The sequence below is a fragment of the Cydia amplana genome, chromosome Z (assembly GCF_948474715.1).
Source record: "Cydia amplana chromosome Z, ilCydAmpl1.1, whole genome shotgun sequence".
Taxonomy (NCBI): Eukaryota; Metazoa; Arthropoda; class Insecta; order Lepidoptera; family Tortricidae; genus Cydia; species Cydia amplana.
In genome coordinates, this window is record NC_086096.1 from 15,728,723 (window position 1) to 15,971,165 (window position 242,443).

Sequence of the window (242,443 nt, forward strand, 5' to 3'; positions counted from 1 at the left end):
AAAAACTTCTTCCAGCCTTCCAGTGAGGCATATGGTTTTTCCGTTATTTGCATGCTTGTATAATTTATTCGGCCTTACAGCCTAGTCCTCTTGTAAGAATAGTAAATAAAGCAATAAGTCTACAGAACTTTGTAAAAACCTAATGAATGTTAATTGTTTCGATTATTATTATATCAATATGTTTTAAAAACTTGTAAATATTATTATAGAGTTAAATAAAACAAATGATAATTTTACTGGCGGTTTTATTGATACCTACATAGATGACTATCGTTTAGCTGAGGCGGTTGGTAAGTTAAGTTAGCTATTATGCAGGTCAGGTACGGACCGACCGAAGACTTGGCTGCTTGTTGTTTAATTAAAAAAATGTAATATTATATAAACTAGTTTTAGTTCCAAAACCTATTAGAAAATATCTATACATACCTATACCGTGCAACTTGTTTACCCACCTGACATTAGTGGTAGTCCTTTAGTGTAGTGTCGCACAGACATCAAACTAACAATTACCTACTAAAGAGTCTGTGCAGAAAGAGAAGAGTCGTAGAATGTATTGGGATTTGGATCCCATACATTTCACGATTCTTCTCTTTCCGCACAGACTGTACCATTGACAGCCACCTTCACCGAGTTATTTTATCTCAATCAGGCGTGGCTCGCTCCGCGATTTCGTCGCGTCGCTACAAGTACCTACAAATACATGCGGCGGCTCACACCAATTTTGGTGTCTAGCCATATTAGTTGCCGCACACCGCTACGGAACGGACGCCTGCTCGCGCTTGCTCCACCTAGCGGTCATATCTGTCGTAATAGACGCGTTTTGTTAGAGAGTGAATCTTCTGTACCTAGTACTATTATTTATTCTGTGGCTCAATTTATTTGTTACTTTGTGTCCGCTTTGTTTTTCTATTATAGTATATAGCATGTTCCATTTCAAAGATACTTGTCATGTTTTCAGAAAAATGCAGTCGTGTAGAAAAGTAACAAAACCGTATGGGTACAAAAGTAACATTTACAGCCCTTACAATCGCATATGGTGTCATATGCTTAATGCGTCAATGATGCTTTAAATGATGTATGCCATATTTTTAAGTGAAAAGAAGTCTGACCCAGAATTATGATTTGAAAACCTGATTATAACACAATAATTGATCACTTGAAAAACGAGTAAAAATAATTTCTAATGAGAAATTAATACTGTTTTTTTTTCTATAATGCTAATGTTTAATGGCGTTATACACAAACGACTGCTAACTTAATCAGTTGTTTGTCCCTATCTGTCCTTATGCCATGGAGAAAACGATGATCACTAGCTGATTAACTTAGCAGACGTTTATGAATAACGCCCTTGTAGTCAAAATGCAAATATGAACGTGTTAATAACACAATAATTTACATATTTTTTTTTTTTTAAATTTCATATGTCATATTATATTCATTACAAACCTCTGGATGTGTCTTGTTACTTTTGACCCACAACGTGTTACTACCACCAACGGGGTCATAAGTAACAAAAGACGATTTTTTTTAAATCACTATACATACAAAATACACAATTAATTAGGTTAATCAAGATGTGTATATTAAAAAAAAATATCAAGATGTTAATGTACAGAACATGAGGTGAAGTTATATAAGTAATATGACTACATTAATTTCATCAAAATAATAACGGTTAACCAGGAACGAAGGTCAAAGTACAAAGTTTTGCGTTTGTCCCCGCTCTCCCCTTTATAAAGGTCACTTTTCAATATGCACAGTCAAGGTATAACCAATCGACACGCACAAAGTGCCAAAAATACGAGTATGTAGGTGTACACGTACACGAAGGAACCCATACATTAAGGTAGTGTTGTGGTAGTGTGTACCTACCAAAGTACCTACATAATTTTGGCACATTGTCCATGTCGATATTTAATACCTTGACGGAGTGTTTCTGGTGGAAATAAAACAACGATTAGGTATAAGTAGTAATTCATACATCTAATTAAAATTTACATACATTAGGGTGACTGCTATAGTTATTGGCCACTACACACTAATTGGTCTTTCCTAACAAATTAGAAAGAAACAAGCCAAAATAAGTCTTATTGTTAATTGTTAAGAGTGGCCAATTACTATGTAGTGGCCATTGACTACGCAGTCACCCTACTTTAATTTAGGTATTATTATTGTTTATATTATAACTATTATAAGTATATACTCGTAGATATGTGAAATGTAATAACGATAATAATTACAAGACGAAAAATTACGGTACACTTATCTTTACTAATTATTAGGTCCCTATCCCTACATCTCGGAGAGCTTTCCAGCTTTTCCAACTTGTTGAGTTTTGCATACCTAAGTAATCAAGTTTGTTATTTACTTATTTATACATAGTGTATTCTGTATTACAAAAGAGTGGCTAGGCACCTAGTAATTTCTTGACTGAATAGCCTGGTACTGCGTAGATTAAGAGTAGGAACATCATGGCCACCAGGAGTATCACGGTCGCTTTCAAAATGGTCCATTTGTAGTTGTGCCATACGATGTATCTGATCGATTTCAGTGGATTTAAAAACCACATGAAAGAAGCGTCGGGTCGGCTAAAAACATGATATTATATAAATCAAAATAGTATATTGTTAACCAAGGGGTGAAAGGCACTCATTTCTGCCGAGGTAGTTTGGTGCTCGAGCGCAGTGAGAGCGCCAATAGTCCGAGGCTGAAATGATGCCTTTCACCCGAGTTAAACACTCTATTTTTCATTTCGAATACGAGTAGAAGTAAAATGCATGTGATTTTAAAAAACATGACAGAGTATAAATTTTTATACTGTTTCTCGAGGGTACTTTCAATTAACAATTTAGGTAAAATTATTGTTATTTATGGAATGGGGATAGATAAAAATCAGAATGGAAATTGTATAACAAATCCATTTAAAACCAAATTTCAATTGTTTATCTTAAAAAAAATCGTACTTGGAGAGTTAAATGCTCTAGTGCAGAAACGTATCATTTTCTGCACACCTTTGAGAACAACAATGACCCGCTTTCAGAGCATGAGAAATGAAAAACAACTTAAATGACGCACTCAATGTGGCTTTTAAACTTGGATAACTTGTTTCCTATATAAATCGTGTACTTAGGTAGGTACCTATTATTCTTGTGATTAGTGATATAGTACTCACTTTGGCTTGTCCAAAGGGTCAGGCTCATTGCGCCCGACGCCAGCTGGAACTTTGTCGGCTTCTTCACGAGTAAGGAGATGTATTTCAGCCTCTACTTTTCCGGTAAGTTCCATTTCTTCTGTGTCACGTTTGATATAGAAGGGCCACCAGCCCTTCACTCGTTTTTGTTTGAATATATTGACCATTGGTACCGTGCCATCGTTACTAAGCATGCCAAGTGTGCATAACTTCGATGACTTGGCTCCACGTGGAAATCTGTTCAAGTCCAACGTTATTGCTCCTGCGAATAAAACTTACGTTAGGTACCATTTTTATTACACTTTTTATTTTTTATTTAATGTATTTATTACATAATACACAGAGACAGATACCTGCATAACTCTCGTTACATTTTGCCTACAAAATTTATTATACTAAATTTCAATAATTTGAAGATCATAATATTTCTGTAAGTGCTCGAAAGTACTCATACTGTGGATTTGAAGGAGGGGGAAGTTAATTCAACATGAACTCAACATAATTTAGAAGACTGATCATTATTCAATTAGGGACCTACCCAAGAAATCGTCAGCTGAAAAATGGTCAGCGTCCCAAACTTGTAATTCTAGTCTCGCTGGAATCTTGCATTCTGTTTCATCCCAAGAGAAGACTGACTCTTTCCGTGATATAACGATACGCTCTTCGGCCTCCAAGTAGTCGAATGGATATATGAAACGCCAATTGAAATTTCCTTCGCCAGTAAGAGATCGGTAGTGGATATCTGTGGCTTGACAGTCGTCGGGGCCTTTCACCCACCTGGTAGCATAACAGAACAATTTTGTTAGATCGTTATCGATTTTTAAAGAGCTTCTTCGTAACATGAACTGTGTAACGTTGGTTGGTGTTGTCTTACTCTTACTTAGCTATCGGAAACAGGAATGTGCCTATCTACCTACAACACTTTAGGTCTCTATCTCTTTATGAACTGCATAGGAATACCAAGAGCTACATGTTAATATAGTTCTTACCCTTTGACATAAATATCAGACATTTTTTCCCCGGTAAAGAAAGCGTCGTCTTCCAGCACCACGTCATCCGTGTTCCATATGATGACGCGCATCTCGTAAGACTTCGGTTTTCGGGCGGAGATGTCCATCGGCGGCCCCGGGAGTGGCATGTCCATGGGAAACATATCCACCCACATTTCTAGCCGGCCTTGCTCTATGCCTGCAAATATTACAGAACGGATTCATGGACTTTGTATTTTTTGACATACATTCGTCACACAGCAGTGTTGTTGAGATGGATTAAGCAGTTAAAACAAATAGCTGAATACTTTGCAGCCTTAGGTAAGTAAACAATGTATCGTGGTTACAGGTACCAGGTTTGTTTGGATTGTAGAGTGGCCTTGTCTCGACGTGCTCGAGCACGAGGCGCGCGCCGATGCGCGGCACCTCGTGCCAGCGGCGCAGCACCAGCAGCGCCATCTGCTCCTCCGCGGTGTCGGGGTTGGAGAACAGCTCGACGTCGTGCACGGGCATGTTGAACACCGTGCGCCCGACCTTCACCCGCCCGTACTCGTACACAGGCGGCTCAAGCTTTCCATCCTTGCAAAGCTTTGCTAATATCTGAGAAGGTTTCATTGCGTCGCGCCAGCGGTTGTAACCTTGCCTGATAATGTTAGTTTTGAGGATTAATTATAGGTAGGGGTAAGAAAAAAAACCGAAGTTCCGGCCATTAGTACTTACTCTTCATATTTCATTGGTAATCCACAAGTAGCTCGGTGACGACTATAAAATCGATTTTCAAGATCAATCTTCGTCTCTCCTATTAAGTCGTCAGATCCAAGTAGATCCCAGTCTAGCACCTGAATGGTTAGCATAGAGTCCTGAGGAAAGGTTGCTTCGATCTCGAAACATTTGCCAAAAACGGGGTTTAACTGCTTTGACACATAGTTTTCTTTGTCACTTATTCTTTTTGATCCTAGATGTAGAACTATGTATGGATCGGCTTTCCCATTTAAATCCATCGGATGAAGATCTGTAGCCTTTACAATGTAAACTCTTACTAGAACATGTATAGGGTCATTGCTGGGCACGCCTTGGAAGAATCCGTAGTTTGGATCGAACCCCATTACGGTGTGATCATCTATTCCTTTTGGCAGTGGCCATTTGTATACCTTGATAGCACCCTGAGAAGTTTGAAGAAACAAGATATTGTAAAGAGAGAGACCGAGAGAGAGAGATGACAATAATTATGGTAGTAAAATTAAATGTAATAAAGTAGATACTTACCTATATAAATTAAAATACCTTTTAAACGAATATTTAATATTAATTATAATTTGATTACCTTAAAGACACCCACTACTCTGTTTTCGTCTTCTGTATCGTCACCCGTCTTTTTTCCTCTATATAACTCAAACGAATGAAGCCATTCCTTAAATTCATCGAATTCGGGGACTGCTTCAAGTTCATGCGGATATATCTAGAAATCAATATGAAACATCTATGTTAATAGCCGATACATTATTTACCATAATAATTTCAAGTTATACACGGTGTTTTTATTGTATTCCGTTAACTTCGGCGGCGTGGTAAGTAGTATAGAGTAAAACCAAAGAAAGTCTGCAGCGCAATAATTTGACAGCGAATTAAAAATCTATATATGGCAATGTTTTTTAGCAGTCAGTAAACGTCATTCTCTATGGTATGTGTTTGTCAAAATCGTTTAAATATTCGTTGTGTTTTGTGATGAACGGAAAAAACATGTTGAAACCTTACAAAACCGGCATGCGGGAGTTACTTTTCCGCATGACGAATAATGTTACACTAGTAAAAAATCAGCACGAGGCGATTCAAGCTCAAAAACGACAATGTTTACAAAATTTGGAGTTGATGACGGGTAAATGGAAGGAAACATCTTAATACTTGCACAATATTATGTAGATAATATAATATTGATTTAGATTAAGGTTTCACTGCAAATTGAACACACCTAATAGGTATAGGCATCTTACCTTATGAACTTCCTCTAACATTTTGAGAAACTCATTGGTACTAACCGGGTTTCGAGCTCGAACCCACAGCCTCCATACTTATGCTTACGGCATGGGTACCTACTAGTTAAAGCTTAAATTTATTCTTAATATATGTTTATTGTTTTAATGGTTTATTTAGGTTTTCCGAAAACCGAAGTTCGCAAATTGCGGGCAATTTCTCTGTCTGCAATTTGCGAACCTTGGTGTTCGCGGTAGACCCTCTGTACTTACCTGTATACCACTAGGCCGTCGCGGAAATTACAAAAGCTCAATAATTTTGATGATGCCAAATGTCACATTCTCCCAATGTTATTTATCAATATTAGTTTATGTATACATATTAATAGTGACATCTATTGTTGGAATTAAATTTATTTAACCATAATGCACAGCTCAATTTTTTCATAGACGGTAAATATGGTAGAAATTTCAGTAGTATCAAGACTATTTAATCCATTTTCTGTGGTGTTGTCACATACTGATTTTTAAAAACTACTTTTAATTTAGCGCTGCAGACTTTCTTTGGTCTTACTCTATTTAAGGAAACTAAATGGCATAGTTTATTTTCGTAAATAAGGATTTTTCAGTGGATTTTTTTACTCAATCAAACAATCGAAAACTATGACATATGAATATCATTGACATTTCAAACGTCGATAGTCCGAGATAGTAGGTACTTGCATTTAGCAGCAAATGTATGAACTCGTACTAAACCCTAATCATTAATCAATATGTAAACAGGCCCTAAGGCAAGTGTACACGCTCGTAAGGGCATTCTCACATACTTACTCGTAAAATAATTGATTAGAAATGGAGTTAATTAGAATACCGGTGTCTTCGAGAAACTAATTTAAGCCCAGGAATTAATTTAATGGAGTAAAAAACATGGTGTCCTGATTCGTGAATTACCTTTGACAATGCAGAATTTGGTATTTCATTTTTCTTTAGGATTGTAGGACTGAGCTTAGGACGTGGTGAGACCGGCCGAAGGCGCTTGTTACGCTCTCGCTCCGAGCGCGGCGAGGGCACCTCTTCCCGGGGCGACCGAGTCTCGTCCACGAACATTACTTGTGGGGTTTGCAAATAGCCTAGTCTTTCCTTCTTAGCTTCTTTCTCTTCTTCAATCATGGATTCCACAGATGCGAAATATTTTGTCCACCAATCTTTGCTACCTTCGTCATCATCTAATACTGAATCGGTACTTGCTTTTCGTTTTTTCATAGTCTCGCGCTTAGTATCTCTCTTTCGTGTAGATTGCCTCACCCCTGAACCATAGGACACCGTGGACCTGCCTTCACGAGTGAGCAGAGGACAATTTTCTTTTTCATTTTCTACAGAGAACATATCATCTTGAACAATACAATTTGCCCTCAAATCTACATTTTGTAATTGTATTAGAGATTTTTTTCTTTCTTCAATTTCTCTTTCCCTTTTACTCATCGGGGTGTAAATATATTTGTGTATTGAATTAATTGTATGTGTACCAACGAGAGTTATTCTGCCAAAACTTCGGCAGTCGACGACACGAATAGTTAAAGGTGGTCTATACAGATCTTGGTCGGGAAGTTCTACGTCAACAAACTTGACCGGGTTGGTAAAGTTAGGATTTCGTTTTGCGTTTTGTATCACAGATGAGTACAAAATATTTCCAGCGCATTCAATATCTACTCGTGGTTTGTCTACTGCCAGTAAATGAACTCTCTTCAAGTCGCGCAGACCCCAAAATAGTACTTCAATACGATACTTAGAAAGAGTGGGTCGAATGCCTCTTGGTACTGGGAGAATAGGGCCCTTATTGGCATCAAGGGGCGCTTTTCCGTTGGCTTCCCTAGGTGTCGGCAGCTCAGGCAGCACGGAGGAATCTAACTTAGCCGGAACCTCTAAAAGTTCAAAGGTAGCCAATAGTTCCCCTGCCCTATCGTCCCCGCGACTAATTTCATGCCATTCTAAAGAGGGTGGAAACTGTGGTCTCTCATATGGATCTTCAAACGCCTTCACATGGGGTTTGGCAAGAGTTCGACCGATGAATTCAGATTTCCCTACTTTGTCTTGATCAAATATTTCAATTACAATAGTCGGCGGGTCAGCTTTTATTTGTTCTAAAGTGCTATAAAGAAGAATATCTTCAAAAAGTAATAACTCGTCCCATGTTGGGCTCAACGTCTCGTCGATCACCTGGGTCGTCGCAGTGCTTTCACCTATTATTACCTTTGCAAAAGGGTCCGACAATCCGGAAGAGTCGGAACCAATAAGAGATCTTGCTTGATAAACATATGCTCGCATCTGGAAAGTCTAAAATATAGGTACAATATTTATTAATGTTTTTATTTAATTTATAAAAAATATATGTAGGTAGGAAGAACACAATTAATAAATGTAAAGTCCCCAATTCACTCTGGGTCAGCGTGGGGACTATAAGCCTCAATCCCTGTGGGTTATTCCCACTAGTTACCACCAAGTTCTTACCAGTGGTAACTACTGGGAATTTTTTTCCCACCTTTTACCACTGGTAACTGGTAACTGGGAAAAATTATTCCCAGTAGTTACCACCAACTCGGTTTAGTGGTAACTACTGGGAATTTTTATTCCCAGTAGTTACCACCAAAATTTTGTTAAGAGTTAAATACTAATAAAACAGTATAAATAGTATAGTATAAATATAGAGTGATTTAATAAATATAAGTGTTTTAGTAAACTGTCTTAAAAGTGACCAAAAATATTGAAACAGTTTAACCAGTACTAGTACAAAAACTATAATATATAGTCCGTCAACCAAATCTTGTCAGTAGCAATGTAAAGCAAACTAAAGTAGGGCAACACTCAAAGAGCAGTATTGCGTTAAGAAAAGCAGCAATGTACATCGAACAACAGATTTTTTTTTCCGCTGAGCGCGCCCTGCGTACGTCAATTCAAATTGTCACTCGCGGTTTATTGAAAAAAATTGAAACATGAACGGGCAATTTAAAAGCGATGTTAAAACAATGTTAATTAAAATGATGAACAAATTTGAAGATATCAAAAACAACTGCTTATATTCTCTTTGTTCCCTATCTATGTCTTCTAAGTTTACTAAAATAAAATCATATCAAAATGCAGATAATTAGATAGTGCATATATTTGTTATTTACAATATAATATGCCACTTGTTAATGTAAATTAGTGTACTGTTCTGGATGAATATGACATACCTGTGTAATTTTTTTGATTGGTATATATTGTACAATATACATATTAAAAATAAAACAACTGATATTTAGGTGTTTATTTAATTTAAAGGTAAATAAGATAAGGGTCACTTTTCGACTTGGTTGCGTTGTACACGTACATAAACCGCCATAGGTAAGTATTGTCTGAAAAGATACTACCTACTACGAACGCCTTATATTGGGCAAGATTTAATCCTGCAACAAACATGTATAGATTAGGTAGATATTGCGAAAGAACGGCGATATAATAATGGCTCTTAATAATGTTTAAAAGGTTTACCTTTGTAAATAGTCAACTGATTGCTGAAAATATTTGACATGTGGGCCTATGGACGGTTTCCAGGACACAATTTATGGTCTTGTTGGATAGATTTAGGCATACGTTTTAATTTTATTTATGCCTTTTAACCCTAAAACAAAAAAACTGAACATAATCTTAAAAGTTCGAAAGAGTTCTTCCAATACATGTCATAACCTCAATTTTTAGTAATGTTTACCATCAACGAGCATGATTGTACATTGTAGGCCCCTTAGCTTTGCTTAATCTTATTTAATGTATTGGTATTTAATGGTGACAGCAGAAATATCTCTTGAAACAGAAACGATTCAGAATGAAAACCAAATGAAAACAAATAAGGTGACGGCTGTCATTCACGATCCACATTCCACAGATAAAACACAGATGACACGCGTTTTGGAATTATTTGAACACAGTGTTGCTAACCCGCGATTTTTCAAATTTGCCGCCTTTTACTACTGACAAGATTTGGTTGACGGACTTTATGTAAGGATAAATTGAATAATCCATTTAAATTATTTTTTCAAGTAATCTTATTAGGTAATTCAAAATCACTCTACATTTTATACTATACTATTTATACTGTTTTTATTAGTATTTAACTCTAACAAAATTTTGGTGGTAACTACTGGGAATAAAAATTCCCAGTAGTTACCACTAAACCGAGTTGGTGGTAACTACTGGGAATATTTTTTCCCAGTAGTTACCAGTGGTAAAAGGTGGGAAAAAAATTCCCAGTAGTTACCACTGGTAACAACTTGGTGGTAACTAGTGGGAATAACCCATCCCTGTCGTGCATGAAAGGAAGCCGCAGTGTGCAGAGTGCCTATCAGTGGGGCAAGTTATTAATTTATGTTTAAGGACATCTTACGTGTTTTTCAGCGTAGAATATTGCTGATGGAGCATTTGATCGCAGTTTATCTGCGTTTCTTATTTCCGAACTGAGTTCATAGCCTTGCGGAAGGCCATCTATGTAATGTTTCTTATCATGAAGAATACCGAGCCAAAGATATATACTGATCTTTGCTGGTATGGTCCAACCGCTTGGAGACGATGCTTTTTTGCCGGGCCACTGTAATAATTAATAAAATGTACATAGGTAATTATAAATTTGTTTTCATTCGTTTATAATACAGTTTACTAGATATGACTACTTGAAACCACTAACCTTCAAGAATAAAGTCTGTTTTTTTCCACAGTGCTTACCACACTCGTTCTCATAATAGGAGTAGATTATGTCTCGTGCTGGGATTCGTTGATACGCTAGGCGCTTCCCATTACTGATCATCCAGATAAATATGTCAGGCATCGCTTGTTGAGGCTGTTATAATAAAATATATATTTCAAAAACTACCCAAAAGGCGCGCACAGAAGGTAACTTGTGTCGCATAACTTCAAACTCGGGTAATTCCATTCGACCCTCTCAGCAAATCTAAGAGCTCCCTATTTACCTTCTCTTAATACTAAAATCGCATAATCTGAAAGATGGATTTACCCGAGTTTGATGTTAGGCGACTCACTTTCAAATTGATTTTGATTGAATCAACTTTCAAAAACACATGTGCTGATGATGTGCAAGTTGCGTAAAGTTTCCAAAAACTTGGAAAAGTTCTCGGATATTTTAAAAACTTCCTTTATAGCTTGAGAACTTTTCCAATAAGTCCGAGAACTTTTCCAAGTTTTTAGAAATTTTCTGCAACTTGCACATTTGTACTTTCAAATACATAATACTTTATCTTTATCTAAAAAACCTATAACTGTAACTTTGTATACTTGTATACTGCAGCTAAAAATCCACTATTCATATTCGTATTTGTATTCGTGAAACTCCGAAAAGTAGGTACTATTCGCTGCGTACCTATTGACAACAGAACACTAAAAGGGAAAATCTGGGACTTACGTCTTCGCATAAGCGTTTTATCTTATTCAGATAAGTGTGTGCAGTGCGTAAGCGGTCTTTGATTGAATGTTTGGTTATCAAAGCTCTCAAACTTCTCGTCGTGGTACTCATTTGCTCCTAAAATTTTAAATCAAACGAGAAATACAATATTACAGACAAAATAAAATACTAAACTTATTCAAACTTTAAATATAGTCTAATACTTATAGTTTCTTCTTATTCAAAAGCAAACGCCGAAGAGCAGTACCTAGGTAATTTAGTAGATACAGCTACTAAACATGGATGAACGGTTGGCACGTAGGTAGCAAGCAACAGGACGTAAAATGCAAAAAATTTTAACCACCAACCAAACCAGATTAATATAGGTAATATTTAAAACTTTCGCGTTTTGAACACATACTATCTCACATTTATAGACGAAAATCCCCAGGAATTTTAATAGGGAGGATGGATTCAACTTATCGCCAACTTGGGAACCATTGATACAGAAGTTAAAGTCAAGGGATCTATCTTCGGACGTGTGCGTGGATATTGTGAGTGTAGCGTGTCGGACTATTGACAATAATCTTATATATTTGTACCTTTAAACGAGCAATTCTTGTTTATTTATTTATTTATATATACCTATATTTCGGCGATCTCGGAAATGGCTCTAACGATTTCGATGAACACTGATTTAAACTTTCACGATTTTTACACATTATTAAATTATACAACGGGACTTAATCGCGTATCTAAGTTTTAAGATTTACCTCCGACGTTTCGAGGACGGCGTTGTCCCCGTGGTCTCGGAGAAGTCTTCGATGATTTCGATGAAATTTGGTATATGGGGGTTTTCGGGGGCAATAAATCGATCTAGCTAGGTCTTATCTCTGGGAAAACGCTAATTTTTGAGTTTTTATATGTTTACCGAGCAAAGCTCGGTCTCCCAGATATTTAACATTATGTGGTTTGAAAATGTGATGTCTACCTCAAACTTTTTCATACACTCTTCGTCAGGTTGCACAAATCTCTGTTTTGACATTTTGCTGGGACATCAGTTAGCCGCGACTACGACCAGTGGAAACTGTGTCGAAACGTCGGTAAATAAAGGTAATTAAATAAATTTCGCGATAGACCCGTCTATAAATGTGAGTTAATATGTGTTCAAAATAAATTAAGCTTACAATTTCAAAAATACACATTTTTTGTCTCTCGCGGTCCAGTTTGGTGTTACCGATTGGCGGGCCGTTGGCCATGTGGCGCGCGTACTGCGCGCACGCCGCGCTCACCGCCTCCAACACCGCTTTCAGCGCCGTCACGCCTTTGTTCTCAGCGCCGGCGTCGTTCTCGATAGCGGTCTGGGCGTCTAGTAGCCCTTCTTCCTGCAACAACAACTCGCTGATCCATCATTCGGTATAATACAGCAAATATTTGGCCGGGTCGTGAAACAGACTGGTATACTTAATTATTATAACATATACACACCTAGGTTTTGAAATTGTAACACAAAGTATTACTTACAAACTTTTCAACAATATTACATATCATGTTGGAATTATACATGCGTCGGCGATGATCAGGCCATATGCTGCGTACATGCATGCACTGTTTGTGGTCCCAATACGGGAGGTAGTAGTAATTCTTATCGTTCGACGCTGAGGCCTTGGTCGGTGGTGTTGTGCTTTGCCAGTAGCCTGTGTCAGCACTCATTTCATCTAGAAAATGAATACGAAGTTAAGTATGTCAAATCATGTGAGATCTTCATTAGGGTCTCTTTCATAAAGTTACAAGGTATACAATGAAATGTGCAAAAGCTTGTAACTTGTAATACAAGCGGATGTCACTTTTTGACAGCTTTTGTTAGAAAGGGACTTCCACTTGTATTACATGTTACAAGCTTTTGAGAAACGGGCCCCAGAATACCTATATAGAATGTGCATGCAACTACGAAATAACCCTGATCAAGACGGGTGTCCCTTACAAAAACAAAAACAGGTACCAAACTAAATTAACTCTATTAAATATAAATATTTGTCGTTCAAAATAAGTTAAGTTCTACCAGCCAACATGCATGACTGACTTTGACACTCTTGTGAATAAGGAGATTAAAGAGAGCCCTAATGAGAATGAGTTGGTGTGGGTAAAATTTTATTTCGTCAGCTTGTGTAAGAAAATTGAGGTTTTGACAGAAAGTTTTTAATACAAATGAACTTACCTAGTTCATCGGATTCTAAATCTTGAGGACGTCTGACTGATTCACTGTGGCCATCCAGGGAATTGCCAGAATTGCCTATACTTAATTCAAACTGGATAGGTTTGTCAGTTAGTCGCTTGTCGATCATGTTTGCGTCGTAAACACTGGCGAACAGAAAGAATTCTTCGTTCTTGCCAAACGTGCCATCGCTGATCGGCGGCATGATCTCTACCTCCACGTCGGAGGCCGGCGGACATTCGACACTGTCTGTTATTTCAGTTCGAATCGATACAAGAATTCTGAAAGATATTTACAATACTTTAGGGGAAGTAAATTTGTCACGACTATTACCTATTAAGCTGTACGATTATGGATTTTATAAATTGATATGTGGTGGTTTGTTAATGACTGGGCGTTATTCATAATGATAGTAAGTGTTAAATCCTTACCTGGCTCTGTAGGACACCCCTTCTCCCATACCCATGTTGAGGCTGGCGTGCTGGTCGAGCAGGCTGTAGTCGCGCGTTGAGCCGTACAGGTGGATGTATGCGGGCCCAAAAGTTGGTAAGAATCCTAGTAATTAATTACAGTAACGTACAATATTGTCTTGCATATAAGTTACATATGTAAGTTGGGACCCAGATATTTATAGTAATGAGATAATTTAAATCTGTCCAATTTAAACAATTGGGTGTGGCTCGATTTTTTCAATGGTACAAAGTTATTAGCTGAATACAAATATATATATACATGTCTGACCTAACAATTCCTTGTTTAATTAATTGTTCGTAATTAATAGACCAAATTTCAAAATATGGAAAGGCCACTGACCTTTCTCTCCGTCGTTAGATATCGACTTGAGGTCAATAAAGTGGGTGCCAATAATGTTAGGATGCACCGGGTCGTTGTCTCGCAGCTGGATCTTAATGCGCTGGCACAGCGGCGGGAACATCTCTGTGAAAACGATCTGCTCGTTCCACACGGGAGTGTAACAGTTTTTTTTCACCGAGGTGCAACCCTATATTAAGAAAACATACGATTAATCATAAGCACCGCCCTCCTTGTTTGTAACTTATAATTAGGTCAAACCGCCGTTTCTAATCCTACTTTTTGTCATTTTAAATAGGTACCTCACGTAAATGTCTAATTTCAAATCCAAACAAACTAGGGATTGCAATCCGGTCTGTTTTGAATCCGGCCGGATCCGGCCGGATTTTGGGCTCAATCCGGGTATCCGGCCGGATCCGGCCGGATTGGTATTGCGGATGAAAAGTTCGTCCAGTCACGAATTCTATTATGTTTTTTAGCGTTATATGCGCAGTTAAGGATATTTTTCTAATGGGTTAATAAAACGACAGTTTGAGGTTTCAAAAATCAATGTTTTTATTACGTAACCACTAAGTCTTATTTATTACAATAATCAGTCTCACAAATTAAAATCTTCTTTTTCTCTTAAAATATCTATAGCCCCACAACTCCCACAAAAAGGTGCTTTCAATTCTTCGCTTTATTTAGTAGCATAATAATAACAAAATAACATATTCTATTTACTTTATATTCGACAAAACATTTAACTTGACTGCTGAATGAAGTCTTATAAATATTTCTTCATTCTATTTTAAATACAGTTAACACTTATTATGGTTTGTACTAAATTAAACGAAACAACATGTATGTTATATTAAATATATTATTATCATGTAACAACACAATTAATTAAATATAAAACAATTCAGTACTTACTTACGGTGCACGGGAATCTCAACCAACACTACCACCACGACGACACTTTCGTCGGTAGAAGACTGGCGTCAACTAACAAACAAGTTGTTGTGTTGCTGTTTGCGAGCGGGGACGCGGGGAAGGGAGCATCAAAGTAGAATTACGTTCGAATATTGGCGAGAACTTTAAAATTTTAGCAGTGTTTTAAGCTGTTATTTTATAATTCAGCCCTTTTATTCCTTTTACCGGATCCGAGACCGGATCCGGTGAAATTTGCCGGATCCGGTAGCTTGAAAAAGGTACCGGATCCGGCCGGATTACCGGATCCGCCGGACCGGATTGCAATCCCTAAAACAAACATAACTGATACTAATATAAAATAATACTCGACAACTCTACATAATATTATATATGTTACTAGCTACACGAACTAATCAGGGTTCCGTACAAAGCACAAAGCGATAAAAATTCTCATGACAGAATATATATATACATATACATACCTACATTGACAGGGCAAGGCATTAATGGGTAGGTATTTGTATGTACTCACCGTCATTCCCGCAAAACACACTTGCACGTAGGGATCGACCAGATCCTGCGTCTCGCCGGTGAAGGCTCGCTTCACGTTGGCGAGGATTGAGTAGTTCATCTTAGGCAGCCCATCCGCCTTGTATATCTTCACGATGAACTTTGCTCTTTGGCGCTCTATGGGGACTCCGTCGGGTAGGAGTAAGTTCCTATAATACGTAAATGGAGTGTTTTCTAATAATCATAATGAGAGATTTAAAAAATAACATTGTAATATTAATCTAACATGGAGTCAGCAGTAAGAGCGTGCGACTATCAATCCGGAGGTCGCAGGTTCAAACCCCGGCTCGTACCAATGAGTTTTTCGGGACTTACCTATGTATGAAATATCATTTGATATTAACAAGTTGCTTTTCGGTGAAGGAAAACATCGTGAGGAAACCGGACTAATCCCAATAAGGCCATGTTTCCCCTCTCGGTTGGAAAGTCAGATGGCAGTCGCTTTCGTAAAAACTAGAGCTTACGTCAATTCTTGGGATTAGTTGTCAAGCGGACCCAAGGCTCCCATGAGCTGTGGCAAAATGCCGGGATAACGCCAGGAAGAAGAAGGAGTCTAACTAAACGACTTGGCTTAAGCCATCGTATGCCAGAGCGCGGATCCGCGTACGAGGAAAATATTAGAAAAAAATAATCACGGCAACGGCAACGAGAGGTTAAAGTAAGAGTTGGCTACCATAAGATAAATCCACTTTCATTGTAAAAGTTCAGTAATAATATAATATATAATATTTTGGCTATTTTACTTTAAAGAATTTTGTTGACACTATTATCAAATAAAAATGATTCTAGTCATATATAACTAAAATCATATATAACTTGCCCTAGTTGCTAAGAGCAGGAAGAAATATAGCTTAGATTGGACCTGCGGGCTCAGCACGGTTCCATTTTTATCGACTATCACTATGCCCGTCACTTTCGCACTTACATACTTGTTAGAACGTGACAGGCATGGTGATAAACGATAAAAATGCTACCGTGCTACTAGGGCTGGGGATCCGACCCTTTCCCCTCCGTTTTTGGGGGGTAGGCACGGTACGATCTCGTAGCTACTGGGCCAAATCAGCTTTGTTTGACCTTAGGAACAATTATGCCAAGCGGCATCGCATGAGTTAAAAGTGCATACTCACTGCACTCACTTAGCATACGAACTCAATTTCAAAAAAATCAAAATTTTGAAAGCCTTTATCTCGAAAACTATTCAACCTACAGAGACAATTCTAATCTCATATTGTAACAAATCTAGTCTTCTTTAAAAACGTCTAAGGTAGGTACTATCAAAAACTAGACCTTTAGGGTTAGAATCGCCCAAAACTAAAAAAACCCGAAATTTTCACGGTTTTTTTGATTTTTGACAAAGTTGCGTTCGGCGCTCGAAGTCACAAACTTGGATTATTCATTGAGCCAACATCATAAATAAGTCTGCAAAAAATCAGAACTAACGGATTTGACGCAAAAGAGCCCCGTTACAAAATTCGAAAATTTTACTGGATTACTTGGCCCCTGGCCCCTGGGGAGACTCTTGTTTTATGCGCAGCACTCAGCTATGGTTGCAGTAAAAAAAAAACTACTTATTTTAGTTAGGATGGTGCATTTTGTTCTCAATGTCGAACTGTTCATGGTTGAATAACATTATATTGATACTCGAAGTATAACTTGACCATTATCAATTAATTACCTAATTTAAAAAATAAAAATATTGGATTAAATTGTTGTAGGACATGTAGGTTAGGTACGCAACAATTTGCTTACAATGATTGCAGAATATAATAGCATTTTGTAATCTCAGAAAGTATTTAAATGAACTTACGCTTCTATATCATCTTCATCCTTTTCACTTTTCGGTGGTATTTTAATCGTATCTCCTTTGCCGATGACGCTGATGTCACACTTTAGATAGCCCTTGGCGCCCGCGGCGATGTCATCCGGGTCGGTGAGCAGAGCCCATTTGTGGTAAAATTGCCGATCTGCGAATAACGAAATTACCCAACTTCTTGATTTTTCAATTAAATCTTAAAAAAAAGAAATGTAACTATGGTCATAACAAATAAAACGTGTTTCGGATTCGTATGAAATTATTTGATTACTGTTTAGGAATACATACTTCTTCATCTTCGACGATCAGGAACAGATGTGAGTTACCACATAGGTACTAATTTAAATTCGAATAGGTAGGTACTATTGAGATATGCTTATTGCAGGATTTAGCACTAAACTTCCATTTTATTTAATGAAATTAAAAGGACCATTCGATATTTTTATATGTAATAAATAAAACCAAACATATCACACCATCAATGTGTGGGTATAAACAATGAGTAGGTATGACGCGTTTCGCATGCCCTGAGGCAGGCATTGTCCGACTTTCATTCTCATTTGTTTTAGTGTGTGTAGCGTTTTATTTTGGTTAGTATGTACATGTATAGTTAGAATTACCTATTTAAGATGTCAGGAATTCTGAGTCTTCGGCATCCGAATGTTATGAACGATAATTAAGTTTCGTTATAATAATATTAATAAAGTGCGAAACTATTAAATCAAATAAAATTAAATTATATGAAGTTATAATGCAAATGTATGTTTAATAATACATAGTATGTTTGATATACGTCATATTAAGAGTGATTTGCTCCTAATCGTGAAGCACCTAATGTGCTTAATTTCAGAATGTTTAATGTCATCCACCTATGATTAACGACTTTATGTCAGGCACGCTGTGTAGCTGTAGGTACAATGTACATCTCGCCATTTATTTTCGAGTTTTCGGCTCATTGACATTCGCTGAATACCGTACACCACTGCGTACACCTGTATACAGAGGGTATATTCCTACCTGTAAGCGTAGGAATAATTAGGAACTATTATTTTATTCATTTGGGTCATGGAAAGGTTTTTGTGATGACTAATTCGTTTTAAATTAAGTCGTATGCACGGCTCAAACTACATACCTACTATGAACAAGCATGAGACAAAACATTAATACCTACTTAATTATGTTGACAAGCGCTATAATAGTAGTTTACCTATGGGACTGCTACATAAAGAAAAGAATTCAAATATGAGGGTGGGTTTAAGAAACGAACGAAGTGAGTTTCAAAAAAGGATGACACGAGTGTTTTAATGGCTAATTATGTATTAAATACATACACTATTTTATCTACGCTTTTCTGCTTAATTAATACTGTGTTTACGATGTTACAAATCTCTTACATAAATAGTTTTCATTACAAACTTTCAACCCTCTTTTCTTCACTGCAGGAGATTAATTAACGAAAACGCTGAAATTACTTTTTCACCTCAGCAGCTCGAACAAGGGTACTTTGCTACTTAAAAACAGTGAGCAAAATCGCAGTTTGCTCACTGAGTGAGACAAAATGAGCAAATTTCGATTTTGCTCACTGTTTTTAAGTAACAAAGTACCCTTGTTCGAGCTGCTGAGGTGAAAACTTAATTGTTGGTATATCTTAAGAAAACATGAGTGAATAGGTAAGTGATGAAGAAGGAATACTAATAATTTTTCGGGTTCTCTAATATGTTCTCACTGCTGAGGTGAAAAGTTTTGTGAACTACACGAGATCAAAGTTATTTACATCTCGTGCGCTTTTGAGTCCCTTACTACGCTCAAGATTCTAAATTACATTCACTCGCTACGCTCGTGAATCTAGTATAGAATCTTTCGCTTGCACGGGACTCAAAATAAGCACTCGAAGAAATATCAAACTTTGATTTGATCTCTTGTTGTACAAATAACTATTCTTTTTAGGTAGTACTAGATCTAAGATCCCGTTTTCTAAGGGGACCTTGCATTTTGGAGACAAAGCAAACCGCTTGGAACAGGTGTTCCTGGGGGTGATCTGAGCTAATTTCGCCCGGTTGCCGAGAGGTCCCCCCCAGCAGGTGGGCAGGGGAGGGGGGGGGAAAAGTGCCTCCGGCGCGCCTCACTCAAAATTTTATATCTGCATACATCTAGCAACTATATCAAGTTTGGTGTCTTTTTCGTATAATTTGAGGATGGAGAATTCATTTCTGTGACTAAACTTTCACTCACCCATACAAAAAAATCGAGAAATTCAAAATTAAAAAAAAATCTTTACACTTTTTTTTTTGAAAATACTCTACATAATTAAAACTATGAGGATCTGCTCTAAAAAAAAAATACATGTGAATAGCCCAGTTATTCTACTATATAGAATAATAAACTTATCAACCATTTTTAACTAATAATTGTATTTAAAAAAATGTTTTGTGTCACACGGCGGACCATGCTGAAGTAGGTATACCTACACGCATTTAGTTTAGACACGCATTTACTTCAAAACATTATTCAGCATAACGCAAGTAGGTACAGAAAGTAAATATTAAAAACAATAAAGGAATTTACAATAAGTACGATATAACTGAATATTGGATTATCCTATGCAGAATGAGTTGTCTACCTACTGGATAGTTTCACGACAGATCAATTTTTTATTTAGTTATTGTGACCTTTTATCTTCTACGTCTTTTGAGATACTTATCTATGTATACATAAAAATTATACTAAATTTGCGTGTAGTGTAGGTATCTAAACGGAGGTGAATGCGGTGCAGTGCAGCGGCGCTCGCGCTCAGGGACCGTTGGTATTAGTTCCCAACATCTTTATTTAACTTCCGTTAACTTGAATCTTTTCCGCCGTCTCACTATCTGAAGGTTGTCTGGAAGAGATCGCTATTTAGCGATAAGTCCGCCTGTTGTTACCTACATTTTTGTACCTGTTCATACTTTTGTAACATTTCTTTTGTAGTGTGCAATAAAGCATTTTATTATTATTCACTTTATTTATCTTTCATCTTAAGTTAGGTTTTTTATAATATGAATATAAAAGTAAAATATAAAAACACTTACAAAACAATAAAAAATACATATAAACACATTATAAAAAACCTAACCTAGGGTGCCGCCAGCAGCGGGGCAAGGCCCAAGCTGCCGGTGGTCAGGGCCGCAGAGAGAGGAACTGGCGGACTATCCGCGCCGTTTCCAAGATCACCGCCTTCTGCATCTGGCGCCTTCTGGCCCTTGATCCAACCACCTAGCGAGTGTCTCTCAAGATGTTGGTCGAGACTCTTCGCTATTAGACCGTTCACTGAAATGACTATCGGGACAATGATCGTCGAATCAACATCCCACATGGCGGTTATCTCGTGAGCCAAGTACTTACTGGACTTGTCCTTCTCGGCCTTCACGAGATTCTCATCATGGGGGATGGTGATGTCAACGAGCACGGTCCGACATTGCGATCGATCTATTATCACAATGTCAGGCTTATTGGCTACAATAGTCCTGTCAGTGATGATAGATCGATCCCAATAGAGCGTGGCACGACCATTCTCGACAACAGGCGCAGGTAAATACTTGTAGTACGGTACTTCGCGGTCCACAAGACCATATAGAAAAGCAAGTTGCTGGTGAATAATCCTGGCTACGAGCTTGCACAGATTATGTCTGTGCAAGTACTCGCCGTTAGCAAGATGAGAACAACCGGAAATGATATGCCTGAGTGACTCTCCGGGACGGCGGCATGCCCCAGAAATGTCGACCGTACCGTCCTTCAGGATATATTTCCGATAGTTGTTCGTCATCATTACTTCGTCCGCAATTGCACAGGCAAAACCCTCGGTTTCTCCGAAGAGGTCCCCGAATCGTAACCAGTTCACCGACCCGAGCAGGTCCACATCGGGTCCCGTGAGGGCCTTGTAGAACCGCCCGTGTAGCACCTTACTCTCCCATGCCGCCTTGCGATCCGCAGTACTTAGTACCACAGGTTTGCGCCAGTTCTCGTTTGCCAAGGAGAGCGGGGTGAGGTTCCTGTCTACTGCCACCACAACACGATGCATCCCACACTCGTTGTTAAGGAAATAATTCCTGAGATTGTACACCTGGCGGTTGTGGAGATCCTTGGCGTTTAGGAAGCCTCGGCCTCCACACTTCTGTGGGATGTACAATCTCATAACTGACGAGCGTGGGTGTAGCATGCGATGCATGGTGAGCAGTGATCGGACCCTCCGATCTAGGGCGTCCAGTTCGGTCTGAGTCCACCTTAGTATGCCAAAGGAGTATGTGAGTAGGGGCATTACCCAGGCGTTGAAGGCGCGCACTTTGTTGCCTCCTGACAAAAAACTGTTAAGGACTTTTGTGAGCCGACTGAAAAAGCGCTCCTTCACCGACCGTCTAATACCCTCGTCCTCAATACCCAACGACTGTGACATACCAAGGTATTTATAGGTTTCTGATTCAGAGATAGATCTGAAAGCCATTGTCTCAGAGAGTTGTAAATTTGTTGAATTTACAACCCTCCCCCGCTCTACATGTATTACATGTAGAGCGGGGGAGGGTTGCTGGTTGCACATTTATCGACACCAAACTCCATGTTGATGGCACTACTGAAGACTTCGGTAGTTTTCAGTAGGTTCAACAAGTCTTGGCTATTTTGTGCAAATAATTTGAGGTCATCCATGTACAAAAGGTGAGAAATGACTTCACCCTCTCTCCGAAGCCGGCAACCTAGTCCCAAATCTTTCAGCAGGGTGAGGTTCATGAGGAGATTCAGAGCTAGGCAGAACCACAGGGGACTCAGACTATCACCCTGAAAGATTCATCGCTCAATCCTTATAAAATCCTGCGGGCCAGAGCGGTCATCCCCGCCTCCTGGTTGACGAAGGACTGTGGTCCACTGCCTCATACACGCGCTTAGGAAGGCTCTCAAAGCTGCATCAACTTTATACAGCTCTAAGTCCCTCCCCAGCCATGAATGAGGCACCGAATCATAGGCCTTCTTATAGTCAATCCAAGCGGCTGAGAGGGCCCCCTTGTTCCGCCGGATTTGTTGGCATATGGTCATGTCTATGAGGAGGAGCTCTTTAGTACCACGGGACCCAACCCTACATCCATTTTGAGCGGAAGCCAAAATATTGTTTGCGACAATGTGCGCATTGATTTTTGCTCTCAAAATGGATGTAACGAGCTTGTAGAGTGTAGGCAAGCATGTGATGGGTCTGTAGTTTTTTGCTTCCGTGGTACTACCGGACTTGAAGAGCAGGAAGGTGACACCAGTTGTTAAGGAAGGTGGGAGAGAACCAAGCTCGAGGGCTTGTTGGAATTGTGCTGCCACTTATTATTATTATTTATATATTTCATTTATATTTGCATATATATCACGTCCAGAAGTAATATATTAATGTAATCTACAAAAAGAAGCATAATAACTTATAAGAAACCATCAAAACATACTTAAAAATCCTAAAAGCTGCATACTGCTCTTACAATGCAGGTACGCCGCGCGACATAAATATTTTTTTTTACAGAGTTATAAAAGAAAAATTGTTGAGAAGTTTACTATTCTATATATAAGGATAACTAGGCTATTGACAGGTATTTTTTTTGTAGAGCAAATCCTCGTAGTTTTTTTTTTGTAGAGGATTTAAAAAAAAAAAGTGTAAAGATTTTTTTTTTAATTTTGAATTTCTCGATTTTTTTGTATGGGTGAGTGAAAGTTTAGTCACAGAAATGAATTCTCCATCCTCGAATTATACGAAAAAGACACCAAACTTGATATAGTTGCTAGATGTATGCAGATATAAAATTTAGAGTGATGCGCGCCGGAGGCACTTTTGCCCCCCCCTCCCCTGCCCACCTGCTGGGGGGGACCTCTCGGCAACCGGGGTAAATCAGCTCAGATCACCCCCAGGAACACCTGTTCCAAGCGGTTTGCTTTGTCTCCAAAATGCAAGGTGGTGGTCCTTAGATCTCTTGCTAAGGAGGGAATAGGTACATTTGTGGCGTGTAGTCCATTATGAATGACTTGTTATACCTACGAATTGGAACTCTACAGATATGATAGTAAGTAAAATTGCCTTTTAAACGGGCTTGCCTCCTTTCACTCAAATGGAAGCCGTTCTTTCGGTAGCCAACCACACTAAATAAAAGATACCTCCGTGTTTGTTTAACAGATGAAGGCTCAAGCCCGAAAGCCTGAGTTTAGCTAAATAGCTACACAATGAATTGCTGTTTGAGATAGTTTTAACATTATAGCATTTTAATTAAAAAAAAATGTTTTTTAAAATATGTCTCAAGTTGGCCATATTGGCCATATATCATACATTGCACAATGTGCTAGGTATTCATCCTAAAGTCATTTGATGATTTGTGCTGCAGTGCAGGACTTAGTACATAGGTTCTTCCCTACGTAAATAAATTAAAATATTATTACCTATTCACGCAAAGCTACTCACATTGACAGAACACAGAACATTACATTTACATATAATAGCTTAAAAATATGTGAATAGGATAATCAGAACAAGTTTACTAAGTCATGTACAGAATAGGTATACACTATAAAGAAAATATAACCTTAACAACATATTACGGCTATTTTTAACTCCTATTAGCAGGGCCGGATTAAGCATGTCGGGGCCCCTAGGCAGTGCAATGCTCGGGGCCCCCGTACAGTTAATTATGCATACACAAGTTCAGTTGTTCAGTACAGGCAAGTAAGTTTGCGGTTTTAATTTCAACCTTCAGGTGTCGGTTGAGCCGATCCGAACATGCCGAATGTTAGTTTCGCTCTTGCGTGGACATAAAGGTTTTTTATATTAGTTTTTGCCGATTCCTCCTTGCGTCCAGTGTGGGGAGAGCTCTTTTTTCTCAATAAGTAGTTAAATATTTTGCGAGGCTGAACAGCGATTGTCCGACCATACGAGCCACATGATTAAAATTAACCTAATAATAAAGATTTTACATGTGTTTAATGATTATTCATTAACCAGTCAAACTAGCATGTAAGTACAGGGTAAATGGGAAAAGCAATAAAAATCGCGAGCGCAGCGAGCGCGAAATTTTTTGTGAAAAATTTGTGAAAGCGTGTTAAAAAGACCTAAAAATCCGAAGTTACCCAGTGAGGTGAGCTTTCATGCGAGGTCAAAGCCGTGCTTCAGGATAAGCTCAGCTAGATCACAGACGCCAAGTAATGTCCATTGTATAAAAGCGAGACCGCAAGCCGAGCTTGGCGCAGCGAGGCCAAAGGCTAAGCTGAAGAAGAGATTTGGTAGGCGAACCAAAAATTGAGGTAAAAAGTGAGGCTGAAGGTCGAGCTCAGCAATCTCCACATACTTAACAAGCCCGAAGCGTACTTATTATAACCAGCGAGGTGAGCTTTCATGCGAGGTAAAAGGCTAAGCTTCTGAAATCAATGAATCAAAGCAGCGCTCTGATACGAACCAATCGTCAAATGTTACTCAACAATAATATATGTGTCATACAAGAGTTACTCGGAGGGCCGAAGTTTCATTAATGAGGTTTTAGGCCCTCGGGAGCCTGAAATTCGAGCTCGATTTACAGAATTTAAAAGCTATAAAATAACATAATTTACATAATCATTTGATGATTGTGTGCCTGAGAAACTGATATTGGACATTAGGTATAAGTAGGTAACATAATAAAATATTGATGAATTTTGGCCATATGCCAAACTTGGCAAACACATTTTTTTTTTGGCGCGCGCGGGGCCGCCGGGGCCCCCTAGCCGAGGCGGGGCCCATAGGCAGTTGCCTACTCTGCCTTAGGGTTAATCCGGCTCTGCCTATTAGCCAGAGCGAGGACGTTCTGAAGCAATCGTGGAATGACATCATTTAATTTATTGCTTAACAGGTTTATGTAGGAGTAGGAATGAGCGTAAACCATAATACCACGCATGATTAAAAATGAGAGCATTATAAGATCATAACCAAATTAAATAATAATAAGTTTTAGTCAAAAAGCGCTGATTCAAGTTACAAGCAGATCTACCTAAAATAGGTTATGTACCTCATCACCTAAAAAACAAACGACCGTAGAAAGGCGCGACACTCATTCCGCTGCCAGGACATTCTGAAAAAGCGTGAAGAAATTCAAAGTAGGTGCGTCAAAATAAGTAGCCGAAGAAAAAAACATGCACAATGAGTCAATGACATTTAACAAAGATGGATGTACTTAGTTATACCTCATGTACATTACATAAATGAATAAGAAAAAACCGGCCAAGTGCGAGTCGGACTCGCGCACGGAGGGTTCCGCACCATCAACAAAAATAGCAAAAGCAAAAAAACGGTCACCCATCCAAATACTGACCCCGCCCGACGTTGCTTAACTTCGGTCAAAAATCACGTTTGTTGTATGGGAGCCCCACTTAAATCTTTATTTTATTCTGTTTTTAGTATTTGTTGTTATAGCGGCAACAGAAATACATCATCTGTGGAAATTTCAACTGTCTAGCTATCACGGTTCGTGAGATACAGCCTGGTGACAGACGGACGGACGGACGGACGGACAGCGGAGTCTTAGTAATAGGGTCCCGTTTTTACCCTTTGGGTACGGAACCCTAATTAAAAAGTATTACAACATTTCTAGTAATTGAATAGGTACTTAGTTCAACATTTATTTATGCTATATAGGTACTACATATTATAGTGGGAATTGTCTTAGGATCTACCACTTTGTAATTTTCCCTGTAAATATTATTGGCCTGTATCTGTTTTTTTCCCCAATAAAGAAAATAAAATAAAAATAAAACAATAGTTGTCGTTATATTATATTAGTTTATTTTTCACCACGCGCTTTTGAGTGAGTAGGGTGATTATTTATTTAAACTAGAATTCAAAGCACAGGTAGGTGAGGTAGGTAAGAAGACGGCGTGTCCACTTGCTAGATAAGTAGGTAGGATACACACTTAAATCTAAAATCAAATAATAAAATGTATAATTGATGAAAAGGCGGTGGCATAACAAAATTTCTCTTGATACAATTTATATTTAAAATGTATTTTAAGTAGGTGTACGTAATTGTGTAATAAAAATTTACTGGTGGATACATGGCGACTTTTTGACTTGAACACCCTGAAACCTTCGATTATATCGCTACAAAAAGTCGTCATGTAGAACCGGCTTAAGTGGCAAGTTAGAAGATGTGTGTGTGTGTGTGGGTGAGTACGTACCAGGCTGGCTCCAGATGGTCGCCACGTCCAGCTTGAAGCTACCCAGCAGCTTGTTGGCGCGCAAGATGTTGCGCGACTGCAGTACCTGCCACATCCAACAAACTCAACATAAGTAAACATTAAACACCTAACTCACAAATGTCTTTAATTGTCTCATCCAGATGCACTAAACGTTTGGTAAATAAGTACATTTTATTTAGTAAAGTATGTATGGTGATGTTGTCCTGACTGATTTCGATCGTAGCACAGCGGTTGTACCTATTCAATAAGCTTGACTTCAAAGATTATAAATACTAGCTAACAAATTTCGGAGCTCCTAGTAAAGTATACAGCTACGTAAATTAAACTCGTGTACCTACTAGCAATGAATAAGTACCTACCTTGTAGATTTCCATTTATATTATTTTAAAATAGACACCTAAGTACTTATCCCAAAACTTGGTTAAGGTGGTTCGACTAGGTTACTCAAAGCTTAACCCTCGCTAGATGGCGCCACTTTCGCAAAATTTCATGTTTTATTTTTTTGTGGAATGGTCTTGGTATTTGTATACTTAAAAGTATGTTTAGCGAACTCTTTAAGTAAATATTGAACTATTAAAAGAGACATTGAATACTTAATTGTGCAGAAACTACCCTTTAAAGTCGACGGAGTGTTGCTGTCATGCTTTTTCCTACTATAACTCACACATGCAAACAGTGTTTCAGTGATGCTTGTAGTAGACAATTTCACACAACGTAAGTATGCTGCAATAGCGTTACGGTATGTTCGTGGAAACACGTGCAAGAGGATTGGGGTTCAAGACTGGTGCGAGTAGATAATTTCATTTTGTTTTATTTTTGTCCTTTTTGTGTTATCTTAACGAGAAATTATTATATATGTCGCAGTCAAAAGTGTGAACTGGTCAAAAGAACTTTTAACCGACAAAAACAGGCAAAACTGCTTTTGACTGAGCATGTTGGTCAAAAGTAGTTTTACCTGAAAATCATTGGTTAATAGTAATTGTGACTGTTACTATCAGTCAAAAGTACTCGCACTTGACAATTTTTACATAGAAATTTGTTTTTATGTAATTTTGGGCTAGTTTTTAGGATTTGTATGGTAATATATTATTTGGTACATTGGGGTAAAATTCTCTGCTCCCAGAAATAGGTAGGTTAGGGTTATTTTTTTTATGCTACGCCCTAAAAACGAAACTGCTGCCAGAAATAGGTATGATTTTCAGGTAAAACTACTTTTGACCAACATGCTCAGTCAAAAGCAGTTTTGCCTGTTTTTGTCGGTTAAAAGTTCTTTTGACCAGTTCACATTTTTATATATATATATATATATATATATATTTATATATTTGGATGATATCAGAAACGGCTCTAACGATTTCGATGAAATTTGCTATAAGGGGTTTGATCTCTTAGCTAGGTCTGATCTGTGAGAAAACTCGCATTTTTTTATATGTTTTCTGAGCTTTGGTCGGTCTCCCAGTTATTCAATCTCTTCTTCCTCGCGTGGGGTCCGCTTGGCAACTAATCCCAGAATTGGCATGGGCACTAGTTTTTACGAAAGCGACTGCCCTGACCTTCCAACCCAGAGAGTAAACTTATTGGGATTAGTCCGGTTTCCTCACATTGGTTTCTTTCACCGAAAAATAGGTATCGGTATATAAATAGGTTCCGGTAAATAGGTATCAAATGATATTTCGTACAAAAGTTCCGAAAAATCAATGGTACGACGGTACGAGCCGGGATTAGAACCCGCGACCTCTGGATTGCAAGTCGCACGCTCTTTCCGCTAGGCCACCAGCGCTTCCCCCAGATATTCAGTATCATCATCATCACTATCACATAGTATAAAACAAAGTCGCTTTCCTGTCTGTCTGTCTGTCTGTATGCTTAGATCTTTAAAAGTACGCAACGGATTTTGATGCGGTTTTTTTTAATGGATAGAGTGATTCAAGAGGAAGGTTTATGTATAATTTATTAACCCGTGCGAAGCCGGGGCGGGTCGCTATTATCAATAAATTACTTTATCAACGTTTTAAAAAAAAAATACAATACCTGATTTTCACAGATTATGATCTTTTTGGGTTCTTCCAACTCAGAATCACTAGCATATTCTTGTTGAATCCTGCTAGTAGCTAATATAAAAACTATGTCCAAAATATTTGTAGGTATAGAAGTTTTAGTTTTCGCTACGTCACGCAGGCTGGGAAACATTTTTGATACTAAAATCTGACGTAATGACCAAATCTCCGACCGAAATCTCTAATGTAATAGGAAGAAAGATGATGCAACAATATGGATTCTGATAAAGTTATAATCAAGTTATAATTTACTTACCTGGTATATAGTAACTAGTAATAATTGTGTTTTTCATTCATAGATAAAATTCCATTATTTTCAACCACAGGAAATTTTATACATTTCTTTTTTATTGCTGTGAGGATGTCCTGATTGTAAAAATCAAAGAGATTAGGTAGAGTATAATTTCTAATTATCTTTGTAAAAAATAAACGAATACGCTTAGCCCATACATTTTTGATAATAAGAAAAATTAAATAAAAATAAAAAAAAACAATACGAAATTTAGATGTAAAAAAAATACAAAAAGTTATGTCCCAGTATACAATGACTGGGGATTGAACCGGGAACCTTTCGTTTGTAAGCAAAAAAGCAACTGTTTACAAAACGCACCATGATAGTTCTTAGCTAAGCTGGCGAAATTCGGGTACTCATTCAACAAAATCGGGTAGGTCAACAAAATTGCACTAAACATGACGGCACTTCAAATTCACGCCGTGGTCAGCCTGGCAACGTCGGAAATGGTATGGCAACGTCGCAAATGTATCCGTACACGACATTTGTGACGCACACATACGTAAAATTGGTGAAAAGTTAACTATGATTTTTGCATGATTTCTGTATGAAACATTGTTTTCCTATTCATTTAGCGAAAATGAATATTCAAAAGAAGATAAATGCGGAAATATTTATGTAGTATTAGTGTGTAGTTACTTAATGAAAGTCGATTGAATTTTGTATGAAAATCGAACCACCTTAAATTTTCTTACTAGATAATCTAGAGATCTGCTGGGGTAATTAACAGCACTTTAGTTAACTCCTTGTTTTAAAGTGTTTTAATAAAAATGCATATTAATTACATGGGTGTTATGTTCAAAATGTGAACCATTGGCTCATACAACGATCATGTAACTAAATATTGGTTGAAGGTACCTATATAACAAGATTAGTTGATAGGAAAAACCTTTACATTTATGTCCTCAAAACACTGCTAATATCATTATTCTCTCTTTTTGCTTTGCCGAAGACCAGTAAAAAATAGGTTAGGTACGTGTCACGTAAATGTACCTATAGTTAAAACAAAGCAGCGGTGAATGTGTCGTGATTACATGAAGTGTGAACGCGCGTGTGTATTCAGTAGGTACACAATACACAGTACACCGGCCACTCGCGCCTGATGCCTGGCAGCTCGCATGTGAGCTGACACGCCAACATGCCACTTCAGTTTGTGTTGCCTTATAGTTTCCCATCCGCATACAAGAATCCATTTACGTTATCGGGCATCCAATGCCTACTTGTGTTACTTGTTTTTTAGGTACCTAGTGAATGCAACATTAGTGTACCTGTATTAAGAAACTTTAGATTTAGTTCGTATTGAAACGAGTAAAGGTGAGACAGGTTTTCCTTAGCAACTACGAAGAACAAATAGTAAAATGAACTAACAGAATTTCGTATCTTGAAGCACACAGTTGGAAGAGAGCTTGACAATATCTGCACTTGACGGCTTCTTATTGCGGGTTGTGCTTGAGTAGGTAGTTAATCATAATGTACCTGAACGCTAACAATAATGTACCTACGCTACCGGGTTGGTTCATTGTAATAATATTTCTTATTTAATTTAAACCATAATTATACCTACATATGTACTTATAAACGGCCGTTTATGCTGCAGAAATATTCGACACTCTCAACCTGCTCTCAACGGAATCAAAATTTAAAGGGTACTTTCTCTTGACCTAGAACTATGAAATTTGGCAAGTACTCGTAATATCATCTTATAGCTACAAGTACAGGCGACTCACTTAATTTTTTTTGGAATTTCATAGTTAGAGTCTGTTCGGAAAGAGAAAAGACGTGAAATGTATTGGGCCCCATACATTCCAAAACTCTTCTCTTTCCGCACAGACTCTAGCTATTTAATTTTATTCTATTTTCGAATTATCTTACTTATCGCTATTACCACATAAAATGTCATTCAATAGAACTTGCTAACTATGTAAACAAACCGCCATACTAAAATTGACACTGAATGACAATTTACTAGTAACTTTTGTTTACATAGTTAGCAAGTTCTATTGAATGACACTTTATATAGAGTCTGTGCGGAAAGAGAAGAGTCGTGGAATTTATTGGGCCCCGTACATTCCACGACTCTTCTCTTTCCGCACAGACTCTACCAATGCATCTAAAATTGCCTAAAAACATCCGATATAAAAAAACGTCACTTTTGACACTGACAGTTCAGTATCATATGGAAACAGATCGAATAACTAAAACTCGAATTGGCCAGAATGACGTGTAAGCAATGTTCCGTTCGCCGGCCAGCGCAGCGCCGCGCCGCGCCCTACTCCGCTCATCGCGGGGTGCGGTGCGCGTAGGGAGCCGAAACAAACTTAGAAATTCGTGCCAATTACAATCACATTTTGACATCACTTGCCCGAGAATCTCGTTGCGAGCAATTACGTTTTTTTTTTCATTATGAAGGTAAGCGATTTTGCCGTGCCTTTTTATTAAAAAACACTTTTGAAAAATAAGTCACGGCAAATAAGTATGTAACAATAATAAATGAATCCTACAAATACTTTTCCTTAATCAAAACACGATACCGAATATCGTCAGGTGACAAGCAAAAGTCACTAAGTACCACCACAAGTTCATAGCCATAGTGAACTATATTAGTAGGTACGAAAAGAAGGTTGAGTTTTGTTTAAATATTTTATAGTAATTAGTGACTTTTGCTTGTCACCTGACGATATATATTCCCTAATATGTATATTGTAATAAATTGTAAATTAAATTCAATAAAACTTACCGACAGAGTAATGATCTTGTCGAACAGCATTATTGGGGGCATGTGGAAATCAAACACGAAATACTGAAATAAAAGTAAAAGGTTAGTGTTGGATAAATTAAACCTAGATATGACTCGGTAGTCTCGGTACAATAGGTATTCGTTGTCTGTTTCAGTTACAATTGTTATTGTTTTGAGAACTGAAATCATACGTTTTAACTAGAAGAAACAATTAAAATAAGCATGCAAACGAACGAACTTGCCGGGAGTTAACTATGTACACGCTAAGTAAGTAACTAAGTTTATCCCGTTCTGATAGATCAGGTCTTACAGCATATACATACAATATTTCGCAGCATATACTTAAAACAAAGAAACACCTTACAGTTTTAAATATAGACATATATACGTCTAAATGAGTAGGTACATGAGGTATTCGTGGCGGCAGGCATAAATAAATTCACCTGGGCAAATATTTACTTAGGATTAAGCATTATGTCAGAGCGAGTATCATAAATTACGCGAAGTTGAGAGTGAATTTAAAACGAGCGTCGGGTTGTTACTGCGTGCGAGCCGTTTTCACACAAGGTAACTAAATGGGCTTCACAAAAAGGCTTTTCACAAAGAGTGCGCAATTCCGTTTCCGCAATGCTGAAATAGGTTTGGTTGTTTGACATTATCGATGCCAATCTATTTTTAGTAACGTGGAAATTGGAGCCAGAACGTAGGCATGAACAACACTGACTGTGGGTTCGTATCCGAACGACGTCATTATGTAAGCCCCAAGTTCGGACATGTAAGATTTATGAGTCTCTTCTCTTATTTTTAAATTAGGTAGATGCTACAGAATTATGACGAATAGCTGAAAAAATTATGAGTTAGAGGTACATTTATTTTATAAAGGAAATGCATAATAAACTTTCATCACACAGAAATAAGTAAGCTTAATGAGTGCTCACTCTATGCATTATCACATCATTATCTTTACTTATTAATATTAAGTTGTATGGGAGGTACCTATGGTAGAACTTACTATTAATAACTTGCTTAAAACTTAATACTTATTAAGCTTAAATCTTACTTATAATAAGTTTTTGCAAAGCTCGCTATACCTTGTAATAAATGGGTTTTTATCAATATATGGAGTGAACATGCTAAGCTTACTAATGTCTTTATGCTCATCGTTAACGCATTCTGAATTGCAAAATAATACATAAGACAAACAGGCATAGGTACCTTCCCTGCGCCTAGAACATATAGATGTTTTTGAAACCCCCTTTCCTCTCGGGACCCTTATGTTATGAAGGCAATAAAGCAGGTAATATAACTGCGGTAGCTTCGCGGTGCTAATGTACTACGCAGATCCTGAATTTCAGGCAACCCACCTCGTTGTAATAAGGGCAGTTGGTGCTCTCCTTGACGCTGGTGTACTTGCGGCTGTCGCCGACCTGCACGCACACGACCGGGTCCATGTTGAGGCCGGCCAGCTGCCGCGCCTCGATCACCGTCACGCACACCTGGAAGTCGGCCGCCTTCAGCGCCGAGGCTCCCGCCGTGTCCAGCGCGCTGCGACTACATTCAAAACAAACGAACTTACAAGTTGATGACAATTTCATCTCATTTCAACCACATCCGCCCGTACATTTTGCTAGTACCGTAAAATGGGGTGAGTAGGTTTCGCGGTGAGAGTTGGGTTATGAATGGGGAGAGAAGGGATGAAAGGGGGGTGAGATGGGAATTTAAGGCTACTGCTACAAAAATAATGTATTCGAATTTAAAATGGAGCTATAGTAGCTCATAATAAAAAAAAATCGATGCAACAATCTTCCAAATTCACCTTTGTATGCAATTCCATCTCACCCCAATTACGAGGGACTACGGGGTGAGGTGGGATTTCCTGTTTATCGTCAAAGTTATGAAATGGAACTACCCAAAATAAAATAAAAACTAAAATACAAACGCCCGGAACACTTATTATATACACCATTCAGTTTGCATATGTAAAAATAAAATGTTATCGAGGTTTGAATGTCAGTTTTGACCCTACTCACCCCATTTTACGGTACCTAGTTTTGTATTCTGAAGCAGGGAAATACGCTATAATATCAAATAAATATGTAACAGGTTTTAAAGCTTCGAGTGCCGCTATAGTAGGTAAGCACGCATGTTTCGTGCGCGCGTATGTATTAATGTGCGACGACAAGAAGGCGTAGTAATGCGTAACAAAACTCCTCATTAATGGTAATAATACTAACCACCCAACACGGAACATAAAGGTAGATACTTCAATAATAATATTATTGGTGGTATTAAATGGTATTATTCTAACTATAAAACCCCCGTGAGTAAAGTCAGTATAAAATACAAGCAAAACTCTTAACCGTCTTAACTCGTGCTTACTACCTATTTAGTAAATAACTAATAACTACCTAGAAACGGTACGGTATAAAATCGTTTAACACGTAGTGATTTAATTCTCTTTGCGTTTAACCCTCGTGCTCTGTACGGTAGTAAAATAGTACTACCGTACAGAATTAAATAATAACGTATTCTCATATTCTGTGCTTGAATGCTTGCAATGTGATACAATTTCTATAAAACAAAAAAAATACTATCCAGTTACATATCTTCTTTCATGGTGAGGTAGATTACTTTCCAGCCACCCCTCGTAGCTTATTGAAAAATAGTGCAGTTATAGGTAGGTCCTCAAGCATGAATAATGAGTACATACATTTTATTGAGCTTCGGGGTGTCTGCGGGCGAGCGCGTGTCGGCGAGGAGCTCGTCGGAGGACACGGAGGTCTGGCTGGGCGGGCGCTCCGGCTCGGGCGCGGGCTCGAGCAGGCCGCGCTCCTCGTCGGCGCAGGCGCCGGCGCCGCGCGCCCGGCCGCGAGCGCCCAGCCGCATCAGGCTGCGCACGCTCTTGAACGTCGACGGCCTTTTACGATCGCAATCCGCTATAGTCACTACCTTCTCTGTACCCATGGAGAACCCCCGCCTGTAAAAGCCCTAGATATAAGTGCGTACAGAATACAATGTAATTGTTAAACCGAAATAGGTACTACTTAGATAGTTGGTAGGTATTAGAAAAGTAGTGTTGGACATGGACTTGGAAAAATAATAAAAATATGGTTTTTCGGAAGACAACCTATATCACGTTTTAGTTTTTCATGGACGGCCAATTAGACTCTTTAAGTAAACAATACGAGTATATATGGTTACGATATTAGGTATGTATATTATGTTATATTTGGATGGACTCACCTGAGTATACGTTTGCCAACAGTCTTCAACTTACGGGCTCGTGACTCGTCGCCCGAGTCTATATCGAGAATGGTTTCCTTCTTTTGTAAAGAGCGTTCCAACATGTCTATGTGACGCTGGATATCTCCCAAGGCGTTTTCCTCGTCTATGTCGGAATTGGCAGAGCTGTGCGCGGAGCCGGCTAGCGAGTCGTGCGCGGAGCCTTGCGCGGAGCTGTGCGCGGACGCGCGCACGGAGCCGGCGTCGCTGGTGCGGCTGACGGCGTCATCACAGAGCCCCGCCATCGGCTCCAAAGGCGCCGAATAGAATACGTCCATATCCACGAACACCTATTCATAAATATGCAATTGTTGTTGTTTGCAAAAACATGTAGGTATGATTATCAATTTATGATTCTTTTTATTCTTGTAGGTACTTAAATAAAATCTTTTTTATTTGTTTGTATATATAACATTTTAAGAAAATCGGTTGATGTTCATAGTTATTCGTCATCTAACGCAAACAGAAATGGAAGAGGAGATAGGTACAGTCATCTGCAATAATATGTTACTCTTACTCTTCGAAGGTCGCAAAAATATGTGACGCTCTTATGGCTCTACAAATAAGATCGTGTCAGATATTTTGCCTTCACTTGTGTAACATATTAATGCAGGTGACTGTACCAAGTAATAAAACCTAAATTAGTCTAAAACAACAGAAAATATTGAAGAGATAGACAAATACCTAACCTAACCTTGTGCCTACCCAAATCATTGTCGCTACTTCAGGTGAAATACGACTCTGAATTAACGATTTATTTATTTTTGGATAAAGGCGAGTATCATCTTGCCTCCAATTTACCCGTCATCTTATTTAATCCTCAGCCAGACAAATAAAAGTAAATTAGACGAAATATTATTTGAACCGATACTCCGGAAACAAAGTATTTGAGATATCTATCGGTTTAAGTTACCTATTTAGAGTGGCTTGGCAGTCATTTTGTTAGCACAACTGTGCAAGTGTTATTATAAACGTCATAATTTCATAGATGTTTGGACTTTGGACTCTAGTCAGTTGACTAGGTATAACTTTATAAACGATAATTAAGAACCATTTCAATGTACCTATTCGTACCTATGTATACGACAATAAAATTTAAGTCGTTGCGTTTTTGAACTTCATGTAATAGGTAAGTATTTCAATTATTTTTAAATAATTTATTTTAAATCTATGCAAAAATTTTTACTCCAGGTATATTCTCATTTAATTAAACAGGAAGCCGTTATTTGTTATAAATATAAAATGTTGATAGCTCCGGGTGAAACTGGGCGGTGTAACAAGTGGGTCAGCGGGCCCCAGGCGCCAGGCGCCACGCCAGAACACTGGGGGTTATCATCATTAAAATTCAGAGCAACTCGAGCGGCCGAACGCGCCGCCTGTATCTCGGGTAATGTTCGGAGATAACAATCACTGCTCTCATTACAAGGATAACTAACTCTGTCTCTCTACCGCTTGTAGAGTCTGTGCGGAAAGGGTCGAAAAGTCGTGAAATGTATGGGACCCAAAACATTCTACGACTCTTCTCTTTCCGCGCACACTCTACCAGCACATAGGTATAATATATAATCAAATATACTTTTGGAAATGTCAAGTTTAACTTACCTATTGTGGGTTCGTTAGTAACATTATAAATATTTCTTACGTCCTAACATAATCTCGACAGTCTCTACCAAATAGTGATCCCAAGAAAACAAAAATAATGACCAAAAGCAGTCATGTTTCCCATTGTGCCGCTTCTCGCGTTAAAATTGTCTAAGTGTAAATATCTACCCACAGTCCGCAGCGGAAGCACGTTCCACGAAAGCCGCCCTTCTTCGATTTGGCAGCTGCCGGTTTACTCGACATCTTTCATTTTGACCGGGGGCCGATTTTTGAAATTCGACCGCTCGATTTCGTGTATTTCGTTCAGTAATAACTCCACTACTAGGCATGTAAATTCTACTAATAGAATTGAAAACGAGTGGTCAATACCACTAGATTTCCAGTTTATATCGCTCGTATTTCAAAAATCTGCATTGCAACAGACTTCAACCTGCGTAACTAATATTGCCGGGTATTGATTGAATAAAATATGGAACAATTGTTATTTTACACTCTGCCTTAAAGTATGTGAAGAAGGAACGCGCGTTAAAGGCATTTTACCCAAAGATTCATAGAATACCAGATTACTCGTATATTGCCGATATGTTCCCGGTAAAGCGTATGGGGAGCAGTCATTGTTTTTAATCGGTACCTTATGTGCTTATAACCAAGAAATCTCGCACGTAATGTTTGTAAATATGGTACAGAGGATTTCCAATTTTGTAAAAGGAATTTATCGTGCATGTGATTCGCGTTGAGGTAATATATTCCATGTGTGCGCATAATCCGCTCCGCTGCGAGCTAAGATAAATATCACAGGCACGCAGTTAGGGTTTGCGGACTATCCTATTGTTAGGGCAAAATAAATACATAATACCTACAATCTATACTTGTACCACGACGTAACGTACCTAAACGACTACAAAACTTAAAACAAGTTCAATGAAAAAAAATATTTTTGTTAAATAGGTACCTACACCCACTGAACCTTACAGATAGTAATTTTCAATATTGTTACAATTTTCATCATTGTAAGATATGATATGATATGGATATGTGATATATAGGTATATGATTCTGTGTTTCACTCGGTACCCTCGTGCCTTGAAACCCTCGCAACGCTCAAGATTCCACTTTACGAACAAGAAGAATTGAATCGTCACCCTACGATAAGTGACATAACGGAATGATGTACACGTATCAATTTTATTTTATTTAAAATTGATACGTGCACGTCAGTACCTGTTGGGTACTCATAAGTATATCTTAGAACTCAGAAATAAATAAGAATGAAAGTGATTGTCCCACTCCGTGAAAACAGATGTATAATGGTTACAGAATCCCCACGCCTGTGTAACCTGCCGCACTCAAAAGTGCTCGTAAGCAAACCGCTCCGAGCGACGCCTTTAAGTTAAGTATTAGTGGACTTTATCTACCTTTACGCAGAAACACGCACGCACGAGCCAAAGCATAAGTATTTTAATGACGCAGAATATTTTAAGATTTTGATTAACGGTCAAGTAAATTTGTTTATTTAGAGATTCAAAATAAGTACATATAACAAAATGTAGCTATGTAGATCAAGCGGTCTAGCATGAATTGCGTTCTCGCGCGCGACTCCATACATTTGGCGCGACTTCAAGTATGGACTCGCGCGCGAGAACGCAAGTTGTGCTATCAGACCGCCAAGTCATATTACGAATACTGCACAGTTTGTGGAGGTTTCCAGGCTGTAGCTTAGTAATGTAATGTAGCCAATGTAGGTAATATTATATCAATTCCTTGCTTACTTAAAAAAAAAAACAAATGTCATGTTACTCATGTTCTATTTTGTAGTGCTCTGTATTTTTATACGTCATAATATCGGCTACCTTTTCTTCAACAAACTCGTCTCTAGCAGCCTTAACACATTTTTTTTCAAGCTTTTACTTGGTGTTGCTCCTAATTTTTTGAATAAATACCTATCTAGGTACTGTAAATATGGATAATTTCCTTAACATAGTAAGGATTATCTAACTGGTCGAAAAATTGTTTACCAGTCTGACTATTCAGACAGACCGGGCCGGAGTTCTATGAGCGCTCCGTCACTGATACCTACCTAGCTCTACTTCAGACTGAACGTGGCATTAAAAACTCCTTGACAAAAAGACGTAACCACACAGTGGTTTTTGGCTAATTACCACATTTTGGCTAACTAAAAATAGGATAGTGGACGATCACTTCTCTATAGATACCTACAAACGTAGTCCCTGTTTCATTATCTGGATATTGATATTATGGAAAAATTACAAATTGATGAATATACGTATTAGGTAGGTACTATAACTATTATGTTTGAAGACTTACGTTTTTTTTTATTATCAGAGCTGAGATCGAAAAACAAATTCTATTCTACTTATAATTATAGTACTTAAATAAATCGAAAACGTTTTTATACAGTCGTTCTGCGTTCACTTTCTACTTAAGTTACCTATCAAAATTGTTAAAGTTGAATTGATATACGAGAAAAGAACAAAACGTACCTACAGTTTTAGATAAATAAGTTATAATTATGACTAATCATCTCTTCTGTGCCTGAGGTACAAATATGTATAATAAGTTGACTTTCAGCCTTCTAGAATGAAAATAAGTATTTTATAATCTAGGCACCTAAGTACCTACCTACGCCTACACGTAACCACAATTATCTTACTTGATAGAAAGCACAGTTATTTAGTACAATATTGTTTGTTATAGGTAAGAACCTTACCTCATGTCTACAAGCAAAAATAAAGCTTAGCTAGAAACCTCATATTCGTTTGAAGTCGAGTAATGAAATGGAAGAGCAGAAAGTCGGAGACAAACTATGGAGCGCTACGTGAATTATGCATCAATATATCTCAGGTTTTTATTACCTACCTAACGCGTTTTGCTTATATTGTATTGTACCTGAAGCAAATTGATTTAGAAGCTGTAAAAGTATACACAAAGGGCTAGACGGTCTCTGTTTCCGGCAACGGGACGGATCTCAGTAGAATTATATAAGTACATCATTATTCTGAAAAGTATAATAAAAAAGCCAGAAAGCTAATGATTCTGTGCCGTCAAGTAAGATTTTTGATATCAACATCAGAGGCTTGCTCAATCGCTCGTTATTATTACCTGTGAGCGCGCGATACACTAAGGCCCACTTGCACCATCCCACTAACCCGGGGTTAAGCGGGTAAACCGTTAACCCCTAACCGTTAATACAATAATATGGTACTGTCGAACTGATCTGATGATGGAGACAGGAGGTGGCCATAGGAACTCTGTGATGAAACAACGGAACCTAATTGTGTTAGGGGTTTTTAGAATTGTTTCGATGAGTATTAGTTGTCTGTCGTAAGAAAAGTACAGTCAGCGATAAAAGCTTGTACCAAAAATTATTTTTTTGCCAAAAACTTATTTATGAGTTTTACCAATTGTACCTACACCTTGTTATTTATAATTCTAGTTTTTTTAGTCTACGATAGCGTGAATGATGTTAAAGGTAACCAAGACTATATAAGTAGGTACTTAAGTACTTTTTTAACAAATCTGTGTAGCAGAAAATAAGTAGGTATAGCAAGCGCGGAAAGTGGTATTGTACGAGTAATCTAATTCCCCGTTAATTACCGCGCAGCACGCTCGGACAGCTTTCACGCAAATCGACACTCAAGGTTAAAGTATTTAAATTCTTTAAAAATTGTGCACAACTTACTCCCATTAGGTGAGCTGTAACTTATTTATATACGAGCATGATTCGCCTCGCAATCGTTAAAGTGGATGCATGGATATGTATAATAGTCAAATTGTCTTACATAGTAAAATTAGAAAAAAAATATGTTGTTTATAAATAGATTAAATTATTCCAAATAGGTATACATAAAACGTAGGTAGTGGTTATACTTAATATTTATTATCTTTGCCAATAACGAAGTGGAATCACGTCACATGTTTGGCTTCTCCCCTAAATAACTTTTCTAATTTTCATGCAATCTTGAAAACAAAAAGCGGCCAAGTGCGAGTCGGACTCGCCCGTGAAGGGTTCCGTATTTAGGCGATTTATGACCTATAAAAAAAACTACTTACTAGATCTCGTTCAAACCAATTTTCGGTGGAAGTTTACATGGTAATGTACATCATACATTTTTTTTAGTTTTATCATTCTCTTATTTTAGAAGTTACAGGGGGGGGGGGGACACACATTTTACCACTTTGGAAGTGTCTCTCGCGCAAACTATTCAGTTTAGAAAAAAATGATATTAGAAACCTCAATATCATTTTTGAAGACCTATCCATAGATACCCCACACGTATGGGTTTGATGAAAAAAAAATTTTTGAGTTTCAGTTCGAAGTATGGGGAACCCCAAAAAATTATTGTTTTTTTTCTATTTTTGTGTGAAAATCTTAATGCGGTTCACAGAATACATCTACTTACCAAGTTTCAACAGTATAGTTCTTATAGTTTCGGAGAAAAGTGGCTGTGACATACGGACGGACAGACAGACGGACAGACGGACAGACAGACAGACATGACGAATCTATAAGGGTTCCGTTTTTTGCCATTTGGCTACGGAACCCTAAAAAACCAGCCTAATCTACTGAAAATCACAAAATTTGTATAAGTTTCCGGTGCCAAATTGACAAAATTTATGTTTTTTTAAGATTAGACAAAAACGGTTGGAAAAATTACCTACTTAATTTTTATTTTTAAAAATAACACAATTGAATAGAGATCTCCATCCATCGATGGCTCCCACCAGGCACAATAAGGACCTCATTCGCGCCGTACACGTACCACAGAATTATTTTAGGAAACTAATAAAATCTATGAAATATTAATAAGTTTAAAATACCAGTAGGGGGGGGGGGGGGTAGTACAACTACTGATTTTCCAAAACTAATTTATTTTTGTCAAAGATTAGGTATCAAATGTAATTTTCCAAAGCGTTTTTCGTTTATTCTGAAGACAGGTGATACTGATTGATTGTCACAGGGGAGGATAAGCGGTGACGGTAGAGTGTGGGGCGAGGATAGTTACCGGCACGGGCTTGTTGCGCTCGTCGACCAGCGTGTCGGTGATGGAGAGTTGTCCGTCGGCGACGAGGATCTGCAGCCCCAGCCGGTACACGCCGAGCAGGCGCGGCGCGCCCCACCGCGCGCGCGCCAGGAGCTGCAGCGTCAGCACCTCGCCCGCGCCCACGGCGCCACTCACGCTCCACTCGAACCGCTGCACATTGATGCAAAACTTTATTTTAAGAAAAAGTAATCTTTATGTACTTACGCTAAAATGTGCCTACTTTTCTCGCCACCGGGTAATTGTGTTCCGTTCCAGCAGTTGTTATTTATAAAATACAACCTCATTAACGTGTTACAACATGATATTAGTGACAGCCTACTTTAAATCGGCATATATATCAACATATACCTTATTACAATATAAGAATTGAAAGTTTTAAATTAAATTACGTATTTTGAGCAAATTTTGCAGTAATGTTAGGCACATTATACGGTAGTCTGTTTAGGTTGAGCAAAGTTAGTTTGTGATAGTTCTTTCTATGTTGCCATTTTTTGTGTGACCTTATTCCATATGTCAATAGTTAATTTAGTAAGTGAAACCAAAGATTTAGTATGTTGAATAATTTTATTTATTTTGCCATTTGTAATTTCTAACGTAAGCACAGAAAACAAATCTGTATAGATATTATGACACTACAAGATTGTGCACCCGTGAGTTTATAATTTAACTATCGAGACTAGTTAATGTGTTGTTTATTACCTATTTATTAAGTATATAAAATGTATGGTTAACTAATTTCACATAAACAGTTTTTGATTATTAGGCTGAATGGGATTATAATTACCCCGTTGGATGAAGTAAAACGAAATAATTGGCCAAGAGGATTTCGGGCCATGCTCAGTGTAGGGTTCCGTAGTTTTTACCCTTTCTTTATAATAGGCTGCCTTGAACGCGGGTTATTAGGAGTGATCATAACAATGGTTTAATTTCATGGCAGCGTTGTTGAGTTAAAGGAATTTGTGTAAGTAAAATTCAGCTGAAATAATTAATTAAGGTTAATAACCTTCATATGGACCTTAATTAACTGTCTCCTTCAAAATTGTTACTTTCCTTTACTTTAACTCGACCACGCTGCCATGAAATTAAACCATTGTTACTGATCACTAGTTATATCACTTAAGTAATATCTGGGGGATCGAGCTTTGCTCGGAAAACATAAAAACACAAACATGCGCGTTTTCCCAGAGATACGAGTATAACCTAGCTAGATCGATTTTTCGCCCCCGACAACCCCCATATAGCAAATTTCATCGTAATCCCCGAAATATAAAAATATAAGAATTGCTCGTTTAAAGGTATAAGATATTTTAAGATGAGTACATAACGCGCAACAGACAAAAGGGAAGACACTCAAAAACGGTTTAACGTTACGATTTTTTTCATATTTTTTGGACCCTTGATTCAAAAGTTAATAGAGGGCGGGGGGAGAGGGAGACGAAAGTTTAAATACATAGTGTAAACAAGAAACCTAGTAAAAGATTAATAAATGTTCCCTGTTCGCTGCGTCATGTCATTCACTACCAGCGCGACGTTGTAGGTGCTGAAACGAGATTTGTGATGAGGGGACTAACGTAACATGTTTGTGATCAAAACCTTAAAGACCATTATTTACACCGCCGTAAAGCCATCCAAGCCAGGTGGATAGACATACACGTGTACTGTGTATATCTATCCACCTATAAGCTATGTTACATATATATATATATGCCAAGCGCGAGCTAATGAATTAAAGTGGGCTGTCACTGCTTTTCCCCTAGACACTTCAAAAGTTTCTGTTACCTTCTGGCATATGTCTACCATATTTCAGTGTGTACCTACGTTGTTGTGAAAATAACATTGTCACGCCCTCAGGTTTAGGTAAGCTATCCATAAAACAGTGCAATCCGACAACTCGTAAATAGGTACTCGTACTCTGTGTTTTCATACTTGCACAAATCCTATTTGTTAGTGTTCAGTACGGCTACCACCAGTTTGACACTAACATATTCGCAAGCGTGTGCGTAACGTATTTTTTGTACATCTTGCTCGCACTAATTATGCGAGTACGAGCGAGATGCATAGAAAGTAAGTTACGCACACGCTAGCGAATATGTTCGTTTGACACTGCTAAGGCAGTCGTGGTAAGGCTACAGGTGAAGCAAATTTAGAATCGAAAAAGAAAATAATAACAAAATATAATCAATGTTTTCAGAATATTTCACTGCGACCTTTTCAGGGTTCCGTACCTCAAAAGGAAAAAACGGAACGGAAACTAAAAAATAAAAATATTTTAAGTTAAATTTGTACGGAACTTACGGTGCGCGCGTCCGACTCGCACTTGTCCGGTTTATTAGCTTAGCTTAGCCGACTGTTGGAACCAATTAGGCAATTAGCAGTTCGATTACTTACAACGCCACGACGTCTGCGTTGAGGTTCGGTAAATCAGATTTGTACATTTTTAGACGGTAAACATTTATTTAAATCTTGTTTTAGAAAAAAAACAGGACACAATATAAATATATAATATTATAAATATTAATAAAATAACTCCATTGGGAGTAAAATAAACAATATATTTATGTTCCCCGCAGACGGAACACTTTTTATGAGCAAATGTTATAAAAAATAAACTGATTAAAAATTCATTATACTGTATTTTACAACAAAATTAATTTGGTAGACGATGCGTTGGGTTGAAATCTCGATAATTAGGATAATTTTCATCAAAAGTTGTAGAATTACTTTTATTAAGTTTGTTAATGGGAAAATAACTCATTTATTGCATAATAAGTGTTATAAAATGAATATAAAACTAAAATTAAGTACAACTAATACTAAAGCTAAAAAATTAAAAATACCTATCAAAGTTTTGGGCCTTTGGTAAGGTGCCCATCACGCAGGCAGCGTTCCCGCAGTTTGTTAATTATAAATATTATAATAAAATCAAACATATGTGTTAGTGTTCATTGTCTCATCCCGGCAGCTTGATGAAATAGAGGAGCTGAATTCCAAAAACCACAGAATTTCCATCATGGATTCCGTCAATGGCAACGAGATATGTACAACGTAACGTAATTACATACTAAATATTTCAGGTAGCGTGAATATTCGTATGTCGCCTGTCGACCGTCAAGCTCGGATCCGCACTGAGTTACAGGGTAAACACGCATCGCTTACAATGTGTATGTAAACTAGTACATATTTATTGTACATAAGACAGGGTAAAAATAAGGATTATGCGATCGATAACACAAACGCAGTTCTTCCTATACGTGATGATTTCCATACAATATGGATTCCACACAACTGCAGTTTACTACATTCGTGATTCCACACAATTGTTCTTTTTACGCAATCGAGATTCTTCCTATTCGTGATTCTACACAATATCTTTTAGACGCAACCGCAGTTTACTACATTCGTAATTGCACTCAGTTTTCATCTTAATCACATCTTAATCAATAAATTCATATTTTTAACTATTTTAGCCGCTATTTTAACGCAATCGGTATTCTTCCTATTCGTGAGTCTACACAATATTTTTTCGACGCAACCGCAGTTTTCTACAAAAATAACAACTAAGTGCAATTACGAATGTAGTACGCAGTTTACTACATTGCGTCGAAAAAATATTGTGTAGAAACGAATAGGAAGAATCCCGATTGCGTTAAAATAACGGCTGTATGGAATCACGAATGTAGTAAACTGCGGTTGCGTCGAAAAGATATTGTGTAGGTAGAATCACGAATAGGAAGAATCTCGATTACGTAAAAAAAAAACAATTGTGTGGAATCAAGAATGTAGTAAACTGCTGTTGTGTGGAATCCATATTGTATGGGAATCACGAATAGGAAGACTTGCGTTTATGTTATCGATCGCATACTTAATCCAAAAAATAGGAAACATATTCCTTATAGGGGATCTGATGTGGATCTGATGCACACAAAACACGACTTATTATAGTAAGGCTTGTTAGTAGCTAGATAAGGTAAAATAGACTAGTTAACGCTGTAAGAAACATGGGAGTTATAAACAACCTTGACCTCCGCTTAGGGTTGCCAGATCGAAAGGCGCTATTATCGGGAAAAAAAAAATCGGGATTTTGAGACTTAAGTCGGGAAAAAACAACAAGCAAATTAAAGTAATTGTAAGGTACCTCCGCCAAAGATGGCCCAGTTCCTAAGATGGCCCGCTTTCATAATTTTATACTTACAACCGTTCGAATGATTTTAAATTTCGCGCCCATGTTCGGTTAGTGCCATAGACATAACTGCAAGTTCACGTTAAATGGTAGATGCCGCCATCTTTGTAGTGGTTGACACTTTGTCAGTCACGTCGCAAATGGCTTGCTGTTTAATAACCTCACACTCACATACTTTAGTGTTTCTTTAAAAAAAAAACGAACAGTTTTAGTATTCCTTTTTGATACAAAGTTGCTAAGATTCAAGGACATTCCTATGAAGGTAAGCGTTGTTTATATTTTATGTTTATTTTCATTTTATAGAAATATTTCTAGCTGCCGAGAGAAGTGCCTATAAAGGCCCACCACACGGGCTCCCAAGATAGCCCGACGGCCCGATAACTAAGAACGATGCAGAAGATTTCTTATGTCCAGAATGCAGCTAAAAGGGCCTACAAGAAATTTGATTTTTGTTAGTTACGTGTAATTACGTAGATATAAATACCTAAGTTAGTTATTTTTGTTCCTATTTCACTGATTTTTTTTCTATACTTACTCCTAATAAGGCCCACTAAAATTGTTAAAAAAAAAGTTTGAAATTTGTAAGATTATTCGTTGTTTAAATTTAAACAAATGTTAGAATAAGCAGAGGAAAAATTTTGTTTTAATGTTTTATAAAGTTTTTATTTGTTTTTGATAGATTAAGTTTTGCTAAGCCCAAGATGGCCCACCGTCCAATAATGACCAAAAAGTATATTATAAGAGACTGATTACCTAAGAAACGCATTTAATACATTAATTATAATGCATAAAGATAATTTTTGTTTTGATAGCGTTTAGAAATTACTTGCTTAAAATTGGGCTATAATAAGTGCCTATGTTCCTAAAAAGGCCCACATTCGAGGTTTATAAAAATGATTATTTTCTTTAAGAAATTTAATGTTATATGTTAACTTTTATGTTGAGTGTATTCGCAAATAAATAAGGAATATTTCAATAAAGTTTGATTTCAGAAATATTTGTTTATTTTTTAGTTATTTAAGTAATGCAAAAAATGGGCCTTACAAGGCGCAGGTACCTTATATTAAAAACAACGATATTTTACATTATTGACACTACGTCAGCTGCTCTGCCCATAGACGTTTTTATAACGCTGACGCGCTCGATACGGGTCGCTCGCTCGCTCGACGACAGTTCGGAACTTGAAATTATTGTATTATAACGTGCAGCTGTTTTTCGGGACAGTTTTCACTTTGTCGGGAATCGGGAACACATGCTAAAAATCGGGAGAATCCCGCCAAATCCCGACCATCTGGCAACCCTACCTCCGCTAGAAGAAGTAGGCCGCGGGCACCGCTGTCGCGTCCCTCGGGACTCCGGCGAGCTAATCACACGGCATTACCTTACCAGTAGCAGCCTAGCAGCACCCTCCCCTCCAACAAATATAAATACGCAGCATCCCGGACTTAAACTTAGGATGAGAAAGCAACTCTGCCTTACCTCATTTACAAAGATGATTTCCTCGTTGTCCACCAGCACCGAGGAGTGTTTGGTGGAGCCTGGAACAATATTTTTTTGTTATTTAGATTATGACAATATACCTACCTCGTATCCTAAAAAAGGTACCTTTACTTACCATGGGTCATCATTATCAAAAGTAGCAGATCATACTACGCGCCAAAAGTATCTACAATTCTCCAACAGCTTAACAAAAAGTTAGGGACATATGTAGAACAATTAAACAGTAGAAAATACTTTTGCACGCGAACTATAGGTACCTATATTTTACCTCGATTTGGAAAATGGTTTAAGGGTGGCAGATACATTTAGCGCGTTGTTTCATCCAATTCTGATGCTGACTGTACTAATCTAACTTATTCTAGTCCTATCCATGTCCTACCAGCGTTTAGATTCAAAACTATAGATACCTATATTAAGTGCGTTTTCACATTTTTCATTGTTGTTTAAAAGAAAGGACGCAATGCAAAAATAAAAGAATTAATGCCGTAAGGCACACTCTACCAGCTGTATTTCATCATTTCATCAAGGTTTCGGACAATGTAAGAGTTCTAAAGTAGGTAGTGTTAGTCATACCTACAAAAGTTTAAAGCGGGATAGGTAGGTACTATTTAACTGAACCCGACAAACTCGTTCTTATTGCGAGTAAACTCACGCACTAGCGTCTTTAATTTATAGAACTTTCATAACTGGCAGCTTTTACTTTTTTCTCTATTTCTAAAACATTTATCATTTGTTAGCTAAAATTATGCTAATGGCAATTCTCCGAGACGAGTTATTTAGCGTGACTTCGGTGTCCAATTATTTTTTTACTTCTTTGATATCCCTAAAATCTAGCCTTATTTTTTAAAATATAGGTACTGGAGGCCTGCATTAGAACCTTACAAAGGTACCTATTTGAGTTGTTAAAAGAAATGTACAGTCAGCGATGAAACCTTGTACTCATAAAAATGAAATTAGAACAAATAATGTAAACAAATATGACAAATTTTGTTGACATTTGATATACCTAAAATGACATTTCATTGTATGAACATAAAATGTCATTTCATACTATGAAATGTCATTTTAGTCTACCGAATATAAAAATAGACTTTATAACCTAACATTTTACTAAGGCTATTTTCACATAAATATGATCATAAATACATTTAAACTAGGAATTGATATAAATATAAGCTGTTATAAACTGTGTATAAACTGTTGATAGGATCATGATTTTGTTTAAAGGTAGATTACGAAGTAATGAAGGTAAATTGCATTGTTGATGAAATTAGTTGTAGATTAAAAATTTATGTCGAAGGGTCCTAAAGGCTCTTTTAATAAAAATCTCAAGTTAAAATTATAAAGAGCTCCCACCGTCTTCAATTTATTTTTCTTTTTGTTCTGAACATGTTGAAATCTGAGAATCAAAAGCAAATCACAAGATTAGCTTTTTCAATTGCACGTTTAATTTGGTGAATCGCGAGTCTAAAGATTGGGGCGGACTAAATACTTAATATCTGGGTGACCGAGCTTCGCTCGGAAAACATGAAAAATCTCGAAAATACGCGTTTTCCCAGAGATAAGACCTAGCTAGATCGATTTTTCGCCCCCAAAAACCCCCATATAGCAAATTTCATCGAAATCGTTAGAGCCGTTTCCGAGATCCCCGAAAAAAAAAATATATATATATATATATATATATGTATATATATATATAAATAAATAAATAAACAAGAATTGCTCGTTTAAAGGTATTAGATTAAGTAGTAACTACATATTAGATAACCTAGGTTATGTATTTTGCTAAAAATAAGTCTATTTATTCATATATATGGTACAAAAACCTAGGTTATTATTGACTAACGCCGTGAAATGTTCACACAATCAGCATAAACCATATATGCATGCATGCACAGCATGAACAGTTTTGGTATTCGAGCCGACGGTTGGGAGAAACGCGCCGAGATGAGACCCGAATGGCGTCACGACATTAAAGTCGGAACTTCAAAACATGACGACGACTGGCGTGAAAGCCTGAAGCGGAAAAGTCTTCGTCGTGCTCTACCACCTCCAGCGGACTCGCGTTTTGTGTGTGATCGATGTGGCAAGAAATGCCGCGCGGCTATAGGACTCTATAGCCATCGACGGCGTTGCGTAACCCCGTAAACCCACAAGCGCCGCAACAAACATCTACAACAGATGCTGTGGCCAATGATGATGATGAGGTACTTATATACCTACTCTACTGCGGAGAAGGTAAGCGGGCATGGCCGCGGCGACGCGACTATTAACCACGACTGATACGGTTACAGCGTCACTTTATTAAGTCTTTATTCTATGGGTTTAATTTACCTACCTATTTATAAGCGGTAACTTATACAGTTTAACTTTGCGAAAACTACTAAGTGGTTTTTTGGGAAGAATGATTATATTTCGCGCATGGCACGATGATGATTGTTTGATTCAGCAATTAAATAAGTACAATCCAAGACAATCACAAACATTCACATACATGTTTGTTACAATAGGCAGCGAGACGTCGATTGAATTTGGGCACCGCGAATTATCTCTACCGAAATATCAATTGCCTGATTGGTACCTACGCTTGTATTACGCTCGACTGGTTATATCAAACGCAGTTAGCTGATTGATTCCTTATTTTTTACAGGCCGTGCAGTGTGTCAACTGTGAAAAGAATGCATTTATAAATGAAAATACTTATGTAAAAACTTGTAAAAATATACCTACCTAGACCTACTATCATATTAAATTAAATTTAATTAGGTATGCGTGTTGAGAACAGTAATTATACAATGTACTAAAATGTTACGCGTGTCGACACAAAGGTAGACTGTTACGAATTGTTCTTTTAATTGGCTGTTTTAGAAATTTGGTACTGCGTATTGCGACTTGGTTATGTCGCGCGGCTCGTTTATATTTGAATAGGACTTCTTTCTTTAAAACTTTTCTCGGTACTCCAAACACTAACAATGAATTACGTAAAATGAAATTGAAAAAGCTTTTATAAATTAACAATGAATTATACGAATATAAAGAATACGAAACCTGAACCGGCTATAGAGCTGATACCTATACGGCTTTAATACATAAACCCGCCGTCAGGCATTAGGTTTGATTACGGTCATACAGAATACAGAAATTAGGATGATCCATTTAGGTAGACCATTATTTTCATAGATTATTGTACAATGCATACTACGCTAAGTAACTGTATTGCATTAAATATAAACAATGTCACGTTGGTAATTTGCATATGTCGGTACCATTAATCAACCACACTAAACAATAGGTACTATATTATTATTTAGGGACCTACTTACGTTCAAATTGCTTCATGCCGTTCATGGGCTATTTCCCCTAATAGGTATGTAGTCGAGAGTGGAGGCCCTAAACGACGGCGTTGCATGAACAAAAGAGTTCCTTTGGCAGGAGTGGTCCTTAGGACCCAAGGATGGATTTAAGAAGTGGAACCACCGAGATTTTTGATGTAAAATTTTAGGGGGAGGGGGGGGGGGGGCTCTCAACTTTATCATAGAGAAATATAATAAGACAAGAGTGCTCACTCCATACATCAGTTAGACTATTAATTTCTATGTACTAGGGCTGGGGAAGAACATAGGATAGTATTTATTCCCAAAAAAAATCCCTTAAAAATGAAAGGTAAGGTGTAGGGTTTTGTACGGGGAATCAATAAACGCTGAACCGATTTGGATGAAATCTATGTCTACATCTTTGATTTAGTTGAAAATGATACTAAACTTGACTTAGAACTTAAACTTAACCTGCTTCAAAAATCTGGGAGTCTCCACTTCTTAAATCCATCCTTGGGTCCTAAGGATCAATCCTGCCAAAGGAAATCTCTTGTTCATGCAACGCCGTGGTTGACCTTTTTATGCTCTGAGCACACTCAACTAATGATATGTTTACTAACAATGATTAAGTATTTATATATAATTTATAAATTAAAATAAAAAGACTTTAAACGGTCGTGATTTTTTATGTGATTTAGGTACGAGTAGGTATCAATTATCATCGATAAACCGAATATAAGTACTTATTCAAATTAGATGACGGACGTGTATGATTTAATAAGGGGTATTTATTTCTTATTATTTATCACAAGTACTTAAATAACTACGCACATATATTTACATACACTCAGTGTGTCCGCCTCGGTTTTTGAAACAGGTTAATAAAACGAGTCCCTACTCTGGCTACTCTACAGTGGCTAGGTTGTACAGTGTAGCCGGCTCTATGTTATATGTAGGTACGTTATGTAGTTCATCCGACTTTGGTATTTTTCAGGTAGGTACACGAAAAACGCATTTAGTTCACTTTGCGATACCGTGCGAGTTGGCGATAGCTAATAGGTATTAAAGCAAGCTCAAACCCTACCTATTACTTAGGGTTCTGTAGCCTAAGCCACAGAATCCGCAATCTTTATCTATCTATCTATCTATCTATCTATCTAATACCTTTAAACGAGCAATTCTTGTATTAGGTATTTATTTATATGTATATATATTTCGGGGATCTCGGGAACGGCTCTAACGATTTCGATGAAGCTATATGCGGGTTTTCGGGGGCGAAAAAACGATCTAGTTAGGTTTTATCTCTCGGAAAACGCGCATTTTTGAGTTTTTATGTGTTTTCCGAGCAAAGCTCGGTCTCCCAGATATTAAATTACTTAGTTTCGTTAGTAAACATACCTAAGCTTGTAGTCACTATATTTGATAGTAGGTAGTTGAGTAGCATTTTGGGTAAATTTGTGAATTTCATTCTTGATTCAGTGGCTTATTTAAGTACCGTATTTCATATAAGATAAAATGAAAGATGAACTTTTCTAAAATTTGTTTATTTCTGCCATTGCCGATTTGTATTTGATATATATGTGATTAACTTTTATTTTTGTCTAATTCTACCATAGTTCTTATTTTTACTTTTCAATTATAATTTCATTGACATTGTTTTATTATTACATATTGTTTAATTGAGGATTGTATTGTATTGTATTGTATTATATTTTATTGTTATGATTGCATGTTAATAATTAGTAAATAGTACCTTAATGTAAATATTTTGCAAATATTTTGCAATATTCAGTCGACACAATGTTGTGTCGACTGAATATTACTGTGTCCAATTAACTATTATACATGGTCTAATAAAACATGGTCTTCTCTTCCCAGAGTGACACAAGCCTACGTCACAATAACATTACCACTTTATATAGCGCTATCGCATATTATCATATAGCGCTGTCGCATGATGACGTAGGCTTGTGTCAGTCACGTGGTCAAGGTCAAGTCGGAAGAGAGTACCAGGTGTAGTATATTATTATACCACTATTATATTATTATAAGATCTGACTATTAAGTATTCAAGCAAATAAATAGTTTCTAATGTTTATATTCTATAAAAAAAGCGGCCAAGTGTGAGCCGGACTCGCCCATGAAGGGTTCCGTATTTAGGGGATTTATGACGTATTAAAAAAAAACTACTTGCTAGATCTCGTTCAAACCAATTTTCGGTGGAAGTTTGCATGGTACATCATATATTTTTTTAGTTTTATCATTCTCTTATTTTAGAAGTTACAGGGGGGGGGGGGGACACATTTTACCACTTTGGAAGAGTCTCTCGCGCAAACTATTCAGGTTGGAAAAAAATAATATTAGAAACCTTAATATCATTTTTGAAGACCTATTCATAGATACCCCACACGTATGGGTATGATGAAAAAAATTTTTTTGAGTTTCAGTTCTAAGTATGGGGAACCCCCTAAATTTATTGTTTTTTTTTCTATTTTTGTGTGAAAATCTTAATGCGGTTCACAGAATACATCTACTTACTAAGTTTCAACAGGATAGTTCTTATAGTTTCGGAAAAAACTGGCTGTGACATACGGACGGACAGACAGACAGACAGACAGACAGAAATGACGAATCCATAAGAGTTCCGTTTTTTAGGGTTCCGTAGCCAAATGGCAAAAAACGGAACCCTTATAGATTCGTCATGTCTGTCTGTCTGTCTGTCTGTCCGTCTGTCCGTCTGTCTGTCCGTCCGTATGTCACAGTCACTTTTCTCCGAAACTATAAGAACTATACTGTTGAAACTTGGTAAGTAGATGTATTCTGTGAACCGCATTAAGATTTTCACACAAAAATAAAAAAAAAACAATAAATTTTTGGGGTTCCCCATACTTCGAACTGAAACTCAAAAATTTTTTTTCAACAAACCCATACGTGTGGGGTATCTATGGATAGGTCTTCAAAAATGATATTGAGGTTTCTAATATCATTTTTTTCTAAACTGAATAGTTTGCGCGAGAGACACTTCCAAAGTGGTAAAATGTGTGTCCCCCCCCCTGTAACTTCTAAAATAAGAGAATGATAAAACTAAAAAAATATATGAAGTACATTACCATGTAAACTTCCACCGAAAATTGGTTTGAACGAGATGTAGTAAGTAGTTTTTTTTTATACGTCATAAATCGCCTAAATACGGAACCCTTCATGGGCGAGTCCGACTCGCACTTGGCCGCTTTTTTGCCATTTGGCTACGGAACCCTAAAAACGCCGCATTAGTCGGGGCGGCAGAAACAATTGCTCTCTTTTCCAGCTGTTCTATAAGGTATTTAAAATAAGTTTTGAAATATTTCCCAGGTGAAGAACAATAACGTAATATGTACCTAGTTATTACAAGCTTTTACTAACTTGCACTGTATGTACCTATGTATGTAACTATGTATGTTTGCTCGGGTCAAAATTGCAAGTTAAATGTGGCCCACTTCCCGGATTCCGATGAAGCTGAAAATTTGCATACGTATGTAAGTCGGATGACAGTGCAATATTATGGTACCATCCAGCTAATCTGATGACGGAGACAGGAGGTGTCCATTGGAACTCTGTGATAAAACAATGCAACCTAATTGTCTTTGGGGTTTTCAGAATGGTCTCGATGAATATTAGTCTGTGGAAAGAAAAGTACATTCAGCGCTAGAAGCTTGTACCAAAAATGTATTTTTTGCCAAAAACTTATTATCATAAACACATTGAAAGGGAAATTAACCACTGTGTATCTAATTCTAGGAATGCCTCACTTGTTGTGAGGGGTATAGAAATGCAAACTTGTATTGTTTTTATTTTAACTGTAAATCTAATTTTGTCATGAAACTCAAAAATAACGTAACTAAAATCTTTGTCCAGTTGGCGTGATATTTAAATATTTACACTATTTACTGGAAAGAAGTAGGTATATTTTGGAGGTAGTACGCGGGTTGGGTATAGGTACTTAATAAAAGGTAGGTACTTGAACAACAAAGAGCCGCGCCGCGGCAATGGCATTGACGTCACGCCGCAACAAGTAGGTATAAGTACTCCGCCGACCGCCACGAGCCACTGTCGACCACCGCGGCCCTCTACTTACTTGTTGCTACACGACAATGGACAACACGCCACCTCACCCCATCACCCATACTTTAAATGCTTGTATCATTATTTCAAGTAAAATTGAGCGGTAAAATCGCAATAAATCCCACATCCATATTGACTCTCGGCGTGGCAATAAAGAGACAGTTGCTAAAGTATGGAATTCGCTCCCATCATCTGTATTCTTAGTTCTGTATTCTTTAACAAATACCTACCATCTAGGCCCTGCTTAAAGTAAGGGTAAAGAGGCTATTACTGAGCCTTTATTTAAGCTCTTTTGTCAGTGTCACTTTTTCCATAAGGTACTTTAATATAGGGTTACTAAAATTATCAGCACTTATCAGTTCGGTAATCATAACTACATCTTTGTTTCTCATTCTCATCAAATTGAAAACGTAGATAAATTGCTTAGAGAAATACATATGGAATAAAATGTAGTACTTACGTACCTACTATTTATTTCTGTATAAAAGCCGTTAAGAAACCTTTCAGAAAATTACAAAAAGTCACACAACTATACCTTTGTGATACTTACTTAAAACATTATATATAAACAACATTCGCGCACATACTTAATTGTGTTTAATTTCTAAAACATTCTCCTTCTGAAATAACATTCGCAAAGTTTGCTGTAAACAGGTTCATAATTTTATATGTGGGAAGGCAGGTACTTAAACTAGAGTTTAAAGAAATACAGCCTTTCAGTTGACGCGAAACATGTTTCCTTTGAAAACTTTAATCAAAATTACATGAATATTTAACAGAGCAAAATGAAGTACTAAAGCTTACGCTGCATTTATTTACACTTACTTACCTATAAAATACCACATAATTGTTACTTATATTGAAATTAATTTTGATTATTTGATTTTGATTCACAACATAAATAATAATTTGATATTTGTACGAAAACTTACCTCTGAACTGCAACCTCGCATATTTCTCAGATTTGCATTTCAGAACCTTGAAACGGTTTAGTTTTACAACGAGCGACATTTTTGTTAGTAGTGTTAATATTAATTATTATTAAAAGGTCAACCGTTCAGAGTTGCACTAGTCATGTATAACGAGCGACTGAGAATCATTATTCGTTCCTGACTACTTTTGTCTTATGTCACCAAAAAAAGAATTGCGGTTTTGTTTTCTTCATTTTTGTAGTTAAGAAGTTTTTCGCTCGAGCCCAACGGGTAGGGCTGGCGACGGAGGGCGAGCGAGCGTCGAACCACGCGCGCGGGCTCGGCGGAGTGAGGGCGGGCGGCCCCGGCCCGGACGCGGCAGGCAGGGCGGGCGCCGCCCGCGCCCGCGCCCTCCGCGCGCCTCCTGCATCCACCCCGGCGGGCGCCCGCAGCATCCCCAGTTCCTGCTCAGTTCCACATTAAAGATTCCACAGGCCGCGACCAGCGACCGGCCTTTACACATTTACAGATAACACAGTACAATTTGGCAAAACTCATTAATCTTGCGGCCACAAGACAAGACAAAGAGGCTCACGCGTAAACAAATAGGTATATTCGGGTTATTCAAATGGGAATTTCAGCGATGCTTCTTTAATATTTAATAGGGTTGTGCCTGTCAATGACAACCACTAAATTATTCATCGACAATACGATCAATGTTTTATTTTTTCGTTTGCCGTGGAAATGATTTGGGTTAGAGTCTGTGCGGAAAGAGAAGAGTCGTAGAATGTATTGGATCCCATACATTTCACGACTCTTCTCTTTCCGCACAGACTCTAGTGTCTGCTAATTTGACACAATCTGTTGCCTTGACAGTTATGGTTGTTCAACATAAGAAAATAAAACATTTGGTCAATTTGTCAGTAAATAGGGAAAAAAAAACTATACTCATCCTTTTCTCGGGATTTACTTTACAGCCCTCAATTTTTGATGTCCCTTAAAAGCGTTCAATGTTGTCTAACTAGGTAATAACATGAAGAAATAAGAAAGGTTACAGTGCTCACTCCATACATCAGTTTCCTTATTTATAGATATAGGTAAACCAGAACTTTGGGCGTATTGTCAAGAGGGCGCTCGTTTTGAATTTTATATAGCAACAATTTGTATAGTGGGGACAATGGAAATTGGCAGATGATTTTGTTTTATTCCGACAACTTTAATAAGTGCGAAGTTTGATGTTTGGATATTTCTTCGGTTTTTACGCTTAAATGGCTGACTCGATTTAGATAAAATGAATAGCGTAAAGTCAATTTTCTTTTTTTGTTTTCTTTTTTTTTAGGTTTGGTCGTTTAATTCCGCCCTTACGCCCTTCGCTAGCAATCCGTGATACCGATGCATGCGATACACCTAATACACAAATCAAATGATTACAAGACATCAACCAAATCGTGACGACCTGACTATAGTGACATTTGTCCATAAGTTTGAAACTTACCCGTCAATTCAGATGCTAATTTCGTTATGTTTTCTAATGGAAGAAATTCCTCTCCCGCACGTTTTTTTCCAATAAATAACTATATACACTATTTACAACTTTTTTCCCTGTAAAATCTAAAACTTTCGGCATGATTATTGCAGTCTAATAATAATTCACACGAAACTAGACAAAGCAATGTTTACATTGTCAATATTGACAACTATCATAGAGGGTAGATGTTGTCTATTATTAAAATTGTTGCCATTGCTAGAAATTAGTACCAACAAATTTCCGTAACTTGGCGCACCCTCAATAGATCCTGGTTCACCTAAATGAGAGGTATAATAGAGACAAACCAAAGAAAGTCTGCAGCGCAATAATTTGACATCGAATTAAAAAACTACATATGGCAATGTTTTTTAAGCAGTCAGTAAACGTCATGCACTATGGTATGTTTGTCAAAATCGTTTAAATATTCATTGTGTTTTGTGATGAACGGAATAAACATGGTGAAACCTTACAAAACCGGCGTGCGGGAGTTACTTTTCCGCGTGACGAATAATTTTACACTTGTAAAAAGTCAGCACGAGGCGATTCAAGCTGAAAAACGACAATGTTTACAAAATTTGGAGTTGATGACGGGTAAATGGAATGAAACATCTTAATACTTCACCATATGTACCTACTTAGATAATATAATATTGGTTTAGACTAAGGTTTCACAGCAAATTGAACACACCTAATAGGTATAGGCATACTTATGAACTTCCTCTAACATTTCGAGAAACTCATTGGTACTAGCCGGGTTTTGAGCTCGAACCCACAACCTCCATGCTTATACTCACGGCATGGGTACCTACTAGTTAAAGCTAAAATTAATTTTTAATATACAGGGTGTCCCAAGAAGTAGTGATATACTGAAGCTGGGAGGTAGAGGACCTAGAGGGCTATCTGAATCACCCCCATGTATGTTCCGCGATTTTTCGTATTTTCGGAGTTATGATTTTTTTTTAATTTTTCACCTATCGCCGAGTACGATGAGATTTTTATTTATGGTGACGTGAATTATTGCGGTAGATGCTTGATTTTTTTGTGTGCTAAGCTGATAGATAGGCCAATTCAGTATGGTAACATTTACTATCGTTAGATCTTTGAATGGAATTAAAAAAAAATTAATGCCAAGAAAGATAAAATTACCCAGTATGTTCACAACTTCAAGGGCGCTTAGAAAAATAAAACATTCAGTATATCACTACTTCTTGGGACACCTTGTATGTTTATTGTTTTAATGGTTTATTTCGTTTTTCCGAAAACTTTAGTTCGCAAATTGCGGGCAATTTCTCTGTCAATCTAATTACGCCTTAATGGGAGTAAAAGAGAAAGATGCTCGCATATTGAGAACTTCGGTGTTCGCGGTAGGCCCTCTGTACCTATTTACCGCCGTCGCGGATATTACAAAAGCTTATTAATTTTGATGAAGCCAAATGTCACATTCTCCCAATATTATTTATCAATATTAGTATATGTCTACATATTAATAGTGACATCTATTGTTGGAATGAAATTTATTTTACCATAAAAATTAAGCTGTGCATACAGCTAAATTTTTTCATAGACTGTAAATATGGTAGAAATTTCACAAGTATCAAGACTATTTAATCCATTTTCTGTGGTGTTGTCGCATACTGATTTTTAAAAACTACTTTTAATCTAGCGCTGCAGACTTTCTTTGGTTTGTCTCTAAAACGTACCTACTTTTAACTAGTGGCTCCTCTGTGAGCTGTAGTAGACCTCGCATGCATTAACTTAAAAGTGAATAAATGTATGGCTCCATCATTTAAAAAAAAAATCAAAAACTGAATCTACGACAAAAAAAAGCGGCCAAGTGCGAGTCGGACTCGCCCATGAAGGGTTCCGTATTTAGGCGATTTATGACGTATAAAAAAAAAACTACTTACTAGATCTCGTTCAAACCAATTTTCGGTGGAAGTTTACATGGTAATGTACATCATATATTTTTTTTAGTTTTATCATTCTCTTATTTTAGAAGTTACAGGGGGGGGGGGGACACATTTTACCACTTTGGAAGTGTCTCTCGCGCAAACTATTCAGTTTAGAAAAAAATGACATTAGAAACCTCAATATCATTTTTGAAGACCTATCCATAGATACCCCACACGTATGGGTTTGATGAAAAAAAAATTTTTGTGTTTCAGTTCGAAGTATGGGGAACCCCAAAAATTTATTGTTTTTTTTTCTATTTTTGTGTGAAAATCTTAATGCGGTTCACAGAATACATCTACTTACCAAGTTTCAACAGTATAGTTCTTATAGTTTCGGAGAAAAGTGGCTGTGACATACGGACGGACAGACAGACGGACAGACGGACAGACGGACAGACAGACAGACAGACAGACATGACGAATCTATAAGGGTTCCGTTTTTTGCCATTTGGCTACGGAACCCTAAAAAACCATCGAACCTGCTCACGAGAATCGGTTGAGGATTGCGACCAGGGGGCCGATTTTTGAATTTCGACCGCTCGATTTCGCGTATTTCGTTCAGTAATATCTCCACTAGAATCTAATGAGATTGACCACTCGTTTTAAATGTTATTAGTAGAATTTAAATGCCTAGTAGTGGAGATATTACTGAACGAAATACACGAAATCGAGCGCTGAAACGGAGACCTTTCCTAACGCTCGGTCTCTGTAGCCTAGTCGGTGTAGTGATCCTGCCAAAGCTGGAGATCCCGGGTTCGAATCCCGGTAAGGGCATCTAGTTGCATGTTTATCACAAATATTTGTTCTTGAGTTACTTATGGATGTTTCCTATATCGTATTGTCGTCTAGTACCAACAACACAAGCCTTATTGAGCTTAATGTGGGACTAGGTCGATTTGTGTAAGATTGGCTAAATATTTTTATTTAATTTTTGTATCTCTATAACGGTTAATCATGCAAACCTTAAATTTGATGTGATGATAAGGAAAATTAGGAAAATTATTATTAATTATTAGGGATGCAAGTCCGACTCACTCTTGGCCAATTTTCTTTGGATAGAATGCATAATATTCTAGAAATTATAAAAAAAATAAACACCGTTAATTACCACGAAGAAATAAATTCAATTACATTATTACCAAATATTTACCTAAGAAACAATAGTAGGTACCTAGTAGATATAACGCATAAAGTAGGTACTTACTTTAATTGAGAGTGCACTATTCGCCAACAAAAACTGTCTACAATTTATGATGATTATTATGATACCTATCCTATATCATAATTATATATTCGCATTAGGCCCCCTGTATACACATTGACTAGTGTTTAGAACAACTACTTAGGTACATCAAAAACAAGTGGACACATATTATGTAAACAACGCGCTGAAACGCCTATTATTAAATGAAGGCAATAGTCGTATTTAATGTATAAAAATTAAATACCTAAATTGCTATTTTGTTTCGTGAAATATTGTGTTGCAGTAAGAATAATTTCGTATATTTTTTGTTGAAATAATACTTATGTACATTGTGATAAACATATACATAGATAATATTGTATCTAAACTTTTAGAAATTGTCTCATCTCATCTGAACATTTCGATTCGTAATTTGTCCAAAAACGATTCACCAAATAACTATGAAAACTTTTGAAAAATCGTCACGTAGTATTTACGTGTTCCCTTAACTGTGTGCTATGTGCAACTTTTTATATAGAGGAAGTTTCTAATAGATGTACAAAATGAGCTTTGTCATGTAAAACTGAAGAATTAAACTAGACATTATCGTATAAGTATAGAAAGTTTTTAATGCTGCACGTATCCTATTACCAGAAGCAGCTTTTATCCTTGTATAAAGTTTTAGCTTTTAGTTAAAATAAATTACATTTTTATGGGTACAAGGTACAAATAAACGATTGTAACTACATAATAATATTTAAATGAAAAACATATTTTTAAAAAGATGAGTGGTGTGCAGATGGCGCAGCAAATCCCCCGCCCGCGGTGCGTCACCCGCAGCCGCGGCGCGGCGCGGGCGCACGCCTCTCCATCATCGCCCAACATTTCAAATCGTCCTGCCTTACATCACTCGCTCAAAACATGACACATGCATGTTTCAAGAAGCTACAAGTCAATGTAGATGATTTTCCCGCTGATCGCGCCGCTATCGAACGGAGAAACGGGCTTCGGTGTCAAGCCCCATTCCAACAGAAACAACTCATTTCGAGCCAGTTGTGGGTTGTTTGTTAACACGGCGAGTCGTCGAAATTATAGTTCATTATTGTTAGTGCATGCAACGGCACCATGCACGATACTATATTAAATCAGGTACGAACTAGTTTAAGAAGCGAAAACAATATGCGAATGTGATTAGTGATTACCTTACTTTCAATAAATATATCGTGGTTATATACATAAACACATATACCTAAGTACAATAAACGTAATAAGTACATAAATAATTGAAGATACGTGTGTTTATTTTTATGTAGGTACAGTGATATTATATACCTATTCACATTGTTATAATCATGGTTAATTTATAAAATACTACCTATTGAAATTTTTACCACACAAATAAACATTACGTGCGCCTCAGTATTCAAAGTTATAAATGTTGGATACGACACTCGTGACCTTTTCCTTCAGTATTAATTAATTATAAGGACATACACCAATCGTTACCATCAACCATCATACATTACTACCTGTCAGTGAAGAGTAAACGCTTAATAAGGCAAAGCCGACTGCAAGGTTTTTAAATAAATAGTTAAAATTCATACTCATACTCACCCAGCCGCGAAAAGTGGCCATGCACTTTATGATTAATTTATTCATAATGTGCCCATGCAATTTTGCAGCTCGCTGTACAGTTAACATTAAATAGATAGTGACGGCCATAGTGGCCAATATATCGGAACACATTCTTGTTTCTATGGTAGGTAACAAAAGTGTGTTAGAATTATTGGTGATACTTACTTTACTCTTTGGTGTGAGTGCTGATTGTGAGTCACACAAGTCAAACTGAAGGGTAAATATGAGAGCGGAATTGTTCTACTAGTGCTCCACATTTTGACCTTTATTGCGAGAAAATAAATTAGAATCATAAAACAATGAAAGAGACTGACTCAGTAACCGATGAGGATGACTAACATTCAATCCAAGTTATCCAAGTAGATATTCGTGACAAGTGACGTGAGACAAAGTGAGATATGTATTGTGTATGGGCCCACTGATTAACAGTCCGCCGGACGGTATCGGCCTGTCAGTTGTTCGGAAGTTTCGGAACTGTCAAAATGTTGTTCTAAATGACAGGCCGATTCCGTCCGGCGGACTGTTAATCAGTGGGCCCCTTAGCATTATTCAGCTGCAAACATTAGGTACTAAAGCAAATATAAATTTGATTGTCGTACTTTAACTATATGTATATTAATGTCGTTATTCATAAACGGCTGCTAACTTAATCAGTTGATGATTGTCGTTTGTCCCTATCTGTCCTTATGCCATAGAGAGGGACAAACGATGATCATCAGCTGATTAACATAGCAAACGTTTATGAATAACGCCATATAAAGACATGTAATGTACCTACGATTTCAATTCACTAACCTGTTGCTATTAACCTGTTGCTGTTGATTTTTATTTTATTTTATTTTTTATTTAATTAAGGCCCGTCCTGACCCGGGCACAAAATAATTTATATTTTTAGGTTTTTTAATTGATATATGAAAGCAAAGTGGAGGAGGCTATTGATTTCACTGTATATTTAGTACCTTTATTACTTTCACCATTACTCCGCTTCGCCTACTACATATAATAAGAGTAAGTACCTACTGTAACGGTTGACAGACGAAAAAAAACCTAACAAGTAACAATTTAGTAAGCAATAAAAAAGAAGAAAACCTAACAAGTGACAATGGCACACACGTTGGAAAATGACTTGCTGAGGAAATTTACTGCAAATAGTGCAAATTTACCATAAACCCAAGACCTTTTTAGGGTTCCGTAGCCAAACGTTGTAAATACTGTAAGTTATGTATTTATAAGTTGTCTTATAAGTGAAATTTCTGTAATTTCTTAGACAATAAAAATTCTTTAAACCTAAATGGCAAAAAATGGAACCCTTATGGATTCGTCATGTACGTCTGTCTGTCTGTCTGTCTGTCTGTCCGTCCGTATGTCACAGCCACTTTTTTCCGAAACTATACAGTGATACAGTGATACAGTAATTTATTGGTAAAAGAAACATATACATTTACACGTCATTTCGTTACTTAATTACTATTTACAATTTACTTATTATAGGTATGTGTATACAATTTATAATATAACATAATATTAGGTACAGCACTGGGTCAATGATCTTATTTTATACTAGTAAATTCATCGATGCTGTAATAAGCTTTATCTAAAAGTAACATCTTAAGTTTCTTTTTAAATATCGAATCTGTTTTTGAGTCTTGTATCTCATTGGGTACTGCATTATATATGTTTGGCCCCATGATACTGAGTGACCGTCGTGATTTGGCGAGTCGGCGTCTAGGAGCAAGTAACCTGGGTCGCCTGCGCATTTGAGACCCACGGGCATGACTGTTAGATTTATACATATCTATGTTCGATCTTACATGCATGCATGCCGTGAGTATATATATGGACGGTAAGGTAAGTATTTTATGTTTTTTAAACAAACTCTGTGCTGGGTAGTCTACAGGTTTTCCATCGATTATACGCAGGGCGCGTTTTTGCATCCTGAATACTCTGTTACGCTCAGCAGCCGTGCCCCAAAGATCCACACCCTGCAATAAAATCGAGTGGAAATACCCGTAGTATGCCGTTTTTAGGTTTTCAGCAGACAGACTGGGTGCTATTCTGGACAATGCGTAACACGCAGAGGCTAATTTGTCACATGTTGTCTGTATATGTGGGGCCCAAGTCAGTCCGGAGTCAATTTGGAATCCTAGGTACTTCGCAGAATCAACTTGCGGAATTTCGGTGTTATTTAGCACAATATTGAGATTTGGTTTGTTGGATTTTTTTAATTGGAAATGTACTATACTAGTTTTCTCTAAATTTAATAGCATGCCATTGGCGGAAAACCATCTTACCATTTGATTTATGACATTGCAAAGTTTAGATTTTAAGCTATAAGAACTATACTGTTGAAACTTGGTAAGTAGATGTATTCTGTGAACCACATTAAGATTTTCACACGAAAATAGAAAAAAAAAACAATACATTGTGGGGGTTCCCCATACTTAGAACTGAAACTCAAAAAAAATTTATTTCATCAAACCCATACGTGTGGGATATTAGGGATAGGTCTTCAAAAATGATATTGAGGTTTCTAATATATTTTTTTTCTAAACTGAATAATTTGCGCGAGAGACACTTCCAAAGTGGTAAAATGTGTGCCCCCCCCCCCCCCTGTAACTTCTAAAATAAGAGAATGATAAAACTAAAAAAATATATGCTGTACATTACCATGCAAACTTCCACCGAAAATTAGTTTGAACGAGATCTAGTAAGTAGTTTTTTTTAATACGTCATAAATCCCCTAAATACGGAACCCTTCATGGGCGAGTCCGACTCGCACTTGGCCGCTTTTTTTTTAGTTTAGTAAGCCCAAGAATATATTCTTCAGTTCCTATAACGTTTTATTTTATTGTTTGAGCTGTAATTGCTATAATATACCTAAGCGATCAAAGTAAAATTGTTACAATCTACCCATCCTCCCCTAAATATCACTTAACATGCACTTAACGCAAGACGGAGAAAGCCGCGATAAGTCCGACGTCTCCCACAGAAACTTCATCCACGGTATCGATGTTAGATACTATTAAATAACTACTGATCGTTTGTTTCAAACTTTAAACAGCTATTCATTATCATTATGTTTGCGTAGCCCCATTTTCTGAACTCTAGGAAGTATAGTTACGATTATAAATATACCTAATTAGTTAAATTTAATATACCAGTCTTTAACAAGTTTAACAAGATTTACCGAGAAATTGCTGTACAAATAATATTTTTTAAGGAATATCCATGCTTGTGCCATATGAACTAATAACTAAATACCTACTCAATCTAGTTAGTTCTTAACAGTAACAGAGACATGCTCATTGCAAAATCCGGTATCCCGTATCAAACGTTTGACAAATAACAACTACCTATATTGTTTGATTATATTGGCCGCTTGAATTGTCCAAAAATTAGTATGTAAAGCCTTTAATACAATAAGTTTTTCTTAGTAAAATTATTTTAGTATATAAAAGTAGAACTTTTATTTTGGTTTATAAAGGCAATACGTATGTTAGTTTTTCGGTGATGTTATTTTCTAAAAAATATTTATTATTATTATATAAATATTAACTGCCTTAACTGCTGTATTTTGTTGCTTCTTTGAAATATAAAAATCTGGTTGTTATTTTACTCTGAAATATTGTCAGGATAAATCAGCATTTTACGTTAAACCAGCATTTTTTACGCATCGCCTATACGAGTATGTTGCGAGTTGTTTTAAAATTGGCTGCGACATATTTTTCTACTCTAAATGACACAACGTGTGACGCCGACGCCAAACGTGTTAATTATTACCTATATTTAAACGTCGACATATTTATATTTTTTTGTCTTAGAATCCAGATTAATTTCGCTTTTGAAATTCCAGCAGTGATAAGATTCCTCAACCTCCAGAGGCATCATCGTCTAGAACGAGGGAAGATGCCTACCTACCTACTTAGTAAAGCATTTCCGTGTCATATATGCGGGGCTTCTTATTTAAATCTACATATATATTGGCTAACGCAAAGTTATGGTAATTCTGTAATTTGCGCGCAACCCTCCGTCGGTAGACCAAATGCCTTGTCATGGGAAAAATATATTATATGTATAACATTATACGTTCTAGGAACTAGAACTATGCTAGTACACAAAGAAAATATGATTATTTTTGGTTATCAAATAGGTACATAGTACAATAAAATTGACGTATCGTGTTGTGTACGTTCTGGTGGCGTACATATGGTGCTAATTTACCGCCCTAGTGCGGTGCGGTAACTGGCACAATACGTTCATATATTGAATACTTATATTAGGCACTAGTGAGAATACATTTATAATATCAGTATCCAATGAATTCGCCCCTCATTGGCCACATAATCTCACAAAGTCAATTAAAATAATTGTTTGTCTGTTTCGAAATCATACATACCGAACTGTGTTAGGGTCAAACTCCCCAGTACCACGCTTGAGCAATTTACTCAATAGATATAGTAACAGGTTTGATGTTCACTTTGACTCTCTGACAAAAATTAGAAATTTATTCATTAGTAGTTAGTATATTTAGTTTTAATTCCATATTTAGTTATATACCTACTTAACCAGTCTACATCGTGGTTGCGCTTTGCTCCTTATTCTATAGTAATAAGGTGTTCAAATGTGGCTTTGTTGTTGAATTTGCTTTTTTAATTTTTGCATGTGGTGTTTACCAGTAATTAGTTATACATTCAGCATGTTATTTAAGTTTGTATTGATGTACTTAAGCCTCAATGTAATAACTGTTGGTGAACCTTAAAAAAAAATAAAAAAAAAAAAAAAAAAAAAATATCAGTATCCAATGAATTCGCCCCTCATTGGCCACATAATCTCACAAAGTCAATTAAAATAATTGTTTGTCTGTTTCGAAATCATACATACCTACGGCGTTATTGGTTCTAAAGGCGCGCGCCACTGATGATATCTGCGATATCCAATAAGCAATAAAGTACTGCACTTTAATAGAAATAGGTTAACAGGTATTGCCTTTGGCGCAGATTGTCGCTTGATTTCTTTTCTATATTATTTGTAACACAAAAATGTACAAATTTATTATACATGTAACCTCTATAACCCATCATTAATTCATTTATTATTAGGTTCCCTTTGTTATTTCATGTTGACCAAATTTATAGTAACTAATAACTCTGTATCGTTAAATATACCTACTTAAAACACAAATAAAAGCAAACGGGTTCAGTATAACTCAAGCCTTGACTATTTAAATTAAAATAGGTAACTATAGAACATAAAAAGAAAATATTTCAGGCGCACATAAATAACTGACAAACTCTTATTTGTAGAGCCATAACGTACACGTACGTAACGTACCTACTCCTATTTGCGCACGTTTTTTTGCGAGACATATTTTGGCAGGTGACTGTACTTAGGTAAGCCAAACATTTTCATTCATTTTTTTATTATCATACGGACACTTACTTAACCTACCTACTTCCATGTGTCGGTCCCTAGGATATTTTTTATTAAATAAGCAATGATAATGCTTCTTAATTAGGTACTTAAATTAGTAGGTACCTAGGTATAAATATCTCGATTTCGAAAAAACAATAAAATTCTGCGTATTTGGCTTCCATGTTTGTATTTATATTGTAGGTATTCCTTGGTAGATGTAATACATATACATATATATATATATCTACTTAAAGTTTACAAAATAAGACTTTCCGAAGAGTTCAGAATTGGTACCGACGTGATGTGACTGTTCTAGATTTGCTCGTGACGCACAAACTTGACTCACAGCTACAGTCATAGGTGTTATATTCGCTGCACATCAACCACCACGTATATTTTAAATTTAGCGTTATCCATTTTCAAAATACTGCTAATATTATTAATTTGAAATAACTGTTCAAAATAAAATATGTATTTGGATCTACAATTTTATATCTTAACTATCGGTGACAAATTGTCACTGACAATATATACGAGTATGTATACTTATACACGATTTTATTGCCCATAAGTGTATAGGTACATATTTTTGGGACGATTGTACCAAAAACATTTACCGCAATTTTTTGTCTTACAACAGAAAGCACAGTAGTTTTCTCCAAGGAAAAATGGGCGCAAAACAGGTTACGCAATCATATTTTACAATAGAAAAGTTGTTAATCTTATATTTCATATTGTTTTGCGGGAGTTGAGACGATTCCCATTCAAAATATAAATTAAATAGGTAGGTAGGTACATAGATCGAATCATCGACGCGTGCATTTTATTATTTCATCAGTGCTATATTAAACCTGCACTGCGATTGACGGCCTTTTGGTTTGTTACTAATAAGTAGGTATGTCATGTCGAGCGTTTTTCTGACCGTCACAATCTCTAAATATCTCAAGAACTATTTAGGCTATCGATTTCAAATTAGTTCGCCGAATTGACGATAGATGGCGCTGTACAAAGTTCAAATCTTTACCTACTTATATTCCTCTATGGTTCAAATCAAGCATTTGGATAAGCTTGTCCAAAATCGCTTTTTAATCTCATCGACACATTCTAATAAAATATTTCAGCTAAATAGTGTGGAATGTCGACAATCGATAATAACCAACATGTTAATCTATAGGTACCTACGGCCTGCTGAGGCACCTCGTAGGTATAAGTTCGTCTGTCCTTGGTATAAGGCCCCTCGCCCACGGCGACTTTTTGTAGCGATGCTGTCGCATCATCGCTATTACTAACGCGCGTTTGCAACGCGCTACAGAAGCGCTGCTAACGCGGTACAGCATCGCTACTAACGCGCTACAGCATCGCTACTAACGCGCGTTAGTAGCATTTGCAACGCGCTACAGCATCGTGCCGTTTGGCCGCTCGCCCACGGCGACTTTTTGTACGCATGTTAGTCGCATTTGCAACGCGCTGTAGTAGCGATGCCAACGCGCTACAGCATCGCTACTAACGCGCTACAGCATCGCGACTGTATCGAAGCAAACGTGCGACCGTGTCGGATGACATCGGGGATGGAACGGAGGGAGGGTGGCGCGGCAGTGGAGAACAGTGTGGCCAACTTGGCATAAACTCGTTTTGGCACCAAAATTTTCCATTCTGGCATCTGGCATATTTTTTAGTAGAGGTGCACCGGATATTCGGTTACTATCCGGTGTCCAGCCTAACAACTATCCGTTGCATCACTATTACGTAAAAGCAGCACCATAGACAACGTGACTAATGTTGCCTCAACGGAGTCCATCTTGCAACTGTAGCGATCGCAGGCATTTGTGCCGTTACTGAATCGCGTTTGCATCGCGACAGAAGCGCGACGGTATCGCGTTTGCATCGCGACTGAATCGTGTTATGTGGGCGAGGGCACTTAATGAATCGCGTTTGCATCGCGACAGAAGTGCGACCGTATCGCGTTTGTATCGCGACAGAAGCGCGACGGTATCGCGTTTGCATCGCAACTGAATCGTATTATGTGGGCGAGGGTACACAGCTAGCGACCGCATCGCGTTTGCAACGCGCTACAGAAGCGCTGCTAACGCGCTACAGCATCGCTACTAACGCGCTACAGCATCGCTACTAACGCGCTACAGCATCGCTACTAACGCGCGTTAGTAGCATTTGCAACGCGCTATAGAAGCGATGCCAACGCGCTACAGCAACGCTACTAACGCGCGACAGCACTGCTACTGCATCGCTACAAAAAGTCGCCATGGGCGAGGGGCCTAATGGTTTTCACTGGATATGGCGATGGCGCTACAGTGAGAGGCTGCCTCGTAACTTTAAGTACACGGTAAACCTAAATATTGGTCTACTTAGGTACTTAGCTACATATTTAAAATAGGTACTAGATAGCTAGTAATTAATACAATATACTAAGGGTCGCTTGCACCAAACTGTTTGTCATCGTTAAAGAGTTCGCTAAATTTTATTGTATAAGATTTCATAGTAAACCGCCGCGGCGCGTCGGGTGACTTTGATGAGTCTGTCAAGTGCGTATGGTGGAACTGGCACTAAGTAATTAAATATACTTATCGATCAAAGATACATGAAACCATGATTCATCGAATATTTAGGAGTAATAGATAGGAGTTGATTTTGACGGACTATCAGCTCCTATAAATGTATAATCCGGTCACAGGCACCCGATACAATAGCCGCCTACCTATTAGATTTAAAGAATATTAATTAGGGTGAGTGCATTTACGCAATAAAATCCAATGAGAAATTTTATTACTGTATCAACGTGCAACCACACATTTGTAAATTCAGCTCTGCGAATTTAGCTATAAACATATTTTATGTTAAAGGTCAGACGTTTATCTTTTTTACGTAATAATGTTTATATCCCCTTTACCTAAAATTAATAGTATCTCTACATATATATCATACAGAATATTTAAATAAGAATCAATGCGATCAAAAATGTATTGAGATAAAGTTGGTACCATATTGTGAATGTAATAGTGTAGGCACCCTAAAACGATAGTTTAATTGTTTAAATGAAATGCTGGCACTGAATTGTTTAGGCGGAAACTTCATTGGCCACAGGCGACGTTAAGGCTCCGTTAACGATTTTAGAGCCAAAATGTAAAATTGATAGATTTAGTCGTTGAAATTGTACTCCTTTTGTTACGTAATATCTAAATAACAAGTATTGGTTTCTATTAACACGTCTTCTCATCTTGCCTTTTAATAATAAGGTCCCGAGCGTACGTCACCGGCAATATATGACGAGAAGGGGCAGTTTTTAAAAATTCATCAAAAACTTATAGTTATAAATTATAAAAAATGATGTATAAGAACAGTTTCAAGAAATGTTGTAGATTGTTTAAGTATCAAAATTACGTTGAAATTAAGTCGATTTTCACGAAAAATATTCACTTGTTTTGAAGTAATTTCTGGTGAAAATTGATTTCGTCTAACTTTCATTTACTCTTGTTCAATATCATATAACAAAAATGTAGTCTATGCAAGTTGGAGTACAGTATATGTGTAATACAAAATTACCATTTTTAGCAATCCAAACTTTACGAAATTTACAAATAAGATCGACTAAATCAGTGCTTTACGCGCGTTTACCTAAACGTCCATCAGAAAAAAAATCATTACTAATTTAGTGAGCCAGTTTTCAAAAAAATGATCTGTACAAATGCAAGATAAGAAGACGTGCTAATAGATACCAGGACTTGTTATTTCTATTACGTAACAAAAGGTGGACAATTTCATCGACTAAATCTATCAATTTTACATTTTTGCGACTAAAATCGATACCGGCCTCTTAAAATGAACTTAATAACCAGATTTGGAAATATGCTGACTGTGCGTAAAGCCCTCCGCATCGCGTAACATTGAAATAAGCTCCAGAAATAGCTAACGAATGCCAAAATAGTCTCGCCACGTGGGGGCGGGAGAGAAGCCGAGAGGCGCGCTCGCGCACCCGCCGCGCCGGCGGCGGCGCGCTGTTTACACATCATGTCTATGCAATGGAGCTTTTATATTCAATAATAGATAAAATAAGCATGCCACGCTTCTAATCTTTTCCAAGTAGTCCAACCGACGTGTGTCGTGCCTTGGATGGTCCTTTATATTAAATGACTTGAAATTTATTGTTCATAGAGGTAGAGTCAATAATCCGTTGGACCTTCTAGATAGTTTTAACAACTTTTTACTACCGTGTGGCGGTCAACGTAACAATTGCTTTGTTTTCTAGTACCCTGTGAAGTCGATCGGACCAAACTAAAAACGCAATACTATAACTTGATAATCTTCTAGCGCTTATAATAATTTACTTACGTAAAAATATATTTTGCCCCAAATCAAAAATCTTAATGAAGCCCAAATAACTTAAGTATAGTGAATGACAATGAATTGGAATCATAATAAATATAATATGCTTAATGTTTATTAATAACTCTGCGCCCATGCTTTCATATTTAAAATACTTGCAGCGCAGCCGGTGGTTGCCACACATGCCTGAGTTAAAATTCTATAGCGAAAATGTGTCGCACATCGCTTACGCTTTGTGCTGGAATTTCTCGCAACACAAACAAGAGATAAAAATACATGTAAACATTATAACCCCACATAGGTACAGAGATATTTGCTTCTGTGTCAAAGGGTACAACAATTCGTTAGGATTACGATACACGTTATCGCCTTATATTTACCTACTTAGCGAACAATAACTAGAATAGAACTAGAAAATAAAAGACTAGTACGAGTATGGAGTCTAGTAAAATGTTTGGAATTTGGCCTTTTTGGCTACGACTCAATTTTGGGTTTAAATTATCGAGATTTATTAAATGTAGTTAAAAATCCCGATAACGTTTACTTTGCAATTGGCATTTGTCGATTCACGATTACGGCCCCACGTGTCGGTTTCGGCAGTTGAGCCGTAGCTGTTTGAAACAGCTTTGGTTCAAAGTGACCCACCGTAAGTATGTTTGCAGCTGGAGCGCGACGGGTTCGCGGTGGTGGAGGGGTTCCTGCGGGACGCCGAGTGCGAGGAGCTGGCCGCCGCCGGCCTGGAGCTCACGCGCCACCTGCCCGATGCGCCGCCCACCGTCTTCTCCACCACTGAACCCGAACAACAGGTATTCAACCAACTAAACTTTAATAAATGTAAAAAAATGAGTCAAACACAAGGAGAAAAATACTTAAATTATTACCCTTAAGTATGTATTAAGGTTCTTTCAGAAAATGCGAATTAAATCTTAACTCTATCTAATGCATATATATTATAAACCTAAGCCAAAAAATTACTAAATACTACCCCCTTATCATTAAGTTAAGTTTTAAATAGATCTGGAAGGCTGGTAGGTATCTAATTCTTCCTCAGGCACACTTTCTAAATAACGCAATGCCGTTAGATAGTGACCCTGATGTGTTTATTTATGTTTACAGCAATTAAAGGACAAGTACTTTATGGAAAGCAACGATAAAATCAGCTATTTCTACGAGAAAGATGCGCTCGACGCCGACGGAAAGCTTCAAGTTGACCCAAGCATTTCATTAAATAAGGTAGGGGAAGATGTTCAGTAACATGGAGAGCATCTATCTCAGTGGTTCCTAACCTGGCGGTAATTACCCCCGTGGGGGTAAAACTGGTATTTTACGGGGGTAATAAGCTAACCTAATATAACAATACAACAAACGTACACGTTTTACTTTGTTATTACCATTGGGAGGAGGGGTTAAATTAGGTTCCCTAGTTAGTCATAGGGGTAACCGGACTGAAAAGGTTAGGAACCACTGATCTATCTCTACTATGTAAATACGAAGTATGTAACTCTGTGTGTCTGGCTTCACGCTTAAACCACCAAACCGATTTAGGTACAGGATATAAAATAGTTTAAGGCGCGGGGATTTACATTAGGATAGTTAAATTGTTATTGATCATTATCATTCCACGCACATGAAATCGCAGCTGTTTATTAATGGTCTGAACAGTGATGAATTAGCTGTAAAAAAATACAATTTTGAATAGGAGCAACACATCGGTAATTATACCTAAATATCCTTGTAAGTACTTGGAGCTATTAGCCTAAGCCCCGCATCTAGGGCAACACAGAATCACTTGTTTCTGTGGAATCTAGTAGTCGTATTGCTTTACCTAATTTGGTGACATGGCTTGTTGCAGGTTGGGCACGCTCTGCACGCGCTGCACCCCATCTTCCGCTGCTACACGTACAGCGAGCGCGTGAAGGCGCTGTGCCGCGCGCTGCGGCTGGCCGAGCCGGCCGTCGTGCAAAGCATGTACATCTACAAGAACCCGGGGCTCGGAGGCGAGGGTAGCGTGTTTATTTTACTTTTTTTATACCACGTTAGCGGCAAACAATCATCATAACATGATCTAACCACCTAGTCCTAGATCAGATAGTAAGCGGTTAGCGTTTATGGTGGATTTTTATAGCTAAAAATTGACATAGTTTTCATACTGAGGTGTGTCCATGCCCACTTAAGGTGACAGTCCATTTCCAACCGCAGCTGCACTACTGTCAATTTTACTATGGAAATTGACAGTAACAGCGACGCGTTCAGTACCAGTAGTGCAGCTGCGGTCAGAAATGGAATGTTACCCTTACGTGCCCAAGTATTTTTTCATTATTGAATTTTTAAGTAGTGACAGAACTAGGCAACGGTTCTTCAACGGTTAGACGTTTGTCATTCAAGTTGTCTCAAACGAAAATTTACTCTCCCCTTAAAGAAACTACTTAGGATAATATATTATTACAATACAGTTATTAGTAGGTACAATACAGGTATAGGTACGCCTATTTAGGTATATGTAATACAGTTACATATTACATATACCTAAATAGGCGTATATCTACATAATTTATCTAAAAACCGGCCAAGTGCGAGTCGGACTCGCGCACGGAGGGTTCCGCACCATCAACAAAAAATAAAGCAAAACAAGCAAAAAAACGGTCACCCATCCAAGTACTGACCCCGCCCGACGTTGCTTAACTTCGGTCAAAAATCACGTTTGTTGTATGGGAGCCCCACTTAAATCTTTATTTTATTCTGTTTTTAGTATTTGTTGTTATAGCGGCAACAGAAATACATCATCTGTGAAAATTTCAACTGTCTAGCTATCACGGTTCGTGAGATACAGCCTGGTGACAGACGGAAGGACGGACGGACGGACGGACAGACGGACGGACGGACGGACAGCGGAGTCTTAGTAATAGGGTCCCGTTTTTAACCTTTGGGTACGGAACCCTAAAAAATGAATATAATACTGAGTAAACAAACTGATAACAATTTATCTATACATTGTTGATGACAGTTTGTCACTAACTGTTGTACGAACCCAACCAAATGTGCTAACATAATTTCAATTAGGTAAACAAAATATCTCCTGCCAACAAAACACTACGTGTAAATACGGTACCGAAGCTACCGATATCCTCTAGTCTGGTTCACGTATCTAACGTTCAATGGTCTCAATATCTATAGACGAACCTAAATAATTCAAATTAATTACCAATAAAAAAATCCTTACTTATCAACATTTATGGTCATCCTTCAGTCACGGGACTTAATTACAAATTGCAATGTAAACTACAGAATGTCACAGAATAAATAATAGTATAAGTACTACCGTACAGAAATTACACTTCCTACTAAACCGAAGTTTGAACGAGATTAAGGGACGAATTTTGTTGTCCCTTTCTAATGTATGGCACTATCCCTTTCGGCTATTAAGGGTTGTCAAGTTTGCGCGCTGCCAACGTCAAGAACGCCACAGTCAAGAACGCCACAGTCTATATAACAAGACCAAAATAACGCAAAGGAACGTCTAGTTTTGCCAACCCTAATAATTGCACGTTACAACGCTTACAGCGAATATGTCCTACAAGGGAGTTGAATTTAATAAGTAATTTGATTAATATGCTGTGAGTCCGTGACAGTTCTACAATATTCTGTAACCATAGACTCACTAAATGTTAATGTCACTAATTAAAACAAGCAACAACGGTTGCACTCCGGGAGTGCCGATAGAAGTGAAAACTCACCTCACTATGTTACCGACGCCCGGTAACACGATACATACGTTTAGCGGAAGTATTCTATTTATTTATTATATATTATTATCATTCTCAAATAAGATCACACTTTTTCATTGACATGTTTATTTACATACTGCCATGACAACGTCAAATTATTTGAACATAGGTAAAGAGTCTTGAAAAGGAGTCCGCAACATAAATGTCAAATGACATTGAGTTTTTCTTTATTGATTTAAATGCAGTTTAAATGTCATCTAAATTATGAGTGGCCATCTAAACCTTACGCCCCTTACGGTCACGTGATCGCCTTACGCCCCTTTCGGTCACGTGATCGCCTTACGCTGTCTCGAGTTTATCATTTTTTCCCCACCTCAACAAGTGCCCAGCGCCGCTAAAGAAGTTTTCACTTCAAAAATAATTAATTATAACAAAATACGTTAACAGATTTTTTAATATTCTTACGTACAAGTGTTTATTGTAAACGTACAGAGTAAGACAAAAGTAACATATTTCTGATCAAGATTTATGAATCACCCTGTATATCTACAAGCAGGTATCTCTTATTTAATTCGCGGGTCGCGCCGTACAAAAATGCTATAGGTGAACCAGGATCTATTGAGGGTGCGCCATGTTGCGGAATTTCACTGGAACTAATTTTTTCATACTACACTGAATTGTCACCCTATACATGAGAATAACAGCGCCCTCTTGACAATTATCATATATTACTGGTCAGGCTATACTTAATTTTACTTTAGTATAAAGTAAAATTAAGTAGCATTTTTGTACGGCACTCCTTAATCGATCAATATCTACTGAAATAAAATTGACAATAATTTTTTTATTTTATTTCAATGCTGAATGTTCAACATTTTTATATACTCGTATAATATATGTATGCACTTTTTCTGAATTTCAGTGGTTCCGCATCAAGATATATCGTATTTACATACAGAGCCAATTCCACCAATAGGGTTTTGGATAGCTCTAGAAGACGCAACGATACAAAACGGTTGCCTTTGGATGGCTCGAGGGTCCCACAAGTCGGGTGTCCACAGACGGATGCTCCGCAGCCCTGAAGATAGAAATAAATGTGTCTACGACAAGCCCGCGCCCGTGTACCCGGAGTCGAGCTTTACCCCCGTCCCAGTCACTAAAGGTAAATCAAACGGGGTCCCGTTGTTTCCCATAAAGTTTTAAGTCATAATGTATTGTTTGTCATATCATCATTAGTCATAAAACTGAAACCGTTAACATTTAAGGATTTTCGTTAGGTTATCCTATAAATAGGTTAGGTTAGGTTTGTTTTATGGCAATCCTGAAAAGTGACGCGTTTCTGAACCAAATCAATTATGACTAACGAAAATGCGGGCAAACAATACATTATGGGTTAAAACTACCTATTTGGGAAACAATATCTACATGCATTATAATAAGCTCTTTCGTATGTGTTCAGAACCCGCATGTTACGACCGGTATTATGGCACCGATATTCTGTCGTGGATATCAGGCAGCCTCTTGGAAGTATCACTCGCTTATAAACTGATGGATCGAGCGATAATTGATCGCTTATTTTACACGCAAGTCGTGCGACAATTAGTTTCAAATCAACAAAACTATTTTTTGCGGAAAGTAGGTACCTTAGTTTTTTAAATACTTTCTCAAACTAGAATCGGCCCTGGACTTGAATGTTCTAACAAAGCAGTTTATCTTTATGCTGGCCGTAAATTGAGGTTTCTAAAAATAAATAATAAAATAATACTTATATGTAATATTAAATTACCTAGGTACTCATTGATTACCACGTGGATAGAATTATATTATGCGATGTTACGTAAGCTTTCCACGTCGTGATTGAGGTCGAAATAGTATAATATCCAATTATGACGTTACACAATGTCACTCGGGCGTGTGAGAACGTACGATTTTCATACTATTCGCGGCTCTGAAAAGTAAAGCAGATTCAGATCAAATGTGCAATATGTAGGTAGTAATAAGTACCTATTAAGTAATGCCCGTGTTTTCGGACAAACGATGATTCGAAAGTGTGATGCTAATGATGATAATCATTAGTATTACCTACTTTAAATTGGATATAAATTGACAGGGACGTGCATATTAATCCATGGGAACGTGGTACACCGCAGCGCGCCGAACCGCAGCACGGCGGGCCGCCCCGCCTACACCTTCCACGTGGTCGAGAGGAAGGACAACAACTACTCCAAGGACAATTGGCTACAAGAAGGAGAGAATGCCCCCTTTTTGAATATTTACACGACATCTCAGATGTTATAACTGTTTTAGGTAGCTATGATCGCTAAGACGAAAGGGAATGACGTCACGTGATAGCTTTTCCATACCAACTTAGTCCCCAGTTTCCACTCTGAACATTCACATAGGTATAGAAAATATTTTTAAAAACTTACGAATTATAATCGTTTGAATTTTTTTTTTTTTTTTATTTATTGCTATGGTTAATATACGATAAATTGCTAAGAATATTTTCCATAATGCCAATATCCGAGGAGCCAAATGAGGACTACGTTTGTACGGAGAAGCGATGGTCCACTCTACCCTTAAAGACACAATACTTACTTATTTGGGTGAATCAACATTTGTCACTCGTTCCTAAGGGTACCTACGTTCACCGGGGCCACTCTTTAAAATCCTGAATTTTTTGTTATAAAAAATACCAACTGTGCATTTTGGTGGTCATTAGCAGTGATCGGGGATTTCTATGCCACTTGGGGTGAATGACCTCAATCATTATGCTAGTATGGATATGCCGCGGGATTCCGGGATTCGTGTGCGATATAGGAGAGTGTTTTGGTATGTTACTGTTAATCAATTAATCATGCATTGCATATATTATTAATATTAATAATTGAAAAATTGAAAACTTAATAATTTTTTGAATAAAATTGTTTCTTTAAATCATAACCAACACTGTTTTTTTACAGTCCTTTATTTTATAAACGAATTACAACACCGAAATAGCGTTTACTTTTCGAACAGTTTTGTTCCTATCGCGGGCCAAGTGGCGTATCCATATTACCATTTCGACTTGATATCCCGCGGTGTGGCATAGAAATCCCCGATCACTGGTCATTAGGTATAAGCCATCTCAATACAAACAACATAAGATAAACCGGTGCCACTATTGTCCCCTGGAAAACGGGACAGAAAATAAAAAAGAAATAGTTGATCCACCCATTTAAGGAAATCGATTACATATTAAGATTAAGTGAAGTTCAGGATATTCTCAGACCGATTTCCCATAAAACTAAATACGAGTTTGTACTGTGGATATAAATATATACCTATATTATTCCTTTAATCTTACTCTAGATTAGGTCTGTGAATTCATTAATTAAATAGCATATCTACATATGTACCGTTACTATCCTATTTAAGTACCTAAGTGATTCTGATGTTTCATACCTGCTTTAATTGAAACAAAATTAAAACTGAACCAAACCATATGCCATATAGAGACTGAGCGTGTTGGAGGGTCTGCCATCTCGTAACCTAAATCGAAACTATCGAAAGCTAAAACAATTCACGCTTCTAAGAAGGTGCTGCCCCCTACACTTCACGCTTGCTCTATTTCGCATGGTAGGGTCTACCATCTAGTGGCTTAAATCTAAAAATGGAAACTTGACATAATGCTTCGCACCAATGAATAGGCTTCTGTGCTGCCGTGTACAGGTCATGCACGCTCCCTATAAGATATCGATAGTCCTAATTCGTGCTGAAATAAGTAGTATACGAATAGAAAATACGTGGGGCTGACTGGATGTCACTAGCGAATGCATGCTTGCATTGGTTTTTTGTCCTGAGGATATGTCTGATTTCATTAAACACCAAAATTATCAATGGTGCAAAATTTTATGTTTTTTTAAATTTAACTTTATCAATGATACGTATATTACTTTACACTAACTATTGATTCGTTACATGGCGAATGTACCAAATCTTTATAATTATTACGTCGAGTAATACATGGTGATTTCATTGTGATAATATCGATAATAAACATCTAATAACAAAACTCTGTTTGTAATTACATATCCTTTTACGAACGAGATACGAACTGGCAGAACAGTTCTAAGTGTAGGCAGATAATGTAGAAAGTGTTGAAACAGTATATTTTGCTGCATAATGTTCTATGCCCATGTAAAATATTACCAACATACAAGTCCACGCGTACGACGTCGCGGCCGATAGCTAGTATTTATATATATATATAACTGTAAGAATGTCTCGTTTGGTTATAACAGCTGACACTGAGTCTGAACTGGCAACCAATACATTTGGAAAATTTGAATCTGAAGTTGTTATTAGATCTCATTGAAAGTAATAAAACTTTTAAATTAATTATGATAATGAAAGGGCTTTAATTACTTTAATTAGCCGCCTCTAGGGCTAACAACCAGCGGTGAACCGAGAGCAACCGCGAGTGCCAGCGGATTCACAAAATAACTTTAATTTAACTTTTACTTACCAACTTCGCAACATCAATTTGGAATATAAATTTGTAGGGTGGGTCTTTGTTTCACTTCCATTTATATACCTAATACATACCTAAATTATATAGGTACTTAATCCTCGATGACAATGGCGATGTTATCGCAAATCTGCACCCTTTCTTTACGTACCTCAAACTATATAACATATTACACTATTTACATATATATATTACGTATATTTATGTAGATACTTAGTAATAAAAAAATGGTGGAACAACGATAAGGCGTTCGTCTTTCATACCAAAGGTCTCGGGTTCGAACCCCAACTAATACCAATTTTCTTGGGTTACTTAGGTGGTAAAACAACACATCATGTTTGGGTTTGTTAGAATCGTCTCGATGAGTTAGTGCTGTTAGTACCTAATCTTTTGTTGAATTGAGAGTACAGTAGACGTTAAAAATCTTTTATAAAAACTAGTAATACTTAAGTAATAACTATCAATTATTGATGATAAAATTAATCTCGAAAGTAGGTAGTTAGTTAAGTCTGTCTTCCTGTTTGTCTGCCTGTTATCTATTCATATTTAAACCGCTAAACCGATGAGGTATGGAGATAGTTTGAAGCCCGTGGAAGGACATAGGATTGTTTTTATTATCATCATATGATCATCATGCCACGCAGACAAGTCGCGGGCAGAAGCTATTTAGGTTTGAGTTATGGATACTTAAAAATAATCAGTCGAATAGTGGAATCGTCAGGTGGAAATCAATTTTGATATGTTTTATCTTGGTACATAAGACAATCTAATATTAGATATCACATTTTACTGTCACTGTGGTACTTAATACATAATATATTAGGCCTCTTACTGGTGCATAATTTCCAATAGCTCACATGATCAACACCGCAACCATTCGTTAATTTGAACAACATATAAACAAAATAAAGATTGGATAAATGGAATAAAGAGGTCGTAGTTTACGCGGGCCCCTAGATATGCTGATAGGGGGCCGTTCACATTGGGGAGGAAGTTGCGTATCGCCGCGCCGCCGGCGGCAGTCGCGGCCCGTATACTCCAGCGAACATGCGCCTGACCATCACTGCCCTTTTCGGGGTCCTCCTGGCCTGCTTTTGCCGTAAGTACCTAGTAGAAGTAGATGTACTTACTGAATAACACTGGCCACGCTAACTTATTCTTAAGAATATACACAACAAAACTGGTAAATTTAATTCGTCTTTAAAATAAAATTATCCAAAATTTGTAAACAGATATATTTTACAGTTTTCTTCCGTAAGCATAAGTAACGTAAAAGTAATATTTAATTTTCGTTCCTGTTTTTGTGTGTCTTTATATTGATGGATCATAAACATAGTAAGGTTCTTATTCCTATTTCCTATTCATCGATGAATGGTTGTAGTTGGGTAGATCTATAATAATACTACTATAAGTAGCTAGGTACCGATTAACTTATACCAGCCGAGCGTCCCAACGCTCTATTAATGCGAATTTAGGTACCTATGCAACGCGATTTTACTAAAGGCTATATGAAAAATATTCTTATCTGGGTTCATTCTCCGAAAAGTTTGACACATTAAGTTTATCTGTTAACAGACAGACAGACAGAGCTACTTTGGGGTAACTACGAAAGCGGGATAATTTTGAAAATCTCTAATATCTACAAAACTAGAAGCATGTTCTACTGTAGGAACAGTAAGCAAGATGTGTTAGTAAGCGTTGCAGTAGCGTAAGTGTAAACTAATGTATAAAGTGCCTCTAGTTTGGTCAATATTAGCGACTTTCAAGATTATCTCGTTGTTGAAATTACCCCAATGTACCTTACAGTTTTTCACATAATAAAAACTAGCAATAACTATTAGTTGAATTTCAAAATGTGGTTGGATTTTAAGTTAACCTATTTACATAACATACCTACACATTCTTAAGAAACCAAATACCATATCATATACCTAATTAAGGATACGAAGATCGAAGTGAATGATATTATCTTGACCTAGCCAGATTTGATCTGATTGCCTCTCCCGGGCGAGATTGCTTTTTTAATTAATAATCTTTTCATCCAATTACGCTAAGTACCTATAGATAGGTTCATCCTTTGATTTTAGTTGAAAACAGAACACACATGTACTGTTTAAGATAGAAATTATTAAATATAGACTGTCCACCCCAGATTTTGCAATCGCTCGGAAGCCATTTTATCAATGTAGGTCCTTATGGTAATATGTACTAGGTAACTCTTGACTATAACCTTGTGTGATTATAACAAGGTTTACGATTTTTCAGTTAACAGTGAGGACGATTGTATTAATATAACATTATATTATCGAGGCCTTAATAAAATAACAGATGAGGATTCCTTATAACGGATCGCAGACCACGGGTCATTGTTTCTAACCTCTCTTCACAAACAAGGTGATCTTGTTCACTCTGATCCCGACGATATCACCTACTCCGATAAGGAAAGATACTGTTTATTAAGAAGGATTATAATATGTACCTAGTTCTATCAGTTACTTTATAATATGTACAGTCAGTGTTGACCGAACGTTAATTGCAATTGACCATTAACCAGTACAAATTGAACCGTAAACCGTAACGGACGGAGTTTACGGTTCAATTTATAAATAATGGTTAATGGTCAATGGCATTAATTTTTCGGCCAACACTGTGTACAGTCGCCATCAGATGTATTATATCGGAGCGGCAAAGGTGCTCACAAATATCTGAACACGCCACTACCTACTTATTCTATTGCCAATCTAACGGATAAGAGGACATTTGCGCATAGGTAGGTATCTACGAGTACGAGTAGATGTTGACTAACTTAAGAATTACAACTCTAGCTATTATGATTAAACTTATATCGACATTCAACGAATCGATAGTCCGGGTAGAGTTCATTTACCTACGACAGAAAAAACACTGGCCATTTGATTTCTTTGTAAGTTCTTATCATCATCCGCCCTTGGCATTTCAGATGATATTACGTCCCATTTTTATTCTAATGTAAATGAACTCCAACTACGAGTAGCTTCCAATGTAAACTGCAGCGTTGGGTAGCTTAAAGTACCTACTCGTCACCGCTGTCTGTGTGCTAATACTTTATGTTTGAGTATGTACAGTCGCCATCAGAAATATGAGCGGCTAAGGCGCGCACAAATATCTGAACACGCCTCTATTGTCAGAGCGTTGGAGTGCGCGTTCAGATATTGTGAACACCTTGGCCGCTCCGATATATCTGAGGGCGACTGTACTTATATATTATGTTAATATCAATCACCCCTTCTTACCTAGTAGGTACCTATATTGTACCTACGATATTGCGTCGAATTTGCTTTTTTGTTTTAAAATTACCTAATAATAATAATTTAATAAATTTTTCACCTCAGCAGCTCGAACAAGGGTACTTTGCTACTTAAAAACAGTGAGCAAAATGCGAATTTGCTCACTGATTTTAAGTAGCAAAGTACCCTTGTTCGAGCTGCTGAGGTGAAAACTTAATTGTTGGTATATCTTAAGAAAACATGAGTGAATAGGCAAGTGATGAAGAAGGAATACATTTTTCGGGTTCTCTAATATGTTCTCACTGCTGAGGTGAAAAGTTTTGTGAACAACACGAGATCAAAGTTATTTACATCTCGTGCGCTTTTGAGTCCCTTACTACGCTCAAGATTCTAAATTAGATTCACTCGCTACGCTCGTGAATCTAGTATAGATTCTTTCGCTTGCACGGGACTCAAAATAAGCACTCGAAGAAATATCAAACTTTGATCTCTTGTTGTACAAATAACTATTGTTTTAACAGTACAATCATTATTATTTGACTAGTTTCAGCGTACGCAATGACATGTGACCCGAGTCAGAGAAAGTATGGATGCACGATCAGCGTGGAGAACAAGTGCCGGTGCTACTACGGCTGCAAGAGGGAGCTCCCGTACGACTCACTGACCGATTGTAATAAAGACCTCACTGGTAAGAAGCCGCTGCAAAATGTTAATCTAATTCCAGAGTAGCAGATCCGTTCGACAGATAGTAGCCAAAAGTGTGAGCCAAGACGGATAGTTTCCAATGTCGACCTACCATACATTATCAATATGAATATACCTACGAGTAATAAGATCGCAGAAAATTCTTGCAAATTCCTATTATGGAGAATAGGATTACTTAAGATTAATTAAGATTACTCTGAAATTACGACTTTTTGGAAACTTTGTTGAATAGGTACCTATAGTACCTACTGTTAGTCCATAGACTTGCCATGCCCATCCCATCTGTCTCTGTCCAAGGCATATTTATTTTGGCATTAATAAAATCAGGTAGGTACCACTACATTCATTGAGCATAACTCTAGAGAGCTTACATCAGATCACCGTTCGACGAATCAATCTCCTCTCCCTGCCCACTAAATATGGTGTTTGTGTAAACAGAGCAGGGGTCGAACGCGTGCAACCGCCGGCCGTGCCGCCGCGGCATCTGCGCGCAGACCGCGCTGGCGCCGGGCTTCGCCTGCAAGTGCGAGGGCACCGGCTTCTACGGAAACTACTGCGAAAAACGTATGTTCACTTCGTACCTATGCATTAGGTACCTACTGAAAATGTCCAACAGCTACTTCACCATCGTCTTAGTTTATCACTGCTTTACTCGCGGCAGGAGTTCCAGCGTTCCAGAGTTCACTTCACTTCACTCTTTTGTCTATGGCTACCGCGCAGTTAAGCACAATTCTGCCAAAATCGAGTAACGAGCTTCGCACGGCTGACAAGAGGGTAGGTTACAAGAGTACCGAAAGACAACATGAAAGTGGGTAATACCTGGAACAAAATACGACATACACAATTTAACATTTACCACCACCAAATTAGAACCAATTTGTCGGAACGTTGAAATAAATGTATAAGTTTCATATGTACATATATATCTCTAACTTGGACATTTATAGATTTATGTTGTTTTTAGCCATGAATTTGCTTACGACGCACATAAGTTTTTTATTATTAGTTAGATATAGAAGGGAAGCCATGTTAGTAGGCAACGGCACATTAAGTTTCGGTAGATTAGAATATAGATCGGGGGGTTTGTTGTTAAGCGGACAATTAAAGAAAATATGGTCGATATTACCAACCTCGTTACCACAATCGCACATGGGAGAATCTTTCTTTTTAAATTCATATAACTGCTCGGACGAACAGACGCGACCTAACCTGAGTCTAATGATAATACTAGTGTGTCTTTTGGAAAGAGATCTATTTTTGAAGAACCATGGACGGGATGGGATAGATGGTTGAATTTCTGAAAAGAAGCATTTCTTAGCCCGGGACCAGCGGAGGGACCACTTTTTCCTCGTGTAGTTAAAAGGGATACTCAGAACATCCGGTGGGTATATTTTGAAGAAGGAGTCATCGCCATCAAGGACAGCCTCTTTGGCTGCTTTGTCCGCCCTCTCATTACCTACTATTCCCGAGTGGCTAGGGATCCAAACAAAAACTACTTCCAATCCCGCTGAATGGCATTTATACGTAAAATTTTTTAGTTGACAAATAAGGTAGTTGCATGCAAATTTTTTAAAAGGGCGAAGCGAAATGGATTGGAGCGCACTGAGGCAGTCTGAGAAAATAGCAGATTTGGGAAGCTTATGTGTAAGGATGTATTCTAGGGCTTTTAAGAGGGCCAAGCATTCACCGGAAAATACAGATGCTTCGGGAGGAAGTTTAAATTTTGCCATGATGTGAGAATTTGCAAGGAGGAAGGCCGCTCCCACGCAGCCCTGGTCCGTTAATTTAGAAGCATCAGTGAAGAAGAGCCGGTAAGCTGGGAAGCGAGTGTGAACAAATTTAGAAAAAATTGAATTAGCCGATGTAGATCCTTTCTCGATGCCAATATTGGTTATCACTGTGGGAGAATGAGTGAGAGCTTCGAAAGGAACGGTGTACATAGGGAGAGAAGAAGATTTCATAATGGGAGGTCTGAGGGCAGTTAGTCTCTCCAGGCTGCGAACTAAGTTAGGCTTTTCTTTATTGTGCCAGTATGCTTTACTAGTACAGTATAATTGAAGAAGACGCAGTTTTGGGAGGAGAGGGTGGGAGGAAAGGGCAGAAATTCCAAATAAAAAGCGGTCTGCGAGGAGTTGTCGTCTTAGATCTAACGGGGGATCCACACATTCAACTTGAACGCCTCTGTTTGGGGATGGTCTCATGGCGCCTGTAACAATTCTAAGAGCCCTCATTTGGATGCGTTCCAATGCGGTAAGCGCTGCCTTATTACACGGTTCGAAAATGAAAGTGCCAAAGTCTAATAGACTGCGGATAAAAGCGTTGTATAAGAGTTTTTGTGAGTATGGGTGGGCTCCCCACCAAGCACCCGAGAGAGCCTTTAGAATATTCAAATTTCTTTCGCACTTTTTAGCGATGTATAAGAGATGAGAAGACCCCACAAATCGGCGATCAAAAAATACCCCAAGAAATTTCACAGAGTCTACTATGGGAATGGGTTCTTCGTTAAAGACTATGCGGCATGGTGGGGTGGTCAGACTTCTGGAGAATACAATGGCCGAGCTTTTAGCAGAGGAAAGGGAGAGACCATGTAGGTTCAACCAAGACCCTAATGATGTTAACGCTCCGTTAACCATATCCGCAGCCCGAAATGGGCTTTTGTCCGTGCAGTAGATTGCCACATCATCCGCATATTGTAGTGCTCTGCAGGCCCAGTTTACGGACTTGTGCAAGTCAAAAGAGTAAATATTGAAAAGGATCGGACTCAAGACTGAACCCTGGGGGAGACCCCTCCAGGTGTGGCGGATGGCCCGTACTTCACCCTGCCATCTCACGCGAATGGTTCTGAACATCAGCAAATTGCAGACGAAGCTAACTGCCTTAGACGAGATACTCAGCTGGGACATTTTGTCTCTGAGCACTGAAAGGAGAACGTTATCGTACGCGGCCGAAATGTCCAGAAAAACTGCAGCCACTGACTCACCCCTAGAGAATGCCAGGCGAATATCGGTAGAAAGGATGCTATGACTATCAGTGACACTTTTCCCCTTCCTAAAGCCAAACTGGAAACGCGGAAGGATACCTCGACTTTCCAAAAACCAATCGAGACGATTTTTCAAGAGGTGCTCCATAACTTTGCAAAGAGTGGACGAGAGGGCTATAGGACGGTACGATGCTCCAAGGTTAGAGTCCTTGCCCGGTTTGGGAATCGGGATAACGAATTGTTCTTTCCAAGAGTCTGGGACCAGTCCAGAGATAAAGAAGGTGTTGATCAGATTCAAGTAGTAAGAGATAGCCGCGGAACTGGATCTGGTTAAAAAGGAGTAGGAGACACCGTCGGGGCCAGGAGAAGAGTCGGAAAGAGAATCCATGACAAGGCGCAGTTCGGAGAGATGGAAAGGAGAAGAAAGGAAGTCGTTATTATCAGGGTGATCAGTATAGTTGGACGGAAGTTCGGACCGATTAGGCACATACGGAGGTGCCAATCTGTCCGAAAATTCGTCCAACCAAGAAGGTGAATTGGAAAAAGATGAGGGCGGAGTAGAAGAAGAACAAGCATTTCGGAAAGTTTTGATATTTCGCCATACGACGGAAGGATGAGTTGTAGGGGAAATAGATTCGCAGAACTTCGTCCAACCATCCCTTTTTTTGGAAAGTAGTATTTTTTTAGTTTTGGCTTGCACCTTTTTTAAATTTAAATAGTTCTGCATGGTCGTTTCAGCCGAAAACGCCCTTTCGGCAGCTTTCCTGTCCTTAACAAGGGAGGTACACTCAGAATCCCACCAGGGTAGAGAGAGACGACGGTTAGCAGAATTTTTTTTAAGAGGGATGGCAACTTCTGCTGATTCCAATAGGGCCTGGCAAAATAGAGTATAACATTGAAGACAGTTGGATTGTGAGACAGGGGGCAAGGAATTAATTTTATTTTCTGTAGTAACAGAGAAAAGCGGCCAATCTGCCTTATTTATCTTAAACTTTTGTAGAGGAGCGGGAGCCGAGCGAGCTTTAAAGCCAGAAGAGTAAGAAATAATGATAGGCAAGTGATCACTGCCAAAACTGTGGGGCAGGACATCCCAGGAAAAAAGAGAAGCCAGAGAAGGAGAGCAAATGGAGATATCAACTGCTGAGGGGTTCTGTGATGGAGCAGAGCGTCGGGTGGGACGGCCATCGTTCAACAAGCACAGATTGAGAGAATCCATTATCTCGAGCATTTTTCGACCTGGAGCACTGCTTTGGTGAGAACCCCATAGAGTGTGATGACAGTTGAAATCACCTAGAATTAGATAAGGGCCGGGGATATTTTCCAAAAAAGACCAAAAGTCTTCGACAATTCTGGTAGAGGGGTGAGGTATATATGCAGATACAACTGTACATTTTAAAATTTGACAAGCAACAATATAAAACGAAGGGTGAGATGAGGTGCTTAAAATGGAATATTCAATATCTTTTCTGATCAAAAGGGCACAGCCATCGTAACCTTTTGGATTGTCTTGTCTCAGACAGATATAATTAGGACAATTGAAATGGGAATCGGGTTTTAGCCAGGATTCTGAAATAGCTATACAGATAGGGTTGTGTTTTTGAATGACATACAGGAGATCAGCCTTATTGCGGCTGATGCTCCTGATGTTCCATTGAATAAACTTGAGAGCCATATTCATAAGGCCCAAAAATAGGGCCACCAGAAAGGAAGGGGGATAAGTTCATTAGAATATTGGCAACGTTGGGCGGTAGAGTGACAGCATTTTGCTGGAGAGTTGACACTAGAGACGAGATGAGCGAATTAATCATAGGCAAGAGCTGGAGTAAAGACATCATTTGAGTCTGCGCTGGTGCAACCGGAGAAGAACTAGAGCTGGTTGCAGGATTTCTGAACATTACGCCATTGGCGGGTTGGGGGGCATTATAATCTGCAATTAGCGCTCTGTGGGCTTGCTGGTCATAGCCATGAGGGTTTGATGGGGCAGGGACTTTTTTTTTAGTGTAAACAGTTTTTTTATACGAGGTTGTCGAGGTTGTCTGTGCAGCTTCGTTATAGGGCTTGCGGGCTTTAGGAACCTTTTTCTCTGCCTCTTGGTATGAGATGCTTTCATCGCCCATAATCCTCTTAATTTGCTGTTGCCTAGTGTATTCCGTGCAAACTTTCTCTGTGGCCTTATGATCTCCAGAACAGTTAAGACAAGTAGGAGGATCAATCGAACATTCGTTTCCTTCGTGTGGTTGAGCGCATTTAAAACAGCGAGGGCGGGAGCGGCATTGAGCTCGTACATGGCCGAATCGACAACATTTATAGCACTGTACAGTCGGATAATAATATGGAACCACCTCTAACGCACAATTGAAAAGGAAGACCTTGTCAGGGAGAATTTGACCATCGAATGTCAACACCACCGTCTCTGACGGGGCCCATTGGGTAGTGTTGTCCGCTTGATTTCTTTTTTTGAAGTTTAACCGTCTCGCCTTAACAACCTTGCCGCAGCCATAAGGAGTCCTGATTAAATTTGGAATGTCATCGTTTGAAAAATCTGTGGGGATATTTCTGGCGATTCCAGTCTTCGATATGTGGTAGGAGGGAATAAACTTTTTGCAATTATTGGAGGCCAAAGAGCTGGACAAAAACTGATTAGCACCGGCAGCAGATACAAATTCGATGCTAAGCCTGTTCCGACCTATCTTTTTTATACCGCCGTCCTTCATATTAGTCACGCCATTTGTAAAAAGAAACTGACCAAATTTAACCGGGTGCAAGTAGGCTCCGGAGTCGGCCTCCAAAGCCTCGCGGGCCACGTGTACGATAAAAGGGCCTTTATCTGAGTTTAGGTACTCATTTCGTGTTTGGAACTGGGAGGGGGGGGTCAGAGTGATATTCTGAGAATTTGATTGGGAAGACTGAGATTCATTATTCACCAAACCTGTGTTCGGGGTTCCTTGTGATAGGGGAGGAGATTGACTATCAGGTGGGGCTACACTAAGCGACTGGGAGGGAGCGGTATTCAAAGGTGGGGTGGGTGTCTTAGAAAAAGACGGTAAATGTTGCTCTGTACGGGGGATCTTAGATGTTTCGTCCTGTTTGTCCGAGCCAGAGCCATTAGCAATAATTTCAGCAATTTCTCTTTTTTTGGAGCTTTTGTTGGATTTGGGGTCTTTGGACGGGGTATTTAAAACAACGTCAGATTTAGTAGGGGTAGTTAGAGAGAAAATTTGACCAAGGGAAACCGCAGCCGGTGAATCCTCAACTTCCATGTGGTAAGCGGGTGATGGTGGGTGTTCAATAAATTCAGGGATCCCTGGATCAAATTGGTCGGACTCCATTTTGCGGAGCCAAGGAGAAGGGGGCACCTGGCTCACATGCGAGTAAATGCCGCCTTCTCCCTTAAACGTAAATACTTACAATACGATCACGAAAACAGTCACTAAACGGCACAAAAGGACAAAAACACACACAAATACAGGTATTACGCTCAAAAAAACGACTTTTGAGTCGAAAAACAACGAAAACAATTCCGCGCACGTGCACCACTCGAACGCCCGAAGCAGAATCCGTTCCAGAGTTTATTAACATAATTAGAAAAAGACGGGTAGTTTATACTTTATCTCGCCGCGAGATACTGTCGCGCCAATCATGCGATTATCACACTGCTGCGTAACCACATCCAATTTGAAGACCGCCTTACCCGTTACGTACATATGATATGTACTCCATTCACGGTAACCGCGAAAACCGAAACTCGCAAATTGCGGGGATCTTTCTCTTTTACTCAAATGAAGGCGTAATTAGAGTGAAAGAGAAAAATGCCCGTAATTTGCGAACTTCCATTTTCGCGGCTACCCTGAATAGATATCGTGCACTAATTATACTTGGTCAAACAACAGATCTTGTCAGTAGAAAAAGGCGGCAAATTTGAAAAATGTAGGCGCGAAGGGATATCGTCCCACAGAAAATTTGAATTTCGCGCCTTTTTTACTGACAAGATTTGCTTGACCAAGTATAGGTACCTAATCTAATTGCGTTTTGTTTCAGCATGCCCCACTGCGCGTTTGCATTACGGACAAATCTTCCCCCACGAGTGTGTCGTCATATAAAACAAGCTCACACATTAAATTCTTTATATTTATAGTGTAGTACTTAAAATAAATAAAAGTTTTGTAATTGTACTAATACCGTCTTTTTATTATTATGCACATAAAGCCCCCTCCAGACTATGTGCGTGAATCGCGTGCGAAGCCGCGAACGCGGGTGTGGAGTCAATTTCGCTATCTGTAAAAATCGACTCCACACTCGCGTTCGCGGCTTCGCGCCGCGATTCGCACATGAGTGTGGAGAGGGCTTTACAAATATTACAGTGACCATATCTCAATTATGGATGTCGAAATACCTATGGATCATTTTTAAGGGCTCCATAACCAAAATGGCAAAAAAGGGACTAAACTTCGTCATATCCGTCCGTCTGTCTGTCCCTATGTCACCGCCATTTATAGTTTGTTAAAGGACTGTCTCATTTCAAACATAGACAGAGAGAATAATACTATAGACAGTCAACCAAATCTTGTCAGTAAAAAAAGGCGCGAAATTCAAATTTTCTATAGGACGATATCCCTTCGCGCCTACATTTTTCAAATTTGCCGCCTTTTTCTACTGACAAGATCTGGTTGACCAAGTATACGTTGTTTCCCCGTGGCTCTCTCTCAGCCATAGACTAGGTATCCTCTAGACGGCGTTTAGAGCAAATATTTCATGAATCCGATGCTACCAAAAATACTGGGGTGCGGGGGACGAGGTGAGCGAGTACCGTGCCGTGATTGGTCCGTACAAAGACACGGACGTCACACAAAGACACTTTGACTCGAAAATGAAGTAAAACTACCGTATATTTGTGGCAGAGGGGGTAGCGCTACTATGCTCAGTCTAGAGGATGTCTTGTCTGTGCTCACAGCATATTTTCCTCCTTCCGTGTCGCTATACCAAGCGAAATAATGCTTTATTTTCATCATAATAGAGTGTATTTTATTTATTGACACTTTTGACAGTACTTCTTCCGTAATCTCCTACCGGTCATGACATCTGTCACTGTCAATTTCGTCAACGTCATTTTGCCTTGCATTTGACTTTTGACTATTTTTATGTCGCAAAGAACGGTGCGAGTACTGCGAGTCTGCGTCTCGCGAGTTAACCTTATCGTGTATGAAAACGTTTCCTTTGTATAGAAATGCTGAGTAAAGTTATCTAATTTTGTTAGTGTTTGTACGGTTATCTACAGCTCAGAGTGTTTATTAAGTTAAAAGTAAGTATATTGTTCGTTCAAATATTGTCTATAATAAAAACAAACGTACCTAATTAACCTAATACGATATTCTGCAATGTAGCCACAAACAAAACAGAAGTTAATTTAGTCTCATTCCTTTGTTTTATTTTAACCAATTGATACTTAGTTTGTCTTACTGGATATAATTATTTTATTAACGGAAGGCTTATTATATTTATTTATGAATTTGTGATTGTGACTAAGTATGATATAATAAAGACTATCTGTGTTATTTGTACCTATGGATGCGTTGTCTGAATAAATGCTTTTTATTTTATTCAGTTTTATTAGTGGACAGGGGCCTTGAATAATATATATTGAATAAAACATTAGACTGTCAGGGTATACATGCACATAATGTAACATTTGGTTTACAGCATGGCCTGGACAGGATACCAGAAGTTCCTTGCCCTGATGATGGTAGTCACGGGGTCCATCAACACTTTGAGCACTAAGTGGGCTGACAAAGTTCAATCAAAGGGATCAGATGGTGTAGTTAGAGTTTTCGAGCACCCTTTCTTACAGGTAAGAAATTAATTGTTTAATAAAAAAAAGCATATTTTTTATAATATTTAACAATGACTTTTGTTAAATATTTTTTCTATGATAATGAATCATAAAAAAGTAACTGTTTTGTGTTTTCAGGCAGCAGCTATGTTTCTCGGTGAAATGCTGTGCTTACTTGTATTCAAACTGATATATTTTAAGACCCGGAATACAGGAGGTCACCAACTGACACAGGGCAACCAAAGTTTTAATCCCTTCATCTTGATGCCAGCTGCAATGTTTGATTTAGTGAGTTATTTTTATTAATTTTATTTATGTAATTTTATTATTGAGTGGCTTTCTACATATGTTAATATATGTAGTGCTCTAAGACTGCATTTATGCATACTTAATTGCACAAACGGGTCTACCGCAATATAGTTTCATTGAATAATTTTAAGGTTTAATGTTAGTATGACTCACAACAGTTTAAATTCGATATCGTTTCATTGTTTTTACCCGTTTGTGTAATTAAATATGTGTACAAAACACAAGAGTTTAAAGTGTTATATTGCATTTATGAATGTTTCCAGTTTTATCAATACTTTTTTTAGGTAGTATGTTTGTATTAAGTCTTAAATAGTGGATAAATATGTTTTACTGTTTAACAACTTTTTGAATGTGGGGTGAATTAACTGTGTCATGTTGTCAGTGTCATGGTTACCATTGTCCAAGAGAAAAACAACTTTATAATATAGATAAAGACTACAACTATTTTATACTTCTGTGGTTATGTATTTATGCTTCATGCCCGGTCGTTCAAGAATACAAACAAGAGATCAGTTATGAAGCACTGATATTCTGTAATTTGAATTGGAATTGATTAATATAGAAACTTATCAGCTACAATGTACTAATAATGTAGCTGCTACATTCACACAGTGTGTAATTTTGGCTTGGTTGCGGTCATGTGTGGTTTATGTATTTAATTGATAGCTGTTACTATTTTAGAGGTTTGACAAAGACACCGAAGTTTTTTTTATAATTATTTTCGGAGTTATTTTGATTTGCGAGAAAACCCCATAGAAACCATAAAAATGCATTTTATATTATATGCAAATAAATAAAATATGTTCTCATAAAACAAGTTTGTAGCCATAACTCTGCAAAAAAACTGCATAAAAAACACGGTATATTAAGACACAATTAAAGTTTTTACCAAATACGAAAAATATTTTTTTGTGGGACAGTGCCCTAATAGTCGCATTTTATTTTTTAATGGATTGAATGTACACATAATAACATAGTTGTATATTAAATGCCAGCTCATAAAAATGAAGGGGTGATGAGATATGAATTTTTAAAATTTTGGTTTAGGGTTGTTACTAACTTTTCTATGGAAATTTAATTATCATGTTCAGTCATATTCATTGATTCTGCTCATAAATAACATCGTTAATTTTGGTTTATTATATTACTTTTATCATTAAATCACTCATAACTTTTATTTTTCAAGCTTTAATGCACGGGCTTAGCCCATTGCACGCCTGGATAAGAATATTCGAATTTTTATTACATTTAGGCTATAAAAATCACCCTGCTGTTCAAAAGTGGAGACTAGCTAAAAAATCGCCACAAGCTCGTTTTGTGGAAGAAAGAAAAAAACAAATCCAACATGATATCAGACAGAAAATGGGTTTGTTGATTGACGTAGTTCGGCCCAACTCAGGAACAACTAATGATGGTAATACTGCCCGTACTGCTTTATCAGAATCAAATCGAAAGACCTTTGCCAATATTTTAGGACTCGAAGAATGGCTTCTTGACGACCTACATACTATTCTAGTGGCATTGTCATGTGGTTTGGAAATAGATTCTATGAAATTTCAGGTATTTTGTAACAATTTGGCTAGCAAATACGTCAATAAATATGGCTGGTACAATATGATCGTCACGGTTCATAAAATACTAATACATGGTGCGAAAATCATAGAATCTATTTCCATACCAATTGGAATGCTCTCAGAACAAGCCGGTGAATCAAGGAACAAATTTTGGCGTTATGATCGAGAGCACCATACACGCAAATTAGACCGCAAAACCACTGTCCTTGACTTGTTTCACCGAGCTTTAGAGTCATCTGACCCTCTTTTGTCGACTATGTCTGTTGGCGATAGACAAAGAAAACGAAAACATTCTGCCATTCCAGAAAAAGTTCTGTAACTTTTAAGACCCACCATGGATAACGTACGTATCCATGACGACTCGTCACCGCAAATTGAGGATACTTGTAGTGAATTTGAACGGGACACTGACGATAACGAAGATAACAATATCGTATTATCATCTGAAGAGTTGTATTGTGATGATTAATGATGATTGGTCATTAAGCTAAATTTCATCTAAATCAGTTCAGCCGTTCTTGTGTGATCGAGCAACAAACATCAAAACATACAAGCTTTCACATTTATAATCTTAATAGGATTTATTTTCGTACTTAGTTTTGGACAACCCTATTTCCATAGAAATTTCTAAAATACTTAGAAACGCTATATCTCTCTACCCCTTCCATTGTCGTGTGTAATTTTTTAGGACATAATAAACAACAATATTGTTCATATTTATAATGAAGAATAAAATGCGACCAACACAAGGTTAAATTAAAAATCAATAAAAAGTGAAAATAAGAAAATCTTAAATAATTCTCATAATACTACAGTTACATTTCCTATTTTTTTTATACGAATAGATAATGCATTGTTACGTTACATAAGGTACTAACAATAATGGAAACAATTATATTTTAGGAGAAAAAAAACTTATTATTTTACCTTAAGGTCGTTGACCTTTCACAAAAAAAAATATTACTACAAAAGTATACAGAAATTTACTGTCGGATTTTTTATCAGTTGTTGGCCATATCAAGCTCTTTCGAATAAACACATAAACTCCACTTGGCCGCAGCCGGGCCAAAATTACACACTGTGATTCATTACAAAATAACCTCTACAGTAAAGTTAATTTTTATTAAAGGTCATTTGTTGTGATTGAAAGTATTGAAGCATTTTGTAATAAAATAAATAATGCAATATAACATCAACATTTGCATCTAAGTAATTACAGGTAAAAAAATGAAAAAAGCTTTGAGAGTAACTGTAAAAGAACCTAGTAAATATGACAAAAAAAATTCAATGTCTTATTCACAATTACCATAATAACATATTGTTTTTAAAACTGAAAACCTTTAAATGTTCCAGGTGGGGACCTCGATCATGTATGTGGGCTTGACACTTACATACGCCAGCAGTTTTCAAATGTTTCGAGGGTCAGTCATTATATTTGTGGCAGCATTCTCCACTATCTTCCTCGACAAACAAATCATCAAGAGAGAGTGGGCCGGGATAGGTATGTTTCTAGATGTAAACTGCCAACCTACAACTAAAAGACTGCTTAGTCTTTTTGACTTTAAAACTAGTTTTTATTTTATTTTGACGAGTATACTATAAATATTATGTTACCTATTCAGGTACTAAGTGTGCTAAAAGTACTGACAGCATTTAGGTTTGTTTTACTGAAATCGGATTGATCTGTCTATCAGTATTTAATTTAATTACTTAGTTGATTTAGAATCATAATTGAAAGCTCTGGTACGTAAAGAAATCAAATTTAGGCATAGGGTATAAAATGTTAGCTATGTTTTAACTATTTTATACTTGGTTTAATTACAAAATGTGTAGTAACTTCATTTCATGGTGTCTAGAGTGGAACACGAAACACTTGCAAGAAACATAATTTGATGTTTTAATCTTAAAGCTTTTGCGAAAAAGTATTTACAGTTTACAGTGTGTTCATTTAATACGGGCCAATATTTAAACGGTGGTTAGCATAGGACATAGGAGAAGTATATTGAGATAAATTTTGCTTAGAAATACAATAAAAATATTAACCATACAAAATAATTCGGCCCGCAATGTACATGTACAACAACATACAAGTTACGAGATACGAGCTTTAAAAATATCATGTCATGTTATGTCTCGTAATGTTTGCAGTACATTGCTGTTCGATACATTTTCAAAAATGAGTTGCTCATAAAAAGTGTAGGTAACTTAAAAAACTTCTTAGTTAATGGTTTCATTTATTAGTCGTATTGCATTAACACACTGTATACGATAGGTTCCGCCTGTGCTTAACAGTCTCTTGGATGGGGCCGCGGGGACGGAGGCCCGCGGTTAACTCGTATTACCAGTATTTCACAGAAAGTATTTCTTTTCTATGTCCGTCCTTTTAAATTTAAAATAAAAAGCCTATGTATCAGACATAACTACACATCTGTGCAAAGTTATTAATACTTCTTATTATAGGTACTCAGTGTAACTACATACAATAAGTATTATCAATTTTTCTATGTTTTAATTGTAGTTACATGAATCATTTCTAGAAACCCGAGTTGCTTTTGTAACAGTAATCATAAAGGCATACTGATATTACAGATGGCGATGTTTCTCTCAGAGTAGTCACACATGGCACAGATAATATACCTACTTACGTAATGTAGTGATTAATATATTTGTATAGTAATATTATTATAATTCTGTCAGGGTGTGTGATATCATAATGTCCGCCCTTAATGTCTATGACCTAATTCATAATAATGAAAAATCATTCCAGTTTAGCCTAAGATCCAGATAAAGTATTTCTACCGTACGTCTTTAAAATCATAATATCTGTGTGACCGAGCTTCGCTCGGAAAACATATAAAAACTCGAAAATGCGCGTTTTCCCAGAGATAAGACCTAGCTAGATCGATTTTTCGCCCCCGAAAACCCCCATATAGCAAATTTCATCGAAATCGTTAGAGCCGTTTCCGAGATCCCCGAAATATATATATAAATAAATATATAAATGAACAAGAATTGCTCGTTTAAAGGTATTAGATAGATAGATAGATGTAACAGACATGTCACTATAGAGGTCCAGTTAAAATATAAATAACAAAAAACAAACTATTTCTTTTTTCTACTCCAGCACTTAAATGTGTCAATTAAATGACTGACAGTGATATCTAAAGCAATGTCATTTGAATGCTTTGTCTATAGGCTCATAAGATGACTGCTAGCAGTCATCTTATGAGTATAATACAACTGCTTTATTTTTTTTAAAGATACAAGTTCCGATCATCTTGATTGAAAGAGGTATGTTTTCATTTACAATAATAACTCTTTTTTTTTTTAAATAATAACTTAATTTTTTTTAAATAATAACTCTTTTTTTTTTAATTATAACTCTTTTTTTTTAATAATATTTTTTTTTTTTTTTTTTTTTTTTTTTTTTGCTGCAGCTGTCATAGAAAAAGTAATGTATGCAACAGCTCATAATTGGTTCTTAAAATTCTCGGGTCTTTTTTTACAAAACTCGACTACGTCTCGTTTTGTAACTTCGACCCTTGAATTTTAAGAACCCTTATTATATCACTGTTGCATAAACTACTATTAAATGAGACTAAATTTAATGCAGTATTGTATGATGCCAGTAGTCAGTCATTGTATGCATAGCCTGCGTTTGTTTATGTTATCCACACGTATTCAAGACTACATTGATGGGCCAAATGTGAAATACTTTATAAATGTGACCACTCTGGGAATGTTTAGAGTTGACAGGCTACGCTGCCGGCAACATTCATTCAAAACAAGCATCGATACTTTGAACGGCACGACAACGGTCCGTTTTCAAAACAATTATGATGGAAGTACTTAGTCTCTCACGCAATATTAATAACAAAATATCTGAGAGACTGAGCTTTGCTCGGAAAACATATAAAAACACAAAAATGCGCGTTTTCCCCGAGATTAAGACGTAGCTAGATCGATTTTTCACCCCCGCAAACCCCCATATAGCAAATTTCATCGAATTCGTTAGAGCTGTTTCCGAGATCCGCAAAATATATATACATATAAATAAATAAATATACAAGAATTGCTCGTTTAGGTAAAGGTATAAGATATACCTACTCCATTTAAATACATACATGTAACCGGAAACATATTCGTGTCAAAATCGTGCGGAAACATTGCAGAAGTATTGAATGAGTCATAATTATATAAACAATATTATGAATATCTACTGTCCTAATTAATAAATAGTGAATCACCTAAAGTCTATTTTTTTATTCGGTAGACTGAAATGACAATTCATAGTATGAACGTAAAATGTCATTTCATACTATGAAATGTCATTTTAATCTACCGAATAAAAAAATAGACTTTAGGTCAATAATTCAATAGGTATAGGTATAAATATAACTATAAATACTTTGGCAAAACCGTACTCCTTTTATGAGTAGGTATTTTAGCAAAATAACAATTCGAATTTATGTATTTAAGGTATTTTCTTAATCTGCTTCCCCTACTTTAATATTTATTGTGAGTAATACTATCCGCTGTGTGGTAGATTATGCTAAAGCATAAATCATTTATGTAAGTACCTCGCATGTTCTCGTGATAGGCAGCTATTGTGTTGAGACAATGTGTATTTCGTTCCACAAGTAACCACATAAATTGAAAATACGCAGCTCCGGACACTTTTATATCCAGTTATCATAATTAGTAAAATTTAAAATCATGAAATAGTATTTAGTCTGATTTTTGACAGCCAGTAAGTAATAAAAAGAGACTGAAGTACTTATTAAGTGCAAAAATAAGTAATGAATCATGCTAGTGTAGTTGAAATGATCTGAAAAAGCCTTAGGTAGCCACCATAAGGGTGGGCATTTTATTCAAAGTATGCCCCTACGTAATACATTAAACGGCCGGTTAGTGTAAAAACAAGCAATACTTTCGTGTCCTCTTTCTAATAATTGAACATTTATCAGAAATGAGTGTACTGTTCATATTTTTACATTGGTGTACTGGTTCATATTTTTATCGTACAACGCTCGATTTTCTCTCTCTCTCTCTATCTCTCTCTGGTGAATGTTCATTCTTATTCGAGCTTTAGCCTCTAGCTGCCCAGACGTCAAAACTTGCCAAGACAAATATAATTTGGAATTGTCAAAATAAAGATTTGAATTAGAATGGAATGGGAGACCGTTTTATAGGTCTCTGGGCGGCTAGAGGTTAGTTAGTAGCTAAAAGTAGAATTGCCATCAAATGTTGTATTACGTACTTGTTAGCTGGCGTGATCCTGGGGCTGGTGATCGTGGGGTCGACGGACGCCATCTTCCGCGAGCCCGGCGAGACCAAGGGGCCCAACAGCCTCATCACCGGCGACCTGCTCATCATCGTGGCGCAGGTCATCACCTCCTGCCAGATGGTCTACGAAGAGAAATACGTTAGAGGTATGCTGGTGATAATGTGCCGGTTTTTTTCTATTATTCATTTTTTTTTTGTTATTGTATTGTGCCACTAACATAGTTAATATGATACTCTAACTAACAAAACAAACTATAGATCTACTTGGTCTGAAATAAATGATTTATTTATTTATTTAATGTATACAAAAATACTTTCTAGAGTCAGACTAAGAAAAGTCTGCAGCAGATATGATAGCCCACGCAGTGCAAGTGTTATTTTAAACGTCAAACTTCTATGAAATTATGACGTGTAAATTACACTTGCACTGCGTGGGCTATCAAATCCGCTGCAGACTTTTATTGGTCCGACTAAGAGCTATGTACTTAATTTAGGTACGTACACTACGTACGTACTAACGCAGGGTGGCCAAAAATTACTTTGACAATTTTTTACTGCGGTAAGTGCGGTATATTACTTATTAATAATTTTAACTAACGCTTGCGTATCAAAGCTAATATTTTGAAGATAATACGTTTTGTTTTAGTTAGGTAAATGATTGTAGCTCTAATATTTTACTACATTTTGTAAAAGACGTGGAAGTAAAAAAATATTCAAAAATAAACTATGTCCATGTATCGTGGCTTTCCTGTACTAAAGAAAACATGGCTGATCTATGCTACTATGACGTAACTACCTATATTTGATTACTCATTTATCTTTAACATAGTTTGTGCGCATACGCTCGACGTGTTCATTATGATATGTTATTTAGCCGTAACCATATCCACATATCGTTATGTTGCTGCGTTACAATGTTCAACACTAACTTTAGAACTCGATAAAACTAAGTACCTAAAGTACCTTACTCAATAACCCCCTATATGGCCTGGTTAGACAGAAGGTAATAAAAATAAAAATTGTATGGTTAATGTACATATTGTTCAACGGCCAATGTAGCCTAGTCGGTAGTGACCCTGCCTACGAAGCTGGAGGTCCCGGGTTCGAATCCGGGTAAGGGCATTTAATTGTGTGTTCATCACAAATATTTGTTCCTTAGTTATGGATGTTTTCTATGTATTTAAGTACTTATATGTATTTGTATATGACACCGTAAGATTGTGAACCCGTTAGTTTATAATCTAACGTAGGTTAGGTTAGGTTAGATTATAATCTCCCTACCGTCAGTTTATAATGTAACTAGCGAGATTATAATATGACGAGTGTTTACAATTTTACGGTGACATATATGTCGTCGTCTAGTATTACTGAATCGCGATTAGAAAGGGATTGAGATAGCTGTCAATCCATATTGATTTTGACGTAAGTGTATGGAAATCTGTTATTTCTAATCCCTTTCTGATCGCGGCATGATAATACCCACAACACAAGCCTTATTGAGCTTACCGTGGGACTAGGTCGATTTGTGTAAGATTGTCCCATAATATTTATTATTTATGAATTGTGTCAGGGTTGAACATCCCGCCGCTGCAGGCGGTGGGGTGGGAGGGGGTGTTCGGGTTCTCGGCGCTGTCGGCGCTGCTGGGGGTGTTCTACTGGACGCCGGCGCCGCCGCACTTCGGGCACAACGCGCGCGGCACCGTCGAGGACGCCATCGACGGCCTGGTGCAGATAGGTGACCACCTTTACACTATACAGGGTGCCATTTGAGTCGTGATCAGTAATATGTTTTTCTAACTCCATAAACAACGAGCAATTTAATGCCCCTACTCTTACTAAAATCAGACAAGATTTTTTTTATTTTTTGTTTATTTTTTGTCATTTATTTTATTTTTATAAGTGGATTTAGGATATTACAACGGCTTATTAAGATATTTAAATTAGTAAATTGAATCGCTTCTTTGAATCGGAACTGTCATTGACATCAATTTTGTCATTTGTCCCAGTTAGAAATAAAATGTACTTAATTTTTCATTTGAAATATCTTACAAAGCTGGTTAAATACCACATTGCCACTTGTAAAAGTAAAATAAATGACAAAAAATAAACAAAAAAAATTAAAAAATCTTGTCTGATTTTAGTAAGAGTAGGGGTATTAAATTGCTCGTTGTTTATGGAGTTAGAAAAACATATTACTGATCACGACTCAAATGGCACCCTGTATACCTATGTACTACCTAGTGATCTATCGGTAGTAACGCAGATCTTTAACGATTCCCGACCCGAATAAACCATAAGTGCATGGTTATACAACCTCATCGAAAAAAACTGAACCAGATTTGTGCTACTACTAGAATTCATAAATCGATTTTAACTCACTCAACTTAATTGTATGTAATGCGTTCTTCGATCTTACAATAAATGTTTCAGCTTACAAATAATAGCATTGTATTTCAACTCAGTGAGCATATTCACTTTGTATGGCGTTTTTTCACACGATTTATTTTACTAAATAATTATTTTAATATAGATTTTTAAGTATTTTTAAATCGAATTAAAATGCTCAAAACCATTTTCACCACACCATCAGTTTGTATGAGCTCTCGATGAGAAAGTTGTCATGTTGGCTAGTAGAATTGCCTTTAAAGTGATTTTGATGATACAGTTTAAATATTTAATAACGTTCACTTGGATTACCTACAGTTTTTTATTCGTGTTGACGCAGTGCAAATTTTTGCGCTTCACTCGGGAGAAAAGTTTGTTTATGCTTTGAAATCCTCAAAACGCTTAAGATTCTTCTTTCGTGGTTCAATTTTAGAATCCTTTGATTGCTCGGGTACCTATCAATATTAGCACGAGGGGTTAAACAACTTTGCCCCCTTTCAAAAGAAATAAGTAACTACATATTATTCTCGTATTTATTATATTTTCTACAGGAAATTTTATTCTAAATTAGTTGTAATCTGTCAAATTTTAAAAGAAAATATGATATAGGTATATTCGTAATTGCATATTTCAGGAAATAATCCAGTGCTGCTGGTGGCGATTCTCGGCACGATCGTTTCGATCGCTTTCTTCAACTTCGCCGGCATCAGCGTGACCAAGGAGATGTCTGCCACCACCAGGATGGTGCTGGATTCCGTAAGGTATGTACCTACTTGGCTACGTACAGTCGGCACTAGAAGTTGCTAAGCGGGCGAGGTATTCAAAATAACCTTGACACACTTAGTGTGTTTACCTAAATATACATATGTTATTTATGAATATTTTATTTATCTTAAAAAGGCATAGGCATGTGTCTTCGGAGTATTAATGCAGTTGTGTCGTGTTGCAGGACGCTGGTGATCTGGATGGTGTCGCTGGCGGTGCGCTGGCAGGTGTTCCACTGGCCGCACCTGCTCGGGTTCGCGGTGCTCATCTACGGCATGGCGGAGTACAACGCGCTGGTGCCGCGCTGCCGGCGCGCGCCCGCCGCCGCCGCGCCCGCGCCCGCGCCCCACAGCGCCGCCGCCGACCACGAGGACGACCAGGAGGAGCCCTAGCCCCGCCCCGCCTCGCCCCGCTCCACCGAACATGACACACTAACGCATACCTACATAGTATTGGCGTTATTCAGTAAACGACTGCTAACTTAGGGTCGGTTGCACCAAACCGTCTGTCACCGTTAAAGAGTTCGCTAAATTTCAATGTATGGGAATTTTCATAGTTCTCCACTGAGTGATGTTGATCAGTCTGTCAAATGTGGTTGGTGCAACTGGTCCTTAATCAGTTGTTGATCGTCGTTTATCCCTATCTGTCGTTATGCCATAGAGAGGGACAAACGATGATCATCAGCTGATTAACTTAGCAGACGTTTATGAATAACGCCCTATAACTATATTTTTATAGCCCTGATTTCACAAAAGCGTTGTAATATTAGTCGGTTGAATTATTTTAGTGTGTTCCCAATCAGTCACATCTTCGGGAACACAGGGCTAAACATGTTTTTTCAGCAAATACCGTACGAGTATACTCATTCTTAAGTAAAGTTGTGCGCGGGATACAGTCTCATTCAACGCATAAATATTCCTCGAACCAATACGAATATTCTGGTCTCAACTCCTAGTATCGGAACAGTAGTCAGAGAAATAAGGTGGTCTTAATTAACTCTGACATTTTAATTTTAAATAATGGGACCAAAGACGTATGTTCTAAAGCTATAGAGTTCTTGGCGACGCAACGAGCAGTATACGCTGTATAATAGTGTGTTAAGACATTACAATGCAATCACTAGTTGTTAGGCTAATAAATCAGGTTTCAATGCCGTGGATGAGAGTGAAATCGCAGACCTCCATTGTACTTCAGTTGGATTTATGTTATAACAGCAATAACAACAGGTACATAATAAAATAAATAGATAAAATAGAATCGCGATAGACCCGTGTATAAATGTGAGTTAATATGTGTTCAAAACGCGAAAGTTTTAAATATTATAATAACAACATGTTCGCACATTCTATTTTCCAGTATCTAATCTGTTATCTATATCTTCTAAAGTCTTGTTAATGTGATTGCAAACATCACTTATTTATATCGGATGTTTATATACGGGTTGAACGGGAAAAATTATTGATATTACCAAAATCTCTGAAGGTAATCATAAGTCAGTGAACACAATAATGACTCAACATGATTGGGAAAACAGCGGTACAATCCGTGGAGCTCTTTCCGAGCACCTAGTATAAGATCAAGTGGATGTAGGCTACCTACCTATAATGGGGCCTCTCGGTACTCTAATATTTAAGTATACATGCTCGCCAAGTCGCAACATATACATACAGGATGTTTTTTAAATCGTGAAAAACAACTTTCCGCTAAAGTTTCCTGAGTCTAACATAAAAGACACACAATTTACTAGCTTCTTAGTTATTTGTAAATTGTCAAAGAAATTTGATCCCTATGTATAAAAATTCCTTGACTAAATGATATTAAAACAAACTTGAACCAAGTAGATAGTGGTGGGTACGTATATAAGTTTCATTCTGTATATTTACTACATTTTATTATATTTTCACGTATACCCTAAAAGTATAAAACTTTGCCCTCGAACGTAACGTGGTCACCGCGTTATGTTAAGGGCAAAGATTTGTACTTTTACGGTATTATTGGATATTATATTTACTTAGTAGTTTTATCGTCATATGAATTGGTATTTGAGCATTTCTTTAAGAGAACTGCTATTCTGCATTCAGTCTAAGTTTATAATATGATTTTAATTGTTTTTAAGTTGTAACTTAAGTGGTATGATCTGTCAGTTTAGTGACGAAATGAATAGTCGCTAACCGGGGTTTTAAAACTTATACATATTATCTCATGTCTATTTTATAAAATAAGTAGTGAATTACAGCGTGGATACTCCTTAGAAAGATAAATACTAGGGTAATTCGCCAGTAACTGGCCACCCTAAACTAAAAATGAATTCTTTTCACATATAAACAGAATACATTTTAGTATAAGGTTTCAATAACTAGCCACCTTATACTAAAATGAATTCTGTTTATAGGCGAATTGCCCTAAGTACAAAGACTGAGATTCTCAAGAGAATTCACATAATTATGGTACCTAATAATATTTTGTTACTCATCTCATACATAAAACAATATGATATTGCAACTATTGTCACACAATGAAAATCGACAAGGTGTTTTTGCTATTTTGGCTACAGAACCCTAAAATAAAATCTACGAATTGTATGATATATATCAATATAAATATTGTACATTATAATTTTTACGAATAAAATGTTATTGGCTAATAATTGTAAACATTTTTTCCTTAATTTCGCACACCCCTGCTTTCTAATCATGCATTATCTACGCATTAATTGATTTACCTCAATTGTCACTTTTCCACTAACAAAGTGGATTTTAATGATTGAGAAAATTGATGGAAAATCTATTGATTTGGTCACAAACATAGGTAAATGTTCTGTATCACGTTATATCAAAAACACGAAGTAACTTGAGAATCAATGTGTATTATCCATAATCTATATATGTAGGTACATAGGGTGACTGCTATAGTAATTGGCCACTCCTTACAAATCTGATAGAAAAAAGCCAATTGACACCTTATTGTTAGAGTGACTAATTACTATATATTGGCCAATAACTATAGCAGTCACCCTATATCATAGATTAACATTACCCCTCAAATATTATATGATTAATGTCATACAGAAAGACTAGCACAACTGCTGACGTCTTCGCTTCTGAGTACCGCTCCCACAGACACCACTTGTGCGTGTTGCTTCGCACTGGGTAAAAAAGGAACGCTGCTGTTCATTACACGAGGCCAATTACCGAGGAAATTCACTAAAAACCAATCTATGAGTCCATTTAAACAAAAAACTATTTCAATTTTAATAGCTTATTGTCTGGGTGCAGTGAAGGGTCTTAGTTATTTTTCCCGTGTAAAAAGGTCATTATGTTGGTCGGAGCGGAGACTGTACGAGCAAACGCGACTTAACAAAGATGGGCTTCTTGATGTCAACCTCTCCAAGTCCGCCTGGGTACGCTTTAGTAGAACCGCGACCTGTTGCGAGTGCTTACCATATGGGAGCAGCCCAGAATCGTTGGGCAGTTGTGTTAGTCCTTGTGAAGCCTTAGGTTTTTGGTTTTTCTGCGGCAGCCTTCGGTTTCGCTCCTTCGGCTATAACAAAAAAAAAATTGTGTTATCTATCGACTGGAATTGGATTCCAGACGACGATAGTATACAAAATAACCCAATTTTGATGGACCTTACTAATGTATCCCAGTGGCCAAAGGAGTTATGAGATGCAACCCGCTGACACACAAATGGACGGACGGAAAGGGTCAAGTTGGCAACATCGGTTACGGAATCCTAATAAGAATTGAAGTAACAAGGTAGATACATAATTTACTATTTTCTTCACTATTTTGACAAGCAACACATCGTCAGGTGACAAGCAAACTCACTAATTAATAATAATAAAACACCGTAGTAAACCAAAACACGGTTGATCTTTGGTTTTTTAAATTATACCTAATGAGTTTTGGTTGTAACCTGAAAAAATATTATAACTAAGGACCTACGAACATCTAACTTACTTAATATATTCCCGTCCTCCCAGAAGAAGATTTTAATTATGGACGCATCGCGCTTGGCCGCATCGTCCTTTAGGTTGGACTTGAGGGACTTCCTTAACGTTCTCGCAGCTATGTTGGAGTAGTTCACGTAGCTGGAACGTTTCAAACTCTACTTACCACAAGTTTCTTAACCGTAAAATCTCTAAATGCATAGGGACATACTTCTCACATTCCAAAAATACCTTATTTTATTATGAATTAAAATTAAATATCGTTTTATTCTAGCAGGAAATCTTGAAGGTCTAGTTAAGGAAAACAATTATGTTGGCTGTATGAGTAATGCCGTTGACTATTGGCAGTTTTAGAACAAAAAAGTAAGAGACAATTCCGCTGAATTTTATACTTTAATGAACAAATCATTTTAAATTACTACAGTTTGCTAAAATACGTAATTTTTCATCAATATTGCATTAAGGGTAAGTCGAGGGTAGTTGGCAATCCATTAAATTGACCTAACCTAATTTAAGGAGAAAAGTAAATAACGAAGATTATGATTACTTTAGGCCCGCCATCCTCCATGTGCTCATTTTCCGAGTCCTCGTCCCTTCAATTTAAAAAATACGTGTAATTTCAATTTGTTGATGTTTTCAAACATCAGGTGTCATTATTGACAAATATCAAATGTATATGTAACATAAAAACTAAAAGAAAAATAAAACTTTAGAATTAAATACAAAATCTATGGTGTTACCGATGGTCTTATAACTTTCATAAAGCTTTGCGCAAAGAGTAGGTATAGGTACCTCTCGCATCAGTAATGATGGTTTGACGATGGTCCCTATATTATGACAGTTCCTTCAAGTCTCTTTATCCCCTACTACTTACTACCCACCTAGGGTTTAAAATTAAGCGGTGAAGCCACACATTTTGACTGAGGTGTAGACTGGGTGTGGAGTTTTTAAAGTTAGGGCTTGTAGAGTTAGGGCGTGTACAAGAGTTAAAAGCTTGGCTCTACATTAGATCTGATTACTTTTTGACAGTGTGACGATTTGGTGACGATCCTATTGACCTAGACCTACAAATTGTTGATGTGGTGGATCGATCCAGGATTTTGGTATGGGAGAGGCTGAAACTAAGGAGAGTAATGGGAAATCAAATTCTAACTAATTTGATTTCCCATTACGTAAGTTCCATCAGAGCCTAGTAATATTTATTATTTATAGTTTCTGCTTCCATACAAAGTGCCCTTATAAATGTAGGGTTAGTGAATTCCGAAAAGTTGGGACACTTTTCTTCTTCAACTATAATCAATAGAGCTAGGATTAGGATTAACCTAAAACTGGGAATCTTAAAACATCAACTTACAAAAATAAGAAAACGCCCATGTACTTAAAGCATTAATAATAAATAGCAGGTAAGGCAGCTTGGGCCCTGCCCCGCTGCTGGCGGCATCCTAGGTTAGGTTTTTTATAATGTGTTTAGTATATGTATTTTTTATTATTTTGTAAGTGTTTTTATATTTTACTTTTATATTCATATTATAAATAACCTAACGTAAGAGGAAAAATAAATAAAGAGAATAGTAGATAATACTATACATAGGTAATAGCATAATACATAATAGCTATATAGCTACAAATGTCATGTTAACCAGCTGAAGTAGAGGTCGAAAGGACATCACTTGTTGCATCTGTATAAAGCCCTTTCGTGGCACTTAATATGTAGCTGTACACAGTACTCGTAGCTTTACTTAGGTGACCTTCAAGCGGTCTGACGGACAACGCCACAGCGCATGCTCCGCAGCCAGTCGCGCCGGCAACCGGCAAACCTTACGATAACCCAGGTGTTGAATCTTAAACAATGGAAATGTTGAAATAAAAATGAATAGACCATGCAGGTAGGTATCCTATTATCTTCGTTCCTTTCATTAATGTAACGGTACTTATCTGTTAACTTTAGATCATATCCCGTGGAGCGCCCCAGAATTACCGTAGTATGGAACTCCTATAAGTACTAGTTACCGGCACACGTGTCTTGGTAGGGCGCTCCACGGGATATTATATATTATTTATTTATAGAGCACCAAGAGATTACCTTTATTTGAGCTAGGTCTGTTTAGCCTTGCTCATGTCACCGGTCACTTTAAAATACCTACTTTAGTCAATGGAATTTTATCGCATAAACCAGGTTTTTAGGGTTCCGTAGCCAAATGGCAAAAAACGGAACCCTTATAGATTCGTCATGTCTGTCTGTCTGTCCGTCTGTCTGTCCGTCCGTATGTCACAGCCACTTTTCTCCGAAACTATAAGAACTATACTGTTGAAACTTGGTAAGTAGATGTATTCTGTGAACCGCATTAAGATTTTCACACAAAAATAGAAAAAAAAATAATAAATTTTTGGGGTTCCCCATACTTCGAACTGAAACTCAAAATTTTTTTTTTCATCAAATCTATACGTGTGGGGTATCTATGGATAGGTCTTCAAAAATGATATTGAGGTTTCTAATATCTTTTTTTTATAAACTGAATAGTTTGCGCGAGAGACACTTCCAAAGTGGTAAAATGTGTGTCCCCCCCCCCTGTAACTTCTAAAATAAGAGAATGATAAAACTAAAAAAAATATATCATGTACATTACCATGTAAACTTCCATCGAAAATTGGTTTGAACGAGATCTAGTAAGTAGTTTTTTTTTATACGTCTTAAATCGCCTAAATACGGAACCCTTCATGGGCGAGTCCGACTCGCACTTGGCCGCTTTTTGTTAGTAATTTTAAGAACATTTCTTTATTAGGCTACCTACGTATATAGGTACTAAATATATAATAAGTAAAGTAATAAGAGATATATGTTACATTTTATCTACCAATCTTTGTAAGTACCTAACTGTTAACTGGCTTACGGGACCAAGCAATAGCAAAAAACAAGTTGATTAACCCATATAATAAAAGTTTTATCGTTTATAGTTTGGAATCTAAATAAAGAAGCTTGGCTCTACATGAGATCTAATTTTACTTTTTGACAGTGCGAACCGGTCTTGGCAACATTTTTGACCGAAACATTAGTGAAGGTTTCCAACTCGGGTCTTTTGACTTTTAACCCACCTCGTTTCCAAAATTTCATTACCCCCTCGTTGCACAATGACAATGTACCGTAAAACGGGGTGAGTAGGTTTCGCGGGGAGAGGTAGATTATGAATGGGGAGAGAAGGTTTGAGAGGGGGGTGAGAAGGGATTTTAAGGCTACTGCTACAAAAATAATGTATTCCAATTTAAAATGGAGCTATAGTAATACACATAATAAAAAAAAATCCAACAATCTTCCAAAATCACCTTTGTATGAAAACCCCTCTCACCCCAAATACGAGGCACTACGGGGTGAGGTGGGTTTTCCTCTTTATCGTCAAAATTATGAAATGGGACTACCCAAAATAAAATACAAACGTTCGGAACACTTATTATATATGACACCATTCAGTTTTCATATGTAAAAATAAAATGTTATCGAGGTTTGAATTTCAGTTTTGACCCTACTCACCCCATTTTACGGTACTATTCATTTGGTACTATTCATTTGGTACTAACTGCAGAAAACTCGCGTTACACGCATTTAGTACCGAATGAGATTTGATTGGCCTAGTATTTTCTGATTAGTTAAATCATTTAACTGGTTAAATGCAAGGGTGGTAAACTCTCGAGTGCCGCGAGTGCTTATTAAGAAATCAGGGCAAGCAAAAAATTCTAAAAGTTAACCACGAGGGCGAGCGTATCCAGTATTAATGTTTAATTACTTTATTAACTCGACCACGGTAATAAATTATATTAATCCCATTGCACACTACTGTTGATCCACGTTACTGTTGCATTATGTTGTTAACTTGTTGCAGTTGGAGAGGACCACGACGGGTGCATGACATGACGCAAGGTGGCATCACCCTGTATGACTCACCGCCGAACCGGTTTCCATGTTTCCACTTACGAATAGGTATGTACCTACGTGACGTCTAGGGCGTCTGCACTTTGGATTACCATAATTATGTAAGCCTATCAAACAATGAACAATACATCTGTACGGTTACCATCAGTTTGTCACTGACATAAACGCCGTCGAGAACGTAATTTACTTTCTATACATCTCGCTCGCACTCGCATATTCGTGTAAACGGGATGTATAGAAAGTAAATTACGTTCTTGACGGCGTTTATGTCAGAGACAAACTGATGGTAACCGTAGTGGTTTTCTTACACGTAGAGTTACTTATGTTTGACATCAATTGTCTCTCACTCACGCGCTGACACCTACTTGTTGGTATTAGGACTTATCTGGACATATACGGCGTGTGCTTATGCTTGAGGTTGTAGGGCCTATGTCAAATATGATATACTTACCTAAAACTACACACGTAGTTAAATTCTTTATTGGGTTTATGATTATCAGGATCACATGATTCTGAGTGCATTGCGCCTTATCGAAGATCAAGTACATTTTATCAAATCAGATAGCATAACTATAAAATGCCTCATTTTATGATAATACGAATACTATCTATAAGTAAAATATAGGTATAGGTATGTACAACACTCATGTTGATTTAGTCTTGTTCGTCTGTACGCTATTTCATACATACCTACATATTACACCGATTATTTTGTACTATAAACACCTATGAAGTATTGTATGCACCTATTTAGTCTTCAGTAGTCATCTGTTTAATGAGTTTACTCTATGTTATCCTGATAAAGCAATAATGTATCAAGCGTGATTAGCGCCCTACAGGACGATATGTTGAGTCCTCGTGACAAAATAAGTATTGGCACAATGACACTCCGTACCTATAGGCGCGACGAGTGCGTATAGTGAAGCCGCTAGTAAATTGAATGAGTCCTGTATCAGATTAACCATACATTCTATTATGTACTGCATGCATCGGAGATACGGGTTATTTTCTAAAATTGCCAGGTTTTAATTTGGGCATGCGCAATGGCGGGGGCTTCCAACTGAATGTTGAAGGTCACCTTGAGTTTCGAGACGCGAGCCGGCCGCCACGGACGGGGCTCCCAGAGACCGCCGCCAACACAACACGCTACGTGACTTTTTCCACGAGCCACAACAAATCTGCCGACCGGTAAGTTTAGTTATCACATATTTTGATGCACTTTCCTACATTGTGTTGCAACTTCGACAACTTTCAAACTTCTAAAAGTAAGTGTGTACAGATCTACCATCGGACACAAAGTTGACTTTGTCTAACTAAAGAATATACCATACCATTGCACCTAATTACCATTGTACCTCATTTAAACTTTCACGGTTTTTACTCATTAGTCATTTTTATTCACAACGACGGGACTTAATAATCGCGTAAAATGCAGTTATAAATTTACCTCCGACGTTTCGAGGACGCCGTTGTCCCCGTGGTCGGCTTTATCCGACTGTAGCTAATAGCTTTACGAGTATGTATCAATGGATAATCGTGATTAATCGTCTCGGGGATCGGGGATGACTTATGTAGTAGTTGTATCTTGTGGAGTAAGGGCTTGAGGAATGAGAATGCAAGTCTTACTACAAATTTTAAATGGTACCTACGAGGGGTGTTCAAAATATTCTCGGTATGAGAATGAAAACAAACAAGTACGAAAAGTTTGATATTTTTATTTTTCAATATACTCCCCCCCTATGTTCATACACTTAAAAGATCGATCAATTATTTTTTTTAATCCTGCATAAAAATATTTTTTATCTTTGGTGTAAAAATGCTCCTCCACTGCCGCCTTCAATGCTTCATCATCGGAAAATTTATTTCCACGCAGATCCTTTTTAAGATTGGGGAACAAAAAGAAGTCGCTGGGGGCTAAGTCCGGACTATACGGTGGGTGAGTAACAGTTTCAAACCCACATTCAACAGTAGCTGCCTTGGCAATATGAGCAGTATGGACGGGGGCGTTGTCGTGCAGAAGCATAACACCTTTGGTTAACTTTCCTCGCCTCTTTTCTTTGATTGCATCCTTTAATTGACGTAGAATGTTAGCGTAGTACTGTCCTGTGATATTTACACCTTTTTCTTTATAATCGATCAGTAATACTCCTTCACAATCCCAAAATATCGTGGCCATGACCTTGCCAGCTGAAGGGATGACCTTGAACTTCTTGGGATGAGCTGAACCCTTAATGTGCCACTGCATGGACTCTTGTTTACTCTCTGGGTCATAATGATGAACCCAGGTTTCATCTCCAGTAACTATTCTTTGCAGCACCTCATCAGGATTTTCACCGCACAGGTCAATAAAATCGGAACAACAAGCTACACGCATGTCTTTTTGAAGCCGAGTCAGCATTCGCGGAACCCATCTTGCACTTACTTTTGACATATTAAGATGGTCATGGATAATATCATGTACGGTACCAATAGAGAGATTGGTTACTTGTGCTATAGATTTTACCTTCACTCGACCATCTTCCAATATAAGTTTTTCCACTTTATCAATATTTTCTTGTGAAGTAGCTACTACAGGCCGGCCAGGTCTAGGGTCGTCTTCAACACTCTCCCTTCCACGTTTAAACTCGCTTGACCACTTTTGAATGGTAGATAAAGAAGGAGCAGACTCACGGTAAACACAATCCATTTCCTCTTTTATGGTTTTTTGATTTTTACCCTGTTTTGTCAAGAATTTTATCACGCATCGATGTTCTAATTTAGTTAACATTGTCAATTCCCACATGATGTTCATGTTTGTTCAGTAATTGCAGAAAAACAAAAGAACATCTCGGTTCGAATTATACTTTTTTTTAATGTCAATGAATAAACCTTAGCGGCCAGTAACGAAAGAAATTTTAGAAGAGGTTGTAAGATATCAATACCGAGAATATTTTGAACGCCCCTCGTACTAGCTAACCGGAACCATTTGTATTCCTTTTTATTTTACCATGTACCCATACCTACTCGACAGGATAAAATAAAAATAAAAACAAAATTACTCAGCTTAGGAAATCTAAACTAGAAGATATTAGGTACTAGCGATCCGCCCCGGCTTTGCACGAGCAGTTCAATCAATTTACACAAAACCTTAACAACGTCATGACCGAATTATATATGGTCCTTGACAACGTCTATTCCTCAATGTGAGTTATCATTAAACAAACACGACACCGTCGACACCTAATGGGAAATTTGTACTGATGGCGTCATTTGTAGCGCAAATACAGCGTCACCCATGCCAATAAAATTATACATTTTAGTACCAGATACCTATCATGCAGCCGGGCGAGCACAAGAGTGGCACAACAGTATCTCGCTCGCGAGATAGACTACCCGTCCCTCTTTATAATAATGTAAAAATACAAATTACAAAAAATAAAATAGTAAAAACGTACAATTTAGTAAAAAAACATAAAATTTAGCATTAAATTAATAAGTAGGTACAGTTAGAAAAAGGAGGGTTCCCAGTCTATCTCGCGGGCGAGATACTGTCGCGCCAATCCTGTGCTAGGCCTACTGGTGGGCGCAATACGAGTAACAGGAGAAATATTATTTAAGGGTGTGCAATTATGTATAAGCGATCGCGACACAACCTTTCGGTCCTAGGTTTTGCAAGTGACTAAATGTAATTTAGGTGTGGGTTTCCGTTGATGCCGTACGATGCGTACAGTCGTATGCATGTACTCGTACCTATACGTACGGTCATATGTAATGTATGGCAAGATAACAAGACAAAATATACAAATAGAGACATTTTACAATCAAAATTATCTGCCACGTTCTAATTATCTAACATGATAGACCATGTAGAGTCCTCTACTGCTATTGTTGCTGAGCGTAGGTAGCTAAAAAAAATACGTTGATATCCTATCCAGAATTTTACTATTAATATAGAGACTAGGGTTTGCACGACGGATCCGAAATGTATGGGAATATCCGCGGATCCGGATCCAGATCCGGATAATTTCATACATTTCGGATCCGGATTGCAAACCCTAATAGAGACTCGCATCAAGTCTTTTCTTAATTCACTCATTTATATATTAATTTCTACTAGCTTCTGCCGGCGACTTCGTACGAGAGTAATTAATTAATGATGATTATGATTAATAAAAACTATTCTATGTCCTTTCCCGGGTTCAAACTACATATCTCCATGATACCAAATGTCAAATAAATCGGTTCAGCGGTTCAAGCGTGAAGCTGAAGAGGTAACAGACAGACATACAGAGTTACTTTCGTTTGCATTTATTTTATAGTAGGCCGATATTACTAGCATTTACCCGCGACTTCGTCTGCGTGGTTAACCTACCTAGTAATTTAGGTAGGTAGCTTATTTTGGCAACTATAGCTCCTAAATAAAGTGTAAAGGCAATAATTCAATTTGAGCATATAATATGCTTACATCAATAGGGTATTTGACAATTTTTTAAGAATGGTATCAGTCGATCAGGTTTGTTTTGAGGATCAAATGTCTGTATGGAACCCAATGTCTTAAAGCAATACAAAAGTCACAAATGATGGTCAAAGTCTGGCACCCGCATTTTACTGACGAAACGCTTCATAGAAAATGGCAATACATCTACATCGTGACGTCATCATGTAACGTTGGAAGGCGTTTCAATGTAGAGTCTGTGCGGAAAGGCCCAATACAATCCACGACTCTTCTCTTTCCGCACAGACTCTATGGAAAACAAGGAAATTGCGATTATGTCGGTGAAATATTGCGTTTATGTATATGGTTGCTAAACATTTTTTTTTCATAAAATGTTAGTAATCGTATGGTATCATTATTTTTTTCCTATTTGGAAATAAAAAATTTTTTTTTTAAGCATTTAACTTTAGGCCTTCTATTTTTTTTTTATTTCCATATATTTTTTAAATTTCCAATGTATTGTGATAAATTGCTCGTTTTCTATCTATTTAACTAGATTTAGTTATAAAATTCAACATGTGTCAAATACCCTATTATCAGGAGATGCAGCATTTATCTCAGTGCCATGCTTAAAGGATGATTTCCGGGATAAAAATTGTCTCTACATCTATACCAAATTTCAACTAAATCAGTCTATTTTTATTTTAAAGTAAACATGCCTGAACAAATTACGCTATCTAATTCTGGATGGTGTATCTTTAGCACGGGTTTACGGTAGCTTTGTTTAAAGGATGCGGCGTCCTCGGGTGTTGCAACGTTTCAGGAAAATGTGCAATGTTAGATTACACCATGTATGAGAGGTGTCACGTCATCCCCTCAGCGTCGACGCCGTTAACCGCGCAGACACAAGACAGGCACGCCCCCGTGTCACGTCCAGCACTAAGCTCACCGGGGTATACCTACGTTCACTCTCAGACATTCGATCGGTTCGTGTACACGTCGCCGGGGCACTCGTAACGGGAATACAACGCGATCGCAACGCTTTCCGAGTAATCGAGTCGAAACATCGTCTCTGATAGAGCTAGTTCAAATATAAATATTTATTTTAATACGGGGTAAAAAAATGTCACACAACAATCACACCACCAACGGCACAGGAAGATGTAAGTTGAGTCTTGTTTAATATTAATTAATTTCATATTTCAAATTTATTTGCGATCTGTACCATGATTTCCTACTTGAAATATTGCAAGTAATTATAATAGCTACCAAATAAGTCCAATTAGTTTAACGCAAATCATAAAATAATTAATTTAAGAAATGGTAAAAATTACTAATATACACTCGCGACTTTAAACTTTTGCAAATCGTACATACATAACTGCCATTGGAATAAATCAGCTATTACTCCCTGTACCCCTGCGTGGAATATATAACTCCCTTTACAAGTTATTTTTCATTAAAATAATGTTAAAAGTAGCACTTTCTATTTCCAATTTCACGCTGTGCGAAAACAGTTTTTATAGTAGCCTTATAATAGCCATGGGTTAAGGTCCGACGAATAGGAAAATCGTTTAATACTATTGTTAACGATATTTGATATGTAGGTGGTATATAGAAACTGGCATTACTTACAATTAAACTCTCATTCCTAATCAGTAAGATCTATATTTGACCGGAGTACTTACTTTGTCAATTGGCTTTGGACTCGTCAAGTGAAGAGAAGAGTGCGATAACTGTTTTTTTAATAGTGATGATTTTTCCAAGAATGTTCAGTCATGCAATTCTATAGATAGGTACCTATTAGTAAGAGCCGGTTGCATTGCACCAATCAGTTTGACACCGTTAAATAGTTCTTTAAATTATTTTGATAGGAATGTTGCATAGTTCATTGTTGAGTGGCGTTGATCTGTCAAGCGTCGTTGGTGCAACAGAGGGCATACCGCGAACACCGAAGTTCGTAAATTGCGGGCATTTTTCGCTTCTACTCCAATTAAAGCGTAATTAGAGTGAAAGAAAGAGTAGATGCCCGCAATTTACGATATTCGGTTTTCGCGGGAGGCCCTAAAACACGCAGTCTATAACAGCCTACTGAAGGAGTTGTGTGTTGTTTGTCCAGGTAAGATGGCCACGATCGACAAGCTGTTCACGACGGTGCAACCGAAGAGCGACGACACGGGCAACAAGGTGACGGTGGTGGGCGTGGGCCAGGTGGGCATGGCCGCCGTCTTCTCCATGCTCACGCAGGTAATTACTACGTGATGCCGGTATACCTACACTAGTACAGTAGTACTGCTACCGGTATACCTACTCACTTCTACCTACGAACAGAGACTAACAAAAAAAACAAGTATTAAATCGGCCAAGAGCATGTCAGGCCATGCTCAGTGTAGGTTTCGTAGTGAACAGGCCCAACGGATGATATTAGTACGTACATATCATGTACATTACATACAACAAGCATAAGTAACTAAGGGAGTACTTACCTACATTCGCAGCGCTTTGTACGCCTTTTTACCAAGTAGAGAAGATTTTTGCAATAAGTACCTATTTATTAAGCTTTTGTTTCGAGATTTTTTCATATTTTTTGGACCCATGGTTCATGAGTTATTTCCTAAAATATTAACTATATCTAAAAATAGTTCTTGGAGACCCTTATTCTTTTTGAAAGGCCTTATCCAACCTACTAATAAGTTTAACAGCATTTGATCAAACTTCTTAAGTGCTTAATGTCACAGTCGATCAGGCGTAAATGCTTCCTTACTTTTTTTAAACTAAAATGAGCGGTATCGAGTAAAAAATGTTTCGTATTCAGTCTCTGAGCTAACCCGCCTCAGAGGTTAAATATTTGCATTGCAAAATAACAGTTGAATTTTTTTGACCCTTAAGGGGACGGTATATGACGTTTTCGATTTAGACCTCACTTTGTGCAATCAATTTGTTCAATGAATGATTAATAACTGCATTAAATTATACGCAAATCTGTTCACGAAGAAGCCGTGTACCGGCTCTTCACGCCATATTTTTTTTATTTCCTGTAATTCTCTACAAATCGACACTAAAAGTGTCCAAAAATCAAAATATGGAGTTCCGTTTGAGCAAGACGCATTACAGTTTTGTCTTTGACAGTAATTGAGTTGTTGTGGGATTTTGAAGGCTAGATAACTAAACTACCAGATTATTATCTACTTATATTTTTACTCACAAATACAACACAGAAATTCAATCCCAAATGTAAACTTTCGTATAATTTCCATACATTGACGACATCACTCAAAACTCTTCTTCGAGTCAGATGGCCGTTGGCCTTGCATCGAAGCAGACGTGTACATCGTCATAGCTCGTTTTTGACATTAATAAAGACATTTCATCATATACGCATACGAAAATGTATACCAGTAGATAAATTGTATTTCATAAAATAGGGTAAATAAATATAATCACGTCGAGCTCCAGTCAAATTTTAAATGTGAGTTGTTGTTATTTACGGGTCGTAACGGTCGAAAACAGCAGTAAATTATCCTAAAACAATACGATTACAATCGAATTTAAGTAACTTGTTCCTTCAAAACCCGCTTAAAATGAAAAAAGTTTAAAGACTCGTTTTACTGATTGGGATTGATTTTCATTATGCTGGTATCAATTTTGCGTCATTATAAAAATGTATATGACTTCTGTACGTCAATGACTTTTGATGTCAATTAATTGTAATCTTGTATTTATGTTAGAGAATATTATATGTTCATTTAAATATTACTCATCTATTAATACGAAGCGTAATTCGTTTAATACCTAAAGACTTGCAGTGTCTACACCTACTTTGTTGACGTTCGTTCCGTCTATGTATGCGATTACGTAACGTGCTGTTCTGATAATCTTCAAGAATCAAGATAATTAATAACGGCAAGACCAGCATTTAGTACCAGCGAGTTTTGCGGATTTGGAGACCGAGATGAAGCTTACAGGCCAATATCGCTGCGGCCTGGCCTGCTTATTGTTATGTGTATAAATCTAATGTTATATTAATTTACTATAAAAAACAATGTTTTATTTCAATGACATTCTGTGCGTAGAGGTATGTATGTTTCGGTGATTATAAGAATTATGTCCACACAATAATCGTGCAAAGCAGAGACTGCATTATTTCTTTACGGTATAAGCGGTAAGGAAAAACTCATTGGTATCCTGGCTCGTACCAATGAGTTTTTCGGAACTTATGTACGAAATATCATTTGATATTTACCACTAGCTTTTCGGTGAAGGAGGAAACATCGTGAGGAAACCTGCATACTCGTAGTGCATACATTTGCGAAGAAATTCAAAGCTGTGTGTGAAGTCCCCAATCCGCATTGGGCTAGCGTTGAGATTATTGTCTATACAGGGTGGTCCAAACCGTGACGTCCAAAAATCGTGGGCTATCATAATGTACCCCATATGTATGTTAGCCGATTTTTCGTAGTTTTCAAGTTATGATTTTTTAAGCTTTTAACTTTTCCTATGTAGGTAATATTCTCCGACCGTCCTTAGTCTGGGACCGGTCTGAAAACCAGCGCCGGGCACCTAGGCCCGGCACACGCTGAGACTGGAACCCTTTGCCTAATACAAAGATCTTCTCACTTTTGTTTTGTATATGATAACAACTGTTTTATTTTATTATGTAAGTAATTCTAACTCTATTTTATGTTCATGTATGTGGCAATAAACAATTCTTATTCTTATTCTATTCTTATTCTTATTCCTATGAAATTCCGGGGTTCCCATACAGAGTGGCTGAAAAATAACTGCATTCCGTTGCCAGGGAGGTGTTGGGATTATACTAAGCAACTTTTATTATGGGACCAACCCCGAAATCGCGAAAAAAAAATTGGCTTTTTATACATTTTGGCTAGTCCATTTTCTATGGAAGGGTAATTTTTTTTCGCGGTTTCGGGGTTGGCCCCATTGTAAAAGTTGCTCAGTATAATCCCAAAACCTCCCTGGCAACGGAAATGCAGTTATTTTTTAGCCACTCTGTATGGGAACCCCGGAATTTCATATGAAAAGTTAAAAGTAAAAAAAAATCATAACTCGATAACTACGAAAAATCGGCTAACATACATGGGGTATATTCTGATAGCCCACGACGTGAGGAATCTAAAAAAAAATTTTTGGACGTCAAGGTTTGGACCACCCTGTATATAGGCTGAATTATTATTATTATTTATAGGCGGTACGGTACCGTTATTATTTATCAATACCGCTTCGTTTTGAAGGTACTATACCTGTTGAAATATAAAGTACGGTACCGGTATAAAATTGCAGCAGGTACAACAATTTTTTATAGGTGTACAGTACAGTCAGCTGCAGAGAAAAGGTACCACCCCTGCATACAATCTTCTATGCAGGGGTGACCTGCAGCTGACTGTACCTAAACCATCACTGACCGAGCGTAGGCGAAGGTCTCCGTTTCAGCTTGGGCAAAAATACTTTCGTTTGTTCGAATGTTCTCCTTTGCATATCACATTTCTCAAATATCTCGAGAAAATTTGTAAGCAGGTTCGGTAGTTGGATATAATTACTCGGTTTCTTTTTTTTTTATAAGTTCTAATAGGCAGAGATTGTCATAAAGGACTTAAGCGACAGTAGCGTCTGTGGTACTTAAGACCATTGTGATTATTCGTAGTGTCCGACCGAAGATTCGGTTTCGGTTTCGGTTTCGGCCATAAAATCATGTTTCGGCCGTAGTTTCGGTTTCGGCCAACAAACGGCCGAATCTTTCGGCCTGGCCGAAACATACGAAATAGTACTTCGTATTATGAAACTAAACTATGTGACAAAGACCAAAAGTTGGCGAGCAAGTAGGACAACAATATTTATATATACAGAAATTTGTGTTTCGGTCGGACACTAATTATTAGGTACTTACTGATTACGCTGCGCCGCGTGGAACGTGAGGTGCGTTGGGGTAAGTACATACAAATCATTCAAGAAAAAAATCCCTTTTAAGATCACTCGTGTGTCTGCCCCTAATAGACTAATTCAATTGAAATTTGGTACACATTTTTCACATATGACAAAGAGTCGGTGATCCAAAGATGGACTAGTAACGTAAATAAATAAACTTTTAACTTTGCGGCCATTTTTTTGTATCGTGTGATATATCAGATATTAAATTGTAAGATATTTACTAATAATAAACATTGGTCACGTAAATTATTTTTAGTCTTTTTTTGCAAGTATGAATGATATAGAACATTATTTCAATTATTTTTAAAATTAAGCCTATCCAAAGGCGACTTGGAAGATGTGTCATGGGGATCTATATTCGTTGGGTGAAAAACAAGTTTTTTTGTCTAATTATCGTTTAAAACACAATCGATCGGCAATAACGCGGGCACATAAAACAAAAAACTTCTTTTTTCACTCATAAAACTCCTTAAACCTAATAAGAGCTAAACAAAAACAAGTGCGAGTCGGACTCGCATTCTAAGGGTTCCGTATATTAAGTCCGTCTCACGCTTGACTGCACATTTCTTATAGATTTTCCTGACATATATAGGTAAAGAACTACTTTGTGTATTTTTTTCAAAATTTTAGATCCAGTTGTTTCGGAGAAAGTGGGCGGAGAATGATCATTTTTTGGCTATTTTCATGAATAACTGCTGAACTATTAATCCTAAAATTATAAAAAAAGTTATGTTTGAGATTCTTACAATGAGCTCTTTTATTTGATATGTAACACTATATAGTTTAAAAAACATATTTTTTAATTTTTTCATTTACCCCCCCCAAAAATGGCTACCGTATTTCAAATTCTCTAAAATACATTTTATTTACGTTACACGTCCATCTTTCGGTCACAAACTTACATTTGTGTGCCAAATTTACATATGTGTGCCAAATTTCAACTGAATTGGTCCAGTAGTTTCGGAGAAAATAGACTGTGACAGACGGACGGACAGACAGACAGACGCACGAAGAATTATATGTATATGCACTTATCCCAACGCACCTCTCGTTCTACGCTGCGCGGGGTTCATTGCCGCTCCTACCGCCGTAAGTGTAAGTACAACTACATCATCAAGGCTACGATCGAAGATAATCAGTTCAGCACTGAAATAATAGCGGTGGAATGCCAGTATAATATTTAATTATTTATTTTAATTTTATAAATTTAATAGCAAATAAATAGCGAATATAGGATACTCGTACAAGTAAATCTGTAAAGATCTTAGGGGTACATCAGCCGACATATATTATTAAATTTTATTTTGTCGGCCTTAATTAAATTTCCACCCTGCCGAAACTTTATTTATTTAAATTTTTAATTGAATTGATTTTTCGCCTTATGAATAACCGTATAGAGTAGTAAATAACATTTTACATCTGACTTAATGACATCTGGGTTTATTCGGTTTAACTTTACAAAACGCGTATCTCGACAAAGCCATAATATGCAGAAAATAGTTAACAATCAAATGAATTAAATTAGAATTTAAATACGTCACGTGTGACATGAACAGACAAGGAGAGCAAGATTTAATGTATTGTTTCTCTTTCTTCTTTCAATGGAACGTTTTTACAGTTTCTGTTCCTCAAAAGAGGTCAGTGGTTAACACTAAACTCAAAACGCAATCTTAAAAAAACTTGATGGGTCAATGACCTGTCCCAGTAAAGTGAGGTAGTGTGCGTGAAGTGCGCTTGTGTGTGAAATGGGGTAAATTGACAGAATCTGAAAATTTACCCACCTCTACCGTCACCTTAAGCAATGAAATGACCCCTAAACACTCAGAGGTCAAGTTGTGTTGCTACCCTGTGCTACCCTAACGTGACGTTCTGTACACTCCCCAGTGAAAACAATGTTTACGTGCATGACCTTCAAGCTTCAAGGTCAAAGGTGAATGACTTAATAATATGAATAATGAGTAGGTACCTAGTTAATCCAGTATAACTTTGAAATGATAAAATAAAATAAATTTTAAAATGATACTAATCTAAACTAAGTAAGTACCTTTCATTTACATTATTATTTTCTACAATCTAAACAAGTTTGCCTTGTCGTGAAACAATACTAGGTAAGTATACACCTATGTATATGCACGTTTAAATGCTCTCGTCCATGTGGGTGGTGACGGGTACCTGCAAAACCTGCATTAAAAATAATGTTTATTTTTCTGAAAATGCGCATAGGTAGGTATTATAATGGTATTAATTAACAATGTGAAGAGGATTATAAGAATTGGAGATTAACGAAATGGTAGGGCTCTTCGCTTCAGGGGCCTGCAAACAATGGAATCCTCGGCGTACCTACCGACCAGCTACCTGCTTATGTACTACTCGTTCGTTCCGAGAATTGTACCAGTAGCGGCGCGTCCATAAAAGCCGATTCCCACCGGCTTGCCTGGTTTTGGATATTTGAGCAGAGTTGTAATGTAAAGGAAATGTGTATAAGCCAAATTAGCCCCGGCTTGCCTATAGATAATATATGTTTGACGCACCGCCACTGGTAGGTACCTCTACCTATACTCAATACCTATTTATATTACTATATGAGGAATATACATTTTATACTACCAGTTTCCCTAAATTGAAACCTCGCGATGTGCAATTTATTACATAGTTACACCTAATTCTTCATGAAAATAAAAAAAAAACATGGTTGGTATTGGTAGGTATTACTATATAGGTACACAAACAACTAATAGTATAGTAAAATGTTTTTTTCCGTTTCATTCTACTGCATAGGTGTAGGTACCTATACACAATGTGCGTCATGTATTTCAGTTATTTGCAATTGCTTTTCGTTTAACTTTACACGGACGCATTCTTAGTCAGTGACAGTTCTGCTCCGACAGAAACCAGAAACATTTACCTATCATATTTTTATTTACTTACCTACACTTTATTATCTGTTTGCCTCTTAGTATACTACTAGTAGAGGTACTATATAAACTATATTACATATATAATTTAGTAATAGATATGTATTATTAATATTGATTATTTACGAAAGTAACTCTATATGTATGTTACGTCTTCTCTCTTCATTTCGAAAGTAATGAAGGTAGGCAATAGGCATTGCAATGAAGCTTAAAATACACAAAAAATAATAATATGACTCGACAACTGCTTCTCTCTCTCTCTTCAAGAACGGAATGAAACGATTATTTTTATAACAGCTTGACGACACAATCAACCGTAGTTCTCCGAAGTATGTACTTAGGTATCGCAAGTACGCGCGCCCGCTCTCTGCAGGCTGTCTAACTATTTTATTGCAACGTCTGGGAATTCGTCGTCTTTTATTTCTTCGCTTTCTTAATGCGATGAATATGAAATAAACTGAAGATAAAGCTTTTTCTCTCAATTCTAATTTCTACCTACTTTAATAAACACCATTTAATTCTATAAGTACACATGCATTTGCAGTTTTCAATCTTAAGCTAAGTAACTTATTGTCACAATGTTTGAAATAAAGGAAAACACTACCTAACTAGAGTGGCCCTGTGAGCTGTAGACTTCGCGAGTAGGTATAGCTTAAAAGTCAATAATTGTAAGGCTCCGCCATTTAAAAAAGAAAGACCTAATCGACAAAAAATATCTCATTGGTTTACCTAATCATCATCGAACCTGCTCACAAAATTTCACGAAAGAATCGGTTGAGAATTGCCAATTGTAGGGGAGAACATCCGAAAGCATTTTTGCCCAAACTATAAAACGTAGGCCTTCGTTCTCGGTCAATTATGTCGGCAATAATTACAATTACCTTATGGTTACCTGTTTCCTGAAAACTTTCCATGTTTATAGACTTTTTACTTTGGATGTGTTTTTGAATAAATGAGTTAATTGATGAATGTGCAGGGCGTGACCAACAATGTGGCGCTCGTGGACGTGATGGAAGACAAGCTGAAGGGGGAGATGATGGACTTGCAGCACGGCTCCGCCTTCATGAGGAACGCCAAGATACAGGCCAGCAAGGGTGAGACACCTACACACTTGCTCACATTCGATATTAACGGCGTGCTTCTGACTTGATCCGATTTGGGTTGGTTCAAATTACTTCAATTTAACTAGTTGCCTGATCCACAGAAGTGAATTTAGACTTGTGAATCTTGTGATTGTGATGATACCTACATATGTGGGCAACTTAATAGTCGGTGACTGTTTATTGCTGACGTGGGCGAACATCATGTCATCTGGGGGCACGGCAGTGTCCCCGCCAAGTCGAGCAAAACAAAGAGGCACGGCCGTACCATCCTTTTCTCGAAGCGATTCAGGCCATTTTCGACGTCCTGTAATTTTGTGCTAGCTGAAGCTAGAACCCTGAATTTTCAGTAATATATAGGGCTAAACATGCTTAAGATATATTCTCAAAAACATTCAATTTATACTAGTAGTTTAAGAATTATTGTACGTCAAAGTTCCTTATTTTCGACACTGACACACTCACTCACTCACCTACGATCATCATAATTCTAAGGTACTTCTAGTATACCTACAAGCTTCAAATTTTAAACATAAGTAGTTTTCAGCTTATCAAGCCATAGAAAACCTAAAAATATTGCAATATCAGTCACGTTTTAAAGATCTAAGAACTGCATAAGTAAGTTTGTAATCCCATATAAATATATGCTATTACAAAGTTACTGTTGCAGTTCTTACAAATAGTAGGAAAGTAAAGGTACACTACGATGTACAATGTGAGTATGAATGAAGATGTGTTTCTTTATGATATGTGTATACATAGTATGGATATGAGTACCCGAAAAGAAGGACTGCCTACAGAAAGAGATGAGATCCCATCAAAAACATTACATGTAATAAAAAGGTACAAGTCTCGCAACGCTTCTACTACAAAAAAGTTTTGAGATGTAATGTGAAACCAAGTCGGTTATTTTAATCAGTGCCAGGGGGTGTTAAAACTGTAGCAATATCAATTTAAACAAAGGCCATCATTCGTCTTAAAACGTTTAAATTCATTGTAATAATAGTATATGTATATTCTATCTGTTATGAAGGTTTTGAATATTTGGTAATTATTCGGTATTCGGCATATTTTTTAATGTTCATATTCGGCCGAATAGTTCGGTTCGACCTGCCGAATATTTACCGAATAATTTTTTAAGGGCGTCGGCCGTCGGCTAGCTGCTGCACGGGCACTTGGGCATGAGACTTCCGTTTCATTCCTTACATTACATTCCCGGCCGGTTCAGAGGGAAAGGTCAAAAACACGTCCGGAGTACAGATTGCAGACCAGTATTTAACTTGTTTTCAGCGTTTTAAGCAGTTTTAACCCAACCGAATATTCGTATTCGGTATGACCTGACCCGAATCCCGAATATTTGGCCGAATATTCGTATTCGGCAAAAGTCCATATTCGGTCCATCTCTAGTGTGTATAATAACATTATTATGTTTGATGGTACAGATTACTCGATATCGGCGGGCTCGAAGATCTGCATCGTGACGGCGGGCGTGCGGCAGCGCGAGGGCGAGACCCGCCTCGACCTGGTGCAGCGCAACACCGACGTGCTCAAGCACATCATCCCTCCGGTTCGATACACATTTATTATATAATAAGAATAAATAATAAAATTTAATTATAACTAGAAAAATAAAAAGCACAAACTACCTAAAGTCTATTTTTTTATTCGGTAGATTAAAATGACATTTCAATGTATGAACAACATGTGTCATCTCATACTACGAAATGTCATTTTAGTCTACCTAATAAAAAAATAGACTTTATAAAATATAATTTTTAAGAAAAAAAAACCGACTTCTATGCGGCCCGGTGAAAGATTATTGTAGATGGTGCGCTATGTAAAAAAGGAAGCATTTTGTTTCTGTAAGGCTCGCAGTTCTAACCTAACCTAACCCACTTTTGTTCGGTTCTGTGAGGATAGCAGTTCAAACCTAACCTAACCCACTTAACGGCGCATGCGGTGCGGTGTACGGGGGTTTGAGCGGGAGGGGTTTGGCCTCATCATACTTTATACCTACATTTTATGGTAGGTAATCAATAATCATAGTGGTTTATTTAGTTTAGGTATCATAGTGGTTTTCCGGGTCAAGGTCCGGGTCTGTGTCCGAGTCCGGGTCCGAGTCCGGGTATAGTCCAGGTCCGAGTCCGAATCCGAGTCCAGGTCCGGGTCCGGGTCCAAACCGGATCCGGGTACGAGTCCGGATCTGGATCCGAGTCCGGGTCCCAGTCCAAGTCAAAGTCGAAATTCGAAATCACCAAACATGTACTATGCGTCGTTGAAGAGTTCTGTTCTGATCATCATCAGCAGTTCCAGTTCATCAAATGCGACAGTTTTTAATGTTAATGCTTTATTTTTTGATGAAAATACAGAAAATTCTATACGTGTGCCTTTAAGATTTGAGGAGTTCCCTCGATTTCTCATGGATCCCATGTTCAGAACTTGAGCGTGACATAAATATGGCTTAAAAACCTAACTTGCTTAACAAACATAACGAAAAGAAAAAATCGCCAAACGCGAGCTATGCGTCGTTAAAGAGTTTCGTTCTGGTCATCATCAGCAGTTACACTTCCTCAAATGTTACTTTTTAAATGTATATGCTTGATTTGTTGATTAAAACACAACAATCACTATATGTATGCCTTTAAGATTTGAGGAGTTCCCTCGAATCCTTATGGATCTCATCATCAGAACTCGAGCTTGACAGAAATGTGGCTTAAAAACTAAACTTGCTTAACAAACATAACGAAGAGGACAAATCGCCAAACGTGAACTATGGGTCGTTGAAGAGTTCTGTTCTGATATCATCAGCAGTTCCACTTCATCAAATGCGACAGTTTTTAATAAAAATGCTTGATTTTCTGATGAAAATACAAAAATCTCTATACGCACACCTTTAAGATTTGAGGAGTTCCCTCGATTCCTCATGGATCCCATCATCAGAACTCGAGCTTGACAAAAATGTGGCTTAAAAACTTAACTTGCTTAACAAACATAACGAAGAGGACAAATCGCCAAACGTGAACTATGCGTCGTTGAAGAGTTCTGTTCTGATCATCATCAGCAGTTCCACTTCATCAAATGTCACGTTTCTGAATGTATATGCTTGATTTGTTGATAAAAACACAAAAATCACTATATGTATGCCTTTAAGATTTGAGGAGTTCCCTCGATTCCTCATGGATCCATCATCAGAACTGGGTTTTGACAAAAACGGGACCAATCTGTATGCATATACATACAATCAAAAAAATAATTTTCAAAATCGGTCCAGTAATGACGGAGATATGGAGTAACAAACATAAAAAAAAAATAAAAAAAATAAAAAAAAAATAAAAAAAAACATACAACCGAATTGATAACCTCCTTCTTTGAGATTTGGAAGTCGGTTAAAAATAAAACCCAAACTACCTATAAACCAATTATGTATAAAAAGAACACCCCATCCAACAAATCTGACTTCGGCATGGAACCCATGACACTGGCGGCGGCGTTACCTCTCTGTATCGCAAGTGAAATGCATTGAAAGAGGTACGCGCCAGCCCTGGGGTCCCCTGTGGTTTCAACCAGCCATATAACTGTTTTTTATATAACTTGTACAACATTTAGTGTAAACAATCAGTTATTTTAAATTACGTTTAGGTAGTAGGTAGTTCTTATCAAATGTCCTATTAATTTATGATGCAGCTAGTGAAGTACAGCCCGGACGCGATCTTCCTGATCGCCAGTAACCCGGTGGACATCCTGACGTACGTGACTTGGAAGCTGAGCGGGCTGCCCAAGCACCGCGTCATCGGCTCCGGCACCAACCTGGACTCGGCGCGCTTCCGCTACCTGCTCTCCGAGAAACTCGGCGTCGCCACCACCTCCTGCCACGGGTACATCATCGGCGAACACGGGGATTCCAGCGGTTAGCATTTTAAAATATTTGCTCTATTTTTAATATTCATGTGAAATTACTGAGAAGATGTTCTGAAATTACGTGACTACATATTAAAAAAAAACATGCAAAGAGCATGCCGGGGCATCCTCAGTGTAAGGTTCCATAGTTACCATTCTGTCGAAATAGGCTAAACATGGGCTAAACGGAAGCTATTAGCAAAGAGTAAAGTACATATATAGCTATTAGTAAGTATCATGTATACCGTCGCAGCGTCATGTATATACGTCTTTTTAAATGAAGACTTTTTGCAATTAAAAACGGACAAATCAAGTTCGCTATAATTTTCATTGAAAGTATTTTTTTTTTTACGATTTTTTTATATTTTTGGGCCCATGGTTCAAAAGTTAGAGGCGTTTATTTTATCCAATAGGTTAAATAAAAAATAAAATAAAAATTATGGGAGGTTACGCTAAAAATTGTATTGTCGGACAGACTACTACGGAACCCTAATAAAAGTATACATTGTAATTATTTAATATTTTCTTGACACGTCTGCTCTGGATATGATTGTACGAAACGCGGTATACAACCCAAGAAATAAGCTGTGAACCGGGCTCATTTACAGTTCCGGTTTGGTCCGGCGTGAACATCGCCGGTGTCCGGCTCAGCGACCTGAACCCGAAGATCGGCACCGCCGCCGACCCGGAGCACTGGCAGGCCACGCACGGCGCGGTGGTCACGAGCGCCTACGAGGTCATCAAGCTGAAGGGCTACACGTCGTGGGCCATCGGCCTCTCGCTCTCGCAGCTGGCTCGCGCCATCCTCACCAACGCCATGAGCATCCACGCCGTTTCTACTTACATCAAGGTAAATTCTTTGATTATTTAGAAAAAGTATTTTTCATTTCCAACAGGGAAACTTGACTGGATTACTGAAAATATTTGCTATTGCTGTTAAAATACTTATACTATTTTAGTAAAGTCAATAGGTAATACTTACCTACAGTCAAAAGCATTTAATTTCCGTACCATTTCGTACCTTGTCACTGTGACAAGGTACAAAATTGTACCGAAATTAAATTCCTTGACCGTACGAGTATCTGATTCACTAGCAACGACTATTTCAAAGCACGTACAGTACAATAACCTTTATTTCTATTCTAAGCAGTTAGTACAATAACCTTTATTTCTAATCTTGGCAAAGTATTTTCGCGAAAAGAGCAATAAAATTGTTGACATTGACGCAGCTAATCTTATTCTGTGATCAAAGTTTAATATAGGCTACGCACACAATACGCGTACGCGCTTCGTCCAGCACACAACATGCGATTCGCGCTTAAACTAAAACAACGCCAAAATTTAAAAGTTTACAATGTTGTTCCGGGAAGTTACTATAGGAATATTATACTTACTCGTAACTAATTATAGTTGCTTCTTCATTGTCTCTTCATCTTTTGTGATCCTAAGAATAGATCGAGATAGATTGACACCGTTTTTTAACAAGCCGAATTTTGTCGAGTTCAGGGCGAGCATGGTGTGGAGGAGGAGGTGTTCCTGTCGCTGCCGTGCGTGCTGGGCGGCGGCGGCGTGTGCGACGTGGTGCGCCAGCCGCTCACCGGCGAGGAGGCGGGCGAGCTGCGCAACTCCGCTGCGCTCATGGCCAAGGTGCAGGCCGGCATCAACTTCTAAACATACTACTTACTTGCCAACAATCCTCAGTGCGCAGAAACTTACGTTACCAACTAGACTACAGCAATGCCCTATCTACTACTTTTTAACGTGTTCTTACTCGTACTTGTCTTACTAATGTAATGTATTATAAGTGTACCTATGCCTTAGATTTTATTGCACTGCTAGCCGAGACGCTTAGGTTCTAGATAGATTAGCAGGCGCTAAGACACCTAATACTATCGTGTTGCTTTAGTTAACAAACTGCCGCACGCGAAATAAATGTGTAGTTAGACAGAATATAGTAATAATATATGTCAGATGGCAGCATTACATTTCATTCTACCGATTCACTCTTATAAGTAATTTCAAAAATCGGCCCCCAGGGAATCTAAAAATCGAAACCAAAGATATTTTCAAATTTATTAGAGGTTGTAAAACAGACCTATTGGAGGCATTTTGTTAATTTTGGTACAGTCAGAACACTCAGAATTTAACATCAGGCGCAGGTAGTTGAGGCGGATGCGTCCTTTAGCGCCCATTGAGAGACAAAGTCCCACCTGGGAAATGGGGACAACTGGGAAGGATACATAACCAGCCAGTTGTTATCACGGGGACAATTAACTAGTAATGTGTAACGGAGAGCTAAAGGGCTATTGAGAGTGATAACACTAAATTACTATATTAATATCTATTTTACTATATTTAATCTAAACTTTAGATTAAATATAGTGTGGTAGGTTCTAAAGTGACCGTATTGTGCTTTATTACGCACCTTTTTATAGGGAGTATTACTGTAATGTTCTGCCGCCAGAGTGCAGCAATAGTGCACATCCTAAACTATAACTATAGAGTAACTTATGCTTACTTATAAGCGAAACGCGAAAATTGAAGTTTCGTTATTCTGCCTCTCTATCGATCGAATATGCAGTTTTATTTTAAAAAATCGTGTTTCGCGGTAGGCCCTATGTTTGTGCCAGTGACGCCCTCTACGCAGAGTTTTTGCGTAATATTCCCTATTTGATCAGTATTATAAAGTGGTGAAATAATTATGTAGTAGTTAGATTAATAAATTTTCTGCTACAGATGTAGTGTTAGATATCTTTGCCGCTCTCATATTACTGCAGGTGACTGTACGAACGTGTCTTGCTATATCAGTCAGTCTCGGTACAAACACTACTGAGGTTGACTGAAGTGCCATGACAAATATTAACGTTTCCGAGAAAATACGATAGAAAACAATTACTTACGCCCTACATCTGTACAGGAAAATTGAGCTTCTATATTGTCGCGTCATTGTTTGACAATTGTAGGTCCGGGAAACTTTTATTGTACAAAGAAAATTGACAAAATAAAAATATTTATTATTTAGCATGCATGTGTCATGCATGTGAGTGCTGATAAAATAAATAATTTGACTTAATTGGCACTTTTTTGAATAAAATGGTTCAAGTGCACCTGGTCCCGGACTCCCCACATATTACATTACTTTTCAGATCGCCATAGTCGGCCATGGCCGACCATGTTTCGTAATACGCTACAATAAAGTTTACTAGTGAGTTATATAAAATAGTCATGGCGATCAAGAATTCATTATTATTTTTACATCCTTAGATAAGGGTTTTTCATGGACAGGGCTTGTCAAGTTGCAACCGATTTATAAATTGTTAACAGCTCTCTAAATTCCTCCTAAATGTATTTATTATTTGTTGTAAGATCAGTGAACATGTCAAAATATTTTTTAAATAATATAATAAGTAGATACAGATATAGTGCATAATTATTTTCCATCGTATTTTCACGGAAACGTGCGAACGTATCTTGCTAATTTCAGTCAGTGTCGGTACAAAAAGTACTGAGGTTGACTGAAGTAACATGACAAATACGAACGTTTCCGAGAAAATACGATGGAATACAATTATACACTACCAATAAACAGATCGTTAACACACAATAAGTTGTAAGTAGGTATACAGAAATATTTGTATGAAATTGTTACAATACCTAATCCTTTGAATTATAAAAATATACCCATATAAGTAGGTACTTATTAATATATTTTTTACAAGCTTTTACTTCACAATTAAAATACATAAATTCGTGCGTCCGTTTTTTTAATCATAGATAGGTACTCTTATTGTGTAACCACTTACTTTTAATTTTGTAGTAAATAATTTTTGCCACGAGTTGATGTCCAGTTAAATTCTACTAAATATAATCATAGATCATGCTTAAATACAATTTATGCATGATCTATGATTATATCAGTATTTTGGTACATTTTTCAAATCTTACTAGTAAGTTGGTAAAACCTAGTCAAGATGACAAGTGTGAATAACGTGTATCCTTGTAATATGGGCGGCGATTGTTATTCACTGTTTGGCATTGATTGCAGTATTTATTTATTATTAAGTTTGTATTATTATTTTAAGTTCCGAATTTGTCCAAGGCTTTTCAATAAATGTAAATCTTAAACAACATTTTATTTTACCTGTGCACGTGTATGCTACATTTACATCGATCAAACGCTAACTATAATTTTGGACTAAATTATATCTATCCTCCTAAAATTGTATAATTTGTCCATTTATAGTCCCTAGGGAAATTTTGGATCTAGGAAGCACATGCGGTTTACCCAACATTTGAACGTGAGTGAGAGAATTGCTTCTCTTCTAGTTGTTATACATACATACAGACAAGGGAAAAATCTACTTAATTCTCTTTGGTGTTACCTACTTCTCGAGTTAGGGATATTGGCAATTTATCCTCTAAATACGTTTGTAGGCGACATAATTCGGTTTTTAACAAGCTTGTATTAGGTCGACCTGTATGTAACTATGTAATGGAATCTTGCAAGTTAAATTTGATCCACTTCCCGGTTTCCGATTGAGCTGAAATTTTGCATACCTACACATGTAAGTCGGGTAACAATGCAATATTATGGTACCATCGAGCTGATCTGATGATGGAGACAGGAAGTGGCCATAGGAAGTCTGTGATGAAACGACGCAACCTAATTGTGTTAGGGGTTTTTAGAATTGTCTCGATGAGTATTAGTTGTCTGTCGTAAGAAAAGTATAGTCTAGCGATAAAAGGTTGTACCAAAAATGAAATTTTTGCCAAAAACTTATTTTCTTTTAAAGATTATTTAGACACAATTTCTATTTTATAAATCGTATAGAGTTATAAAGAGTAGGTAATTTGACTGTGACGTCGGTGCTAGTATCACTACAGTATATAACAAAGTCGCTTCCCGCTGTCTGTCCGTCTGTATATGTATGCTTAGATCTTTAAAACTACGCAACGGATTTTGATGCGGTTTTTTTTAATAGATAGAGTGATTCAAGAGGAAGGTTTATGTATAATTTGTTAACCCGTGCGAAGCCGGGGCGGGTCGCTAGTTTCATATAAATGCCATAGTGGCAAATCGTATTGACAGTAAAAAAAAGTAAATTGATTTGACTAGTAGGTAGTCAAATAATATCGTAAAAATACAATCATTCTCTTTAGATCCAGTCGATAAATCCAAAATACACACAGTGCATGAATATAATTATGATCAGGAATATATGATCACGCACCGTGTTGCGGAATTTCACTGAAACAAATATTTTCATACTATACTGAACTGTCACCCTATACATGAGAATAACAGCGCAGGCCTTCTTGACCATGATCATATATTACTGGTCAGGCTTTACATACATAGTGGTTCACACTTAGGGGCGGGTCAAAATGGCCAATAAAACACTTTTCCATTGTCATATTACTGTATTATGAGCTTTATAAAATTTACAATAGGTACAAATACAACTCGATACCTTGATCTTGGATTTTGATGAAGTTTTAAACATAAGTATTTTATGGTATCTTTGTAGGTACCTAAGTATTCTCAGTAAAATGAATATTATCTTGGTTACCTACTCATACTTCGACAAAGTTATCCTACTAGCGCGGTAAAAACAACCGATTGCGGCACTGCTATGCAGGAAATCAGCCGTTAACAACGCAGAATCGCTGAGTAGGTCTGTCGTCCGGCGATCTAATATAACTTTCGCGTAATAAGTATAAGTTAAGCCTTTACAAATGGAGGCTTTTCACAATGTTTTTTCAAGTCCTGATAAAATACATTTCAGAACTTAACGAAACATTTCTTTGCGCAAAAGTGTGTCAATACTTTTAGATGAAAATGAATCTGAGAACACAGTAAATTAGTCTCGGTCCGCGAACGGCGGTGACAGGTGGATAGAATACTATTGCTTCGGTATGCTAGGCTAAGGCGGAGTTTTCAGTCCTATAACAGTAATAGTACATTGTGCAACCCCCCGGTATGTTAAATATTGGAAACCAGGTCTTTAGAATTAAAGACTCGAGTTTGCAATATTCTTACCCACAGAACAAGTTAGAATGGCGATGCGAGCAGGGTACGTGTCGCCGCCGGTTTTGAGCAAACGCTCGCATGCTACTCGCCCGCGCTGACCGAAAAACGAAGTAAACATGCCTTTTGCGCCACAATAACGTTCAGATTAAGAAGCCAGACATCAAATCTGTCTAAAGGAGGCGTATCCATTCACCACGCAGACAAGTTTTTACTACCGTTGCGCGAGTGTTAGTAAATGTGGAGAGAAACGAGTGGCGACACCGGTTCCGATACTAACTGCGCGCGATAGCCATTCTAACCTCTTCAATATGTTCTGTGTTCTTACCCCTGGAGCTACACACAATAATTTTCATCACACTTGCGAAGATGAAGCTAAATTTTAAGCCAAGTAATTCTTTAATACGGTGATGATCACACATTTCTTCTTGTCATTTTTTGACAGGCATCGAAGTATCGAAGGCGTAGACCCATCGGGCATTTAGCCACGATTGAAAATTGTGTAAAACAAATTAAACGGCTATTAAATAAAAAATATATAAACGTCAGTATTTTAAAAGTAAAACTTACTAAGTAAAACTACTAAAAAAGCTATAACTCCCTTGTAGCTTTTTTCACAATCCATAACTGCCACGGGAACAATATAGGCCTTTGTTCTTCAGTATACCTGCATGAAATAAGATCTTTTTCGCGCAAGTGTGATGAAAATATTATAAAATTTATAATATAATTAGACAAAGTCTTTGACTATATTTGAATTTATTACATTAGTTGTATGCTTATTTATATGTTACTTTCAATATTATAAGTTCCAAAACAAATATTTAAAATAAAACACCTCACAAGCAGTGGCCGTAACTGGTACATTTACATCATTGTAGTACTATTTTGTGGTTTGGTTTCATTTGAATAAACTCTGGTGTAGAAACGTATATATATTTATGACCTTGACTGCAGGTAAGTATGAATCTATCTAATTATTAAATGAGTGTGTTTTCTATCTTGCGTAACTTACAGTATCCACAATGTGTATTCACAATGCACTTACCAATCATCCATTCCGTTTTTAAATGATTTTTACATTTTTGATTATAAGTGATAAACATTCCACTTTAATAATAGATATACTTTATTCATACATACATATTTATAAATTGCATTTGGTCACATCAACAGGACAATTTTAATATCATAAGCCTAAATCTTAATGTCTATATACAATTGGAAAAAAGTTTAAAAGTACATGTTAGAAATAAGCATCATTTATATTAAGCATAAATCACAGTCACTTCCTTACAATCGGCCACTTACGTAAACCACACCAACTAAATAGTTCCGAAAATAATACTATAAACAAGACATTATATATTGTTGTATAATATAACACGAATTACATGAGGAATTTCAAACTATAATCTCGTTATAGATGAACTTATAACTCGTTAACTTAATTAGTGATAATGAGAAAATTCTCGTTGCAAATAAGTCAAGTTAATTAAAATAGCAAAGACGACAGGTGGGCACATTGACTACAGAACGATGACAGTCTTCTCGAGCACGCAGCCTGCGCCGAGCGCGGGTCTTTTGGCTACAGCCTGCACGAGCACACTACTCTCAAGCCGACAATACAGCTTTTCAAACTCACAAACATTTACTTGCGAAAAACAAGTCGCGCGTATTTTTCAAATATATTTGAACATTGACGCGTTTACGTAACGATCATTTATCGGATAAAATCTATGGTGTTCTTCCGCGAATATAACGCTAGTGTCGAAACCTAACAAACAATGTTTGTTTGTACGTCGTTTCCTTGTGGCGAGTGCGGGCGGGCGTGTCAGGTGTCGGGCGAGCGCAGCGCGTGCAGCGCCGGCGCCAGCCCCGCCGGCCGCCGCCGCTCCAGGAACGTCCTCAGCTGGCTGGCCGACAGCGGCACACCAGGCGCCTGCGACACAATCACTCTGTAGTACACTCCGCTTGCACATTTTACCTACTACTCCACAAACTAACCGTGCAGTTAAGTGCTTCATATACTATCCATTCTAATCCATGCTATTCCAATAAATAATTATTCGATACCATTTTCTGACAGTGAATAAAAGGCTGGAATCGATCGATATGTAGTCCCATTGTGGATTTAGGCGAAGAAATTTTGACTTCACAATGGGATCATCTGGGATCGTTTTGTTCATACATGAGTAGGTAATTAAACTAATTAATAAACTACATGAAAATTAAGTATGCTGTTACTTAGGGTGGTATGCCATCTATCCAATATTGGATCAAATGTGCATTGCGCGTCACTCTCTCATTAAGCTCAGAGGAAGCTAAAGATGAAAAAAAAACATTTCCTGCGACCTTCTTTCTTAAACATCGCAAGTTAAAATACTGCGTTTCACCGAAGTGAATTGTTTAAATGTCGTAAATGAATGAATAGGTTTATACCTCATCAAACCAGGGGTCGGTGAGAGCAGCGCGCGGCAGCAGGCGGCGCGCGGGCGCGGCGTCGAGCAGCCCCCGGATGAGCCGCTGCGCGCCCTCCGCGACGCCGGCCCAGTGCTCCGGCGGGAAACAGTAGTCACATTTGATTATGTTCGCCGTTGTCTCCTCTATCGATTCATCCAAGAAAGGCGACAACTGAAATAAACGCAAAAGTAACGTTACCACACATTCCGGTAGGCTTGTTGGATTTTTAATACTTAAAAGTTGTTTCTCCAATATGCTCGGAAATGTTCACCAATGTAGCAAAAATATACCTACTCTGTCAAGCAATTTCCGTCAGTAGAAAAGAGCGGCAAATTTAAAACATGTAGGCGCGAAGGGTTATCGGCCTATAGCAAAAATTTGCCATAACAAACTTGTTTGTACGGGAAGTTCTTGTTAATGGTCAAACTCAAATTAAAAAAATTCAAACCATTATTGTCCTGTTTTAGGGGACGGGAAGTTATTACGAGTATTATTACTGTTTTTTTAAAATATGTATCCACAAAAGAAGATGCAAACAACCAATTATTATAGCCGAAGGCCGCGTCTACACGACCATACGAAATAATTCGGCCCGCAATGTAATACGCCACACAAGTTATAGTATACGAGCTTTTTAAAGTAACTGTCAACGCTTGTTGGCAACGTGAAAGCATCACTATAAAAGTATGTAGTATAAAAGCGACGTACCCCAGTCAAGAAAACGTATAGGAAGACTCCGGCGGCCCAGGCGTCCCAGGCGGGCGCGGGCGGGCGGCCCAGCACGCACTCGGGCGGCGCGAACTCGAGCTGCGCGGGCGCGGGCGGCAGCACCTCGCGCGCGCGCCCCGCCGGCGCGGGCGCCTCGCCCTGCGGCAGCTCCACCGCCGAGCCCAGGTCCACCAGCTTCAGCTGCGGGTGCGGCCCCGACAACTCCACCAGGATGTTCTCCGGCTACACGTTACATATTTAATCATAATGTGTTTGTATATAGTTTTAACCGATATTTTATAATGTGCATGCTAGTTTAAAGGTAAAGATTTATTTACATTACATTTTTTTTCGTTGGTAAATTACATTTCGTAAATACAAAGTTAGCACGAACGTCTTGCACTTGTTTTTGTGCTAGCTTAACAAAGCTTAAGCTAAACAATTTGTATGTAGGAGCACAGTTGTCTACTATCCTACGAGTATTAGTCTGTACCTAACTCTAGTATACAGTGTGGAAAGATAAGTCGGGCCCTGGAGGGAAACTACCGTAAATCCTTAAGCTGGCTCATTTTACTTAAAGGAGACATTCCTTTATTTTTACAAAACTGCATTCAAAAAATTTCTAAAACTCGCTTGCCTCGCCCAGGACTCGAACCAACTAAAATTAAAAAAACAAACACTCCCTATTTTATTATAACCGATAGTATTATTATTCAGGATAAAAAATATCGTTAAATCTAACATTAACTTTATTTTACTACAAAATCAATTAAACCTTCTACCGGAAGAGGAACGAAATAATATCATTTTTCAACAAGCTGGTGCACCTGCCCACAACAGCAGAATTACCAGGGCTTACCTCAATATAAGGTAGATCGCGTTCGACTTGGCGGGGGCACTCCCGTGCCCCCAGATAACATTAAATATCTATTATTTTTAAACCTCGACTGTGGTCACCGCGCTGTTCCTCGCGTTGCGTCAAGTATGTGGCCGGAGTATTGTATTTTTTTTTGCGTATGAGAACTGCCACCCTACTATAACTATTTGTAATTTCAAAACATAAAATTGGACTTTACTGATCGCAGTTATAGTCACAAAAGTAAATTTAAAGCATATTAAGAGTTTTGAGCACATTTTCAGTCATTAGAAAAATGCAAATACATGCTTTTATGTACTTATTATGCTTTAAAATTGTACTTTTGTGCATATGACAGCGACCAATCAAATCGGATTTTACGTTTAGTGAAGTCGTAACTAGTAGCAGACCAGATTTTATTCGTAGAGATAAAATGGAGAAATAGTAAAAAGGGACGCGGTGTTGTATGAAGGTTGTCAGTCTTGAATATTAACTAGTCTACTATGTAACTATGTCCGTACATAATATACGGGCGGTCTAGCATACTACTAAAGGGATATTAAACATTCGGTATTTTTTTTTACTAAATTTAAAGTATTTCCTTAGACACTAGAATGAACGGAGAGAACTAACCCTGATGTCGAGATGTGCGACGTTGTTGGTGTGCAGCCAGTCGAGCGCGGAGAGCAGCTGGCGCGTGTGGTCGGCGACGAGGCGCTGCGTGTAGAGCGCGGGCGCGGCCGCCGCCCAGTCCAGCAGCGCGCCGCCGCCCACCAGCTCCAGCACCAGCGTGTGCGCGCCCGGCGCCGGCACGTCCGCGAACAGCGCCAGCGCGCGCACCACCGCGCCGTGCGCGCCGCGCGACAGCAGCCGGTACTCGCGCCGCGCGTCGCATCCGCGCCCTACCACCACCTACAACCGTACCGTTCATAACTATCTATGTATATATTTCGGAAAAAATGTACGACACATGATTTTTGTTATTCTCTTTTTTATCGTTTTAGGATACAGTGTCATAAAGTCGCACACAAATGTAAAGGACTATAATATTAATAACGAGTCAAAGTACAGCTTATAAGGCACTGCCCATAAATAGGAAAATAAACAAATTGAGAACTACGTGAATAAAATGTTAATATAAATCGTTAATCGGAAAATAAAGCTTTGCAAAGCACTACTCATTTTACCAAATTACAATAAGAAGATATTTAGGTGCTTAAAGTTGACATTTTAATGTTACGGGGCTGTGAGGCAATTTAAAACAATTTTTTCAACAGGTCTACGATTTAGTGGGGACTTAAAAGTATATATATAAATATTTCATCTATGAGTAGGTCGTCGCTTCGTTTGAATTTTTTCAATTCTTGTTTTATGAATAGCATGCTGAATTAAGTTGCCAAGCGAGCTGAGCTCCTTGGGGTTGTTAAACATGGTGCTATGATAAGAGGAATTAAGTACCTGTTTAAGGGCAACTCGTTGTCCCGTCCCAGTGTCTCTCGCCGCCAAAACGCGCGCCGTGCGGCCGCGGCCGATTTCTTCCTCGACTGCGAACCGGCGTGCAAACTGTTCACGCTGCCACGTGCTGCCGCCGCCGCAGGCCGCCGGCGGCGATACTCCGCCCGGCGCGCCGCTTCGCGCGCACACTAGCCGGAAACTATATTGCCCCGCCGGTAGCTCTTCTAGTGCCAGTGTATGTACCGCCGCGGGCGTTTCTGTTGCTCGTCGCCATTCCCCTTCGCCCACTCTGCAGTATTCGAGATGTGCGGGCGCAGACTCGTCCCACTGAACGACTAGGCCGCCGCCGGGATGCGCTCGCACGGCGGGCAAGCCGGGCGCGCCACCTGATCCCACGGTCAGCCTCGCCGAGCTCTGAACGCCGCCCAATTCGTTACTGACCAAACAGCAGTAAACGCCCGCATCGGACGCCCGACACGCGTGAATAGTCAGAGTGGCCAAGCCATCGGGAGCGAAAGTAATGGCAAACCGGCCGCCGTGTCGCAGCGCGCGAGTTTCCGGCGCGGTCTTGCGCCAGGAGGCCTGGGCGCGCGTGGCGGAAGCGCGGCAAGAGATGGTGGCGGAGGCGCCGGGCGGCACGGTCACGTCGGCGGCGGGCTCGGCGAGCTCGGGCGCGCGCAGTTCCGTGACGACGCCCTCGGCGCCTGGCTCGGCGCTTGCGCTACCGCCGCCGCCGCGTCGCAGCTTCAGGCCCCACGCCCTTTTCGACAGGCCCTGTTGTGACGCACACGGTCATTTTATTTCTCCGAGCATGCGAAAATCTACATCACAAGCGACACATGCATGCTCACCCTGTTCTCCAACACCGGTTTAAACGTCGATTCTTAATCACTGTACATTTATGATTTCTACGCTATTTATTTACAATCAATACATAACTTATAAATAGTCTTTGGCGGGTATATAATTATTAATCACTTTTAATGCAGTCTTTCATGTTGATCAATTGGCCCGCTATCACAGTCTATATATAAAATGCATTCCCTGGTATATCATACCTATAACAAAAAATACATAAAAGCGTTAAAAATAAGTCATGCATAAAGAAGAAAAGTGCAAAATATATGTTGAAATGAACGTGGCATCTAGTTCGCAAAGATTGTTTTTCTCGGCTTAAGGCCCTGATTGCAGCAGTCAAGTGCTCACGGTGTTGAAAGCCAAGGCCCAGTCTGATATTTCTCTTAACTAAACGGTTGATCATACCTTAAAGTGCCGTAGGTGCAGAGAGCGGAGTTTTTGAAAAATCGTACCGCTTTTTAATCACAATACGGTTGCCAAAAAAATTTAATTAGCAATCTTGAGGTTTTCTTTAGTGACTTCATCGATTCGAATCCTGATTTCATGACTTTCGTTCGGTAGTAAAAAAATCAGGTACAGTCAAAGATTTTAATTTATGAGTATCATAACGAAAGTAGCTACTATTGTCATAGGCCTTTGCAGATTTAAACGAGAATCGTAAAAAATCTTTTCTAATTTGCATTGTCACACATTATAATTTATTTTTGACTTGTGTCAGCCTACCCTTCGACTCCTTCGAGTTTTAAAAAGACTATAAGTACTAAAGTAATATCTTATGATTTTGAGCTTGGCATAACAATTATAAAAAAAATGAAAATCTCGCAAAACAAATTAGTTTTTATGAAAAAACTTTACATTTCATCACTAAAACAAAACACACCCAAAAAATCCGATATCAACTTTATCAATTACTTACTTTTACTTTTCTTTAGTCATCTACTACTCATGAGGACGATTTTCAATAGGCATACTCAATGGTTGTAAGTTTATTAAAAGAGTCCCAATACTTCCAATATTCATACGAATATGCCATACAAAGGGCCACCTTCGGTTGTCATCATCGAACAGCTTGATTATAACAAAGTATTAGAGTATTGCATTGTCAAAGAAGTAACATAGTCACGTATAGTAGTTTTAGCTCAAACGGAAGACGCGGTCAAACATGCAAGATTGGAACACAGATGACCGATCCCAATTTCCTTAGCGTTTGCGTAGTACAGGATTATGTTGAGTACAATGTTTTGATGATTTACACGTTAAACACGTTGTTCAAGCGAAAAACAATCCATATCCATCCGTTTTGCGGCGAGTAATCATATGACATTAGGCGATTATCGTATAAAAATGTTTACATTCATGCGAGAAATAAACACTCGCTTACGATTGTCATTCGATACTCTATAAGGGATCTGTACCTATAACTTTTTATCAGTAAAAGCCTTTGTGACATAACTTATGGACCGACTATGTATGTGGTCGATAAATCGTACTATGCCTGGGAAAGGGTTAATTTAGTAAATTTATTACGTAGGACTTGATGTTATTTCATTTAAAATTTAATAGAGTGTAGTGGAAGGTATGTTTTACATTAAAACAGTGTTTTGATTGCTGCACTCTCAATTTCTTCCGGCCATAAAGGGGTTACAGAAAGCGAGACACACGACGACCTGTTTTCGCGTTTAATTGTTTCAAGTGTAGCGAAAAAAATACCACTTTGATGTAGTCATGGTAAAGACTAGTCTTAGAAGTCCTCTTATTTCGAACTGGACTTAAGTTTTTAGACTGACTTTGTTGCAACCCTGAGTATACTGATACTATTACCTAAATAAGAAGACTCAATTTTTTTTCAACTGACGCCTCAAAAAGGCTCAGGTCTTCGCAGTCTCGTAAAATGAAGTCTAGTTAATTGTTATCAATTGTACAAGTGTTAGTATAGAGGTGGGGGTCCCTTTGTAACGGTGCATGACCAGCACAGGTTTGTCGGTAACCTCGCGGCGGTACTCACGTTGGGCTGCGTGGGCGAGGTGGGGCTGGCGGGCGAGGAGCGCGCGGAGGCGGCGCTGGGCGGCAGGTTGATGGTGTTCGCCTTGGCGTGCGCGCGCTGCGTGCGCCCGCGCACGTCAAACCGCGACCCCATCGACGGCGGCACGCTCTCCGTTTTACGCAGGCCGCACCGCCCCTCACCCGCGCTATCGGGACGGGAATAGGTACAATTAAACTAAAAGTAACAAATAAATCAATCGGGCGTACCAGCTTTGTCTCTACAACTATAATCGGGAAAACCATAAACAACAAAAGGTAAACTATAACTAACTATAAACGGCCTATATGTAATTAGTAGTCGGAAAATATATTTGGATAAAGTGCTAAAGTTAAAATTGAGTGCTGTAAGGATAGCCGATTTACTAGAAGACATTAAATTCTTGAGCAATAAATGGACAGTCCGATGTCACTGGTTTAGATACGCTCTTACACTTTAGCTCTCTATTTCAACTCAAGTAAGTAGTTAGTAAAATATCAAATATAAATCAATGGCCAATATTAAGTACCAGACTCTAAATATTATTAATGTAGTCATTTAAAACGCGGAGAAAATGTTTTGAACAACAAGATCAGTACCTATTAAACAATTAAGGCTATTTTGTAGTATTTTCGATTCCTTTTCCTATCAAACAAACTTTAGTCATATAATTATTGAAGTTCTGAACTGTTCAAATAATTAAATGGCTACATGATATTGGAAACTTATTAAAATCGAAAACACTACAAATCGGCCTGGTCATATCTGCCCTTAAACAGAATATTTTTTACTTTCTGAAGGCCAAGTAATAATAAACGGTGACCGTTGAGTTCCCGTTAAAGCAGTTAGCAGTAAGCTGGCCCCCAAACTAAAAATAAAACCAAAATTAAAGAAGCATGCAGGACTAAAAGCAGTAAACCACAAGCACTTTTTATTCACATTTATTGGTTACTCCAGTAACATTTAAACTTCAGTAGGTAATACAATGACGGTTGTTAGTGATATATACATACACTGGGATGTAAGAGGCAAATATATACATACGACTGTTACAAAACTATATTATGAGACTAGTGTCACATGACGATTTTATGAAAAACCATATATTTTGGTCGTGATAACTAAACTATACACTTCCATCGATCGTTAGGTAATCAAAATATATGTATAATGCTAGCACAATTTCAAGTTAATCTCAGCGTATTTCTATATTGTTATTAAATTATCGTACTGACTCTTCCTTAAACGTTATGTAGAAGATAAAGGAATTGCTGCACATTATCAATGTAGGTTATGCCAGGAGTGCGGACTCAAAGCTGCAGCGCCCGCCAGAGAGCGGCGGCGGCGGCGGTGGCAGCGGCGGCGCGGGCCGACTCCGCGGTCGCGCCCGCGCGCCCTCTCTACAGCCACGCTATATCCACTCACTAGCTAGTATGAAGCATTATTTTATTCAAACGAAATTATTAAAATCGTAACTAATTGAAAGCGATTGCAAAGCACAACAGCACGATATCTTTGGCGTTAAAAACATATCACACTGTTACTTAACCCTTAAATGCATGATTTTTTGTATAATTTCCTAATAAATTATACAAAATTGTATAGATTATGGGAAAAATAAAGAAAAAATCATAGTAAATAAAAAATAATATATGCATATTGAGCCACGGGCCATCAAAATATACGATGTAGATCTACATCATAATGCATTTAAGGGTTAAATTGCTACTAAATATCGTTTAGTTTACAAGTTCTTTGGTTACATATTGTAATTGAATAACTATTAACATCGAAAGCCGAGGTCCATTAGCATTTCATGATTAGATTAAGTACTTAAACGATAACAATATACATTATACCTAATGTTAACTGCAGCCCATTCGACAAGACTATTAGCCCTCTCACAGAAGTAATTAATTAAGATTAATCGTATGAAACCTATCTATTGTAGGAGATAACGCAAACTAATTTGGCCCCTAAACTGGACAAAAGTATAATTTATCCAGCAAATACAATTAAATGATTCATTTTAACTATGTTCACATCTAAATAATAAATTAAAAGACCATAACGGTCAAGAGCCTTTAGGAACATGGGGCTTACTGGTGTTAGTAATAAAAGCAACCAATCGTCAACATACGTCGTACCTTTCCTTTTGAAAATACAACAATATGTAGATTTCATATAATATATATTAAGGATATGTTGTTAGTAATATGTAAGATGTGGAGTATTGGTAAATAGTAAGGTCCCGCTAGTTTGTAACTGCAGCTCATTTAGACCCCATTATTGGTTAAAAAAGGTAAAAGAATATTAATTGTTCGACCAAACTGTGCTCACGTATCGCTGTTCTACGAACTTTTGGTAGAAAGTGGACAGACAATTAATATTAATACCCTCCATAGTCTATTCCATATGGATATTAAAACAATTTTATCAAAAAGCCCCATAACTCGGTCGTTTTGCCAATGACATGGTTCCATAAATACAAAATGATATGAACTCATTGGCCGAGTCACGCGGTTATTGTTAGTTAAAATCAGTATAAATAATTATTAATGTTTCATCAATCAAGTAGTCATGCGACTGCAACCTTCTGTTATAGTGATGAACTTAATGAATAATTAGCAAGTACTAGACCTAAGACGCACTATGGGAGTAAAGTAAGATATTAATTAAGTAAAATGTTATTCTATACTACCGTTAGTCCCATTCCCTCATATATATTTATTTAATATGTATCATTCCGTACATCCACGCCCTTATTTCCAGTCTTCTTCAATTCCTACTTAAGCTAAAAATCAAGTATGTATGTATGTTACATGCTGCATTTTAGATACATGAACATAATTATAATTATTGCATTAAGTACACGCGATACCGCAAGGTATCTTCAAAATCACAACTCTGTTTACTTTAAAACTGCCTATAACCCACCGTATTTGTTGTAACTAATTATGCAATACCTCATATATATTTTGTACCTACAGCTTGATTTTTGTGAAGTATACTCGTATATCAATCTAATATGTACCATGTTATAAGTATTTTAGGTACAGAAATAAATTTTAACAGATTTTGCCCAGCTGCAAAATAACAAAACAATTTCAAAAGAACTCATTGAACACGTGATAAAAGATCGAGCTTGGCTGTTAAGTTAAAACTAGTCCGATGAGAACGAATAAAATTAAATACCAGCGGGCGCAGCATAGTTCCATTTTTATCGCCTGTCACTATGCCCGTCACTTTCGCTTTATTTGCTCCCATTTAGTGCCGTGTGTTTGTTTTTTTTGATTCCGTTCGAATATAGCATTTGGCGCAACATGCTACGAAACGGTCAACACACTCACCGCCAGCGCGAGCTACACGCTACACTACGTCATGGAGAACCCGCCTAGCGGGTCACTGGCAGCAAAGATATATGTAACTCCGAATATGATAATTGATAAGTAAAGTGTAAGAAAATACCGTTGCTCGGAAAATTAAGAAAAAATAATGTTAGGTGGCGACACTATTCGATATTTAACCATTTTAACACATCAGTGAAAGAACATGGGTCAAAAATAAAAATCATACAGATGTCACTTTTTGACAGCTTTTGTTAGAAAAGGACTTCCACTTGTATTACAAGTTACAAAATTTTGAGAAAAAGGCCCCTGATCTAAAAAAAATTATAAAAAGTCTGAATGGCTTCATTTTGTTTTCTATTTATTCTTTTATTTTTATTTTTATAAAGACGCATCTCGATGGCGCGTCAAGTACCTATTATCATCTAGCCCGTCGCCACTACCTAACTAATATTGTATAGTTCGACTAACCAAAAGCTGAATTAAGATTAATTATCGACGTAGCACTATAATATTTAACCAAAGCTGTCTGTATTATTACTTATTTTCAAATTCAATTCCAAATGCGCCAACAACTGACGCCGTGATATTTAATATTATAACTTCTAAGTTAACGAATATTTCAAATTAAATACATTACAGCAATGCCTGGTGATTGTTGTCCTCAATGGCAGTACTTTCGAAATACGTTCAAATACTTATTTATCCTTACGAAACGAAAACAAGCCAAAATAGTATTTCAAATAATTTCGTAAACAGGGCGATCAATCCAAATGGGTCAGTATGGAGAAGTCAGAAATTATGAGAGATAGCGAAATCTGTTCTTAGGAACTACGGCGTCGATTTTAGATTTAATAATAATTACATCTAAAATCGACAAACTTTTTTTTAAACTCTCATACATAACCGGGAATCGAACCCGGTCAATATTCTTTATGTAGTATTTGTTTGTTTAATTGATCCTCAAAGTATAGGGCCCAAAATATGCCTTCGTTACCCAAAAGAATTAATCTTTGCATCCCGGAAAATGGGTACCATTTTGAACATTTACTAAAATAAAATAATTATCTTATTGTTGGGTTTTTCATTCAATTACTTAAACAATATTAAAAATGTGTTCCTTGTGACTTATGATTCGCACCATCAACAATAACAATGAAAAACTTGCAGAATTTATACCTAACATAGTTTACAGAGACTTCGACTTCGATTCCCGGTTATGTATGAGAGATAAAAAAAATTGAATGTCATCATCATTAAATCTAAAATCGACGCCATGGTTCCTAAGAACAGATTTCGCTATCTCTCATAGTTTCTGACTTCTCAATACTGACCCATTTGGATTGATCGCCCTGTATATGAACTTACGTGTAAAGATGTACAATAATGTCGGTTGCAATGACTAAAAGATTTTGAATTTGAAAGGTGACACAAATGTTCGTTTTATAGACATGAGCTATAGGAATGTATTTACAGTAAGCATTTATTCGGTACTGCAGTTTCACAGTTGCTCTCACACAACAACTATGTACTTATAAAACGTTGTGTAACAAGGACAATATTTTCAACATCATAGTATCATAGCATGATTTCCTTGGTAGACAATGTTTTATAGGTAATTGATTTGTAAGTACTTCTAAGTGTTCTTCTTTGGTTAATCAACTTTTTTTTGTCACTCATTACTGTGCTTTTGAGCTTACGCGGCTCGCTCCGCTGGGTCACTTATGTCACTATTTAGGTACAACGCTTCACCAAATATGCATTTCTGTGGTGGCTACACGGACTCCATTATTTTAATAAGTTACAACATTTCCCCGATAAACCATGTTACTGTTGTTTCCTGGCTGACCGGTACAGAATAAAGACATGAAATAGTTGATTGACCCTTTTGCTATCCGTAGTCAATGTCTAACAAATTAAACGGAGCATGATAAGAGCCACGTTTACAAGTTCACAATTCGAATTGCTCAACATTTTCAAAGTAATTATGAACGGTAGTGTACACCAATTTATCACCTACTTCACCAAACTGGCACGTAGTATTAAAAATAGGACACAACGGGCATATGATGGAGGCGGTTATCGACGTGTTAACAGTACAGAGGAAACGTCATTTTATGACATCGCTCGATAGAAGTAGACGGACACGTTTTCCTGTCCTCGATAACTGCGTCTATCACACGTCTGTAAATCTTTGGTATTATCTGATCAAATACTGTTATAACGTTGGATGAAATATTAAACTGTTATTTTTCCATATGAGAGATAACATACATATTATATGACATAGCAGAGATTCTATGCAAACCTTATAATTATAAATAATACACATCTAAATATCAATTCCAATGTGGTAATTAACCTAATGTGGACAGTTATTAATTATTAATTAATATTATTCTAAAGATGTGTACCTAACTATAAAACCAACCATGCCGATATTTCAGTTAACAATTATTAGTCAATTGGGTATTTGGAAGATATTGTGCTAAGCCTATATAACACGCTATATTCAAAATTGCCAAAATCATGAACATTTTATGCTTGGTAAACTAATGTTATCGTTTTGACCAAAATTTCCCATTTTTTATACTGAAACACAATATGTTTGCTTATTTTTGAGTTACTTGTGCAAAAGGAATTATATAAAATATTAAAACCTGCCAGCTAACATGATATATAATTATATTTACATTAAATGTTTCTGCTGGCACCACTGCTACAACCATTGTCTGGCATATATTTAATTGACATAAATATATCCCATCAAAAACATAAATGTGAAATGAGAGCCAAGTTCAGCAACAATATGCGTCCTTGTTGACTTCGCCGGCAAAAGAATTGATATCTATAGGAGTACCAAGTTCTAGTTCACTTGGGCTGTAATCAAAGTTCAGGACTGACTTGGCTAGCAACAGTGGCGTACTCTGGAACATGTCTGTGAACTTTTTTAGGGCAGTCGTATAAGGCATTTCAAATTAATAGAATGCTCGGAGGGGACCCTCAAAAACGCCAAACCAATGCCAAAGCAACGGTTATTTATTGAAACGCATATTCAGTTCAGTAACGTTTATATATACAATTATAGTCATTAGCGAAATTAAGAAGATATATGTGCGTTTTATTTTGTTGCGAGTCAAGTAGCCTCGACTCGCAGTCCACCTGCCATTAATCAGTATAAGTGTCGCAATAAGAGATGAAGTTTATGATCGTATTCGGTCCGATAGTAACAAAGTTATGTTTCTTCTTGCAATATTATTTATATCCCGAAAATAGAGAAAATATCTCTGTGGACCAATTAAATTATTACTTTAAATTTTCATGTTTTCTAGTAGGTACATAGCCATTTGCCACAACTCTCTTATTGCGATGCCTACAACATTAAGCGTAACATTTCGGTGTTAGCCACTACTTGTACTATGGTCTATAATAAGTGTATGCACTAAATACTCTTAGTAATCACCTGCATAAATCTCAATAAAGTTTAAGCATACTTTAACCTTGAAAGTTAACATAAATGCAATCAACGACCGACACCTGTCACGGCAGCATGGCCCACAAGTCGTTTCCATGCCGGTCACATGCGTCGTTTTCAAGTCACTACACTATATCGTCTGTTATTACGTTAGAGTATGCACGTGATGTGGTTGTTGGCGACAGATGGCAAAGAGGAAGTGATGCGGCGGTAGGTCGGTCTGTCGAACGGTACTTACGCGGCGGGGTCGCGCGCGTCGTCGCGGTGCAGGTCGCGCGTGCGCAGGTACGCGCCGGGGTTCTCCAGCGCCTCGCCGAACTCGCGCTGCGAGTGGAGGATGCGCGACAGTGTCGCCATCCACTGCTGCCGGCGAGCTTCCGGCGCACGGCACACGAATGACTGTCGAGGTTTGTTTGGGTCCACTGAGAGGATGACGAAGCTGTTGTTTCCGTCAGATTCCTCCAGTTCCATTTTATTCACCTGCCAACAAAAAACACGAGTCAACTGTAAAGTGTATTCATCCTTACGTGTCTTATCATGTAAATAAACAAACGTTAATTCCATAGAAAATGTAGACATCGTAATGTCAGATGTATTTGAGGTAATCCGTTCGTTACTGCGATTTTTGATGAAAATCTTATTAGAAATTATATTTTTCAGTGGTTAATTGGTTGATTTCAATACTTTGTTAGTTTCTTTAAGTATACAACAACATTTTAAGTGATGAATATTTTGAGAAAATGTGATAATGTCTTCGAGCAGTATTTGTTTACATGATAGGACAAGTAAGGATGAATACACTTTATACCTATGTGTCATAGTATTCTATGTTTCATTAACTGTTTCTTAAAAGAGATAGGCATGTCAATAATAGCCTTCAGGTGGAATATCTTATGGAATTTATAGAACTTGAATTGCAAGACAATCCACTCCCAAAACATGGTAAAAGGTGATGTCCAGGGCCTCAAGAAAAAGCAGGCTACATTATAAATTAGAGTGAACGGTATGGTACCTGCACATGAGCCTTGTAGTTGTAGGTGGGGCTGGTAAAGTGCGTCTTCTTGCCGACGGGCTCGCTGAAGATGACGCACTGCTCGAACAGGAACACGTGCAGCTCCTTGGCCTTGTCGCCGCCCTCCGCCACCAGCAGCTCCTCCTGCAGCAGCAGCTTGCCTTGCGCGGTGATGTTGCCCTGCACACAACGCGCACGCACAACGTCAGCTACACACTCGTCTCACCTATCTTATTCCATCTACTGCACATTGTTTACTAGAGTATACTTTAATATAGAGCATTCGTTTCCATTATTCATATTATTGTATCTTCGCAGTTATTGTAAATAATACAAGTGTTAAATTTATCTGTAAGCAAATGACTATTTTTTGATTTCCATTCAGCCTCAGCTAGCGTTGCGGTAATTTAAATGCATATTTCGCCTTGCATTTTAGAGAAAAACAAATCTCGGCTGAAATAACAAAATATATTCGTTAGAACATTTCACAGGATTTAGTGGAAGAATAAAATTGGGAAATCGTTCTATTCTGTGAACATTCATGGGCGGGCTTAGCTTTTAAAAATTGCATCAAAATTTCCGAGGGCGTAACCTAATTCGCAAAGCGGTAAGATCATATCAGAGAGAGGTAAGGTGTGATTACCGTGAAACCCTGCAACCGGCCGACATCCATCATGTCGTTGGCGTTCTTGGGAATGATGGAGGTGCAGTGCACGGCGTCCCGCAGCGACTTGATGGCGGCGGGCGACGCCCCCGCGGCCTCCGAGTACGCCAGCACCTTCTTCACCAGTAGGTGGTACTTCTGGATGCGCTGGATCGGCTTGATCAACAGGTCTCCAAGCTGAAATGTTATCCACTCCAGTTTTTATTTTGTTACAAGTTATCCACGCATAATAATGAGCTTCTCCCATATTCTGAAGTGTACTAAAAGTTATGAACTAATTCTACCCATTATTAAATTGTACAACGGGACTTAATCGCGTATATTCGAAAAACTCGCGCGGTTAGAAGATGCTGATGTCAACTTAAGCCAGTCTTCTCCGAGACCACGGGGACAACGCCGTCCTCGAAAAGTCGGAGGTAAATCTTAAAACTTAGATACGCGATTAAGTCCCGTTGTACAATTTAATAATACTACCCGTTGGAAATGTGTATCTTATAGGAGTAGATAGAAAAGGGATTGTCTGTTGCCATAGTCGGCAGTTTGAGTGCATTCTAATAAACAGCATTATAAGAGAACATGCTATAATTGGGTATTAATCAAAGGTCGTAATAGTACTAATCTCTCTAAAATGGACACTAAATTTTATTTTTATTTTTTTATTTATTGGTTCACCAACAATAGTTTACACTATATAAAGTACAACAACAAACGTTTTGAGTAATTATGCTAAGCGTAACAATTACTTATAGGTAAACACCACTTGCATTGACTAAGGTACTAAAATTACATATACTTAACATACCGTTTACAATAATAATGTAGGCATTAAACTAATAAAGGGGGCAGACATTATTACATTGAGTGGATATCATTAACTTATACTATTATTTTTGCTAAGCAGACCCGAACAGATTTTTTAAAGTGATACGCAGAGTCAAAGTGTATATCCATTATATGGCTATAGCTATTTACTACCTTGCATAATCTAGGGACAGGTGAGTTGCTGCCGTGGACCGTCCTACGGAGCGGGGGGCACAGGGGTGTTATCGGGTTTCGAGGTATTCTCTTTGGAGCACGAAAGTGCAGAAGGCCAAGGAGTTGCGGACAGTCTATGTTATTATTCAATAATTTATACAAGAACATTGCATCCGCGATGCCTCTGCGTAGCGATAACGACTCAAATTTGAACAGTTTTAATCTTTGGGCATACGAAACGGCTGTTTTGCTACTCGTAATGCTCTAAAAACACTGGTAACTAATTAATTAAACGAACTTATCCCTGCTAGCAAAATACCAAATGATATTATTTTAAATTAATTCAGGACGACTGAGTCCACGTTACCAGTAATAAAGTAGGTAAGTTATGTGTAAAACGAAATTGAGAAACTGTGTTTGAAAGCAAGCCAAATATTATGCAGAACAACTTCTGCAAGATCAATGTTTACTTGTGCAAACAAATTGAACCTGTTTAAAGAGTCTGTATAACTTTCCAAATCGGAGTTCCGTATAGGAAAGATTTCATTTTAGACAGGTTTTGTCTTACTAGGTAGCTATGAACTGATGTTTTAAATGAAACAAATATTCACCTGTAATTTGTGTCCCAGTTTTTGCCTCAATTCTTGAAAGTAGTGGTCGTGTTCGGAGACGATGTACTCGGAGACAGGCTTGTTGCGGCAGTAGGTCTCGTAGAGGAACATGCGCTTCTCGAGGAAGCGGCGGAACAGAGGCCCCAGCAGCTCGGGCTCCTCCAGGCACTCGCGCAGCTCGCACAGGAACTTACTGTACACAAATCGTTCACATGTCTTTTACATGCCGCTCTCACTCTCACCTAACTGAAGCTCGCTGACACGGTCAGTCCTTACATCAAATAAATGCAATGCAATCAACATAAAACAAACAATTACATAACAAATAGTAACAGTGCAAAATAATTCGAACCAAAAAGCATTTACATAAGTAAAGAAGCAGATATCCTTATAATATGACAATCGCCGACCACGCAGTATAAATATGCTAAATTCGCATAGGCATAGAAAAACATCAAGAGCTGAGCCGTTTTTACAAACTTTATAATTTGCAATGTACCTATGTAAGTATGTATATATAGATACATAACTATGTTTGTACGACTTCCCGACTTCCAATGAAGCTGAAAGTTTGCATACATATGTAAGCCAGGTGACAATGCAATATTATGGTACCATCGAGTTGATCTGATGATGGAGTCAGGAGGTGGCTATAGGAACTCTGTGATAAAACAACGAAACTTAATTGTGTTTGGGGTTTTTAGAATTGTTTTGATGAGTTTTAGTAGACTGTGGAAAGAAAAGTACAGCCAATGATAAAAACTTTTACCAAAGCTGAAACTTTAGCCAAATACTTATTTTATTAACAATAATACCTCTTATAGTTACAACTAAAGGTGTATAACAACACGAGCAGGTACGAATAAAGACTTGACTACTTGAAATATCCGTTTGTATGGAGTATTTAGGTAACATGTACAGCAAGCTGCAACAGTGCATACCCACCTTATGAATGAATTCCATTAACCAGTGTCTACATATCGTTGGTCACTTCTTCAAACACAATTTCACTTTACTGATCTGTAATATTCTGTACTCTACTCTGTACTGCTCGTTTTTTTACTAATATGATACTAATTAAATAAACAATCATAGTAGATTACGAAAAAATAACGTAACTGTATTACAAGTAATGTTACTTACTCTCTATGCCAGTCGTAGATAGCCTCAATGTTGCCATATATCATTCGGAGTCTGCGGTCTCTGAGGCCCTCGGGTAGTGGCGGATCTGCGTTGGGGTCCTGTTCGAAACATGCGTATACACTATATACAGTGCCTACATATGGTCATCCACTCAGTGACGTGGTCGCGTAAATACAACGTGCTCAAGAGAAACCCGGAAGATAATGCCAGCGTATTCCTGATCATATTTAAAGACTACAATGTCCTATACTTAGTGCAAACCGCCTTTCTGATGACGATGTTGTCACTATGGGGCCTCGTCTAAATATCCTTATCGATAGATATCAAAAAGTGACAAGTAGCACTTTGAAAAAACTTGTTCTTACAAAACTAAAGTACCAAATAATTTTTAGTGATAATTTTACCAATAACATTTACTTTTTATGACAAATATATAAAAAAAAAAAGTTTTTTTTTGTTTAAGCCTCAGAAATGCGTGGTTTTAATACTTTTAATCTTTCGGGTTCGTCGTCAGCACCTCGTACAAGTACTTGTACATGTACATGTGAGCAAACTAAACTTTTCATAATTTAACGAGAATTGATCGATTGCGTAACCATTATGTAAATTCGGTTTTGCTAAATGTATTAAGGAGGGTTTATTTAATCTGTAAGTTTAGTAATCAATACTGCGTACTGAGATGGTATTTATTAGACACACACATCTGTCTGTAAGTAGGTTAAACCGCAAACGCGAGCGCAGTTCAGTGTTTTATTACACTTGTACAGTACATGGGTCTTATTCATAAAAAAGGCTGGTTGGCAAAACGTTCAATAATGATTATTTTTTATATACGTGGACTTAACTTGTTTACAACACTACAGTAGGTATACAATTATGTAATTTATTTATCAGATAAACACCTACGGACCTTCGAAATGTATGGTCCTAAGGCACTTCTAATGTTGAAATGAATTCTGTCAAAGAATAGACATTCCTCCATACAAACAAACCTTTGAAAAACGATAACCTTCAAAAGACTTTCAGTAAAAACGGGTTGCACTCCGGAAGTGCCGGCAGAAGTGAAAACTCCATTGAATGTCATTACATTGTAACAGTTTTATCTAGAATCAAATGTTTCCAATATTCATAAATATCAATATTTTTCTTTTTAAACCTTAGGGTATAGTATGTCTACTACGACCTTTTTAATTAGCAGCACGGTATCTGGTACCTAACTGCCCTCAGTGTGCCATTTAAAAGTCCCTTGTGTATAATAATAAACAAATATAACAGAGAAAGTTGCCGGCCTCATTTTTCTGAGCATGGTATACTAACATTACCATGCATTTATATTTATGAGCTAGCCATGTAATTATGTGAGGAAAAATATGCACCTGTTCCAAAAACAGCAAAATGAAAGGTTAAAAAACAAACTTCAACTACCTGCACCAAAACTAGAACTATTCCGAAGCAGCCCCCTATATTCCTCTGCAAAATATTACAATAATCTTCCAAACTACATTAGGTCAGAAGAGAAGGACGAAACGTTTGCAAAAAAGTTGAAGGCATTTCTTATTAACAAAAACTATTATAAAGTTGACGATTTTTTAAATGATTCCGATGTTTGTAACTTTGTACCAACCAATAATGTAAATAATTATAATTGTTATTAATATCATATTTAATAGCACTTGTCCTAGTTTTAAGTTGTAACTGCCATACCCGTTCCGGGTCCATGAGATACGTCTTATGTTTTAACATCTTGTAATTACCATGGTGCAATAAAGAAATAAATCGTGTCAGTAGAGTGGTAACGGTAATGTAACGTGTGTGACCTGCATGTGTCGGATGTAGCCCTCGCAGACGAGGCGCAGGTCCTGCACGTAGATCTCCTCGGTGTCGACGAGCTCGCGCAGCACGTACTCGCGCTTCTTGATCACGGCCACGCTGGAGTCGGGCCCCGGCGTGCGCGGCTCCTCGTCCTCCGCCGAGCCCTCGTCGGCGCGCGCGCCGCCGCATGCCGCGCCGCCGTGCTGCTCCTGCACCGTAACCGCACACTTTACTTGCAACCTCTAACTTTTTATTCCTGGATCACAAATAGCGGAGAACCTTACCTTTGAGGTTTTTTTTATCAAGACTTAAAACTTCAAAAAATTAAGAGAAAACGCTGTATATCTATGTGTCACGCACCGAAGACGGGGCTGTAACTGTCTATGGTGTGTGTTACATTATTGATAGGTGTAACAATAGTTTTTACCACTACCTACCAAACAGCATGCTAAAATAAAAACATAACACAACTTGATCACCAATGTTAATGTTATTTATTTGTTTGAAGATTTTGTCAAAATAATCTTAGATCGAAGAAGCGGAAATGTAATAAGATAAATCCAAAGGTAAAATGACAAATGAAAGTGCAACGTGCATACTGGAATATTAAAACGTTATTGACAACAAATAAACACCAAATTTAAAAACAATATTACAATAATATGTAAATAGAAAATATACTACTTTGAAAGCACCCTTATAAATCGAATATTGGTTATTTATATTAAGGTAATAAACGCCACAAAGCAAAAGTAAGACAAAACCAACTACTTAATACACCAAAAGCAAACACATAAAATACCTCATGGTATATTCGGGGATGTTCTGTCAACAAACTCTAGGGGGTTGTGTGGAAAACCACTATTGATCAATCAGTAGCTATAAAGTTATTATCTTTTGGGCGTGACGACTTGAATAATTCGCAGTGCTCATTAACAGTTTTAGTGGTATAGTAGTCAATCAATTAAAGGCTTTCCTTCAATATCAAACTTAAGGATATTAATTATTATAAACACCCTTAAGGATGTTAATTATTATAAGTTTCATAATCATGAACTAATATAAATTAAACTGGCATTGACGCAGACTTTGTTGTTGTAACAATTGCTAACCACTTGATTCAGAATTTCCCACATACACTTTAAAAATAATAGGTAACTATTTAGTAAAACCCCATTAACTGCATATAATTAGTAAACACAATTTATTGGAAATCCCGAAGACAAAGATAAGCATGCCATTGAAACTCTGTGACCGGACGGCTCATTCATCTACGGTGTAGTGTCCCTTCGCTTACCACTCGAACTTTTATACCGCCCCAACAAAATTATATAGGTATTTATATTGCTTCCTATTGACACCAACTACTATTTAAGCACACTCGCTAACAGTCAAACTAAACAAACACCAACAAAACCAACATGCAACATGTATGAAGTAGGTAAACCTAACCATTTTTTCCTTCACTATTTGTTCAATTTCTGCAATGTCCGCCGGACCCCCGTTAGTTTCCAAAGCTTCCATGGTCAACGAATTCTGAAAATATTACCAACATGATACCTCTCAAAAACCTACACGGACCCTTAAAAGTTAGTTACGATGTTAGAATTGGAAATGAAGGTTATTTTATGGTTAAAAGAACATATATTATTGGGTGAAGACAAATAGCAAATGTTGACTTACGCGAGCTGGTGCGTCTGTTGACACTGTGGGGGTGGGCGACTGCTGCAGAACCGCCTGAGGGTCCTGTACACATCAAACTTTTAATGAAAGTTCCATCTAACGGTGTGTGTGGGCCGCGACGGTGCATATTTATTCATAACAATTCATTAGCTTATACATAGATATCCCACGCAATTAAACTGGAGTAACATAGTCAAAAGTGTCTTTAAAATGTAAAGCAACAACAAGAGCACCTGCCCGTTCATGTTTCGACTGCGCTCTTCATCGAACTCAATTCCATTTAAATCTAAAATAGCCAAAACGCTTTCTTTTAGAAAATTATTTTTCTCTTTCGATTACATGTGCTATCCTTATCACACAACCTCAACTCTTTACAACAACACAAAACATACTCCTTCTTCAGCATTCTCACGCCTTCCATTCCTTCATTCAAGAAAGCAATAGCGAACGAAACGATCATATATTACGTTATTATATTTCGGAAAATGGTAACAGTACAACGGAGTGGATGTTGTGTATGAGTAGTGGTATGTGTGTGTGGGTGTTGTTCACCTGTATGGGTTTCATGGGCGGCGGCAGCTCGACGTCGGGCGCGTCGTCCTCGGCCTCGTCGAGGGCGCTGGACGCGCCGTGCGCGCCCTCGCCGTCCTCCAGGCGGCCGTTGTCGCCCGTGTACGGTAGCTGATACAACAGTCACAATCATTATATAATCACGTGCAAAGTTTCCGAAAACAACTAAGACTATGCACATTTTTTGTATTACGGGTAATATTTTAGTTGCTGTTAAAATAAAACCTTTTTAGAATCGGTTATCTTAAACCACTTGTAACCGTAACCCTTGTTTGATAAAATATGCATCTAAGGAAAGTCTATCAAACAGTAGCTCTATGAAGGCTGTTGAACACGCCCTTCGTCAGCTTGCTTTAGTTTATAAATATCTGGGTGACCGAGCTTTGCTCGGGAAACATATAAAAACTCAAAAATGAGCGTTTTCCCAGAGATAAGACCTAGCTAGATCGATGTTTCGCCCCTCAAAATATAGCCCGCCCCCATATAGCAAATTTCATCGAAATCTTTAGACCCGTTTCCGAGTTTCCCGAAATATATATATAAACAAATATATATACAAGAATTGCTCGTTTAAAGGTATAACATAAAAACTCGTTTTGGACTTTTCTTAATTTGATCAAACAGAACTTCATAAGTTTTCACATGTATAAGTTCTACGTAAAAACTAAAAATGAAGGCGTGAAGCCGGTTAAACTCAAAAAGCTGAAAATACTAAAGGTTGACGACGCACCTTCAGTTTCTTCTCAGAAGGAACCTTCTTCAGCGGAGCCGGCTTATCCGCTGGGGACTGCGCCCCGCTCGAGCCCTTCTCGGTCTTGCCCTGTGACGGTTTCCGCAGCCCTCCCAGCCATCGCCTTCTTTAACATATCAAAAAAATCCTATAGATCATGTTGATAGCTTAATTGTATACTTATCTAAATTCTAAATTATACTAAGTTTTTCTTTCAATTTGCAACTTTACTCAGGTGGGTGGATCAACTTTTTATGGTTATTCTGTTTGGTCCCGTCAGCCTGACGACTACAGCAATACAGTTTTTTTCAAGATCTGTTGAATGGCGTTCTAGTTAACCACAAAAATCATGATTTGTTTAATTAAATACCATAAGAGTAGGATTTTAAGAGTGACCCAGAAGATCGTAACCGTGGCAACGAGTGACAAGAAAAAGTCAATTCACCCAGGTACATGAAATATCTTATTCATGAACCTTAACTGTGTTCACATCATATCATGAGTAAGTAATGAAAACACATGTGCGGCGGTACGTACTCGTCTCGTAGTCGGGGCCACGCCAATCGCCGCGCCGCCGCCGCCCGACCACGAGCCATAGTAGACTTCAGTTACACTCGTATGTAACTGGATACTTCTAACCACGCAAGTCACATTAATACATATACTTATATGTGACACAAAGCGAAACATCACCATTTCTAAACGGACGTATTGAAACACTATTTGCATAGAAATAAAGCTAAATATTAACGACAAAGTATGTACTCACAAAGTCTCTTTTTTATTATTCGCCTCAACGGTTTCAAAAGACTCTCTTTATTCATTGAAATCAGCGCAAACAAAGTCAAAATTGTACTATACGCGGGCTAAGTCTAATTCGATGCACATTTTGAGTTGTTTTTCTACGCGCGTTGTATATTTAACGATAAATATTTGAGCACCTATTTTTACATCAACATAAAATTTTCCTCGTGGTGACAAATTTAGTGTTATGCTTGATACAGTAAAGTTTGTTTAGGTGGCGTGACTTTAAACATTCGCAATGCTCAATTTTAATTTTTTTTTGCTTATTTTATTATGTTTAACTAGCTTAGATTGCAAAAAATTTCTTGCAAACTCGTGTAAAACGCTGAGATACAAATGTTTTGTGAGAGAAGAGAGACAAACAAAAAGTAGTTTAACCAAAAGGGTGTTAAGTTGTATTAATATGAGTATATGTCGATTATTATCTCTTTAAAGAAGATAAATATACTTCAATCTAAGAACATACATCCAAGCCTGCCATTCCGTCACATTAATTTCGAGCTTTCAGAAATAAAATTGTTTGAAGTCTGTCGAGGACGAAATAGGTTTTATATGATTATACCTTTGTGTCTATTAATATTTGTCACGTTTTTATAAAATACTTTTGTTTTTTAGTTGTCAGTAAAATGCTCTGTGTGAATGCCGGCTTTTTCGTTGCTCCCATATTTTAGCTATCGAATTGTGTAAATTGTCCTGGATTCCGGGACAAATTCCTTAGCGTGTCATATATCAATTTAACACAATCACGTGTAAAGGGGCCCACTGATTACCAGTCCGACGGACGATATCGGCCTGTCAGAACAAAAATTTGACAGTTTGAACAACTGACAGGCCGATACCGTCCGGCGGACTGGTAGTCAGTGGGCCCCTTAAGTAGGCTGATTTGCTGTTGTTGGCTACCCTATAGTAATTGGCCACTTTTAACGAGACTATATATATATATGACATGACAGCAATTTTTTTTGACATGAAGGAAAAATACAAAAATCCCACAAGTTTCCTACTTTAGTTCCGTCCACAACATTTTATTCAGAATTTGTGATTGAAGTGTAATTTTAAGCGAAGGTTCACAAGATTTTAAGAAATCTTACTTTTGTATCTACGCTAATCTTCTGTTGCTGATTCTGTTGTTAATACTGTTTAAACCGGGAGTTCTCCAACTAACAGAAACCTTATAAGTAATAAATTTTGTTCACCAACTAACATAAACCTTATAATAAACCCATTGGCCAGATTGGAATTAAAAAAAAAAACAGTAAGTATGAAAAGTCAATTGTTTAATTTTATTAGTAAGTAGGTATGTACCTACTTAGTTCAATATTATTTATCATCGATAGTTGATAACTTTCACTACGAATAATCGTCATTTTATTAGCTCTAAACGGACTTTATTCTGTAAATAAGACGGCTTGGACTATGATTGGTGTTCAAAAATAAAAAGTACAGTCAGCATAAAAAGCTATGTATCAGACTATGAGTCAAAATTCTACAATAACGTAACAAAAAGACATGTATCTACATGTGTAACGATTACACTGTGGCAGATACTTTTGGCGCGTTGCTGACTATTGTTATATAATATGAATACTTACTTAGCATAAACAACCTGAGTCCACATGATAACACACAAAATGCATCACTTTTGGAAAATCTTATTTTCAGGGTCGAATAGTCACTCATTCACAAAAAACTTATACGTATCAACAGAATACACCATATAATGGAAGAACCGCATACTGATAATGTACTACTCAAATAATATTATCGTATAATATATGGATACCCAAAGGAGCAATCAAGTGGGGGAACGATCGACAAGAATCATCCATATCAAAGGTAGATTGCGTGATAATTTTGTAGTGAATCGCCGCGGACGCGACAGGAAGCGCAAATCTAAATACTGGCTGAACATGAACGCACACGAACTGCCAACAAACAAGACTATTGACCACATCAAACAACCGCTCTCAATGTTACACTCTAACTGAACCAACTGACATCTACTTAATCGCTTTCAGTTTACCTGATACCTGCAAGTATTTAGCATCATTTAATCACAGCCCGTTTTAAAATTACCTTATTTAGTTAATGTACTTCAATTTGGCTATTTATATTATAATAATCCGATGCCAAGGCGAGGATGCCGGCGATAAGATAAAGTTATAACGTAGTGATAAATTTACATGGATAGAAAGAATACTTAATGTATATTGCTCGTATTCTATTTAAATACATATGTAGCTGAAGTATAATATAAAGTGAACATAATTATATTCTTGACCTTTTTTAATTAAGTTGAATATGAAATGTGTCAGTACTTAAATGTTTACAATAACATATTCAGAATCATTTATGACAGATGAATTAAGTGATGAATAAAAAAAGATAAATTATGATAAATGATAATAAATTACCTGTGGAAGAATGTGTAACCCTGTACTACTACTTTTAAACATGTTTATTAAGTGCAACTAAACTTTTCTTGATATCTAATATATTAATTAACAATCTACGGATGAAGCGCATAATTATTTTCCCTCGTATTTTTACGGAAACGTACGAACGTGTCTTGCTATTTCAGTGAGTAGCATGACAAATACGAACGTTTCCGAGAAAATACGAAGGAAAACAATTATGCACTACATCTGTACAGGTCCAAGTCAACCAGCAAGAATGAAATCTAACGAGATTTTTGTTGAATTTGGAATAGCGCCGGTTTCTAGGTAATTGCAATGAACAGAGAACCGGAAGCTAGGGGAAGCGCCACAAAGAGGGAGGGAAACAGATGGGAAATTATGTGAACAATGGTGATTGTTGTCAATTCGGATCGCGCGGCAAACAATTGCGATATTTGATGACACTTAACAACAATAGATATGAAATACACCACAAATATGTAACGTAACGTTATAGTATAAATCTTATATACGGCACTGCTTCCAACCCACATGAGTATTGACTGTAGAAAATATGTAAAAAGAAAATAAAAATGTGCTCTCGAATTTGACAACTGAGGTAGATGGCGTTTTATGTTTCGTGGTAACTTTTTGGCATCATATACATAACCTGACAAATTCGAAACAATATTTATTCTTAGACGTATTGTAGATAGCCGAATAAGTTAAGTAGGAACAATAGGAACATATATGTATTCGGCTATATGGAAACAGAACAATGTATATTTGAGATGACTTTGACTTATCGTGAAACAAGGTATGACATTTATTTTCGACGCTTAATAACTAAAAGAAATGACTACACGAAATTCGTAGTGTTCTTATGAACAGTAACAACTTGACAATACCGACTTACATTGACATCAGATATATATGTACCTAAATGTACAGAAAACGAAACAAAAACGTTATAGTTTATGACCGCACGCACACGCTACATTATAAGCACCTGAAAATGTCTCGACAGCGACTTGAGCAACGATATCTTTTGTCCATTCCTCGACGAGCATGTGCAAACTCCTCCACGCCACCAAACGACTGATCACACTATCGTTTCCAAGGAATTAGATAACGAATGTCAAAGATAAAAGATGACTAACGATAACAGGCTGGCAGAAACAACTACTCTACAACACAATTCATAAAAGATAATTACTTCCCAAGATAATTTAACACAAAAAACTCACCTTCGTTAAGCTAATGTTTACATAGACTATTTTAATATATGTATTGTATAGAAAAAAACTTTACTACTCCTGGCATAGATTTGCCTCGAACAGTCAATATTTAAATTTAAATACTCGCGTACTTTTTATTTTGTTATTCGATCTAAGTGAATTAGTGATAAAAGTTAAGAGGGAAATATAAAATCTGTTACATAACCAATACTTTTGAACTTTGTGATTAAACTGCATATACCTGCATATAATGCATAACCTAAAATTTAAGTTTGGACCGCTACCGAGAGGTATATGTGTATGCTATACTTAATCATCATGCTATATTAGATGAGTTAGACCACAGAGAAGTCTGCAACGAGTTTGATAGCACACGCAGTGCAAGTGTCATAGATACGCCATAATTTCACAGAAATTTGACGTTTAAAATAACACTTGCACTGCGTGTGCTATCAAAATCGTTGCAGACTTCTCTTCGTTCAATTCTACTAGTACAACACACGTCGGAAACCTAGGGTTCCTAAAATAAGCAGTGGTCGAAGATCAGCCCAAAATTGTTCATTTGCGTTGAGAATGTATACCTAAGTCACAGTACTCTCTAAGAGGAGAACGTATTGTGAAATGTTATATTCGCATGCAATATGGAGAAAATAGACGATAGTCTCACCCGCTAAAACCTCTTCTCTGCTTTCCAGGACTAGCAGCGGTTACACTACCACCTGGGTCCGAGTTGGATGCCTCTGTGAACAAACAATATCATTTTAAGTAGGTAAAGGCATACCTTAACACACCATAGTGTGTTGTGTACGATTACTCTTTAACATGACTGATAGTTGGGGTTATAATTATTAAATATCTGGGAGCCCGAGCAAAGCTCGGAAAACATATAAAAACTCAAAAATGCGCGTTTTCCTAGAGATAAGACCAAGCGAGATCGTTTTTTTGCCCCCGAAAACCGTCATATAGCAAATTTCATCGAACCGTTAGAGCCGTTTCCGAGATCCCTGAAATATATATACATATAAATAAATATACAAGAATTGCTCGTTTAAAGGTATAAGATAACACACATAAGTAAAATCGGTTGCATATAAGTATATTTGTGACGATCACAGATATACGAGTAATTTTTAATTTTAATTTGTTTGTAGCATTTTCACTGTTTCAATTGGCATTCGCATCCTATATCTAGATGTACAAGTTACGTTCTCTTCGTCACTAAGGAAAGTACGAACAACCGGACTGTACAATGGGGATAAAGTAAAGGCAGGATAAAAGCAATAATAAAGATGGAAATTCAGTGAGCGAATTGCTTGGAGATGAAAGCCGATTACTTCGAAAGTTTGTTTTATGCACTGGATTACATGTGCATAAATAACTATATCACTGATAAAATCTTTGAAACACTAGTTTTAGACAAGTGTCGAATTCTAAAGCAAGCCAGGGTATTTAAGTAGGTACGTATGTCAATCTTCAGTAATATAAATGAACATAAACAACGCGACTGACACTCAGCAAAGCAGATAACAATATAGAGATCTGCATTTCTTTACGAGTACAGAAGCTTACTGGAGCATACGTCTCCCGTACGCACTACAATGTGTATTGTTATCAAATACTTAGAAATCTTAGGCACTCAGAAACTTAACTAATCATGATATATTGCGCGAATATTAAGTATGAAATTTAATTAGGGATCTCGCAATTGCACCTGAATAATTCACAGTGCAGCGTACCTAATGGTTAATCGGAAGCACATTCCATACATGGCCGATGTGCATTAATTACATAGCCGGAATGCTTTGAGTGTCTAACCGGAAACTGTGACTACATGCCTATATATTACACACTACAGTACCCTGCACATTTCAGTGCATTGTTAAGTACCTAATACAGACCAAAACCAGCAAAAGATAATCTAAAATTAATACTCGTATTGTCCGTGTTTTAACCGTGGTACCACAGCTTTTGTACCACAGGGGACCACGGGTAATTTCTTTTCCCCGTAGACTCACTGCACCAAAATGGGACTACGGATAATTGAAAAGAACTGTCTTTTACCCGTGGACCACCGTTGTCATATTTGGAAGGTTATATAGGTGGGATAAATTATTACATTCTCTTACATTTAATTATTACAAACGGCGTCGTCATTTTACAAACGTGAAATGTTATGTAAATTGCCGAAAGCAAATTGCAAATTTAGTGTTTCTTCTCCAAAAACATTTGCTTCACAACGTAACTAGACGGAGCCCCGCTTCGCGGGGCTCCTATTTCTGGGCGGTTTGCCCTTCGGGCATCTGAAGCTACCTAACGAACCTAACCTACCTACTTGTACCTACCTACCTACTTACGCTTAAATTGAAGTGGGTCTATGGGGAAATAAATTATCTGAGGAATGACCCGTGGGCCCACGGAAAGTTTCATATTCAAAAAGATAACTTAAAACTGGAGCAGTGGGTCTACGGGGAAAAAAATTACCCGTGGTCCCCCTGTGGTACAAAAGCTGTGGTACCACGGTTAAAACACCGTATTGTCGTGCAAGTGAACACTAATGGCGTTATTCATAAACGCTCGTGCGATTCTATTATGAAACTCACATCGTTCGTTTCATAAACCCACACTCGGGTTTTTATGCCATTCATTATGTAGCAGTTATATAAACTACTATTAAATACCTAAGTGATACCTGACAGCAACAGCAAAGCTCGGAAGCACCAAGAACAGAGGAACATCTGGAGCTGGAGGTAAACTAGAACTGCTCGTGAGAAGCGCGGGGGACGCTCAACCAACCAACCAACCACTGCCACTAGTGTTGCCCACCGTCTTATTCCGACACATTATTTTCGTTACAAATGTCTTTTTAGGCTTAAAAAAAAAATTCGTTACTATAAAACATATTTATGTGGCTACACTAAAACCATTGTGTACAACTCGGAAGGCTACAATAGAACCGTCTACTTTATTATTAATAATTAAAATATGCCTATAAAGTTAACATTTTTTTTTTCAATTATTTTAATATATTGGTGTAATAATAATACATTGTGCAACGAGGGAGGTAAGTGAAATATTGGAAACAAGGTTGCTAATTCGCGACAGCCGCAGGCTGGAATGAATTAAAGACTCGAGTTTGCATTATTTTTGCCCCCGTAGTTACACACAATGTTTTTCATCACACTTGCGAAGCAAAAACTAAAATTTAAGCGAAATAATTCTTAAGTACGGTGCACATCAAATATTCGTCAGCCATAATGTCATGTTTTGACAGGTATCCAGCCACAATAAACAATTGTGTAAAATAAATTTTAATTGGCTATTAAATTAATCAAATTATTTATTTTTAAACATAATAAACCTAAAAACTAAATTATAAACGTTAGTATTTTAAAAGTAATACTCATTACATTATTTATACCCAGTTATTTCGTATGAATTAGTAACATAATTTAAAAAAAAAGCTAGCTTTTGTTATAGCTTCTTTTTCACAATCCATAACTTCCGCAGGAACAATACAGGCCTGTGTCTTTCAGTACACCTGCATGAAATGAAATAAGATCTTAATCGATCAAGTATGATGGAAACACTTTAAATTTTTCAAAAAGGGCCGGATGTTTAGTTTAACACTATAGGTATCAATAATCGGTTCCCTTTTAACTGTAGGTATGTTAAAGTGAGCACTTTTAGCTTGGTTTAATGTGAAGACTGGACATAATAAAGACTGACAGTCGTAATTGAATAATCTGGGTCTCTGTGCGGCGAATAATTAGCGTATTACTATAGAATCAACGGATCAGAACATCTGACACAGTCCAATAGTATTATTAAAATGACTTTGAATGTGTTGGTCATGTGTGCAGGTATAAAGTGGATGATGGTGGCAGCGCTGAGCTGAAGAGTTTACCAAAATCAGTGTTCCGTAAGATCGGCTCGGTTATCGGGCGGCGGCGGCCTCAGATGCGGTCGGGTATTGATTGATGCCCGCCCGGTTGAACTTAGTTAAAAACTTAATTAAATTTATTTTACCAAAGCTAAAAATAACAAAACATTTTAGTATTCAATCGAAGTCAACAGAGGATATGTTATACAATGTAATTAAAACGCGAACCAATATTAAAACGATGGTTAGAATTTCAAACACCAAATGCAAAAACACTTGGCTTAAATTAACTATTTAGATATATTTGCACTATTTAGATTATTTTATACTTTTTATAACATTATTGGTTGACTATATTAAAACAATATGGCAATACTAAAACCACTTACTTAACGCATATACGCTATTATTTAGGTAAGGTATTACATATTTTTATTTATTTTGGATATTTTGGATTTGGTATTCATGTCGCTTAGACGCAAAGCTTCCAAGATATAAGAGAAAAACCGAAAAATGGGACCTTCAAACCCCCCTCTCCCTCCGGCTCAAGGGCTACGGCCGGGGACTTTTGATATTTTCACCTTCTAACTAGTCCAAACAAAGTTCATACAGCTTATATTGGACAATTATTATTTTGTATTGCACAATTATATTGAATGAACGAATATTGAATGGAACTGAATGGCAGAATAAGTTTGTGCCTTTAACTTTAAAAAAATAATGATGGAGGGAAATTGTTTGTGACATTTTTGATGTGAAGGTTCGATTTGAGTGATGCTTGTGCTTAAATAATGATTATTTTACCTTTATGATCAAATTCAGGTTCAAATATGTTCCAAACGTGTGTCGGTGGTTCCCTCAGAAAGCTACATGATCAGTCGAAGAAACCAAACCAACATGTGTTAGCATCCTGTTTTGCATATTACAATACTAGCTTTATCCCGCAAGTCTGTCGGCGTTTGACAAGCTGGTTAGGTACACCCAGATGTAAAAGTAGATAGCCACTTTATACGTAGGTTTACTTTATCTTTACATATGTATTTATGTACATAGTAGTGTTGCACGGTGTGAGTGTGACAACTTAAAAACACAAATCAAAAGTAAAATATTTTGATTTGTTCTCTAGTTAAACACGACCTATTACAAACAGGTTCTACACGAATAAAATAGCAAAATTGTTTGTTACTTGGAATATGTGTTTAATGTCCTTGGGGGTATTCGCGCCCACCCTGTATACCCATCAGCTAGCATGCATATTATGATCGACAACATATTGTATGAAACGAGCAAGACCGGTTGGCGGTCGGCCCAATTGTCATTTCACATGGCGATTAAAAAGTGATAGTTAACGACCATCTGTCAGTCTTGGCTTATAAATCTTATATTAAGTATTTAAGTAGGTACAGATAAGTAGGTCCATGTAAAGGAGGTAATTGTAAAAAATTCAGAATTAAAAAGATTTGAGATTCGAGTAGACGCGGTGTAGGTATTGTACCACAACCAAACCAACCAATGCCGCACCAGATAACATATTCCTTTTTACGGAATACGTTTACGAATACGTTTTTGTCCATGGGAAGTACCTATAACAGACATCCCTTAGGGAACATAATACATATATACGAAGATGGCGACAGCGGTCGGCAGATCGCACTCCGCACGTGCCATCGTCACTGGTCGATCTACTCATAAGCAAAGTTATATTTAAATCAGTGCGTCCACTACGTTTATCTGCAGCAATGTTAAGGTTGAATTCCGATTCGTTTACGTCACGCTTCAAGCGAATAGAATAGATCCGTGACCCTACTTGATCTATCATGTACTACAGACAGATTTATATATTTTTTATCATTTTTAGATTCTGTACCTACCTTAAAACGAAAAGCAGAACTGTTGCAAGATGACATATCCACTACTTAACAATCAAAAGAAAATGTTTTGCGTAAAGTATAATGATTAAGTATATCAATTAAATATACATTACATATGTCATAGGATAATTTGTTGTTTTCCCATTGACTTCAAACATTAGTTTTCCTGTAGTCCGTCGCCCAATTAGTATTATTAGTATACATATTAGTAAGTTGGTTCACCCTTCGCGCCAAAATTACACTATTTGCATTATCTCTGTATCGGGTCTCAATATTAGCACGACGTGTAAACAACAACTTTGATTCCTAGTTAAAAATAACTACATATTTCGTCTAGTGAACTTTTATTACCATTATACCATGGCTACGTTATTTAATCGGGTAAGCCGGGTAAGGTTTATTGGCGATTTTCATACTTATAGGTTTATGAATAAGGTTATGACATGACAATGGGGGACTTAGGAGCCTATCAACACGCACGTAGTTTTTAAAATTGTCAGGTTTAATATTATAGTTTTATAAGTAGGCAAGTAAAATTTTCTCGTTTACTAAATATTGTTTGTTTTACAAACAACGAAATCACAATAAACTGTCAGTGATATATACAAATAAATGACACACTTCGGGTTGGATTAAAATAATACACGTCTAAAATAAACCTGCGTGGCTACAAATCGCGACGCAACGCTGGCGGCGCGGCGATAGCGGTACAGCACGGCGGTGCCGCACACTGTTAAATGAACCGTGCGCCTGATGTACACTTTTTTGCGTTATTTCAATTAACCAATCGGTGGACGACAAAAATGACAAAGTTTTAAATGACAAGTGTTGAAAATTCAGGCAACTGGCAATTACGCCTTGCGCCTGTTGCTCCCACAGTTGGGTCATAATTATTTAGGTGTTAATACATATATAATTTGTCTTTTTTTGGAACCGGGAGGTACCAATATCGAAAAAGGGAGGTACCAATATTGAAATGTCACCGTATTTAATAATTATTTCGCTTAAAATTTTGTTTACTCTTCGCAAGTGTGATCGCAAGCCTGCGGCTGTTAGGGAATTATAGACCTCGTTTACAAAATCTCGCTTACCATCGTTGCACAATGTACAGTCAAGTGTAAAAATATGGGTGCATATAACTTACTCATATTTTTGAGTCCCATATAGTTCATAATTCGCTCGCTGACACAAGAGCTACATATTTTTGAGTATGATGTGTGCACCCATATTTTTACACTTGAAACTACTATAAACGTAACTACACCTGATGTTCATTCATATTGAAAATAAACATGGTTTGTGAGTCAATCGTACCTTTCTAATTATGTACAATGTCGTGCTACATGATGCAACTACGAACAGAGGAAGTCATTCATAACGTTACTACAGTTGATTTTATTTAGAGCGCAGTCTTAGATTATCTAATTGAGATGATACCATCGAATTAGTACTAAAAGTTCTGAAAAATTCAAACTTTTAGTTTGAAAATTAAGAAATAAAATCGAGAGAAATATTAGAAAAATAGATTCAAGATCAATGAAAACGGGTCTATGTTTATGCACATTATAACTATAACTAGTAGCTAAAATATCGCTATTGATCAGGTGTATGGATCATCAGGTTCCAAAAATGCGCATGCCTGTACCTAATGAATGACCTAACATAAAAATATGATAAGATATGAAAGTGCGCCCATCAAAGAATTGTGCTACCCTCGAGAGCTCAGAGCATATATGAAGGATACACGTAAAGAACATGTGACTGTGACAACATTTTGAGTTATCGCGGTTTGAAAGGAACGATGTACATAACTATCCATATTATTTTCGTGTATAGGTGTTTTAAAAACATACGACATATACCTACCGACCATTAAACCCCTTCTTAGACTACTTGCACCGCATGACATTTGGCAAATTGTCACATATAGGTACTTTTATGAAATAGGATTTTTTTTGTCATTAAGACACAAATAACACACACACTCTTCTAAATGAATTTATTTTAAACGTATATTCGGGGTCGCCACCGTGTTATATTTACTACTAGTACCTGCACACTTCGTCCGAGCATCCATTATTTTGACGATTAAATAGCAGGTTAAGATACTTTCATTTGCACGAAACATCAAATCTTACCCTTGTTCTTAGTCATTTATGATGGCCGAAAACGAATATAAATCACTTATACACCAAAAACAAAAAGCGGACACAAATGTTGTGGCAGCAGCAACACTAGGCTGCGCACTCGCGGTCAGCGAGTCCACTGGTCGACATTATTGTGCAAGACCCGTGCCAGCACCATTCAATTTCATATATGGAAGCAGTCGCGCACGCACGCTACTTTGGACAGTTACAACAAGAGAATAAACTACACGCAAATCAAATTGTGAATACGGAATGATAAGACGTAGCACCGCGCTGCCGAACTACTACACAATATGGTGCACTCAACAACTAGGAAGTAAAGTAGCTAAGCGGGCGACGTGTTCAAAATTATCTAAACACAAGTCTGTTGTTAAGATTATAGATTATAGTGTAATCTACATAATTCCGGATACTTCTTCACTTTATTCTAGACCATAACAAAAATAAAAATTAACTCGTAAAAATATTTACAGCCACTTCTGATCTGATGCATTCTTTGTGTCATACATTAATAGGTACATGAACAGCTTTCGAGGTTCTGGCGCATTTCATCCTCCATCCATATTGATACTTGATCAAACGAAAGATTGAGCCACGAGCGTAGCGAATGGTTCGAAAAATGGAATATTGAGCGTTGCGAGCGTTTTAAGGCACGAGGGTTAAACAAATTTTGCCACCGAGTGAAACACAACATTTTTCACCTCACCAACACAAGGAAAGGATTAACTGTAACATATCAAACAAAATCAAAGCAAATTGATTCAAAAAGAATGTTATTAAATATTTATCATTCAAAATCATCATTTAAAAGTAAATTCTATTTACCAGCAAACTTCCTATGTTTGCATACAACTCAAAATTTGCATTTGATTGCTTTGCCTAGCATGTGAAAAAAACTTTCTTATCAGTTTTTGAACAATCAAGAGAGCCTTTTTTTACACCATCACGGACACCAACTCGGGGTTAGCCGGTCAAACCTGGAGTTGCCATGGCATTCAGTACAATTTGTCACTGGGTTAACGGTTTAACGGGTAACCCCCGGTTAGTGGGATGGCAAGTGGCGCTAACTCATCCCGCCATCTCCGTCTAGGCCTGCCACGCCCGCGCTTCTTTTGCGGCATCTTCGTGGTGGACCCACCCCGTCCCACTTCAGCCTGGCCTGGCGGTCTTCTACCCCACGTCAGCTATGCGTGTAATGCGTGTTTTGGAGCGCAATGTAGTGTTTCAGATGCGATCCGTTCTTGTGACACTAAGAACGCTGCGCTTCATTGCTCGTTGGCAAACCATCAATTTGTTTTTAAATTTTTAGTGGAAAGTAGATGTATTGTGTTTATATATGTATATGCCAACTAAACGAACTGTTTCAATGAGACAGCGAGGTTTCGGAGTATACTATAAATACAATTTTTAAGATTTTTGCTGTATTTCCAAAAACCGCTTAACCTATTTCGAAAAAATTTAAATGGGACCAACTGGGAAGAGATTCTCAAGTCGTCGGAGTCGGAATCTTTTTTTATGGATGTTGTTCACCGATTACTCAAAGACGCCTGAACCGATTTGGAAAATTCTTTTTTGGTTTCAAAGGATACCCTTTGAAGTCGGTTAAAAACATAGACGTCGTGTGGCGGACCTTACATGTGCATATTCAAAGGACGACACAAGATTGTACAGTTAAAATTGAGGAAATTAAACATTCAACACCTACTTATTTAGTTACTTACTTATTAGTGGAGAAAAGTGGATTGAATTAATACGTGTTTAGGTACCAGTGGCGGCGCGTCCATAAAAGCCGATTCGCACCGGCTTGCCTGTTTTTGGACGTTTGAGCAGAGTTGTAAAGGAAATATGTAAGCCAAATTAGCCCCCGGCTTGCCTATGGATATGTTTGACGCGCCGCCACTGTTAGGTACTTACATGAATAGAGCCGTAGTTACGGACTACGTTGTCTACGTATATCTGTTTTGTGTTACTCGTGATTTTTAAATAGAACTACCGCATGATCCAGTTTTCTTAATACTCATATCATAAGTTACAGTTATAGTATTATATTGAGTCATAACGAATTGATTGTTGGTGTTTTCAGGTCAGGTACAGGAAGAGTTAATAAAATGGATGTTTATAAATTATATAAGTGTTTGATGAATAGAGAAAAGAATAGGATACTATTAATGTACTATCTATGTAAAATATATGATTAGGTAGGGTAACTGTTATAGTTACTGACCCCTCCATAGTAAAAATCAAAAAGAAACAAAGCAATAGAAGTCTTATTGTTAAAGGTGGCCAAGCACCATGGAGTGGCCAATAACTATATAGCAGTCACCCATCCTAATCATATATTTTTCTAAAATCTATACTAATAATATAAATGCGAAAGTGTGTCTGTTACCTCCTCAAATTTAGTTGAAATTTTTGGCATAGAGACACTTTGAGTTTCGGGAAAGGACATAGGATACTTTTTATCCCAGAACTCACCCCTAAAGGGGGTGAAAAGGGGGGTGGAAGTTTGTATGGGAAATCAATAACCGCTGAACCGATTTAGATGAAACTTGGTATGCGGATAGTATGATAAACCGACGAAATGTAGGTAAATAAAGGTCTAAATAATTGTAGTCATTTTGTGTTCTAGACCGTTTGCGATGTAGACTAAAAGGGATACAGGCAAAATATTACACTAGTCATTTTGTGTTTTAGACAGCCCGAGACCAACCCCATTTATTCGCTTCAGCCCATTGTAGATATACCTGCACGGTATAAAGAACACTCCATATTTGTTCTTAAGGCCCCGTAAGTTCGTGTTTTTCTCTCATACTCACTGAGCGTAAGCGTGAGCGATGTCATGTTTTTGAATTTTAAATTTTTGTACATTTAAATAAAACAAAAAAGAGATTCAGGTTTCACGGCAGCTCAAAAATCATAGGCCATGCACATATAGATATTTGTATTTTGTTTTTTATATTTTTACAAGCGACCCGCCCCATCTTCGCCCGTGTTACCCTTAACAAATTATACACCCAAACCTTATAAGGTGAAAACGGCATGAAAATCCGTTCAGTAGTTTATGAGTTTATCGCGAACATACAAACAGACAGACGCGGCGAGGGACTTTCTTTTATAATATGTATAGATATAGATTTTGCTTGGACATACTCACTATACTTAACAATTAAACTCAATTTGACTGTAGGTATGGAGTGATACAATAGCACTATAAGGCCCACTTGCATCATTCCACTAACCCGGGGTCCACTAAACCTGGAGTTACCATGGTTACCAGTACAATTTGACACTGGGTTATCGGTTTACCCACTTAACCCCGGGTTAGTGGGATGGTGCAAGTGGGCCTAAAAGTAACATGCATGATTTTTTTGGGAAATGTCAATCGACTCTATTACTTCCCGATGAAAGTCGGTAGAGACGAGACCTCATACTATTATCACTGTGACATAGTACAAAATGGGTAGGAAATTAAATTCATTGACTGTACCCCATATTTACAATTTGCAAAATTAAATGTCCCATACAAAAAGCGCGCGCTTTGTAACGTCACAACACACACTGCGCCAGAATGTATGAAATGGAATCCTAAAAAAATCGTTTTTCGTTATTTATGTTGTATAAAATTCTGTAAGTAAAGCATATAGTTGTCATATTTTACTTTCTCGTTATATCACAAGAAATCGAATAAATAAGCGTTTTATATACATTAGGGCAATATTTTTTTATTATTTTTACGATTTAAACTCGAATATCTTACAAAACTGTTTTTGGATTGTGTTTGTGTTTTTGAACGTTTTCATTGAACATAAAAAAAACAATTTTCATGCATGTAGCCCTCGATGGTCAATTTGCCGGACCATTATTTAACACTGACGTTGGCGGTAACACACAGTAAATGCACAACCACAAAGCGTGGGAAAAATTGGGCTATTTCAGTCACAATTAATTAGGTACTGTGGTTCAAAGTTGTTTAACAATCAATATAAAATAAACATCAATAAACTTAATTAACTTTGGTTAGATTCTGTACCTCGTGTACATATATTGTTTGTTTAATTTTAGACATTTTAATGCCAAACAGTTTAAGATTATGAATATTATGATCTAATATAGGTATACCTATATTATTAAAACCCATGCTCTTAAATATTACGAGGATTAAAATTCATAAAACCAGGCGTAAAGCAAATAAGTGACATAACTTCAGTTTAACTCTTTTTTAATAATACCGCGGCTTTATGTACAAATTTCAATTATACTCACCAGAGGTACCATTTCCAGTGGAGTGGGACAAATATCTTGACATCTTGTGATAAGCACTTCGAAGGGACATGGTCTTTATACTATTGCAATTACTAGAGGAAGGAGTAGAGGAATCACCACCATCAGTGTCACTGCCATGACCGGAATCCGAGCATGTGGCCATAATTTTATAATTCACAGAATAGTCCTAATTAATTTGTATTTATTAACGTTATTTTACATCAACTTTTTCTGATTATAGTCTTTAAAAATAATGTCATTAACGTCCAAACGGTAATCGCATGAAACAGCGGGCGTGCAAACGGATTGCAGGCGTCCGCACCGGAAGTTAGGTCGCAATGAACGCATCCGCGAGGTCTCAGCAGCTTCCGGGCGGTCCGGGAGGCGTGCCTGCGTTGCAGACTGTTGCACGGGGGGGTGCGTGCAGCGTGCGGCGTCAGGCCGAGAGGCGGGCAACGCGACAGCGGGAGCGGGAGCGAGCCGCGGGCGGGCGCGCGCGTCTCGACCGCCCGCCCGACTAAACCGCACGCGGCGAGCGCGAGGCCCGGTCACACCAATAGCACGCCCATTATCGTCGTGATAGAGGCCTAGCGCGTAACGCGCACCTCACTAAGGCTACATGCACATGCTCAACGACTACGTAACATTCGTTCATGTTATGACTTAAAAAGTAAATTAGAGCAAAAACTATTAGAGTTAGACCAAGAAAAGTCTGCAGCGATTTTGATAGCCCACGCAGTGCAAGTGTTATTTACACGTCATCAATTCATAGAAGTTTGACGTTTAAAATGACACTTGCACTGCGTGGGCTATCAAAATCGCTGCAGACCTTTCTCGGTCTGACTCTATTTGTAATATTTGTAACTTTTTGGGGGCACATCAAATTATTTTTATAAAATATTTTGATTTGAGTTTTTGAAGTAGTCAGACACTACTATCTATAGGTACATAAGTTATGAACTGAAAAAGATGTCATATGCATTATGGTGAAGGCCGGATTCGAAATTCGAACCCGGCGTCCTTAGCCAACGTGGCTAACGCCATTAACCCCTAGTCCACCCCGCCACGGCGGAACTTGTCCCAATTTCTCGACTTTAAAGGGCGAGCAGTACGTGCTTGCACCTCCGATACGAATCCCTTACGGCAGCGGTCGGCAACCCGCGGCCCGCGGGCCACATGCGGCCCGTGAACCTGTCACTTGCGGCCCGCAAGCCTCCCTGGCTATTTTATATGTAATATTGACAAACGACAATGTCTAGTCTAGTCATAAATATTAACAAAGTGCGGCCCGCGTCAACTTCAGTTCAACTTCTATACTATGTGGCCCTTGGCTGCTAAAAGGTTGCCGACCGCTGCCTTACGGGATTACGATATAGCGAGCCTAATCCTTTGTTCAGTAGTTCTTTCAAACGAATCAAGGGAATAAAGATATATCGCATAGGCAAAACGGGCAGCCGGGTCTATGAGTTAGAGTAGCAACTAAAATGTCATTCAATAGAACTTGCAAACTATGTAAACAAAAGTTACTAGTAAATTGACATTCAGTGTCAATTTTAATATGGCGGTTTGTTTACATAGTTGGGAAGTTCTATTGAATGACACTTTAGGTACGACCGTATTAATATGAACTAGTCTTTAGAACAGTTTATAATGGGAACGAAGCGGGACACGTAATTCACGAGACGCCGACCTAGCCACGCCGCGTCGCAACATACGTAATGCATAATCTGATGTTTACTACGTCTCCACTTGGACATGCTGGGGTAAGAAGCTCACGAATGTATACCTAGTCGCATAATTACATGGCCGCTTTGTGAATGAATTTATTCATAATGTGGCCATGAGATTTTGCAGTTCGCTGTATACGTGTTATACGTGTGTGCGTGAAGTGCTCTCTGGAAGCACACTAATGGAGTACCCTACCTCATGACATGAGTGTGTGCGTTTTTTTTTGAGCTTCTGTTACAGTATAGTTCCTATGATAATATTGAGCACCCGCATATTTCAATCATAATAAAATTGAACGGATTTTGTTTCGTTATTAGATAGGAATACCAAATATATTTAACCCGATAAGAAAGCAAGGAGAACTTTTTTCGAGACTGGTAAAACTCACCTGTCAATTTTAATAAATATTTACGTTGGCTGGTTCTTTTCTTTTTTCATGTTTTTTGATATTAAGGGCTGATTTAGACGGCGCGCGAACTCGTATATGATTTTAGTTACATTGCAGACCATTGAGGTTACATCAATTCGGCGGACCGATCAAACGACGCAATGTAATCAAACTCGCATACGAGTTCTCGCCCCGTCTAAATGAGCCCTTACTTAGTCCGAATTGCAAACACTTATTTACTTTCCATCAATCTAGTCTAATCATTCATATTTAACCCTACAATAATCTACAATTTAAGACTTAAAAAAATAAAAAAACGCTTCTTCTAAAGATAGCGCCGAAGCAATAAATTTAGCTTCATTTAATGTAACAATACCGTTATTGAACGTTTCTCGAGTATACCGAGTAATGGGACTCGGCGTGCGTACACAAAGATGAACGAATTAATTCGTAAATTTAACAGAAGGGCATCCCGTTATAAATTTTGTTAAACGTGCATGAAAACGCATTGTTCAAGCACGGTCACGCGGCGAGTAAAATAAAGGAAATAGGTATTAGGTACACACAGACGACAAAATAAAGTAATTAAAGTAGTAACTGAAATATATGCTTACACTGACATTTTCAACGGTCTACCTGTTACAAGTTTTGAAAAGCAGCCCCAGAGAGATTTTCCGCAATTCAACTAAAGGACTTCAAAAAATCACAACCCTTATAATGTGAAAATCGCCCACCAAATCCCAAGTGCCAAGTACAAATTGAATACTAGTTATTCTTCATTACGAGGAAGTCTGGTGTAGTAGTGTTAAGATTGCAAGATATCTACGTAACCTAATCTACCCTAACTTCCTCGCTTGTCTCACCGTTCGTACGGTAGCTCTAGGTCAGTTCAATTTATATATAAATTAATAGCATGTCACCAGTAATTGTGGCCGAAATATAATTACCACTCGATGTTACTACGCGTAGTCTGCTTTATGTGTCAGACATACATACCATAATATAATATACATACATGTTTAATCATATTCGTAAATCTAATTTATGGAATTATTATTTATGGAGTTAATCTGTCAGGAGAGCATTGTAAGAGCACACGCTTCAGAAATAACTTACCTAATACTTCTTCACAGGGCTGGCTAAGTGGGCGCCTTGATGGCGAGGTTTTCTGCTGTGGCTGGTGTTGTGGCTGTGGTTTTAGCACGTGTGCCGGCACCGCGCCCTCCTGTGGCGGCTCGCCCGGCACGCGCACCACCCACCACTCGGCGCGGGCAGGCCAGCCTTCCACCACTTCTACTTGCTGCCCTTTCGTCACCGATATCTCGCCAGCGCCGCCTGCCACGTGCTCCGCGACGACCCATGTCATCTCTGGTCCAGCCTACAGACAATGACAAACATGTTACGCATACAGGTAAAACATTAATATGTGTTATTAATCTTGTAATGTTATAACTACCATTAAAACCAGCCAAGTGCGAGTCTGACCCTTGATTTCCGTACAAGCTTTGAACAGATTTCTTTTTTTTATTGATTGATGATTGATTGAGGAAAAAATCAAATTATTTTTATTAAATTATTTACATTTTAAGCTATTAATTATTATTTTAACCGTGCTAGAGACTTTCTGAGCAAAACAAAAGTTCGTCAATTTCGCCTTCATTTACAAAATCATTGATATCACGGAATCCTTTGGGCTGGTTACTATTTCCATTCTAATAACTATCGCTCCTCGATAGGTTCTGAATGAAATACCTAACATTAATTAAATACCTACAGAAATTTTGAATTGTCTCGACGAGTATTAGTAGCCTATGGAAAGTAAAGTACAATAAGCGAAAAGCTTGTACCAAAAATTAAATTTTTGCCAAAAATCTTCGGGGCGACCGCTTCGCACGGGTTAAGAAACTATACACAAAACCTTCCTCAAGAATCACTCTATCGACTAGTGAAAACCGAATGAAATTCCGTTCAGTAGTTTTCGAGTTTGTCGGGAACGTACAAACACACAAAAAGACAGACGCGGCGGGGGATTTTGTTTTATTTATAAGGTGTAGAGTTCTCTCAACTACAATAACTAAGAAAACTTATACTACTTATTATGCCTATTATGGAACCCGTGTATAAAGAAGTACCATTTGATTATAACAATTCATTTCCGATAAGCCGTCTTAATTAAACGGTTTTCATTTTTACTTGCAGAAGTAAAGTAAGATGAATTAGATGACAGCCTATTAATAAAGCTAATTATGTATTAAATTGACTTAATATCTGTTTACTTGATTATACATTGTATAGGGTAGCTCGATAGTAGTAGATGCATAGGGGCAATACATTTATAGATAAACAGATATGTCAATATAAAAGATAAGATTTGCAGCCAATAGATAGTCGTAGATAATGGATACTCGTATAGGAGCGCACATAAAGTTTTCATTATATTAGGCTGAATGATAACTGCGCATTTAACAATACTTTTACCTCTGACTTTACTAAAAGTCACTAATCGCCGAGCTAAACCGCGGACGGACATGGTAAAACGATAAGGGTTCCTAGTTGAGCACAGAACCTTACAACGGTCAGGAAATAACACTAGTGGTTCTTTTCCGACTGTTTCGTTTTGTAACAACAGCAATTTTTAGAGTTCTGTAGCTCAAAATGAAACAACGGAACCCTCATGGGATCACTTTGTTGTCCTTCCGTCCATCCATCCGTTCGTCGTCTGAGACGCTTTTCTCTCGGGAACGCGTGGAGGTATCGAGTTGAATTTAAAACCATATTATATAAGCATAAACGGCCGTATTATATTTTTTTACGTTAACTTAGAAGTTTGATTTTGACACAGCTTTAAGGAACCGACCTGAGGTTCGCTCGGGACTCTATCATAGAAACCTTCTCTTCGTTCAGAATTTAATGTACGCCCTCGCTGTAAATATGTCATTTTGCTCCCTTGTGTCACAATCTACTATAGTATAGGTACAGCAACTTGGCAGCGATTCCAGAATAGATCAAACAACACAAGGGTGAACTTTCATGACAGCAATAAAACAATATTTTAATAAAAAGTGATCGATCGTTAGAGGCGCGCCTTCCATTTGCATTTGCGTATCAAATAATAGGTATCGTATGTACAAACACACACACAGCGTTAAGCCAAGGTTATTCTGATCAACTTTAAACTGTGACATTTTTTTTGCCATGTTCATACAGAAAACATATTACATATATTTAAATAACCGGCGCTGCGCTCAGACCAATAAATTGCCTCGGATAAAAGTGGATCGCTTTATGCCCTTGTTTTAACAATCCCTTATTCATAAAACTTTCAAATGCTCTTTTAGTTAATTTATATTTTATCCCTTACTTACTTTAATAGATATTTGAGGCTTGTAACTTCGTTTATGAATAACGCGATTAGACTATAACTTTTGAGCGTGTCTCGATCGACACATTTAGGTATCAAAAACACAACTCTGGAGTATGGTCGCAGCAGCATTTACATTGGGGGTTTGAGGCACACCTTTTTAGTTTTTACACAGAGTCAACGTAATCCCACACTTTAGTGTTGCGCTGAGTTAAGTAACGTTACGTTCTCCTGTCACTCTCTAAACTAGTCTAAACCGTGTTTTTATGGAATTTGAATGACCTTATCATGCATTTCCGCGGTAGTTACAAACCCGTAATGGGCCATCTACCAAACATGTTATTAGAATGAGGCACAATAGTTTTTCATCAAACGTAACTACTATTGTCCCCTGGGCGACAGGACAGAATAACCACAAGATAGTGATCCACCCGTACATACGATTATGACCTTGACTAAACCTACCTAAGTCCTAAATATAACAAAGACCGGCCAAGAGCATGTCGGGTCATATTTAATGTAGGTTTCCTTAGTTTAATTATTTAAATAAAATGGCGGTCTTATTGCAGTCTGTTTAAAAAATATGCTGAAATCCTCCTAGGAAGGTTTCTAGTTTTCTCTTCTCCACAGAAGCTATAAAAGTTGTACACATAACAATCCTCTACTGTACTCAGTACTGTACAGTACTTTTGCAAATGATATACATATTATACACCAGGATCTCTAGAAGAGTGTAACTGTGCTTTTTTTGTTATAATTAGTTCATACATGTTTACGATTAAAATAAATTGCTATAGGTAACATAAATAGTGACATATAGACTACTTGGACGGAGCTTTTTTAGACGGCCGAGGTTTAGCGAGGTCGTCAAGTACCTAATAAGTTTGTAGAGCTGTTCATGCAGGCAGATGGCAGGTCGAATAAGTTGCCAATTCCAATGAAAGTACTTAGTTGTGAAATATTGTAAAATACAGTGTGTAAATCCAATACGGGCGAATATTTAAACGGTGGTTAGCATAGGACCTAAAAAGTATATTGAGATAGATTTTACTTAGAAATGCATTGAAAATTATAACCATACAAAATAATTCGGCCCGCAATGTAATACACCACACACGTTACGGGATACGAGCTTTTTAAAGTAACTGTCAACGCTTGTTGGCAGTTACTATGAAAAGCTCGTATCTCGTAATGTCATTATCATCTTGTTTCTTAATGTTTACAGTACATTGCTGCTCGGTACATGTGGAAAAAATTAATCACGGGGTCATAATTAAGTGTAACTTAAAAAACATCTTAATTAATGATAAGACGGGTAAATTCTATATCTGGTTTAATTTATTGCCCGTATTTGACTTACACACTGTATAGTTACCTACACGTTGTAAAGCACCTCAAAAACACACAAAAATGTCATTTTATTCGTATTTTTAGTTTAAAGTAAAAAAAACTTAAAAATACAAAATAATCTCATGTTCAGCCGGGAATATTTATAAATAAAAAACACACTAAAACAGATCGTATTGCATACTGAAGAATCTATTATTTATCTATATATATAAATGCAAGTGTCCGGACTGACTGACTGACTGATTCATCAACGCAGAGCCGAAACTACAAAAGATATAAAGTTGAAATTTGCACACCAGATTACATTTATAAAGTGTACAAGAGATAAGAAGCGATTTTGAGAAATTCAACCCCTAAGGGGGTTAAAAAGGGGATGAAAGTTTGTATGGGGTTCAAGTTTTATTTTGAGCTAGGAATTTGAAACTTCGTAAAAAGATAATATTAAACTACAAGAAAACTAATTTCAGCGTTTTTGAAACTTCATCCCCTAAGGTGGTGAAAAAGGGGTTGAAAGTTTGTATGGATATCAAACATATTTTCGAACGCGGGACTTGAATCTTTGTATTTGGGGATATTATTAAAAGACAGGAAAAGTAATTTCAGCGTTTAGTAAAAATCATCCCCTAACAGGGTTAAAAAGGGGTTGAAAGTTTTAATCCATTACAAATGCTTTGAAACTTCTTAGAAAGGCATAATAGCCGATTACAAAAAAAAAAGTACTTGCAACGTTTTTGGAAATTCAACTCCTAAGGGGGTTAAAGAGGGGATGCTGCCTAATGTTCTAAGGCTTAGAACACAATAGCTTAGAAATCCACGCGAAGGAAGTCGCGAGCATCAGCTAGTAAGATAATAAGTAGTACTTATGTACGACCAATGGACTCTGGCATAGGTACTTATTTCGTTTCGTCATTATGATTACCAAAACGGTGCCCGAGAGCTACAGTCAAAACATTTTTTCTAAACCTCCAAATTAACATATAACAATGTTTTATTATCAAAATATTTTTTGTTAACTCTTATAGTTTCTGTTTTTTCGCCCAGAGTGAAATTTGGATATTCGCTGTGTCGCCATATTGAACAACAGTAGGTTCACTCAAATGTATTCACATGCAACGTGAATGTTACGAAGCTAGCATTAGTAGGCTTCATAGTCACCCGGGTCTTTCCGCGTAACTCGGACATGACAACGAAAAAATAAACTATTGAATTTAGAATGTGTTTGAATGTAGAATAATCAAATGAGGGTAGCAGAACAAATTTTATAACCTTAAGTCAATAATAAGTCAACGGTTGTCATAATTTCCGACATTGTAAGTGCTGCTTGCGGAATCAACTACGAACGTAAAATAAGTGATTATAAATATTACGACTTTAATTGATTTTTACGCAAAGAAGAGGTAAGTAACCTTTATTTATCTGTTGTCTATTAAATTATTCACGCGTTACTTTGATTACAATTATCATAAGTCGAAAGAAAAATATGTAAGAGGTGAATGAAAATTGTATGTCGTTGAGTAACGTGAGTAACGTAAAAAACAATATTTTTCATTTACTGTACTGAAACTTTGGACAAACGAACTTATATTGAACTATGTGTATGATTGGGCTTAGATGGTGTCATTCTCGCGGTTTATTTCTCCGCATAAGTGTTATTTTATAGAAATACATGACTTGAGATACTTGTAACGTGAGTCACAGTGAATCGCGTTGTTGCAACTGTAAAGCGAGTAACTAAATATTTGAATGTATATTGTAGCTACAATGCCAATGCCTCTATCAGCGGCAGAAAGGGCAAAAAGAAGAAGACAGAAGCTGAAAGACGACGGAAAGTACGAAGAGTATAAGAAAAAACATAGGCTTGCCGCCAAAAAAATCAGGCAAAAGAAGAAGTTGCTAGATAACATGACTCAAAAAAAGAAAAACCAATTTATAAAGGATGAAAGAGAAAAAAACAGAAAAAGAGTTGAAAAACATATAGATCAAAGAAAAAAGCTGAATAAGCAAGAGCCTTAGATAGTTCAATTGCATCCTCATCTTCGATGTTAATTAATCGCCAAGCTTTGGGTAGAGCTAAATAACGTATCAGAAAAGTTCTAATTCTAATAATAATAAGTAAAAAATATGCTATTTGTTTGCTAGAAATGATAAAAAATATCAAAATATTCTAGGTAGTCGCAAGTAACGTGATTCACGAAATCGCTGTAACGTGAGTTCGTAAGGTTTTATATTTTATTTAAATAAGGGTGTATCTTTGATTTCATTTGGTTAACTATTAAAGAAGCTTGCATATTTATGTCATTGTTTTGTTATTTTGTTAAAACTAATTCATTCAATAATCAAAGGGAAATCAATAAACACAAAAGGCGTAAAACTCCGTGTCCATTTCTTGTAACGTGAGTCATGGAGTTATTTTCCACTTTTCTCCAATTTTTATAATTTGATGGAGAAAAAGTACTTCGATAAATGATTCGCAGTAATGTACTCTGTGATATTATTATCAAGTTTTCGACGTAGAAAGCTCTTGATCTCAAATATACGACAAGATTGTTAGGAATAGTGACTACAAAGTAACGTGAGTCACCGTGGATTTACCCACCCTAAAACATTTAAATGACCAATTAAAGTTGTTTATGACAGTGAAGTGATAGAAAAATATATACCCACACGAATAATTGTGCCAATGATATAGGAAAAAGTCTTCGTATTACAATAGAAATACTACATTCAGTTCACTAAAGCGAAGTCAGAACCTACACTTACAATGAAATACATTACTAGATCGTATTATACGTTATTAAAATAAAGACACAATTTTTCGTAGCCACGTATTTATTAAGCAGATGATGTGCATAATGTTGAATGAAAATGAACAGTGATTTCATACAAATAAACAGATAAATACAACAATAATGAATATAATGATGAATACAAAAAGTACGTACGCTTTAATTAATCATTACATTGATATCGTTACAACAAAATGTAATCGGACAAACAGCGGTTTAACAAATTGTAATGTATAGTAAAATATGAAGACAACAAATTTAATGATGGTTAATGCAACAGCTGCCAACAGATTAGGCTTTCTAAACAGCTACCGCTCTACATGAAACGTTCAGTGATCAGTGAATGTATGATTTCAATGCACCGAAAGTAAATAAGTGCAGACGCAGACGCAGGCGTTTGAGTGCAGGCGGCAAGGTGCACGTATCGCGTTGCTTTCACCTGTCGATGGCGGTTGCCTTTGAGTAGGCGCGCATGAAAGGACCCCGGAGTGTCGATGGTATGCTGTCGCGATAGAGCCGCGTGGGGAACGCTGACCGAGCTTTGCCGAAACCATGGTAAAGATATCTTTCGTCGACTTTTATGTTGTTTAGAATGTGCCAGCCCCGCCGGTGGCGGGGTGGATCCCATCGCGGGTCACGTGCGCGGCGCGCGGCGGCGCGAACGGCCGGCCGCGGGCGCGCGGGCTAAAAGCGGATGCGACACCGCCTCCGTCCGATGCGGTGCGCGGCGCTTTCGCCACTGGCGCCGCGCGCCGCCCGCTCCCGCCTTACTCGCTGAACACCGCGGGCTCGCTCACTACGCAGCCTCCGTATCGAGCTACACTTCCCGAATTTGTTTCACGCTCGCGATGAAGTATCTGTGGTGTGAAGGACGCGCGCAATCAACTTGCAGGAATACGCTAACGCCGCATTTGCTCAAAAAGCGGTAACGCCTCTGTTGCGGCGGGCGGCCACGGACAGTTACGATATAAATTAGTAGTTTCAAGGACAACGAGGTCATGCAAGTGCGATGCTGTTATATTATGCAAGTTTCGATTTAACTAGTTTAGTCCAATGCAGTAATGGTATTGAATGAAGAGTCACGTTAACACGATAACGATAAAAAAAATCCAAACGGGTTGAGAAATGACGGAGTTTTGAGGTAACAAAAATTATAAAAAATAAACCGGCCAAGAGCATGTCGGGCCATGCTCAGTGTAGGATTCCGTAGTTACCTACCCTTCCGTCACAATAGGCTAAACTGGAGCTATTAGTATAGAAAATTGTTAACAAAGGGATAAAATGATGCTTATTGCCTTTCACCCGAGTTAACAATCTACTTTTCATATCGAATACGTGGAAACCAAAAAGACAAGGCAAATTTGCATAATCAGTACTTAATTAAAGTAATAGATGTATGGCCATGATTTTTTCCTTAAAATTTACTTCTAATCGAAGACTACATGTCTGGTCATAATATGTTATTAATCCATAACGAAAAACATTAAATTGCGATATTTATGAAATAAACACACATTTTAGGAAACTGCAGTAATTCTAAAATGCAAGTAATTTTAATGAAGGTATGAAAATAATCGGGTTTGCCTATTTCTTTTTTTTACTTTTTCGTTCATAAACTGCCAATAGTCAACGGCATTACTTATTCAGCCAATGAAACTGTTTTGACTTTTTTGTTTGCTTGAGTTGACTACGAAACCCTAAAAAACACAACCGAATTGAGAACCACCTTTTAGAATTTTGAAGTCTGTTAACAACTATAAACTGAAATATCAAAGAAAAAGTGACCAAAGTCCACTGGTGGGACGGTGGCCGAGGCGGGGATCGAACCCGCGTCTTCAGCTTACGCGGTTAACGTCCTGAGTGTCCTGACCACTATAATAGACCACCCGGCGACGGCGGTAACCGTCCCAAATTTTCTGGTGTATGCTATATTTGAAAGCTACCATCTAAAATCTGACACTATCTGTTATCACTCATTCTAAAATAGTAATTCTAAAAAAAATCTTTATCGGTAATTTGTTACTCTGTTGGATTTTTGATTCTTTAAATACATATAATACCTACTTCTCTTCTTAACAGAAAATAAAGAGAAGCTGGCATAAAAATTCCATAGGTAATCCAAACTTACCGCTTAGGTTAAGCGGACGATAACTTCAAATATCAGAATGCGTAAAAGTTCTGAAAAGTTATTCTAATTTAAAGACTTCATTCAATGTAAGAAAGAATTAGACTACGTAACAACCACAGAACATTATTAAAGAGGTTAGAATGGCTATCGCGCGCAGTTAGTATCGGAACCGGTGTCGCCGCTCGTTCCTCTCCACATTTACTAACACTCGCGCAACGGTAGTAAAAACTTGTGTGTGTGGTGAATGGATACGCCTCCTTTAGACAGATTTGATGTCTGGCTTCTTAATCTGAAGGTTATTGTGGCGCAAAAAGGCATGTTTACTTCGTTTTCGGTCAGCGCGGGCGAGTAGCATGCGAGCGTTTGCTCAAAACCGGCGGCGACACGTACCCTGCTCACATCGCCATTCTACTTGTTCTGTGGTAACAACTATCTATGTAGCCAGGGAATGAACTCTGCACGGGAGCGCAGTTCAAACGTGGAGTGGCGAGATGGCGGGCGCTGTTTAATTAAGACTTGAATCTGCAATGTATAATCAGCCGGCGACCAACTAGCCTTTGAAAAAGGAATTATGCTGATAGGCCAATCAAATGAGATCCAAAAATAGCGGTTTGAGGAATTAATTCCCAGCAAGCTGGAAATCGTTTAAATACTTTCATTGCCGCCTGTTGTTTGTTTACCTCTGCTTGTGTTTCTGTTTTCGCTTTGTATTGTTTTCTTTTATTGAGGAGTGCAATACAGAGTATTTGTATTGTATTTTATTTTATTGGTCCTAAATGTAATCCGTAATACGAGTTTTCTCCGTCCCAAGAGGTGTGCATAAATATTGAAATACATTAGGGTGAGCTTGATATTGTTACATGAAGAAAGAGTGAGTTTGATTTAATCAAATCATCAATAAAATCAACAAAAGACAACTTTTGTTTTTCTATGTTACGAGTACGACTCATGGACACCCCAATGATTGCAAAATGTTAATGTTGTTGACTTGTTAATTCTAATGTGTGTGCCGCACGGTGTCCTACTGTTTCGCGGGAATTAATTACGAGTACGTCGATGGTAGATACTCAGAAAACGATTCGTAGGCAATTTGATTAGTCAAAGTAGTAATTTACTAAAAAAGGTAGTCAGTAGACAGTGAACTAAGCGTATACGTAGATTGAGTATTCGAAGAATAATCGTTATTTTGTGATACTACACAATGAACTGAATAACAACGCAAAATGAACAAGGTAATTAGGATTATCCCGCTGAACCAGGGTCACACTAGATTCGGTTAGGTTATACCTGCTACCACATCCAAGTTCGTGGCAACCTGACTGGATTGATACGGGTTATACGCGTGTTACCATGAAGGGGTCTTCCATTAATTACATCACATATTTAAGAAGAGGGAGGAGGTCAAGAAAATGTGACAGGTGTGACAAGGAGAAGGGGAAGTCACAAACTTTAACTTCATCTTTAATTTCTTTAAAGTGTAATAACTCATTTTTGCAATGATATTCGTTTGTATTCATGTATTTTTTTATTCCTAATGAGTTTCGTGTAAAAGAAGTAATTAAAACGGTCGGGCCGTTACATTTTTTTTAATTTTATTCATTATTATAGGAGTTAGGATCATTTAAAAAAATATATGAAACCTGTTTTCGCTTCTAACTTTTATAATAAATAAAAAATGAAAAAAATCAAACGGCCCGACCGAACATAGCTATTACTAAAATACAAAAAAAATCTGTAAAAATATTTTCCATAGTGTCAAATTGTCAATATACACGGACAACAATGAGGACTTCGTTTGTGTGGAGAATCGATCGTCCCCTTTCCTCTTAATATCGCTTACTTATCATTCGCGAGTCAAGAAACCGGTATAAGTAGGCTTTCCGATTACGCATAGCCTGTTACGGATCTCACGGTCACGTTACATTGGCTGGTTTTCGAGTTGTCTACACGCTTGCGAGTAGCCAACCGTTGGGAATTGTTTGACGGAATCGTGACGTTCGAAAATAAAAAGTCGTATTAGACCTCGAGCCAGGCGCAAATTTCGTCAGTCATCGCCTCCCGGGTGAAAATTCGTATACTGGTTAACGGCCATATTTGATGAACCCTCGTGGACGTCAGCTGCCGCTACGTTGGTGGGTTGAGTAATGGCAGCCACCGAAACACGTAAAAAAAAAAATTTTTTTCAGACATCGCCTCCCGTTTGATACTTAGTCAGATGAAAGTTTAGGTGCTATTGTTAATAAAAAAAACTCGTCAGCCGGTTGTATCGCGGTGGAATCACCGTCAGCTGGTCACATGAACATGTAAAAAAATTATTTTTTTCAGTCATCGCCTCCCGCTTGATACTTTGTCAGATGATAGTTTAGGTGCTATTGTTAATAAAACAAATCGTCAGCCGGTTGTATCGCGGTGGAATCACCGTCAGCTGGTCACATGAACATGTAAAAAAAAAATTCAGTCATCGCCTCCCGCTTGATACTTTGTCAGATGATAGTTTAGGTGCTATTGTTAATAAAAAAATCGTCAGCCGGTTGTATCGCGGTGGAATCACCGTCAGCTGGTCACATGAATATAAAGCAAATAAATAAATAAAATCTAAAATTTAAAATAATTGGTTTCAGTCATCGCCTCCCATTTGATACTTTGCCAGATGATAGTTTAGGTGCTATTGTTAATAAAAAACAATCGTTAGCCGGTTGTATCCCGGTGGAATCACCGTCAGCTGTACACATGAACATGTAAAAAAAATTTTTTTTTTCAGTCTTCGCCTCCCGTTTGATACTTTGCCAGATGATAGTTTAGGTGCTATTGTTAATAAAAAAAATCGTCAGCCGGTTGCATCGCGGTGGAATCACCGTCAGCTGGTCACATGAACATGTAAAAATTTTTTTTTTTTTCAGTCATCGCCTCCCGCTTGATACTTTGTCAGATGATAGTTTAGGTGCTATTGTTAATAAAACAAATCGTCAGCCGGTTGTATCGCGGTGGAATCACCGTCAGCTGGTCACATGAACATGTAAAACCAAATATTTTTTCAGTCATCGCATCCCGCTTGATACTTTGTCAGATGATAGTTTAGGTGCTATTGTTAATAAACAAAATCGTCAGCCGGTTGTATCGCGGTGGAATCACCGTCAGCTGGTCATGTAGGATGTAGGGAGTCTGCTCGTCTTCTCTGTTTACTTCTCTTTGCTACATTCGATAACGAGAATACATACATTCATATACAAATTATATTAAGGTACAATTATGCATAAGAAAAAGCATTGCATACTTCCTAGAGTGAAGGTACCTATAAATACCAAACAATCAAATGACATCAAGGTTTAGAGCCGCGAGTGCAATAATACTTGAATGAATAGCTTACCTTGTCCGAGTCCGTGGTATTACCACTGCCAAATGAAGCCAGAGAATTACGGTCTAAGGTCTCATCCAGTAATGTGTCTTCCAGGTCTCTGAAAATATATCACTCATTTAATAAGGTTCCGAAAACACTAGTTACACAAAATGCAACTAGTGTATAATGTAGTGTAGTCTTGGATGGAATCGACAAAATAGGGTAGAGTCGGCTATATTGTACCGCCGGTTAAATCGTACCGAGTCTAAATTTCCCATTAAACAACCTAGTTTATTTACCAGAGGCACCTAACAATACTCTAGTGGTATTGAGCTCAATTATTTGAGAATTTATGATTTTCGTCGATTTATAGTTTGTTGCAAAATGACTTGTGATCTAAATAACTTAAAAATACGCAGTTGCAAGTATTTAACTACAAATATAAAACGTGTTTAATTGCATGGATTTTTAAAGTTGTCTAAATCTTATGCTGCTATTTTCATATTAATTATTTCAAAAAACTACCAGGCGTTTAAATAGTACTGGCATTGGTACGATTAAAGCGACCGAGTATTTTTTTTATTGTATTAGTACTATTTTGGTTTCTGGCAATAAATATTTGGTATTTTAACCTAAAGTAAGCAGTAAATTTGCAAAATTCTTTTTGGATACATTTTTAATGTTCATGTATGATTTAACCAAGTCGTCGGCGAAATTGCACCGATGGTAGTCCCTTCGAAAAAATCAATTTTACAAAAGTTCATTTAATCCCAGATTATTATGTTTATACTTAATGTATTCACGATACTGAACTTTCATATGCACATTCAAACACATTTGTACGAGTAAGTACCTTCATAAAAAATATCTACGTTTAAGTAAAAACGTACGATATAACCGACTCTCCCCTAAGAATTCTAAATTTAAATTTATGCTGACAGTAACATGTTTACACACTTCTGTACTATGCACTATTCAATAACTATATCGATACCACCTAATGATAAATATCTACCTAGTATAAAAATATATAATCTTGGGGGCAGGCGGGTTCTAGGAAATTAGCATAGCTGGGCAGAAGTCCGTTAATCCGTTAATCGTTAATTAACGAAGTTAAGTTTTCGAGTAACGGATTAACTTTTAAGTTAACTTAAAAAACCTGTAACGGACTTGTTAACTTCTGTTAACTTTCCTTAAGTCCGTTAAGCGTTGATACCTAAGTACCTACTCACACCAAGGCCGCGCTGCCGTGCCGCGTCGATCACGTTCCGACTAGTTTGCGTTAGGTTTGTATGCAGTGCAACTTTACATAGCGCGACGATTCGCGCTTGTACTACTGACTAAGAGTCTAATATTGCGTACCCCGTGCGCCGTATTAATGTTGTTATTACGAGAGTATGACAGAGTCGATCGCGGCAACCTGAGCAGTTGCCATATAAGATACACGGGTGCGAGCGAGACAAATATAACAACTTACTTACTATTCGAGACCGAGCGTCAAAATTTATGATTATTTCTACTAGTTTTATTTCCTATTGCGTATATTTACGATTTCGAGTTAACGATTAACGATTAACTTTAACTTCCGTTAAAACTTTTGAAAAGTAACGTTTTAACGTTTAACGAAGTTAACTTTTTATATAACGGATTAACGATTAACGAAGTTAACTTTTTGATTAACGGTGCCCAGCTCTGGAAATTAGTATGTTGTGAGACAAGCATTATATCCTGTCTAATTAATGGAGTTAAAATGGGACTTCCGTTTTGATTTCCTGTCACTGTTCCATTTGGATTGAATACCCTGCTAGGTATGTCATGATGGCTATATAATTAATATAATGATTACAGACTGCGAAACATAGTGTTGCATGCGGTTTATTACAATGCGTCGAAAGTGGATTTTATATTTTCCTAATTTTCTGGTCACTGACTAATATTACTAGTATTATTGTACTATTATGATGAAGTTTGTTATAATAGCTTATACATATAAGTAAATAAATAGTAAGTAAGTGAACGAACCTGCTAGATCGCTGCGAGCTCGTGGGGCGCACTCGCGCGGGACTGCGTGGCGGCTGCTGCAGCACTCCACTGAAGTAAGTTTCCTGCAACAAACTCACCATGTCGTCATACAAACCAAACATTCTTATAATTACACCACCACTTTTGGCAACCAGAGTTACAGCATCAACCATAGAAGGTAGGATCCTATAGAAGTGGTATACGCGTGCCTCCGTGAGGGACAAAACATAGGCAATGCGACACTATGATTGGTCGAATTTATTTGTTGCCCACCATAATTTACGGTAAGGAATAAAAAAAAATGTGAGACTGTGACAAGGACAAACAATAATAGCGCTTTCGCTGCTACTCCTACTGAAAGATACATAAGACTATCCCGTTCGGTAATTTTCCCCGCCCCTCATGCCTGATCCAGTTAAAATACTAGATTTATGGCATCGACCGAGCCATACGTCTTCGACTACATTAGCTATCAAATTCGAAACACGAATTTGTCATAGTCTTTACACAATGAATTTTCGATTTTATAAAGGACTAATGAAATGTATGTGACATCTTCCAACTGATCGTTTGTTTATTAATTAAGGACTAAATATACAACATAACACTTTAAACAAGTGCTTTAGATAAGTTATACAAACCTGTTAATTGGCGTGCTCATAAGCGTCACTCGATAGTACTTATTTGTTGAACCATTAGTACAATATCGGAGTAAAAAGCATAATTATGCAATCGTTTATAAATATTTACAGACTTTTGGAACATTTTATTTTTTATCACACTTGTTCAGTAAGCGTGCTATTTCACGCATATGCAGCGGGAGCTAAAGTCCATTTTACTCCCGCTAGAGTTATAGCTTTTTTTTTTAAATTATGTCACTAACTGAAAGCATATCACATATGCATAATTTAATGGTTTGGTTTATGTTTAAAGATATTTAATTTGATTAATTTAATAGCCAATTTTCAATCGTGACTGAATGCCGGACGGGTCCGTGCCTTAGATAAACAACCAGTCAAAAAATTACAATATGGCGAACGAATGTCTGAAATATCACCGTATTTAAGAAATATTTTTCTCAAAATTTTCTTTTTTCATTGCAGGTGTGATGAAAAACATTGTGTGCAACAAACAATATTGCAAACTCGAGTCTATAATTCACTTCGGCCTGCGGCTGTCGTGAAAAGGGGGTATTACTGCAATGTTCATTCATATATGTATAGACCTCGTTAGCAAAATTTTACTAACCCCCCTCGTTGCACAATGTACTATTGTACTATGCTAAGATTAGCTTTCGGGTTTGGAAGTTCTTATTTTACACAATTTTTTATGTATTTTAAGGGCCAATTGGCAATCATGTCCGAAGGATATAATAGATTATTCGTCATTAGCATTACCTGTATAACCTCCCTAAGACGGCGAACCCACGTCTGCTTGACTTCTAGCGAAGTAGCTTTGAGAACGATGCGACAGTCGCTGGCCATTGGCTCCCGCCCGGTCCATACCGAGAACTTACACTCGTCGCCTTCAATGTGTTCCGTCACTCCCAGTTCAGAAGTCTACAATCAGAAAACGCACTTCAATATTGAACATACTCCCATGTCAAACTTTAACCCATTTCCAGGTTGAATCAAACTGTAAGGTTTTACATAAAATATAAAAAAAAAATTAATATTTGCGAATTTGACCAGTAATAATAAATAATTAGGTTGATATTCCCCCGACACAATAATATGTGGTCAATACACTGGAAAAGGATTAATGTTTCTCAACAAATATAACTTACCATAAATTTAGTTTTATAAATATATTTGGCTTTGCCATGAGAGTCCTTGACTTCCTTAGCTAGTAGGAGGTGCAGATCGAAGAGAAATACCCTCCTCTCGCGACCTTTTTTGATGATTTGGCGTAGATCCCACACATGGAAGGAGTCCTGGAGTACAACTTCGCCTAGGCTATCTGTCGGCACGTCGCATCCTTCTAATAATGAAAGGTGCATCGCGTCATTAGCCTTTTTAGGCACGGACAGCATGACTTCCAAACCGTCCTGTGAACAACAATATCATGTAAATCACCAATTAATCACTTTTAACTTTCTACAAAATATATAGACAAATCTTGAGCGGGCTACTGCTAAATAATTTAGTTATTTAAATTTTATTGCACACCAAAAAGTCAGATATATGTAATTCAGGTTCTTATAATGAAATAAATGACTCTTTGTTATAATTTATTTACAAGGAACGACGTTTTATGTTTTGTGGCATTTTAGGCACATATATCAAAAAAATGAGAACTACGTCTGTTGAACAGGTGATTTCTCAAGGTCGTCCACTCTCGTCTAAACAGACGAAATCTCGGTGTTGGTCCCATGAAAAATATCATTTAAAATGACATACATATTCATTACATTAAACTCGCAAAATACTGCCAGATCTTGAAGAAAAACACTGTAGGTATAAAGTAAGGAAGAAGTTCTGTAACAACAAAAGTGGTTTTCTACCGACTAAGGACAATGAATACGTCATTGTCATCTCTTATAGTATTTACTAGTAAATCCCTCGCCCATTCCCCTTAACCCATATATGTATAAGGTAACAGGAAAATACTTCGCTGTATTGGTTAATTTTAAAAATGTTCTTATGTTATGACTAATTTAAATGTGTACAATGTTATTATAGTTATTCGCATAATTCATTAATATCTGGGACACCGAGCTTTGCTCGGAAAACATAAAAACTCAAAAATATGCGTTTTCCCAGAGACACGACCTAGCCAGATCGATTTTTCGCCCCCGAAAACCCCCATATAGCAAATTTCATCGAAATCGTTAGAGCCATTTCAGAGATCCCCAAAATATAAATATACATATACATACATATATACAAGAATTGCTCGTTTAAAGGTATAGGATAAGTTTATGATATTTTTGTTAGCTCAGATTAGAAGCAGATGTTCATTCCAATCACACAAACACGAATATAATCAATCCAAAGACACATTTTGTCCTAGAGTTCTTTCTTTTTGTATCGAACTTACTATATTTAATAAAATCAAAAATTAGATGTGTAAAAATAACTCGATTGATTGAACACGGCTGTGTAAAAAAATCCATGCATGCAATGCACCCATCTCAATCTCAGTATTAAATTTTCAATAGGCAATACGTACATTTTCCTTGTTATTCAACGGCATAGGCCCGATACGCACACCACGGACTATGTGTTTTAACATCATTAGATACATATAATCCACACTTATGAGCACCATTACATTATAATTGAAATCAAATCAATATTATTTACAGAGACCGTCCGGACGGAACACACCATTACTCATCCCGAGTCCTGAGCAACTGTACAGCAAATGTTCATTCCACGTATGTGTGACTCAGGAGGAAAAATGTTACACAAATTTGTCTACGCCGTTAATGACTTCGGACCAGCTATTTAATCTGCCACGGATTCAGCTACTTGTTATGGCATCTATTTAAATAGAAACTAAAAACAAGTACCTCAGACTGATAGTGCGTAATGGGTTTATGACATTATGATACTCAAGAGCTCATTAGAAGTAGCACATCAGTAAATAATAGTAAGAACAAAATTATACTAGTTTTAACATTGATCATAATTAAATATTAAGTGTCTTGATGTAATCTGCGTAATATAATAATCAGTTTACTGTAAATTAAAAATGTTAACACAAGCCTTTGTGGATACTCAAATTTTTGTGCCTAGTTTGATTTTTTATCATTTATTTATATTATTTGTAAGTTATAATATTTTTAGGTTTTAAAGACTAGAAGAACACGAGATAACTCCGAGATTAACAAACCTTTTATAAAGTAACCTCAACTCAAAACAACACAGGCTAATCTAGTTGTAGTAACACAACTTTATTAGAACATTGTTGTAGGGCACTGTCAAGTCAGATGCTAACTAATCTTAATCTTATCGCAGAATGAACGTCTTGTACTGATAATGATAAGGAAATACCTAGCAGCATATGAAATAGCGATACGAGTACGTCCAGGTAAAACATACTTCATATATTTTAAACGGATACGACAGGTTTTTTTAAGTCGCGATAAGCGAGGTATTACTTGTGACGATAATGAATCGGTGAATAAGGAATAGTTTAGCGTACTCTACATTACACATGCGTTCTATCTTATGCCCTTAGGACCCAAGATTAGTAAATGAATACTGAGTGTTAACCTCCATACAAAATCGTCGCCAGCGGCCTACATCATGTTAATGAATATTGAATCCCAAAGGGAAATAGGCGTGATTATATGTATGTATGAATCAAAAAGGTGTTGATTATTAGATTCGGTAGATTTTGCCTGTATGACTTACAATTTAAGCCTAAATAGGCGCTTGGTGAAATCGCGTGTTGCGTAACGTGTTATAAATTTTCAGAAACAATGTCATTTGGATGAAATATAAAACAATACATATTTACCTTAATTTCTCCTTGTCCTTCCGCGCAGCAAGCTTGAAGATCCTTGAGTAGCAGTTGGTATTTTGTAATTCTTTGCACTGGTTTTATAAGGTACGCAGCTAAAGGATGTTCCAATTTCTTCTTGCGCTGTACCCTGATGAAGAAAGAAAGGGGTACTTTCCAGATAATCGTGTAAGATGTTTGTCTAAGACAAATTGGTGCCTCAAATTGAATAGGCGATGTAGATGGCACTTGACGCTATACGCCAGTATCCGTACATTATCGACCGTAGTTCTGCAGAAACCGACCAACTTTTTATTTTTGTCAAAGTGACTTACACCCTAACTCAGTGGCTTTGGACGCTTTCTGCATTGGTAAAAAAATTGAGTTGGTCGTTTTCTGCATTACCACCACCATTTAGAGCAATCGCAATAATTATTGCGAATATTGCGATAGCTCTGGTTTTTAATAGTTGACGTTTGACAAATTAGTGACCACAAAACATATGACCTGGTACACGTCATCTGTTTCGGTTGTCAAACTAGCTCTAGATTTGAATATCGCCTGGCAAACTAATTTTGTCAGTAGAAAAATACGGCAAATTTGAATCGATCCATCTCTCTACTCATATTTTTTTAAGTAGACAGAGATCTGTCTACTCATATCGTCGCTATACTTACTCAACCTCATATCTGCAACAATCATTTGATGGAAATGTCGTTTTTCTTTCATTCGGAATACGGGTGTTTTTGTCATCAAATGAGTGTTGCAGATACGAGGTTGAGTAAGTATAGCGGCGATATTTTCTGATGTAGATGTTTAGAGACAGAGTGTAAAGTACCTCTCAAAGTAGTCCCCGGCGTGCTGCACGACGGCGGCGTTGCTGTCTGGTTTGTTGCGGCAGTAGGACACGTACATGTCGAACTCGCGCGCCCACGTCACGAAGCAGTGCCCGACGTCCTCCGGCATCGTCTCGTACTTGTCCAGCTCGCGCAGGAACACTCGCTCGTGGAAACGATGGATCTCCTCGATGTTACCAAATATTATTTCCTCCTACAAAATTATAACTTCATTACTATACATAAACAATAGGTCATAAGTCATCTAAAACCGGTCTGGATAATTTATTACGTTTCAAAGGATAGAGCAGTTGTACTCGTAAGACATTGGCTTGAATTACTTTGATAGTGATTACGTTAACGCTATTTTAGGAGGATCAACGTCACGTTTTAGCATGATGGTGATTACTAATGGTAATGTTTATGTTACGTATAAAGGTATTGATTAATAAATATGTTTATATACCTTTCCTTGCAAAGCCTGAGGCACAGAATTTGGGTCGGTGCGCATTTCTCGCAGGTAGCAAGTAATACATGTTTCCAAATCTTTGACATAAGCACGCTCAGTCTGGAGTAACTCGGCCATGATAAACCTGTAACAAAAAGTATGAGTTACGCCCATCATCAAGGTATACCTATCATGTATGTAGAGTTTTTACACCACAATGTTATTGCCATATTTAAAACGTAGAGTAATATCAATACCACAGAACCATACAATACCGTAAATGAATGTCAAGTATTAATGAAATCCAGGCACCGTCATTATACGATAAAATTTTCCAATGAATTAAATGATCGTTTGACATTTGTGGATGCTACAGACGACAATTGAGTAAAGGATTAGTACATTACTGCAGACGCCGGGAAAGAAGGGCTTGCCGGGTGAGTAGGTATAGCCGGCCGACCGTAGGGAGGCCGGATAGTGATACGAAGCCGGCAAGACCTTTTCACGGCTAGGCATGTATAGTGCTTTTCTCAAACATGCAATGAAATAAAAAATACACCACTAAAAAAAACAAATTTATAATCTTTATAATAAAAATCCAACTTCACAACAAAAGTTTTTTAATTTTCCTTCCGATCCCGCCATAATTGTTTTTTTTTTACGGAAGTCGTCCGTATTTCGCGTGTGTATTATTCGAATAGACCTTTTTAGGGCCATTATACACAATCTGATAATAAGAATCTCAATTTCTATAAATAAAATAAATGCAGAGGATTTTAAATATTGTCTATGGTCTCTGGTGACTTACGTATAGACAAAATTTTAAATTTATTCATCAACACATTGAATCATACAGATTCGTATTCTTAATATCAGTACGTTCGTGTATAACAGGCGTTAACACGGATATTTTGGTCCGATAACCATTCATTCACTAAAAAAAAAATATAATTCGGCTGTTTAGCCTGTTCATGGACACAGACCCCATGTTTACATTAGAATTAAAAAAAAAAATACTTCCCGGCCTAGGCCTTCAATTTCGTATGAAATTCCTTTACAGTTCTCTGGAGTTGCTCCGCCCTAAACGTGATACTTCGAAGCCTGATATAACGCCCGGAGCGACGACATTTCATTGCATGTTTGAGAAAAAACTATTACTGATGCATATGTACAGTTCGCAGTAGAAGTTGCTATAGTTCGTTTTTTTTTAGCATTAGAAAGAACTTGAAAGAAGGTAAGCGATTTTGACATGTCTTTTAATTGAAAAACACTTTTTTTTTAATCAATAACTATTACTTATGAAAGCAGAAGACTATAAAAGATCGTATTAGATTCATAATTGTTACATATTTACCGTAACTTATTTTTAAAATATGTTTTTGAATTAAAAGACACATCAGGATTGTTTACCTTAATTCTAAAGCTGAAAAAAACGAACTATAAGTAAGTACACACAATAAAATGATCGTTGTACATCTCGTTAGCATTGCATGTTGTGTCATGAGTAATACAGAGGTGTGCGTACTCTTTCCGGCGGGCGCTGCGGCGCTTGTCGTCGGCGGCGCTGGCGGGCGGCGGCGCGGCGCGCGCCTCGCTCTCCGCCGAGTGCGAGGACGCCAGCGACGCCGCCACGCCCGAGTCACTCTCCGCTTCGCTTTCGCCGCCCTCCATACTTCCACTAAATTCTGCATATCTGTAATGAGTTATTTCGTTTCAATTTTGTGTCAACTAAACAAGTTAATGGGAATAGACTGGTACGCAACTTTTAAACATTATAGAATTTCACTGCATATTATCCACGTTTTGTTAAAATAACAAAGACCAAATATAAAAACTGTGTTAGAATTAGTTTCATACTAGGTATATTTCTGACAATGGCCCATAACTCCTTCAAACTAGTAGTTTAATTAGAATCTAGAGTAGCATGAAAGTCGTATTACTTTTCGACTATAACTACATACATTTTTAAATTTTATAGAAGAATACTAAGCGGTGCGATAGTTTTACGTACATACTAAGACCAATGGCAATACCGAAAATGTTCGTAAATTCACGAATTTGAGGAATATAAAAAAAAATACCTGGCGTCGACTGCGGCCACCCACTCCTTAATCTGCACGGCGTGCGGGTGGCCCTTCTCGACGAGGCCGTCGGCGAGCTGCGCCAGCAGGCGCACCCGCTCGCGCGACTCCCGCGCCACGCCGGCCGCCGCCGCCGCCGCCGCCGCGCCGCAGCGCTCCTGCGTCTCCCGGATCCATTCCACAGCCGCGCGCGCCGACCGCTCGAACAGCGCAAATTGCTGGCACTGTTCGAGCCTCTTCTTCCGGACCGTCCAGTGCTCTAATACCTGCATCAACGACACATTTCAATACAGACGCATTATAAAAATAAAACATAAATTGATCAGTGTTTATTACCGGTTGGACGAGCAACATTAGATAAGTCCTGAGCATCACATCGCACGGAGCTCCCGAATAAACATGAAGTTGGTTCCGACGATATTGCGCCTCATGATACATGTGCGAGCACTGTAACGGCCTGCCTGATACCATCACAAACTCAGAACAAAAGTTTTATTGTGACTCGCCGATGACACTGACAATGACAATAGCTAACACCGACTGCCAGTGGAAACCTTGTACAACGGTTACATTTAGATATAAATATTTTCATACTTGGAATGATATTTACATTTTCTAAAGAACGACGTAACCAGTCACAACAACGTAACTGACACAGTTACAGTAACAATGTTTATGTTTTTATTTTGTTTCTGTAAACAATCCGTCCAAATTGTCGTTCAGGCTTTCAATAATCCAATAGGATTGCGGATATGTATTGTGACATATCATCTTTTATAGTAGTCTATGTACACACATCATAGAAGTAACCCTCCAACTCCGCTCACATCATACGATGCGTTCAAAAACCGCAATTTACGACCAGCATAAAGATAAACTGTTTTGTTAGAGAAAATGTCTTATTTGTGAAAATATTACTATCGCATAATTATTGATAATGACATCAATTTAAGTAAGAACGCATCTTTTTGCTCGCCATGCTCACTATTAGAGTATAGTACTGTAACCCTTATAATCTGTGGTACAGAAGGCGCACCTTGTTCTCCTGCGAGAGCAACGTGTCGAGAATAGCCCTGGTCTGCTCGTGGTGCGCCTTGCTGGCGGCGGCGGTCTGGCCGTGCACCTGCGCGGAGCGCGCCGCGTACTTGAGGAACGTCTCGGCGGTGCGCCGCGCCAGCGTGCACGCCTTCAGGAATGCCTCCTTCTGCTCGCCGTGCTTTACTATTAGGGCTGCCACCTACAAGCAAATTACACAGTTGTCATTAAAGCTCCAAAACACTAGTAGAGTTAAGTTATAATCACTGTACAGGAAATATTAGTAGAGATGCCAAGAATATTCGGCAACTATTCGGTATTCGGCCTATTCGGCCACTTTGCCGAATATTCGGTATTCGGCCGAATGTTGCCTACTATTCGGCCGAATACCGAATATCTGTCGCACCTACCTAAAAAGAAAAATTGCACAATAAAAATAACCAAAAACTGTGTAGGTATATTTACAATGTGTTCTTGGAAAGTTGTTAAATAGGAAGACCCTTTTTTGAACATTTGTTGATTAAAAAACATTTTATTTTTTATCATGAGTCTGTTTTGTTTGACCCTATTTATTAATGCTGTTCAACATAAATATATCTTAGCTAACGTCATCTAACGTTGAGCTTTGTTAGCGATCAGTTTTCATAATAATTGTGACTCAAAATGTTCGCATGTCATGCCGAATATTCGGTATTCGGCCAAAACCACTATTCGGGGCATCTCTAAATATTAGTATCAATCACGAGATTGTTTTAAGTCTTACATGTTTATTATGGATCTCTGCATATACATTTCGACCATTTCTTTTCGAATTGTCGTTTTCATACGCTAGGGGCGTTGTAAATTTCATCGAATCGCTAAAGCCGTTTTTAAGAAATTACCAACTGTAGATTAGCGTCTACATCTACATTTTCAATGTGGTGCTCAAATTGTATTAGGTTAAACTTTTTCACGTATGATATTTATGAAAAGTTGGTATTTTAGGTGCTACTATGCTTTTTAAGTGGCTTTGAATAACCCGGGTTTCTGACGTGTGTACTTGCCTGTGCCGCCTTATCAACAGCCTGCGACTGCGTGAGGTCGTCAGTGGAAGGAGCGGCGGCGGATCCGCACCAGTCTTCATCCCTGCGGTACTCTCGTTCCAGCGAGTCCAATACCGAGCACACTTGTTCAGCGGTTTTGTAGAAATTGAGCGACGCCGTGACAAGCTTGTGTCTTTCCTCTGCACACGTGACAAGGCGCTGCCAGCGCTCAGTTACTTCTTCGGATATCTCTCTATATCAAGGACATAATATATTATAATTTATTTTATATTGTATTTATTTATTTTGAAAACCAACAGCTGTGACATTAACATAAAAAATATAGTATAGGAAGCCAAGTATAGGAACTCACAGGTAGTGACATAATACTATTAGATACTATACTAAGGTTACGCACTATCGCAACCACATAATAATATATGTGAACAAAGCGAATACAAATGATACCTAATAAGGATATGTAATTTGGAAGTAACTAAAATACTAATTAACTTTAGTAGTATGAGGACTAAGGTAAAAATATGAACAGTAAATAAATAAGTAATAGGTATTCTATAAAGCGCCTCGCTCAAAAGACTCAGAGATGAAAAATTACCTGATAGTATGTGGGTCATAATGGTTGGCAGCGCGCAAAGCATCAGCCCTGTATTTAACTTGCACCGCGCTCGCGTGCGTCTTTTCCACGGCCACTTGGAACTGGTCGTGCTCCCGTTTGAGCTGCTCAGCCTCCGCCAGCGTGCCGGGGATCGAGAACGAAGCCGCCAGCATCGCCTCCCCGTTGCGGATCCAACTCACCACCTGCGTGGCATCTTTTTGGAACTGACCTGTGGGATAGGATGTTGTGATTACTAATTGATATCAATTGTACACATACAATGACTACCGCTATTATGCAACGACGAAGTTTAAATGAAACAAAACATTACTAAATAAAATGTAGCTAGGAAAATTTATCCTTGTATGTTCTATTCTAGTACATTGTAGACATAATGTTACATTTATAGTAGCTATTATTGAACTATCGATTGTCCTTCACTCAGATTAATATGTTAGTTTTATTTGTTATGATGATTCGTATTTTATAATACCTACACTATACAGCAAAGATTTTGTACAGTCAGTATCAATATTAGCGTATAGAACAACGCTTCTATAGTATCTGCCATCCTCCAAAATTTCACAAAGAGAAACCTCTCGAGTTTACATTCATGCCTATATTCTTATACCTTTTCTATTCTTCCCTTTTAATCTATGGTATATAGATACTATTAACGCGTAGTCTCATACTATTGATACTGGCTGTACTATCAGTATCAAATAGATGGTGACGGCCAAAGTGGCCAAATATATTCCGATATCCAGTCATCCATATTTTTTTGGTAATAAATAAAAATGAGTTACGATACATTTAGCCACTTTGGCAGACCCTATAGTTTGTTTTTTTAACTATTAAGTTCTGGGTTTCATTTGGAAACAAACAAATGTATGGAATAATACTTTATAGTTGAAAAAACAAACCATAATATGAGATCCTAACTCTACATTATTACCTACTCTTCAACATTATTTTAAAAGAATAATCCCACGGCATCTTTGTGAGGCATCGTCAAAATAGTTTAATGTCATTATAGCGCTGCCATGGTGTGTTTATAATATTAAGACCGCCTTGTGTACGATGTGTTTTATATAAATAGTAGTAGTTAAATCGCTTCATCCACGCTTCATCGATGAAGCGATGAACGATGAAGCGTGGTTTAACCTTCTTCACACTAGGCGAGAACTGAGACACCAGCGCGTCACTCTCCCACTTTCGTCACCGGGCACGGCATTCTCCTGCCAGCTATGCGGTCGCGGCTGCCGCTCTCGCATTGGACTTACTGGTCATTTGCGGAAGTGCTGCACTGTTATGGACGCTGTTTGAACCATCTTTTTAGTGATGTACAGGCCAATGAAGATGAGTAGTTAAATAGTGGTAGTAGTTATAGTACGGTAGACTGACCCAGCTGGACGCACTGCTCGAAGCGCGCGCGGCGCTCCTCGGCGAGCTCCTCCAGGTCGAGCTGGCGGTCGTGCAGGAACTCGAGCAGCAGCTGCACGCGCGCCTGCGCGTCCAGCGGAGCGGGCTCCGAGCCCTCCGCGCCGCTCGCGACCATCGCGTCCGCCGCCTCCGCGATGCCGCCCGCCAACTCCTGCCCTTGCTGTACCACCTAATAAACAACACGCACATATATCTATACGTAGTTGGATTCAATAGGGGTTGGTATGTTACTTAACGTACACGTACATTCAGACACTTTGGATTCTTCTACGTGTGTAATGCACGAGTATGGCTTGTTTGACAATTAGTTGGAGTTACTTTATAAGGAATATCTACCCTCATCTGTTATTTGTTTGTGATAAGAAATAAATGATAGATAATATTTACATTGACACATGCAAATAGGTTGCCTAGTAAATTGCATACGAAAAGTTTCTTTTACTTTTTTTTGTTATTTAAAAATCTATTTGTATCTTAAATTAGCCAATTTTTATCTAGGCAACAATGAACTGGACCTACTTTTGAATAAGGCAAGCTATTACAGTTAGATTATATATAAAATAAGCTTTCATTTGATATAGGTAATATACGATGAAATAACAAAAAAAAGAAAATAAAAAACTGTACGTACTCTACGTACGCAATTTAAGTAAGCAACCTAATGGCAATGTGACATAATAACTAGGCACGACTTCATATATGCTTATTCACTCTTATCTCTTTCTGTACCCAATAAATAAAAAGAGACCAATAAAGCCGCGTTTAAAGAAATTATAGACTTAAAGGTAATATTTAACAGGGCCAATGACTCAAGAAAGATATTTTAATTAAACATCTTGATCCAAGTCCTTGCATAAATGAAATAACACGTCGGTATCCGTCAATGGACAGGAAACGGTTTCAAGTTATGGAAAGTCAAGATAGTTCCGCGAAAATTACAGGAATCGCTGTAATTAGGCGAATGTAAGTATCGATTTAGAAAAGGAAATGTCTGATTAAAGATTACTACACCACGAGCAATTAAGTTACAAAAATTATAAACCAGTAAAGTATACTTTTCATGGTTTTCATTAGTAGCTTTAGAGCGGTCAAGTGGTTACACGAATGAAGGTAATAATAGAGCGTAAATTTTAAATCATCAACATATTAAGTGATTTTTAAAGTGTTGTATTTCGTAAGTATACTTTTGGTAAGATTGTGCACTGATATGGTTTTCTACATCACATTATTTAAACAGAACACAATACAGACATTAAAAAGCTAAATGTCTTTACCTTTCCGAGGATAAAAACAAGCAGCCATTAATTAGATTGAGGTAGATTTTTCAGAAACATACATTTTAAAACAGTTACAATAATCCTCAGTAGAGTAGAAAGCATCATTAATTCGGCGCAATATCGGACTCTTAAATACATGGAATATGGAAAACTTTGTGAACATGAACATATTTCTTATAATAAAATGGAGTTTGTAAGCAAGTAATAAAGGGTTGCCCTAAAAAATAGTGTCAAATTACATCTTAGCTACTTAGCAACCTCAGAAAAATAGTAGCTAAAGAGAGATAGTAGATAAAGAGTAGCTTTATAACATTCAAGTGCAATAATGTGTACTCTTCGTATGGATATTGTGAAGGAGCTGTACCCGATATGTTTGACGTTGATATATAGGTTACCTGGAAGGTGGCGTGTTGCATCCTGGCGACGCTCTCGTTGTGCGCCGCCAGCGCCTGCTCGGCCTGCTGCGGGTCCCGCGGGGGCTCCGTGCGCTGCAACTCGTCGCCCCACAGTTCCAGCCGGGAAGACACCTGGAAAACGATATCGATTAACACTATACTAATGTGCTCCATATTTTGGATCAACGAAAGGAAGTAGGTACTAATTAGCGTAACCATGGCATATTCGTTGTATACGTAATGGCACAAATACCTACTGGCGGCCTAGCCAAGGTGACAATCACATGCGCTTCGCAAATCGAATCGCTTTGTGTCTCTATCACTCTTCCATATTAGTGTGACAGTGACAGTTGCGTTTCGTTCGCTACGGAGCAATTGGCATGTTGTCTACGAGGAGTGTATCGGTAAGCTAAGTGTATGGCGTCAATGCACGCTTTAAGTCTCATATACAGCGAGCTGCAAAATTACATCGACACATTATGAATGGAATTTATTCATAAAGTGGCCATGCGCTGGTCATTTGATTAGACGGAAACTCCAGCAATATTACTACAGGAGATCATACACAAGTTGTCGTACATTTGACTCTCCGTGTAAACATATACCTATGCTTGCGTTCGGACCAGACTGAGAGCGCGCCCTGTTGCCCCATAGCCGGTGGCGTTTGTAGCGCCCGAGTCGCCTGTCAACCTCTATCATATAGTTCTAGTTTACATAGGTACAAACCTCTAGCGCGTCCCGCTCGAAGTGCCGGAGCTGCAGTGTGAGTTCAAGCCGCCGCTCGCGATCTGACCAGAGCTCCTCGAGCGCGCCCCGCGTACCCCGCAGTCGCTCTAGCGTCGTCTCCACGGCGGTGGTACTCGCCGCGTCCGAATCGCCCGAAGACCTGACATCACATCTTTATTAATTCATTTGGATTAAGGAGTGAGCTTGGAAGTAGAGAACTTGTCTAGGCCTACAGGTCAGAATTTCGACACAGCCGAAAAAGGCTATTAATTATGATTTGAATAGTTATTTATTTGTCCACCTGATCAGTTTAGTAAGAATATTGAAATGACCAAGCGCCGCCATTGCCACAAACACGCAATGTATGAAATAACCTGTAATTTCCAACTGAATAGGTTGAAGAATCCAATTTTTTTAGTATACCCGATATATCTGTTGCTGTTGAAGGTATTGTCATATTGTGCTGGACCGTGCGAGTCTGGCATTTACAGCGAGAGCAGTAAGGCCGCCGGTGGCTAGTTCGAAAACTTCTTGCGGTATCTTATAGTAATATCGTGCACATTTAGTAGACAAAGTACTGTCTATTTTCGTCATATAATTAAGAGTCTTATGAGAGTTATGATGGTAAACACATGTTCTCTATAAACTCACCTCCATCGTAAACACCGTACCGGAGACTTGTGTCTATGAGACCGCCGGTGATATTTGAGCATTTTACACAAAAATGTCCATTTCACCGGCAATTTAAACTACTGAAGTTCGTCACTTATCCACCAAAACCTAATTTATTGCATAAAATAAGTAAGGAAATGCAGTATCCCGATACTGACTTCACACGATAGTGACCTACAATTGCGCCGGCGCGCACTGTTATGTTACGGTTGGATAGTAAATCTCTTACGCCAATTTCCTCTCTTTATTGTATTTAACTACGCCGCCGTTCTGTCAATACCGTGCCTTGTTTAATTGTTTACATTGCTGGACTTTCGTCAGTTATAAAATAAATACCACATTCGGATTTTTTTTTCAGTAATGTTACATGGTATGTCGACTCGTATTCCATAACGTCGGATGTGGACATCCGTCCAAAATGACATTTGAATATACCGGTAATAAACAACGCATTGCCTTTCTAATAATCTGACACTAGTATTTCTTTCATTTATAGTTTCCGAACAACAGAAAATTGGACGATTTTGTATTTTCCGTGGAGCATAATAGCCAGTCGGTACTTTGTCTAAAAGTCTTCTAGAAATCGATTTTCGCTCATGTCATCTCGGAATTCTCTTCGGAGTAGATTTTATTCTTTAATATGAGACTTTATTCTTTAATAAGAAACGAAAAAATGATCATCACTCGGTTATAATGATACCACTTTTTTCACTGTCATTAGTCACTTTCTTGCTTGCTGAATTCCACCCTCGTGGGCCTCGTGTCTCGGAAGTTTGGGTGGCTGCTGGTTGTATCACCTAGTTAGCTTATATCTAGCCAGGAACACAAGTACCGGTATATTGTATAGTTCGAAGCTTCAGAGTCATGGACAAGGGCTCAAATAGTACATTATTGTCGAGGTTCGGAAGTAGCTACTTGCAGGCTGAGGATTCGTTTTAAACGGACGACCTTGGGAGTCCGTTTAATTGAATCCGAAGCCAGCAAGTAGCCTTCCAGCCGAGTCATATATAGTGCTTTTCTCAAAAATGGTGCAAGAAATAGAAATATTTTACAGAAGCAACGTTCTAATTTTCACAGAAAAAAGTAAAACCATTAAAAAATTTGCTTGCTGCCTTAAAAAAAAAGAAGTGTATTTTTCTGCCGAAAATACGCCAACGTATTTGAGACACCTAATTAGTCGCGGTACCAACATTATAATAATAAGTGCTGATTATCTGTTTGGCTGTTTAATGGACCTATGCCTTCATTGGTATGGCCATTTAAAGTTTTAAAAAGTTTGGAACTCGTTAAATAATGGAATTTGTATGCAACATTGCAGTCCCGAAATCAAGACTGCAATGTTTATAACTTTTTAATTTTTTGAATGACCATAAACTACGCACTTCGCGACCTATTTTTTAACCGGCAACGTCGACTTTGCCGTCCATTTTTGAGAAAAGATTGTTATAGAGCCACTTCAAGGATTTTGGGGATAAAGTATTTAGATAGCGGGGTAATTTCCTAATTTCTATCCAATTGCCGGATAGCCTGCTTCATGTTGATCTACTTTATTAGTTTTTAACCGACTTCCAAATCTAAAAGGAGGAGGTTATCAATTCGGTTGTATGTTTTTTTTTATTTTTTTTATTTATTTTTTTTATGTTTGTTACTCCATATCTCCGTCATTACTGGACCGATTTTGAAAATTCTTTTTTTGATTGTATGTATATGCATACAGATTGGTCCCGTTTTTGTCAAAACCCAGTTCTGATGATGGGATCCATGAGGAATCGAGGGAACTCCTCAAATCTTAAAGGCATACATATAGTGATTTTTGTGTTTTTATCAACAAATCAAGCATATACATTCAGAAACGTGACATTTGATGAAGTGGAACTGCTGATGATGATCAGAACAGAACTCTTCAACGACGCATAGTTCACGTTTGGCGATTTGTCCTCTTCGTTATGTTTGTTAAGCAAGTTAAGTTTTTAAGTCACATTTTTGTCAAGCTCGAGTTCTGATGATGGGATCCATGAGGAATCGAGGGAACTCCTCAAATCTTAAAGGCACACGTATAGAATTTTCTGTATTTTCATCATAAAATAATATATTAACATTAAAAACTGTCGCATTTGATGAACTGGAACTGCTGATGATGATCAGAACAGAACTCTTCAACGACGCATAGTTACATGTTTGGTGATTTCGAATTTCGACTTTGACTTGGACTGGGACCCGGACTCGGATCCAGATCCGGACTCGTACCCGGATCCGGTTCGGACCCGGACCTGGACTCGGATTCGGACTCGGACCTGGACTAGACCCGGACTCGGACCCGGACTCGGACACAGACCCGGACCTTGACCCGGAAAACCACTATGATACCTAAACTAAATAAACCACTATGATTACCTACCATAAAATGTAGGTATAAAGTATGATGAGGCCAAACCCCTCCCGCTCAAACCCCCGTACACCGCACCGCATGCGCCGTTAAGTGGGTTAGGTTAGGTTTGAACTGCTATCCTCACAGAACCGAACAAAAGTGGGTTAGGTTAGGTTAGAACTGCGAGCCTTACAGAAACGAAATGCTTCCTTTTCTACATAGCGCACCATCTACAATAATCTTTCACCGGGCCGCATAGAAGTCGGTTTTTTTTTCTTAAAAATTATTATATATAAAATGAAATTGGTGATACTAATAGACAGCTTTTATTACTAGCCATTTGAATTAAAAAAACTCGTTGCAAATCCGGCCTATTATATTAAGGGAAGATTATAGTTTAAAAATCATTTTTGGTACAAGCTTGTATCGCTGAGGGTACTTTTCTTCCGCAGGCAACTAATACTCATTGAGACAATTCTAACCACCCCAAACACAATTAGGATTGTTCATTTTTAGGGTTCCGTATTTTAAATGTTCTATGTATTTCGAAAACCATTTCGAGATATGTGGGGTTTCCAAATAGTTTTCGACATTTGCTGCGATATAATAATCGACATGTAATTTACGAGAAGACGCATCTCATATTTTCAATAAAATATAAATATTCAATCCAGCCACGAATTACTAAATCATTCAAATATTCTCAGAAAAAAATGGGGTTCTAAAATAAATAACAACCCTAATTAGTTTGCGTTGTTTTATCACAGAGTTCCCATGGCCACCTCTTGCCTGTATCATCAGATCGACTCCATGTCAACATACCCAATATTGCAAATTTTCAGCTCAATATGAAATCGGGAAGTCGGTCAAATTCAGCTTCCAAGATCTGACCCACAGACCCACACTAACCAAATAACATACATACTTACGGTATAATAAGTTAAATAAAAGCTTATAAAAAGATCTACTTTCTCGCTAGGCTATCAGAACAGTAAAACTTGTAAATATGTAGATTGAATATGATTGCGCCGCATCGTGATCGGCTAATTAATGTAACGTGTACATGAAGCGCCGATGGAAATGCGAACATTCCATAATACGCGTCGTTTTCTACTGTCGCCGGAGCGAGGCTCATTCCTTGCGCGTCAGCGCCCACTCGGAACAGAACGTTTTCAACGATCCACTCTCGCACAATAACTAATACATACAAGACGCTTACCAAAAATTTCAATCAGCTCAAGATGATTATCTCAATTTTCAATGTTATATTTTTTAATTTTCTTTTAAATAATGAATAACCTCTTTATACTATTTCTTTTTACTTAATAAATAGTGGAGTTGATATGTTTTAAAATTATATACTATATATTCGATGTAACTAAACAATTTTTATAGTTATATAACTTCGTTATTTCTCGCCAAAGAAGGTACGGCCATTATTATTCGGTAATAATTATAAGACACAACGCACGCGATAGAGAGTAAGTGCGGTTTAAACTAAACAGTTAACTTTATTACCGACACATAAAATTCTGCTCACGGCTCCAACAGAAACCCTTAAACGCAATAGCCTAGCTGTTCAACAATTAGGGCTCAGTGGTAGTTTTATTGGTAGTTAAAGCTCACCCATCGCCGGCAATTTTATATCCGATTTTATGGATATGGGCAGCCCAGAAGCTTTAAAAATTTCACCAGTGGCGCTTTGTATAGATATAGATGTTATTGGCTTATTTCTTTTTCTTTTCTGTATTAACAGCGCAGTGACCATAGCAGAGCGCGTGAAAATCGTGTTTAAATAACACATTACTAGTAACAATTGTGAATATTAACAGTAAGATAAAATGAGAAATTCCCATCCTCATGCTACTATTGCAGTTCAATATTTATTAAGCAGACTAAATTGTTATCATAACAGACGTCAATTTACAAAGGGCAAATTGTTAATATAGGTACCTACGCGTACCCATTGTATTCAACCTGGACTACCATCCCTGTCGTTTTTATAAAGACATTCGGTATGTAGGTAGTTTAGCATTCCAGATGCATTGTCCGTTACGTCAATGCCGCGCAAGGGCATCAGATATTAATTAAAAATGGCACGGTGCCAAATTCATTACAAATAAAGATGCTTGTAGCTTGAAATAAAATAGGTAATGAATAAGGAATAATCAATACGCGTACTATTAAACTAAGTGCAAATTTTGTTTTAACAGTATAGCATTTGCCGATAGTCTGTTTATATATTTTAGACACCAGTAGGTCGCCTTTTTGTTATTTGTCACCATGCCTGTCACGTTCTAACAAGTATGTTGTAAGTGCGAAAGTGACAGGCATAGTGACAAGTGATAAAAATCCTACCATGCTAAAGCCGCAGGGGCTCGTTTCTCAAAAGCTTGTAACTTGTATACAAGCGGATATCAATTTTTGACGGCTTTTGTTAGAAAGGGCCCCTTGTATTACAAGTTACAAGATTTTGAGAAACCCCAGGCCCCAGGAATATTCCGATATGTATAACAAAAGGTTTTTACATTTGTGTTCACAAAATTGTACGTTCCAGTAGCATACCTACTAAAGACGAGTTCCTGTTTAAATAAGATATTGATGCTCTATCTGATTAAGTAGACGACCAAAGCAATTTTAAGAGCCATCAATGAAGGCGAATCGCGCTTGCGATTAGTGAAAAAGGTGTATTTGCTAAATACTCAGATAACATAAATTATAAAAAGTACTATGCCCATCTCATTCAGAAAATATAAAACTTTTTCTACAAGACGATCTTCCTCGCAAAGTGTACTAATGGTCCAGCATTGATTTTTGACCGTAGTCATGATAGTGCCGCCCTCGAGAAACTACAACTCGATATATTTTATAATATAATTTAGAAATTATTTACTCATGTTACTCTAGTATAATAAACTGCTATTATATTGCACACTAGTACTGTATACCACAATTAACAAGCGCCTTTTGCTGGTCGGGGGAGCTAGGATTAAATCGGACATGCACAGAATAGAAGTCATAACTTTAACTAGAAATCTGGCATCTCACCCGGTCACGAACAAGTCCCGGTTAACTTTTCCAAAAGCATGTTAGAAGGACCTTATGCCTTTCGGACAAGGTAGTTTAATTAGTGTCGGAGACGAGACTGATAGTTATCGTTATATACACGTGAGTGTGCGAAGAGAACGGTATTCGTTGACATTAGGCACGACGCTCGCTGCTCACGTACAACGCGTGGAAGCGTTGCGAGCTCAGATGAGCTGTCCACTTTCTACGAAACAACGAATGCATTATTTACATGACACCCTATCTTCCTTAATGAAAACCTAAAAGACATGTACACGACATTTCGTCTGAAGTTGGTACATAGGAGCAGACAGAAGCATAAGTTGTAGCAAGCAACATATTGCCAGACAGTTTTAGTAAGACAGTTATGTCATGAAAATATATCAACACTTGTACAAAGTACTCAAAAATATATAATTAAGTGTCAAGAACAATCTGGTCGCCTTGGCGTTGGGTGCTTTAATCTAATACCTTTAAACGAGCAATTCTTGTTTACTTATTTATATATATATATATATATATATATATATATTTCGGGGATCTCGGAAACGGCTCTAACGATTTTGATTAAATTTGGTATATAGGGGTTTTCGGGGGCGAAAAATCGATCTAGCTAGGTCTTATCTCTGGGAAAACGCGCATTTCCGAGTTATTATATATTTTCCGAGCGAAGCTCGGTCACCCAGATATTTTAATTGAATTAAAGTAGTGTCAACTGTCAATGTATTTGTGTCATTATTTCTAAAAGCTGAATGTGAATAACGCCAAGCGCGCACTACGATTTTGGTCGTGCGATAATTTTGTCGCAGAAATGCAACTTACTCGTATGTATTTATGTCAGTGCGCGAATATACGACAAACAATATAAAAATCGTAGTGCGCGCTTGACCGATACTTGACCGATCTTATTATACCGATATCCAAAATTAGGAAGTGTAAACTGACATAAGATTTTTTTAATTATATGGGCACATTTTCGACTGTTTTTCATACATATTAACCTTCGCATTTGCAGGCGCACAACATGACAACATACAATAAAATAATTAGAAGGGCCGTAATAATACAGCATCAGTTTATATATACCGATAAAATGAAAATATTGGATCCCCGATTTCCCCAGCAATGACAATAGACATTATTAAGCTTGCTTTCTCCACGCTAAGAACCGGTAAATACGATAATTACGAACGAGACAATAGTTCCGCATTGGTAATCATCAATGAAATAAAGCATGCTCTGCATTTACGTGTAGCCTTACGCGGCAGTACAGTATCTATAAGGTGAATTCCAATAAAATCCTCTTTTTTTCACTAGGGTAAATATCGTCCACCTAAGTGTTTTCTGACTATATATCAATTAATGGGTGTTCAGTACTCTAGGATATAAAGTCCACGTCCAGGATAACTTGATAGGGACGGGACAAAGGGCAAATACTTATTTGTACAATGTGCACGAAAATTGGTTTGTTAATTCGTAAATATTAGCCTGATCATCACATAAAAAATGGTGAGTGGAACACTCGGTTGGAACGAAGTTAAGAAAGGCTGGTCACATGTTCATGCTTATTGTTGTATTATGTTATCAATGTTGACGAACTTTTACCAACAAGATTAGCTATATCAGCCACTTGCGAGCACACCAGCGACAGCAACGGAGTTGACAGCAGTCGCCGTGGAGTTATTACATGGGTACATGTTATGTTCTGTTCTGTTATGTTATGTTCATGTGCTTCGTGTCCGTGTCCGTGTCCGTCATTCTCATTATCCTTCTGCCTCACTCGTATGGCTTGTGACGTCAACCGTCCGATAAGGAACTTCGTTCCAATAAAAAAAATCATAACGGACAAACAAACCTTAAGTAGAAAAAGAAATGCTAGTCTGTGCGAAAGAGAATAGTCGTGGAATTGGGGCCCAATATATTCTACGACTCTTCTCTTTCCGAACAGAGTCTATAAATGTAGAAACTATATTTCTTTGCAAAATAAGGCTAGTGCCTAGGCTTCCCTTTAGTCCATGCTATATGTATGTAGAATGTAACGAACAAGGGAATAAACTGTCTCAAGTGCATATCAATCGAGTTGGTCAAGAGGATACTTATGATTGTAACAACCCGAGTGGGGGCGAGAACGGAACCTGGGCTCTGGTCGCGTCCTCCGTCGCCGGGGCACGACGGAAGCGGCGATTGTGAGACAATTTAAATCGTTCGCCGGACCCATCAGCCATTGTTGGCAGCTTCCCGACCTCAATACACAATATGGTAGATAACCATATACATTTATTTAAATATAAAAATCAAAGTTGTAAAGCCGGCTGAAATTTCTGTCTGTGGCATCATATTTCCGAAAAAGATGATTATGATTTAGGTATACATATATTTTTTTGGTGCATAGAAGAGTGTTCTAAATGTTCTTTTCCAAAATCTACTTATACCTACTCAAGCTATGAACATTTTATTACTTATTTATTTATTTCCTAGTTTCTGCTTTCCCATATATTCTTTTTATTTCTACATATTTGGTTATATAATACCAAGGCACTTTTACTAAGCAATTAATTTATATTAAATTTACTTCCTTTCTTCAAAACAGGGCTCAATTCTCCACGCAAAACAATTGAGCATTGATGTATGATCGGCGTCGCAGCGCTTTCGCGTATAAAAACAACTTAAGAGCAGAAAAACAGCGTCTCGGCTTTAGTTTCACATGAAAATACAATACCGTTTACTGTATGTATTTACATATTTTGAATTGAACCAAGCCGAAAAAATATAGCATCGGAATATTCGGAATTCTTTCTGGGTACAGTACAGCAACATACCAGGAAAGTATTGACGTCATGTTGCAAGTGGACAACGTGCGGACAGGATGAATGTAAGAACAAAACCTAAACTACCCTTTAGTAACACCTGTCTTTAAATTACGCGATTACACCGCTAATGCTGACTAAGGATAGAAATTATCAATAACTAGAGACCGGCCCCGGCTTCGCACGGGTTAACAATTTATACATAAACCTTCCTCTTGAATCAGTCTATTTAATAAAACCGCATCAAAATCCGTTGCGTAGTTTTAAAGATCTAAGCATACATAGGGACAGACAGACAGCGGGAAGAGACTTTGTTTTATACTATGTAGTGATATTAAAATATTTAAAATGTATTTTAACTGACTCCTAAAAGCGTATTGTATAACACTTATTACCTCGAAAGTCACCAGCACAAACATTTATACATTATTCGAGTTATTCTCAATAATATAAAGCGAAAATATGTATAAATTGTGTTATGTTATGCCACAATTCGATTATTTGATTTTAAAATAAATACCTATTACAAGTAAACATGGTAATAATGTGCCGTAATAATAATGTGCGTTAAAAATATAAATGTAGTAGCAAAAATTAATAGCATATTTCTAATAATCGCAATATTTAAAAACGATCGCGCATAAATATAGTTTCCGAAGTCGTAAAACTTTTATGATATTGATGTAACGGAACATAGGATCGTAAAATAATATAAATCCACCTTGTTCTACGAGTAAATGTACACAAGTTATGTCATACCCTGCTAATAAAAAATATACCGTGCAATGTTGTTATTAATAATCATTATATCGCTGAAATATAAAGCACATTTGTGAATGTAATAGTAGAGACATCAGCAACGCACTAGAAACTACATGTAAAACCCCACGAAAAAATCTAAGGTATAATATTGTAAATCTTAACTTGATTTGATCGAATTAGGTTTGGCGCCAAATGACGAATAATAAGTTGGCCACTGGGACCGGTTCGCGTTCGCGGAATGCGCGTCTTTCCGCGGTGTTTGCCGCGCGCGGACTGGGAACGACTCGGGAGGCAAGCACGCGACGCTCGGACCTACTCAACCGATACACTATCTTACGCGTGCAAGGAAAACTATATCAAAATGTGAAGAAATAGTTTAGAGTGTTTTAACGATTTTGTAAAGTCACATTTGCGGTAGATAATAATAAATAAACAGTAGGCAATATTTACATAATTGTATAATATGTTTATTTAATGGAAACAAGCCATTGGATGACAAATTAAAACACCGGCAGCAGACATAGACAGAAGTTGTAGCATTTTCGTGGCAGTGTAGTTGCGAGTTAGGAATAGTCAATTGCAGTTGAAATGATTTCCTAAAGTTGATAACACTACGAGTATTTATTTATACGTAATATGGATTTTAACTGAACATCCACCCAAAAGAACAATTACGCTCAATTCTTTGTCAGTCGGGTAACGGTTTATAATAGAACAGACTAGCTTCTGTCCGCGACTATGACTCAGTCAGATGACTGCTTGGGATGATGATGATAGATACAAACCTCCCTTATCATATGTGTATTCTCGGGCCGAGTCGGGCCTCAAACTACCTATCTCCATACCAAATTTCATCTAAATCGGTTCAGCAGTTTAAGCGTGAATAGGTAACAGACAGACAAGAGTTATTTTCGCATTATCATGTAATAGTAGGGAGGGATAGAACGTAAGAATATTGTACTTAAACACTAGAGCATATATAATAATATATGTAAGTAGTATGTGCAAAACAAACTTTCTGACCATACACAAACAAGACGATGCTCCCGCCCGCAGGAGCTCACTTGCTCACCGCAGGACTTCTTTTCCTGTTACGGAGAACAAGTTCAAACGGGTTAATTACAGGACGCTTATAGATCGAGGATCGATTTATAACAAGGCGTTGTTTCATATAAATGGAACTCTAGTACAAAAATAATCTAGCGGATCTAGCCCATAGGGACTGTTAATAAAAAGAAGGGCTTAGTAGTCAAGTCGAGTTTAAGGGCGAGGCGAATTCGCGTAACAAAGTCGGCTGCGATAAATGTAATATTTTTGGCTTATTTAGAGGCTCCGTGGTGAAGGTGGAGTAGAGGACTACAGTGTATTCACACTACTATTCAACTATTCAGTTGCAGGAATACCGAGCAAAGTTGACTGTCAATATCAAAACTGCTTTACTAACTCGTACTTTTAAAGTGGTTTACTGAGATTTTGGGTGTTTAACATTAAATATTTGGAAGACGGAGCTTTGCTCGGAAAACATATAAAAACTCAAAAATGTGCGTTTTCACAGAGATAAACCTATCTAGATCGTTTTTTCTCCCCCCTAAACCCCCATATAGCAAATTTCATCGAAAACGTTAGAGCCGTTTCCGAGATCCCCGATGTATATATATATATATATATATATATATATATATATATATATATATATATATATATATATATATATAATTAAATAAATATAGAATTGTTCGTTTAAAGGTATAAGATAGTTGTTATTTTTTAACTATTGCATCTTAATATTTATAAAGTTAAAAAGATTTCAAATAAATAAGTATACACATAAATGTCGCTAATTTAACTTGGCCGCCCGGCTCGCGGTCCGCGTCCGACCAGCGCGAGGGCAAGTTTTTCTCGCGTTGAGCAAGAGACTGCGACAGCGAGTACGCGGCGGATACCTGACGAGTTCCCCGACCTTTTAAGGAATCGTTTTTATATTAATTGAGGCTTAGACGAAACTGCAATACTCAAGGAAAAATGCACACTCATGAGTCACAAGGACCGGGACGGTTTATTTTATTTCAATAAGTCACTACTACGTTTACAATCATGATGAAAACAGCAAACCGTGATGCATTTCTTTATTATTTGCCTCTTATACAAATGAAAGGGATTAATGTAAAGGAGGTCTCGTACTTTAAGTAACAAATATGTTAATTCTCTCTCCCCCGTTCTAATTAGCTAAGGGTCGTAAAAGATACATTATTAGGTGTAATAAAATAACACATACAAATACAAACGTACATTTTATAATATTGTAATATAAAAAATTGAATATAAGATAAATGCTGTATGGCTCCAGCCTGGCCACGCAAAAATCCATCTATACAGATACGCGAAGCGAACATTCGTTGAATGGGTTCAAGGCTTAGTCAAAGCGACGGGCGCTACTTTACCTCCCACAACATCATAATATGTACATATATTCTCTTTGAAAACTAAAAGTTGTATGCCAGCCACCCGATCTGCAATACCCTTTTCACATACACGAAACGAACATTGAATAGAATTCCGTTACCGGCAACTGACTTCTTTTGTAACATTAATACAAGTTGTAGGTATGCAGTATAAAAGCTGACAACAGAACTAAATAGGACACTCGAATGTAAGACAACTTATCAGCAGTCCCCGCTTTCCTACGCGAGATTGTTAGCACAATACGCGCAACGTTGCGGAGAAGTGATCTATTGTGATAGTTTTCTGCGGAAAATCGCACTGTCCATGCACTACCCCGTCTACAGTATCTCCGAGAAAGTAGGACACGCGGCAATAGCACGACGGCACTAACTCTGTTGCATCTCGCTCGAAACTACTGCATTAAATACTTTGCAGACATGGAAATGAAGTTTTATAACAGAGGAATGTATTTAACAGCGACTAATCATGCACACTAAACGCATTGAAAACCAGCTCATCTAAATTACAAATTATGACACGGAATGCATGTTTATTACCAACGAATTACTAAGCTTTTTGCCAGAGGTAATTCACGATAAGTCTGTATGGGCATCTTAAATAGGTTTCGAATAATTGCGAAGTGGGGTCCGCCCGTTACGGCGAGAACAGAATGAGATCGGGAAACATAGTTATTTTCCCACTGCCGCTGCGAAACAAAAGGTGCACGAATGGGCGCGGGAGGGTGGCGCTGGCTGCAGACAATAACTCTGCGGTTCATTAAAAACGTACAATTTCAACGGACTGGATCTCTTTTTCCGTATCGTTTGTATTATTTATATAGAAAAATGAGAAATAAAGCCTGAAGTTCATTTAAACATCGATGACAGGGCGCATTATTCAACCTTCCCTGTTCTAAGTGAACCACGTGTATAAAAGGGGTGTATAGTTCCATCGTTCGGCATTTTACGAGGCTGCTTGGTCGATCGGATAATGATGAGGCACTAATTACGATCAGATTCTTTCTATAGATATGTATGCACTTGACTATACAATGCTTTGCTTGTCCTGCGTCCTTTACTCCAAATGAAGGAGTTATTAATACTCGTAGTAGAAAAGATATAAATTTTAATGGCGTTGGAGTCCGTCTAAGCTATCTTTGCACCGACTTGAACAGAACAGTGTGGTGTCATAAGTAATTTGTATGTTTGTCATGTTGTTATTTCTTTATTTTTAATCAATTTATCATTTTATGTAATAAAATATAACTATTCCCTTTATTTACTTGAATTCTTAGGCTAGGTGATTTATAATATGAATATAAAAGTAAAATATGTATAAAAACATTTACAAAACAAAATGAAAATACATATAAACACATTATAAAAAACCTAACCTAGGGTGCCGCCGGCAGCGGGGCAAGGCCCAAGCTATACTTATTATTATTATTTCGCTTAAATTTTATTTATTTCTTCGCAAGTGTGATGAAAAACATTGTTTATAACTTTGGGGGTAAGAATATTGTAAACGCGAATCTTTAATTCACTCCAGCCTGCGGCGGTCGTTATTCCGTTATGTCGTTCTTATTTTGTTTTTAAACGGTTCTTTTTTTAAAGGAAGGTAAAACCCTACAAATTTATCTTAGACTGTTTTTTAACATAGCAAGAAAGCTTATATTTATTAATGAGATATTTAAAACTTTGTGTACTATATAAGGAACAACGCGCCTGTAGAATTTGAACAGATATAAAATGCCACGCATACTACGTCGGGGGAAGCAGCCATTCACATTTAAATATAATGAGCCCTTGAGTCCCACGGAGGCAATATCACGTCCGAAATGTCAAACATAATAGAAATCCTCAAGGTCCATTTTTGGCTGGCATAATTACACCCTTGGGACTCCAGAGTTTAATTGATTGTTACCTGAGATCCTGTAGCAAAGCCTCGTCCTGTGCGATGGTGGCGGCCCTGTGCTGCGTGCATGGCTCGAGTGTGCGCCGCGCCACCTTAGTGTAAGGCCTGAGTGGACGCTAGAGTTGGGCGTGCAGCGGGGCGGGGCGTGCGGCGTGCATGTTAAACAAATGCAAACGTATAGGAGCGGCCTTAGTGCACGCTGCTCAAATTACTCGTGAGCCCGACGCCACGCTGCACGCCCCGCCGAACGCTCCGCTCCGAGCATTCACTCAGGCCTTAGTGTTAGGGCTAGGGCGCGCACATGCTGCAATGTTACCTGAGATCCTGCAGCAACGCCTCGCCTTGCGCAATGGTGGCGGCGCAGGCGTCGAGGCTGGCAGCGCGGTGCTGCGCGCACTGCTCGAGCGCACGCCGCGCCGCCTCAGGGCTATCGTCCGCCGCGCACATGCCGCCCCCGCTGCGGACCGTCTCCAGCCACTGGACGAGCTGCATTAACAAATAAGCGTTTAACTTAGAAATAAAACAACGTACCATCAGTGCAGGATTAAGTCAAGCTCAATGCTTTAAGTTTTTTTACCATGGTACCCCCTATCTCCGGGGCTATCGGCGGGCTCTCAGCGCCGGTGTCGTTTCGGTGGTAATTTATTAATTAATTGCTTATCCGGTTACATTTACATTTTGAACACTTAGGGCCAGTTGCACCAACCACATTTAGCGCGCTGATCAACGTCACTCAGCAGTGAACTATGGAACTTCCCATACAATAAAAATTAAGCAAGCTTTAAGACGGTTTGGTGCAACCGACCCTTAGCCCGCTTAGCAATTTATTCTGCTGACTGTACCATAATTCACGATACATCGTACAACATATTGTAGAGAAATAAGATCCAACAAAGACTAATAAGTGATGATGTTAGGCGACTTAAGGAAATTCTGTGTTTAATGTTCTTGTTCATGTACTTTAATACTGGACCACTTTTAAATAACTAAGATCCGACCCACGAATTCCAAATAGACACATGACTGGAATGACATGTGGGCAGCTTACATCACGGACTCCCAGCCCCCAGCTTACGCGCCACGCACACAGCGTGCTGTGTACACCCAGGCGCAAAATTGTATAGCCACTTTATGAATGAATTCGTTCCTAGTGTGTTCATGCATGTGCAGCTCAGTGTATACATACCTCCTTCTCGTGGGTGTAGAGCAGCACGGCGAGGTCGAGCCGGCGGCGGCGGCGGTCGACGCGCGCCGCGAACGCGGCCACGTGCGCCTCCAGCTCGCGCGCCACGCCCAGCACCTCCTCGGGGTCGCACTCGCCCGACCGCGCCAGCTCCTCGGCCGCTGCCAGAAGCTTGTCTGCGTTTGTATACGTGTTCTGCACGTACAGATTACATGTTAATACTGCTTTAGTTTGGCTCCTTACAGCACAGTAACTAATGAATAAATCAAAGTGCAAATATAAGTGACCGATTGAAGATTGATAAAGTTCGTTAGTCCAGATTGATAGTCAATTGAGTTTATCATGTCCGATGTTATAATGGTATTACTAATCAGCTTAAGTTAATAATAAAATTAAAACCATTGATTACTTACTTGTGCAACATTTTCGAAATGTTCGTGAGATTTTTGATATACCCTAGCTTTGTGGAGGTTCCTTCCAATACCCGTGTTCTTCTGTAAGAATACTTCGCCATGGTTCGCTAGCCAATCTAATACTTGTCGGCAGTCTTCCTTGTACAGCAAGAGAGCTAATCTCTGGTGGAGCTTGAGCCTGGCCTGGTGGTATCTCGCTTCGAGGGCTCTGTGGTGGCCCAGGATTTGGTGTATGACTGCTAGGACGTGGTTGGCGCCGGAACTGTAGTCGGCGGCCGGGTCGCCGCTACTACTTCCCGCAGTGCTCACAGTACCGTCGCTCTGTGTTCAACACAAGTTAATTTAATGACTAGAAAACATTTATTATTAACAGAAGGCAAAAGAATGGATTAATTTATTTATGTATAGCATAATAAAAAGTATATGTTTACCATATCAGCGGGATCTGTTTGATGGCACACTTGAACTAAGTGATCCAACTGATAGAGTAGTTTCTTGCTTGTTGAATGGACCTGTAGAAAAGAAACATAATATTAATTTGTAATTTATTCCTATCATTAATTTGCTGGCATTGACGTAATATATATTACATGATACATCATATTCAAATAATGTATATTTTTGAGCTAGTCGCTGGAGCTAATCAATGTATAGTCAAATACAACAATAATACAGGGTGTTTGGCACATAGCTTGCCAAATTAAAACGGCAGATAGGTTGAGGCCTAGAAAAAAAATACCCATGGTTTTTTCACTACTGCGCACGCAGCAATTCGAAATTGACGAAAAACTGCCGTAGAGCTGGAAAAAAATACTTGCGCAATTTTTTTTTCTACGCATGAGAAGATAGCAAATTATACAACCTATCTGCCAATTTAATTATAGTGTAATGAAAACAAAGTTAGAAATAAGCCTCCCTAATATGTGCTTCCGGCTTTCTGCATTTATCGCACTAATGCGATTAGCGCGCCGCCCCAGTGTCAGCGAGAGGACGCTAGGCTCACACAATATGAAGACTCCCTTAAACGGCAGCTCTAATAAAGATTGACTACTAATGGACTGATTACCTCAGTATAAGCCTGGCACATGTGCTCATACAGCTGCCTATGCCGCTGGGCGTGTTGCTCCAGCGCGCGCGGGTCGGCGCAGGGCGCGCCGCCCGCCTGCCCCGTGGCCAGCTGCAGCGCCACCGCGCACTGCGCGCCCCACCCGCCAACCGCCGACGCGTACGCTTCCGCCTTGTGGTGGAACACCACCGACAGTGACAGCACTGCTGATCGCTCTTCCAGACCTGTACAAATACCACAATAAACTTGCTTGACTATACAAAGAAACGTGACGGCGACTAAATAGACGTATAATTGGTACAAAATCCGTATTATTCTTAGCTATTTGTGAAGAGTTTTGTAAGTTAAATAGAAATGCAATGTTTGTGATATTAAATTAAAAAAAACATATCTAAGTTTATTGAAGTACATTAATACTGTACGGAAAACATTTGGAAACAGTGGCATCGTAAACTAGTGTGTTAAATGTATATGGGTACACTATCAGTGCAATTAACGTCAGTGAATACCGGACCGTCTTGTTACACTGGCGCTCCTTCCTCCCTAAAACTGGCAACGGGGATGGGATGGTGTTCTTTTTATATCAAGCAGTGAATCTAGATGTTACCAGCTGAAAGTTGTTTATAGGCGCGCTCCAGGCGGTGCGCCAGCCCCGTGATCTGGGCCTCGGCGTAATGGCGCTTGTCCGCGAGCCGCCGCGCTGCCGTCGTGACGCGCGCCACGCTCGGCCGCCCGCCGCCGGTGCAAGCCGCAGCGAATCTAAACAAATCACGATCGATATCAATCACACGCTTTTTCTACTGACTCCATTTATCTAAGGCACTTTTTTATAATTTTATGTAACGATGCGCTCGATTTTAAATACCTGGCATGTTCTTCTTGAAGTCTCTTCGCGGCCGCGCATGACCGACCGATTTCAACATACGTAGCGAGAAAAGCGGTTCTGTGATTTACGATCCATTCGAGCATCTTTTCGCAATCTTGTTCAAATAATCTCAGTTGGAAGCACTGATCGAGCTGCATTTTCTTGTGCTGCCACAGCTTGTGCGCGTGCGCGTGTGCGGAGCGCACGGCGGTGAGCTGCGCGCGCACGGCGCCGGGGGAGCCGCAGTGGAAGGCGGCCGCCTCGCCGCCGCTGCCGCTTGCCTCGGAGCACGCTGCGTCCGCTGCCTCCAGCCGTTGCAGAACCCGTTCGCCTGTTCAATTATACAACCAAATTACCTACTATAGAATACAAAATATTTTAATAAACATGGATTTTCATGGGTTGAGTATTACTCCACATCTCTTTTTCTTGACACCTTCCAGTTTTCATCCCAAAGTACTCCGAAATCCACTCAAAATATCGCAAGAATTAGCACAAGCACTATTTTTTGTATAATTATATGAATGACTTTTGTCCATCCAAACACACAAACAATTATGTTAATATTAGTTTCCATCTTAAAATCCACAATTAATTGTCTTGCACTTTCACAAAGGAAAATCTAGTAAATTATTGTTTTACCGTCATTGCTACCGTCATCCTCGAAAAACCACAGACAGTCAAAACACATGTTTTCGGTGCCATCACGCGACACTGCACTGATAAATACGAAGTCTTACTGAAGTTATAAAATGAAATACAATGACCGACAATGGTACTCGAACTGAAACCCAAGTTATATAAACAACCACGATTTATTCGCCTACTTAATCAACTCGTTTTTGAGGCAATCGACCGTTACAGACAATTGATTACGTAGGTAGACCCTTGTTTGTAGTTCTGCTCTAGTGTTACCAGAACACCAGATAAAAAATCGACTGTTTTTTGAATACAACCTAAAAACAAGCAAGAACATTAAATTTTAATCAATGTAGTGTTTAATGTTTAGCCAATCCAGTAAGAAATAACTGTTCATCAGGAACCATATTCAAAACGAAATCATTTATGTAATACCTATCTCTATCGTAACCAAACATTCAGTCTTCAGTATCCTACTTTTGGAATCAGGCATGGCATGGCATACCTATTCATCATGCAGTCGCATGCGTGATCTTCATATATAAATCCTGTAAAAACATATCATTTGTCCATCTAGTCTGCTAGTAAGTTACTGACCTTGTGCTTCGAGTTCGTCCACAGGAACCTTGGCCAACCGTTTATTAATGTCAGCATGTGCGTCTATGGCCCGGCGAGCGCCCGTGACGTCATCCGCAAAGTCTGCCCTAGCGACATCCTCCTGCAAGTCGTCAAGTCGGTCCAGGAGCTCGCCAGCCTGCCACATCAGCTCTTCTAATGCCTACAATTACAGTTTCGCAAAGTTAAACACGTTACAACTAAATTAGGCTTAAGAGGGTAGTATTTGTACTCGTACTTAGTTTTAACGTGGCAAGGATATAAGACTTTATATGATGTTGAAAATTGGATTTACAGATAAATAATTTACGGTACATGTTGCATTCTTTGCATTAAATTTTCATTTGCGATACCGCTAATTGACTAAGCGAGGCAAAATAGCTGATGCAGATATCCATCTAACCATTCTAACCAATAACATACAACATTCATATGACCAAGTTTACACTTACTAATCTCAGATCTATCCACTGCGCGTGGTCGTATTGAAGTGTACCATCTAAATCAGGTGTTAATTGTGAGCTATCTACGACTTTAGGAAGTGCTTCTAAACTAATAACAGCTGCCTGTAAACAGGAAAAACATATATTAAATACACACTTGAAAAATTTAAGCAATTTTTTTATAAACACTAACTTTTTTATAACACTTTACCTCAAATTTATACTTGTGAGCTCCTATGGTAGTACGTTGTTTTTGCCAAAAATTATCAGGTTTAACTACTAGTGCTTGATGGACGGATGATGAGAAGTGCTCTTGGAGAACTTTTAGAATGGGTTTGATTGCAGCCCACGCGGAACCTCTCATATCAATAAGGATCGTGAACCCATGTGACCGCACTGCATCACTAAAAAATAAAATAGACATACAATAACTTTTTTGTTATATATTTTTTCATACGAAGGTTTATGGTGGACAACTTGCAAGTCAGTATTTGAAAGTTTTCTAATAATTTGTTAGACCAAGTATTGAAAATGTTACAGTATGTTATATATTTGTGATCTACTCACAAAGCCCTTTTGATTTGGTATGTTTCAAAGAAAATAAAAATAAAGTTTGTACTGCCGACTTTATGACGTCAAAGCAAGTACTCCCACCACTTTCGCGCTTGGCATCTCATATATTTGTTTTCAGGGCATTACACTGAATGCATCGATACCATATTCACCCATATCCGAGACGACATGAGCGAAAACTGACCTAATACCTGTGCGGCCGGCCGTCTATGTCAACAAACGACAATATGGCAGACGAATGTTTGAAATGTCACCATATTTAAGAATGAAATATCTGGGAGACCGAGCTTTGCTCGGAAAACAGATAAAAACTCAAAAATGCGCGTTTTCCCAGAGGGAAGAATTAATTTTCGTTAAAGTTTCGTTTTTTCTTCGCAAGTGTGGTGAAAAACATTGCGTGTAACTCCCGGGGTAAGAAAATTGCAAACTCGAGTCTTTAATGCAATCTAGCCTGCGGTTGTCGTGCATCTAAAGACCTCGTTTGCAAAATTTTACTTACCCCCCTCGTTGCACAATGCACTATTTAAAGGCAGTCCAAATTGTGAGAGGAGCTTTGTTATGTCTCTGTCTCCTACTAATTAATTTCTCAAAGAATTTGACTTATTGCAAATAAAGAGTCTCGTAATACGTTTCAACAAGTCCTTGTATAAAGAGAAGTCAGTTATTAAAGCTGTACTACATGATGCAATGAACATTTTCTACAGGAAAGCCTTTAACAATGAAGTATCGAATTACGAGCAAAGCAGTCTCAGAATGCAACAAGCCATTGTTCAACGCCAGTGGCTGAGGATACGACCAATTAGACATAAGTTTTGTTATTGAAAGTACCTACTTCTGTTATAATTTATAAATATCTAAGTCCATTAGTCAGTATATTACTAAAGAGTCGTTGTATTGACTATCCGTGATTGGCCGGTATTGACAGTTTGTCGAGACGGCCAATCACAAACAAGTTGGACGGCTATGACGTCTTTCCGTTACAGTTTTAACCGGGCATTCGTTTCTCGGCAGTCGCAAGTGACCGTAGTGCTTTTGTGAATTGTTTAGTGTGAAGGTGTAAGACAATAAATAGTTGTTATCAAGTGTGTTGTGTCTTTTCACACCCAATCTCATAACCTGAGTAGTAAACCAGTCCATTGGTTTACATATCAGAAGTCGGATCGAAAACAAAGACCCGCAAATTGGTTGGCCGCAAGTTTTGTGCATATACGTGGAAAATAAAACGTAAGTGTTTTTCCTATCATAAAGTGAAATATCAACAAATTAAGAGACGTAGCTGGTACTGTTCCAATATTTTACGCGACTATTCATGTTAAATGTTTTTTTTTACATCCGTTACTAAAGGAACGAATCAAATTCATGCTTTATTTTATTTGGTTGTTTTTGCTCTGCTATACATGGGTAAACTAGAAATTAAATAAAGTAACCAAGAGCCCTCCAGTGTCCAAGGTATCCGTGTGGATTATATCGTAAATACGAAGTATCTACATTCGATATTCTGTGGCGTATTAATACCGACATTTATTGCAATATTAATCGTATCGCGACTGAGATAAGGAATGATTGCGACTGATGTTAATGTATTACCGTGATTTTTCGAAAATCATGATTACTGAGGGCTCACCCGGATAAAGTAATGGTAGTTTGTGACTGATTGATTAATTACCTATTGTCGATCGTATTAGGCAGATAGTCTATTCGAATTGTTGCATGAACAATCATGAATGATGGAAGACTGATTGTCAATCATGATTGATGTAGGATTGATGTTCAATCACGATTGATGAAGGATTGATGGTCAATCATGATTGATGGATGATTGATGGTCAATCATGATTGATGGAAGATTGATGATCAATCATAATTGATGTAAGATTAATGATCAATCATGATTGATGTAAGATTGATGGTCAGTCATGATTGAATGAAGATTGATGGTCAATCATGATTGATGTTGGATTGATCCCCAATCATGATTGATGGAAAATTGATGTACGATTGATGGTCAGTTCAGACTGACAGATTGAGGAACCGGTAATATTGATTGACGGTTTTACGAACAATCAAACATGATTGATGGATCGACAACAGTGGTCGACTAGTTCATAGATGGAAGTGAGGGAACAGTAACATTAACAGCCTTTTCTTTGGGTTTAAATAATAATATATCACTTTGTTTATTGACATGTTTTCTTCAATTATTTCGAGGTCACGAGATCATGGACGATGGAAACAATCGTTTTCAAAGGAAACGCGAAAGACGAGCAACCTCGCGTGAGACGATGACGCCACCGTTACAATTTCGTGACAAGACTCGGAGTCGAAGCCGTAGCAGTGGTCGAGGGCGGAGACGTTCGCGCGAAGGAGGGCGCGACAGTCGCCGTCGCCGTTCGAGGTCAAGGTGTTCAAGAGGAAGGCGATCGCGACTGACAATGACAAGGTCACGATCTCGGTCACACCATTCAAGACGGACAGGTTCGATTTCGCAGCATAGAAGTCCAGGACGCCACGGGACACGCACGCCTACGTCCATGAGAGGCGGATCGCACCGCGCAGATTCTCGGAACGTACCGAGGCGCCAGTCATCGCGCTTACGTACCCCGACTACACCGAGGCGAAATACTTCGTGCCGGCGTTCTCCAACCACAGGAGCTGCGAACTGTGAGTCAATGAATAATATGTTAATGGAAAAGTTTATTGAAGCACTTAAAGGTTTAAAGAATAATAGCGATCGCGATAAGTTTCCTGTTTTAAATAATGTAATTCCTGATTTTGACCCTTTATGTAAGGAACAAACGGTTGATACGTGGCTTCACAAAGTAGACGAATGTGCTCAAATCTATGGGTGGGGTGATAAGCAAGTCATTCATTACGCTCTACCAAAGTTAACAGGGGTAGCGAAGACCTGGTATCAGGGTTTGCCTTCATTACTTTTTACGTGGGAAGAATGGAAGGCAAAGCTGAGGGAGTCATTTCCAACTAGAGACAACTATGCGGATTTGTTAATGGAAATGCTTAATAAAAAAGTACGATATGGGGAGTCTTTGGAAGTTTACTATTACGCAAAAATGAATCTTCTAAATCGCTGCGAGATATCAGGTAAACGCGCGGTAGACTGTATTATAGCAGGAATTGAAGATCGCGGTGTTCGATTAGGTGCTCAGGGAGCCGAGTTTACGGAGCCAGAGCTAGTACTCAAGTTTTTAAAGACTGTTAAAGTAGGTCAAGATAGAAACACGAACGAGCCTCAGCGACTTAGGGATAGAGACAAACGCTCGCAAAATAATACTGTAAGGAATAGCAACAAAAACGAAGCTAATCTACAAAAATCAGGACCAGGGGCCTGCTTTAATTGCAATGAAGTTGGCCATCCGTTTTACCGATGTCCAAAACCTAAAGTTCGTTGCACTAAGTGCAATTATTTGGGGCATAAAGATACTGAGTGTCCGGGAACTAAACAAAGTAATGACGCAAAGCCCAAAGTAGTATTAAAGCTTGACGCTGAGTGTCCCGATGCTGTACAAAGTACCCAACTAAAACCCAAACAAGTTTTGAAACTTGATAGCTCGGGCGGTTCGAGTGCTAAATATAAAATGCCTATTAAAATAAATGACATGTTATCAGAATGTTTCGTTGATTTAGGAAGCGAAGGGACTTTGATACGCATTGGTGACGCTCAGCGGCTGGCATTAAAGTGGACTGTAGGAGAGGTACCAATATTAAAAACTGCGGGTAACATACCATACACCCCGCTTGGAAAAACTTACGTCACAGTTGAGGTTCAGGGTGTGGTAGAGAATAATGTAGAGATAGTGGTGGTAGATGATTATTTTATTGACTATCCTGTATTACTGGGCCACACGTTTACTGAAAGACCATCAGTAAAAATAGTCAAAATGGACTCTGACCTCATTATTCAAAGGAAAAATGAAGACTGCGGCGGGAAGTCGATTAGTACTTACCCCCTTATTTGTAGTGACACCACGCGAGTAAGTAGTGGTGAGTTAAAGGCTATTCCGGTTAACTCTTCTAATGCATTTACGGGTAGTGTGTATGTGAATGGAACCGTTCGTAAAGTAGTTGACCGTGAGCACTACCTATTACCCGGAGAGTACAACTTAACTCAAGGGGCTGGCAAAATCTTGATTCAAAATATCGGCAAGAATGATTTAATTATAGATAAGGGCAGTCTAGTAACCCGTAGTAGGGCATTAGTCGGGAGTTTAGAAATACTGAAGGTAAACATTAACGAACAGTTGGCTTCAGATGAATCACCAATCAGTTGTGGAGATAATTTAACTAAGCAACAAAAAGAAACTTTGAAACTACTACTAGATAAGTACAAGTCATGTTTTTCAACTGGTCTAAAGGATCTGGGTTTTACAACTGAAACTGAAATGGTGATTCAACTTGATGATCCTGATCCCGTAGTATATCGCCCCTATCGTTTATCTTACAACGAACGTCAACTAGTCCAGGATATGATCAAGGAAATGTTAGAAAGTGGTATTATAAGAGAATCTAACAGTCCTTATGCAAGTCCGATCGTTTTAGTGAATAAAAAGTCTGGGGAAAAGAGGTTATGCGTAGACTATCGCGCCTTAAATAGTAAAACGAAGAAAGAACACTACCCCCTCCCTCGAATCGAAGATCAACTTGATTTACTGTCCGGTAGCTCCTTATTTGTTACGCTTGACTTAGCATCTGGCTACTACCAGATTCCGATCGCTGAAGGTTCACGAGATAAAACCGCTTTTGTGACCCCCCAAGGTCAATACGAGTACAATAGGATGCCGTTCGGGCTAGTAAACGCGCCATCTGTTTTCCAGCGTACAATGAATAAAATAATTCAAAACTCACCTGCTTCGTCATATGCCTTGGTGTATATGGACGATATATTAATTCCGGCTAAGTCATTTGAAGAGGGAATGTTACGACTGGAGGAGGTGTTGCGTTTGCTGGCAGAAAGTGGCTTAACGCTTAAAATGAGTAAATGTAATTTTTTCTATGACAAAATTGAATATCTGGGGTACGAAGTTAGTTCAGATGGAGTCAGACCGGGTACTCTCAAAACGGAGGCTATATCTAAATTTCCCGCGCCAACGAATGTGCACGAAGTTAGGAGGTTCTTAGGACTTGCTAGCTTCTTTAGGAGGTTCGTTGCAGGGTTTGCTCTGATAGCTCGCCCATTGACCAGTCTCCTAAAGAAGGAGGCCGTTTGGAAGTGGGGTCAAGAAGAAATTGCATCATTTGATCGGTTAAAACAAATTTTGATAGAAAGGCCGGTCCTAGCACTATACAATCCGGACGTACCAACGCAACTCCACACCGACGCGAGCAAGTATGGAATTGCCGGAATACTATTACAACAAGATGGCTCTGGGGCGTTTAAACCAATTGCGTATTATAGTAGGCAGACTAGTGCCGACGAGCAAAAACTACACTCGTTCGAGCTTGAGACTCTCGCTATTATCGCATCGTTAAATAGGTTTAGACATTATCTGCTCGGTATTCAATTTACCATAGTGACCGACTGCAATGCTTTGCGTACCACGATGAGTAAGCGTGACTTAATACCCCGCATCGCTCGTTGGTGGTTACAATTTTTGGAGTATGATTGCTCAATAGAATATCGTGCTGGCGATAAAATGGCTCACGTAGACGCCCTTAGCAGAGGTTCTATAAGTAACGATCGGGAAACCGAACACGTTTTAGAAGTCCTCACTATCGGCTCGGATGACTGGTTAGCCACTGTACAGCAAACTGACGAAGATATTAAAAATATCGCGGATACATTAAGTGATCCTAAATGCAAAGAAGCCATCGATATTTTCAATAACTACAAACTAGTGAACGGACGCGTATACAGAATTTTAGATGAAAATAATATTCGTTGGGTAGTACCGAAGGGCACCAGGTGGCAGCTATTAAAAGCAAACCACGACGACGTCGGACACTTTGGGTTCGATAAAACTCTAGCGCGATTAAAGGCGACGTATTGGTTCCCAAAAATGAGGCGATTTGTGAAAAAATATGTTGCTGCGTGCCTGGAGTGTGCGCATCACAAGCTCCCAAGTGGTGCCAAACCCGGGGAATTACATCCAATACCCAAAGTTAGTGTGCCGTTTCACACTATACACGCGGACCATCTAGGTCCTTTTATACGTACGAAACGCGGCAATACTTACATTCTGGTCATCGTTGATGCGTTCACTAAATTTGTGAATCTCACTGCTGTGCGTAACACAAAATCAGCTACTAGTATACGGGTATTTAGGGAACATTTTAGTTATTTTGGCACGCCTACGCGTTTAATAACGGATCAAGGCACTAGTTTCACTAGCAAGACCTTTAAAGCTTTCGTGCAATCAACTGGCATAAAGCATGTCATGAATGCCGTAGCCACTCCCCGAGCTAATGGTCAAGTGGAGCGTTACAATCGCACCATATTGGCAGCGCTCGGGGCAATGAACCACGAAAAAGCGAATGGGTTATGGGATGAACATTTGCCAGACATCCAGTTAGGTATTAACACCTCTGTGCACTCCACCACTCAAAAGACTCCTACTGAAATGCTGTTTGGTAGAAATGTGACTAATCCATCTCAAGGATTAATGAATGAAATAATAAATGATGTGACGCCTGAGGCCGGTGAAACTTTAGAAAATATTAGGAACGATGCTGAAAACTTAATTAAAGCACAACAAAATAAAGATAAAGAAAGGTATGATCAACACAGGAAAGTTGGCATTAGGTATAGAGAAGGTGACTTGGTCAGGGTGATAAGAACACCTGTAGGGATTGAGGGTCAGTCAAAGAAGCTCGAACCTAAATGTAGGGGGCCGTATAGAATTAAAAAGGTTCTTCCTAATGACAGGTTCGTAGTTGAGGATACGCCACTCACAAGAACAAGTAAAAGGTATGAGGCTGTAGTTGCCATTGACAAAATCTTTCCATGGACTTGCTTTAAAGAACCCGTATCAACCGAGTCCGAAAGTGATATTGCATCTGATCATGAATGAATGATGTAAGCATGATTTAACGCTTACTAGCTTAATTAAGTGGACCATTGATGTAAGAAAATGATGATTATGAGATTAATAATTAAGTCCCAGTTTAGGTATAAGTAATGTAAATGATACCTAAGCATGATTTCATGTAATTAAAGGCCAATAGTCGATGTAAGCGCTAGGGTGTCAGGTAACGGATGCCCTGCCTATTGGCGATGTACTTCAATTGATAAATAAAGCAATGTATTAATTGAAGTAAATGACTAATCTCCAATAGATGATGAAAGCGCAGTATGTCAGGTAACAGATGCACTGCCTGTTGGCGATTGGTGGTACCAATTTGGTATAAAGTATAATGGCAGTATAGTTATTGGTAAATGTAATGTGCCAATAGGTATACTGGCAAAAAGTATAAGTTTGGGTTAGTCAGGTAACCGACGCCCATATAAGTTACGATGTAATATTTTGTTGATTAAGATTATGTATCGAAGAAATTATTTAAGTTCAAGCATATTCCAAATTGCTCATATATAGGTCTCTTAAAAGTAGTTACTTAATTAGTTACTAAAGCTGTTTTGCAAATGAGACTGTCGTTTTTAATATAAACTAAAGTTTATTGTAGAAATTTAAATATAAATACAAATTTAATTAAATATTGTATACAATTTTGGATTGGCATAATGAATTGAATTTAAATGTAGCTTAGTAAGAGATTATGCATCTTTATCATTAGGAGCAACGAGGGACTCGTTGAGAAGCGGATGGCCGAGTTGTTATAATTTATAAATATCTAAGTCCATTAGTCAGTATATTACTAAAGAGTCGTTGTATTGACTATCCGTGATTGGCCGGTATTGACAGTTTGTCGAGACGGCCAATCACAAACAAGTTGGACGGCTATGACGTCTTTCCGTTACAGTTTTAACCGGGCATTCGTTTCTCGGCAGTCGCAAGTGACCGTAGTGCTTTTGTGAATTGTTTAGTGTGAAGGTGTAAGACAATAAATAGTTGTTATCAAGTGTGTTGTGTCTTTTCACACCCAATCTCATAACCTGAGTAGTAAACCAGTCCATTGGTTTACACTTCGTTTATAGGGGCTATATGGATTCATCTGTGAGCATTAAAACAATTAAGTCTATTGACAGTATGAAAAAGCTGATGTATATGGTTTTGCTGAACAATAATAACTCAATGTAAGCATTTAAAGCCCAGTTAAAACAGGTTTTGAATACTCAATTCAAGTAAATCTGTCTGTCTGAAGCATTTGTTGTATGGGTATCATGGGTGCAGGTTTTTTAAAAGGTTTTGTGATACCTGAAAACGATTTTTAGAGGGGTTTAACTATGTAGCGCTGTTATAGTTTTGTTACAATCACAACCCATAGCGATATTCCGCGACGAGAAGAGATTGCGGATTTTTTTTTAAAGTTCAAAAAGTCCTAAAGATTTTCTATATTAAAAGTGGATAACATCGTGTTCATAAAAAATATGAGTAGTTTCCGAAATAATTCCAAGTGGAAATCTCGCAATTTTAGAAATTTCTCGCGTCACATTAGAACTCATACTGAACCAAATTTTACTACATATGTCGCCAACGCGAAAACCGTTAAAAAAATTGTTGTCCCATAGAAAACATCAACATCTGGCATGGCGAACCTGTGTGGTATTGTATTGTGATGATAAAGCATTTTTTGATTATAAGTTGAATATGAATAACAACCTGTATTTAACATCATATTTATTATCATGGTTCATACGATTACAAAGGTCATATCGAAGTTACGTGATATCTTGGACATTCACAGCCCAATTTTTAGCATTTGTTTTCAAATATACTTATGAGGGAATGGAAATAACACAGACGGCATACTGCAGGCGTCGTCTCGGGACTAAGCTAGTAATAAAATAAAACATACCTAGGTATGCTGATCAAGTAATGCAAAAGTCGTCGGTAGTCATCAGGCGCGATACGGTCGCGGCGCGGGTTGGCCGGGAACCATATGATGGGCCCCCCGCGGCGATCGCGCCCGCCGGACAGCGCCGCCACGCGCTCGTGCAGGAGCGGGAGCACGTCGAGCGCACGCGCACCTGCCTCCATTGCTGCCCCTCACTGATTGCCTGGCACAATCAGAACAATATTATTAGTTTTGTATCATTGTTGTGGTATTTGAATGAGTCAATGTGAGTAAGAATTATTTGGGTGGATCAACTATTTCTTGTTGTTATTCTGTCCGGTCAGCCAAGAGACAATAGTAGCATAGTTTGTTAGAAGACATCGTCCACCACCTTCTTCTGACACGCTTGGTAGACGACCCTCTATGAAAAGGGTTTATAAGTTACACAAAAAAGCGAGTTTGGAGAATTTAAATGCCTAAAAATTTGGTTTTAAAGAGCGACCCAGGGGAACGTAACCATGGCAACGAGTGACAAGAAAAAGTAGATTCACCCATTTATCAATAAAATTAATTTATAGTTTAGATAATAAATCATATTTAACATAAAAATAATGGACTTCACAAAGTAGTTGTCATAATTTTGTGATCTACATCTGCAGTTTCATTTCACCAAGCTTCAACTTAAAATGTTCACGAATTGAGAAGCTCCTCCTTTTTGTAGTCCCTCAATAAATAATAATAAATATTAAAGCTTACTGTATAAACCTCAGTATAATGTATCTCATAGGTTTAGTTAGATATACGAACTTTCGTTTTTTTTTTGGAAGGGTTTCCACGGAAGACCAGCGTCAAGGTATTCATAAGATACCTTGACATCAAGCTGAGTGGAAACCTTTTTAGTGACGTTTTAAACCGTTTTTGTGACATGTTTTTGTAAAATGTTGTTGTATAAGCATCCTGAATAAATTTTATTCTATTCTATTCTATTCTAAAACAAGATCTTCTAATGGGATCTTTTGTTGATGCCTTCCAGACTGACAGACAATGGCTACATAACAGCATTTGCTTCTTAGTAGTTTAACATACCTACTATGTTGATATAAATTGTTATGATATAACCGATAGTAGGTAAGAAGCTGCATTTCATAAGAGATATTATGAATTTAATGAAGTGTAAATGTTACAAATTATGACATGCATGCACCTTAGTTTAATAATTAATTTTTGACTAGTCGCACTTGTTAGTAGTATAGATATTGTGTACATTATGTATATTTTAAATGTACCTATTACCATGTGTGATGAATAAACTATTATCTATCTATCTATCTATCTTATTAAAATTACAATTTACCACAATTTATATAAGACTAGCTTTTCAAATAATAGATGACATTAACAAAATCATTGCAGGGCAAAACATGTTAAAATTACTGAATGAGTATGAGGAGTCAGTCATATATATATGAGTAATTTAAATATTTATATTGACTCCACAGCTCAATAAAATCTTACCGTGCAATAAAAACTCCCATGCCTAGTAATGGCATAATAAACTATTTTCTGAAGTTGGTTTTTAATTTTATAAAATATTATATTTGATAAAATTTGTCACATATATGTGACATAAGGACTAAGATCAATAATAGTTGACAACATAAGGAAATAGTTAAGGAACTTACTCTGTTTAGCATGTATTCGTTTTAGAGAATTAAGAGTGTTTTAGATATCTAGTAGGTAGTTACTAAATATCTGTTTATGATATTAAGGCATACTCTTTCTTATAAATCTCAAGTGATCAAATGAAGCTAATGCTACCCTAAATAAATTATGTTATAGTGTGAGGTTTAGACTAGCAAGAACTTGCATGCAATTTTCATTACATTGCAGTACCTGATCAAACTTGTGAATGCAGTTTACCTTAGTAGTTGGAAATATAACGTAAATTGCATGTAAATTCTTTCTAGTCTAAGCCTTGCTTAAGAAGCTGTTAGCATGTGTCCTTCTTCTCCTTCCTAGCATTATCCTAGCATTTAGCTAAGGCTCATGGGAGCCTGGGGTCTGCTTGATGTAGGCACTAGTTTTTACGAAAGCGACTGCCATCTGACCTTCCAACTCAAAGGGGTAATTAGGCCTTATTGGGATTAGTCCGGTTTTCTCACAATGTTTTCCTTCACCGAAAAGCAACTGGTAAATGTCAAATGATATTTCGTACAGTATAACTTCCGAAAAACTCATTGGTATGAGCCGGGGTTTCAACCCTCCATATTGAAAGTTGCATGCTCTTACCGTTAGGCCACCAGCGCTTAACATGTGTCCGTGATGTACTTATATCTTCACTTTTATTCGGTATTGTTTTGTCATGAAACAACAACTAAATGAAAGGATGTGAAATCTTGGTAAACAAAACTGATCTTAAGTTTTGGTTCATTTTTTTGAAATATTTTATTTATTGTAGTACAATGATTACCTTAAAAAATAATAAAGATTTGTACTTATCAACTAGCAGAGCTAATCAACTAGGATAAAATATCCAGTTTATTTTATCATGTTACATGTAGCCGATATTATTAATTTTCAATTTCAACTAATTACAGAATGTTATAAGTCGTATACACCTCTTAATGTTACAGGTTCACATAAACTTAGTCTGTTACTATTAGTTTTGTTATTATTTTTTTATTTATTTACCTTCTCTAAGTTAGGGTTTTTTACAATATGAATATAAAAGTAAAATATAATTATTATTTTTATTATTAAATGATTTTATAATTAGACTGTATTATTTAGGATGCAATACTGAAGTATAGGTATAGGTAGACTATAATTATACCAGGGCTGTAAGCTAAAGATATGTATGTAAAGAAGATTATTATAGTATTCTAGGCACAAGTTATAATATTCAAAATCTCAAGTTTCTTTGTCATACAGTCATACACGATCAACGCTAAATAACGACATTGCTATGGCTATTTTGTATAAGCAATACACGATGTTTATGGCAGGACCGTATTCAATTAATATAATGGAGTTTGAAGCCTATTTAAAATACTACTTGTAGTACACATACTCTTAATAATTTAAGTTAATTTTATCGTCGTTGATGACAAATTATTAGACATATACGTTATAACTACCTATGTCACAACAAATAACCTCAGCCATTAATTTCAACTTACCGTGGTGACTCAAAGATGTATATTAGTCTGGTATAAAAGGATCGGCACGCATTATTGTCACTGTTATTATTTTCCACTAAAACATTTGTAGTAAAAATATTCATGAATACCCTTAAAATTTATAAAATACACACAAGCAGGGCATAATGACAAACTGAATGAAAACCAACCACCACCACAATGGCGCGGCGATAGGGATGTAAAACCGGAGAATTTACCGCAAAAAACCGATTTCAAGATCTGGTTTACAGTCTATTACTACTAGAGGACGCTGCTCTCTTATGCCTTATACAGACCAAACGATGGCGAACGAAGTTGTTAGTCCAATCTGAACTAAAGGCCTACCGCCAACACCGAAAATTGAAAATTTCAGGCACCTTTCTCTTTTATTCCAATGAATGTGTAATAGGGGGTATTATTGCAATGCATTTTTTTTATTTTACCACCAGACTGCAGCACTAGCATGTATTGTAAACCATGACCTTAATGCATCAAGGCGGAAGCGAATTATTTACCTACAGCACACTAAAATCGTATGCCGGTTTCAATATTATACCCGACTTTTAAAAACTTATGATAGCTGAGGGCTAAAAAATCGAGGTATTGTTATATTACTACATTGTCCCGTACACGAGTACCACGTCATGAACATCATTTCACTTTATTTCACTTGACGAAACAGCCAGGGAAGCTATAAGTTGAGCAAGGAATGAGATTTGTTTCTGGGTCAAGATCTAATAAAATGATAGAGATATTTTTAGCATTAATCGGGTATCTTCGATACATGGACCCTGGAAATCATGGAATGGTTGTTATTTCCTCGAAGGGGCATTGTGTACAAAGGACCTTTGGAGCAATATGTCCATAGCTACCGTTTGGCGGCTTTGGCGTAGCGGTATGGAATGCCAATTCCATAAGTGGATTCATCCTGCTGGCACGAATGAGTTTCTTCACTTCACACTTCTTCAGTTTGAGCACGAAAGACTCATTTGATATTGCATGACCGAGTTGGAATGATCAAGTCCAGTTGTAAACCTTGTAAATAAAAACTCTCATCTATTGTGGTGTAAATACCATTTTCTTGTATATTTGTATGTGTACTTGTACACATACGCATACGTCACATACATCTTTGACTTTAGCCCTAATAAAATTTATCAACTTGTTTATCAACCTATTAGAGAGTCGTAAGTTTGATTGAGTTACTAAAAGTTAAGTTACTATACATACTTGGTCAACCAGATCTTGACAGTAGAAAAAGGCGGCAAATTTGAAAAATGTAGGCGCGAAGGGATATCGTCTCATAGAAAATTTGAATTTCACGCCTTTTTTTACTGACAAGATTTGGTTGACCAGCTATACTAAATCAATCGTGTTATACTGGGTCGACCAAATCTTGTCAGTTAATAGAAACAAAAAAAACTATACTCATCCTTTTCTTTTGGATGCTAGTACTAGTGTAAGATAAAGATAGTATGATTTTCTCTGTCTATGTTTGAAATCAAACAGATATTTGACACACTAGGTATATATTATATTTCTGATATATTAAACACCATTGTTTGTATATTCTAGAGATGCAACGGATAGTTGTTTGGCCGGATACCGCATACCGGATATCCGGCCTGAACATTGGCCGAATATCCGGTATCCGGCCGCCGGATATTCGGCCTGCGGAACTATAACTATATTTTAAGTTTTACAGGTGCGCGTCGTGCAGGTTTCGACCTGTTTCGTAGTGAACGTTCGCGCGGACACATTTCTAGGATCGAGTTTTATCATGTCATTACGTATCACAATTTGCCTTTGATGGATTTCCAATATTAAAGACAAATAACTCGTTTTTTTAATGATCATCACACTTAATTAAAATTGTTTTATTAAAGAAAATATTAAGTTAATATTGTTTTAAAAGAATAAACTGATTCGATTATGACCGTGACTGTTTTTTAGATTCCATTTTTTACCCCAAAATGTGTTAATTTTACTATCCGGTATCCGGTCGGATAGTAGGTCACTATCCGGTATCCGGCCGGATACTAAAATAACGGCCGGATAGGCCGGACAGGCCGGATACCGGATAGTAACCAGATATCCGGTGCATCTCTAGTATATTCCTTTTTTTGGAGGGATAGTAGTAGTGAGCTCATAAGTCTTCTTCAGTGATTCAGGTATAGGTGTCTGAGTTGTATAGATCACGTTTGATGCGATTGCATACTAACCCAACTCCTGTCTTTTTAGCTTGTGCACATACCAGTAGGAAGATACTACGTTTTCATATTCGTGTGACTTGTAATGTAATGTAAGGTGAATGACGCGTGAATAAGGACCGAAATATTTTTTCTCGTGGTCATATTTTTTCACGTTCGCTTCGCCTCGCCTGATCGTTCGCATTTGTAACGATTGAATTTGTAACCGGCGTT

At 37.8% G+C, this 242,443-nt stretch overlaps 6 protein-coding genes across 11 annotated transcripts; 4 read left to right on the top strand and 2 right to left on the bottom strand.

Annotated features, from left to right (window-relative positions):
* Window positions 1–2,318: 2,318 nt before the first annotated feature.
* On the bottom strand, window positions 2,319–56,298 carry LOC134661159 (otoferlin-like). The gene is made up of 26 exons (XM_063517110.1): window positions 56,168–56,298; window positions 47,800–47,858; window positions 42,102–42,290; window positions 35,437–35,765; window positions 34,904–35,170; window positions 33,558–33,744; window positions 32,194–32,256; window positions 27,087–27,171; window positions 17,892–18,048; window positions 16,047–16,233; window positions 14,603–14,789; window positions 14,221–14,344; window positions 13,793–14,070; window positions 13,099–13,292; window positions 12,762–12,959; window positions 11,596–11,712; window positions 10,864–11,016; window positions 10,567–10,767; window positions 7,101–8,483; window positions 5,504–5,638; window positions 4,900–5,342; window positions 4,533–4,822; window positions 4,180–4,378; window positions 3,729–3,967; window positions 3,173–3,452; window positions 2,319–2,588 (listed from the first exon to the last, which is right to left on the bottom strand). The coding sequence occupies exons 1-26, from the start codon at window positions 56,244–56,246 to the stop codon at window positions 2,408–2,410; spliced, it is 6,204 nt and encodes a 2,067-aa protein (XP_063373180.1). The 5' UTR covers window positions 56,247–56,298; the 3' UTR covers window positions 2,319–2,407.
* Window positions 56,299–61,822: 5,524 nt separating this feature from the next.
* LOC134660861 (phytanoyl-CoA dioxygenase domain-containing protein 1) lies at window positions 61,823–78,235 on the top strand. Its single transcript, XM_063516703.1, has 6 exons — window positions 61,823–61,958; window positions 72,857–73,000; window positions 73,311–73,427; window positions 74,047–74,197; window positions 76,842–77,081; window positions 78,030–78,235. Exons 1-6 carry the CDS (start codon window positions 61,935–61,937, stop codon window positions 78,215–78,217), a joined length of 864 nt encoding a protein of 287 aa, XP_063372773.1. The 5' UTR covers window positions 61,823–61,934; the 3' UTR covers window positions 78,218–78,235.
* A 3,157-nt stretch (window positions 78,236–81,392) lies between these two features.
* LOC134661062 (protocadherin-like wing polarity protein stan) lies at window positions 81,393–91,552 on the top strand. The gene is made up of 4 exons (XM_063516960.1): window positions 81,393–81,528; window positions 84,240–84,383; window positions 84,839–84,964; window positions 91,419–91,552. Exons 1-4 carry the CDS (start codon window positions 81,477–81,479, stop codon window positions 91,478–91,480), a joined length of 384 nt encoding a protein of 127 aa, XP_063373030.1. The 5' UTR covers window positions 81,393–81,476; the 3' UTR covers window positions 91,481–91,552.
* Window positions 91,553–92,588: 1,036 nt separating this feature from the next.
* On the top strand, window positions 92,589–103,924 carry LOC134661179 (solute carrier family 35 member F6). The gene is made up of 8 exons (XM_063517142.1): window positions 92,589–92,679; window positions 93,078–93,225; window positions 93,346–93,495; window positions 96,444–96,591; window positions 100,358–100,522; window positions 101,947–102,111; window positions 103,396–103,522; window positions 103,711–103,924. The coding sequence occupies exons 2-8, from the start codon at window positions 93,079–93,081 to the stop codon at window positions 103,916–103,918; spliced, it is 1,110 nt and encodes a 369-aa protein (XP_063373212.1). The 5' UTR covers window positions 92,589–92,679; window position 93,078; the 3' UTR covers window positions 103,919–103,924.
* An 8,399-nt stretch (window positions 103,925–112,323) lies between these two features.
* LOC134660740 (L-lactate dehydrogenase) lies at window positions 112,324–131,368 on the top strand. Of its 2 annotated transcripts, none has more exons than XM_063516526.1 (7): window positions 112,324–112,588; window positions 117,934–118,061; window positions 125,652–125,769; window positions 127,218–127,342; window positions 129,460–129,682; window positions 130,281–130,522; window positions 131,179–131,368. In XM_063516526.1, exons 2-7 carry the CDS (start codon window positions 117,939–117,941, stop codon window positions 131,341–131,343), a joined length of 996 nt encoding a protein of 331 aa, XP_063372596.1. In that variant the 5' UTR covers window positions 112,324–112,588; window positions 117,934–117,938; the 3' UTR covers window positions 131,344–131,368. The 2 variants fall into 2 exon arrangements, with proteins under 2 accessions (XP_063372596.1, XP_063372594.1); XM_063516524.1 differs by lacking the exon at window positions 112,324–112,588 and adding an exon at window positions 116,827–116,977.
* A 5,491-nt stretch (window positions 131,369–136,859) lies between these two features.
* Window positions 136,860–240,217, bottom strand: LOC134661157 (kalirin). Of its 5 annotated transcripts, none has more exons than XM_063517106.1 (45): window positions 240,021–240,217; window positions 236,863–237,064; window positions 227,576–227,768; window positions 227,374–227,487; window positions 226,904–227,084; window positions 225,668–225,998; window positions 225,410–225,561; window positions 224,803–225,026; window positions 224,168–224,248; window positions 223,737–224,057; window positions 223,327–223,518; window positions 222,457–222,626; window positions 208,110–208,269; window positions 207,384–207,515; window positions 205,673–205,880; window positions 204,269–204,497; window positions 203,674–203,905; window positions 202,632–202,832; window positions 201,596–201,861; window positions 201,040–201,207; window positions 199,533–199,659; window positions 199,069–199,280; window positions 198,249–198,381; window positions 195,568–195,828; window positions 195,179–195,340; window positions 193,782–193,864; window positions 191,790–191,877; window positions 179,914–180,175; window positions 165,188–165,260; window positions 160,083–160,209; window positions 159,335–159,463; window positions 158,783–158,845; window positions 158,552–158,635; window positions 157,105–157,308; window positions 155,288–155,385; window positions 154,145–154,337; window positions 152,538–152,735; window positions 151,895–152,074; window positions 151,121–151,362; window positions 144,046–144,229; window positions 141,186–141,956; window positions 140,361–140,639; window positions 138,872–139,114; window positions 138,143–138,334; window positions 136,860–137,642 (listed from the first exon to the last, which is right to left on the bottom strand). In XM_063517106.1, exons 2-45 carry the CDS (start codon window positions 237,042–237,044, stop codon window positions 137,535–137,537), a joined length of 8,433 nt encoding a protein of 2,810 aa, XP_063373176.1. In that variant the 5' UTR covers window positions 237,045–237,064; window positions 240,021–240,217; the 3' UTR covers window positions 136,860–137,534. The 5 variants fall into 5 exon arrangements, 4 of the variants coding, with proteins under 4 accessions (XP_063373176.1, XP_063373177.1, XP_063373178.1 ...); XM_063517107.1 differs by having other exon boundaries at window positions 160,083–160,206; window positions 240,021–240,216; XM_063517108.1 differs by lacking the exon at window positions 158,552–158,635 and having other exon boundaries at window positions 240,021–240,216.
* Between the last annotated feature and the right edge of the window lie 2,226 nt (window positions 240,218–242,443).

Coding starts and splice junctions, on each gene's coding strand:
- LOC134661159 (XM_063517110.1), bottom strand. CDS start 56,246: ATGTCGCTCGTTGTAAAACTAAACCGTTTCAAGGTTCTGAAATGCAAA. Junction 16,234..17,891: donor GATGAAGATGATATAGAAGC/GTAAGTTCATTT, acceptor TACGTATTATAG/GAACTTACTCCTACCCGACG. Junction 2,589..3,172: donor GACCCTTTGGACAAGCCAAA/GTGAGTACTATA, acceptor TCATGTTTTTAG/CCGACCCGACGCTTCTTTCA.
- LOC134660861 (XM_063516703.1), top strand. CDS start 61,935: ATGCACGATACTATATTAAATCAG. Junction 73,001..73,310: donor CCACTGAACCCGAACAACAG/GTATTCAACCAA, acceptor TTATGTTTACAG/CAATTAAAGGACAAGTACTT. Junction 77,082..78,029: donor CCCCGTCCCAGTCACTAAAG/GTAAATCAAACG, acceptor ATAAATTGACAG/GGACGTGCATATTAATCCAT.
- LOC134661062 (XM_063516960.1), top strand. CDS start 81,477: ATGCGCCTGACCATCACTGCCCTTTTCGGGGTCCTCCTGGCCTGCTTT. Junction 81,529..84,239: donor CCTCCTGGCCTGCTTTTGCC/GTAAGTACCTAG, acceptor TTATTTGACTAG/TTTCAGCGTACGCAATGACA. Junction 84,965..91,418: donor CGGAAACTACTGCGAAAAAC/GTATGTTCACTT, acceptor GTTTTGTTTCAG/CATGCCCCACTGCGCGTTTG.
- LOC134661179 (XM_063517142.1), top strand. CDS start 93,079: ATGGCCTGGACAGGATACCAGAAGTTCCTTGCCCTGATGATGGTAGTC. Junction 93,496..96,443: donor CAGCTGCAATGTTTGATTTA/GTGAGTTATTTT, acceptor TAAATGTTCCAG/GTGGGGACCTCGATCATGTA. Junction 103,523..103,710: donor ATGGTGCTGGATTCCGTAAG/GTATGTACCTAC, acceptor GTCGTGTTGCAG/GACGCTGGTGATCTGGATGG.
- LOC134660740 (XM_063516524.1), top strand. CDS start 116,938: ATGTCACACAACAATCACACCACCAACGGCACAGGAAGAT. Junction 129,683..130,280: donor CGAACACGGGGATTCCAGCG/GTTAGCATTTTA, acceptor GCTCATTTACAG/TTCCGGTTTGGTCCGGCGTG. Junction 130,523..131,178: donor CCGTTTCTACTTACATCAAG/GTAAATTCTTTG, acceptor TGTCGAGTTCAG/GGCGAGCATGGTGTGGAGGA.
- LOC134661157 (XM_063517106.1), bottom strand. CDS start 237,044: ATGGAGGCAGGTGCGCGTGCGCTCGACGTGCTCCCGCTCCTGCACGAG. Junction 139,115..140,360: donor TCGCACATCTCGACATCAGG/GTTAGTTCTCTC, acceptor TGTAACGTGTAG/CCGGAGAACATCCTGGTGGA. Junction 138,335..138,871: donor TATACGTTTTCTTGACTGGG/GTACGTCGCTTT, acceptor CGTTTATTTCAG/TTGTCGCCTTTCTTGGATGA.